The 288358-nt window shown below is 45.7% G+C and overlaps 1 protein-coding gene across 1 annotated transcript; it reads left to right on the top strand.

The window, feature by feature from the left end:
* The first annotated feature begins 50022 nt into the window (after window positions 1–50022).
* Window positions 50023–268799, top strand: LOC147708659 (uncharacterized). Its single transcript, XM_086925382.1, has 17 exons — window positions 50023–50146; window positions 51523–51621; window positions 52065–52195; window positions 53953–54099; window positions 57608–57694; window positions 59373–59448; window positions 61282–61334; window positions 68211–68282; window positions 77887–77976; window positions 82420–82509; window positions 133866–133937; window positions 189903–189974; window positions 191809–191898; window positions 192544–192612; window positions 262624–262713; window positions 266445–266534; window positions 268707–268799. The coding sequence occupies exons 1-17, from the start codon at window positions 50023–50025 to the stop codon at window positions 268797–268799; spliced, it is 1545 nt and encodes a 514-aa protein (XP_086781508.1).
* The last annotated feature ends 19559 nt before the right edge of the window (window positions 268800–288358 follow it).

The following is a 288358-nucleotide window of genomic DNA, read 5'->3' as shown; positions in this document are numbered from 1 at the left end:
TCCACCCGAGGCAAGGGATAGGTGTCAAAGGTGGACACTTTGTTAACCTCCCGGAAATCTATGCAGAAGCGGACCGACCCATCGGGTTTTGGGACAAGGACGATAGGGGAGTTCCACTCACTGACTGAAGGCTCTATTATACCCATCCTTAGCATGTCGTCTATCTCTTGCTTTATCACTGCCCGACGGGCCTCGGGGACTCTATAGGGTCTTAATCTGACTATTTTCCCGGGTTCGGTTTCGATGGTATGTTCCGTGACACTGGTACGACCAGGGGTAGAAGAGAAGACCCCATTAAGAGGCCCCAGGGCTCTGCGCAGTTCTTGGGCTTGTAGAGGAGGTAGGTCGGGGTCCAGACACGGGTCAAACGGACAGGCCAGGGAATTGTTGGCTCCTAACAACACCGGACGGGGACCCTCCCACTTTTTTAGCAGATTCACGTGGAATATCTGGGTGGTACCACGTATGGCGTCTAATTCCACCTCATAGGTAACTGGCGTCACCTGCCGGAGTATGGTGTATGGACCTTGCCACCTCCCCAAGAGCTTCTGGTCGGAGGAGGGCATCATGAGTAAAACAAGATCGTTGTCAGCAAATACCCGGGGACGAGTGCCCTTGTCGTATTGCTTCTTCTGGCTGGTTTGGGCACTCTCAAGATTCTGTCGGACTATGTTCCGGATCATGGCTAGGTGAGTTTTTAGGTTTTCCATATACTCCGGGAGCGGTCGTGTTCGATCCGGCTCGGTTTCCCAGGCCTCTTGGGCCATGTCTAGGAGGGTACGGGGGGGACGGCCATACAGGAGCTCATAAGGGGAGTAGCCGGTGCTGCTCTGCTTCTTACAGCGTATGGCGAACAGAGCTAAGGGCAGAATGTCCTCCCACCTTTTGGCTTCTAGGCCCAAGAGTTTTTTCAGGGTCTGTTTTATGGTGGCATTGTAACGCTCTACCAAACCATCCGTTTGCGGATGGTATGCCGAGGTACGAATTTGCTTTATTCCCAGCTCAGCACAAACCCGTTTCATAAGAGATGAAACAAAGGGGGTACCCTGATCCGTCAGGATTTCCCGGGGAAACCCCACTCGAGAGAATAGGGTGATCAGGGCTTTCGCTATTGTCTGGGTGGTAGGCTGACGTAGGGGAATAGCTTCTGGGAAGCGGGTGGCATAGTCAACTATCACCAAAGCATAGCGACACCCGCTGCGGGAGGGTAGGAGAGGCCCTATGATATCCATACCTATCCTGCTGAAGGGGACATCTATGAGAGGCAGGGGTTGTAATGGTACTCTCGGGGGTCTGTGACGACTGTTTTTCTGACAGACTACACATTCGCGACAGTAGGTTTTAATCATCTGATGCACTCCCGGCCAATAGAACTTATCTAAGACTGCCTGACTGGTCTTCTCATCCCCGAAATGGCCCCCTAAAAGATGGCTATGGGCAAGGAAGAGGACTTTGTCTTGGAAGGGACCGGGAATGAGCAACTGTGCGGTCTGTTGGGCCCCCCCTCCCCTATACAGCAACCCATTTCTCTTAAAAAAATATGGACCTACTTGTAAGGGGTCTTCGTGGTCAAGGGCCCTTCCCCAAGCTTCCTGTAAGAGCGGGTCTTCCTGTTGGGCCGCCCTGAACTCTCTATCGGTATGCCATGGGTGTTCCTCTGTTAACACGGGGTAGGCACTGATATACTCCTTCTTCTCCTTTCTCTTCTGACTCTTTGGTTTATGTGGTTTGGGCGGTCTATCAGGAGGAGTTTGTCCCGGATAAGGAGCGTCCTTCCACCACTGGGTCAGGGACTCTGACGTATCATGAAGGAGCGTAGGCAATCCCGGGTAATCACTACCGAGAATAGCCTGCTCAGGTAGTGCGGGGACAAGACCTACGGTTAGGTTCGTTCCGGGGTCCATCTTATGTTGTACTCGTACTTGAGTGGTAGGGTACCGCTTGGTGTCCCCGTGTACACATTGGATGGCTACTACACCCGTAGGGCCATGGACGGGTTGAGCCAGATCTTGTGGTCTGAGTACGCTCTGGCGGCACCCGGAATCAGCAAGGGCCATGAGTCGTTGTCCGTTCACAGTCACCGGACAGTGAAACGGCGGGGGAGTGGAGCCAGGAGGGTTGCACAGATAGTTCCTTACAAATCCAATGTCCATGGGTTCCTCCTTCTGGGGACACATCCGGGCGATGTGGCCGAACCCACCACAGGAGTAACACTGGGGTCCAGGGTTGGGGGGTCGGAACAGGACCGGTGGACCCAAGAGGGAAGATGGTTCGGTTCTTTTCATCGGTTGGGGCCGAGAAGGACGTGTGGTCATAGGATTCACATTCCTGGTTGTGTGTTCCTCTTTTCCCCGCTGGAGCTCGTGTGCCCTGCTGTAGGCGGAGGCTATCTCTATAGCAGTTTCGAGAGTGAGCCTGGAGTGCTGTCTCACCCAACGCTGGGTGGCCGGGTGCAAGGAGTTCAAAAACTGCTCCAAATAAATTTTCTCTAGAATATTGTCTTTGGTAGCCGTCTCGGGTCGAAGCCATCTGTTGGCGAGATCTTTGATTCGAAAGGAGAGGGCCCTTGGGTTTTCCTGGGGCCTCTCCTTGGCTTGCCGCAATTTAACTCTATAGGTGTCGTCATCAATGCCAAGGCGTTCAAGGATACAACGTTTGATGTCCGCATAAGGGGTGGTGCCTTGTATATTGGCCTGCTGGTAGGCCGCCTGCAAATCGCCGGTCAGAAGGGGACCCAGGTATTGACCCCAACGATCTACAGGCCAGTTGGCGGCTTGTGCTAGTCTTTCAAAATTGGTGAAGAAGTAGTCCGGGTCCTCCCCCGGGACGTACTTCTGCAGGACAACTGACGGAAATGAGGAGACTGGTCTTGGTTGTCCCAGGGCTGTTGTCAGTTTTTCCATGGTTTGTTCATGGGTCGCCCCCTGGCCCTTTAGGACATCGTGGAGCTGTCCCCTATCGTTTTCAGCGGTCTTTAGGAATTGTTCCATAAGCTTGCCAAATTGCTCCTGGGATTCCGCCATCTGCTTAACCACGGCCTCCATGCTTCCAGCTGATCCCACTTCTGACACCAGATGTGATGGTGGGCGTACTACGGGCCGGAAAAGCAGGCGAGGAGGCCGTATATAGTGAGCTATAGTGCAGTTTTATTTCACAAAAAGGCAGATGGAATGTCACAGCACATGAAAGATCAGGGGGGTCCGTATCCGCTCTCCGCTCCGGGTCTTGCGTGTAGTCCTGGGTCTTCGGAAACTTCACCGACAGCTCCGATGTAGGGGAGGTCCACGGAGGGCGATAAGAGAGGAAACAAAAGGACCGTTAGTCTTATCCTTGGCTTTCAAAGCTATATGCCGAACACCGTCACCCGGGAAGTGATAAAGGGAGGGGGAAGGAAGAGATACCGTGAGGAAAGGGGGACACGGGAAGGCAGGAACACAGGGAAGGGTTGATAGAAAGGGTGTCTGGGTGGGGGGTGCGAGGAAGCAGTAAACGGTCGTCACACAAACAGTGCGAGTGCTGTATATTGATATTTACAGTGCAGGGGTCGTGATTGCTAAAGAGAAGGGTTATTTACAGGGCTTTACAGGAACTCCTAGTGAGCGGGGTTTAGGGAAGGCTTAAGACACTCACCCGGTCCGCCGTAACTCTCCAAGTGAGTTACGGCCGCTCTTCAGCCACCTCCTGTGGGCTCCACCACTCTTCGGTCCACTCCTCGTCGTCAGCCGTCACTTCTTCTTCTCCAGCGCTAGTCTGAGCCTCCTGCCACGATACTCCGACCCTGTGCTCTTCTCGCGTCCTGGTTTTATCCTGGGTTGACTCCGCCCCGAGGGCGGGACTTCCGGGTCCGGAGGGATATGGTTCCTCGGTGCACGTTGTTCTGGTTGGTCCCTGAAGAAGAGAGAGGGGCGGGGAGGCGTTGGTTATGGCTGGCCCGCCGATTCCTGTGTGTCTCATGATGTCTGGCTTGCACATTCGCAATCCCGGTGGAAGGGACGGAGGTAGGTGCGAGGAGGGGCGGTCTCCGGTGAGGGGCGGCGGGGACGCCGTCTCACAAGCCCCCTTCTATTTAACATCTATGTCCACCCATTGGCAGTCTTAGTGGAGAGCTACGGACTTACCCTTCTTTCATATACCGACGATACTCAGATTATTTTCTCTTTATTGTCGGCACAGAACCATGACTCTTTGTTTATGAACTTGGGCTTGAGCAAAATTTTGACATGGATGAACATGGATGCCGAATGGGGATAAGATAGAGGACTTGATAGTGGGTAAGAAATCCTATCTGCGTGTAGGAAAGTAGGATCTGCTTTTATGGTTAATGTGAGAAGTTGTCCTGGTATATGCTGTCCACTAATTAAAGTGGGCACCTTGCACCAGTCCAAAAAACCCTTATGGTGATTTAAGAGGTCAAAGATAACCTTTAAAAGCTATCCAAGTGATAGCTGCACAGAGCAACCCTCAAGCTTAGTCTCGAAGGAATGTTAAGCAGCTTGTTTACCAGAATGCAATCTTATAGTATTGGTTAAATGAAAGGAGAAAGACACAGTTGCAGTGGTGGCTGGTGAAATTTGAAAGTGTGGGGCATACAACAATTATTGTAGTGCATTGCGGCAAGCGAGTGTAGCGAGCAAGCCCGAACCACCAATGGGTGGTTTGGGGAGTTCTGCCCCATAGAAAATTTAGAAAAAAGATTGGACAAATGTAGCATTTTAAAGCAAATTTGAGAAAGCAGGAAGGTTAATAAAGCAATTGTGAATCTGTTCTAACAAAGACAATGACTGGCAAAACTGTCTCAGGCAGGGAAATGAAACAGCTTTTTGTGCCATAAAACAGCCTGGGTGCGGCAGGTTAATGCGTCCACTGCAGAAGCTTTCGTTAAACCTTTAGGGTCCACACCTTCCCCTGCAGATGGTAGGTTTGGGGAATACATGCTGCTGAGCTGGGCCACGGAGGTGAAGTGATAACCCTGGGTAACTGGAGCCTAAACTTTCCTCAAAGTGCATGCTTGAAGGTGCGTTTTCAAAGGCCCGTCTTGGCCGAGAATCCAAGGCACACCAATTTTCATGAGCACGTGTCTGTCACCCGCAGAAGAGGGAGGGGGTCCCTGCCCTTCCCTATGCTGCAGGGAGGAGTGACGGTCACCCCCTGCACAAAGCACAGCTGCCAGCGCACTTCGGGCATGGGCCGCCTCACTAAGAGTAGCTGCTGAGGGTGGCCAGAGCCTCCCATGTGCAACGTGTGGCCCAGAAGAGGACCGAATGCAGGGGAGGCTGAGAAGTGAACTTTCATGCACACCACATGCACAAACACTGATTACTCCATGCCCTCCCTGCAAAAGCATGGGCAGAACTTCATACGAGCAGGGTTAAAAGCCGCATGCATTGCACAGCCACCTTCATTGTACCAACACCACACAAGCCCAGCTTCACACTACTCGCTCTGCCACCCACCTCCGTACTGCACACCTAGCTCCGTCCGAGTACAGCTGTTCTCACTGCAGCTCACACCAAAAGAAACATCAGCAGTATCAGCTGCCATACACACCATGTGGAACACGGCACTGCCTGGTCACCCAACACAGTGTCAGCGCCGGCATTGCTTCTCCTCATACACATTGCATTGCGAGCAAGCACTCTGGTCTCAACACGGTCTACCCCAAAGTACATGTGCTGCACATCCCACTTACCAAACAGCTTTTATGTACCCCCAGAACCTCAGTCACAACACACCTTCCACTCCAGCATAGCACTCTCATACACTGTTATGGACCTCGACCCTCCACAGACCACACAGAAAGCCTACACACAGCACCCATCGATCCTTTGAGTTTTACGCCTAGCACCACACCCTGCCTCCCCATCAACCTCACAACATATACTTACAGTTTGTTATTTGTTCTATGTGTGCGGTGAAACACTCGAAAAGTCTACAGTGCACTGTTTGTTCTGTGCAGTCAAACACTGGAAATGTCTACAGTGCGCCATTTGTTTGGTGCAATTATCACTAAACATGGTATGCAGCACCACTAGTTCTGTGCTGCGCAACACTGGGAATATCTACAGCGCATCATTTGTTCTTTTCAGTGTAACACTAAACATATATGACATGCACCATTTTTTCTGTGCCTTGAAGCGCTGGAAGTGCTTACCTTCCAAGTTTTTTTCTGTGCAGTGCAACATTGGGAATGTGTACAGTACACCGTTTTTTCTTGCTTTGTAACAGTGGAAATGTTGACAGTGAGCAATTTGCTCCATACAGTGCCACACTGAAAATGTCTCCAGTGCACTATTTGTTCTGTACTGTGAAACACTGGAAATATCTACAGTGTATCATTTCTTCTGTGCAGTGTAACACTGGAAATGTCTACAGGGCAACATTTTTTCGAACTCTGGACATGTCTGCAGTGCACCATCTGTTCTGTGCATTGTTTCCCCTGGAAATATCTGCAGTGCAACCCATGTCTCCATGGCACAACTGTATCCTTTGGACATGTCTGCAGTGCACCATCTGTTCTGTGCACTGTTCCCCTAGACGTGGCTGCAGTGCACCTTCTGTTCTGGGCACTGTTTCCCCTGGACATGTCTGCAGTACGCCTTCTGTTCTGGGCACTGTTTCCCCTGGACATGTCTGCAGTGCACCTTCTGTTCTGTGCACTGTGTCCTCTGGACATGTCAGCAGTGCACCTTCTGTTCTGGGCACTGTTTACCCTGGACATGTCTGCAGTGCACCTTCTGTTCTTGACACGGTTTCCCCTGGACATGTCTGCAGGGCACCTTCTGTTCTGGGCACTGTTTACCCTGGACATGTCTGCAGTGCACTTTCAGTTCAGGGCACTGTTTCCCCTGGACATGGCTGTAGTGCGCCTTCTGTTCTAGGCACTGTTTCCCCTGGGCATGTCTGCAGTGCACCTTCTGTTCTGGGCACTGTTTACCTTGGACATGTCTGCAGTGCACCTTCTGTTCTTGACACGGTTTCCTCTGGACATGTCTGCAGGGCACCTTCTGTTCTGGGCACTGTTTACCCTGGACATGTCTGCAGTGCACCTTCAGTTCAGGGCACTGTTTCCCTTGGACATGGCTGCAGTGCGCCTTCTGTTCTGGGCACTGTTTCCTCTGGACATGTCTCCAGTGCACAACTGTTTCCTTTGGACATGTCTGCAGTGCACCATCTGTTCTGTGCATTGTTTCCCCTGGACATGTCTGCAGTGCACCCTCTGTTCTGGGCACTATTTCCCCTGGACATATCTGCAGTGCGCCTTCTGTTCTGGGCACTGTTTCCTATGGACATTTCTCCAGTGCACAACTGTTTCCTTTGGACATGTCTGCAGTGCACCAACTTCTGTGCACTGTGTCCTCTGGACATGCCTGCAGTGCACCTTCCATTCTGGGCACTGTTTTCCCTGGACATGTCTTCAGTCCCCTGGTTGTGGCTGCATCCACTGCGAGATCGTGAAGGAGAGAGACGTCCCCAGATCGAATATTAAGCGATCGCACCCGCACTTAACCAAAGCATCCATATTTCTCCACCGGCCGGTGGAGAAATTAAAAGCGTTTACTGCATAAGATACTATGATTGAATCCCCGGTCGCGGATGGTGTCGGCTGACACATCTCCACCCTCCTGCCTAGACTAAGATAGGCGCAGGAAACTTCCAAAACCAACAGGTTGTCCACCTGTTTTTTAGTCCTGATGAAGACCCGACACGGTTGCGATAAAGCCAGCACCACTCTATAGGGTTAAAAGGTCGACGTTGTGTCACCTATCAGTCCATACCAAGTTTCAATGATAAAAGGAGAAAACATATGTACTTGTTGAAACATTTGACTTTTAATCCTGGACTGACCTATTGTCGTTTTTATGTATTTTTGTATCAACACACAGTCAACATCACTTGTCACTATCAGTCACTCAAGCACGTATCTGTTATTGATATACTTATGCTAATTATGTTTTGGACAACCCATTTTTATTCTCACTAAAGATATAACTATATCAGATTTTCCAAAAAATAAGAAAAGTTTGGAGAAAATCCAAAACTTGGTGTGTGTGGTTCTTCTCTCCTTTTTCACCCAAAAACGAATTATTTTCCGTTGATAAAAAGTATTTCTAAAATAATATTGTGAAATACATTGATAGTACTGCCTACAATTGAGGTTTACAAAGAAATTAACTTATCTCCCAACAGAACCATTGTTTTTTGTACAATCTTGGAACTCAGGTTCTGAGGGTCACTGGGTCACCCCATTATATTTAATGTGCACCTTCTGTTCTGGGCACTGTTTCCCCTGGACATGTCTGCAGTGCACCTTCTGTTGTGGGCACTGTTTCCCCTGGACACGTTTGCAGTGCACCATCTGTTCTGTGCACTGTTTCCCCATGACATGTCTGCAGTGCACCATCTGTTCTGTGCACTGTTTCCCCTGGAGATGTCTGCAGTGCATCATCTGTTCTGTGCACTGTTTCCTTTGGACATGTCTGCAGTGCACAATCTTGCTAGTGCAGTGTTTCCCCTGGAGATGTCTGCAGTGCACCATCTGTTCTGTGCACCGTTTCCCCTGAACATGGCTGCCATGCACCTTCTGTTCTGGGCACTGTTTCCCCCAGGACATGTCTGCAGTGCACCTTCTGTTCTGGGTACTGTTTTCTCTGGACATGTCTGCAGTGCACCATCTGTTCTGTGCACTGTTTCCACTGGACATGTCTTCAGTGCACCATTTGTTCTGTGCACTGTTTCCCCAGAACATATTTGCAGTGCATCTTCTGTTCTGGACACTGTTTCTCCTGGACTTGTATACAGTGCACCTTCTGTTCTGGGCACTGTTTCCCCTGGACGTGGCTGCAGTGCACTTTCTGTTCTGGGCACTGTTTCCTCTGTACATGTCACCAGTGCACAACTGTTTCCTCTGGACATGTCTGCAGTGCACCATATGTTCTGTGCACTGTTTCCCCTGGACATGTCTGCAGTGCACCCTCTGTTCTGGGCACTATTATCCCTGGACATGTCTGCAGTACACCATCTGTTCTGGGCACTGTTTCCTATGGACATTTCTCTAGTGCACAACTGTTCCCTTTGGACATGCCTGCAGTGCAACTTCTGTTCTGTGCTCTTTTTTTTTGGACATGTCTGCAGTGTACCATCTTCTGCGCACTGTGTCCTCTGGACATGTCTGCAGCGAACCTTCCATTCTGGGTACTGTTTCCTCTGGACATGTCTCCAGTGCACAACTGTTTCCTTTGGACATGTCCGCAGTGCACCATCTGTTCTGTTCACTGTTTCCCCTGGTTGTGGCTGCATCCACTGCGAGATCGTGAAGGAGAGAGACGTCCCCAGACTGAATCTTAAGTGATCGCACCCACAGCACTTAACCAAATCTTCCGTATTTCACCACCGGCCGGTGGAGAAATTAAAAGCGTTTACTGCATAAGATACTACGATTCAATCCCCGGTCGCGGATGGTGTTGGCTGACACATTTCCACCCTCCTGCCTAGACTAAGATAGACACAGGAAACTTCCAAAACCAACAGGTTGTCCACCTGTTTTTTAGTCCTGATGAAGACCCGACACAGTTGCGATAAAGCCAGCACCACTCTATAGGGTCGAAACGTCGACGTTGTGTCACCTATCAGTCCATACCAAGTTTCAATGATAAAAGGAGAAAACATATGTACTTGTTGAAACATTTGACTTTTAATCTTGGACTGATCTATTGTTGTTTTTATGTATTTTTGTATCAACACACAGTCAACATCACTTGTCACTATCATTCACTTGAGCACGTATCTGTTATTGATATACTTATGCTAATTATGTGTTGGACAACCCATTTTTATTTTCACTAAAGATATAGCTATGTCAGATTTTCCCAAAATTAAGAAAAGTTTGGAGAAAATCTAAAATTTGGTGTGTGTGGTTCTTCTCTCCTTTTCCCCCCAAAAACAAATTATTTTCCGTCGATAAAAAGTATTTCTAAAATAATATTGTGAACTACATTGATAGTACTGCCTACAATTGAGGTTTACAAAGAAATTAACTTATCTCCCAACAGAACCAGGGTTTTTTGTACAATCTTGGAACCCAGGTTCTGAGGGTCACTGGGTCACCCCATTATATTTAACGTGCACCTTCTGTTCTCGGCACTGTATCCCCTGGATATGTCTGCATTGCACCACCTGTTCTGGGCACTGTTTCCTCTGGACATGTTTGCAGTGCACCATCTGTTATGTGCACTTTTTCCCTGGACATGTCTGCAGTGCACCATCTGTTCTGTGCACTGTTTCCCCTGGAGATGTCTGCAGTGCATCATCTGTTCTGTGCACTGTTTCCTTTGGACATGTCTGCAGTGCACAATCTTGCTAGTGCAGTGTTTCCCCTGGAGATGTCTGCAGTGCACCATCTGTTCTGTGCACCATTTCCCCTGAACATGGCTGCCATGCACCTTCTGTTCTGTGCACTGTTTCCCCCAGGACATGTCTGCAGTGCACCTTCTGTTCTGGGTACTGTTTTCTCTGGACATGTCTGCAGTGCACCATCTGTTCTGTGCACTGTTTCCACTGGACATGTCTTCATTGCACCATTTGTTCTGTGCACTGTTTCCCCAGAACATGTTTGCAGTGCATCTTCTGTTCTGGACACTGTTTCTCCTGGACTTGTATGCAGTGCACCTTCTGTTCTGGGCACTGTTTCACCTGGACGTGGCTGCAGTGCACTTTCTGTTCTGGGCACTGTTTCCTCTGTACATGTCACCAGTGCACAACTGTTTCCTCTGGACATGTCTGCAGTGCACCATATGTTCTGTGCACTGTTTCCCCTGGACATGTCTGCAGTGCACCCTCTGTTCTGGGCACTATTATCCCTGGACATGTCTGCAGTACACCATCTGTTCTGGGCACTGTTTCCTATGGACATTTCTCTAGTGCACAACTGTTCCCTTTGGACATGCCTGCAGTGCAACTTCTGTTCTGTGCTCTTTTTTTTTGGACATGTCTGCAGTGTACCATCTTCTGCGCACTGTGTCCTCTGGACATGTCTGCAGTGAACCTTCCATTCTGGGTACTGTTTCCTCTGGACATGTCTCCAGTGCACAACTGTTTCCTTTGGACATGTCCGCAGTGCACCATCTGTTCTGTTCACTGTTTCCCCTGGTTGTGGCTGCATCCACTGCGAGATCGTGAAGGAGAGAGACGTCCCCAAACTGAATCTTAAGTGATCGCACCCACAGCACTTAACCAAATCTTCCGTATTTCACCACCGGCCGGTGGAGAAATTAAAAGCGTTTACTGCATAAGATACTACGATTCAATCCCCGGTCGCGGATGGTGTTGGCTGACACATTTCCACCCTCCTGCCTAGACTAAGATAGACACAGGAAACTTCCAAAACCAACAGGTTGTCCACCTGTTTTTTAGTCCTGATGAAGACCCGACATAGTTGCGATAAAGCCAGCACCACTCTATAGGGTCGAAACGTCGACGTTGTGTCACCTATCAGTCCATACCAAGTTTCAATGATAAAAGGAGAAAACATATGTACTTGTTGAAACATTTGACTTTTAATCTTGGACTGATCTATTGTTGTTGTTATGTATTTTTGTATCAACACACAGTCAACATCACTTGTCACTATCATTCACTTGAGCACGTATCTGTTATTGATATACTTATGCTAATTATGTGTTGGACAACCCATTTTTATTTTCACTAAAGATATAGCTATGTCAGATTTTCCCAAAATTAAGAAAAGTTTGGAGAAAATCTAAAATTTGGTGTGTGTGGTTCTTCTCTCCTTTTCCCCCCAAAAACAAATTATTTTCCATCGATAAAAAGTATTTCTAAAATAATATTGTGAACTACATTGATAGTACTGCCTACAATTGAGGTTTACAAAGAAATTAACTTATCTCCCAACAGAACCAGGGTTTTTTGTACAATCTTGGAACCCAGGTTCTGAGGGTCACTGGGTCACCCCATTATATTTAACGTGCACCTTCTGTTCTCGGCACTGTATCCCCTGGATATGTCTGCATTGCACCACCTGTTCTGGGCACTGTTTCCTCTGGACATGTTTGCAGTGCACCATCTGTTATGTGCACTTTTTCCCTGGACATGTCTGCAGTGCACCATCTGTTCTGTGCACTGTTTCCCCTGGAGATGTCTGCAGTGCATCATCTGTTCTGTGCACTGTTTCCTTTGGACATGTCTGCAGTGCACAATCTTGCTAGTGCAGTGTTTCCCCTGGAGATGTCTGCAGTGCACCATCTGTTCTGTGCACCGTTTCCCCTGAACATGGCTGCCATGCACCTTCTGTTCTGTGCACTGTTTCCCCCAGGACATGTCTGCAGTGCACCTTCTGTTCTGGGTACTGTTTTCTCTGGACATGTCTGCAGTGCACCATCTGTTCTGTGCACTGTTTCCACTGGACATGTCTTCATTGCACCATTTGTTCTGTGCACTGTTTCCCCAGAACATGTTTGCAGTGCATCTTCTGTTCTGGACACTGTTTCTCCTGGACTTGTATGCAGTGCACCTTCTGTTCTGGGCACTGTTTCACCTGGACGTGGCTGCAGTGCACTTTCTGTTCTGGGCACTGTTTCCTCTGTACATGTCACCAGTGCACAACTGTTTCCTCTGGACATGTTTGCAGTGCACCATCTGTTATGTGCACTTTTTCCCTGGACATGTCTGCAGTGCACCATCTGTTCTGTGCACTGTTTCCCCTGGAGATGTCTGCAGTGCACCGTCTGTTCTGTGTACTGTTTCCTTTGGACATGTCTGCAGTGCACAATATTGCTTGTGCAGTGTTTCCCCTGGAGATGTCTGCAGTGCACGATCTGTTCTGTGCACCATTTCCCCTGGACATGGCTGCAGTGCACCTTCTGTTTTGGGCACTGTTTCCCCCGGACATGTCTGCAGTGCACCTTCTGTTCTGGGTACTGTTTTCTCTGGACATGTCTGCAGTGCACCATCTGTTCTGGGCACTGTTTCCTCTGTACATGTCACCAGTGCACAACTGTTTCCTTTGGAAATGTCTGCAGTGCACCATCTGTTCTGTGCACTGTTTCCCCTGGACATGTCTGCAGTGCACCCTCTGTTCTGGGCACTATTTCCCCTGGACATATCTGCAGTGCACCATCTGTTCTGGGCACTGTTTCCTATGGACATTTCTCCAGTGCACAACTGTTTCCTTTGGACTTGTCTGCAGTGCACCATCTTCTGCGCACTGTGTCCTCTGGACATGCCTGCAGTGCACCTTCCATTCTGGGCACTGTTTTCCCTGGACATGTCTTCAGTGCACCTTCTGTTCGGGGCAATTTTTCGTCTGAACATGTCTGCTGTTCACCATCTGCTCCTTGCACTGTTTTCCCTGGACATGTCTGCAGTGCACCTTATGTTCTGGGCATTGTTTCCTCTGGACATGTCTGCAGTGCACCATCTGTTCCGTGCACTGTTTCCCCTGGACGTGGCTGCAGTGTACCTTCTGTTCTGGGCACTATTTACCCTGGATGTTTCTGCAGTGCACGTCTTTTCTGGAAACTGTTTCCCCAGGACATGTCTGCAGTGCACCATCAATTCAGTGCACTGTTTCCCCTGGACATGGCTGCAGTGTAACTTCTGTTCTGGGCACTGGTTCCTCAGGACCTGTCTGCAGTGCACTATTTGTTCTGTGCACTGTTTCCCCTGGACGTGGCTGCAGTGCACCTTCTGTTCTGGGCACTTTTTCCCCTGGACATGACTGCAGTGCACCTTCTGTTCTGTGCACTGTAACCTTTGGACATCTCTGCAGTGTACCATCTGTTCTGGGAACACCTTCTGTTCTGGGCACTGTTTCCCCAGGACATGCCTGCAGTGCACCTTCTGTTCTGGGCACTGTTTACCCTGGCCATGTCTGCAGTGCACCATCTGTTCTGTGCACTGTTTCCCCTGGGCTTGGCAGCGGTGCACCTTCTGTTTTGGGCACTGTTTTCCCAGGACATGTCTGCAGTGCACCATCTGTTCTGTGCACTGTTTCCCCTTTGGACGTGGCTGCAGTGCACCTTCTGTTCTGGGCACTTTTTCCCCTGGACATGACTGCAGTGCACCCTCTGTTCTGTGCACTGTAACCTTTGGACATCTCTGCAGTGTACCATCTGTTCTGGGAACACCTTCTGTTCTGGGCACTGTTTCCCCAGGACATGTCTGCAGTGCACCTTCTGTTCTGGGCACTGTTTACCCTGGCCATGTCTGCAGTGCACCATCTGTTCTGTGCACTGTTTCCCCTGGGCTTGGCTGCGGTGCACCTTCTGTTCTGGGCACTGTTTTCCCAGGACATGTCTGCAGTGCACCATCTGTTCTGTGCACTATGTCCCCTTTGGACATTACTGCAGTACACCTTCTGTTCTGGGCACTGTTTACCCTGGACATGTCTGCAGTGTATAATCTATTCTGTGCACTGTTTTCCATGGACATGTCTGCAGTGCACCTTCTGTGTTGAGCACTGTTTCCTCTGGACATGTCTGAAGTACACCTTTTGTTCTGGGCACTGTTTCCTCTGGACATGTCTGCAGTGCACAACTGTTTCCTTTGAACATGTCTGCAGTGCACCATTTGTTATGTGCACTGTTTCCCCAGAACATGTCTGAAATGCATTTTCTGTTCTGGACACTGTTTCCCCTGGACATGTCTGCAGTGCACCTTCTTTTCTGGGCACTGTTTCCCCATGACATGTCTGCAGTGCACCTTCTGTTCTGGGCACTGTTTCCACTAGGCATGGCTGCAGTGTGCCTTTTGTTCTGGATACTGTTTCCTCTGGACATGTCTCAAGTGTACAACTGTTACCTTTGAAAAATGAATATGGTGGTATGCACACCGCGTTTATTCTTTTTAATCTTTATTAATCTTTAAGCATTTTAGTCAGTTCGCGTGCAGAACTAGGTAGTGCCATGCCCTGAATGCACCTATTTTAAAGTACAGTCCTGTGGGGAGCGCCTGGTCGACGCTCCACTCCCAGACGCACTGCGCGTTTCTGGATTCCAAATCCAACCATTTTTTATCCATTTTCACATTCTCCATATTCGTCATATTTTTACGATAGTTTTACCATGTTTTCATTTTCATCGTTAGTTATTCCACGGTTCAGTCAAATTGTATTTCAAAAACTTCACATATTCACACGTGCCAATCCAGGCCTCCTTGTAAATAGGGTCCAATACAACCAGTGGCTTAAAGCAGCATCTCTTTATTTCAACCCAATGCATTTCGGGCTTTTTACAAGCCCTTCGTCAGGGGTAACTGAAAGTCAACAATAACATACATTATTTTACTATATATTCTGTTCTAACTGAAAGTATTTCCATCTCAATTTAACATTACGCATGTGGCATTTTGCATATGAATAAACAGTAACCTTTGTTTAAAATAGCCAATTCTTATCTAATCTGTTCATCTCCTCATTAAAACATTGAAACGAATGTATCAAAAGTGTCTCTTCGTGCTTAAGAGTCAAATTTTATGTTTTAAGAATCGTGCGTTGTCCCCTTTAAAATAAACAAGAACCCAACAATTCAAACTGCGTGATTATTCCTAGAGCCCCGACCTGAATGCTTTATGCTGTTAGCGTTGTGTTTACAAACGAGCTTTCTGTCTTCCCCCAAGCGTTATTAACCCTCCTGCCATGAGCACATCCTGCATATTCATTCAACTTAATTAGCAGACGCCTGCCAACAATCACTCGCTCTTCAATTGTCTATAAGCTACATTTAACCGATCTAAAACAAGAATCAGTGCGTACCTGCTTAAATGAACATCTTTTTCTCCTTACAGAGCAACAAACATCAGGTTATCACGCCTGTTACACCTTCTCAGTGACTCAGCTTGATTTAACCACTACGTGCTCCACCCACATTACGTGTGAAACAGCTCCCAAGACTCTTTGCGTTCATTACGTGACTACAATACCCATAATACATCTGTTATCATTCGCTAAAGGTGTTTAAAAATATGCGCAAAATGTCACAGTTATCCACATTTTGTATATATGTCCTTTCAAGTTGCCTCCGTCATCCACTGCAGCTATGAGCCCGTTGTTCATGATACGTGGAATCACTCATCCAAGAATCTCCTTATAGTCTTACTGCATCTTTGGGTGCAACACCAACGGGGGGCATTATAAATTTGAAAAATGAATATGGTGGTATGCACACCGCGTTGATTCTTTTTAATCTTTATTAATCTTTAAGCATTTTAGTCAGTTCGCGTGCAGAACTAGGTAGTGCCATGCCCTGAATGCACCTATTTTAAAGTACAGTCCTGTGGGGAGTTACCTTTGGACATGTCTGCAGTGCACCATCTGTTCTGTGCATTGTTTCCCCTGGAAATATCTGCAGTGCAACCTCTGTTCTGGGCACTGTTTCCCCATGACATGTCTGCAGTGCATCATCTGTTCTGGGCACTGTTTCCTATGGACATGTCTCCAGTGCACAACTGTTTCCTTTGGACATGTCTGCAGTGCACCTTCTGTTCTGTGCACTGTTTCCTTTGGACATGCCTGCAGTGCACCATCTTCTGCGCACTGTGTCCTCTGGACATGTCTGCAGTACACCTTCCATTCTGGGCACTGTTTTCCCTGGGCATGTCTTCAGTGCACCTTCTGTTCTGGGCAATATGTCCCCTAGACATGTCTGCTATTCACTATCTGTTCCTTGCACTGTTTTCCCTGGACATGTCTGCAGTGCACCTTATGTTCTGGGCACTGTTTCCCCTGGATGTTTCTGCAGTTTACCGTCTGTTCTGGGAACTGTTTCCTCTGGACCTGTCTGCAGTGCACTATTTCTTCTGTGTACCGTTTCCCCTGGACGTGGCTGCAGTGCACCTTCTGTTCTAGGCACTGTTGTCCCTGGACATGGCTGCAGTGCACCTTCTGTTCTGTGAACTGTTACCTTTGGACATGTCTGCAGTGCACCATCTGTTCTGGGCACACCTTCTGTTCTGGGCACTGTTTCCCCAGGACATGTCTGCAGTGCACCTTCTGTTCTGGGCACTGTTTCCCCTGGACATGTTTGCAGTGTACCTTCTGTTCTGGGCACTGTTTCCCCTGGCCATATCTGCAGTGCACCGTTTGTTCTGTGCACTGTTTCCCCTGGGCATGGCTGCAGTGCACCTTCTGTTCTGGGCACTCTTTCCTCTGGATGTGTCTGCAGTGCACAGTCTATTCTGGGCACTGTTTCCTCTGGACCTGTATGCAGTGCACCATCTGTTCTGGGCACTGTTTCCTCTGGACATGTCTGCAGTGCACCTTCTGTTCTGGGCATTGTTTCCCCTGGACATGGCTGCAGTGCACCTTCTGTTCTAGGCACTGTTTCCTCTGGACATGTCTGGAGTGCACCATATGTTCTGTGCACTGTTTCACCTGGATGTGGCTGCAGTGCACCTTCTGTTCTGGGCACTGTTTCCTCTGGAAATGTTTGCAGTGCACCATCTGTTCTGTGCACTGTTTCCCCTGGACATGGCTGCAGTGCCCCATCTATTTAGTGCACCGTTTTCCCTAGACTGTTTGCTGTGAACCTTCTGTTCTGGGTACTATTTACAGTGGACATATCTGCAGTGCACAATCGGTTTTGTGCACTGTTTCTCCTGGACGTGGCAGCAGTGCACCTTCTTTTCTGTGCATTGTTTTCTTTGGACATGTCTGGAGTGCACCATCTGTTCTGCGCACTGTTTCCTTTGGACATGTCTGCAGTGCACCATCTTTTCTGTGCAACGTGTCCTCTGGACATGTCTGCAGTGCACCTTCTGTTATGGGCACTGTTACCCTTTGACATGTCTGCAGTGCAACTACTGTTCTGGGCACTGTTTCCCCTGGACGTGGCTGCAGTGCACCTTCTGTTCTGGGCACTGTTTCCTCTGGACATGTCTACAGTGCACCTTCTGTTCTGGGCACTGTTTCTCCTGGACATGTCTGCAATGCACCTTCTGTTCTGGGCACTGTTTCCTCTGGACATGTCTGTAGTACACCGTCCGTTCTGGGCACTGTTTGCCCTGGACATGTCTGCAGTGCACCTTCTGTTCTGGGCACTGTTTCCCTGGGACTTGTCTGCAGTGCACCTTCTGTTCTGAGAACTTTTTCCCCTGGACATGTCTGCAATGCACCATCTGTTCTGTGCACTGTTTCCCCTGGACGTGGCTGCAGTGCACTTCTGTTCTTGGCACTGTTTCCTCTGGACATGTCCGCAGAGCACCATGTGTTCTGTGCACTGTTTCTCCTGGATGTGTCTGCAGTACACCATCTGTTCTATGCACTGTTTCCAATGGACATGTCTGCAGTGCACCTTCTGTTCTGGGCACTGTTTCTCCTGAACATGTCTGCAGTGCACCTTCTGTTCTGGGCACTGTTTCCCCTGGACATGTCTGCAGTGCACCTTCTGTTCTGGGCACTGTTTCCCCTGAACATGTCTGCAGTGCACCTTCTGTTCTGGGCACTGTTTCCCCTGGACATGTCTGCAGTGCACCTTCTGCTCTGGGCACTGTTTCCCCTGAACATGTCTGCAGTGCACCTTCTGTTCTGGGCACTGTTTCCCCTGAACATGTCTGCAGTGCACCTTCTGTTCTGGGCACTGTTTCCCCAGGACATGTCTGCAGTGCACCTTCTGTTCTGTGCACTGTTTCCCCTGGGCGTGGCTGCGGTGCACCTTCTGTTCTGGGCACTGTTTTCCCAGGACATGTCTGCAGTGCACCATCTGTTCTTTGCACTGTTTCCCCTGGGTGTGGCTGCAGTGCACCTTCTGTTCTTGGCACTGTTTCCTCTGGACATGTCTTTAGTGCACGGTCTGTTCTGGGCACTGTTTCCACTGGACCTGTATGTAGTGCACCATCTGTTCTGGGCACTGTTTCCTCTGGACATGTCTGCAGTGGACCTTCTGTTCTGGGCATTGTTTCCTCTGGACATGTCTGCAGTGCACCATCTGTTCGTGCACTGTTTCCCCTGGACGTGGCTGCAGTGCACCTTCTGTTCTGGGCATTGTTTCCCCTGGACATGGCTGCAGTGCACCTTCTGTTCTGGGCACTGTTTCCCCTGGACATGTCTGGAGTGCACCATCTGTTCTGTGCACTGTTTCACCTGGATGTGGCTGCAGTGCACCTTCTGTTCTGGGCACTGTTTCCTCTGGAAATGTTTGCAGTGCACCATCTGTTCTGTGCACTGTTTCCCCTGGACATGGCTGCAGTGCCACATCTATTTAGTGCACCGTTTTCCCTGGACATGTTTGCTGTGAACCTTCTGTTCTGGGTACTATTTACCGTGGACATATCTGCAGTGCACAATCGGTTTTGTGCACTGTTTCCCCTGGACGTGGAAGCAGTGCACCTTCTTTTCTGTGCATTATTTTCTTTGGACATGTCTGCAGTGCACCATCTGTTCTGCGCACTGTTTCCTTTGGACATGTCTGCAGTGCACCCTCTTTTCTGTGCACCGTGTCCTCTGGACATGTCTGCAGTGCACCTTCTGTTCTGGGCACTGTTACCCTTTGACATGTCTGCAGTGCACCTACTGTTCTGGGCACTGTTTCCCCTGGATGTGGCTGCAGTGCACCTTCTGTTCTGGGCACTGTTTCCTCTGGACATGTCTACAGTGCACCTTCCGTTCTGGGCACTGTTTCCCCTGGTCATGTCTGCAATGCACCTTCTGTTCTGGGCACTGTTTCCTCTGGACATGTCTGTAGTACACCGTCCGTTCTGGGCACTGTTTGCCCTGGACATGTCTGCAGTGCATCATCTGTTCTGGGCACTGTTTCCTATGGACATGTCTCCAGTGCACAACTGTTTCCTTTGGACATGTCTGCAGTGCACCTTCTGTTCTGTGCACTGTTTCCTTTGGACATGCCTGCAGTGCACCATCTTCTGCGCACTGTGTCCTCTGGACATGTCTGCAGTACACCTTCCATTCTGGGCACTGTTTTCCCTGGGCATGTCTTCAGTGCACCTTCTGTTCTGGGCAATATGTCCCCTAGACATGTCTGCTATTCACTATCTGTTCCTTGCACTGTTTTCCCTGGACATGTCTGCAGTGCACCTTCTGTTCTGGGCACTGTTTCCCCTGGACATGTCTGCAGTGCACCTTCTGTTCTGGGCACTGTTTCCCCTGAACATGTCTGCAGTGCACCTTCTGTTCTGGGCACTGTTTCCCCTGGACATGTCTGCAGTGCACCTTCTGCTCTGGGCACTGTTTCCCCTGAACATGTCTGCAGTGCACCTTCTGTTCTGGGCACTGTTTCCCCTGAACATGTCTGCAGTGCACCTTCTGTTCTGGGCACTGTTTCCCCAGGACATGTCTGCAGTGCACCTTCTGTTCTGTGCACTGTTTCCCCTGGGCGTGGCTGCGGTGCACCTTCTGTTCTGGGCAGTGTTTTCCCAGGACATGTCTGCAGTGCACCATCTGTTCTTTGCACTGTTTCCCCTGGGTGTGGCTGCAGTGCACCTTCTGTTCTTGGCACTGTTTCCTCTGGACATGTCTTTAGTGCATGGTCTGTTCTGGGCACTGTTTCCACTGGACCTGTATGTAGTGCACCATCTGTTCTGGGCACTGTTTCCTCTGGACATGTCTGCAGTGGACCTTCTGTTCTGGGCATTGTTTCCTCTGGACATGTCTGCAGTGCACCATCTGTTCGTGCACTGTTTCCCCTGGACGTGGCTGCAGTGCACCTTCTGTTCTGGGCATTGTTTCCCCTGGACATGGCTGCAGTGCACCTTCTGTTCTGGGCACTGTTTCCCCTGGACATGTCTGGAGTGCACCATCTGTTCTGTGCACTGTTTCACCTGGATGTGGCTGCAGTGCACCTTCTGTTCTGGGCACTGTTTCCTCTGGAAATGTTTGCAGTGCACCATCTGTTCTGTGCACTGTTTCCCCTGGACATGGCTGCAGTGCCACATCTATTTAGTGCACCGTTTTCCCTGGACATGTCTGCTGTGAACCTTCTGTTCTGGGTACTATTTACCGTGGACATATCTGCAGTGCACAATCGGTTTTGTGCACTGTTTCCCCTGGACGTGGAAGCAGTGCACCTTCTTTTCTGTGCATTATTTTCTTTGGACATGTCTGCAGTGCACCATCTGTTCTGCGCACTGTTTCCTTTGGACATGTCTGCAGTGCACCCTCTTTTCTGTGCACCGTGTCCTCTGGACATGTCTGCAGTGCACCTTCTGTTCTGGGCACTGTTACCCTTTGACATGTCTGTAGTGCACCTACTGTTCTGGGCACTGTTTCCCCTGGATGTGGCTGCAGTGCACCTTCTGTTCTGGGCACTGTTTCCTCTGGACATGTCTACAGTGCACCTTCTGTTCTGGGCACTGTTTCCCCTGGTCATGTCTGCAATGCACCTTCTGTTCTGGGCACTGTTTCCTCTGGACATGTCTGTAGTACACCGTCCGTTCTGGGCACTGTTTGCCCTGGACATGTCTGCAGTGCACCTTCTGTTCTGGGCACTGTTTACCACTGTTTTTTTGACAGTTGCAGTGTGGAAACGCAAACACGTGCTCTGTACAATTCTATGGGAAAGTTGCTGTTGAAGATTTAGAGTTTAAGGACCCTTCCCAGTGGACTTCGAAGATGCTACTTGGAAGATGGACGGTTGGAGAGCCAACCCACCTGTGGATACCGAAGTACCAGAGTTACCTATCCCAGGGGAGCCGGATCCATAGGTCTGAAGTGGTATTGGATACCGCCGTCGAACCCAATGGAGAGCTTCGAAGAAGTGCAGCTGCTGGAAGGAAGAAAAGTGTTTGTTAGGATCCAAACGTGGAATCTGGTCGAGGAGTAACTGAAAGCAGAGGCAACAGAGTCTGGGTCATTGGAGAGTGACCAGGGGCTCGGTAGGCGAATGCACACTGATGTCGGGTGCTTTAGGTTAGTTGATGGAGACCTTGACTCTGCAGCTGCGGGGACTAGGAGATGTCAAGGATGACCAGAAGCCGAATACGAGCTATCCCATGAAGGATGTTGAGTGCTATGGGGTCGGTGTCCAGCGGGAGCACCAAAAAGCCTTGGCAACGGCAACCCACGCAAGAGGCCAAAGAAGTGTGCGAGGAGGACCAGCAAGGCACAGGAGACTCACCAAGCACAGGGGAGTCAGAAAAAGCCTGGAGCAACCAGGGAAGCTCAAGTAAAGTAAAGTTGATCCTCAAGTGGACCCACAGGCCGGAGCCACAGGAGTCGCAAGAGGACCTCCAACGATTTCACAAAACGACAGCCCACGGAGCACTAGTGAAAGGAGGACAAAGATCTTGGTATGAAATGGTGTCAGAGGTTGGGGCTATCCATAGGTCAATGCACTTGTTCAGGAATGCTCAAGAAGCACATGCACTTGCAAAAGTATGCGGTGCACAGGGTTCGGGTTTGCAGCCCCCACAAGAGATTCTGACCTCAAACTTGGTTAGAGGGCAGCTCGGGCCTCAAGGGACGTAGAAACCCACATCCTGTGTTGCTGGGATGTTCTGGGTCAGTAGGAGCTCAGGAGCAGCAGACCTGTACTTCGTGATGTGGTGCCTGCAGATGCTGGGGAGTAACTCCTTCACTCCATGGGATATTGTCTTCAATTGTCCTTGTTGCTCCACAGGTCCTGCACAGATCCTGTTTGGTGCACAGACGATGCAGCAGACTGAGTGGGAGATGAAGTCGGGCCCAAACGAAGTCCAGCGAAGTCCAAGTGTCCAGAATGTCAAAGTTCAGTGGTTTCTGGTTTCAGAATCTTGTCCACATCGAATCTAAGGACCTACAGCCATATAAGCCCTTAAGTACCCATGGGAGAGGGTTGGACAGATTCAGGGGACCATCCTAGGGTAGGGTCTGGAAAATGGGGAGGATACTCCCTGGTCCTTTGTCCAGTTTTGCTCCAGAGTGGGAGCCAATGGCTCCCAGGACTGGTTTGAGCTGGACTATACACAGGGACACCAAATGTGCCCCTCATGCAGACTTTCAGGCACTGGCAAGCGTACCCACCCATCCCCAATACGCTAAATCCTGTCTGGAAGGTGATCACACCTCCCTGTGACAGGATGCCTATTGTCCTGCTTTCTTCTTCTCAAGCTTGGCTCAGCAGCAGGAGGGGAGATATGTGTCTCTGGTCAGCAGCAACCATTTTATGCTGCCCAGGACTAGAAGGCTGGTACCGGGAACATCAGGGACCCCACGAAGCTCGATTCTGAGGGGTGGAATGCTACCTCCCACATTGGTTACTGGTGTGGGGGTATGATTCCAACATGTTTCATACCAAACACGATAGGGTTAGTTTCAGATATTTTAGAGTTGGTCATCATGCAGTCGCGTAAGGCCACTATATGTTAGCCTATGGGTGCGTTACTGACTAACCCGAGTGAATGGACTCCGTAGGCTGCAGCGGTGTCCTGTTCATGCAGGGGCACCCTCTCAGACTCAAGCACCCTTCCTTCAGGATTGTAAAGGCCTGCTATAGGGGTAACTTATAGGTTTGAATTGCAGTGACCCTTAGATATAGTAAACCTATATCTTTCGTAAGTGATTCATGCATCAACTTACACAGGCTGCAATGGTGGGCCTCATGTTCTATTTTGCATTGTCTCTCATGGGTGGCATAATACCTGCTGTAGCCCATGGGAAACCTTTGGGGGAGCTATGCCCTGGGTATATGTGTATCATGTACTAGGGGACTGACAAGGGTACCCGAGTATCCAATCTGGAGTGTACCTAGTACAAAGTTTAACAGTTTTAGGGAGAAAGCAGACCCGATCAGACTAGTCAAAACAGTACTACATTAAGCAAACAATGGGGTTACCATAAGAAGCAGAGTTACCCCCACTTTTTGCCTGGTACTAAGCTCTTATTGACTAGTCTGACTGGGATCCTGCTAATCAGGACCCAGTCTATCTGCTTTCTCCCTTAAACTGTTGTGTTCAGTACTTATGTAGATCCCAGATTGGATACTGGGTACCCTTATCAGTCCCTAGTATATGGTACTAAGGTACCCAGGGCATAGGTACCCCAGAGGTCCCCCATGGGCTGAATCATGTATTATGCCACCAATGGGAGACAATTCAAAATGGAGCTAAAGGCCTGCCATTGCAGCCTGTATAAGATGGTGCTAGCACCCTTAACAAAGATATAGGTTTCCTATATCTAGGGACACTGTACTTAAAACCTATAAATCACCCCAATAGAAGGCCTTAGCAATCCTGAAGGCAAGGTGTGTGGTTCTAAGTGTGAGGGTACTGCTGCAGGAGCAGGATACCCTTACAGCCGACGGATTCCATTCTCCCAGGTTGTAAGTGAAGCAGCCAAATACCATATAGAGGGGCACTGCATAATTACACGATGACCATCTCAAAACTGGCTGCAACAAATCCTATCATGTTTGGAAAAGCCCTACATTAGCCTTGAAGTGTTCTTGGTGCCAGCCTTCTATTAATGTATTTATTGATTTATTTTGAAGGTTTTATATAGCGCGGACAAGATCCTTGCAGATATAAGGGCGCTTTCCAATCAGCAAGGCTAGTTATACATAACAATGAAAGAAGGAAAAATCACGCGTAGCATAACAAATCACGAGTAGCATAACAAATTAAAAGGAAATTCTATGGAGGAAAGATCACGCATGACATGAACAGTTTGTGTACAGGGTAAAAAGAGTAGAGTACATGGCAGGAGCATCATAGTTAATAAAAAGTCCTGGGCTGAAAAATGAGATAAGGATGTTTAGTCGGATCCTTAACGCAGAAAGGTAAATTAGCAAGGGAAACTATTGAGTCTCAGTGTTGGACTTGGCCCTTTTCCCCTGAAATATTTCGCCTTTCACCCCCCAATTTAGGATGTCTCCCCGATGGTAAATAAAGTTGTATAGGTCATGTGAGGAATGAGATGCCCTGTTCAATGTGTAATGTCATGCAATGGTGTGAGCACTTGTCAATCCCCCCCATTGTGTACATGTACCCTGGTGAGGTGTCGCATTTAAAATGAATGCCATGGCTGTGAGTTGTGCCACCTGACTGCAGTAGGTTAGCAGGCTAGATGTTAGGTACCCAGCCACCCCTGCTTTTGGAGGGAAAGCCTGGCACCCAGGGTGCTCTACTCCTCCCCCTGAGCCAGTTTGAACCAGTTCGCCAGAGAATTCCAGAAGCTTCTGGCACTGTCTGGGAGGTGGGGTGAGGGGGTTATAAATAAGGGGGATGTGCCACCATGTGCAGAGACAGAGCTGGTACAGGAACGTGAGGGGACCTGCTGTCAGGGGAACCGCCACTTGGGCCTGTGTGCTGGACCATCCATCACCCCTCTACTGTCCTCAGGGCTAGTGGAAGCCCCACTTCAGGAGTTGAGGCTGCTGTTCAGGAGGAGGGCAATGCTGCAGTTGAGGATGGTGTCAGCCTACTGCCCTGTTTTGATGAAGCCCCCACTGACTGTTGACCTGGCCCAGGAAGTGCCTACTGCTCTGTCCCCTGGGCCCTTGAAGAAGGAGGGCCCCCCTAGGTCCCTGAAGTGCCGAGACCCTGTGCCACGCAAGGGATGCGCCCAGAAGCGCCTGGAAGGGAAGGAGCGCCTTGGACTGGACCCCCACCACCCAGGAGGTGAGAAGAGTTACCCTGGGGCTTGCTACTGGGACTGTCTGCACCCCCCCCTTGCGCTGTGTGCCTGGAATCGCTGGCCTGCAGGAGACTGCCTTGTGTCCCCAGAGCGCCTTGACCAAGACTGCCCTGCTGGGTGTGTGAAGTGCTGTTGCCCCCTTGATTGTGCCGTGTTTGCTGAGCGCTGTGGGGCCAGGAAGAACTGTGGGCTTAAGAGGGCTGCGGGTGCCTACCCCGCGTGTGCGCTGCCCAAGATCACCGCCACCTGGGAGAGAGTGAAGAAGCAGGAGCCTACCCAACATGCTACAGCCTTAGTGGGTGCCTACTCCTGCTGTGTGCATCGTTAACAAGCGGGTGCCTTCCCCGCCGAATTACCATCCAGTACTCGGTGAAGGTGAAGCCTGCCGTCCAGTCAGAGGAGGTCGGGAGCCTACCCCGCCTCCCCTTGAGCGCGGTGGGTAGGAATCACCGCTGCGGCCCGGCGGTATATGAGGAAGAGTGCTGCTAGTGACTGGACCCTCGCGGCGGCCCCTTGGAGCCAGGAGAGGGCCGCCGTGGCATTGAGGAAGCTGCGCTGGGCCTCGCATAAGCCGGGGCGGGCGGCATTATGTGGCTGGGGCGCCGGTGACCTCACCGGCCTTGCCCCCCAGCCGCCGCACACAGATTGGCTGTTGACAGCATGCCCCAACAGGCCGTGCCGTCAGTGGCGGCTGCGGGTGTGCCCCCTGGAAGCCGCGCACCGATTGGCCGGCCAGCAGGAAGAAGCCGGAGGGGCCGTGGAGTGCCCACAGTACCACGAACGTCTTTTGAGGGTGGAGGGGGCCTCGGAGCACTCTGTCGGTGCCTGCCCCCTCGCGGCAAAAATCCCAGCGGCCTGTCAGCGTTCCGGGCCCCCAAGGGAAGGGGCCCGGGTGGGGAGCTAAGTGGCAGCGGCGGCCGAGACGCGAGAAGAGGCCAACTAAAGCCCTGGGTCCCCGTGAGAGAGGAGGGGCCCGGGGTGAAGCTGGGAGAAGAGATGTCTTCTGTCGGGGCTCCAAGGAGGGGCTGAGGAGGGCCCCAGTTCCACGGGAAAGTGTTGCCTGTGACCCGCGGGGCTCCCGGTTGAAAAGGGAAGCCCCGCGCCTTTCCGGAAGAGAGCGGCCCAACGCCTGCATGGCTCCTGGTGGTGAGTGAGCCCTGCAGCACCTACAGAGCCACACAGGAGCCCAGAGACATCGCAAAGAGCCCGGTGAGTGGGGCTCAATGGTGAGAGGGTTGGGGGTGTGTCGGGGCATTTGGTCAGTGCCTGCCCCCAAGGACCAGACTGACTTTCCAGGTGCCCCGCCTGCTGCTAAGGTTATGCTAAGGATTAAGGCCTGCATTTTCCCTGCAGTATTGATCATGTGTTTCATGCCAATTGATAACGTTCTTTTTTATTTCAGCCTGGAAACTCATGGACTCACCTTTTTCTTGCTTTGCCCATTTTTCCTGTAAATAATCCCCCTGGTATCCCTTGTCCTGGCGCCAGTTGGCACCCTACTGTGATTACTGTGCTTTACTGTGTTTTACTTTTGCAAGTTGGACCTAATACAAAAGTTATTCTTTTTCCAACCTGAAGCGATGTTGTGTCTCTTTTGTGGTGTGCCTGGTGTGTCATCTGTGGGTACTGCGTGGATGCTTCACACATGTGCCTGCCCGCTCTGCTCCATGTTACCCCCGTAGAATTGGCTACCCCATTTCTAACATTGTTGGCGAGCAGTGGGATAGGACTATTGTTTGCGCAGTACCACAGCGGCCACGGGTTACACTGCAAATAAAGCTCTGAAAAGTAATCACAGGTTTTTGGGGATTATTGTGTTTTTGCTGATTATTGATTTTCGGATGTATGGCATTATAACGCATGCTTTCACAAAGCATGCTGTTACAACGCAGGTTTTACTACGCATACCTTTAAAACGCATTACACTTTGGGGTGCTGGATAGTGAATAGTTTATTTACTATTCCAGCTCCATTCCCCGTGGAAACTAGGGAAGGTGTTGAATAGTAAATTAAACGTATTCCCTATCCCAGACCGCCTCCCAGTGTAATGCGTTGTAAAGGTATGCGTAGTAAAACCTGCGTTGTAATAGCTTTGCGTCCTAAAAGTTTCGTTGTAAAGGATGTTTCCCTTGATTTTATGATTATTATTTCCTCCTGAAAAGTGTTCTTTGGAATTGCGTCCCCTTGTTGCCCTGTGGGTGGTGTATCCCGGGTGTACCTTGTCAGGATGGGGTTGGTTTATAATGAGGACGACCTCATGGATTACACCGAGCAGGAACTTTTGTATTTCTGCAAGGAGAGAGGAATACCCCCAGTAGGCAACATTAGAAGGAAGTTGTTCCTTTACAAAGCTCTCAAGAGGGGGGAACCCTTAGAACCAGGTGGTGACTTGTCTGATTACCCCTCCGTGTATTTGAAGGGTGGATTTGGTATAGACCAGAGGGAGGGCTCCCAGTCCATAACCCGGGAGGGTGGTTACTCTGATGATGAGGAAGAAGAAATTGATAGGGCAGAGACGCCAGTACCTGATGAGGACATCATAAATAGGAAGTCTCTCACTGGGTCACGTCCTGGGGGCACTACCCCGTCCCTTTCCCTGCCCCCAGAAGAGTGGGTAGATAGGAGGGAAGAAGGGAACATCAGCTGGCGCTGTAGAAGCTCAAAAAACACAAAGGGCCTTGACTCAAAACTCAGCAAGGCTGAGCCAAAATATCAATATCAAAACAAAACAAATGCCAGTGCTGAGAGCCTAAGTGAGAGGCAAGTCAACTGTGGAAGAAATGGTTGTTATGAATTCAACATAAAAACCTGCTTCATGAATTGCAGCAAATAACTTTTTAATATTTCTCTTTAAAGTTCTTGTGATGCTGAATTAATTTAGTACATGGGAATACAAAAACAGTTTATATACATACTATATACAACAACAAAATCACAATGAAGTCTTAAACAATGCAAACACTCTTGGCCAATTCACACATCCAACAAAACATTCATACCAAACATATAGACATAAATTGGACTCGGCGTCAGTAAAGACTTTCAACTGTAAATTTTTGAGGACAAAATCCTAAGCACGGTTTGTCACTGTCAAAGTCTTTTCAAATATTCAAATTAAACAAAGAGTCGATCTCTTGCTATCCACAAACATCCGTTTGTGAAGATGGTGTTTTTTCAATGACCCGAGACCAGTAGGTAGGTCTACGCGTTTCAAACCCCGCCAATGCCGGGGTTCTCCTCAGGACCAATAATGTAACTGAAACAATAAAGAACATGGCTTTAGGACTGCAATCTATACTCAGAGACTGGTCCCTGTATTACAACTAAGCAACTGTCATACCTTAGATTCTTCGATTGAAGACTCAACTGGTAGCATATAGTATTCCCGAAAGTGGAAATAAGCGGGGGCTACAAATGAAAAGAAAAATATCCCACAGACAACATTTAGTGCAAGTTCTCATTCGCACTGCGCTCACAACTAGGCGGCAAGAATGACGATTTACTTACGCTCAGTGGGAAAGACTCCTCTGGCCCCGTTTTTCTGAATTGGCGTTCGGGGGTGTGGCTGCTGCATCCGCTGTGAGAGGGAGACGGGACAAGACGTTAGGGAGTGAGTGAAGCCGAGCCCGATGCCCTAAAAGCCTCGGCGGTGTAATGATGTTTGACAAACCTCCGTAGCCCCCTCTCATTTCCACTTTCGGGAATAGTATATGGGGGGTTTGAAACGCGTAGACCTACCTACTGGTCTCGGGTCATTGGAAAAACACCATCTTCACAAACAGATGTTTGTGGATAGCAAGAGATCGACTCTTTGTTTAATTTGAATATTTGAAAAGACTTTGACAGTGACAAACCGTGCTTTGGATTTTGTCCTAAAAAATTTACAGTTGAAAGTCTTTACTGACGCCGAGTCCAATTTATGTCTATATGTTTGGTATGAATGTTTTGTTGGATGTGTGAATTGGCCAAGAGTGTTTGCATTGTTTAAGACTTCATTTTTATTTTGTTGTTGTATATAGTATGTATATAAACTGTTTTTGTATTCTCATGTACTAAATTAATTCAGCATCACAAGAACTTTAAAAAGAAATATTAAAAAGTTATTTGCTGCAATTCATGAAGCAGGTTTTTATGTTGCATTCATAACAACCATTTCTTCCACAGTTGACTTGCCTCTCACTTAGGCTCTCGGCACTGGCATTTGTTTTGTTTTGATGCTGTAGAAGCTCAGGCATGCCAAGGAGTTAGCGCAGCTGAGGGTGGAAGAGAAGAGGCTAGAGACGGAGATGGTCCTAGCACAGGAGAGGCTAGAGACTGAGAAGGTCCTAGCGCAGGAGAGGCTGGCGGAGGGGTACAGGTCCGAGTGTTTTGTTCCTTGGATGTGCCGTGGTTTCGTTAGTTGAGATTGCTCACTTTAGGAGCTGATTGAAATACATTCTTACCCCGTGTGAACTGGCATACGCTATATATTTTTTGGACATTGGAGTGGACGCCCCCTTCATTACTTGTTTAGGACGTGCACACCTAGCGAGTAGGTTGCCTCCTCTACCTAGGAGCCCCTGACCTATGGGCATGATATTTAAGTACCCGTGTCCTGATGAAGCCTAAAGAAATATTTAGTGGAAACGCGGCCGCGACTGCGTCAACACCATTCTAAAGGAGTCCCCTTACATTGATTTTTGTGTTTCATTTCTAGCGGCTTCTCTTTTATAATTTTGTGCATAAAGAATTGATACCTTAGGCAATGAGAGGATTTCCTTTATAGCTTTATATCACTTTTAGACTATAGTGAATATTATTGATTACAATTATTTTTCTTTTTTTAGGGTACACCATGTTTGTTTTTATGTAATGTATATAATGTATTTGTATGATATATATATATATATATATATATATATATATATATATATATATATATATATATATATATATATATATATATATATATATATATACATATATATATATATATAGTAAATATGTATAATTTATCCATTATTTTTTCAGTTGTCTGCCCCCCTGTCCTATGATGCGTAATTTGTGTTTGTAAATTTGTGAAATTATATGCCGTACAAATAATTGTACATTACAAGGTAATTAAATATATCTTGTGAAAAAAGTTTTTCGTTAAATTGATACCTCCACACTCCCCCTTTTTTCTACTTTCCCATCCTTGTGATGTACCTAGCCCAGGTTTGGGAGGGTTATTTGTGCAGACCCCTGCATAATTTTTTCAGGCGGAGGCGGAGAGGGCCTTTGCCAGGGAGAAACTAGCTCAGGTGGGTATGTTGTCCCCTGAGAGTGGTTTCAGGATTCTGGATTCACCAGTGAGGGTGGGATCCAGTGGTAGCAGCAAGAGTGGTTCCAGTGCAGGGAGTCCCACTCCCAGAGCCCAGGAGACGGTGCCTGATTCCCAGGAAGAGGGCGACGGGTTAGTTTTCAGAGGCAGGGGAAAACTGTCAAACCAGTCCTTGTGGTGAGTTTGCAGAGGAGTGTTGGACTGCGTTGGAGGATTGGGTGGTGAGCAGAGCAGTGGAGGATTGGGAAGGGCTGTGCCATGCAGTTATCAAGGAACACATGCTAAAGGATTGTTTTCCAAAGCTGCGTCACCATCTGTTGCAGTGTGGTTCTCAGACCCCAGGGAACTTGCACGGGAGGCAGACCTTTGGGTAAGTGCCAGAGAGTCTGAGAGGGCTTTGGGGAGTGATCCAGAAGAGAGTGGTGCAGGGATCTTCCGACCCAGCGAGGCAGGAGAGGTGAGGAATAGCCCAGCTAGGTCCCAGGATAGTGAGAGGGTTGTAGGGCCTCACATCCTATCAACAGGAAGGAGTGAGATGGGGAGGTGTCCCGAGGTGCTCCAACCGCAGTCACAGGGCTTGGAGAGTTACAGAAGGGGACCACAGGTTGGGAGCCTATGCTGTCCTGATGTGCCTTCCAGTGAAAGGAATCCCCTCGTGTCAGGAGAACCCGGAGCATCTATAATCGGAGATCCAGTGGTTCGGGGGTCTGTCCAGCCACATGGCATAAATCCTGGACTGGGGTGCCAGGTTCAGGGGTTGCCTGACCTGGCGGGTGGGACATCTGTAAACAGTGTCCCCCCGGGTTTGACTCTCAGGGATACTTCTCCAGGTAGGAGGGTGCAGAACTCTGGGAGGGGGTGCAGAGGGAGGAAGGTCTCTCCTCTGGCACCTGCCCAGCCACAGGGCGTAGATCCTGGACTGGGTTGCCAGGTTCAGGGGTTGCCTGACCTGGCGGGTGGGACATCTGTAACCAAGGTCCCCCCAGAATTGACTTCCAGGGGTACTACTCCAGTTAGGAGGGTGCGGAACTCTGGGAGGGGGTGCAGGGGGAGGGAGGACTCGCCCCTTTCACCGGTTCAACCTGAGGGTTTCGACTCCAGGTTCGGAGAGAGTGGTGTCCTGAGGCTGTCCCACGGAGCAGGGGAGGGCAGAACCCCAGAAGGAGAGGTAGGGGGAGGAGAGCCTCATCCCTGGTGGCTGGTCAGCCTGAGGGTTCGGACCCCAGGTGGGAGGACCAGTGGTAGTTTGGTTGGGGGAGATGGGTCAGAGGGTACTAAGGGCCTGAAGCTAAAGACTTCCACTCTGTGAGAGAGCAAGGGCCAAAGACATTGGATGGCCTAGTGGCCGGTACTGGCCACATCTCACTAGAGAACACCAGTGGGGTGGTTTGGTTGGTGAAGGGAGTGTTGAGAGAGGGAACCATCGGGTTCCAGAATGGCAAAGAACCTGCAGATGCCCCTGCAGTTGTGGGCCTGCTTCCACCTTTTTCCGCCCCAAGCAGGGAAGCCCATCAAGGCAATGATTGGTCTACCCTGGCTTTTGGGTGGGGGGAGTTGTGTTGGACTTGGCCCTTTTTCCCCGAAATTGTTCACCTTTCACCCCCCTATTTAGGATGTATCTCCCATGGTAAATAAAGTTGTATAGGCCATGTGAGGTATGAGATGCCCTGTTCAATTTTTAATGTCATGCAATGGTGTGAGTACTTGTCAATCCCCCCCATTTTGTACATGTACCCTGGTGAGGTGTCGCATTTAAAATGGATGCCATGGCTGTGCGTTGTGCCACCTGACTGCAGTAGGTTAGCGGTCTAGATGTTAGGTACCCAGCCACCCCTGCTTTTGGAGAGAAAGCCTGGCACCCAGGGTGCTCTACTCCTCCCCCTGAGCCAGTTTGAACCAGTTCACCAGAGAATTCCAGAAGCTTCTGGCACTGTCTTGGAGGTGGTGTGAGGGCGATATACATAAGGGGGATGTACCACCATGTGCTGAGACAGAGCTGGGACAGGAATGTGAGGGGACCTGCTGTCAGAGGATACCACCACTTGGGCCTGTGTGCTGGACCCTGCACCCATCCATCACCCCTCTATTGTCTCCAGGGCTAGTGGAAGCTCTACTTCAGGACTTCAGGCTGCTGTTCAGGAGGAGGGCCACGCTGCAGTGCAGGATGGCGTCAGCCTACCGCCCTGTTTTGATGAAGCCCCCACTGACTGATGACCTGGCCCAGTAGTGCCTACTGCTCTGTCCCCCAGGCCCTTGAAGAAGGAGGGCCCCCATAGGTCCCTGAAGTGCCGGGACCCTGCTCCACGCAAGCGCTGCTCCCAGAAGTGCCTGGAAGTGAAGGAGCGCATTGGACTGGACCCCCACCACCGAGGAGGTGACAAGAGTTACCCTGGGGCTTGCTACTGGGACTGTCTGCCCCCCTTGCGCTGTGTGCCTAGAAGCGCTGGCCTGCAGGAGACTGCCTTGTGTCCCCAGAGCGCCGTGACCAAGACTGCCCTGATGGGTGTGTGAAGCGCTGTTGCCCCCTTCATAGCGCTGTGTTTGCTGAGCGCTGTGGGGCCAGGAAGAACTGTGGGCTTAAGAGGACTTCGGGTGCCTACACCGCATGTGCACTGCCCAAGATCACCGCCGCCTGGGGGTCGCCGGGAAGAGAGTGAGGAAGCGGGAGCCTACCGCGCATGTTACAGCCTTAGTGGGTGCTTACCCCTGCTGTGTGCATTGTTAACGAGCGGGTGCCTACCCCACGGAATTACCACCCAGTACTCACCTCTGCAGGGCCCGGGTGAAGGTGAGGCCTGCCGTCCAGTCGGAGGAGGTTGGGAGCCTACCCGCCTCCCCTTGAGCGCCGTGGGTAGGAATCACCGCCGCGGCCCGGCGGTATATGAGGAAGAGTGCCGCTAGTGACTGGACATCGCGGCGGCCCCCAGAGCCAGGAGAGGGCCACCGTGGCATTGAGGGAGCCGCACTGGGCCTCGCAGAAGCTGGGACGGGTGGCATCACGTGGCTGGGGCGCCGGTGACGTCACCGGCTACGCCCCCCGTCACCGGCCGCGCTGTCAGTGGCGGCTGAGGGCGTGCCCCCTGGAAGCCATGCACCAATTGGCTGGCCCGCAGGAATAAGCCAGAGGGGCCATGGGGTACCCACAGTACCGTGAACATCTTGTGAGGGCGGAGGGTGCCTCGAGGCACTCTGTCGGTGCCTGCCCCCCCCCCGCGGCGAAAATCCCTGCGGCCTGTCACTGTCCCGGGCCCCCAAGGGTAGAGGCCCGGGTGGAGAGCTAAGTGGTGGTGGCGGCCGAGACGCGAGAAGAGGCCGACTAAAGCCACGGGTCCCCGTGAGAGAGGAGGGGCTATGGTGAAGCTGCGAGAAGGGCTGTCTTCGGTCGGGGCTCCAAGGAGAGCCCCAGTGCTGCGGGACATTGTTGCCTGTGACCCGCGGGGCTCCCGGTTGGAAAGGGAAGCCCCTCGCTTGCCCGGAAGAGAGCGGCCCGACGCCTGCAGGGTTCCCGGTGGCGAGTGAGCTCTGCAGCACCTACAGAGCCACACAGGGGCCCAGAGACATTGCAAAGAGCCCGGTGAGTAGGGCTCAACTGTGAGAGGGTTGGGTGTGTGTCAGGGCATTTGTTCGGTGCCCGGCCCCAAGGACCAGACTGACTTTCCAGGTGCCCCATCTGGCAGCGGGCACCTGTACATTGGGCCCCAGCGGAGTCAGGGGCCCCAGCAGACTGTGCCAGTTGTAAAGGCCAATATCAGCAGGTATAGGGTCCCATGTGTCTAAGCCCCCCAGGATGTTCTAAAGGGTTATTGATGCCCCTGATGCGGGTGCCAAGGCTGGTTATGTTAATGGGTATGCCTGTCTCATGTTTCATTCATGCCTAATGTTTTCCCGGCCAAAGGTATATGCCCCCATGGTAGATGTGATTATGCCTGCCTAGGCCTGATATTGAAATTGCGTGCCTGTTGTTCCTTTTTGCAGGAGGCGCTAATGCGAGTCATGCTGTGTTCATGCCTAATGTTCTATTGTATGCATAAAGCCTACTGCTGAGGTTATGCTAAGGATTAAGGCCTGCGTTTTCCCTGCAGTATTAATCCTGTGTTTCATGCCAATTGATAACGTTCTTTTTATTTCAGCCTGGAAACTCATGGACTCACCCTTTTCTTGCCTTATTGTGATTACTGTGCTTTACTATGTTTTACTTTTGCAGGTTGGACCTAATACAAAAGTTATTCTTTTTCCAACCAGAAGTGGTGTTGTCTCTCTTTTGTGGTGTGCCTGGTGTGTCGTCTGTGGGTACTGCGTGAATGCTTCACACATTTCCTCAGGAGTTTGGCATGCCCGCTCTGCTCCATGCTACCCCCGTAGAATTGGCTACCCCATTTCTAACACTCAGAAAAACGTAGCTTATAATCAGGTACACTTTGCAATGAGAATTGCTTTAACTTCCTTTTTGAAAGAGATGGTAGAAGCATTCAGTCTGATTTCTGGTGGAAGAGTATTTCATATCCTTGGTGCCATGCCCGAAAAGGATAGTTTATATGTTTTCTTCTTTTTGAATCTTTGAGGTTTCAGTAGTAGGTTACCTGCACTCCTTGAGAAACTTGACCCACCAGAGATTGTCAGTTTCTGTGCGAGGTAGCTGGGTCCGTTGTAATGTAAGGCCTTATGTGTCATGTAGGCTATTTTAAGATGGATTCTTGCTTCCAGCGGGAGTAAGTTTAAGGATTTTAAGTCTGGGGAGATGTGGGAGCTTCTTTTTGAGCCAATGATGAGTCTTGCAGTGGCGTTTAAAGAGGCTCGCAGCGGAAGCCGTCAAAGCTTTTGGAAGGCCACATAAAGAGGCCCTTCCATATTCCACTCGAGGTGTAACCAGAGCTTGTGCATCCAGCTTGAAGTCATTGACTGGAATGAAGGGTTTCAAGATCCTCAGATTGTTAATTTGGAAGTTAGCTCCCTTTGTAGCATTGCTAATATGTTTCTGCATGGTGAGATTGCTGTCTAGAGTTATACCCAGAGATTTTGCAAGGCCAACAATGGTAAATTGAACGTTGAGAGCAGTAAGATGTTGGAACAAGGCTTGCATAGCAGGAATTTTGGCGGGTGGAGCTATAAGGAGGAATTTGATTTTTTTAGCATTAAGTTTGAGGTGGTTTTCTGCCAGCCAAGTCTGGGTGTTTGTGAGGGTGGTGTTAAGGGGTTTAATGTCATCAAGGGTGTTGATCTTGAGATAAAGTTGAGTATTGTCTGCATACATATGATATTGCATATTGGAAGCCTGAAGAATTTCTGTGAGAGGCTTCACGAACAGGTTGAACAGAGTCGGGGATAGTGAGGAGCCTTGTGGGACTCCCAACCTTACCGGTACTGGTTTGGAGAGGGTGTTGTTGACTAAAAAATGTTGTGTACGGTTATGGAGAAAAGAAGTGAAACAATTAAACACTGATCCTGATAGACCCATTCTAAGTTTGAGAAGGTCTAGCAGGTTCTCATGTTTGACCGTATCAAAGGTTGAGGAGAGGTCAAGAAGCATGAGAGGGCATGAACCGCTCTGGCCAAGGATTTGAAGTGCATAGTTGATAATGTGTATCATGGCTGATTCAGTGCTATGACCAGCTCTGAAGCCTGATTGGTGGTTGTTAAGAAGGTCAAAGTGATCAATGTGTTTTGTCAATTGGTGGTGAACACATTTTTCAAGTAATTTGGCCAGGGTAGGAATTTTGGATATAGGCCGGTAGTTGGTAAGTTCCGTGGGGTCCGCTGTTGGTTTCTTAAGGATAGGTGTAACTTGTCCGACTTTAAAGGGAGTCTGGGATGTGGACTTGTCGAAGTGATCTATTGATGATTTTGGTCCATAGAGGTAGAAGCAAAGGGGTTAAATCTTTAACCGCGTTGGCAGGGAGTGGATCGATGAGGTGGTCGGAAGGCTTTAGGGCATTGAGAATCTTGCCTAAGGCCTCTTCAGAGTAGGTATCGAAGGATGACCAGGTTGCTTCATTCTTAAGGTCAAGCTTTGGAGTGGGGAAGTTGGTAGTGAAGGGGAGGTTTATGAATGTGGCACCGAATAAAATAGTAGATCCTTTAGTAGATCTTTCTCGATGTTATCAGTCTTCAGAGTGAAGAAAGCAGAACATTCTTCACAATGGGATGTGGTTGGGCTGCATCTAGTAGCCGTTTGGGTGCTTCTTTAGATTGAGTTTTGATTAACTCGAAAAGTTTTTGGGGACGATTTCTAGCATGGTCTAGTTGGTGACTAAAGAAGTCTGCTTTAGTGCGCTTGATCTTTTTGTAATAGGTGTTTCTTTTTTTCCTTAGAAATTTAAGGTGATTAGTAGATGGGCCTGATCTCCACTTACGTTCGAGAGTTCTGAGAGACTGTCTATCCTCGTTAAGTAGGTCAGTCTACCAGGGCTTGGAGTCTTTAGTGGAAACTCTCTTTAGTTGAAGGAACGCTACCACATTAATTATCTCGGCCATAGAGTTGAGGTAGTGGTTAGTGAGATCGTGGACTTCTGAGGTTTCAGCAGGTGGCCGAAGAAGGTTGTAACTTGAGGAGGGTAGTGTGTAGGGGTTGAGTCTTTTCAGGTCTCGTTTCCAAATCTTAGGTTGTGTGGACTGAACCGAGGTGAGATTAACTGTTTCCTTGAAGAAGAAGGTGATGATATGGTGGTCTGACCAGTTGCAGGGTTGAATCGACTCCAACTGAATTACGTCACTTTTGGAGATTGTTAGATGAGTAGGGCTATTGCAGATTTGGGTGAGGGCTAGATCATCAAGGAAGTTTATGAGGCTGTTGACCACTGTGTTGTTGTTGTCATTCCAATGGAGATTAAAATCGCCAAGGAATATTTGTGTATTTTGTCACCCGTGGGTATTTGTAATCATATCCATGAGGTGTTCGGTGAAGATGAGGTTGTCGCCTGGTGAATGATAGATGATATGAAGCGAGCAGGCTGGTTTGCCGTTGCTGCTAATGTCAAGGCAAATGTATTCGCAAGAGGGGAAAGCGGGGATATGGATCTGTTAACAGTGATGTTGCTACGATGTATATAGGCAATACCTCCACCTATCTTATCGATTCTGTCCAGTCTGATGATGCTGTAGTTAGGGGGAACTAGAATGTCGATGAGAGGGGTGGAGGATTCTGTTAGTTAGGTTTCGGTTAACATTAACAGGTCTAGTTCTTGTGCCATGATGAGGTCAGCTATCTACGCAGCATGTCTAGGGGCAAAGTGGCAGTTGAGTAGAGTGCATTTAAGACGGGGTGTGATGAGGGCAAAGGAGGGGTCCTGGGTGAGAGGGACATTTCTGAGGTTGTTATCGATGACCCCTCTATTGTTGAGTCTCTCGGATCCAAATGGATTGAGGGGGATAGTGGGTATGGTCATCTGAGTATTGGATGGGCCTATCCTGGGCGAAGGATCATAGGAATGATGGAGAGCTAGCAGATCGCTCTCTGTAAGGTGATTGATGCTTCGCATTGGGCGAGATGGTGTATTGTGGTGGGGAACTGTTTTCCAGCTGGGGGGAGTGGGATTAGGGGTGTGGTGGGTAATTTGATGTGGGCACTCGTTCGAGTTAGAGGTTCTGAAGGGAACATTATGCCAAGGTTGTCTCCATATCACCTCCTTAAGGGATTGGAGTTCCTTTTTGATTTGGTGGAGAGCAGAAAATATTTCCTCGAATCAGGTAAGGTTATGAGTAGGTTTGGAGGCTTTGTTATGTATGTGGATGGCTGCAGGTGTGGTGCAGGTATGGAAATAGTTGGAGGTGGTGAAATGCTAGGGCTTGGATGAGTGGAGGGTAAAGCAGGGAGAGTTGAGGGGGTGGTTGGGGTAGTTGGGAGCAGAGGGTGCACAGAAGGTAATGTGTTATTAATGAGGTGCTGTGGTGTCGAGCTAAGGGATATCTCATGCCCTCGGAGGGGGTAGCTGTGATGGGGAGAGTACTTGATGGGAGAAGCACAAAGAGGCCAGGGTGTCGAAATGGGAGAGATACTGCCGTTAGGGGGGCAGGGAGCAATGGTTTTATGCTGAGGGGGTTCAGAATCAGTTAGAGAGACAGATGCTGTATTGTCCGTGCTGGGAGGAAGAAAGTGTGGGATAATTGAGGTGTTGTTAGATGTGATGATGGAGGGTGAAAAGTGGGTTGCGGTGTCGTGAGATTCCGAAGCCAGAGAAGAACTAGATGGGTTGAGGCGAGGATGTCATGCGTCCTAGGTGTTTTTTTGTGTAAAGAAGTGAGGTGTAATAACGGAGGGGGGGAAATGGGTTGAATCGTAAGACTCTGATGCCGTAAGAAGAAAAGGTGGTGGAGAGATGTAAGGAGAGCTTGGTGGTATTGGAAGGGTGAGTTGTGGTGCATTGGTGGGAGGAGTAGATTGGGTGGAGGTGTCGTAGGAAGCCAATATCGGGGGTGTACAGGGAGGTTGTAGGGGGAGGCTGTCATTCTGGGTAGGTGCTGTAACCAAATGTTTGCTGGCGCTGGGAGCGGATTGGTTGACTGATTTGGGTTTACACACAAGGTTTTTAGTGGAGGGGAAGATGTTGTCAAGGAGATTCAGATTGTGGTCTGTGGCTTGGATCAGGATAATTCCGTTATTGTATATGGTGATAGTTGCTGTCGCATGGAAGAGTTGTGAGGGGCAGATACATAAGACAATACCATGTGCGGTTTTCCTCAAGGTAGAGATCGAGAGTGAGTTAGGGAAAGTTTTCCTCCATTGGGCTCTTCGCTTAGTGTGAAAAAAATGAAATCAGAGGTAGTAATCTCATTGTGTGTTGAGAAATAGGGATCGGCAAAAAGAGTTTCAGGGGGCAGTTTTATGAAGTTGTGCTTAAAGCGTTTCGCTGATTTTTTAGTGAGGTTCGAGAGGTAAATGATGTTGTAGGAGTGTGTACCTGTGGGTTCCATACTGAAAGCAACACAGTAATTGAAAAGGTATGAGAGGAAAAGTGGGGAGGGTGTAGAGCGTGGTAAGTGGTGATGGGTGCTTGGGGGAGGGGTGATACGAAGTGGGGGAGGCTAAGTGATCAAGGGCGGGAATGTGGGTGGGATCCCGAGACTTGTTGGTGGCACCTGAAGTGCGGGTAAGGAGTGAGAGGTGGGGGAAAAGATGGGAGAAGACTTGGGGGAAAAGATCGGGGAAGACTTGTAGGTGGCACCTGAGGTACGGGTGAGGAGTGAGAGGTGGGGGGAAAGATCGGGGAAGGGAAGGGGCCCAGGCAAGGAAAGCACACAATGGTTTCTGCCAACCAGAGACATGATTCTGCTCTACTGCTGCTGAGCAAAGCTGAAGCAGGGGATGGCAGAACAATAGGCATCCTGTCAAATGGAGGTGTGACCACCTCCCAGACAGGATTTAATGTATTGGGGCTGGGTGGATGCGCTGCCAGCGCCACTCAATCTGCATGAGGGCACATTTAGTGTCCCCATGCATAGTCCAGTACAAGCCAGCTTTGGGAGCCGGTGGCTCCAGCTCTGAAGCAAAAATGGACATGGGAGTAACTTCCCCCTGTCCAGACCCTCCCCTGGGAGGGCCCCCTGAATCATCCCAACCCTTTTCTTAGGGTTCTTAATGGCTTATCTGTGGGTGGGTCCCTGGATTCGTCGAATCGATTCAGATCAAACACCACTTCTTCTTCTACCAACTGGGCACTCTGGACTTCGCTGGACTTTTTTTAGGCTCAACTTCGTACCTTCCAGTCTGCTGGATTATCTGTACCTGTGCACCATACAGGAACCTTCCAAGGCCTGTGGCATCAAAGACACCCGAAGGAATCTCCCTTAAAGTGAAGGAGTCACTTATCTGCATTCGCAGGCACCACAACTAAGTCGACCTGTCTGCTGATCCTGAGCTTCTCCGGACTCCAAGAGGTCCTGCAACACAAGTGGTGGTTCTCGACAACTCTTGAGGCCTGCCCTGCCCGTTTACCAAGTTTGAGGCATGTATCCCTCGTGGGGGCTGCAAGCCCTGAACCCCTATGCACCTCATCAACTTGCAATTGCAAAGTCTTGTTGGCTTCCTTCAGAGAAGATCTTCGGGCTCCAAGTAGCCCCAACCTCGAGTGACCAGAATGTTTAGCCACACCGCATTGTGTGCATCGTGGCCTGCATCTTTTGATGAGCTGCTTGAGGTCCTCTTGCGACTCCAGTGCCTCCGGCCTGTGGATCGAGATGAGGGTCACGTTCAACCAATCAATCAATCAGAAAATGTGTAGAGCGCGCTACTCACCCGCTAGGGTCTCAAGGCGCGGGGGGGAGGGGGAGTCGCTACTGCTCGAACAGCCAGGTCTTGAGTTGTTTCCTGAAGGAGAGATGATCTTGGGTCAGCCGTAGGTGGGTGGGGAGGGAGTTCCATGTCTTGGCCGCGGTGGATCTGCGAATTCGTGGGACAGTGGCGAGGGCGAGGCTGGCAGATCGAAGCTGGCGAGTGGGTGTGTAGAATGCGAGGCAGCAGTTGAGGTATTTGGGGCCCATGTCATGGAGAGCCTTGTGTGCGTGTTTGAGGAATCTGAACGTGATCCTCTTGTTGACGGAGAGCCAGTGCAGGTCTCTCAGATGGGCAGAGATGTGGCTGTGGCGAGGGATGTCCAGGATGAGTCGTGCATAGGCGTTCTGTATGCGCTGGAGTCTTTTCTGGAGTTTGGCTGTGGTTCCAGCGTAGAGGGTGTTCCCGTAGTCTAGTCGGCTGGTGATGAGGGCCTGGGTGACCGTCTTCCTGGTTTCGGTGGGGATCCACCGGAAGATCTTTCGGAGCATGCGCAGGGTGTTGAAGCAGGATGACGAGACTGCGTTGACTTGCTTGGACATCGTGAGGGAGGAGTCCAGGATGAAGCCGAGGTTGCGAGCATGGTCCGTTGACTTGGGGGCGGTGCCCAGGCCAGGGGGCCACCAGGAGTCATCCCAGGCAAAGGGAGATGGTCCCAGGATGAGGACTTCCGTCTTGTTTGAGTTCAGTTTCAGACGGCTGAGCTTCATCCATTCTGCGCCATCCCTCATTCCTTCCTGGAGGCTGGCTCTGGCGGTGGTGGGGTTGTTGGTGAGGGAGAGGGTCAGCTGGGTGTCGTCAGCGTAGGAGATGATGTTCAGATTGTGTTGGCGTGCGATGGCTGCTAGGGGGCTCATGTAGACATTGAAGAGGGTGGGGCTGAGCGAGGATCTTTGCGGAACGCCGCAGATGACTTTGGTGGCCGCGGATCGGAACGGGGGGAGGCGGACTCTCTGGGTTCTTCCGGCGAGGAACGAGATGATCCACCCCAAGGCCGTTCCTTGGATTCCGGTATTGCTGAGGCGTTGTATCAGGGTGCGGTGACATATGGTGTCGAAGGCTGCTGAGAGGTCCAGGAGGATGAGTGCAGCTCTTTCCCCGTTGGCGAGCAGGTACCTGATGTCGTCGGTAGCTGCAATGAGTGCGGTCTCGGTGCTATGGTTTGCTCGGAAACCGGACTGCGAGGGGTATAGGGATCCGTTAGTCACGAGGAAGGTGGATAGTTGTTTGTTGACGGTCTTCTCGATAACTTTGGCAGGAAAAGGTAGGAGCGAGATGGGGCGGAAGTTCTTGAGGTCCATGGGGTCCGCGGTGGGTTTCTTCTAGAGGGCGCTGAGCTCGGCATGTTTCCAGCTCTCCGGGAAGGTGGCTAATACGAAGGAGCTGTTAATGATGTCCCGGAGTTGGGGTGCAATGATGGAGTTGGCTTTGTTGAAGATATGGTGTGGACAGGGGTCGGTGGGGGAGCCGAAGTGGATGGTGTTCATCGTGCGGGTGGTGTCTTCGGTGCTGATCGGGGTCCAGTTGCAGAGGGTGGTGATGGGGGGCGCTGGTTCGGTGGTTGGGTGTGTGGTCTGTGCGCCAAAGCTGTCGGCGATCTTGCGGTGAAAGAATGAGGCGAGTGAGTCGCAGAGGTCTTGCGAGGGTGTGATGTCGTTGTTGCAGGCGCTGGGGTTGGAGAGCTCTTTAACGATGTTGAAGAGTTCCTTGCTGTTGTGGGTGTTGTTGTCCAGACGTTCCTTGAATGTTATCCTTTTGGTGGTGCGGATTAGCTGGTGGGGTTTGCGGGTGGCGTTCTTGAGGGCTGTCATGTTCTCCGTTGTCTAGTCATGGCACCAGGCTTTCTCGAGGGTGCGGCAGGTTTTCTTGGAGTTTTTGAGGTCGTTGGTGAACCACAAGGCTTTCTTGCTGCCGGGTCTGTTGGGAGGGTTCTTCAGTGGTGTGAGGTCATCAGCGCAATTGGTGAGCCACTGTGTGAGGTTGCGGGCTGCTTCGTTGGGGTCCCTCGTGTTGGTGGGAGGGTTATGGCTGAGGGAGGTGGTGAGTTGGTCGGCGGTGATCTTGCTCCAGCTTCTGCGGGGAAACTGTTGCGGGTGGTGGTGGGTCGTGGTTCTCCTGAAGTTGAAGTGGACGCAGCTGTGATCTGTTCAGTGAAGTCCGGTGGAGTGGCTGAAGGAGGTGTTCTTGACAAGATGGGGTCTAGCGTGTGACCGGCGTAGTGGGTGGGTGTTTACCAATTGCTTGAGTCCAAGGTTGGTGAGGTTATCCAGGAGGGTGCGGTGTTGCTGTCATTGTTGTTCTCCAGGTGGAAGTTGAGGTCTCCTAGGAGGGTGTAGTCTGAGGAGGTAAGGGCGTGCTGGCTGATGAAGTCTGCGATTGCTTCGCTGAATTGTGTGCGTGGTCCCCGGGGGTCTATAGATGAGGGTGCCTCTGAGGGTGGTCTTGGGGTCGGTGTGTATCTGGAAGTGGAGGTGCTCGGCGGCGGTGAGGGTGTTGTCGGAGTTGGTCCTGATTCGGATGGTGTTTTTGTGGACGATGGCGATGCCTCCTCCGGTTTGGTTGACGTGGTCCCTCCGGGTGATCTTGTAGCCCTCCGGGATGGCTATGGCGATGTCGGGGGCTGATGAGGCATTCATCCAGGTTTCTGTGAGGAAGGCGACGTCTGGTGAGGTTGTGTCGAGGAGGTTCCAGAGTTCGACGGCGTGTCTGTGGACGGAGCGGGTGTTGAGCAGGATGCACTTGAGGTGAGTGCTGCTGGTCCCTGGCTTGGCGGGAGTGGTGCTGGTTCGGAGGCAGGAGAATTTGCTTCTTTTGGGCTCTCCTAATTGCTCAGGGCCTGCCCTGACTCCCCTGTTTGCGGTGAGTCCCCTGGACCTTGCTGGTTCCAACATTGCACCTTCTTCTACTTTTGCAATGGTTGCTTTTGCCAAGGCTTGTTGGTGCTCCCACCAGACACCAACCCCTCAGCACTCGACATCTGATGTGGGACAGCTTGTGTATGGCTCCTGGTCTTCCTAAACATTGCCTGGTCCTCACAGCTGCAGAGTCAAGGTTATTGTCATCTCCCCTGTAACATCCGACATCGGAGGCCATTCGTCTTCCAAGTCTCCTAGTCACTCCTGAGTGACATAGACTCTGTCCGCTCTGCTTGCAGGTACCTCTCATCTAAAATCCACCTTCGAATTCCACCGGACACTTTCTCCTTCTTCAGCAGCGGCACTTTCCTGAAGTCCTGCATTGTGTTCAATTTCGGTTTCTGACACCAATTCACACCTATGCACCCAGCTTCCCTGGTGTAGGTAACATGGGTACTAGGGTATGCACAGGTGCGGTCGCTCTCCAACTTTCTGTCTTCTATGGGGTTTCTTCAGGGTCCACTGGGAAGGGGCCTTAATCTTTAAAAATCCAACAAAGACTTACACGTAGACTTGTATGAAGCACGCTGTCGTATTTCCACACTTCACATGCTCTCCATGGGGTTCCCCATTACTCACCTTGGGTGGTTCCTTGGGTCCCCAGCACTTTTACGTCCTCTCGACATTATCGTGACCCGAGTCACGGTTCTTATACCACTTTCTAAGTATATGGTTAGGCATCGCAGGGGTACTCATAGTACGGCCCACGGGCCGTTGGCGCCCCGGCAAGCCTTTCCTGGCGGCCCGCGGACCTTGCACACATCATATCAGTGTTTTAAATTTTTTTTTTTTAAAGAGTGTCTGCAAACTAAGTTACAGCAGCGCGATTCGGAGACTTTGCTGCTCTGTGGGGGCCAGCCGGGCGATTCCTGCATAGTTAGAGTGGAGCTGCAGGGGCGCTAAGAGGTGAACAACACAGCCTCATTAACATGCTAATGGTCTTTTAAAGACCTGTTAATGCGCTTGGTGCGGCTGTGTGTGTGTATGTGTGATCCGAATCTGTCTCAGCCCAGGCTGACACAGAGGCAGGGTGAGATGACAGAGGGAGAGGGAAAGAAAGGGAGACAAAGGGAAGGGAAGGGAAAGGGAGACCGGGTGAGGGAGTAAGAGAGGGAAAGAGGGAAAGGGAGGGAGGAAGGGAAAGGGTGGGAGGGAAAGGGAGTGAGAGTGAGGGAGGGAAAGGGAGACCGGGTGAGGGAGTGAGAGAGGGAGAGGGTAGGAGGGAAAGGGAGGGAGGAAGGGAAAGGGAGGGAAAGGGAGTGGCAGTGAGGGAGTGAGGGAGGGAAAGGGAGACCGGGTGAGGGAGTGAGAGAGGGAAAGGGAGACAGAGGGAGGGAGTGAGGGAGGGAAAGGGAGACAGAGTGAGGGAGTGAGGGAGGGAAAGGGAGACAGAGTGAGGGAGGGAAAGGGAGTGACAGAGTGAGGGAGTAAGGGAGGGAAAGGGAGACAGAGCGAGGGAGGGAAAGGGAGACAGAGTGAGGGAGTGAGAGAGGGAAATGGATGCAGGGAAATGGTGGGAGGGTAAGGGATGGAGGGAAAGGGAGGGAGAGAAAGGGAGTGACAGAGTGACGGAGGGAGGGAGGGAAAGGGAGACAGAGTGAGGGAGTGAGGTAGGGAAAGAGAGACAGAGCGAGGGAGTGAGAGAAGAAAAGGGAGACAGAGTGAGGGAGTGAGAGAGGGAAAGGGAGACAGAGTGAGGGATTGAGAGGGAAAGGGAGGGAGAGAAAGGAAGGGCGGGAAAGGGAGTGACAGAGTGAGGGAGTGAGAGAGGGAAAGGGAGGGAGGGAAGGGAAGGGAAGGAAAGGGAGTGACAGAGTGAGGGACTGAGAGAGGGAAAGGGAGACAGAGTGAGGGAGTGAGAGAGGGAAAGAGAGACAGAGTGAGGGAGACAGAGGGAGGGAGACAGAGGGAGGGGGACAGAAAAAGGGAGAGTGAGAGGGAGGGAGAGGGAGGGAGGGAGACAGAGAGAGAAAGAGAGAGAGAGAGAGAGAGAGAGAGAGAGAGAGATGTGTGTATGCCGGGTCTGGTGGCTCAGTGGACGAAGGTGTCCGCTGCAGGGACCAGTGATCAACCTCATGGTCAGTTTTTTTTGTTGCTGTAGCCCCGCCTCACTGGTGCGGCCCTCGGACACAAACCACAGTGTAAATTTGGCCCCCGAGAGAAAGTTTGTGAGTACCCATGCCTTAGGGACTACTGTGTATTCTGTGCTATTTACAGTAGTTCTATGCAAAGTATTGTGTGCATTGTGTTTATCTCCAGGTAGGAGAATTCTAAATGTGTTAGAGAGTATTATATAATAAATACATATTTTTATAATACCTTGTGTGATTCTTTTTCACTTAATTGATACTATAAGATTGCATTCTGTTAAAATAAGCTGAGTTATACTCCGTATGGACTATGCCTGAAGGCTGCTCTCCATAGCTACCACTTAGAAAGCTTTCTAAGGTTGTCTAAGACCTCTTAAGTCACAATAAGGGTTGTCTGGAATGGTGCAGGTTGCCCACTTACATAGGTGGACATATTATACCAGGCCAACTTCTCATATTGTGGGATTCTAGACTTTGGCTGGAGTCCCTTGGGACCCTGCCCACCCTGTCTACTCTGGTGAAAAATCTGTGCATTCTCAAGGATAATAAACTCCCCATGAAATCAGGACTAGCGTCACTGCTACGTGATTTGCAGTTCTCCGATGGCTGAAAAGGATTCTTTGGCTGATCCCTTTAGCAGCTCAAAGAATGGTCGTCCAGGCCCTAATCATATCCAGACTATTTTAATGTTTTGTACCTAGGCGCTAACATGATTCCTGGTTCAGCGACCTTCAGGTGGTGCAAAATGCTGCAGCTAGGCTGCTCTTCCACTTATCAAAATCTGCCTCAGTCTCCCATATGCTTCTTGAATTGCATTGGTTGAGGATCATCAAGCGCATTGAGTTTAAAGCATTGTGCTTTATGTTTAAAGCAAAGCATGGCCAGGCCCAGACTGGGAGCGCAAACCAGCCCTGGCAATTATGTCGGACCAGCTTGGGGTGGGTGGGGGGTTGCTGGTGGGAAACACTGCTGCAGTGCCTGTTACGGGGGGATGATTGTGCAGCACTGCTGCGAAACTGACCCCCAGTAACAAAAACAACCCTCACCGGTCCAAAACTGTCCCAACCCCCTCCAGCTCACTGGGAAAACGCCCACTACGGCCAGTCGGCCCTGAACATGGCTTAGGACCTCAATACAGTCAGAAACTGGTTGCTCCCTACCAGCCGACTCGCTCCCTAAGATCTTCAAATCAAACACTGTTTTCTGTACCGAGGTTTCGTCTAACCCACATAAAAGTCTGTCCCTTTGCAAATCTAGGCCCTAAACTGTGGCGCTCTCGTCCCTCTGCTTTAAGGAATTGTAATCCTCTCCTGAGCTTTCATAAGGGTCTGAAAACCTGGTTATTTTATCTTTTCGCATCAGACCTGTGCATTATCCTGTGCCTGTAAACACTCGGGGGTAGCTGCACGAAGTACAAATTGCACAATAATATTAAGGATTGGAAGGATAATATAGGAATATTCATTTGAGCAAGTTTCTATGATGAATGTGATGTCAATGTCATTTTCAGGATGGTTTCTGCCAGTTCTGTTGCATGCTTGATAGCCGATCTACAGTTTATGAGCATGCAGTCTGAATTGCTGCTGCTTCTGGGCTTCTGGGAGAGGGGTGCTGTAGGTATTTTGATGTACTGTGCTGGTGGCCTGGCAAACTAAGGAGGGTTAAGGTCTCATTCTACTCCAGAAATCACATATATCTTGAAGGTGGGGGTGTCCGGGGATGTTGTGGGGTTGTATGTTTTCGCTAGATCCATTGTCTCCCTTAGGAACATCATGGGGCTTGATATTTCGGCCTGTGAAATTGGTTATCGAGGGGAATTATGTGTCAGCTGTTCATCTGGGTCTGAGATAAACATAGGGGTTGGCTGGTGATGTTGGAAAAGGGTCGGTTTGAATGTCAATCATATGCAGGGTGGGTTTTAGGAATCTTACTGATGTTGTTGATACCCTTTGATACCGTAGTGAGTTGACTCTCCAAGTGAGTTAAACAATCGGTTATGCCGATTGTGGATATATAGTTCGATGGAGATAGTAATTCGAGTTGACTTTCCATGTCGGGTTAGGCCTTTTGTCATGTCTCTCAAGAATATCTTAGCAAAAATATTTAAAAAAACAAATATTGTGGAAGTGTAAATTGGTAAGTACAGATTTACTATTAACTCAACTTTCATGCACAGTAAAGATACAAATGTCATAGGTATGTGTATGTAGAGTTTAACAAAGTTGAAATAATCTATATTTATACCTTTATATACTTGTCAATGTTTTGGCTGTCAATATGTGCAACAAGTTTGCAATGCATAGAAATGATCAGGTAGACGTTTTGCAGGCTCACCTACATCTAGACCTGTGTCAGCCACTTTTGAGGTTCCCCTCGTCAAGGAAATTATAGATAATAAGCTTCACTGTCTAGGATAAGTGAACTCACTACTCTTACAAAGAGACAAACAAAAACCCCAGTAACAACTGCTCAAGTCATATCTGCCATCCTTCAGGTGACAAGATACCTTCCCCCACAACTATCCCTCCTCCATCCCAGATGCTACAGTGGGCTCATTGATCACTTGTTTGACAAGCATCGCCTTTTCGTGGCGTAGCGAGGAGAGATGAGGAGTGAGGAGTGTAGTGAGGAGAAGCAGTCCTGACCATCTCAATCTTGTTTACAGGATTCTTTGCCTCATAAAGAAGAAGCCCACTGAATTAGTAAAAAAGGCAAATGTCTTGATTCTCAGGTAGATTATATAATATTACTAGATCTTATGATGTTATTTTCTCAGCACTCGGGCACATATCATTTATTAAGTGATGTGTAAACACTTGATCTGAGTAATTTTGTGGTATGCTTTGAGTGCACCTGCGAAACATCTTATTAAATTGCTGTAATGCGTTACTCCATGCAACATATACATACATGCTATGTGCTTTGGTCTGCATAGACCATCTATCTTCAAACACACACTATACTCATTTCAGAACTGCAGTGCAGTTACTCCATGCAGCACACATATACATGCATTGTGCCTTGGGCTACTCAGGCCTTCTACCTTCTGTCACTGTATTCAAGGTTTACTGATGATGGGTCTTGAGCTCGCGGTCTCCCAACTGCAGTCATAGACATCAGGGATTTTTGGCACCACAGTTGGGAGATCTTTTTTAAAAGTCACGCAGCGCAGCCCCCAGCGAGGCGGTGCTACGGTGCGTGACAGAGAGGGAGCAGGAGAGGGGCTATCCCCCCCCCCCTTTCCCTTGTGCCGGCGCTAATTTCAGCAACTGTGTACCATGCACACACCTTAGTGCTGCAGCAGGCATGATGCAAAGCTTTTCCCACTTTGTATATGTGCAGCATGCATGGAAAGTTGGAAAAGCACAGAGAAATTAAAGCATTTCTCCTGTTAGCACCTCCTTTGGAGGGTGTTAACTTTTGGTGCAAACCCATGTTTACAAATCTTTGTAACTATGGTTTTGCATCAAAAGGCTTGGGTGGTTGCATGGGAACGCCCATGTACCACCCATGTAAGCCCCCTCGGTGCAAAGTAACGCAAAGCAGTGCTTTGCGCAGCTGATAGGGTGCTTTCCAGCACAAATCAAGTTTTGCGCTGGAAAGAAAATAGCAAAAAAAGTATTCACGCTGGTTAGCACCACTTTTGTGGCACAAAACCAGCGCAAATGGTTTGAAAATCTCCCCCTTAGTATTTGACAACAGCTATGTTCCTAGCCTCAAGTTTAGATATTACATTCTACAGAATTAAAGATTATGGTCTGCCGGTTTGATACTAGGGATTGTTTTTTAAAGTAGTCTGTCTTCATTGCTAACTGATCTCCCATCATCTTGAACAGCTGTCCGAGTTCACAGACGTAGAGAAAGTCGGCTGCAGAGTGATGGTGGAGCTTGCTTGCTGGCTTCCCGACGTGGTACTTAGGAACATCCTGGGTCTTTTTGAGATGGAGGCCATCCCACATCCATATGTTGCATTGTGCCTTCAACGAGTCATTCAAGGTCATGGTAAGTTGCCTGGCATTTGAGAGATCCTTACATCAGGGAAGACCATGCTAAGTGAAGTGGGAAATGGATTAAGTTCTGTTGGACACTATTGGTACAATGATCACACTATCCAAGATAGATGATGTTCAAAGCACAATGGGGTAGTGATACCTACAGACATGGGTCTCCGGTTAGGAGAGTACAGCACTGTGAAATCTCAACCTCAGTAGTTCTGGCAGTTAAACTTAGAACCATAGGGTTTAACAGCAGATAAAGACTGTTGAGCCGTCAGCCTGCTTACTGCCTGCTTCTTGGAAATGTATATTCCAATCTGGTTCTCAGCTCCAGCTTTTCCACTTAGTACTTTTCTTTGCCTGTCTCACTTGAGCATTTTTAATTAAGTTACTGATCCATACAATTTCTGGCAGAATTTAACTTAGCATATTTGGTACTCTCTCTGCGATATCATTGTTACTTGTTAGCCCCTCCCCCTTCCACTTCAGTTTTACTTTCTGACCTCTAATTATGGGGAAATTGATGCTCCCAGGTTCAGGGCCTATGGAATTCATGAGAAACCCTTCTAACAAGTATGGCCTCTTGTACTTGAAACACCAGTAACCAGATACTACCATGAGATCACAGAATAAAGAGAACCTCCCTTTAAACGTTGACTCTCAGGGAATTGGCTGTCCATTTCCCCGAATCTCCTACAAGGAAACACAGCTAGTCTCCAGAAAGGACCTAAAAAAGTACTCTGCTAAATCTTGTGTGCCGCCTGTGTCAGATCGAAAGAAGCCCAAAGGTCGCACCCTCTCTCTGTTGGGCCACTCATCTCACTCCAATGTACACCCAATGTACAACCCAAGGCTCTCCCTTTATATAAGGACTGTAGCACTCCTGTGTACTTATGTTATTTCAATTGGTGTTATGGTCGTTGGTGTAAAATGGGAAATCCTCCTGAGTATGAGGATGAATTCAATGAACGGTTTGCATTGCTCCCTGGGCGGGAGGGCGTCTCCAATTGCACTCCTTTGGGCATGATAAGGCATTAATGTGTGAAAAGAACACATCTTTGTATTACTGAAGAAAGTAATATGACACAATTGATAAAAAAGCAACAATGAATAAAATTGATTTGGAAAATAATTTAAAAGAGTGAATAATTTATTTAAATATAAATGAGTGCAATTTGAGACGTCCTCCCACCCAGGAAGCAACGCAAACCATTCAGTTCAAAGTACATCCCAGTCCTAAGGTCTATCTGTTGTATGTTTCAGTTTGAAGGGCACTACAGGACTCCCATCTCTGCTGTGGCACCTGTGTACACCCGGGCACCACAGGCTTTTGCCTCCACTATGCAACCAGTCTGAGCTGTGTTTTTTGTTGTCACCTCACAGTATCCATAATGAAGTATTCTGAGGGTTTAATCCTTGAACGCTTTCTACCCATCATGAAGAAAGCAAGAACTTTCGCCCAGTGTTGGTATTTCTGCCGCGGTAAGTATAAACTATTAGGAAGCTTCTCTGAAACTGGATGGAGCGAGCACCCACTGCAAGAATACTTTCAATTTTTCAGAAAACACCAGGGATAATTTTATATGTATGTATCATTTTAATCAACAACCGCAGAGTTTGTCTAAGAATTTTTCCAAAATCTTTTGGGTTTTTAATTAATCTCTGAGAAATGATTTGGCTTTTCTTCATAAAATGATCAGATTCTGTACATTGTATGTAAAATTGATATGCTCTGTATTATTTTGAGCGACAGCTGAGGTATTAGAATGTGTCAAAAGTCATTAAAAACTGCCCACCCTCCCCCTTGATTTTCATGAACCACAAGCATGCATTCTGGGGAAGGGGAAAGTTGGTAGGGCTAAGGGTGTGTATAGACAGAGCATAAGTGGGCAACTGGGCAGAACTGATTTGTATTTTCTCTGCAGCCTTTCAATCCTTAACTGGGGCATTTGCCCGGAGCACAGAAGCAAAGCTTGTTCCGCAATATTTGAAGGGCTATGTTATCTGCAAGGTCTATCTTGACATACCATGCATGAACACCAAGGAGAAGTGCAAGGTGAGTTTTCAAGTCAGAACGGATTCTTGAGAGAGACAAAGCATGCTACTATTATCTACTGAGACCCCAGTACCACATACATTATAAAAATGTGCTAACATGCCAAATATAATATCCCTTTTATCACCATGGGTCATTTGAGGAAGGGGCCATGATTCACAAAAGATGGAGCCTTGTGAGGATCAAGATGCCCCTCTCTCTGCATGAACAGTGGTAATAAATGGTATGCAGCTGTCAGTGAGTGAGCATCTATGGTGTTTCACTGAGAAAAACTAAACAGGTCTTGGCTGCTACTACTGGAAGATGGCTCAGACTGATACCATGCGGTTGGTTACTGACTGTCTTTAGTAGCAAAGTCAACAAAAGACTTTGGACTTGAATTCAATCCCAATTAATTACCAATGGTTTAGATTGAATCTAGAACTCCATTCATCACTTCTTTTTCTAAGTGAGACGGCCTAAGTGCTTATCATGATGGCTGCATCAAAAAGGGGGTGCCCTAGTCCATTGTGCTATAGGCCATATGCAGAGCGGCACTAATGAGGCCCAGTCAGCCATTCATTGTCTGAATTTGCATATACTTACATTCAGTGCAAACATACTAGCTTCAAATGGAATTTTCCTATTGTAGAATGACCGAGGCTGATTTGCAAACTGTTGATCATTATCTGTAGTGGCAAACTGAGCAAAAGAGTGAAGTATTAGAATTCAGCCCAAAGTACAAATGGTTTAGGTTAATCCGTTCTACCCATCACATCTGAATTTACTCATAGGCATATGCCATGCTGTCTTTCATGCGTAGAAGTTGTCAACAATACTATTTAACCATTACCAGAAAGTAAGACTTTAACTGGCACATGCATCAAGGTCGGCTTTTGCGATTCCTTAATTGCGATTATTAAGGAATCTCAATTAATGAATCACACAAGCCTATCCATGTAGGAATTGCTATAAAAATAGAGATTCCTAAACATTCCCTTTTTGCGACTCATAAATTGCAAGTCACAATTAAGGAATGGCTTCCCATTCATTCCTATGAGCCTACAGGCCCATAGGAATGAATGGGAAATTGCACATGCAATTTCAAGGGTACAAGGCTGTCAAAAGGACACCCTGTTGCACCCCTGAAATTGAACTGTGCACACGTGTTGCGCACACACATGCCCCAAGGGCATGTGTGTGTGTAACCGACAACTTTGAAAAATACACTTTAGTGCATTTTTCAACATTTTCGCTATTTACCATCCGGTATAATTTCTCTGTAAATAGCGGATCAAAATAGCAAAATCGCTATTTTAAAAGGCATCCTGCATTGCATTCAAGGAATTGCAATTTGGGATTCCTTAAGTGCAATCACAATTTGCGATTTTTGCATTTGGGATGATGCATCCCAAATGGCAAAATACTGGTCGCAAAGGGGCGGATTCTGAGAATCTGCCTGTTTGCGACCGATTTTTCCTTGGATGCATGTGGGCCTAAATCCGGACATGGGAGTAAATCAAATGACATGGGTCTTGTGAGTAAGGGGCAAGTTGGCTTCCTCTGCAAAGTCATTGTAGAATGGGATAAATAAAACAAGAAACTGTGACTTCTCCAATTAGGAAAGAAATGTTACCTTTTGACTATGCTAAGAACTTCCTGACATAAACATGCATCTCCACCACAAGTATTTTGTCATACAAAAACAGTAAGTTTCCCCTTGCTTCACACATACAGAGGTCAGAGGCATGTACTTTCTTCTGTGTTACTTCCTGTAGATCCGTGAACAGGTGTTACTGACACTTGGCCCAATGGCGACTCTGCTTCCCCCAGACCAGCTGGCTTTGGAACTGCCAGGGGTGTTCCGAGAGGTATTATACCTCCAGGCAAGCCTGCCCAAAGAGAACACCTTTGGCCTGATAAAGGTATGTCTGGGGCAAATGTACCCCTCAGAAATATCTACTGTATGTTTGTATGAATATGTCCTTGATGTATCGAAGAGAATCATAAGGGGGTGTCTAGTGAGAAAATGTTGTGTTCAATCAATCAATCAATCAATCAATCAATCAATCAATCAGAGTACTTGTAAAGCGCGCTACTTACCTGTGAGAGTCTCAAAGCGCTGAGGGGGGGGGGGGGGGTGCCGCTACTGCTCGAAGAGCCAGGTCTTGAGGAGTCTTCTGAAGGCGAGTAGGTCTTGGGTCTGCCGTAGGTGGGTCAGGAGGGTGTTCCAGGTCTTGGCGGTGAGGTAGGAGAAGGACCTGCTGCCGGAGGTTGTTCGCTGGTTGCCGGGGACAGCGGCGAGGGCGAGGCTCGCGGAGCGGAGCTGGCGGGTGGTGGTGTAGAAGCTGAGTCTGCTGTTCAGGTAGGCTGGTCCAGCATTGTGAAGTGCTTTGTGTGCATGGGTGAGGAGCTTGAAGGTGATCCTCTTGTCAACGGGGAGCCAGTGTAGGTCTCTCAGGTGGGGGATGATGTGGCTGCGGCGGGGGACGTTGACGATCAGTCGGGCGGAGGTGTTTTGGATGCATTTTAGTTGTCGTAGGTGTTTGGCTGGGATTCCTGTATAGAGTGCATTGCCGTAGTCCAGTCTGCTGCTGACGAGGGCCTGTGTCACCGTTCTTCTTGTTTCGGTTGGGATCCACTTGTAGATCCTGCGGAGCATGCGGAGGGTGTTGTAGCAGGAGGAGGAGACAGCGCTGACCTGTTAGACATGGAGAGGGAGGAGTTGAGGATGAATCCTAGGTTGCGTGCATGGTCGGTGGGTGTCAGTGCTGTTCCCAGTGTGGTCGGCCACCAGGAGTCGTCCCAGGCTGAGGGGGTGGGTCTGAGGATGAGGACCTCTGTCTTGTCCGAGTTCAGTTTCAGAAGGCTGCTCCTCATCCAGTCGGCAAAGGCCTTCATTCCCTTGTGGAGGTTGGTTTTGGTGGTGTGTGGGTCCTTGGTGAGGGAGAGGATGAGCTGGGTGTCGTCAGGATAGGAGATGATGTTGAGGTCGTGATGGCGGGCCACTTGTGCGAGGGGGGGCCATGTAGACATTGAACAGTGTTGGGCTGAGGGATGAGCCCTGGGGGACGCCACAGATGAAGTAGGGGGTATTCTCTTCTTGTCTTTAAGATCTATGTTGGGTTTTTCTATGGCTTTCGACGCACCTGACCTGGAGCACAGATCTGAGTGGTCATTATCTGGGTCTTCTCTTTTTTTACCGGGGATATCATAGTTGGGCCTTCATTACAGGTGGCACAATAATTCTGATGGTACAGGTCTCATTGTAATCATGAGGTTTGGAGGAATATGGTAGCTCTATTGTGTTTCATCAAAAACCCCGAGGAAAAACAAGTACAGTAAATGAAATGTGACTCCCATATCTTATTGCTCCCAAAATGTGAGTCCTTGTTATTTGCCCTTCCTAGACTCACATCGAAATAGCAAATTATGATAGGCCACTCATAATAAGGGTCACAGTAGTGCAGATGGAATCTAAGGAATCACAGAAGTTATTTACACTGGTGCATTATTTTTTAAAACCCTTTAATTTTTAATTGTCTTGTGAGAAATTGCCTTTTTGTGTGGTCGCTGCACCACTACATAGGAAAGTAATGCTTTTGGAGATTCAGTGTGTCAAAAAAGCAAAACTTTGAATCAAGACCATTTCCTTTTTTTCTTCCTTCCATTTCTTAGCCTTCTTGCCTCACTAAAAATAAAAACAAACTTGTTCACAACTTTTTAATGTATAACTTATTTTTCCTTTTTCTATAAACCCCATATTGAGACAGACACAATAACCAACTGGTTTCATTGTTACAATTGCACTTCATACCACTCATAAGAATTCTAATCATGGGCCCCTACTGGGGATCCAGATCACTAATTCCCTTTAACCTCCATCGTTGGACCAACATCTACCTTATTTTTCATGAGTTGGTTTATATACTTTGGAAAAGGTTATCACATTTTTTTTTTTTATGTTCAAAGGTTTTTTTATTTGGAGCTGCAAGACATACAACAGTGCAAAAAGACCAGTTCGTGAACTTACATACATTGCTATAATGAAATCATAAAGAAAAAAAGAAATATAAACTTTGTTGCTGGTTACGTAAATTGCATTCTGTAATACAGGCGAGACCAGATAAAAACATAAGACTAGAAACACAAAACAAAGGGTCCACACATAATGTCTAATAAGCAGATGTAGACGAGTTGCGTCCAAAGTAACATGATGGTTTGTTTAGCATGACCATTATCACATGACATGACCTGAGGAGAAAAGAACACCAACATTGGATAGCAGAGGCAACATGAGCTAAGCATTTGTGTAGATCTACACTGTATACAATGGAAGGATGCACGTGACAGCTATGCAGAAAAGCGCACTGAGTGCCATGTGTTCAGATTCATGGAGGTTTGAATGCATCAAAGTGGTCATCTAGTGCGGACCAGAGTTTCCTGAGCGGCGGCCTCCATGGGGTGGAAGTTAAGGATATGTTATCTGCACCTCTTAAGTGGGAGACCCAATTTAGCCAGTGGGGAAAGGAAGCTTTGTGTGTGCTTTTCCAGTTATTAAGTATGATTTTGACCCCAGCCGTCAGCAGCAGGTCCAGTAGGGCTTTATCATCATCATTGAGTGTGACGGCTTTGGCAAAACCTAGAACAAGCGTTGAAAATTCCCTTGGTAAGGTGATATGGAGTACTGTGTGAATGAAACCAAAGATCCTGTCCCAATAGGAGGTGGGTTATCACATTTTTTAAAAGTCTGTCCTTGTATGTTTTCTTAATAGCTATAATTCACACATGCCTCATAAATGTCCTATAGAAAACATCTAGAAGCTGGGAAACTGACCATATACACTTTGTAACATCCAATGTCACCTTTCCCCCCAGAGCAGCCTCATCAACAACTTCTATCTTAAGATTCGTATCAACTCTCCCCTCTGAGAATTCTGATTACCTCTCCTCTCCCTTTTGGGTATTTGCATCAAATCTCTTGGGATCCTGAACTTCACTTGCCACAGAAGATCATACTCTCCTACCTCTTGAGGATTCTCACCCTGTAAAGCTTCTGATCACTTCTTCCTTCTTGGTGATACTGATTACCACTCCCCAGTCAACCACTGACCCCCTTGAGAGTGTCCACCACAAGGATCTAGATCACTTCAATCCCCTTGACTGCCTTGAACTTCTTTGCTGAAGATGGACCTTGATCCTGTCCTCTAATTTTTAAAGTGATGCTTATTCATCACTAGGAAGGGCCATGACCCAAGTGGTGTCAGATGGCTGTGATTGCGTTGCTTAGTTGGTCAAGATCTGTTGTTCATGTGTAGTAATCATTTAATATAGTTGGAAATGAATGTGCTAAATGAAATTGAAAGCCATATGGATGAGTGATCTCTTTCTAAAGGCTTCCTCCTTACTAACTTCATGTTCTTTTCCATTCAGCCTCTCGAACATTTCCTTAGAGCTGGTGTCACAAAAGCTTGCAAGGAGGCTTCTTTACCGGAAGGGTTTGCAGCACTGCACAACATGGTAGGGGATTTTTTGAGGAGACTCTTCTATCATGAAATCACTGTATCTTCTGAACAATAAAGATGATCAGTTGGTGTGATTGACACACATGCTGATTACATAGTAGAGATGTGGACTTTACTCCTGCCCATTCACTGACACCTCGCATGAGAGAGCACTAAAAAAATTCCCCTGTTATCTCCACCTTAAGTGCTGAAAATGCCACCCATTGTCTTTAAAGCACAACACTTTAATGGTAATCCGCTGTCTCCAAAGGTGGTGATTTTCCATAGCTTGTGAGTGAAATCTTTACCCACTTTTTTCATAGCAAGGATCACAGAACTCCATTCACTAGGTCTGTAGCAGGAGACTGAGCACATTATTCACATGTCGACAGCCAAGGAATGACAAAGATATTCTGTCTCTCAATTCACTTGGTAAAAAAGGTCAACACCTAGCTTCACTGCTGAAGAGTTGAAACTAACACCCACTAGATCTATAAAAGTAATTCTTAAGTGAGTACAACAGGGTGTGATCTAAGGCAAATGTAGTAGTGGATCAAAGTCTTAAATTAAGATTTTGAGAAGAGCGCATCTGTTGTGGTCGAATTGTAAATGCTCTTCAAAGTAGCAGCACTGAGTTCCCAATTTATAATCATAATATCCTGTTCTGTCTTTGTAATGATTGCTGTCACTGAGATGTTAATCATGAAAAGAAGACTTTTAATACAGATCCATTCCTTTCTAACTGGGAAAAGGCCAATATTATCATAAAGAAGGGAATGTGAGTACTGATACTTCTGGAAAAGCTGTTCACAATTCACAGTCTGCGATTCGCTCTCATAAGAAGTGATAGGTTAATGTTGTGCTAATGGCAGACGACGGGATAGTGAAAGTAAATTTTTTTTTTAAACCCACCTTGATGAGGCGATGCGGCGAGCGCAAGGTAAGCAGTTTTATTTATTTATTTTACTTTCACTATCCCGTCATCTGTCCACTTCCCCCCTAGACCCCCCTGGCTCCACACCACTGCCCCACCGCCCCACCCAGGTTACCTGTGCCAGCTGCACCTGAATAACACAGACTTGTTGAGGGAGCCTCCATAATATATGCACAATCAATGGCAATTGCACAGCAGCCTAATCATAAAGAAAGCCTTTTTAACATTAAAACTATTTGCTCAGCAATTGCCTGAGACCAGCTTTTAAAAAACAGTGGCACACACACATCACACTCACAGATGTATTTTCACCAAAATGCTCAGGGGTAGTGTATTCGACATCTCAAACCCTTTGATCGCCCAACATAATGATTGGGTTGCTCATTTGTTTAAGCATCAGCCCCTCAACTGCTTTCTGTTTTCCACGGTGGCCTCATTATGAGCTGGCTGCAAATTGGTTTGAGGATACCGGGTTCCTGGAATCTATAATTCTTGACTGTTATCCCACTTCAAATTCTGGCTATCATGAGTTGTCCCTAGAATGAGAATACCAACTTGGACCCAGAGTTACCAAAATATTTGGGATAATAAAAATGCATTTCGGCTCCTGAAAGAGAGCTGGGATAGTGAGGAAGGTCTTAACTGCACACAGCTCTGTTATCCACAGTATCAGAGATCCTCTTGTTCTGCACATTACAGTATGTGGGACCATAAATGATAATCGCCCCCTCACTAAATATTGTCTTCTTTTCTTTGGCAGATCTCTGCCCAGGAACCTCTGTCTCACAAGGGGCAAGCAGCCAAACAGACAGCAAATGAGCTCCTCCTCCTGCTTGGTGAGTACAGGATTGGTAAATCCTCAAACCCCATTTATTTGTTCGTCTAAAATGTAACTGTAATTGAAAAAGTGAACTTGTTCATTGGTTATTGGCTTGTACTATTCACCTTTGCTTCTGGCTGTGCCCTCCCCACATATCTCTTTATTGCCTCCTTTGCCAATGCTTGTGCATTGCTAGTCCCAACCATGCCCTTACCACTGCTATTGCCAGTTTCTATCCATGCCTTGCTGATAAATCACATGAGTGCCTCTCCACTGTCCATGGATCCTATGAACATAACCTTCGCTCTTGTCTCCAGGCTCATTCTGTTACTCATAACTTTCCTCAGAACCATTTAAATGTTTTCTCTGTCGATGCATCTTCTACTCACGCTGCTTTAGTTCCTTTCTGTCTCTGTTTCCTCTGCCATACCTCATCAGTAAACATTAATCACCTCCTCACACCCTGTGGCCATACATCTTTCTTTTTCCTCATCCCTTCTTTTCCTTTGCCTGCAAACTGCCTTTGCTCCTACACAATCCCTCCAAAAATGGCTGTTTATAGACGCCTCCTTTGGTCATGTCTCCTCTGCTCATGCATGTGCCCATACATTCTCTGTTATTGCCTTCACTGCCTTACTCTTTACTATATCTGTTCAGTTGTATTTTTTAACAAGTATGATTTCCATCACAACTAGATTTTGAGGCTAAACAGGAAAGTGATTGCCAAAATTCAATGCAATACAAACAAGTAAATCTTTATTTGTAGTACTTCGTCAAATGTTTTGATGGAGAACATATTCTCAAACACTTATTGGAATCCCCTCAGGCTCCCTGAAGCCTTTGTTCACAGCCAGAGCTGTGAACAAAGAAACACTGGAATGTTGGAGCTCCAGGTTTATACCAGCCATTATAAGCCCAGAGCACTCCATTGTACTCCCAACATTCCAATGTTCTAATATGATTTAATGTCGCGCACAAGTCATCCCAGGGCTTCATCATCATTGAATCAATTTTTCCAGATTGAGTGCCCAATGTTTTTGAATCTTTTTCGAACCATAGAATAGGCATAGACTACCAGGCAGGAAATGATCTATATTTGAATACCAGAAAACTGACTAACAGGATGTTTTTCAGTTCAAACAGTTGCTAAAACATTTCTGTAGGTCTAGGTCCAATTGTCCTAGCGAGAGGTTGTCTCTAGAATGTACCTTAGGTTCTCGACTTTGACAACTGAAAGAAATCTTGCTATGTATGGATTTGCCCTTGCTGGTGATGTTCCTGAAAGGATGGCTTCTGGTTTACAAACTGATTTCCGATGCAGCCTCTTGGCATGAACACCACTCGGCGCCCTTGCTTTTCCAACCCCTGTTGATGAGTATTCTGGCCCTCCTCTTTTCCTTTTGAGTGTTTCTTATCATGCTACTGATCTCTGCCTCTAGGTTTGTTTGGCCAGCAAATATGCTCTTTATAATATTCCGACTGTGAATTGGGCCGTGATCTCTTTAAAAAGACTAGAGTGCAATAGGGAGAAGACACTTCTCTGGATGCATGCCGCATCTTTATGACACTCATCTTGTTGCACTGCTATGACACAGTTCCAGGCCCCACCAGCTACTGTGTCTTATAGTAAACACAGAAGACATTTATATAGTATGAATATTAGAGTTATTTTGAACAGGTGAGAAACATTTCCATTTATTGTTCATGGATTGTTTTACATTAAACCCTATAATTGGTGATGATCTGAAACCAAAGACAATAATTCAATAAAACAGTCTGATATATCAAGGGCCTACCATCTGGTTAGAAAAGTATTTGCTAATTTTAAATATGTTTTGCCTCTCTCTAGAGACAACTCAAAGTAAACTACTGGATGCAGGAGCTCAAGCGTCTGGTATTGAGGTAAGTAGTATAAGGCTGTGTCTCCAGAGAGCCTGTGCCACGGGTTAACATTACAACATGCTTATCAGGATCTAAGATGCCTAATTTGTTTTATTTAGAGTGCCAATTTCCCGGTTAGCAAAAGGGTTATGTAGAGAGACAAACTGAATAGTTTGTTAGAGTTTCTATGGTGTATTAATGTTATGGAAAAAGCTCTAGAGCGTGAGTGTGAAATGCTTTTATGAGTACTCTCTTGACCATGCAGGTATTACAAGGCAGGTTTCTTTGTGTTTGGGATACCAACTGATAAATGGATGAAAGCAGAAAAGAGTAACAATGTCAACACACCATATGGCAAATAAAGAGGGATTCTGGGACAGCCCTTTACCTGTGTGGGAGAGCTTCCTTCAAGTATTGGCCTGATGAAATGTTTGTCATGTTCTGGTATCAGTCCAATGCATTTTGTGGTTGTGTATATTTCCTGCTGTTCAAAATTGTTTTGGAGAGTGTTTTGCTCTTTTACTGCTGCCATCATTATGGAGTGCATAAAGCTGCGCCAGATCTTGTGAGTGGTTGATTGAGGGGTAAAGTGTCCATTGCTTTGCTCAGTAATTTTTTTAATTTTTAAACTGCAAACACTTGCAGTGTTCAGAGTTTGGCTTTTCTATTCTGACTTTATTATATGGCTTTTGAGAGCCCTCTTTTCAGGAGGGGCTGCCTTAGGGAACCTAAGGCCCTTCCATACATGACTGTGATGTTTCAGTGTAGAACCAAGCGCCTTTTTAATGCATTGCCAATGTTTCAACTTGGCCATGTGCCTATTGCATTGTATTGTAATTGCATTTGTATAGCGCTTACTACCCTGATGAGGTGTCAAAGCGCTTTTTCGACGAGTAGCACGCTACTCCGGGACCCATAGAGGATTAGTGTTGAATTAGTATCGTGAAACATGCAAGTAAATTTTAAGTGGTGGATAGGTTAGGCAGTTATTTGGATTCGGAAGAATAGCAGAAGGATAGAAAAGGAAAAAGGGGTTTGTATTTATATAGCGCTTGTTACCCCTGATGGGGTGTTGAAGCATGCTACTCCGGAAACCCATAATGGATTAGTGGTGATTTAGTATTGTGAAATATGAAAGTAATTTGAGTGGTGGATATTACTCAGTTATTTGCTGTGTGAAGGATAGCTGAGGAATAGAAGGGGAAGAAAGGTTTGCATTCATATAGCACCTGTTACCCCTGATGTGGTTTTGAAGCACTTTTTTGGCAAGTGGCACGCTACTCTGGAACCCATAAGGATCAGTGTTGAAAGTTAGTATGGTGAAACAGGAAATTAATTTGAGTGGTGGATATGTTAGTCAGTTATTTGGATTGAGAAGGGTTGGGGAGAGGTTAAAAAGGGGACAAGGTTTGCATTTATATAGCACTTGTAACCCTGATGGGGTGTTGATACTCTTTATTGCAGAGTAGCACACTATTCTAGAACCCATAAAGGATTAGTGGTGAATTAGTATAGTGGATATGAAATTTGAGCAGTGAACATGTTAGTCTGTTATTTTGATTGAAAAGGATAGTGGAGGGATAGAAGAGTGAAGGATTTTTTCTTCTTTTGTTTTAGGTCATAGCAGTAGGAAGAGGCTTTTGGATGAGTAAAAAGGGTTTTTGGAGGGGAAGAGTCAGAGGGAAGAGTTTAGAAAGGTTTGTTTTGGGGATCGGTATAGTAAAAGAGGTGTCGGATGATGCAAGGAGGGGTAGAGTAGGAGAGAGTCTAGAAAGGGTTATTTTGGGGACCATAGTAGTGGTATGAGGTTTTGGATAAATGGGAGAGTGGATGTAGAGGATATATTGATAGATTTATAGGGTGAGAGATAAGGTAGTGCATTGGAAAGAGTAGTAGAAAGAAGTTTGAGATGAGTCAGAAAGTTGGGCTAGAAGATATATTGAGAGAAGTGTAGGCTGGGAAATAGGGTAGTGCATTGGAAATGCTAAACTAGAAGAAAGTGATAAATATATAGATCCATAAGTACATTGAAAGTATATAGATGCATAAATGAGGTAAGAATATGTAGATTAAAGCTATTGATAGAGGTACAGGATGAGAAATAGGGTAGTGCATTGGAGATGCTTTTTCAGGAGAAAAGTAACAGACACACAGATCCAAGTACATGGAGGACATAGATGCACAATGGAAGTAAGTACATGCAGATCAACGATGATTTTTTTTAACAACATGATTATTCTACATGTTTATACAAAGCAATACACAAAGATAGGTACATAACTATAGTGAAAATACATGCTTATAGACAGAGGGATATACTGTAAATTTCTGTTTGCTAATGATGCTTATGTGGGTAAGACTCAATTCTTGAGTAGTTTTCTGAAGATAAGATGGTTGTGGGTGGATCTTATGTTGGGGGGTAATGAGTTCCATAGCTTGGCTGCTTGAACACAGAAGGATGTGCCACCCATGGTTTTTTTTTCTTGTTTCTTGGGATTTTGAGGTGAGATACCTCTTTAGAGAGGAGGTTCCTTTGTTGAAAGTGTTTGGTGATTATATTCCTGATGATAAGCGGTCCCATTCCATGTATTGCTTTGTGAGTGATACTAAGTAGCTTGAACGTGGATCTTCGGGCAACCGGTAACCAATGCAGGTCTTTCAAGGCAGGGAAGATGTGGTCTCGCAGTTTGATATGCAAGAGTAGCCTGGCAGCCGAGTTCTAAATCCGTTGTAGTCTTTTCATGGTCGTTAAAGGTGATCCGTGGTAGAGGCTATTGGCTTAATCGAGTTTCGACAGAAAAAGGGAGACAGTAGCTTGGATTTTGTGTGGTAATCCCAAATGAGGGAAAATTTGTCGCAGGGTGTTTCTAGTGACAAAGCTTGATCTTGCTAGTTTGTCCACTTGGGCATTCATCGATAGTATAGAGTCCTTGGTAATTCCTAGGTTTCTTACTTCCTTTAATACTTTAGGCGGTGATCCTAGTTCATCAGGCCAGGCGGCTATGTATTCTTTCAAGTCTTCATATACTTTTCAGACAGCACAGCTCAGAAACTGAAAGGTGTAACCTCTGCTCACTGCCAACTATAAATTATGCTGTGAGAAATGCTGAGTTATTGATATACATTGTACACAGTGCAAAATGCATATAAGCAGATGCACGGTTCTCCGTTGCATTTTTATAACAGCTATATTCATGTACAAACATAGCAAAATTCACAGCAAGATCGTCCTAACCGCACTTTATTGGCCCTTTTTTTTGCAACCTGCCCAGCCCACAAGTGACAAAGAATCAAAAAGGATAAAAAATACTTTGTTGCTAATAGTTTCTGTGTATCAATTGTTCCAACATCAGATGAGTACACAGTGTTACTTTGTGTTACTGATGCAACTACAATAAACATGTAGCTGAGTAATGTGAAATGAGGGAGCAACAAAATACTCCAAAAGAGCCCAAAAACATTAATTGCTTAAATGTGTATTGAGAGTGATGTACCTGGGGACATTTTATTTTGCATGGAGTGCAAAAAAACAGCGAGTGCAGGTATTAGCAAATATAATATTAACTTGAGATGCCCCTTTAATTCACAGGAGCATATTTAAAAAAATGTGCGGTGTTACACCAAATTTGGCAACGCCACGTTCCAACATTTTTTGAACACAGGGATGCACCATATTCACAAGAATCAGGCACACCCCTGTGTTTCCGCTAGCAGAAACAAAAGCTGCCTAGCATCAACGCAGGCAACCTGCCGCCATGTTGCAAGGCTGCCTGCGCTGCAGAGGCGATTGTTTATGTACAGGAAGGGAGACCTTCCCGCACATAAACATCAATCAATAATGGTGATGTGTTCTTTCTATATGTGTTGCAGAATGCGTTTCCACAGTTTAAACTTGCCCACTGAAAGAGCAAAAATCAAGGAGCTATGAATAATTTCTACTTGTATCGCAATTCTAAGTCCAGGAATTCCTTGGGGTTCGCTTTTTAGATGAGACCAATCCTAAAACTACTGGGCTCTCAATACAAATTTTCAAAGTTGTTAACTATGTTTGAACTATATTACAGTACATGCATTTCCTTCCGATTTTCTTTATGTCAGTGTACAGGTGAAAGGCCACCAGTCTAACTCAATAGGTCTGGTTATAACTGAAAATGGCGATAAGACCTCTTGGCTTTGCCAATGTTTGTTAAATTTGTATTTGTTGTTCATAAAGCTAAAGCTGTGTGTGGGTTGTCCCCACAGTTTCTCAAGGGAAATGCTGCCTGACTATCTGACTTTTCAGCCTTGGTTCACCCTCCTCTTCTGCATTCAAGAGGCATTGTTGGGTGCCCTTGCTTTTTGATTCCGTCTCACATCACTTAGAAAAGATTTCTAGAACAACTTTCTCTCATCAAAGGTCTCTGCAACAACTTAAGACTTGGTTGTTCTACAGTGTTGAATTTCCTTTGATTCCCAACATGTAGGATTCTGTAACGTGACAACCCTGATAAAACATGACATGGTATTTAAAATGGAAACATATTTGTGTAGTGCCTATTTGCTTAGTAAAGTATATAACAAAACGTAACATAACATTACATTGGATTGACATTTAGGAGACATACACTCATGGGAGCTTACAACTTAGGGGGCTTAAAAACCACATGTTCTACCTTGCCCAGGTTGCTGATAGGTATGACTGCTGCATGCTTCATGGGTTCATATATTGCCTACGTGATGTAGCCATTATACTTCTCACATGCGCCATTGTCTCCAATAATGCTGTTTAGGCCAAAAAGGGGGGCAGCACAGACCACAGATTAGCTTGTTGGTGTGAAAAAGGCTGCTTTATTGGAAACAGGTGCACCTTACATACAAGTTCCTTTGGCCTGTGCCGTACAAATCAAAACCTCACTAAATATTGTCTTCCTACTTTACCTCCACCCCCTCCCTTAAACATGTTCCCCCCTGCAACAATTATAAACACAACTTGCAATTTCCTAACCTTTCTACAACTACCTAACTAGGTAAACTTCTTATGTTCTTTCATAACTGTAACTATACATCATTATACCACAACTGACCTAGGAAAAACGCCCCAAAGAAACATAGCGCACCAATCCAGCACTTGTTCCAGCGACAACACCAATACAAAATCCCCCCCGAAGCACCTGCTCCCAAGAAAACTACCCAGTTTAAAAAGTAATGAGCTATCCAACAACAAACCCCGCAAAAACCAGCCGGAAGCTCGTTCCCTAGGGAGGAAGGGCGGGACAAAGCTAAACTGTCCAGTGTCCTCCCTGACCGGCTGTTGTGTCACAAACACCTAAATGGTGGCTTGTGACGCAAGATGACCGGTTATAAAAAAACCCAAGCGCAAAACTAGCCCAACCCAAGCCCAACAAGCCCAAAGCAAGCCCAATGGAGCCCAACCAGCCCATTGGGCTCTGGCTGCCAAGCCCAAAAGTAGCCCAGCCACAAGCCCAACAAGCCCAATGCCAGCCGAATGGAGCCCAACCAGCCCAATGGGCTATGGCAGCCCCCGGCCCAAAAACCCCTGGGGCGGGGCAGGCCTCCCGCTGGTAGGCCGCCCCCCAAAGCCCCATTCTCTGATATGGCTATTCAAACTGGTCCTGCCTCCTTATAGCTGCATTGTTACATGCTGCTTACAACACAAGGCCATTGTTTCCCTATGCTGCCTAAGTGTTGCCACTGCCACATTTCTGTTGTGGTTTGATTTATGATGGACAACACAAAGCTCTGTGTACTGGCCATCTTCAGATACCTTATTGTTTTTAGAATTTTTTTATCTGCATTTGTTTGAATTTTTATACATCTGTAAAATCTGCTTGACTCACATGTTTCTCTCCCTTGATTTGCTTTCAGCACTTTAAATTGGCTGCTTGGAGCAAGCTCTTTTTATTAGGGAAAGGTTGAAACTGCAGCTGTTTGTAGTACCTATTATTACCAATTCTTCAAAATATACATAGAGCAGATGTTGGCTTGACCCAATAGATTACTTCTCTTACACCTCAGAGTATAGTTGTTTAGTGTATTATTCTGCTTCCTATGCAGTGTTGAGTGTTTTACATCTCAAATATGCACTATATCATGCAGTGGCAGCCGGCATGGATCGGGGGAAAAAGGAAGGGGAATGTAAAAAAATGTAAATAAAAACCAGTAACCTTATCGCCGCATCCCACGTCTCTGCTCCGTATCTGTCTGTTGGAACAGGAACCAGGAAGCACACCCAGGCTTCCCTGACCAATCACAATGCAGCATTGCAGCATTGTGATTAGTAAGCACCCAGGCTCCCCTGACCAATCATAATGCTGCAATACAGAGTTGCGATTGGTCTGAGTGCCGTGGTTCGGCGCTCAGACAGGGACTGGTGGCCTGTCCAGGCTGTAATGCTGCCTGGACGGAAAACATGGAAAGTGCGCATGACTGTTTGGATCAGCCCCAGAATGCCAGCCAAAGCATCATGCACAGATGTGGGGTGGAGATCCTCCCCCTTGGCCGAGCAGCCCCCACTGAACTCATGATACATTGAATTCTTTATCACATAAATCCATTGTATATCAAAGCAGGCTTTAAAAAAATATTTTAGTCAGGATTCAAAATGCAAGCCAAACCTAATGGCTATATCATTGTTTATTTAGCTTCCTTAACAAAACTATATTCAAATGGGTTGGAAAAATGAACATTGCTATTAAATGTATCATTCCTAATGACTATGATGAATATCCATAGTCTGTGATCAACTTACTTCTCAGGTAGAGTATCCATGGGACTCTAGAACAAGTATAAGAGACACATTTTCTGTATTCAGGAAGGGAGTGTGGTATATGGTGGTCCCTGGTTTAGATCCTTCGGTGTTGAATGATTGACTGATGCCCTCTTTTGGTATCCTCACAGAAGCCGCTGGTATCTGCACAGGATAAAATCCAAAATAGATGTCTTGTACCTTATGGTGGCCAACCTGAAAGGGTAAGTTGAAGGGGGTGTGAGTGAATGGGGAATGCGAGTAATTAACAATTTGTCACTATTGTCCTCTGCTAGTAGACCCACTATAAGCTCAATGTCATCCTTAATCCCTGGCTCATGCCTCATAACAAAAGACCCTAGTTTCCAAAGTTATCATTTGCATGCGTCCTCAACATGGCTTCAATGCCTTTTTATTATCAAATCAAATTCAAATTTAAAAAACCCTATTTTTCCCAGATCATCCTCCTATCTACTAGCACATTCCCTGCAGATGTCACATTGATCCTTTCTAACCATATAGGCGTGCTTCATACTTAGGCCATGCCTCTCACTGCTCCTTGTTAGCCAACTACTACCGTTTCCTGTTTTTTCCCGTAATTTCTGGATGTAAGGTACAGTTATCCCTCTCCAAATCCTCTCTCATCTACTGCGCCCTATTCCTCACATCTTCACCGAAATGGATGTAGAATAGAACAGATTAATCAAACAGCAACTATTGGTGATGGTGACTCTGAGGTCCATTTTACCATCAAGAGAGGATATTTGTACCATAAATCTACAGAATGTATATTTGGAAAAGCAGGCTCCTGAGCACTCAAGAGGATTTCTCAGATCTAGATTGGTCACAGAGCATTAATTGAAAGTTCTCTCTTTTGGCCTGTGATTGACGCTTACAGTCCTCTTCATAGAGACAGTGCATGTACTTGTGAAAGGATACCTTATCTACAATGTCAAAATGGCTGTCTATTTTAAGAAAGATCAAGCAAAACGTTCTAGTGCACCCTAATGTGCCTGGGTTGTCATTGACTTGTGATCTCTATTAATACCACCACCATGTGAAGCACTGTTAAAGATGTTCTTTTTGAAAACATAACAATTGCATATGAATCAACAGTTTAAAAGATAATGAAGCATAGTGCCATAGATATAATAACCCTCCTATGACCCTGTTACAGAGAGGGCGCTCTTTTCCTTTCAGTAGGTGTGCCGTGCGCAAACAGGAAAAGTGTGCCCTTTTAAGAAGGGACAGTGGCGAACTTGTGGTGCAGTGGGGGCAGCACATTCAAGTGAAATACAGAGTAGCTGTTTAAACGTTGCTCCCTGTTTCACTATGCAGGTGGCAACACACCTGCACTTTTAAGAGGGATTATATATCCCTTTGTCGAGAGCCCCTTGAAGGCGGGTGCCGTGAGGGACTGCACCCACTTGCAAGTGGTTGACTGGGAGGGCCCATAGGAGAGTGCGCCACTGTTTTGTGGCGCACTTTCAGTGGGCCTCCTGACAGCTTCTTTGCCTTTGCGTCTGTGTACATAATGCATCGGTGCAAAGATAAAGAGATTCCCTCATTTGCATGGGGTCCACACCCCAATACACATGAGGGATCGCCCTCTAGAGATAGCACTGCCGCTACATGTACGCAGGCACTATCGGTATTATGGAAGGAGCCGAACAAGCATCTGCAGCCCCTTATGAAATACCAAATTGGCCTGGGGGTGCACAGAGCGTGGGTGCAAGCCCGTTGCACCAAGGGGCTGCTTTATGTAACACAGCTCATGGTAGTAATAATCCAAACCCGATAAATATATATGCAGATAAGCATTTAGTTTCCCACAATTGAATTAGGCTGTTAAATTATGTTAAAAAACACAGAGTAGTCAAATTCAGAGAGCATGGAACACAGCAAAGACCTGAGGTTGACAGAACAGCACAAACGAAATATAAGTATTTATTGCAAGGGCCCCAAGTGTTTAACAATGAAAAATTCTGATTGAGCATATGTAAGTAAAGTATTAACAATTGTGGAGGATAAAGAACTGTTTCTTTGTCCCAAAACTAAGGTAACATGTGGTTAGGAGGTATATGGGAGGACTATTGAGGGGAACAGGAGGGAAGGAAAGAAAAGGATAGAATAGGTGTGAACAGGCCTTTAAGTGGGACGAAAAAGCTGGGGGGTCTCTCATAGGGGCGTGATTGCCTTAATTAAGGGCGTGGCTTAAAACACTTAAGCTAAAAATCTGTGCTAGCATAGTGTGCTGCCCCACTGGTATTTTGCTGCTTCTGTCCATTCATCCAGAGATATAACACAACAAGTAGCATTACACCTACAAGAAGCCAGGACTATTGACATTGTCAATGCTTGTAAATTGCATCAGATAAATCACCAACAACTATGACTTTGTTGTTTATAATATTGAAAATGCTACTGATCTTGTGGGTGAGGTTGTGGCGTAGGTCTAGAACTGCCGACTTTAGAGCTGAGAAAGTGAGTTCGAGCCTGACGTCGGCACAATATCCTCTGATTCAACAAATGAATATGTCCTTGTGTAATGTAACTGGTACTCATGTAAAGCGCTCCACGTTTGTGCTGTATACAACTGAAAACTTAGTTTCCTTGAAGTTACATCAAAAGCAGTTAAGTTATTTTTTTTTCTCACCCTGAGGGTCAAAATGGAGAGCCCGATAGGGACGCGTCTTTGCACTTGCTTTTAAGAACTGTCAGTGCTGAGCACTAGCAGGACCCAGCCCACTTAAAGCCCTGGGTGTGAAGGAGGGTGAGAGGAGTGATGTAGGAAGGCCGGGCAGTGGGGATAAGAATGGGTGGCAAGATCTTGTGGTAGCACAGGCATCTCACTAGAGTCTGTGGGCAACCAGCGCAAGGATGTATTATCCTACAGTGGAAATCTGGGACACATCAGATTAGGCGGAAACTCCTAAGGAATATTATACAACATGTAAAGCATTATCGGTGACCCTACCAAAAGAATTCCCACAGAATTCAAAAGAAAATTATTAACTTAAGATGAGCAGCAGATCTCAGAAAACAGAGCACATCTGAGTCCAACACTATCAAGGGAAATCTCTCTCTCTCTCTCACTATATATATATATATATAGGGATTAGAGAGAAGGACTATTGGTGCATCCATGCCGCTTTTGAAATAAAAGGTTTTGTTTAAACTCACCCTGGTGGAGTGCTGCTTTAAAGCGCGGAGCTTTTGGGATGATGTTTGACACGGCTTCTCCAGCCGTGGAAGCTTGCAGCGCCACTCAAACTGGACAAGGTCTGCAGGGCTGGTTACTGAATTTCAGCCCCCACAGCACGAGGGTGTCAGGAAGCAAAGCGGATGCTTTAAACCGAGGCCCACCAGAGGGATGTGAAAATATGCAAAGAAACCGGCAGTAAAGAAGGTTGGTAAAATACTGACTATACCAGAATAGAAGAATTGGGTCCTCTGCTCCTGGCGCTTTACTTACTGGAAAGTGAGTGCCATATGGGAAATGATTGCAGAGGTCCGCCCCAGGTTTTACTAACTGCCGCCCTATGATGAAGATGCTCGTTAGCATTGAAACGCGTCAGGGATTAGAGAGGACTATTGGTGCATCCATGCCGCTTTTGAAATAAATAAAAGGTTTTGTTTAAACTCACCCTGGTGGAGTGCTGCTTTAAAGCGCGGAGCTTTTGGGATGATATATATATATATATATATATATATATATATATATATATATATATATATATATATATATATATATATATATATATATATATAAATATATAAATATATCCGAGCAATCCTGGCCGCTATCGGCGTGTACTCAAACAGGCGCGGACCTCTTCTCCTTGAATTCAGCTATTTTAATAAAGCGCCATCACACCGTCAGTCGTGTCAGCAGTGGTGTTAGCAGTGGTGATTTTAATGTTAGCAATCACGGAGCCAGTGCTCTCCTCGACGCGTTTCGCTCCACAGGCGGAGCTTGGTCACATGACGCGCCAAAAGTAGGTGTTGCATTATAAAGTGTTTTAAAAGCACAATCACCCATAAAAAAAGGATGAAATGCAAAAATAAACATAATGTCATAGTAGCAGCTGTACAAACAATCATGACAAGTTGTATAAAATACAGACAAGATAAAGTGCAAAACAGCAGTGAAAGCAAAGTGCTCCTATCTCAGTTTGATAGTGTGGCCAAAAAGAATTCTCGCATGATGGCAAGTGCCTGATCGCAGAGATTAACAAAAGCGAAATTATCAATAACAGGTTAATAGCAGTACAAACAAATTATCACCAGAATACAGTGCAAGTGCATCATTCAATGAAAAAATATACAGAGGATACGCTAAAAACAGAGTTCATAAAAAGGTAAAGTGCAAATGCATTCATTATGGCCACCAAACTTCAAATCTGAATTGCCAGATAGAGAACAATGCACAGAAGCTGCTACATGCCACTTCAACTAAAGTGCTAGTGTCTAATGGGTGAAAAAATAATTAACTATAAAAAAAAGTGACTTAGGCGGCTGAGACACAAAATTATTCGACCTACCAATTCGTAGCAGAATGTGTGCGCCTAACAATCAAGAATTTCAAGGAACTTTCATTTTCAAGTAGGACCAACAAAAGGAAATGACACTACAGAAATATATATATATATTCCTCCAACAGTAAATAAAACGATCATTCCGAGGTATTTAACGCCACCAGATGCCACAGCAGGTTATATATGTGGATATATGTATAGGTATAGGTACCTATATACACACACACACACACACACATATATATATAAGTATATATATATATATGTATATGTATATATATATACACACACACAGGAGATAGAGCCACTGGAGACCAGTCTTAGAAAGGTCACGTTGCCTTTCCCTCTCTAGCTCCTCAGGGTCTATTTCAGCATTTATAGAAGGGTCATAAGCAGAGAAAGGGAAAAGGAAAAGAGATAAAGGTTATGGAAAGAGCACAGACTGAAAGACTTTGGAGAGAAATTAGAGTGGGTGGGTACAGAGAATACAAAAAAATGGAGATGGAAGGAAAGAGAGGAAGAGGAGAGGAACCGGGCTAGTCTGAAAATATTTGCCTGTGCAGCTTTTAATTTCCAATCCAATCATGCGACCGGTGCCAGTAAGTTGTGATATGTTAAGGATTGTGGCACAGATCAAGAGAGCAAAATGTTCAATGGAGTAAATTGCTCCTAAATTGGCTATACATTTTCCATCCTAGCAGTTCCACATGCAGTTTTTTGCTCCCTATAATCAAAACATGCTGATGAAACACAAGGGGAAAAGTTGTCTCTAACTCTATTGTCTCTCATCGCAGGGGCACGGTTCTTTGAACTATAGTTGTCTGGCATGAAGAGTGTGAAAAGTATAAGACAAGTAAAACAAGAGCAATATTAGGCATGATTGAAATGGAGAATTGCTATTATTGCATGCAAATAAGATAGTGCTCTAAACAGACTAGAAACCTATGGGATTAAAACCTGGACATTGTTCTTTGGTTAGTCATCCATCATATGCCTTAGGTGGGCCAACCCTTCCAAGATATTCGGGCATGAATTGGCAAATTTTGTGGCACAATCATGGAAATTGTTTTGCACATTTTGCAGCACCTTATTTTGTTATTCTGCATATGGTAATACCCCCCCTTGGCCCGTTGTTTGCCCCATGGGTGGTGGGCCCTAGATTGCAATCAGTAAGTACTGAATTCTGCTCCATTTTAGATGTGATAATAAGGAATCTATCAAAAGTAGAGAGGGAGGAAGAGGAATAACTAGATTTGCCGTCCTTAATTATACAATTTTAGTAAAACAAAGAACCCAGTAAATTCAGAAAGGATAACGATGGACATACCCTCCACAATAAGAGAAAAACACTGTTTTTCTTAAAGACCCCTCACCCACCAGGGTTGCTCCTTGGTGGCATGCTTCGTCTTTGGGGATCTTCCCGATCCGCTGCGGATCGAGGCGTGCTTCAACCAGACAGAATACGTAGGAAGCACTTTTTTGGTTTTTGTTTATGATGAAAACAATGTTGTGGGAGGGGAGTAGAGTGCAGGTGCTAAACAAATTTAAAAACACCTGACTAGTAGGGCACCATTATTTTATTCCCACCTCTAGTCGGTAAGATTTAAAATCAAGGGAAAAGAAAAAGAAGGAAACGGATATCAATGAATCTATTTCTTGCTTATCTGGTCAACATGTTTCGAGCCTTGCCCCTATTGGCTCTTCATCAGGACCTAAGGAACCTAGTTCCTATTGGTACCACAGCTCTAAAAATGTCCTAATAGGAACGTATCACGTTACAAAACCGGCAAATCACACAACCTACATATGATTTTATTCCCAGGTCAATGTCACTGCATTACCATAAAAACGAGAAAGAGGGTAGAGTTTCAAAACATTAGCTGTGGCAGACACAAAATAATGTTCAAAGCAGTGAATATACGAAACACCCAGGTGTATTTGTGCGTCCAAAATGCACAAAAATCAGTGGTTATACTGTAGGTAGTGCGGAACAACCTTTAGCCTAAATGACTAACGAAAATACTTAACAATAAGATGAACACACTGAAAAAACATGCGAAAAAAACATACATTTTAAACGCCGTTCTCTGGCGTCATGATCCCACTGGGGAGGACGATGCCTGTAGTCAAACCCTGCAAGACAGGAGGTAAAATGTCATCGAAACATTTAACGTGTATTTCCAAACAAAAGAGGTTGGGTCTGTTCGAGCTGTTATCCCTGTTGTGCAGTGTCCTATTAGAAATCCTTTTAGTGCCCAAACTGGGAGCTAACCTGCTACACTTCGTCAAGGCTACCCTCTGCCACTGCATCTGAATCGGCTCACCAGGGACCGCATCCTGCCGGTGTGCATTCCAGAAAGGGTCTTTTGTGCCGGCAGGTAGCGGAGGACTTCCACATACGTGTTTGAATTGCGGAACACTATACCGCTCGTGTTACTTTAAAACTGCACGTCAACTTTGGATCAGAATCAGATCCATGTTGGAAAACTTAAGTGCTCATACGCTTTTCTATATTCTCAAAAGCTACAAAACAGGCCATCTTGGGATAAATAATTGGCTACCAGCATTGTGAAAACATGAAAAAGATTCAGTGGACAAATAGTCAAGGAGTGAGATTTTGTGCATTAAAGAAATCTTCAAAACAAAAAGGGGGGCGGAAGATTGGGGAGACAGTCTGGGGGGGGGGGGTTGTGAGGGAGAGAGAATTGAATCAAAAAAACCTTGTGAAAGTCTTATTACCAGGTTACAAAAAAAGTCTTTATCGATCTAAATAGAGGATATTTCATCAACGGTCTCAAAGAAGAAATGAGCTTATGGGTAAGGTGTTTAAAAAAAAAATTCTACTTTGGTTCTATGTATCTTCATTGTACACCAATAGCTTAGGGAGGAAAAAGTTGAGCTACACTTCTAGAGGAATTGGCCCCATGAAATGTTATTGTTGAGGCGCCGGGTGTCTGTATTGAGTTTGAACATCCATCTCTGTTCCTTTTGGAGGAGTCTCCTTTCCAGAATGTCTCTGTCTTTTATACATTCCGGGACTATCCATTTCAAATCACTGGGTGTGTGTTTTAGTTCAAGATAGTGTGATTAGATTTTTGTAGTAATCCGTTGGCATCGTACGTTTCTGCAGTGTTCGCAGATCCTTTTTCTCACTTTTTGAGTGGCCATGCCCACGTAGTACAAATTGAAAGGGCAAGTAATTAGGTAGACCACCCTAGAAATATTGCAATTTGTTAAGTTTCAGAGTTGCCCAATCATTCCATTGTTAAAAGATACTGTTTTAGTTTTTGATCATTTAGCCATAATAGGAAAGCCTTGGCTGTAGTCGGGTTGCCTTCCCAAATTAGTAAAATGTCATCAATATAGCTCTTCCAAAGTTTGATATGTTGAAGAAAGGTGTTTGCTTGATTGAGGATTCTATGAGTTTCGAGATGATGTACATAGAGGCCCGCTACACTGGGGATGAAGATCTCCCCATACTGGTTCCATGCTGTTGTCGGAATAGAATATCCTTGAAAAGAACTTATGAGAAAGAAAGGGGTTGGCTTGATTGAGGATTCTATGAGTTTCGAGATGATGTACATAGAGGCCCGCTACACTGGGGACAAAGATCTCCCCATACTGGTTCCATGCTGTTGGAGGAATAGAATATCCTTGAACCGAACTGATGAGTAAGATTCAACTAACTGAACCTTGTTATAACCTGTCAGAGGCATAACGCAAAATGAAAGGCCCCCTGCAGAATGTGATGAAGGGCCCCTGAGTCTCCTTTATCCCACCAATATTAATTGCTCTTTGGCTGAATGGAGGAAGGCAGAAGGACTGGGGCCTCCTGCACCGCATGGGCCGTCGGGGCCTGAGTTTTGGCCATGGCTGTGGCTGAGAATGAATGAACGTGGGAGTACACTTATGATGTCCACACAACAAAAAACTGATCTCTTTGAGAAATTACTCCACACAGGTTCATGCAAATCTCACAACACTTATAATGCTTAGCTCAGTGGTGGCCAACCAAATAAACCTCACTCGCTATGGCCACTAAACGAGGACTCTAAATTGTTCAGAGGACACCCAAATCACCCCTGGAGCCTTTAATCTCCACTTCCTGACTTCTAGCACATTAACTCTCTTCCAGAGACGCGTGCTCATTTCGCTTTACCTTCGTTTTAATTCCTTTCTCTTTAAAAAAGTTGGACCTACTGTTCACCTTTGAACTTTATAATGGAGATATTTTGAAAACAATTACCATCCCTGGCCACAAGATGTCCTAGTTTCCAAAAAGTTGGGAATTGAGAGACGAAAATATCTGTAAGTTATGTTTTCACGACCCTTTCAATTATGTTTTCACAACCTTTTGTCAGCCTCTTCACTCAAAAAAAACATCAGATCACATTCCCCAAATGTAGTGGGCACTTTTGTAAAAAGAACAGCCTTTTAACAAAACTGCAGATTTTGCGTCTTTTTTGCGAAACGCAAAATCCTGGAGGGTCTTGTTGAGTATTTCAAAAGTTTATAAACTTCAAATATTCTTTCAGCAAGGAAGCAAAAGCCACTGCTCCATCCTTTACATAGAGGAATATTTACAATGCATATTTTACAAGATAGTCTTCCTATTAGAGGTCACTTCAGGAAGAACATTTGAAGAGATTGATTAGTGACAAAATCAGAAACACAAATAGAGTGTGGATAGACTATTTTGTCAAAAATATCGAGGACAAGAATATCGAGTAGGTAAGTGCAACTAGGTAAATGTAAATTTACTATTCTTAACTCCAGATCTACGTACCTTGAAGATTTATAGATATATCGTCAAGGTACATATGTGAGGAGTTATTTGTAGCAAAACTTTACTTACCCTTAGAAACTGATATACATGATATTCTTGTCCTCTATATTTTTGACATGATATTCTGTCCCACAATATTTGTGTTTCTGATATTTTGTCCAAATATCAAAGAGATGCGAGCACTTTCTAGGGTCAGGCCTGTACAAAGAAGTGCCATATGAACATAACTCTGTGTATAGGTACCGTAGTGATATCTACATCTTAAAGGAGTGTAGGTGTTAGAATAATAATAAGTCATCTAAATTAAATTTTATATACTTAATTATCAATATTTTAGTTAATAGTTTTTCTACAATAATATGGTAGCGCAATATTAACATTGTTATATTCTGACAAACAAAGTGTAGGGTGTTTATTTGTGGGTATAGAGGAAGTGTGGGTCTCATTACTAAAGGCTGGGCTTGGCCTTGATCTTGTCTGCCATCCTTTTTGTCTTCTTGTTAGCTTCCTGTATTGCCTTCTGGAACCACCATGAGACAGAGAAGCTTCTCACTGTTATACAACCCCACACATCATATTGCTGGGAGAAGATTGGTAAGAGTAAGGGTATTTTAATGGATATAAAGGAGCTGTGTATCTGAGCCTTTCAATAGCCATCCTTGAATGTTATTTGCAGTTCTCTTACATTGAATCTTTTTTTTTTAGATAACTTTATTTCGGTCAAAGACCATAAAAGTGCAAGTAAAATACATACAAAAGAGCACAAGTCAGTAAAACAATAAATAGAAGACAGGTCAATATTAAAAATAGATTAAACTAGATAGTTATCAAGACCTGAATGTTTAAAATTCAAAATTGGACACAATTAAACACAAGAATTTATCCAAAACTTTTCCTTCTATGCCGCATGCCAAATAGAAAACGAGATACAGCAAAAACAATGGGGGGCGGGGGGGGGGGGTGAGTATCATATGTTAAGACCCTACATGCCTGAATACAATATCTGAACCCTGGATTTCTACATAACAGAATCAGCCAGCATTTCCTTATAGTTTCATATGCAGGGCAAAAAAACATAACATGGCAAACATCTTCGCACTTATAGTTACATGCCGGGCAGGCTATATTTTCTGATTTTGCCTATTTACAGGTGAATGCTCTGAGTGGTAGACTGCCATGCCTAAACTGGATGTAAAGCTTCCTCGCAAGGGGTGGATAGATTACATGTAAGAATTCCTCCGCTCACAATTCAGTTTTCACCAGAAGGAACTCTGCTGACAGTCTTCCTAGGGAACCTGATCTCTGTAAGGCTAATGAGTTCTGCTGCCTCAGCTGACTTTTGAGTTCCAATTTGGATATCCCCGGGCAACACACCTCCGGGGTATCCCAGAGCTCAGACAGACCAATCCGGATGCTAAGAGTCTTGATATGGTGCAGCCACGGATTGTTCTTGCCTTTTAGAAGAGCCCAGACCTCTAAAAATTCCTCTATATAGAGCCAGTTCAGGCACTGACCAAAGTTTCTTCCAGTAGAGCATGGGCCGTGCTGTTACTAGTTCTTCTATTGATTCCAGCTCCAGGTCAAGTCGCAGAGGAATGAGTGGTGTGCTTGGTGGCAAGCCCAAAAGGCTCCTCATAATGCCCCGCTCGACCCTCAGGAGATTAGATGTATTTTTATGGCACCAAAGTTCTGCACCATACGTCGAGGCCATTCTAGCCTGGAGTTGATATATTTCAATGACCGGGGCTGCCGGCTTGAAATCCGAAAATCTGTGGACTTTGCTAATGCCCCCATTACTTGGGATAACCTAAGAGCTGATTTAGAAATTTGGGAACCCGAGTCAAAATTTTCCGTCAAGGTAATGCCCAGATAGACAAAAGTCTTAACTCTTTCTAAGGTAGAACCATTGAGAATGGGGTTCGGGCGGGTCTGCTTTGGGGGATTGAAAATCATAAACTTGGTCTTGTCCAAGTTTATCTCCAATCCTTGTGAAGCACAGAATGCTGCGAAGCCGTCCAGGGTGCGCTGGATGCCCGATGATGTTTTAGATAGCAACAAGGTGTCATCCGCAAACATCAGAGCGGGCACCCGCCCGGTGGCCAGCCTAGGGGCGTCATTGTCAATTACACCAATTAAATGGTCCACAAGGCCATTGATGTAAAGATAAAATAACGTTGGCGCCAAGACGCACCCCTGGCGTACACCCTTCAAAATGGGGAAACGTGCTGAGAGATCCCCGTGCCTCCCGCACCAAACTTGGGCATAGTTTCTAGTGTGAAGCCAAATTAGGATGTTCAATAGATAGGATGGGAGTTCTGCTAAGACTTTCCATAATTTTTCCCTTGGAACTAGGTCGAAAGCGGCCCGCAGGTCAACAAAGATGAGATAGAGGCTGCCACCCTCCACTCTCACCGTTTTCCAAAATAAGACCTGCAGCCGAAATATTTGATCCAAAATTGAAATACCCGTCCTAAACCCGGCCTGGAGTGTGGTCAGTATCTCATTTTCTTCCATCCACCCCTGGATCCTATCTAGGATGATCCTGCCCATTAGTTTCTGTGCGGTGTCTATGAGACTAATAGGCCTATAGTTTGATGGGGTTAATGGGCAGCCTTTCTTAAAGATAGGGACGATCTCGGCTCCAAGCCAAGTATCTGGTGGGTCAATCCCCCTAAGAATTGCATTAAACAAAACCACCAGATACGGTGCCCATATTTTGGGTTGGGATCGGAATAAATCCCCGGGGATTTTATCTAGGCCGGGGGCCTTGTTAGGTAATAGTCTTGCTATTGCAGACTCAAACTCCTTCAGAGTAATTTCTTCAGGCCGTTCTAGATGATACCCCGGCCTTATCCTGGGCTTCTCCCGGCGCGTCCCACGCGCGTCTCCCGTGACGAGGATCCAAATTCTCCTTTATACGCCTCCTGGGACTTGGTACTGCCGTTTTTTGAGATTGCTGGGAGGTGTAGTCAGAGTGTTTGGCGGAGCCAGGCCCGGCCAGTTGGAGAGCGGAGCAAAGCCCGGCCCGGAAAACAGCCCCCAACCAGGATGCAGTCACTCGGCAGAGCCCAGCCCGGCCAGGGAAGCAGCGGAGCGAGACCCAGCCCAGAGCACAATCCCCAAGCAGAATACAATGCACAGGGGACTCGGCGGAGCCAGGCCCGGCCAGAAGCAGTAGTGAAGCAATGTCCAGCCCGCGGCTCAGCTCCAAAGAAAATAGCAGGTACACAGGGAACTCGGCCCCAAATTCTCCTTTATACGCCTCCTGGCGCTCGGTACTGGCATTTTGCGAGATTGCTGGGAGGTGTAGTCAGAGTGTTTGGCGGAGCCAGGCCCAGCCAGTTGGAGAGCGGAGCAAAGCCCGGCCCGGAATACAGCCCCCAACCAGGATGCAGTCACTCAGCGGAGCCAGGCCTGGCCAGAAGCAGTAGTGAAGCAGTGTCCAGCCTGCGGCCAGCCCCAAAGAAAATAGCAGGTGCAACCCCCTGCAGAATGTGATGAAGGGCCCCTGAGTCTCCCTTATCTCACCAATATTAATTGCTCTTTGGCTGAATGGAGGAAGGCAGAAGGCCTGGGGCCTCCTGCACCGCATGGGCCGTCGGGGCCTGAGTTTTGGCCATGGCTGTGGCTGAGAATGAATGAACGTGGGAGTACACTTATGATGTCTACACCTACAAAAAACTGATCTCTTAGAGAAATTACTCCACACAGGTTCATGCAAATCTCACAACACTAATGATGCTTAGCTCAGTGGTGGGCCAACCAAATAAACCTCACTCGCTATGGCCACTAAATGAGGAGTGTATATTGTCCAGAAGACACTCAAATAACTCCTGGAGCCTTTAATCTCCACTTCCTGACTTCTAGCACATTAACTCTCTTCCAGAGACGCGTACTCATTTAACTTTCCCTTCGTTTTGATTCCTTTCTCTTTAAAAAAGTACGACCTACTGTTCACCTTTGAACTTTATAATGGAGATATTTTGAAAACAATTACCATCCCTAGCCACATGATGTCCTAGTTTCCAGAAAGTTGGGAATTGAGAGACGAAAAGTATCTGTAAGTTATGTTTTCATGACCCTTTCAATTATGTTTTCACAACCTTTTGTCAGCCTCTTCACTCAAAAAAAACATCAGATCACATTCCCCAAATGTAATGGGCAGTTTGGTAAAATGAACAGCCTTTTTACAAAACTGCAGATTTTGCGACTTTTTTGCAAAACGCAAAATCCTGGAGGGTCTTGTTGAGTATTTCAAAAGTTTATAAACTTCAAATATTCTTTCAGCAAGGAAGCAAAAGCCACTGCTCCATCCTTTACATAGAGGAATGTTTACAATGCATATTTTACAAGATAGTCTTCCTATTAGAAGTCACTTCAGGAAGAACATTTGAAGAGATTGATTAGTTACAAAATCAGAAACACAAATAGAGTGTGGACAGACTATTGTGTCAAAAATATCGAGGACAAGAATATCGAGTAGGTAAGTGCAACTAGGTAAATGTAAATTTACTATTCTTAACTCCAGTTCTACGTACCTTGAAGATTTATAGATATATCGTCAAGGTACATATATGAGGAGTTATATGTAGCAAAACTTTACTTACCCCTAGAAACTGACATACATGATATTCTTGTCCTCTATATTTTTGACATGATGTCCCACAATATTTGTGTTTCCGATATTTTGTCCAAATACCGAAGAGATGAGAGCACTTTCTAGGGTCAGGCCTGTACAAAGAAGTGCCATATGAACATAACTCCGTGTATAGGTACCGTAGTGATATCTACATCTTAAAGCAGTGTAGGTGTTAGAATAATAATAAGTCATCTAAATTTAATTTTATATACTTAATTATCAATATTTTAGTTAATAGTTTTTCTACAATATTATGGTAGCGCAATATTAAAATTGTTATATTCTGACAATTAAAGTTAAGGGTGTTTATTTGTGGGCATAAAGGAAGTGTGGGTCTCATTACTAAAGGCTGGGCTTGGCCTTGATCTTGTCTGAAATCCTTTTTGTCTTCTTGTCAGCTTCCTGTATTGCCTTCTGGAACCACCATGAGACAGAGAAGCTTCTCACTGTTATACAACCCCACACACCATATTGCTGGGAGAAGATTGGTAAGAGTAAGGGTATTTTAATGGATATAAAGGAGCTGTGTATCTGAGCCTTTCAGTAGCCATCCTTGAATGTTATTTGCAGTTCTCTTACAATGAGTCTTTTTTTTTTTGTAGATAACTTTATTTCGGTCAAAGACCATAAATGTGCAAGTAAAATACATACAAAAGACCACAAGTCAATAAAACAATAAATAGAAGACAGGTCAATATTAAAAATAGATTAAACTAGATAGTTATCAAGACCTGAAAGTTTAAAATTCATAATTGGACACAATTAAACACTTCTACGCCACATGCCAAACAGAAAACGAGATACAGCAAAAACAATGGGGGGGAAGGGGGTGAATATCATACGTTAAGACCCTACATGCCTGAATACAATACCTGAACCCTGGATTCCTACATAACGGAATCAGCCAGCATTTCCTTATAGTTTCATATGCAGGGCAAAAAAACATAACATGGCAAACATCTTCGCACTTATAGTTACATGCCGGGCAGGCTATATTTTCTGATTTTGCCCATTTACAGGTGAATGCTCTGAGTGGTAGACTGCCATGCCTTAACTGGATGTAAAGCTTCCTCACAAGGGGTGGATAGATTACATCTAAGAATTCCTCCGCTCGCAATTCAGTTTTCACCAGGAGGAACTCTGCTGACAGTCTTCCTAGGGAACCTAATCTCTGTAAGGCTAATGAGTTCTGCTGCCTCAGCTGACTTTTAAGTTCCAATTTGGATATCCCCGGGCAACACACCTCCGGGGTCTCCCAGAGCTCAGACAGACCAATCTGGATGCTAAGAGTCTTGATGTTGTTGTGTTTCTATCTAGGACCCTAATTCGATATTCCCGATTCATGACCTTATGTGGTTATAACAAATAATATCCTTATAAAGGCATAAGAATCAATAAAATAACCTATGCAGTCCAAATACGGCAAGGCTACTCCCATAGACTCCTAGAAAGTGCAACGCGTTCTTTAAACAAACTAAGCCTCCAGCAGCCCAGGAAAACCCCCTGCTTTTGTTTTGATTTGCACAAGAACTCCTGGAGTCAAGAAAGAACTGTTAGTTCTTAGTGACGTCTTATGTCCAACCTTACGTCAAACCAGGGACCTTTCAGGTATAAATATACCAACGTTGCCTGAAGCAAACACACAGTGGTTGGGAGCAGAGCGACGTTCTACTTGCCCGGGAGCCCAGCTGTTGCGAGAGCCGAAGGAAACCGCCCCTCCCTTTGACGCACTGAGAGAGACGCTGTCTTTTTCACCAGCCGAGAAAATCCAGCTCCGGTGTTCCCAAGTCACCCTCGCGGGTTGCTGGGAGATCGAGTCCTGAGAAACGAGATACAAGACCTCCTTCATTCTATAACCAAGGTACGGAGCTGATTAAAACCTTAGAGAGAATTCTTGATTCAGATTCTTGGCAAAAAACCTAACTTAACTCAAAACTGCAACTTAATTACTCCTTCCCACGTATTAGGCTTAGGTCAGGTACACCGGGGTAGGCGTATCTTAAAAGCACCAGTTGAGTTTGTTAGTCAATGTTTTTATGTATGTATATATTTTATCCATTTTAAAGTATCATATGGCTAAGAAACCATATAAATGCTTTTACAGTATTATTTCATAATACTACTTTTACTGTACGTACTTTACTTTATGATAAGTATTGCAATTGTGGCAATTCATTTCTCTTGCATGAGAAAGAAGACTGCTCAATAAAATAACACCTTTTATTGAAAATGCCCGTCTCTCTATTTCTCTGCAATCTGGTGAAATTAAGCATGCACGATTGACTGAGTGAAATAGTGGTCTATTGTTTTCACACGACTCTGGAGATATACTCTTTATTCTGAGGGAGCAAAGTTGTCATGTTATATGGTTGTCAGAAGCTAATCCCTTCTTGTCTAAATCAGGGAAGTTAACCCCTCCATATTCATTTGAGAAGGTTTCTAGTGACCTTTGAGCTAGCTGGCAAAACTAATTAAGTCTAACATAGTCAGTAGAGACCTAGATGACCTCAGTCCTACGTCTACACTGCTGTTTATGTTATTCCAATGTGCAGAGCCTATTGGGAATATAGGAACTACACTACAATGTGGTGCAGCCACGGAATGTTCTTGCCTTTTAGAAGAGCCCAGACCTCTAAAAATTCCTCTGTATGGAGCCAGTTCAGGCACTGACCAAAGTCTCTTCCAGTAGAGCATGGGCCGTGCTGCTACTAGTTCTTCTATTGATTCCAGCCACAGGTCAAGTTGTAGAGGAATGAGTGGTGTGCTTGGTGGCTAGCCCAAAAGGCTCCTCATAAAGCCCTGCTCGATCCTCAGGAGATTAGATGTATGTTTATGGCCCCAAAGTTCTGCACCATACGTCGAGGCCATTCTAGCCTGGAGTCGATATATTTCAATGACCGGGGCTGCCGGCTTGAAATCCGAAAATCTGTGGACTTTGCTAATGCCCCTCATTACTTGGGATAACTTAAGAGCTGATTTGGAAATTTGGGAACCCCAGTTAACATTTTCTTTCAAGGTAATGCCCAGATAGACAAAAGTCTTAACTCTTTCTGAGGCAGAACCATTGAGAATGGGGTTTGGCCGGGTCTGCTTTGGGGGATTGAAAATCATAAACTTGGTTTTGTCTAAGTTTATCTCCAATCCCCGTGAAGCACAGAATGCTGCAAAGCCGTCCAGGGTGCGCTGGATGCCTGATGATGTTTTAGATAGCAACAAGGTGTCAGCCTAAGGGCGTCATTGTCAATTACACCAATTAAATGGTCCACAAGGCCATTGATGTAAAGACAAAATAACGTTGGCGCCAAGACGCCCCCCTGGCGTACACCCTTCGAAACAGGGAAACGTGCCGAGAGATCTCCGTGCCTCCCACACCTAACTTGGGCATAGTTTCTAGTGTGAAGCCTAATTAGGATGTTCAATAGATAGGATGGGAGACCCAGTTCTGCTAAGACTTTCCATAATTTTTCCCTTGGAACTAGGTCGAAAGCGGCCCGCAGGTCAACAAAGATGAGATAGAGGCTGCCACCTTCCACTTTCACCGTTTTCCGAAATAAGACCTGCAGCCGAAATATTTGATCCAAAGTTGAAATACCCGTCCTAAACCCGGCCTGGAGTGTGGTCAGTATCTAATTTTCTTCCATCCACCCCTGGATCCTATCTAGGATGATCCTGCCCATTACTTTCTGTGCGGTGTCTATGAGACTAATAGGCCTATAGTTTGATGGGGTTAATGGGCAGCCTTTCTTAAAGATAGGGCCGATCTCTGCTCCAAGCCAAGTATCTGGCGGGTCAATACCCCTAAGAATTGCATTATACAAATCCACCAGATACGGTGCTCATATTTTGACTTGGGATAGGAATAAATCCCCGGGGATTTTATCTAGGCCGGGGGCCTTGTTAGGTAATAGTCTTGCTATTGCACACTCAACCTCCTTCAGAGTAATTTCTTCAGGTCGTTCTAGATGATACACGTCCCCAACAAGCTGGGAATCCTGCCTCCGATCACCATCCAAGGACCCCACCAATCGATACTCGTGGCTGGGCCCCGGGACGGCCAACAGGGGACATGCCACAGTTTCCCTTAAGACCAAATCTTCCGTCCCCACCGGTGTATGCTCCTGGAGAGGATCGGGATTGGGAGGCAGTATGGTCTCTTCGCCCGAATTGGCATATAGCGCACCGAAGTGCGCTTCCCAACTGCGTGGTGCTATATTCGGGGTTGTAGCCATTCCTCCCCCGCTAACACCAGAACTCACAATAGTCCAAAGCGACTTGGAGTCCTTTCGTGAGAGTGCAGATCTAAGCTCCTCCTATCTGTTCTCCTCCCATTGCTTCTTTCCCCTGATAATGGCCTTTTTATAGTCCAGGCGGAATTTCTTAATGTTAATTCTATCTTTATTATTTATTGCAGAAAGCAAATCGTTTTTTGCTTTCCTACAGGCGTCATACCAGGGATGTGTCCTGGCCTGGTAGGATTTTTCCCTTCCCACAGGACTAAACACATCCACAAGCCTGACAGCCAGCCGTTTGTGAATTTCCACAGCTCTACCCTGGGAGTCTAGATCCAAATTGTCAATGCCTATATCCCCCATATCTGTTAGCAGCGGTATTGCTATCTGGTATATTTCAGCGAGTTTCATGGGGGAGTCCTTGAGGTAGGGCCATTTACCCTCCGCCTGTGGCAACAGCGGACCGTTAGAATCAGGAGCAGGGTTTGTTAGCCCAAAACTCCCAGGTTTGAGTGTTAAGACAAGGGCATTGTGGTCACTATCTTGTCGTGGGTAGACCCTAAATTCCAACAATTTATCCCAATGTCTGGCTTCTATCATTATATAGTCGATGATAGAAGTTTGCCCCAGTCTGTTAAAAGAGACTGATCCCGGTCTGTCGGGCTCCAATCTCCCATTACACGCCCGCAGAGACGTTGAGAGGGAGAAAGACTTAATTTGAAGGACCAATGGGGTCCATGCTCTGACAGTAGGGATCTGTGGATCGGGAACATGCCAGAACCGGTCCTCATCATCCAGCTCTCCCATATCTGAAATCACGAGGGGCTCAAACTGGCAGTTGAAGTCGCCTCCAACTATTAGGGCGACTAAAGCGTTGAGTGAATGTATAACCTGCTTTAATGTTTCAATAGTATCGGATTCTTGACCACTCTTAAGAGGTCTTGAATAGATGTTTAATATGGCCACCTGGGGCCTATCTTGAGGTGTTAAAAGAACGCATTGGACATCATGCGAGTTAGTTGATATTTGAACTGCCTGGACACCCAAATGCGTACCCACCCATATTGACAGGCCACCCGAGGGTCTCCCCTACCCCTAGTTGTCGCCAGGATATCAAAAGTGGCAAAGCCGGCCCTTACACTCTCCTCCAGTGCCCATGTTTCATGCATCAGGCAAATGTCATGCATTGCCATAAAAGAGCCCAATTCAGGTAAAGCCAGTTTCTTTTTCATCCCGGCCACACTCCAGGACAATATTTGTATACCTCTATCAACTGGCCTGATGTTAATTGATGGTTCACCCTTACTTTGGTCAGGCCCAGAACTACACAATAAGACCTTGAGGTCTGGTGTCTTTTCCCTTGCCTCACCTCTTAGCATTTCCTCGGAGGAAGGACAGACCCCCACATGCATAGTATCTGCCTCCTATTCCATCCCACCCTCTGTGATGTTGTTATATGTTGTTAGGTTCTCAGGGATACTACTGTCACCATTACCCACCAATATCGCTGTTTGGATGCCCAGACTGCTACGTATTTGGGGTAAGGGACTCTGCCTCACATGGCGTCAGTCGACCTGTTCCAACATGATAAACCTATTTCGTTGAGGGAATAGTGAAAGTAAGGGAATATCCGTCTGACAGCCCTCTCAGGATGTTCTTCCCTGTTGGATTCTGGGTGGTAAGATGTTCTGGCCCCCCTCTTGTCGCATACCTCTATTCTGTCCAGTTCTCCGCTGGGGAGTGGGATAGAAATATGACAAGTGTAGGGGGAAAATTTGGGTGTTAGACCAGGATGGCGACCTGCTGCAGATGTATTCTACAGAGCGTGTGTTCCTAAAGTTAATCACAACACAGTTTCCCGCAATAGTTTTTGGTCCAGTCCCAATCCAGTCTACTCTTCTAACACACAATATTTCTCTAGAGAAATTAGGGGGGAGAGGCCTGTTGGAGATAAGCCATTGTATACATTTGTTTTTTAATTCAAAATGATCCTCACTTTTTCCCTGGCTTAAAGGAGGAACCCCAGCAAGGACCACAACATATGGTAGAGACTCAGGAGGGAGATCAAGGGAGGGCAGGACAGCTGGAGACCCCTCCTCTGAAGTATTTCTGCTAGCTTGGGCTTGTTGGTCCAGTAAGTTTGCTCTGACTTCAGTGGCCCCCCTCGGCACTGTTGTATTTCCAGTGTCTACTTTTCCAACCCTGGGCAGAGGTAGAATAGTGTCAGGGGTAGAATTGCCAGTTACCCGAGCTGGTACAGCTGGTATATTTTTACTGGCTGGTAGAATTTTAGGGTTGGAAATGGAAGTGGGCTTAATAGTTCTAGGATTCCCCGATGGACTAATCGGCTGGGTTCTCCCTAGACCTATATTGTTGATGGTGGAAACTAATCTATCAAACCTAGATGTCAGTGATTTAAAATGTGAACCAATAATCTGTTCCATATGAGCTTCGAAATCAGATAATAGATGAGTGACCCAAGCAGGAGTTCCCACAGAGGCCAGAGAAGGACCAGCAGCAACCTGTGCACAGTCAGGTAGGGTTGTGGATTTCTCCAGAGACATTAGGGGGGAGAGGCCTGTTGGAGTTAAGCCATTGTATACTGTAGGAGAGTAGGGTCTGCTTTCCTATGGTCACCCCAAATTTTTGCTTTTTGCTTCACTGGTTTTCGACTTAATGTGGCTGTGGGCCTGCTAATCAGACCCACAGCCTGCTGTTCTCTCTCTAAATTCACATACATGTACTATAGGTACATAACCCATTTGGAACTTGACACCTTGTCAGCCCCTGTACCATGCACTATAGGTGCTCAGGGCATAGGTGCCACCCAGTGGTCGAAGTGGGGAAAAAAAAGTAGGGGAACTGTGGGTGGAGAATCAGGGGGCGGGATCAACCGAAGATTGAATCAGTGGGCGGAGTCAGGGGTCTGGCTAGAAATAGCAAAACATACCAATTTTTTGTACGTTTAGCATTTCACTGACCAGTTACAGCTTATAACGTTATTTAATTACAATAATGGATATGTTTATTTGAGGTTTAATTCAGGAAAAAGCAAACACTCATAGGGAATACAGGTTTATGTCAAGCATATGAAATATAAGCAGGAACAACATGTTACCTTAATGCTTTTACTCTCATTGTTCAGAAATCCATGATTATTTTTTGTCTCAAACATTGAGGTCATGAATGCAGGGCTCCTCCTATACGCATGTGTTAAGCAGGGCTCAGAAGAGAAAGGGACTCTTCAGGAGAATCTAGACTCACGGAAACCCACAAAGGCTCCTTCATATTCATGTCAGCCAACTAGCTGCTCAATCATAATATAGTAAAAAGAACAACTGGTGGACAGAATGCAGAGCAATATCATACATTCACCCCAGTGCAGAGAGATGGGCCTAAATCCATTGTTTATTTGGTCACATGCGATTCCAGTTTGGACCCAGCCATATGCAAATCAGTCTTGATCTTGTGCCCAATGAGAACAGTGTAGCCCGAACTGCCATGCCAGGTCCTCCCTGGACTGGAAACAAGCATCCTAGGACCGGTTTCCGGCTTTCAGCCCTCATCAGCCAGGATAGCTTGATTCCATTGGCATGGAGAGCACAGGACTCATGTCTGAGCATACCTGTCCCACTCAGGGTGACAAATGCAAAAAGAACAATTGATGGACAGAATGCAGAACAAGGTCATACATTCACCCCAGTTCAGAGATCGGGGATTAAATCCATTGTTTTTTGCTCACCATGCCATTCCAGTTTGGACCCAGCCATATGCAAATCAGTCTTGATCCTGCGCCCAATGTGAACAGTCCAGCCCGAACTGCCAAGCCATATGTATTCAAGTGTCCTTTCATTCGGGAAGTGAACACAAAGCAGTACCCACTGAACTATACACATAACATATTGCTCTTTGATATGCATGGTACATGTTCTTTGCAGCAGGCATATTACCCCTCTGCACTACCTTAGATGAGTAAAATAGCCACTGGACATAACATGCTCCCATCTCCCTCCAGCAGGTACATTGATCACCAAAGTTATCTTGGCACTTCTATTGTTGACCGAAACCTGCTGAATATACAAATAACTTTGCAGTGTTTTTAAAACTCCTGCACTTGTACAAAACCGGTCCCCCCCAAACTAAACTGGCCCCCTACCCTTCCAGTCACCCTGGGAAACGCCTGCTCCTGCCCTTTCACTGCTCCTGTCCAGTCAGTACTCCTGCTCGATCAACACTCCTGCTTCGTCAATTCCCCCGACCCCTCCCTTCTCCTGGCCCGTCACTTCTACTGGCCCGTCACTTCTCCTGCCCTGTTCACCGCTCCTGCCCTGTTCACCGCTCCTGCCCTGTTCACCGCTCCTGCCCTGTTCACCGCTCCTGCCCCGCTCACCGCTCCTGCCCCGCTCACAGCTCCTGCCCCGTTCACTGCTCCTGCCCCGTTCACTGCTCCTGCCCCGTTCACTGCTCCTGTCCTGTTCACTGCTCCTGTCCTGTTCACTGCTCCTGTCCTGTTCACTGCTCCTGTCCTGTTCACTGCTCCTGCCCTGTCACCTCTCCTGACCGTCACCTCTCCTGCCCCGTCACCTCTCCTGCCCCGTCACCTCTCCTGCCCCGTCACCTCTCCTGCCCCGTCACATCTCCTGCCCATCACCTCACCTGCCCGTCACATCACCTGCCTGTCATGTCACCTGCCTGTCATGTCACCTGCCTGTCACTGCTTGTGCCCGGTCACCTCTCCTGCCCTGTTGCCTCTCCTTCCACGTCTCCTCTCCTGCCCTGTCGCCTCTCCTGCCCCATCACTGCTCCTGCCCCGTTCACTGCTCCTGCCCTGTTCACTGCTCCTGCCCCGTTCACTGCTCCTGCCCCGTTCACTGCTCCTGCCCCGTTCACTGCTCCTGCCAAGTTCACTGCTCCTGCCCAGTTCACTGCTCCTGCCCAGTTCACCGCTCCTGCCCAGTTCACCGCTCCTGTCCTTTCACCGCTCCTGTCCTTTCACCGCTCCTGTCTTTTCACAGCTCACACCCGGTTACTGCTCTAGCTCATGCCCCGTCACCTCTCCTGCCCCGTCACCTCTCCTGCCCCGTCACCTCTCCTGCCCATCACCTCACCTGCCCATCCCATCACCTGCCTGTCATGTCACCTGCCCGTCACTTCTTGTGCCCGGTCACCTCTCCTGCCCTGTTGCTTCTCCTTCCACGTCTCCTCTCCTGCCCTGTCACTTCTCCTGCCTTGTCGCTGCTCCTCCCCTATCACTGCTCCTGCCCCGTTCACTGCTCCTGCCCCCTTTACTGCTCCTGCCCCGTTCACTGCTCCTGCCCCGTTCACTTCTCCTGTCCTTTCACCGCTGCTGTCCTTTCACCGCTCACACCCGGTTACTGCTCTAGCTCATGCCCCGTCACCTCTCCTGCCCTGCTCACCGCTCCTGCCCCGCTCACCGCTCCTGCCCCGTCACCTCTCCTGCCCCGTCACCTCTCCTGCCCCGTCACCTCTCCTGCCCCGTCACCTATCCTGCCCCGTCACCTCTCCTGCCCCGTCACCTCACCTGCCCGTCACTTCTTGTGCCCGGTCACCTCTCCTGCCCTATTGCCTCTCCTTTCACGTCTCCTCTCCTGCCCTGTCGCCTCTCCTGCCCCATCACTGCTCCTGCCCCATCACTGCTCCTGCCCCATCACTGCTCCTGCCCTTCATCATCCCCATAAGGTCACCAATCATAGACTTCAGAACATAGGAATATTTTCTTAAATCACTAACAGACTCCTAAATACTGGGGTCAAACGCCAGGGCTGTCATTGCTTGAGTTGGAAAAGATTTGTCTGCACAGATGGCGTCATTATTAATGGGGCTTTGCAGGGGGGCGAATCTGTTAGTACATGCAATTATTAAATCTGCCAAATCATGTGCACATGGGTCAGGAGGTGGTGTAAATACTGCTTCCAAAATATGAGCTTACTCGTTTGGTTATGGGTGCAAAACCACTCTTGCCCTTGGGTTTCTCAAACCTCTTTGGAATGGTGTGTGTTACACCGGGGCCTGTATGGGGAGGACAACTGTCAACAGAACTAGAAGTGGCGTGAGAACAGCCCCAGTGCACCTCCGGCCCGAGATTGCCGGGAAACAGTCTGGTAGGCATTGATGAACGTTGCTTCCGCAGGTAAACACTGTGAATATTACTGCCACAAAACCCAACTAATAGCAGCTTGTAAATGCTACAAAGTCATTATTGGGACTCGGTATACCTAGGAATGCAAAAAGGTCAAATGTAAGTCAAAAAGTAGACCAGCATTTATTGTGGGCCCGTTGCATATATCCTGTGTGATCTGCTGAAAAGGACACTTAATAGCATTGCAATCGAAAAATAAACTCAAACGAACGTGTGTTAGCCTCAAAGTATCAAATAGAAATGAACACCGTATTCTCACCTGCACCCAGCCTCCCATACGACCGGTTCTTGGGGACTCTCCGAATTTGAATTTGGCATGTAAATTTGCTGGCAGCGCCCTCACAAATGAGGTGTGATCACGGGCTCACAGCAGCCGCAGGGCCATCAGAGTAGCCGTTTTCGCGCTATGCTACACTGATGGCCCTTTCAGTCTCACTTAGCAGGCCCATTAGACCCAGCGGGGAAGGGGAGGAGGTCGGGCGCAGTGCAGAGGCCTTTTGAATATTCACGTTGCACCACTCATGCGTGAAAAAAAAGGTGTACTTTTAAAGTATGGCAATTTTACAGTCCCCGGTACGCTCTTTCAAAACTAAGAAGTAGGGGAACGGACTAACATAATTTTAAGAAGTAGGGGCACGCCGTGCCCTTCCGTCCCCGCCCACTTCTAACGCTGGTGCCACCAAGGCCTATCAGGGGCTGCAGCATATCTTTGCCACCCCTGGCTGGTACTTAAATCGACACAACTGGCTGATCACTCAGCTGGGGCAAGGTGGTGTAATCACCCCTTGCTTAGATATAGTATACCTATATCTAAACCTAAAACTGGACACATATATACCTATCAGGCACTCCTATGGCAGGCCTTAACAATCCTGGATAAAAAGAAGGAACCCACACTTCGATAATTTCACACCATTGAACTTAAGGCTGAAAAAAGAGATAAACAAAGTTTAATATGTTTATCTGGGCGATTAGTTGCGCCGTTTTATTTTTCAATTTTGTCAAAAAGTAAAAAGTCACTTCGGTCTAGAGAAATCACAGTGTCTTGAACGTACTCACCACAAGCGTACGACAAGAAACTTAAATCAAACAGTGCATCAAAACACAATAATTTAACGCAACATACAACGTGAATTGTGAAAACATACTACTAGTGAAATTTACAGTGTACAAAAAAACATGTGACAATATTTCACAAAAGAAGGGGAAAAACGATATATAACCATATATTTTGACATGACATAATCAGAAAATTGTTAAATTTGACCAATAAGGAGTCTATTGATGGATCTCCAAAAAAAAAAAAAAAAAAAAAAAAAAAAGAACACAACGACCTCTCGGTAGCAGTGTTAGCAGGCTTGTAGTTCCTAACAATTTAATCTGTTTGTCAGAACTGAGGACTTCCTGTCCTCAGTTCTGACAAACAGATTAAATTGTTAGGAACTACAAGCCTGCTAACACTGCTACCGAGAGGTCGTTGTGTTCTTTTTTTTTTTTTTTTTTTTTTTTTTTTTGGAGATCCATCAATAGACTCCTTATTGGTCAAATTTAACAATTTTCTGATTATGTCATGTCAAAATATATGGTTATATATCGTTTTTCCCCTTCTTTTGTGAAATATTGTCACATGTTTTTTTGTACACTGTAAATTTCACTAGTAGTATGTTTTCACAATTCACGTTGTATGTTGCGTTAAATTATTGTGTTTTGATGCACTGTTTGATTTAAGTTTCTTGTCGTACGCTTGTGGTGAGTACGTTCAAGACACTGTGATTTCTCTAGACCGAAGTGACTTTTTACTTTTTGACAAAATTGAAAAATAAAACGGCGCAACTAATCGCCCAGATAAACATATTAAACTTTGTTTATCTCTTTTTTCAGCCTTAAGTTCAATGGTGTGAAATTATCGAAGTGTGGGTTCCTTCTTTTTACACAGTAATTTGGGCCCTTACCCCACTTCCGTCCACATGGGCCAAACTCCCTTTGTTGTTACAAGTTAACAATCCTGGAGGCAGAGTGCTTGGTTTTATGTGAGATGGTGCTCTAGCATGAGCTGAGCCTGTCTGCAGCTGTCGGGACCAACTCCCTTAGCTGTTCCGGGATAATGCCATTCCATATACTCTTAAGTGCATTATAATCCTCGCGGTTATGTGCTAACTTTGGTTTGGCTTTATAAAAACATGTCATGTTTGGTCTCATACAACTTGGAATACTACCCCCTCACCAGTCCTGGCGACGGGGGTAGCATTCTACCCTTCTAGAGGGAAAAGACATGTTACTTTACTAAAACCCGGTTACTCCTTACCAGAGCCCCAGCATCACAAAATGGATGCTGCTGCCACAGACATGAGTCTGACCTCCTGCTGCTGACCGAACTTGGCAGAGGAAGCCTGGACAAAGGGTTTCCTGTCACAGTGAGGTGTCACACCACCCCAGACGGGAGATAGTGGATTGTAGCAGGGAGGGTTAAAAGAAACTAGACACTGCCTGGGGAGCACAAGGCTTCCCCTTGCATAATCCGGTCAAACCGGTTCTGGGGCACACCAGGCCCAGTCCCAGCGCGACTCTGGACAAAGGGAAAGGGGTGTAACCCCCCCTTCCTGGGTCCCACCCATAGGAGGGACTAGCAGGTAATCCAGCCCCCCAGTTTGGAATAAAGGTGGGAGCAGTGCCCAAGCACTCAGATTATCCTGACTGAAACCTATGAAACGAAACTCTGGACCCTTCGACATCCTACTCGTCGTAGAAGACTGAGGAATCTCCCTTGTGGTCAAGGAGTGACCACCCTGTGCAAACAGGCACCATCCAGCACCTCAACGTTTGCTTTGTTGCAGTTCCTGCCAGAACTCGAGCAACAAAGATCAACAAAACCCAGCGTGCCTGCCTTTTGACAGCCGGATCCACAATCCCTGCAGAGCTGAGACCCGTGGAGGCGACCTGAAGCGTGGGGCCGGCCATCTTAGAAAAACTACGAAGCGCTGACCGTGCAGCTCCTGAAGCTCCCTTGAAGCTGTGCATTGGGGTTTAAAGAGCCCCAGCCCCGAGCAGCTCTTGCATCAAAGCTGACCCCTCCACACTCTCCGAGTGCTGCGTGGGGCCCTTCTGCATTTTCCTGCTCAACGCGTTGGTCAGGTCACTTGCCCGTTGGCTTGTGGCCCCAGTACCAACGAACCTTTGAATTTACACTGCTAGTCTGGTTGCTCCATACTGGCCCTCGCTCTCCTGAAAAGGAGCGCCTGCTCAGACCTTGCTGGTCCGAGTAAGAAGCGATCTTTGAATCCTGCGTGGGTTACCTTTGCTGAGGCTTGTTAGCTCCAATCTGGAAGCCGACACCGCCGACAGCGAGAGCCTTTGTGGCCCAGCTCGTGATCCACTCCAGGACATCCTCGGTGCCCCAGAGTCCACGTGGCAGCGGAGACAAGCTTCTCAACAACCACCTGATTGCGCCCAACATCGCCTGGTTCCTTCCTGGTTCCTTCCTGGTCACTGGCTAGTGACCCAGACTCTGTCCCCTCTGCTTTCAGGTACTCTACATCTTCGATCCACCCTTGGATCACACCGGACACTTCCCTCCTGGACGCCTGCAGCATCTTCATCTCCAGGCACCATCGAACTGCGTGACGAAACTCGACACTCTTTGGCACCTATGCACCCGCTTCCTGTGGGTGAGGTAACTTATGAACGCCGGTGTTCTTACACTGGTACACACCTCTAGTGTCTTAGTCTAAAGTTTGGTAATCCTAGTCCAGTCGGAAGACTCCTAAAACAGTAACTTTATAACTTTTACGCACCATTGACTGTGCATTGGTGGTGCATGCGTGTGCTTTTAGCGCTGCACCCGAGTCCCGCGGGCTTCTCCCGACTTCATCACTGATAGTCCTGAGTAGTCCCCGCGATTCCCCAGGCCCTAGGCCTGACCACTGTTCGTAAAGGGGTACTTATACCACTATTTTGATATATGGTTTGAGTGGCCACCCGGCCTCATCCTTAATTGCGCAACTTTCATATGTTTTACTGTGCTTTTGTTTAAACGCTTGTTCTTCTTTACTCATAAAGAGTACTGAGGAATATTCTGAGAATAAATACATATATTTTTAAAATATATAACTTGTGTGGTGTCCTTTCATTTGATATTACAGGATTGCATATGGTAAAACAGCTAGCTTCACATGCCCTCTTGAGTTAAGCCTATAATGCTGCTTAGTCCATGCTACCCCTAGGATAGCTTGTCTATAAGGTTGACTTACAACCACCACCATAAGGGATTGTTTGGACTAATACAAGGTGCCCCCAGAATTGGAGACATCATACATCAGGCCAACTGCTCACATTGGTGTGCAGCGGTGCAGATTTGAGCTTGCTGTTGTTTTACCATTGCAATCTTTTTATCAAATTGAAAGATCACATTAAGTACCTAGGTACATATAAACAAAGCTTATATATTTAAGTTCTACTGAACTTAGTAGTTGTAGATCAAAGAGCTTAGCACACCCTGCCTACAACTCACTAGCAAGGTACAGTAGGAAAACACTTAGTGTAGGTAAGTGCACCACTTACACCTCACTAGCAGTCATGTCTGGCACAGGTGAAGCTTCCAGCTCTCTGCCTGTGTTGGTTGACCTTACCAAGGCACCTTCCAGCTATGACAACCTCAGCCATAAGGACGTGAGTGCCTTGTGCACTTCAAGGGGACTGAGAAAGGGTCACAACCCTACCATTCCCATCCTGATAGCCATCCTGGAGAAGGATGATCTAGAGAAGGCGAGTGCAGCTCCCTTAGATACAGGAGATGGAGTGAACCCCCCAGATACTGAGAACACCCCAGAGATAGAGGAGGAACCTGAATCAGATGCTAATGAAGATTCAGATCAGGATCAAGGGACCAACCAGGTACAAATTGGTAGGCTTAACCAGGCCATCTTGGACCTGCATGGGAATGGAGAGGGCCAGCACCTCCCCAGATCCTATATCATAATTTCCCCAGGTAATAGAAGAGTGATATCTCCCTCCAGGGACTCTCACATTTCTAGTGCCTCAAGGGAATCTCAAAGGGGAATGACTTCCCCCCAGAGAAAAGAGCATAGGGCCAGAATGAGGGCTGTCCAACTCCAGATAGAGAGGGAGGAGGGAGCCCTGGCTCAAGCTAAACTTGCTTTAGCAAGAGAACAAAAGTTGTGTGGATTAGATTCTACTGGTGGCAGCAATATTCCTAGAGAGAAAGACAGGTCCGATGATACTGGAAACCTGACAAAGATTGTAGCCCCCTACAAGGAAGGAGACGACATCCACAAATGGATGACTGCTCTGGAGAGAGCCTGCATGGTACAGCAGGTTCCTCAAGAACAGTGGGCTGCAATTTTATGGTACTCCTTTTCTGAGAAAGGGAGGGATAGGCTCCTCACAGTTAAACCTGAGGATGCCAAAAACTACTTTGTCCTGAAGAGTGCTCTTATTGAGGGGTTTGGCCTAACCACTGAGCAATACAGGTTGTTGTTCAGAGATACCCAAAAAGCTCAGAGTCAGGACTGGACTGATTTTGTTGATTGTGCCACTAAGGCTCTGGAGGGTTGGCTGCAGGGAAGTAAAGTCTCAGACTATACAGGATTGTACAATCTTATAATGAGAGAACAGATCCTTAATAACTGTCTGAACCAGCTATTGCATCAATACCTTATTGACTCAGATCTGACCTCTCCCCAATAATTGGGAAAGAAGGCAGACAAGTGGGTCAGAACAAGGATTAAGCAGAAAGCCCAGAACCATGGAGGTGATCAGAAGTAAGCAGACCAGAAGTGTGGGGATAGGAAAGAAAAAGAAAAAGACCAGAAGTCTTCAGGCCCCCAAAATAATTCTAATAAGGAGGGTGGTTCCCAAAATGGAAACAAGAAAAAGAAGAATGATGGCCCAAAGAAACCTTGGTGTAATACCTGCAAATCAGTTTCACACTGGGGCAATGAATGCACGAAGAAAAATCCAGTCCCTACCACTGCAGCTCCTAAAGCACCTGCACCCCCTAATACAGTCAGCAGTGGTGGTACACAGCCAAAGGGTTTAGTAGGGTTGACCCTGGGTACTGAGATGGAGTCTGGCTTAGTCAGAATCCCTACTCAGGCAGTTCTGCTCTATGATGTGGACATAGCCATGGCCACTACTAAAAGTCCCAATACTTTGGGCAAGTATAGGCAGACGCCTTTAATTAATGAGAAAGTGGCTCAGGCCTACCGGGACACATGTGCCAGTGTCACTATGGTGACACCTAACTTTGTGGACCCTGGACAAATCATACTAGGTGAGAACTACCTAGTGACCAATGCTAGCAATGCCACTACTACACATAGTGTGGCTGTTGTTAAATTCTCCTGGGGAGGGGTAACTGGCCTCAAAAGAGTTGTTGTGAGTGTAGACCTCCCAGTTGACTGTCTTTTGGGCAATGATCTTGAGGAATCCTTATGGTCAGAAGTGGAGTACAGGACTCATGCAGAAATGCTTGGGATATCAGCACATGTCCTTGCTGTAACCAGGACACAGGCCAAGAAGTGCCTACCTGAACCTGTGGTGGATCTTGAAACAATAGACCAACCACAACCCAAGAAGAAGAGCAAGAGGGTTAAGGCAGTGCCTTCCCACTTGCCCCAGGTTGAGGATCAGATCTCACAGGAGGCTGATTCTGAGATCCAAGAGGAGACTGTCACTGAAGAGTTTGAACCTGATCAGGTTGAGTTTCTGGGGACAGGGGGACCCTCAAGGGCAGACCTGGGGCAGGCTCAGTTAACTTGCCCTTCTCTTGAACCCCTCAGACAGCAGGCTGCTGCTGAGGCTGCTGGGAATGCTCAAGGTACCCATAGAGTGTATTGGGATGATGGTCTCCTTTATTCAGAGGCTAGAGACCCCAAGCCTGGTGCTACCAGGAGGTTGGTCATACCTCTGCAATTTAGGGACTTCCTTCTTACCTTGGCCCATGATATTCCCCTTGCAGGACACTTAGGCCAGAACAAGACTTGGGACAGGCTTGTCCCTCACTTTCACTGGCCTCATATGTCAGAAGATACCAAGGAGTTTTGTCGCTCCTGTGTCACTTGCCAAGCCAGTGGTAAGTCAGGTGGCACAACAAAGGCCCCCCTGATACCACTACCTGTGGTGGGGGTACCCTTTGAGAGAGTTGGAATCGACATTGTGGGTCCCATGGATCCACAAACAGCATCTGGGCACAGATTAATACTGGTGGTAGTGGATCATGCCACCAGGTATCCAGAGGCAATTCCCCTGAGGACCACAACAGCTCCTGTTGTGGCAAGGGCCCTTCTTGTAGTATTCTCAAGAGTTGGCTTTCCAAAGGAGGTTCTTTCAGACAGAGGTACCAACTTCATGTCTGGATACTTAAAAGCAATGTGGAAGGAGTGAGGGTAAACTACAAGTTTACCACACCCTATCATCCACAGTGCAATGGGCTTGTTGAAAGGTTCAACAAGACCCTAAAGGGAATGATAAAGGATTTACCAGAAAAGCTTAGGCGAAGATGGGACATCCTTTTACCCTACTTGCTCTTTGCCTACAGAGAGGTCCCACAGAAGGGGGTTGGCTACAGCCGTTTTGAACTTTTTTTTGGCCACCCTGTAAGGGGTCCATTGTGTCTTGTGAAGGAAGGATGGGAGTTACCTCTCAAAAAGCCTAAGCTTGGATATTGTGGACTATGTACTTGGTCTCCGCTCCAGGATGGCAGAGTACATGGAGAGAGCATCCAAAAACCTGGAGGCCAGCCAAGAATTACAGAAAGCTTGGCATGACCAAAAGGCTGTTCTGGTTGAGTACCAGCCAGGGCAGAAGGTGTGGGTGTTGGAGCCAGTGGCCCCAGCAGCTCTCCAGGACAAATGGGCTGGACCCTACCCTATTGTTGAGAAAAAGGGAGAAGTCACCTATGTGGTTGACTTTGGAACCCCTAGGAGCCCCCACAGGGTGCTCCATGTAAACAGATTGAAAGCATTTTTTGACAGGGAAGACATGGGTTTACTCATGGCTACAGACGGGGAACAGGAGGAAGAGAGTGACCCTCTCCCAGACCTGCTTTCCCAAAACCCTGATGATGGCTCAGTTGATGGAGTAGCCTTGGCAGGCAGCCTAATTGACCAGCAACAGATGGACTGCAGACAGGTGTTGCAGGCCCATAGACACATGTTTTCACTCACACCCAGTCAAACTAACTGGTGCACCCATGAGGACAGTCTGCCTGTTAAGAATGAAATCTACAGGCAACCTGACCATGTCAGGGATTGTATAAAGGCTGAGGTGCAGAAAATGCTTGAACTTGGAGTGATTGAGCCATCAGAGAGCCCATGGGCCAGCCCAGTAGTCCTTGTGCCAAAACTTCATACCCACGATGGAAATAGAGAAATGAGGTTTTATGTGGACCACATAGGTCTCAATGCTGTCACTAGGACAGATGCTCATCCCATTCCAAGGGCAGATGAGCTCATAGATAAATTGGCTTCTGCCAAGTTTCTGAGCACATTTAATTTGACAGCTGGCTATTGGCAAATCAGGTTATCTGAGGAGTCTAAAGCCAAAACAGCATTTGTAAAGAACTATGGGTCCATTGTGACACCATTAAATGACTTGACATCCAAGAAGATGCCAAAAAAGGTTCAGTGGACAGTTAGCGGTCAAAAGGCATTTGATGACCTGAAGAAGGCCATGTGCTCTGCACCTATCCTGAAGAGTCCTGACTACTCCAAACAGTTCATTGTTCAAACAGATGCTTCTGAGTTGGGGGTGGGAGCTGTGCTTTCACAACTTAATGTAGATGGTCAAGACCAGCCCATTGCTTTTATTAGCAGAAGGCTGACACCCAGGGAGAAACGTTGGTCAACTATTGAGAGGGAGGCCTTTGCTGTGGTTTGGGCCCTGAAGAAGTTGAGACCATACTTGTTTGCCACTCACTTCCTAATTCAGACAGACCCTAGGCCCCTCTTGTGGCTAAATCAGATGAAGGGTGAAAATCCCAAACTGCTCAGGTGGTCCATTTCCCTACAGGGGGGGATGGACTTTACAGTGGAGCACAGACCAGGGACTGACCATGGCAATGCAGATGGTCTCTCCAGGTATTTCCACTTAGAACATGAAGACTTATCTGGTCAAGGTTAAGTTTAATGTCCCTGCGTTTGGGGGGGCGGGGGGTTGTGTAGGAGAGTAGGGTCTGCTATCCTATGGTCACCCCAATTTTTTGCTTTTTGCTTCACTGGTTTTCGACTTAATGTGGCTGTGGGCCTGCTCATCAGACCCACAGCCTGGTGTTCTCTCTCTAAATTCACATACATGTACTATAGGTACATAACCCAATTGGAACTGACACCTTGTCAGCCCCTGTACCTTGCACTATAGGTGCTCAGGGCATAGGTGCCACCAAGGCCTACCAGGGCTTCAGCATATCTTTTGCCACCCCTGGCTGGTACTTAAATCGACACAACTGGCTGATCACTCAGCTGGGGCAAGGTAGTGTAATCACCCCTTGCTTAGATATAGTATACCTATATCTAAACCTAAAACTGGACACTTATATACCTATCAGTCACTCCTATGGCAGGCCTTAACAATCCTGGAGGCAGAGTGCTTGGTTTTATGTGAGATGGTGCTCTAGCATGAGCTGAGCCTGTCTGCAGCTGTCGGGACCAACTCCCTTAGCTGTTTCGGGATAATGCCGTACCATATACTCTTAAGTGCATTATAATCCTCGCGGTTATGTGCTAACTTTGGTTTGGCTTTATCAAAACATGTTGTGTTTGGTGTCATACAACTTGGAATACTACCCCCTCGTCAGTCCTGGCGACGGGGGTAGCATTCCACCCTTCTAGAGGGAGAAGACATGTTACTTTACTAAAAACGTGGTTAATCCTAACCAGAGCCCCAGCATCACAAAATGGATGCTGCTGCCACAGACACGAGTCTGACCTCCTGCTGCTGACCGAAACTTGGCAGAGGAAGCCTGGACAAAGGGTTTCCTGTCACAGGGATGTGTCACACCACCCCAGACAGGAGATGGTGGATTGTAGCAGGGAGGGTTGAAAGAAACTAGACACTGCCTGGGGAGCACAAGGCTTCCCCTTGCATAATCCGGTCACACCAGCCCCAGTCCCAGCGAGACTCTGGACAAAAGGAAAGGGGTGTAACCACCCCCTTCCTGGGTCCCACCCATAGGAGGGACCTAGCAGGTAATCCAGCCCCCCAGTTTGGAATAAAGGTGGGAGCAGTGCCCAAGCACTATCCTGACTGAAACTTATGAAATGAAACTCTGGACCCTTCGACATCCTACTCTACGTAGAAGACTGAAGAATCTCCCTTGTGGTCAAGGAGTGACCACCCTGTGCAAACAGGCACCATCCAGCACCTCAACGTTTGCTTTGTTGCAGTTCCCGCTGGAACTCAAGCAACAGAGATCGACAAGACCCAGCTTGCCTGCCTTCTAACAGCCCGATCCACAGTCCCTGCAGAGCTGAGACCCGTGGAGGCAACCTGAAGAGTGGGGCCGGCCATCTTGGAAAAACAACAAAGCGCTGACCGTGCAGCTCCCGAGGCTCCCTCGAAGATGTGCATTAAGGTTTGAGAAGCCCCAGCCCGAGCAGCTCTTGCATCAAAGTTCACACCTCCACACTCTCCGAGTGCTGTGTGGGGCCCTTCTGCATTTTCCTGCTCGACGAGTTGGTCCGGTCACTTGCCCGTTGGCTTGTGGCCCCAGTACGGACGAACCTTTGAATTTACACTGCTAGTCTGGTTGCTCCAGACTCGCCCTCGCTCCCTGAAAAGGAGCACCCGCTCAGACCTTGCTGGTCCGAGTAAGAAGCAATCTTTGAATCCAGCATAGGTTGCCTTTGCCAAGGCTTGTTAGCTCCAATCCGGAAGCCGACACCGCCGACAGTGAGAGACTTAGTGGGACAGCTCGTGATCCACTCTAGGACATCCTCGGTGCCCCAGAGTCCACGTGGCAGTGGAGACAAGCTTCTCAACAACCACCTGATTGCGCCCAACATCGCCTGGTTCCTTCCAGGTTCCTTCCTGGTCACTGGCTAGTGACCCAGACTCTGTCCCCTCTGCTTTCAGGTACTCTACATCTTCGATCAACCCTTGGATCACACCGGACACTTCCCTCCTGGACGCCTGCAGCATCTTCATCTCCAGGCACCATCGAACTGCGTGACGAAACCCGACACACTTTGGCACCTATGCTTCCTGTGGGTGAGGTAACTTATGAACGCCGGTGTTCTTACACTGGTACACACCTCTAGTGTCTAAGTCTAAAGTTTGGTAATCCTAGTCCAGTCGGAAGACTCCTAAAACAGTAACTTTATAACTTTTACGCACCATTGACTTTGCATTGGTGCATGCGTGTGCTTTTAGCGCTGCACCCGAGTCCCGCGGGCTTCTCCCGACTTCATCACTGCTAGTCCCGAGTAGTCCCAGCGACTCCCCAGGCCCTAGGCCTGACCACTGTTCGTAAAGGGGTACTTTTACCACTTTTATGATATATGGTTTGAGTTGCCACCCGGCCTCATCCATAATTGTGCAACTTTCATATGTTTTACTGTGCTTTTGTTTAAACGCTTGTGCTTCTTTACTCATAAAGAGTACTGAGGATTATTCTGAGAATAAATACATATATTTTTAAAATATATAACTTGTGTGGTGTCCTTTCATTTGATATTACAGGATTGCATATGGTAAAACAGCTGGCTTCACATGCCCTCTTGAGCTAAGCCTATAAGGCTGCTTAGACCATGCTACCCCTAGGATAGCTTGTCTATAAGGTTGACTTACAACCACCACCATAAGGGATTGTTTGGACTGATACAAGGTGCCCCCAGAATTGAAGACAACATGTATCAGGCCAACTTCTCACATATACATTTATTTTTTAATTCAAAATGATCCTCACTTTTCCCCTGGCTTAAAGGAGGAAGCCCAGCAAGGACCACAACATATGGTAGAGACTCAGGAGGGAGATCAAGGGAGGGCAGGACAGCTGGAGACCCCTCCTCTGAAGTATTTCTGCTAGCTTGGGCTTGTTGGTCCAGTAAGTTTGCTCTGACTTCAGTGGCCCCCCTCGGCACTGTTGTATTTCCAGTGTCTACTTTTCCAACCCTGGGCAGAGGTAGAATAGTGTCAGGGGTAGAATTGACAGTTACCCGAGCTAGTACAGCTGGTATATTTTTACTGGCTGGTAGAATTTTAGGGTTGGAAGTGGAAGTGGGCTTAATAGTTCTAGGATTCTCCGATGGACTAATCGGCTGGGTTCTCCCTAGACCTATATTGTTGATGGTGGAAACGAATCTATCAAGCCTAGATGTCAGTGATTTAAAATGTGAACCAATAATCTGTTCCATATGAGCTTCGAAATCAGATAATAGATGAGTGACCCAAACAGGAGTTCCCACAAAGGACAGAGAAGGACCAGCAGCAACCTGTGCACAGTCAGGTAGGGTCGTGGATCTTTTAGCTAAGGTTTTTTGCAAGTTTAATTTTCTTACTTCTAGGGCGCGGTTTGGGGGCCTTTCTGGCTACAGGGTGTGGAGGGGAATTGGCAACCTCTGGGGTATCATTTACATCAAGAACAATCTGTGCACATGGCAGCTCTGCAAAAGAGCACATAAGGGAAGAACTGTAGTCAGGGGGATTAACAGTAACAGATGAAAAATTCCCTACAGACTGGAGAGGGGGGATGGCCGGAGTAATTGATAACCGCCTCTCAGTATTCTCTATGGCAGATGCCACTACCCCAATCGTCTTCTGTAGCATCTTATCAATGGCAGTGAGGCTTGGGAGAGGTTGTGCCGTGGCAGCCTGGTGCCTAGTCATGGGGCAGGCTTAGTATTTTTACCCTTGGCGCTCATTCTTACAACCGGGTGGACAAATCCCACAATGCACAATACTTAATACTTCCGCCCCACAATATTCAAAAGGGACTGATAGCAAGAAAAAATATTTGCATTGACGGTCCTGCGGCGAAAAGCTTTAGAGTAATTAAATGAAATGTCCAAGATGGAGTGATTTTTAAAATTACCTTTGGGTATGAATCAATTCCAGGGAAAATAGTAGAGATGTTAAGGGGGTGGCCCAGCCCAGCCTCCTCTGGCCTCCGCAGACGGCCCCCCCATTATCCCGGGCTTCTCCCGGCAAGTCCCGCGCGCGTCTCCCTTGGCGAGGATCCAAATTCTCCTTTATACGCCTCCTGGCGCTTGGTACTGCCTTTTGCGAGATTGCTGGGAGGTGTAGTCAGAGTGTTTGGCGGAGCCAGGCCCGGCCAGTTGGAGAGCGGAGCAAAGCCCGGCCCGGAATATACCCCCCAACCAGGATGCAGTCACTCAGCGGAGCCAAGCCCGACCAGGGAAGCAGCGGGGCGAGACCCAGCCCAGAGCACAATCCCCAAGCAGAATACAATGCACAGGGGACTCGGCGGAGCCAGGCCCGGCCAGAAGCAGTAGTGAAGCAGTGTCCAGCCCGCGGCTCAGCCGCAAAGAAAATAGCAGGTACACAGGGAACTCGGCCCCAAATTCTCCTTTATACGCCTCCTGGCGCTCGGTACTGGCGTTTTGCGAGATTGCTGGGAGATGTAGTCAGAGTGTTTGGCGGAGCCAGGCCCGGCCAGTTGGACAGCGGAGCAAAGCCCGGCCCGGAATACAGCCCCCAACCAGGATGCAGTCACTCAGCGGAGCCAAGCCCGGCCAGGGAAGCAGCGGAGCGAGACTTAGCCCAGAGCACAATCCCCAAGCAGAATACAATGCACAGGGGACTTGGCAGAGCCAGGCCTGGCCAGAAGCAGTAGTGAAGCAGTGTCCAGCCCGCGGATCAGCCCCAACGAAAATAGCATGTACACAGGGAACTCGGCCCCAAATTCCCCTTTATACGCCTCCTGGCTCTTGGTACTAGCATTTTGCGAGATTGCTGGGAGGTGTAGTCAGAGTGTTTGGCGGAGCCAGGCCCGGCCAGTTGGAGAGCGGAGCAAAGCCCGGCCTGGAATACGGCCCCCAGCCAGGATGCAGTCACTCGGCGGAGCCAAGCCCGGCCTGGGAAGCAGCGGAGCGAGACCCAGCCCAGAGCACAATCCCCAAGCAGAATACAATGCACAGGGGACTCGGCGGAGCCAGGCCCGGCCAGAAGCAGTAGTGAAGCAGTGTCCAGCCCGCTGCTCAGCCCCAAAGAAAATAGCAGGTACACAGGGAACTCGGCTCCAAATTCTCCTTTATACACCTCCTGGTGCTTGGTACTGGCGTTTTGCGAGATTGCTGGGAGGTGTAGTCAGAGTGTTTGGCGGAGCAAGGCCCGGCCAGTTGGAGAGCGGAGCAAAGCCCGGCCTGGAATACAGCCCCCAAGCAGGATGCAGTCACTCGGCGGAGCCAGGCCCGGCCAGAAGCAGTAGTGAAGCAGTGTCCAGCCTGCGGCCAGCCCCAAAGAAAATAGCAGCTACACCCCCCTGCAGAATGTGATGAAGGGCCCCTAAGTCTCCCTCATCCCACCAATATTAATTGCTCTTTGGCTGAATGGAGGAAGGCAGAGGCCTGGGGCCTCCTGCACCGCATGGGGCGTCGGGGCCTGTGTTTTGGCCCTGGCTGTGGCTGAGAATTAATTAAAGTAGGAGTGCACTTATGATGTCCACACTACAAAAAACTGATCTCTTCGAGAAATTACTCCCCACAGGTTCATGCAAATCTCACAACACTAATGATGCTTAGCTCAGTGGTGCTCAACCATATAAACTTCGCTCGCTATGGCCACTAAATGAGGAGTGTAAATTGTCCAGAGGACACCCAAATCACCCCTGGAGCCTTTAATCTACACTCCCTGCCTTCTAGCACATCTCTTCCAGATTCTTTTCTCTTTAAAAAAGTACGACCTACTATTCACCTTTGAACTTTATAATGGAGATATTTTGAAAACAATTACCATTCCAGGCCACAAGATGTCCTAGTTTCCAATAAGTTGGGAATTGAGAGACGAAAATATCTGTAAGTTATGTTTTCACGACCCTTTCAATTATGTTTTCACAACCTTTTGTCAGCCTCTTCACTCAAAAAAAACATCAGATCACATTCCCCAAATGTAGTGGGCACTTTTGTAAAAAGAACAGCCTTTTTACAAAACTGCAGATTTTGCGACTTTTTTGCAAAACGCAAATTCCTGGAGGGTCTTGTTGAGTATTTCAAAAGTTTATAAACTTCAAATATTCTTTCAGCAAGGAAGCAAAAGCCACTGCTCCATCCTTTACATAGAGGAATGTTTACAATGCATATTTTACAAGATAGTCTTCGTATTAGAGGTCACTTCAGGAAGAACATTTGAAGAGATTGATTAGTGACAAAATCAGAAACACAAATAGAGTGTGGACAGACTATTGTGTCAAAAATATCGAGGACAAGAATATCGAGTAGGTAAGTGCAACTAGGTAAATGTAAATTTACTATTCTTAACTCCAGATCTACGTACCTTGAAGATTTATAGATATATTTTCAAGGTACGTATATGAGGAGTTATATGTAGCAAAACTTTACTTACCCTTAGAAACTGACATACATGATATTCTTGTCCTCTATATTTTTTACATTATATTCTGTCCCACAATTTCTGTGTTTCCGATATTTTGTCCAAATACCTAAGAGATGTGAGCACTTTCTAGGGTCAGGCCTGTACAAAGAAGTGCCATATGAACATAACTCCGTGTATAGGTACCATAGTGATATCTACATCTTAAAGGAGTGTAGGTGTTAGAATAATAATAAGTCATCTAAATTAAATTTTATATACTTAATTATCAATATTTTAGTTAATAGTTTTTCTACAATAATATGGTAGCGCAATATTAAAATTGTTATATTCTGACAAACAAAGTTAAGGGTGTTTATTTGTGGGTATAGAGGAAGTGTGGGTCTCATTACTAAAGGCTGGGCTTGGCCTTGATCTTGCCTGAAATAATTTTTGTCTTCTTGTCAGCTTCCTGTATTGCCTTCTGGAACCACCATGAGACAGAGAAGCTTCTCACTGTTATACAACCCCACACACCATATTGCTGGGAGAAGATTGGTAAGAGTAAGGGTATTTTAATGGATATAAAAGAGCTGTGTATCTGAGCCTTTCAGTAGCCATCCTTGAATGTTATTTGCAGTTCTCTTACATTGAATCTTTTTTTTTTAGATAACTTTATTTCGGTCAAAGACCATAAAAGTGCAAGTAAAATACATACAAAAGAGCACAAGTCAGTAAAACAATAAATAGAAGACAGGTCAACATTAAAAATTGATTAAACTAGATAGTTATCAAGACCTGAAAGATTAAAATTCCTAATTGAACACAATTAAACACAAGAATGTATCCAAAACTTTTCCTTCTATGCCACATGCCAAGTAGAAAACGAGATACAGCAAAAACAATCGGGGGGTGAGTATCATACGTTAAGACCCTACATGCCTGCATACAATATCTGAACTCTGGATTCCTACATAACGGAATCAGCCAACATTTCCTTATAGTTTCATACGCAGGGCAAAAAAACATAACATGGCAAACATCTTCGCACTTATAGTTACATGCCGGGCAGGCTATATTTTCTGATTTTGCCCATTTACAGGTGAATGCTCTGAGTGGTAGACTGCCATGCCTTAACTGGATGTAAAGCTTCCTCACAAGGGGTGGATAGATTATATCTAAGAATTCCTTCGTTCACAATTCAGTTTTCACCAGGAGGAACTCTGCTGACAGTCTTCCTAGGGAACCTGATCTCTGTAAGGCTAATGAGTTCTGCTGCCTCAGCTGACTTTTGAGTTCCAATTTGGATATCCCCGGGCAACACACCTCCGGGGTCTCCCAGAGCTCAGACAGGCCAATCCGGATGCTAAGAGTCTTGATGTGGTGCAGCCACGGAATGTTCTTGCCTTTTAGAAGAGCCCAGACCTCTAAAAATTCCTCTATATGGAGCCAGTTCAGGCACTGACCAAAGTTTCTTCCAGTAGAGCATGGGCCGTGCTGCTACTAGTTCTTCTATTGATTCCAGCCCCAGGTCAAGTCGTAGAGGAATGAGTGGTGTGCTTGGTGGCAAGCCCAAAAGGCTCCTCATAAAGCCCTGCTCGACCCTCAGGAGATTACATGTATTTTTATGGCCCCAAAGTTCTGCACCATACGTCGAGGCCATTCTAGCCTGGAGTCGATATATTTAAATGACCGGGGCTGCCGGCTTGAAATCCGAAAATCTGTGGACTTTGCTAATGCCCCCCATTACTTGGGATAACCTAAGAGCTGATTTGGAAATTTGGGAACCCCTGTCAAAATTTTATGTCAAGGTAATGCCCAGATAGACAAAAGTCTTAACTCTTTCTAAGGCAGAACCATTGGGAATGGGGTTCGGACGGGTTTGCTTTGGGGGATTGAAAATCATAAACTTGGTCTTGTCCAAGTTTATCTCCAATCCTCGTGAAGCACAGAATGCTGCAAAGCCGTCCAGGGTGCGCTGTTTGCCCGATGATGTTTTAGATAGCAACAAGGTGTCATCTGCAAACATCAGAGCGGGCACCCGCCCGGTGGCCAGCCTAGGGGCGTCATTGTCAATTACACCAATTAAATGGTCCACAAGGCCATTGATGTAAAGACAAAATAACGTTGGCGCCAAGACGCACCCCTGGCGTACACCCTTCGAAACAGGGAAACGTGCCGAGAGATCCCCGTGCCTCCCACACCTAACTTGGGCATAGTTTCTAGTGTGAAGCCTAATTAGGATGTTCAATAGATAGGATGGGAGACCCAGTTCTGCTAAGACTTTCCATAATTTTTCCCTTGGAACTAGGTCGAAAGCGGCCCGCAGGTCAACAAAGATGAGATAGAGGCTGCCACCCTCCACTCTCACCGTTTTCCAAAATAAGACCTGCAGCTGAAATATTTGATCCAAAGTTGAAATACCCATCCTAAACCCAGCCTGGAGTGTGGTCAGTATCTCATTTTCTTCCATCCACCCCTGGATCCTATATGGATGATCCTGCCCATTAGTTTCTGTGCGGTGTCTATGAGACTAATAGGCCTATAGATTGCTGGGGTTAATGGGCAGCCTTTCTTAAAGATAGGGACGATCTCGGCTCCAAGCCAAATATCTGGCGGGTTAATCCCCCTAAGAATTGCATTAAACAAAACCACCAGATACGGTGCCCATATTTTGGGTTGGGATCGGAATAAATCCCCGGGTATTTTATCTAGGCCGGGGGCCTTGTTAGGTAATAGTCTTGCTATTGCAGACTCGACCTCCTTCAGAGTAATTTCTTCAGGCCGTTCTAGATGATACACGTCCCCAACAAGCCGGGAATCTTGCCTCCGATCACCATCCAAGGACCCCACAAGTTGGGACGGCCAACAGGGGACATGCCACAGTTTCCCTTAAGACCAAATCTTCCGTCCCCACCGGTGTATGCTCCTGGAGAGGATCGGGATTGTATTGTATTGTATTGTATTGTATTGTATATTGGATTTATGTAGCGCTTATCACCCAGGGGTCTCTAAGCGCTTGCCTTGGGAACCCGTCCTGGCTTTTCCCTGTGAGATAGCCCCTACAGAGCATCCCCAAGGTGAAAGCCAGGCATCCCGCCGCGGGGGCCGTTGTGGAGGTTAAGCAAGCTTAATGCCCAGAGTTGCAGAGTGTGAACCCATGATTAGGTCAGGCACCAAAGCGAGAATTATCGAGTCCGTGGACATTTGGGCTCAAGACCCTGCCGCGTCAGGAATTGAACCCTGGTCTGGGTCTGACCTTTGCTTCAGGGTCTGCCTGCTCTAACCAGTGAGCCACACTTCACTTGGGAGGGAGTATGGTCTCTTCGCCCGAATTGGCATATAGCGCACCGAAGTGTGCTTCCCACACTGCAGGTGCTATATTCGGGGTTGTAGCCATTCCACCCCCGCTCACACCAGAACTCACAATAGTCCAAAACGACTTGGAGTCCTTTCGTGAGAGTGCAGATCTAAGCTCCTCCCATTTGTTCTCCTCCCATTGCTTCTTTCCCCTGATAATGGCCTTTTTATAGTCCAGGCGGAATTTTTTAATGTTAATTCTATCTTTATTATTTATTGCAGAAAGCAAATCTTTTTTTGCTTTCCTACAGGTGGCGTCACACCAGGGATGTGTCCTGGATTGGTGGGATTTTTCCGTTCCCACAGGACTAAACACATCCACAAGCCTGACAGCCAGCTGTTTGTGAATTTCCACAGCTCTACCCTGGGAGTCTAGATCCAAATTGTCAATGTCTATATCCCCCATATCTGTTAGCAGCGGTATTGCTATCTGGTATATTTCAGCGAGTTTCATGGGGGAGTCCTGGAGGTAGGGCCATTTAACCCTCCGCCTGTTGTTAGAAATCAAAAGTGGCAACAGCGGACCGTTACAATCAGGAGCATGGTTTGTTAGCCCAAAACTCCCAGGTTTGAGTGTTAAGACAAGGACATTGTGGTCACTATCTCGTCGTGGGTAGACCCTAAATTCCAACAATTTATCCCAATGTCTGGCTTCCATCATTATATAATCGATGATAGAAGTTTTCCCCAGTCTGTTAAACGTGTCTGATCCCGGTCTGTCGGGCTCCAATCTCCCATTACACGCCCGCAGAGACGTTCAGAGGGAGAAAGACTTAATTTGAAGGACCAATGGGGTCCATGCTCTGACAGTAGGAATCTGCAGATCAGGAACATGCCAGAACCGGTCCTCATCATCCAGCTCTCCCATATCTGAAATCACGAGGGGCTCAAACTGGCAGTTGAAGTCGCCTCCAACTATTAGGGTGACTAAAGGGTCGAGTGAATGTATAACCTGCTTTAATATTTCAATAGTATCGGATTCTTGACCACTCTTCAGAGGTCTGGAATAGATGTTTAATATGGCCACCTGGGGCCTATCTTGAGGTGTTAAAAGAATGCATTGGACATCAAGCGAGTTAGTTGATATTTGGACTGCCTGGACACCCAAATGCGTGCCCATCCATATTGACAGGCCACCCGAGGGTCTCCCCCTACCCCCAGTTGTCGCCAGGATATCAAAAGTGGCAAAGCCGGCCCTTACACTCTCCTCCTTTGCTCATGTTTCATGCATCAGGCAAATGTCGTGCAATGCCATAAAAGAGCCCCATTCAGGTAAAGCTAGTTTCTTTTTCATCCCGGGCACATTCCATGACAGTGTTTATATACCTCTATGAACTGGCCTGATGTTAATTGATAGTTCCCCCTTACATTGGTCAGGCCCAGTACTACACAATAAGATCTTGGACTCTGGTGTCTTTTCCCTTGCCTCACCTCTTAGCATTTCCTCGGAGGAAGGACAGACCCCCACATGCATAGTACCTGCCCCCGATTCCATCCAACCCTCTGTGATGTTGTTATATGTTGATAGGTTCTCAGGGATGCTACTGTCACCATTACCCACCAATATCGCTGTTTGGATGCCCAGACTGCTACGTATTTGGGGTAAGGGACTCTGCTTCACAGGGCGTCAGTCGACCTGTTCCAACATGCTAAACCTATTTCTTTGAGGGAATAGTGAAAGTAAGGGAATATACGTCTGATAGCCCTCCCAGGATGTTATTCCCTGTTGGATTCTGGGTGGTAAGATGTTCTGGTCCCCCTCTTGTCGCATACCTCTATTCTGTCCAGTTCTCCGCTGGGGAGTGGGATAGAAATATGACAAGTGTAGGGGGAAAATGTGGGTGTTAGACCAGGATGGCGACCTGCTGCAGATGTATTCTACAGAGCGTGTGTTCCTAAAGTTAATCACAACACAGTTTCCCGCAATAGTTTTAGGTCTAGTCCCAATCCAGTCTACTCTTCTAACACTCAATATTTCTCCAGAGACTTTAGGGGGGAGAGGCCTGTTGGAGTTAAGCCATTGTATACATTTGTTTTTTAATTCAAAATGATCCTCACTTTTTCCCTGGCTTAAAGGTGGAACCCCAGCAAGGACCACAACATATGGTAGAGACTCAGGAGGGAGATCAAGGGAGGGCAGGACAGCTGGAGACCCCTCCTCTGAAGTATTTCTGCTAGCTTGGGCTTGTTGGTCCAGTAAGTTTGCTCAGTGGCCCCCCCTCGGCACTGTTGTATTTCCAGTGTCTACTTTTCGAACCCTGGGCAGAGGTAGAATAGTGTCAGGGGTAGAACTGCCAGTTACCCGAGCCGGTACAGCTGGTATATTTTTACTGGCTAGTGGAATTTTAGGGTTGGAAGTGGAAGTGGGCTTAATAGTTCTAGGATTCCCAGATGGACTAATCAGCTGGGTTCTCCCTAGACCTATATTGTTGATGGTGGAAACTAATCTATCAAGCCTAGATGTCAGTGATTTAAAATGTGAACCAATAATCTGTTCCATATGAGCTTCGAAATCAGATAATAGATGAGTGACCCAAACAGGAGTCCCCACAGAGGACAGAGAAGGACCAGCAGCAACCTGTGCACAGTCAGGTAGGGTCGTGGATCTTTTAGCTAATTTTTTTACAAGTTTAATTTTCTTACTCCTCAGGCGGGGTTTGGGGGCTTTTCTGGCTACAGGGTGTGGAGGGGAATCGGCAACCTCTGGGGTATCATTTACATCAAGAACAATCTGTGCACAGGGCAGCTCTGCAAAAGAGCACATAAGGGAAGAACTGAAGTCAGGGGGATTAACAGCAACAGCTGAAAAACCCCCTACAGACTGGAGAGGGGTGATGGCCGGAGTAAAACAGTACCAACCCAGCAGAAACCTTCGATCTAGCCAGGCCTGTATGGCTATAGTTCCGAGAATAAAAAAGGCAAGGGCGGGCGGCAGGACGTTCACCTATAATGCCGCCAAGACCTGGAACTCACTTCCTCTTCATCTTAGATCCAACCCTAACCTCTCCTCATTTCGAAAACAGCTGAAGACTTTTTTGTTTAACCCCCCCTCAGTAATTTCAGCAAGTTACCTCTGTCAATCAATTTCTATTCTGGTCTCTAGCGCTTGGACGCCTCTGGGCAGCAACCGCGCTCTATAAATCTACTTTTCATTTCATTTCATTTCATAATCGCCTCTCAGTATTCTCTATGGCAGATTCCACTACCCCGATCGTCTTCTGTAGCATCTTATCAATGGCAGTGAGGCTTGGGAGAGGTTGTGCCGTGGCAGCCTGGTGCCTAGTCATGGGGCGAGAGGTAGCAGGCTTAGTATTTTTACCCTTGTCGCTCATTCTTACAACCGGGTGGACAAATCCCACAATGCACAATACTTAATACTTCCGCCCCACAATATTAAAAAAGGACTGATAGCAAGAAAAAATATTTGCATTGACGGTCCTGCGGCAAAAAGTTTTAGAGTAATTAAATGAAATGTCCAAGATGGAGTGATTTTTAAAAGTACCTTTGGGTATGAATCAATTCCAGGGAAAATAGTAGAGATGTTAAGGGGGTGGCACAGCCCAGCCTCCTCTGGCCTCTGACGGCCGCAGACGGCCCCGCCCTTGTCCTGGCGCGTCCCGCGCGTGTCTCGCGTGGCGAGGATCCAAATTCTCCTTTATACGCCTCCTGGTGCTTGGTACTGCCGTTTTGCGCGATTGCTGGGAGGTGTAGACAGTGTTAGGGGTGGTCGGATTTGACCTCATCCATAAGTGTTCAATATAGATTCCACAGGGCTGTGTAGAATGCTCAGTTATACTAACCTTCTGGTGTCCCTGTGAGACTTTTGTACCTTTCCCTTAAAACCTCTTACTGAGTAGTCATGGTATTTTGAGACGCTCCCTAGGTAGCTGAAAAGGGAAGCTCACCCGCGAATCATTGCTTGGCTTACTGTTTGGTTAGTGACCACGCCCCCTCTACTCAGCGTCCTGCTCCGTGAGGTTCCCGTAGTGTTCTGAGATCCTGCTGATTCCTATTGATCCCGTTTGTGCTCTTTTCCAGCTCCTGAGATTTCTGCCTTTGGGTCACGGTATTTTCTGTTCCTGTTCTGTGTCCTGCCTGCTGTTTTTCCTCCCGCCCTGCTCCGTTACCTTTTCTCTTCTCGGCACGCCCTTCACCGGTGCCTAGCGTCCCCTTCCGCCTGGATCCCCCGCCTGCCTTTCTCTCCTCTTTGGTGTCAGTTCCGAACTGGCAATTTATCACAGTGTTTAGACTCCGCGGTCATTCTTATGACAGAAGGTTTTTTTGTGTATGTTTGTGTTTGCGCTCTACTCCGTCTTGAGTTTACGAGTGGAGTGTGTCTGGTCTAACGCATCTTGTTGTAGGTACCCCCACTCCGTTCTGCTCTTCAGTTTCTAGTCAGACGGGTTGTGTCTATTGTCCGTGTTTTATGTTGTTTGTTCCCTTCCTCCGCTCTGTCTTAAGCTTATGAGCTGGAAGAGGGGATTGTCTGTGTTATGTGTTTTGTTACTCGCTCCACGCTGTCTTTAGTTTATGCGCTGGAAGTGAGAATTTCTGTATCACTTTGTCTTTAGCTCTATAAGTGATACTAGTGTTATCAGCTGCACTTGTGGCCCCCAGTCCTGCTCTGTCTTCAGTTTATGAGTAGGACGGGAATTGGTGCATTCTACTTTGGAGATTTCCTTGCTAGTTGTCCCCCAGGTTCTCTGCTGTATCTCCTGGTTCTTGCCTGGACTTCTAGCTTAAAGCCCTGTCACTCACCTGTGAGGTAAGTGGAATGGTATGTTGAACACTTGTATATCAGCCCTGTAAAGTACTGGTGAGGTTAGTATTGTTGTATATTTATTTTCCAGTCTCCTGCCATCAAGACTGCAGCTACGTCACCTGGCTGAGGGAGAGTGGTATACCCCCTGGGAAAATTCCCCCCACACTTTTTGGTAGCAGCTGCCTTATAGCGAAGTTATACCTTCTCGCTTTAGTAGTTGTTGTCTGGAAGTGTGTGGGACATTCATCTTTGCTCCTGTGGACGAACATCCTCCTCTCTCGAGGGGGACCCTTGACAGAAAGCCAAGCCCAAGTATTCTAGTTCACCCGAGCAAAGATGAATGTAGACCCGAGTGCGGGTTCTACAGAACATACTCCTTCAATGGAAGAGATCAATGCCGAAGTTACCAGTTTACAACAGGAAGTGGCAATGATATGAACAGAGAACCTGAAGTTACAGGCAGATGTAGCCCATTTACAAGCTCAAGACACCGGGGCTGTGGGTGGGACTAATGCAGGAGCGGTTCCCAAGAGAAATTATATTCAACCCGCCAGGTTCTCTGTACAATCACCCACTGTTAGTCCACCTGTTGAAGCGGCAAACGTAAGCCCTCCTGTACAAGTTACGGTGCACACACCTAGTCCTGTTCCTTTAGCCATGCCAGAGAGATTCACAGGAGAGAGTGGCAAGTTTAACAGTTTTATGACTCAGTGTCATCTTCAATTTAAGTGTAAGGCGGCAGCCTTTCCAGATGATGCATCAAAAGTGGCGTTTATTCTTTCCTACTTGGGAGGAAATGCTTCAGAATGGGCTGTCCCTTTGGTAGAAACCGATGATCCCTTGTTGTATAATTACAACAACTTTCAGCTCAAGTTTAGAGGTCTGTTTGCAAAGCACGCTTATATGCAAGCCAGTGACAATGCCCTGCTTAATCTTAAACAGGGGTCCAAAGATCTTCTCACATATATAACTCAGTTTAACCGGCTGCTGGCCGAAACATATTGGCCTGAAGATAAGAGAACATCCTTATTCTACCGAGGATTGTCTGATGAGTTGAAGGACATACTAGCTCAAATAGTTAATCCGCCTGAAGATTGTCCCTCATTCATTGAACTTACAGTCAAATTAAATCATAGACTGCAAGAGAGAAGAGGTGAAAAGAGTCGTATCGGATTCCCTAGGTTGGTCCTACAGAAAACAGACAAAAAGGAGATAAAGGATGTACCTGAGCCCATGCAAATTGGAGGAATGAGAGGTCCCATCTCAGATGAGGAGAAAGCTAGAAGAAGGAAGAATATTTTGTGTTTATACTGTGGCAAGAGTGGACATTATGCCAAAGACTGTCCCAACCGTCCTTCTACTACGCCCAAGAAAATCGCTGGTGTTCAGGAAAACTAAAGAGCTTGAAGAATGAGGAGATCGATTCATCAAGTACATGCCTTTGTCAGATCTCTCAAAATCAGAAGACATTGATAAGACCTGCGAAACATTTTCTATTGAATATCACATTAGTGGTCAGCAATCAAGATAGACATCATATGTCTCTTCTTTTAGATTCTGGAGCAACTGGTAATTTCCTTGACATACAATTAGCCCGTAAGATGAACATAACTTTCGTGGAAAAGGACAAGCCTGAACCTGTCAAGTCGGTAGATGGCTCTGAACTTTCATCAGGTATGATTAGTCATCAAACATCTCCTCTGCTCCTGGTTTGTGGTAACGGGCATTCAGAACATATCGTCTTTGACTTGATTGACACTCCTACTTTTGGAGCAATATTAGGAGTTCCCTGGCTCCAATCTCATAATCCAAAGATTGACTGGATAGACAGAACAGTGACGTTAAAGTCACCCTATTGCATGACCCATTGCTATCAGGAAGCCAGTGACAGTTTGCATCCATTATGTTGCTCAGTCCAGTCATTAGCTGTGGCTTTAAAGATACCCGACATTTATGCTGAATTTCAGTCAGTATTTAATGAAGAAGAGGCCACTAAATTGCCCCCACATCGTTCTTACGACTGCCGCATTGATTTAATACCTGGTGCTGAACTTCCTAATAGTAGGATATACGCGCTAACTTCTGATGAAACCGAATACTTAAAGAACTATCGAGATGACATGCTACAAAAAGGGTTCATCAGACATTCAACGTCTCCAGTATCCTCGCCCCTGTTTTTTATACCAAAAAGAGAAGGTGGCTTGAGAGCATGCCTGGACTATAGGGCTTTAAATAAGATTACTATAAAGAACAAATATCCATTGCCGCTCATCCCTGTGCTGTTGGATCAAGTACGAGGTGCAAAGATATTCACGAAGATAGACTTAAGAGGAGCCTATCATCTAATCCGGATTAAAGCAGGAGACGAATGGAAGACGGCGTTCCGCACCAAATTCGGTTTATATGAATATTGCGTGATGCCCTTCGGGTTATGCAACGCGCCTGCAGCTTTTCAATACTTTATCAATGAAGTGCTCCGAGAATACCTTGATGTTTTTGTCATCGTGTACATTGATGACATTTTAATATATTCTCAAAATGAAGAAGAACATGTGGTACACGTTAAAAGAGTTTTACAGAAATTGCAAGAGAATTCCTTGTTTGCCAAGTTGGATAAAACCACCTTTCACACTGATACCATCGACTTTTTGGGTTATGTCATTTCTCCTCAAGGTATTCTTATGGATCCTAAGAAGACAAAGGCATTGATGGATTGGCCTAGTCCCACCACGGTCAAGGAAGTACAATCCTTTCTAGGATTTGCTAATTTCTATAGGAGATTCATAGACCACTTTTCAGAAACCATTCTTCCTATAACGAAGTTACTCAAGAAAGGAATCAAGTTCGCTTAGAATGAAGAAGCAGAACAGGCCTTTTGCAAGCTCAAGAAGAAATTTATGTCTGCCCCCATCATTCGGCACGTTGACAACACTTTGCCATTTTTTCTGGAAGCTGACGCTTCACAAGCAGCGGTTGGTGCGGTCTTGTCGCAGAGGGATCCAGGAAATGGACAGCTTCATCCTGTGGCCTACTTTTCTAAGACGTTGCTCCCTGCTGAACAAAATGATACCATCGGTGAAAGAGAACTCCTTGCCATCAAGTTATCCTTTCAGGAATGGAGACATTATTTATTAGGATCTCCACATGTTATCACAATATTTTCAGATCATCGAAATTTACAGTTCTTTAAATCTGCAAAAGCTTTGACACCTAGACAGATGCGTTGAGTATCCTTCTTTAGTGAATATGATTTTATAATCACTTATAGACCTGCAGCCCAACATGGCAAGGCTGATGCTCTCTCAAGAATTAACAGCACTAGCATGGCACATACGAATAGCACACCTCCTATCATCCCAGAACATAAAATCATTGGAGCCGAAGAACATCATCTCAATCCTGTTTTGATATCTTAAAAGAACAATATGCCTTGATAAACAGACAATAATGGATAAAGAATCCTTTGAATACAGTCAAAGAGGAATTATATTTCCATGATAACCGATTGTACATACCTTGTTCCCCCTTACAAACTCAAGTATTGGAACGGTGTCACAATAGTGTTCTTGCTGGACACCCAGGAGTAGCCAAGACTGTTAGTCTTTGTCAGAGATGGTTCTGGTGGGATAATATCATTAAAGACACGACGACTTATGTCAAAGCTTGTTCAGTATGTGCTAGGCAAAAGTCTTCGCATTGTGCCCCCACAGGGTTGTTGAAGATAATACCAGCTCCTCCCAAACCATGGCATACCATCAGTATGGATTTTATCACCGAACTGCCTTGTAGTAAAGGGTATAATACCATACTGGTAGTAGTGGACATGCTGTCCAAAATGGCTCATTTTGTTCCACTTAAAAAGATACCATCATCACAAGAATTGGTACACATTTTTCTAGAGCAGATAATTCGCCTCCATGGTACTCCGGCAGTGATATTTTCAGATAGGGGCCCTCAATTTGTTTCCAAATTCTGGAAAGGAGTATGTTCAGTGTTACAAATGGACCATAGATTGTCCACTGCCTACCATCCTCAAACGGATGGTCAAACGGAAAGGACTAATCAAACACTAGAACAGTATTTGCGTTGTCTACTGACCCATTTGCCATCCACTTGGTTGGAAGCATTACCTTTGGCAGAGTTTGCTTATAACAATTCAACACATTCAGCCATAGGAGTGTCTCCTTTTTACTTCAATCATGGTCAACATCCTGGGTTCCTTCCTATTCCCTTCCCTACTGATCTCGACAAAATACCTGCATTAAAGGAGCATCATCAACACATAAAGGTTGTATGGGAAAAGGCCATTCAAGAACTGAACAAAGCCAAAGAAAATATGAAGTATCAAGCAGATAAACATCGCAGAGAGGAACCTCAGTATAATGTAGGGGGAAAAGTATGGTTATCCACCAAGAATCTCAGACTCCCTGGGTCCAAGAAATTACAGCCTCGCTTCATAGGTCCCTAGCCCATTCTTAAAGTCATAACCCCAGTGACTCTCAAATTGCAGTTACCCCCACACATCAAAATTCACCCTGTGTTTCATTGTTCCCTTCTGAAGAAATACATTCCCCCATTGACCCCTGAATCACCACCTCCTCCTGTGGTGATCGAAGGCGAAGAAGAGTTTGAGGTACAACAGATCCTAGACTCTAGAAGGTATAGAGGCAAACTCCAATACCTTATAGATTGGGTGGGATATCCCCCAGAAGACAGAACTTGGGAATCTGCTGAGGATGTACATGCTCCTATACTGATCAGGAGGTTCCATAGATTACATCCTAGGAAACCTGGCCCCGGCCTCGGGAGGGGGGTTTTGAGGGGGAGAACTGTTAGGGGTGGTCGGATCTGACCTCATCCATAAGTGTTCAATATAGATTCCACAGGGCTGTGTAGAATGCTCAGTTATACTAACCTTCTGGTGTCCCTGTGAGACTTTTGTACCTTTCCCTTAAAACCTCTTACTGAGTAGTCATGGTATTTTGAGATGCTCCCTAGATAGCTGAAAAGGGAAGCTCACCCGCGAATCATTGCTTGGCTTACTGTTTGGTTAGTGACCACGCCCCCTCTACTCAGCGTCCTGCTCCGTGAGGTTTCCGTAGTGTTCTGAGATCCTGCTGATTCCTATTGATCCCGTTTGTGCTCTTTTCCAGGTCCTGAGATTTCTGCCTTTGGGTCACGGTATTTTCTGTTCCTGTTCTGTGTCCTGCCTGCTGTTTTTCCTCCCGCCCTGCTCCGTTACCTTTTCTCTTCTCAGCACGCCCTTCACCGGTGCCTAGCGTCCCCTTCCGCCTGGATCCCCCGCCTGCCTTTCTCTCTTCTTTGGTGTCAGTTCCGAACTGGCAATTTATCACAGTTTTTAGACTCCGCGGTCATTCTTATGATCGAAGGGGTTTTTGTGTATGTTTGTGTTTGCGCTCTACTCCGTCTTGAGTTTACGAGTGGAGTGTGTCTGGTCTAACGCGCCTTGTTGTAGGTACGCCCACTCCGTTCTGCTCTTCAGTTTCTAGTCAGACAGGGTGTGTCTATTGTCCGTGTTTTATGTTGTTTGTTCCCTTCCTCCGCTCTGTCTTAAGCTTATGAGCTGGAAGAGGGGATTGTCTGTGTTATGTGTTTTGTTACTCGCTCCACGCTGTCTTTAGTTTATGCGCTGGAAGTGAGAATTTCTGTATCACTTTGTCTTAAGCTCTATAAGTGATACTAGTGTTATCAGCTGCACTTGTGGCCCCCAGTCCTGCTCTGTCTTCAGTTTATGAGTAGGACGGGAATTGGTGCATTCTACTTTGGAGATTTCCTTGCTAGTTGTCCCCCAGGTTCTCTGCTGTATCTCCTGGTTCTTGCCTGGACTTCTAGCTTAAAGCCCTGTCACTCACCTGTGAGGTAAGTGGAATGGTATGTTGAACACTTGTATATCAGCCCTGTAAAGTACTGGTGAGGTTAGTATTGTTGTATATTTATTTCCCAGTCTCCTGCCATCAAGACTGCAGCTACGTCACCTGGCTGGGGGAGAGTGGTATACTCCCTGGGAAAATTCCCCCCACACTTTTGGTAGCAGCTGCCTTATAGCGAAGTTATACCTTCTCGCTTTGGTAGTTGTTGTCTGGAAGTGTGTGGAACATTCATCTTTGCTCCTGTGGACGAACATCCTCCTCTCTCGAGGGGGACCCTTGACAGTCAGAGTGTTTGGCGGAGCCAGGCCCGGCCAGTTGGAGAGCGGAGCAAAGCCTGGCCCGGAATACAGCCCCCAACCAGGATGCAGTCACTCGGCAGAGCCAAGCCCGGCCAGGGAAGCAGCGGGGCGAGACCCAGTCCAGAGCACAATCCCCAAGCAGAATACAATGCACAGGGGACTCGGCAGAGCCAAGCCCGGCCAGAAGCAGTAGTGAAGCAGTGTCCAGCCCGCGGATCAGCCCCAAAGAAAATAGCAGGTACACCCCCCTGCAGAATGTGATGAAGGGCCCCTGAGTCTCCCTTATCCCACCAATATTAATTGCTCTTTTCTCTGTACATCAACAGGGTTATCGCCTACTACAGTGATTTTCCTACGGATGCACCCAAGCTCTGTGGTGAGTCTATACCCCTGTTGATGTGTGCAGATGACACTCTTTTAATATCCAAGACCCAACAAGGGCTCCAGAGAGCAATCGGGCAGTTTGAGACCTTCTGTAGCGACTATGGCCTTACCATCAATGTGTCTAAAACCAAATTTATGGTAATGAATAGGTATAAGCAAGTGAAAGGAAGAGCAATAATGAATGGGGGGTTGCTAGAGCAAACCCATTTGTTCTCATACTTGGGTATCACACTGGGTTCAAGGCTGGATTGGAAACCACACATTAATCAACTAGCTACTAGACAATGCCCAGCTGGCGGGAGTTCTCTTGAGAGAACTGCGCTCTTCGGCCACCCAACCCATAGCTCCGGCACTAAAAATCTATGACACAAAAATACGAGCATCTATATTGTATGGGGCCGAACTATGGGGGTCATGTAACATCTCTGAACTGACAAATGCCCAAAATAAATTTGTAAGAGGAATAGCGAGGCTCCCACCATTTACCCCGCTTTTGCCACTCTATATTGACCTGGGCTGCCAGAGAATAGAGGATGTAGTGCGCTTTAGACCCATAGCATACTGGCGGAGGATCTGAGTTACCCCAGAGCTCTCCCACTATGCCCAAGCACTCCTTGAAGTTAGGAACATGGACACAGCCAATAGAATAAAATGGTTTAGTGAATCCAAGGCTATTTATAATGCCATGGGCTTGGCTGAGCTATGGGATAACCAAGCACACAATATTTTTCCATCACGCAAGATTCTTAGGGAACTATACTGGTCGATGGTCACAACACAAAAATTCCAAAGACGTTCCACCTCTTCACTACATAGGGAGTTTCTTGAGCTTAAACTCTTACCAGCTTATGAACCATATTGTGATTTTATTACAATCCCTGAGGACCGGAAACGGTTCCATCAATATAGGGTGGGTACCCTGCCGATTAATACCTTTACAAGTAAATGGTCCTCTGGTAGGGATGCTATGTGTCCCTTTTGTAGTTCACAACTGGAAAGTCTAACTCATATATTGTTTATATGCCCTGTGTACAAACTGCCGCGGCTTAGGTGGCTTAGGCCAGTATGTCTTCAAAAATGTATCAAAAAAGGAACTGAGGCCCTACGGATTTTTAAAACAGACTGTTCGGAAAGCCTAATTATTGCTGTGTCTAAATTTCTCAATTGGATGTGGGCAATTCGAAGGACCAAACTAAAATCAGTTGTTGTCCCAAATGTTTGAATGTCTCCTCATTATTATGTAAAATGAATTGTCCTTTATTTTTTTTATTTTTTTTTTAGATTTTTTGATAAAATGTTGTCATATTTATTACTTTTAAAGTGAATTTCTACCTTTTTAATTATTGATAAAGAATAATCAGAGGACAGATTTAGCCAGTAGGTTACGTGAAAAGCCCTTATTTATGTATAATTGTCAATGAATCAGCTGTGCTTAATGTACTTTTAAGGTATTGATGATGTGCTTTTTTATGTTGTCTTTTATGACATGATGTCGAAATAGAGACTTATCTGATACTAAAAAAATTGCTCTTTGGCTGAATGGAGGAAGGCAGAAGGCCTGGGGCCTCCTGCACCGCATGGGCCGTCGGGGCCTGTGTTTTGGCCCTGGCTGTGGCTGAGAATGAATGTAAGTAGGAGTGCACTTATGATGTCCACACCTACAAAAAACTGATCTCTTAGAGAAATTAATCCACACAGGTTCATGCAAATCTCACAACACTAATGATGCTTAGCTCAGTGGTGGCCAACGAAATAAACCTCACTCGCTATGGCCACTAAATGAGGAGTGTAAATTGTCCAGAGGACACCCAAATCACCCCTGGAGCCTTTAATCTCCACTTCCTGACTTCTAGCACATTAACTCTCTTCCAGAGACGCGTACTCATTTAACTTTCCCTTCGTTTTAATTCCTTTCTCTTTAAAAAAGTACGACCTACTGTTCACCTTTGAACTTTATAATGGAGATATTTTGAAAACAATTACCATCCCTGGCCACAAGATGTCCTAGTTTCCAAAAAGTTGGGAATTGAGAGACGAAAATACCTGTAAGTTATGTTTTCACAGACCCTTTCAATTATGTTTTCACAACCTTTTGTCAGCCTCTTCACTCAAAAAAGACATCAGATCACATTCCCCAAATGTAGTGGGCACTTTTGTAAAAAGAACAACCTTTTTACAAAACTGCAGATTTTGCGACTTTTTTGCAAAATGCTAAATCCTGGACGGTCTAGTTGAGTATTTCAAAAGTTTATAAACTTCTGACATACATGATATTCTTGTCCTCTATATTTTTGACATGATATTCTGTCCCACAATATTTGTGTTTCTGATCTTTTGTCCAAATACCGACGAGATGCGAGCACTTTCTAGGGTCAGGCCTGTACAAAGGACATGTGAACATTACTCCGTGTATAGGTACCGTAGTGATATCTACATCTTAAAGGAGTGTAGGTGTTAGAATAATAATAAGTCATCTAAATTAAATGTTATATACTTAATTTTCAATATTTTAATTAATAGTTTTTCTTCAATATTATGGTAGCGCAATATTAAAATTATTATATTCTGACAAACAAAGTTAAGGGTGTTTATTTGTGGGCATAGAGGAAGTGTGGGTCTCATTACTAAAAGCTGGGCTTGGCCTTTATCTTGTCTGAAATCCTTTTTGTCTTCTTGTCAGCTTCCTGTATTGGCTTCTGGAACCACCATAAGACAGAGAAGCTTCTCACTGTTATACAACCCCACACACAATATTGCTGGGAGAAGATTGGTAAGAGTAACGGTATTTTAATGGATATAAAGGAGCTGTGTATCTGAGCCTTTCAGTAGCCATCCTTGAATGTTATTTGCAGTTCTCTTACATTGAATCTTTCCTAAGTACAATCTCATCTCCCAACCCTTGCTTCCAATCCATAACTAAACAGTCCAGTCTCTACACAATCCCTTTTCTATAATTTCTTGTCAGCCCATAATACCGCACTATGCCACTAAGATTTCCTACCAGTATTTACCCTTTTCCTCTTTCACTATTTGGTAGGTCAGAAACCGCTTTGTTTCTGCTTCCTTAATTATCTCTCCCATTGCATTCTTCACTTCCCCTACCTACCATTTTAGAGGGAATAAGTTTAGTAAAAGTGACAACTTCTGATGGTGATTTTACGATGCCTTCAAGGACAATCAAGTCAACAGGGTCATTATATAGGTTTGCAGTCAACCTTGCCATAAACCCCTCAAGGACATTTTAGGAGGGCTCAATATGCTTTGGCTAACTTAATTTACCAAATGAACATTTTACGATTTATATGCACATGCTCCTCATACTCTTCATGAGACTGTATTGGGTAGATAATATTGCCAGTTAAAAGACATTATGTTTGTGTTTGATCTCAATGGCATCAACATTACCAACATCCTCGACAGCATGAACAACATCTAACTCACCCAACTCGCTCATGACCCCATGCACACCGCAGGCCTCACACTAGACCCAATCTTCATCTCCAGTGACAACATCAGGTACAGCCACACCACTGAACTCACCTGGACTGACCACTCCATCATTCACTTCAACATCACCAGCTCACGGACTGCTGCCCCCAGTCTACCCAATCGCCCACTACAGCTGAAGCAAAGTCTTAAAGGACACATGGATCAATACCCTCAACACCACCCGCCTCATGTCCTCCAACAACCTAGACCAGAACATCAGAAACTGCACCAACAGTTTTGCTTCCATTGGCAACAACCCACAGAAAGTTCACTAAGTAGGCTAGCTGGGACTCTGAAGACCTCCGAACAACTAAACAGCACCGTAAACAACTGGAAAGGAGATGCGCACCAACAAGGACACAACCAACAAGACCAACTTCAACACAACCCTCAACCTCTACTTCAGACAGTTGAGAGAATTGAAGAAAAAGGCCTCACCCTCATGCATTGAATCAAGCTTTAATAACAGCAAACAACTCTTCAGCAGCGTCAAAGAATTCTCCAACCCCTCTGCTGCAACTAACAACATTACCCCCACACAGGAATTCTGCAACAACCTTGCAACGTCTACAGATACTTTAAACCCTAGCCCAAGGCCACTGACTTCTTTAAGCAACACAACAACCCCGCTATCACCAGAGACATCCGACTAACTGAATGGGGACAGCTCCCCCCACAGGACACTGCCTCCATCATGAACTCAGTCCAATCAGGGACCCCAGCTGGCTTTTGACCTCACCTCATCTTTAACCTAGGCGAAGCCAGAATAGCGATTCTCCAATCAACATACAAGAAGAATTTTGATTCCATTAAAGACAATCGAGGTTTACATCATGCAATGACCTTCTATTGCTGCCGCAACATGCAGCCCTTTAAAGACCAAAAATACATCATAAAGCAATAGAATGTCCAGACAATATGTATATCCAGGGCACACAGTCATCATCATCTTTAAGCTACGACAAAACAGGACAACATCTTCATTTTCTGTCAAGCTTTATAATAAGTTGTCTGCAAATAGAATTCAAGCAAAGTCAAAAGAAATTCTTTATTTCAGCCTTTGAGGACATAAAAGCACAAATAAAAAGTACTGACATTGTAATGCACATGTACTTTATATCTGGGAAATTAAAATGCGTGAATTGTGCTGTACTTTTTTTGTGCAAAAAAAATGAATTCACAAGTACTTGATGCTATAACACTATCAATTATAAACCTGATAACAAACTTAAATAATACCTTTATCCTAGTCATTCTTTTTGTTTTTACATTTTTTTTATTTTCTCCTCGTAGGGTGAGGAGGAAGGGATAATGTTAGCCTCTGAAGGCTACCATTTTGCAAGTTTAAAGCCATCCAGTGGCCACAGGTCTTAAATAACATTTTGCAAAAGTATTCGCATTAGATCAATCTGCTACTTTTAAAATATTTGTTAGCAAACTACCTGCCCAGAAAACCTTACTAGCCTTTGCACTTCTGAGGAATAGGCACCTTATCTGGAAAGGTCTACTCTTACCTCACTTATTACTACTCTCGCCCGATTAGCTAAAGGGGCTATGGAGACTTCCTTATAGGGTTTGACGTTAGACAGTAACAACTGTTCCTCACCATGTGCCCTAAACTCCAGCACCTTACTCTCATACATTTTACCACACATAGCTTTTCACACTCATGGAAAAAAAGGATACAAAACAGGCTCAGACATTATTTTAGTCCTTTTCCATATGTTACAATGTACCCCTTCAGGAGAATAGAATCTATTTGAAGTCTCCAACGCTTGAACGTCAGAAACCCTTCTAAAAGAAATTAGACAAAATAAAGTTGCTAACTTCAGAAAGAGGAGAGACCTCTTGGCAGCCTACGTAGTGGCTCCCATCACACACTTATCACAAGGCTGCACAACAGAGGCATCCAAGGAGCTGCTCTCAGATGGATCGCCTCTCCTCACCAGAAGAATGCAAAAAGTAATTTTACCCTTCACCTTCGAACCAAAGAAATCATCTGTGGACTAGGATCCTCGGTCATCCCCACCCTTTTTAAAACTTATATGACACTTCTGCCCAGCATCATAAAAGAAAAACCATGGACTGGTATCATATGCTATGCTGATGACACATAACTCATTCTCTCCCTCTCCGAAGATACCACCAAACACCAAGACTGACTTCAACAACTGCATTACAAACATTGCCAAATAGATGAACGACAACTGCCTGAATCTCAACACAGACAAGATAGAGGGACAGATCTTTGGAAACAAAAGCTCCCCCATGGATGCATCCTGGTGGCCCTCTTAACTCAGACCCCCAATGAGCATGCTACAAATCGACTACAGACCATGCAGAACACAGAAGGCAGACTCGCCATGGATCTCGTTAGACAAACCCACATCACCCCCTACCTCAGGGAAATCAACTGGCTCCCTGTACAGAAAAGATGCTGGGTATCAAGCTCCTGGCCCCCGCATACAAGGCCCTACACAACTGCGCACCCACCTACTTGAACCATCGCCTGACCTTCCATCAGCCCACCAGACATCTCCACTCCACTTCCGTCTCTAACCTTCAACCACACATCTTATGTAGCAGATGCAGAGGTTGCTCCTTCTGCCACCTAGCAAGGAAGACATGGATTGAGCTACCCCATTATCTCCATACCTCTCCATCTGTTACAGAGTTTTGAAGAGATGGGTAGCCCCTGAAGACCTGGCTATTCAGCTAATCAACTGGACAGTGCCATCAGCTGTATACCCTCACAGGTGACAAGAAGTGCTCTACAAATCTACTGATTGATTGATGCTGAGAGGCCGTATGGAGTGAATGCCTGCTGTTCATGGCAACACATTTGAAGGGATTAACTAATGCTAACAAACTTTGCAGTGGGCAATAGTGGATAATACATTAAAATCAGCTCTAGAGAAGACCTCTCAGGACACTCTTTTTTTTTTTTTTTTTTTTTTTTTTATTCCTCATATACCAGATTGGGTATTCTAGTTAGGGCATCTCCTCCTCCCTACATTGCGATTCACGAGACTTAGAGGATTATATCCTTAGTAGGGAGGGAGGGCGAAGACCCCGCTCTAGACTTGACTGTTTGCTATGTCCGCTCCATACCATTTCGACCTTGAAGACCCTTTTTACGGCAGGAGAACAAGCACCAACAGTGCCCAGGTGAAATCATAGGAATACTGTCATCGGTTCCGCCAAGCCACAAGGGCCGCCCAGATCTTATCTTGACTAGAACGATCACAAGCCATATCGGACTCACTCACATAAATAATATATTTCAGGCATTCCGTAAATGTAGGGGCATTCTCTGACTTCCAGGCTTTACAGATTTCACGCCTTGATAGGATAATTATATAAAAGATGAATTTAGTCATCAAATCCTGAAGCTGGTATTCTGCCCCTAACCCAAAAAAAATTATCCTAGAGGAAATCTCAAAATTTATGCCAAGTACGTCAGATATGAACTCTCCAATTTTAGTCCAAAAGAGTAACAAACTTGGACATTCTGCGAACATGTGTATATCATCTGCTGCAGGGGCCTTACAACGTGGACAGCTATATTCCAGCTTTGTAATTTTAACCAATTTTTTTGGAGTTATATAGACTCTATTTAAGGTGAACAGATGATTGCGCTTTAAGGGGGCAGATTTCACCACTATATTTAACAATTTAAAAGAGTCTCCCCATAATGCTAGCAAGTTATCACATTGCAGGTCGTCTATCTCCCCCCAGAGTTTGTTAAGTTCACTCTCTGAGATTTCATCCTTCTCATTTAAGGCCTCATACCAAAAGGAGATCTCCTTTTTCCATCTATCCTTTCTCGTCACAGATTCAAATTTTGGGTTGGTTGTGTACTCCCATGGAATGGTAGACCACCAACTTGATAACTGATAGAATTTAAATCTGGTTAGAGTTCCATTTGTCAACCTGGAGAGTGAATCCCACCCCAGTAGCTGGGAATCATCCATCAAATCCTGCCATTGGAAAAAACCGGCTGTTTTAAGAGGAATTGATAATTGGTCTCTGAGACATGCTGGCGTCCCAGGTGAATCCCATATGGGGGCCTGGGGGGTGTAATAGGGAATACCCAGTTTCTTTCTCACAAACACCCAGTTTCTCAGGGCAGTTCCTAGCACCTTTAATCTAACCTTCTTGTAGAATCTTGGATCTCCAAATTTGAACAAAAAGAATTCTTGCCCTAAAGGGATACCATGTAATAGCGCCTGAAATAGCCGTCCTAAAGAGGATGTATCGGCTTTGTCTGCCATGCACCTAAAGTTTTTAAAGTGAAAAGAGTGACAATAATACAAAATATCTGGCATAGCTAGTCCTCCAGCTTTCAATTTCCGTCGCAATTTTTTAAAAGAAATTCTGGGCGATTTACAATTCCAGATAAAAGATCCGATTTTTCCCTGTAGTTTGGCGATATCTTTAGGATCAAATGATAAGGGTAATGAATTAAATAAGAAAGTAACCTTTGGTAAAATAACCATCTTAATTAAATTAACCCTTCCAAAGATGTTTAGTGGTAGGCCAGACCAACGTTGTAAAGTCCCGCAGATTTCCTTGTAAACTCTGTCCATGTTCACCTTTGATGTTTCTACGATGTTCTGAACTAAGTGAATTCCAAGGTATCTCATCCGGGGTTTTGATTCCGGAAGTTTATCCACATAGTTCCATTGCATGACCTCCGTTTTTTCTTTATTGATTCTATATCCTGAGATCACCCCAAAACTTTCAGCATGACGAAATAAGCGGTGGATGGATATCTCAGGATTGGATGTATACATTAGGAGGTCATCAGCATATAGTGCGAATCTCAGGTCTAACTCATTGATCTGGAAGGGTTTAATCATAGTATCAGATCTTAACTGGTTTACCAAAGGCTCTATATAAAGATTAAACAATAAAGGAGACAGGGGGCATCCCTGTCTGGTACCCCGTGTTATATGAACCCAATCTGTTAGCAGATTATTTACAAGGAACTTGGCCTTAGGACTGTGATATAGCGCTTTTATGGATGCTATAAAATTAGCTGGAATGCCAAACTTAGATAAAGCCTCCCATAAATATAACCAGTGGACCTGGTCAAAGGCCTTAGCGGCATCAATTGCCACAATAGTCAAGGGTTTTTTTTGCTCTGAAGCATAATCTATTGCAGCAATAGCTTGATATGTCAGTTCATTTAACTGCCTGCCTGGCATAAAGCCCCTCTGATCCTCATGTATTAAGGACTTAATTACTTTGGTTAATCTCGCCGCCAAAACCCCAGCAAAAATCTTATAATCTATATTTAGCAGCGAGATTGGCCTATATGACTCAACTGTCAGCGGGTCCTTATTAGGCTTAGGGACTAACGTTACTGTGGCTTCCAGCCAGGTCGGTGGAATAGGCTGTCCCTCGAGATGGATCTTATTAAATAGAGATGTAAGAATTGGAACTATTATAGCAGCCCCCATTTGGTAGACTTCAACTGGAAGGCCATCTGGGCCAGCGGATTTTCCCCTGGCCATTCTTTTGAGCTGATCGTGGACCTCCCCCTCTTTAATCAAAGAGCCTAGCATCAAATTATCCTCGTTAGTTAAGTATGGGAGGTTGAGCTCTTCCAGCCAGAGAGCTGCTTCTTCAATGGAAGTTTTATTGTCTGTACCAGAATATAGGTTCTGCATATATAGCTTAACTTCTTCCAATAGCTCATCATTATTAAATGTTATTTCGCCAGAACTCTGTATCTTTAGCCTGGTTATCTGGTTTCTAGATCGATCGGACCTGGCCTTCCAAGCCAGAATACGACCACATTTTTCGCCATAGGAAAAGTTCTGCAATCTACTAGCATCCCACCTCTCTTTGATAGTCTTATCAAGATTTGCCTGGTATTTGACTTTTAAGTCCTCTAGCTCCTTCTGAATGGAAGGCAAGTTGATTTGTTGCTCTAGTGCGGCTCTTTGAAGCTCTTGCTCCTTTTGTTTGATTTTATACAGCGAATCTTCCTCTGTCTTCTTCCTCCTTATATTTCTCTGTATCATTATGGTAGAAAGTACTCCCCTTAAGTGGCACTTAAATGCTTCCCAAACAATTTGTTCAGACGCAGTGGTGTTATTTATTTCAAAATACTCCTTTATACGCTTTAGTAGGTCATTTTCTAAATCTTCCTGTAATAGGAGGGACCTATCTAGGGTCCAACGTCTTACCTGAACACATTGAGAGAATACCACTATTAATTCTACCATAGAATGGTCAGATAAGATGGCAGGAATGTAAGTGGTAGACACAGTCTTTGGAAGTAATCCTTGATCAATTAGGAAAAAATCTATACGTGAGTGGTGTCTGTGTCTATGGCTATAGAACGAATAGTCTCTATTATTTGGATTCTTTACTCTCCAGATGTCTAGTAAGTTAAAATCCCTCATCATGTTTCTGAGCTCTCTTTTAGATTTATATGATGTGGCAGAAATAGCTCGGGACGTACGATCCAATTTAGGGTCAAATACTAAATTAAAATCGCCCCCTAATATAATAGGAGCATTTAAGTTTTGAAAACTCGTTTTTAGGTTAACCAGTGCTTCTGGAGAATCCTGATTCGGTCCATAGTATATAGCACATGTCACACGTGTGTTTTTTATAAATAAGGATGCTGTTAACCATCTACCCGTATAATCGGTTTGATATTTTTCCACACTTATCCCACTGTTGGATCTAATAATCAAGGCCACACCTTTGGTATTACCAGTCTGTTCAGAGCAGAGAAGATCCTGAATCCACTTTTGATTTTTAAAAGCTGCCTTGCATTCCTGCTGCTCTAGGTGGGTTTCTTCTAGGAATATGATATTGGCTCCAGACTTATTCAAAAATTCACAAATCCTATTAAGTTTCCTATTTTCCCTTAATCCATTGACATTCCAGCTAATTATCTTTGTCTTATTCTCCGTCATCCAATTTTGTTATGACCAAGGAAAGAGTCTTTTGCCTCCATTTCACTCTGCTTAACAAGTCAGTTTCATCTAATACTAGTATATGAGGAAAATGTTTTTTCTTTTTGTCCATCCACCTCCCATCACCTCCCCCCACCCCCCATGAGGAACCCTCAGGACACTCTTAATCATTAGTGAACCCACGAATATGGGCAGTGAGATCATAGTGCAATTACAAAAAAAAAATAAAGATGCATGAATGTAGTACCAATAAATAGCACACACTGCATAGCCAGACTAATGTTTAGGAAAACGTGCCTCACTTTGCACATGTCAAGATTTACCTCACCTTTCTCTGCAAAATTATGTGACTTTCATTAATCTTACAAGTTTACAGTTGTTGTTTTGAATTAGTATATTTCACTAGTATCCACCTCTTTCCATTGGCTATGAACCGGCCCAGTCCCTTACATACTAACAAGGTGAACATGTATCCTTGCTGCCAGAAAAATACTTCATGCAGTCTATTTATACTCATGGAATGTCTATAGGCAAACTAGCCAAATACACTGCTCTGACACAGGTCTTTAAAGCCTTTAAACCCTTAAGGGTACCATGGCTAAAGATATGACTTTACAGCTAAATCATTTTGTCAGCTCCTATGTCACATGTTTTACTTGAAACTAGGTTGCTGGCAGCAAACTCTGTGTGATCATGGTCCTACTTAAACTTGGGTGCCACTAAAAGGTTTAATGAGAGTCTTTCGTTGTGTTCATAGAGGGGGAGTTTGGAGTGGAAAGTGAAAATGGGTCTTAAAGTATATTTTGCCTAATGCAATTTTTACCTTTACAGCAGCCACAGTGGTTCCCCACAGGCACAATAATGAGCGAGAGCCGAAGCCTCCTACCTTATTCTGGCGAAAGGGTGAGACGGGACATCAAAGGCCACCATGTGTTTGAGCATTTCCTTCACCATGTGTTTGAGTATTTTCTTTGCATCAGTACATTTAATTTTTTGGTTTTCTATCAATGTGTAGTCGAAAAAAACAGTAATTTCTTGCCATGGTATACAATCTGCTCTATCATACATTGCCTTACCTTACTGCCGCATCCCTCAATGGATTTTACCCAACAGTGATTACATCTTTATCTGCCACATGCATCAACATTTGGATTTGCGATCCCTAAATAGCGATTTTTAAGGAATTGCTATTTTGGAATCGCAAATCCCTATGCTTGTAGGAATCTCAAAATAAATTGTGATTCCTTGGCATCATCTAATAGCGATTTGCAAATTGTGAAACGCTATTAGGGAATGAAACTCCATTCATTCCTATGAGCCTACAGGCCCATAGGAATGAATGGAAATGCATTCGCAAATTGCGATTACCAAATTGGTAATCGCAAATTGCGAATGCAATTCTAAGGGTTCCAGGGGGCCTAAGGCCCCCCTGATGCACCCCCCAAAAAAGGGAACAGTGCTCATGTGGCGCAAACACCCGCCCTAAGGGCATGTGTGTGCACCACATCTCACTTCAAAAAATTCACTTTTGTGCATTTTTCAAAGAATGCGCAAATGACCATCAACTTGAAGTTGATGGTAATTAGCATTTCCTAAAGGCACACTTTGCATTTAGGAAAGAGCTGATGGATCGCCTTTAGGGAATTGCAAATTGACATTCCCTAAATGCTTTAGCAATTTAGGTAATCGCAAAAAATTGCGATTACCTAATTTGCAAATGGAAATGACTTCATGCATCGGAAAAGGCTGGTTTCCGGTCGCAAATGGGTCGAATCGCAGAATCGAACCGTTTGCGACTGGAAAAAAGGTGGCACAAAGTTCTTTGAATTTTGGCATAAAGTTTCCAAAGGTTTGTTATCTTCAAATGAATGATGTTTCATCAAGGTTAATAAAGGCCACTAATTGATTCTTTACATAGATGACTATTTACAATGTATATTTCTCAAGACAGCATAGTTTATGCAATAGTACTATATACACACACCCAAAATGTATGAGGAAGGTTTTATGTTAATCACTTCTGCTTCTTTCTTTTTTGATTCCAACATTACCAGCTAAACTAGGCATTCACACTCTCAATATAAAAGACACCACGATCTTCTGGGTAAATTATATAAATTCCAAGCAAACCTTTGAAACTGTTTATCTCATCACCACCAGAAAGCAAGCTTTCTCTTACTGAAGTAGACCCAGACTGATGACTTGTACAAACTTCAACTCCTATTTACTTTAGCGCAGTTGAAGTTTGTAAAACTTATATGACACCTTCAACTGCGCTAAAGTAAATAGGACCTTCCCTAGCTTTGTAAATACATATTTAATGGCAGTACCCATCTTAATGTCATTGACAAGTAGAAATATGGTGTCCTTTACATATATTTTACAAACAAGTCTATGAGAATTATGATGCCTTTTGTGATACAATGTTTGGAATACAACATTTTCAAAAATATATGCAGTTAATTTCATGCCCTCTGCCAGAGCCACCAAACTCTACCATCACTATTACCAAGATCTACTGACTAGCGGCCAGATTCATGAACCTCAATTGCGATCGGAAAGGGCCAGATTCTCAGAATCTGATCCTTTGCGAGCACAATTTTTGCATTTGGGATTCATCATCCCAAATGCAAAAATCGGTAATAGCGAAGTCGCTAATTAGCGAGGAATTACATTTAAGGAATCTCTATTTGAGATTCCTTAAATGCAATTCATCATCCATGTTCAAATTGCGAAATCGCAATTTCGGGCCGCTATTTACCGCGAGGTCAAACCTCGTGGTAAATAGCGAAAACTTACAAAAATGCTTTTAAAAGCATTTTTCGAAGTTGCATGTTGCACACACACATGTCCTTTGGACATGTGTGTGCGCAACACCAATGTAGTTTACCTTTCAGGGGTTCTACAGGGTGTCCTTTGGACACCCCTAGCACCTTTTAAATCGCTATCTTATTTGCGATTAGCAAATTGCTAATCGCAAATATGGAATACTCCCCATTCATTCCTATGGGCCTTTGGCCCATAGGAATGAATGGGGAGTTATTCCTTATTTGCGATTAGCAATTTGCTAACCGCAAATAAGGAATGTGTAGGAATCGCATTTTTTTTTCCGATTCCTACATGAATCCCGTTTTGCGAGTCTGTAATAGCGATTCCTTATGAATCGCTATTAAAGACTCGCAAAACGGGTCTTTGATGAATCAGGCTGTTAATTTTATTCTTTTTACTCCTTAATGTTAAGACCAGGACATGGTATTGAAAGACCAGAAATTCTGGGCACACTACAAAAGTGCACACAAAATAAACCTCTAAAAGCTGAAAATACTAAACATAAAGATCACAGCCTATGCTGACGATATTGCAGTCTATGCAATCAACCCAGAGGAAGCTGCAATTAGTATTAAGGTAGAAGCATACAGATTTTGCAAAGTTGCAGGATCCAAATTGAATGCTGCCAAAACTCAGGTACTTACCACTGCCGGGATTCAGAACTCCATTATCGGATCTTGTGTCACTATAACTTACTTGGGAGTAAAGATAACGGCTAAGATTAATCAGATCATTGATTTAAATCATGTACCCTTGCTAAAAGAAACTATTAAATTGTTAAAAATTTGGCATAGGCTCCCTATAGGCCTGTTAGGCAGATGTAACTTGATCAAAATGAAAATATTGCCTACATTTCTATTTTTGTTTCGTTCTATTCCTTTGAAAGTCCCCAACATATTTTTTTAAAAATTATATTTTTTTTATTTAGTAGTTTTATTTGGGGATATAAAAAACCGAGGAGGGCGATTGAGCTGCTTAAAGCTACATATGATCAAGGTGGGCTTGGATTCCCAGATTCCAAAGACTTTTTCTGTGCCACTTTTACGGGTCGTTTACGTAGTTTGGTCAGCCTAGATCAGACTGATTTTGTCTTCACATTTATGCTAGGGAACCAGAGGGATACATTTTTATATGGAATTAGAGATCCAAACTATTTTAAAAGGGTAAAATTTAAGACCGTTAAGGATATTGTATATATTTGGCAAGCAATGTCTACTAGGTGCAATCTACTGATATTCCATAAAAACTACCCATTGTGAGGGATCCCACTTTTCCTGAGGTATTTAGGGATCAAGCGGGTAAAATTTGGGCAAACTATGGAGTAAACTGCTTTGGCGATTTATATAATGATAGAGGTATTCAATCATTTGAAAATTTAAGACTGGCCTATAAACTTCCGGCCCATTTTTTAAAAATATTTGCAGATTAAGGATTATCTTGCTTCTAATGTGGCCGTAAAAGAAATAAAACATTCAACAGTCTGGGATTGTATTTATAGGGAGAAGTCAAAATCTCTCATTGGCTCAATGTATGCTCTTCTACATAGTTTCAGACCATTGGGCAATGAAAAATTAGTGGAACGTTGGACTCAAACCTTGGGGATAATGGTCTCACCTAGAATGATAGAACAGGTATTAGACTATGTTAAGGACTCTGCCCATTCTGTTAGCTTACAGCTCCAGCAAACACGTATTACTTGCATGATGTATTACACTCCGGCTAGAATAGCTAAATGGGCCCAGGGAAATAAGATGGGGGATAAGATAAAATGCCCAAAATGTGGACTGTATGCTGCTAACTGAAAATATATGTTTATGGAATGTCCAGAATTGAATAGGTACTGGAGGAAAATCGAGCAAATACTTTATTCTAAAATAGGATTGGATCACCCACTCACGGATCTTGAAATTATGTTGGGATATAAAGATGGTAATCCGGCAGTACCGCGTCTCTTTACGATTCTAATGGCTGCAGCTAGGCTGGCTATTGCCATGGCATGGGTCTCTACTACACCACCGGTGGCAGAGGATTGGTGGGCGATTATCAGGTGTAGAGGCAACTCTGGCAAAGGCAAGTGGCATCAAATCGTTAGTTAAATTAGAGGTGCTGTGGGGGCCATTGGCCCTGGATGGCTTAAAGTAGCTGGATTTGTCTAAATATGAAATAGGAAGTGTTTCCCCCAAAAAACATTTTGCTTACATATGCTATGTTACTGTGAAATTTCTATTTGTTTCCTCTCTTTTGTTTCTCTCTATTCTCTTGCCTATGTATTAATATGTTTGCTTATTCATATTAATTTATTTGTTTATCCCCTTCGCTGCGGGGGTAATTCCCCCGCTGTGCTGGGGGGAGGGAGGCATGCACAGCGCTCCCATGCTCATGACGAGCTGAGCTCGTCATGAGCTACAGTGCTCCTGTGCTCATGACGAGCTCAGCTCGTCACAGGTGCATTGGTTCCCGTGGAACGCTCAGCACAGCAGGGGAATTCTCCCCGCACCTGAGCGTTCCACGGCCCATGACGAGCTGAGCTCGTCATGAGCACCGGAGCACCGTGCCTCATGACGAGCTCAGCTCGTCATGAGCATGGAAAAGTTTATGTCAACTGTATGAACATGCACTATCTGATGGAAAGTAAAAAGTGTATTAAAAAAAAAGGAATCATTTTAGAAGAGAAAGCAGAAAGACTGGGGCCCTGAATAGAAGGATCCAAGCCAAACTAAGTCAAAAACCATCAACTGGTGACAACCATGTTGTCAGATTCCACCTTCCTACAGTAAGGAGTGGTGAACTTATAAGTTACTCCACACTCCTGTCACAGGGACTTCATATACTTAGAAATGAAGTTTGTACCAAGGTCTCTGACACCACCTCTCTGGGAAACCCCACATGGAAGAGAATCCCCATCAGTGCACGTCTCACCAAGGGGGCCGTCAATGTCCTGAGAGGGATGGCTTCCAGGTACCCGGTAGCATGGTCCACCAAGACCAGGATAAAACTGTTGCCCATGGCTGTCTTGGGGTCCAGAGCCCACAAAATGTCAACACCCACCCTTCTATAGGGGTTGCTGATCACAGGGAAGGGCTGGAGAGGAGCCTTGTGCTTCCTCCCACTCTTCCCACTTGCCTGGCAAGTTTGACAAGTCCTAAAATGAGTATCTTAACTCTTGCACATCTGGGGCCAATAAAAGTGGGTGACAAGCTTTTCAAAAGTCTTGTCCTGCCCCAGATATCCAGCTAACGGTACATCATGAGCCAAACCCAGTAGGAAGGCTCTGAATTGCTGGGGTACCACCAGCACACGGGCTGACCCAGGCTCAGCAGCATTAGGCTCGCCATACAGTAGGTCATTCTCCCAGTAGATCCAATCTGATTCAGACTGATCACCTGCTGCCTGGCTTGAGGCCAACCCACAAGAGATGGGCACTTCTTCTGTTCTGCACAGAATTCCTCACTGGAGGGTCCTCCTTCTTGCTGCCAATGGGTCAGCTCAGAAGGTTCCTCAGTTCTGCAATTTGCTCCCCTGTCGGTTCCAGGGCATCCCCCTCATGGCATGCCTCCTCCTGGACCGTGGGAACAATTGGGGCTGGTTTCTCGCGCCTCCTACCTCTTCTCTTTAAGGCAGGTACCTGGGCCATACTTTCAGGCTCCAGGACCTCTTGAGCACCCCTACTGGCTGCCATAGACCGAGTGGTCACACACTCCCACTCAGTCAAACCCAACATCTCTAAATGAAACCTTCTCTCCACCTTAGCCTAAGGAGAACTGTCTAAATCATTGCCCAACAGACAATCCACATGCATGGCTGGCCTTACAGCTACTTGGAGAGTACCTGAACCCCCCTACTCAAAGGAAACCTGAGCCACCTTGCAGTGGCTCTCTGTGTTGTCAGCGGCAACAACTGGGTAACATGCATTTGGGACCACCTGCTCTTCATACACCAGCTGACTACTGACAGCTGTCAAACTGGCCCCGGTGTCTCTCAGAGCCTCCACCCTATGGCCATTGATGGTCACCCACTGCCTGTACTTTTTGGTGTTATCAGGCAGATGGGTCCTGGGGACCACCTCACAATCTTTTAAAGAGACAAGGGACATTTCTGTGGGACCCCACTCACCTTGGGCACCCACCTCTTCCCCTCCCAGGGCTACACTCGTCACCTGACGGGGTGGTGTACAGGGTAGTGCATTGTGATCCTTCTGGGGTCACTGGGGATCATACCAGCGGTGGCCCAATTGTTTACACTGAAAGAATGTAGGGGGCCCCCTGTGAACAGGTTTACCTGTCAGGGGCTCAACCTCTTCCCAGGGGGAGGCTGGGAACCCTTACCTTGGTTCCCTTGGGAATTACTTTGGGGCCCTTTCTGGAACTTCCTCTGTTTACCCTTGTCCCACACACTCTTCTGCTTGGGACACTTTACCAACCTTGGTGGAGTCTCCCACATGACCCTTATGGTCCCGGGTATTCACCCAACGGTCCGCCTCCTCAGCAAGCTTCCTACGGTTAGTTAGCTTGCTATCAATAAGGTGCTGGTGTAGCTCTGGAAAACAATTACCAGACAAGTGCTCCCATGCAAATAAATCATAGAGTTCCTCAAAAGTACTCACTTTGCTACCCTTCACCCAACCATCCATAGCTCTGCAAAATAAAGACACATATTCTACCCAGGTGGTAGCCTCCAGCTTGTTACAATTCCTGAACCTCTATCTATAGAGTTCTAGGCTCAATCCATACCTTGTCAACAGGGCTTCCTTCATGTGGGCATAAAGCATCCTACTCTCACTGGGCAGGTCTTACAATGTATCCCTCCCATCACTAACAAAGCGGCCCCACATTCCTGCTCCCCAATCCTTCTCAGGGACCCGGTGGCCCAACATTGCCATTTCATAGGCTGCAAACCACTGCCCAATATCTTCATGCTTATGGAAATCTTTGGTGACATCCTTTGGGAAATATACCCTGCCTTCTGCAGGCACAGATGATGCGCTGCCACCAGAGGGACTCAATTCAAAACTTTTAGCCTTAAGCTTCAATTCCCTCAAATATCTTTCATGTGCTAATTTCTCTTTTTCCCTTTCAAAAGCTATTCTGTTATTCTAAAGCTCCAACTTCTTACTCTCTAGGTCCTTTTGACTCTCCAACTTTAGCTTGGCCATCTCCATTCTATGCAATCTATTTCTCTCTCTGTCCTCCAGCTGTCCTGGGGACATGCCCTTGGAAGAAACACTGCTGCTTATGGGGGAATACACTCTCTCCCTGGCAGGACCCAATGGCCAATCCAGCTGCCGTTCTGCATTCTCAGCCTCCTCTGTAGGCTCTTCCACATGCTCAGAGGCATTTCTTGCTTCCACCCAGGCCCTCAGCGCCTCTTGGAACTCATTCTTCTTGGTGAGGCCTGGAGTAGCAACTTTAAATTTTCTACAGAAGGCTTTCAGCTGTTTTACATTGTAGGCCTCCAACCTTTCTTCCTCAAAATCTATATCCATAGATGTGTTGGATGCTGCTTTACTCATGGCAATACGAACTGGCAGTCTTTAGCAAAAATAACAGTTCCAAGGAAAAATAATTCTACCCAAAAAATGTATATGGTTGCGTTGGTCTGCACTCACTAGTAGTGCACACCAATCACTGTATATGAGTCACAAATGGAAGTCCAAATCATCACCGCTGACCACAAATGTTAGAACTGGGTGTCTTTAGTTGGCAATGGCTTATACCTTTGTCCAAATAGGGACTCTTGCTTCTAGTTAGAGTAAGGGGCCACACTCCTAAAATAACCCCTGCTCAACCCTGTTGTAGCTTGGCACGAGCAGGAAGGCTTATCTCAGAGGCAGTGTGTAAAGCATTTGTGAACACACACACTAATACAGTGCAAATGCTACAGATGGACACAATACAGGTTTTATAAGAATAAGTATTCTTTATATAGACATAACACAAGACCCAAACAACAAAAATCCACATTACAGTAGTAAGAAAATGACTTTAAGATGGTAGAAATAACTCAGTTCACTTTAGATGGTAAATGCGACACATTTCTCACATCCATCACGCAAGATAAACAAAAGGTTTGCAGGGAGAATGATGCATCTGTTCCTTGCTTCGAGGTAAGTGATGCGTCTGTTCCTCACTGTTTGCGTGAAGTAGGCGATGCGTCTGTTCCTTACCGGAGAGGTGGAGATGCGACGATCTCGTGGTGCGTCTCGGTTGCAATGCAACAAGATGGCGCCTTGATGCGATGCAACGATCCGGTGCGATGCGAGAAGATGGTGCCCTTGATGCGATGCGACGACGTGAAGACGATGCGTGCATGCCGGACGGCCGTGAGGCGACTCTTAAACTTTAGGGAGCCACGACAGGCCCTGCAACACGCTTCTCCGGTGATGCGACGGCGACCCTTGCGGTAGCGACACGCTTCTCCAGTGATGTGACGACATACAGCTGCGACTGAGACATGCTTCTCCTGTGATGTGACGGTGACCCTTGTGGTGGCGGCATGCTGCAACAGCTGCGGATGCGACATGCTTCTTCTTGTTGAGTCGCACTTCCAGCTCCCAACAACACACAGGCTTCTGCAGACATAATTCCCAGCAAGGAAATTCAGGGGGGGAGCTGGTGGTGAAGTCTTGTATCCCTGAGACTTCAGCAGGAGGCAAGCACAGTTCAAGCCCTTGGAGATTCTTCTTCAAGATGATGAACGTTGCAAATAAAATTCTTTCTCATTTCCTTGGCAATAAAGAAACCACTGCAGGCCACCCCCAGCAATTACATCTAAAGTTTGGGGTCTGGGCCCCCTTTTTTATACACACAAATCCGTTGTTTCTGAAGGCAGAGAGTGTCTGTACCTGGTCCAAACCAGTTCTGGGTGCATTCTGCCAGTCCATAACTTCTTCCTTTGTTGGCGTGGGCCAGGGTTATCAGACTCACCACAGGAGGTGAAGCCAGCAATGTGGAAGGCAGACACTGCCCAATTCAGGCCCAGGTGCTACTCCTCCCACCACTCTCAATGCAGATAGGTCTATTTAGCCTTGTGCTGACTCACCCAGCCCCTGTCACTCACAAACCAGGCATGGAATACACAACCTAGCAGAGGGAGGCTTGGATGGTTAGGCAAGAAAATACCTACTTTCTAAAAGTGCTATTTTCAAACACAAAATCAACTTCACTAAAAGATGCATTTTATCATTCTGAGTTCAGGTATACTAAATGTGTTTTTCTACCATGTTCCCTGGGACAGTTAGGATTATAAGATGTTATAATCAAACTGCCCATTCTGGCCTATGGGGACAAGTAGCCATGCAATAGTGAACATGAGATTGGCTATAATTCACTATCAGGACATGCCACACACATCAGGGCATGTCCTACCTTTCCGACATAATGCAACCTGCCCTAGGGCCTACCTTAGGGGAATCTAACTTATAGGGTTAGGGACTGGTTAGTGGACTTATCAAGTCGACATGGCAGTACTAGACTGCACACAGGCTCCGCAATGGCAGGCCTGAGACACACTTTACAAGCTGTTTCTGTGGGTGGCACAATCAGTGCTGCAAGCCCACTAGCAGCATTTGATCTAAATGCCGTGGGCACACACTGTGCACTGTACTAGGGTCTGACAAGTAAATCAAATAAGCCAATCATGGAGACACTAATACATTACAACAACAATTTACAATAGGGAGCACTTGCACTGTGGCACTGGATAGCAGTGACACAGTGCCCAAAAGCATCTAAAACCAGCCAAAACATAAAGGGAGACTCACTCCAATAGTACCAGGTCTAACTATGTATATATATATATATATATATATATATATATATATATATATATATATATATATATATATATATATATATATATATATATATATATATATATATATATATATATTCGGTTTTGTCGCAAAAAATGAGGATTTAATCTTGGCGTGCTCCGCCGAGAGTGTACGCCAATTCCCTCAGGGCCTTTCAGGCATAGAGTGACGCATAACAAAACACAATGGTTCAGCACTCCACACTAAGTAATAGTAAGTCAATTATTTTGATGAATCCGCTTAGTAGGGCTTAAAATTCTTTTATTCTGATTTCTTGATACATTTCTTGATGTATCAAGAAATCATAATAAAAGAATTTTAAGCCCTACTAAGCGGATTCATCAAAAGTTATTGACTTACTGTTACTTATTGTGGAGTGCTGAACCATTGTGTTTTGTTGTGGAATTTGGGGTGAATACCCTGGGGAGCCTAGGGGTATGTGGCTTCAGGTTCTTGGCACCCATATTTAGTGTACACAGGGGACCTAATTGTAGATAGGTGCAGTCATATTGCCTTGTACCCTTGGAGCTTTTTTTGTTGTTGTTGATAGAGTGACGCATACATTATGCAAAAAAGAAGAAGTTTAGGTGGAAAGCAGCTCCTGTTAGAGCACTCAACACCAGCGACACTCTAGATCTGCTCACCTCAAATGTCTGTTTTTCTATCAAAGTTTTTAAGCATAGGATTAGCACAGTGCTATCCACGCCGAGATAGAAAATGACAAAGTCTTTTGCCATTTATACAGCAAAGTATTTAAGCATAGGACTAGTACAGTGCTGTCCTTGCCGAGCTGTAAAATGACAAAAGCCATTTATCACTCCAGGCACAATATTACAGCTTTGAATTGGTAAAATACCAACTCAAGCCAACCTGAAATGAGTAAAAGCAACCCCTGACACAGTGTTTCGCTCTAATTAGAGCTCTTCAGAGAGGTATAGCTTTGTCCAGACACAAGGGAGTACCCAGTATTAAGTCAAAACAAAACCCTTTCAGGCATAGAGTGACGCATACATTATGCAAAAAAGAAGGCGAGAACTCTGGGTAGTTCCCAAGTTTAGGTGGAAAGCAGCTCCTGTTAGAGCACTCTCAACACCAGCGACATTCTAGATCTGCTCACCTCAAATGTCTGTTTTTCTATCAAAGTTTTTAAGCATAGGATTAGCACAGTGATATCCAAGAAACTCCTCCAAAAAGAAGAAGAGGCAACAGTAGGGGAGTGAGTTGCATCTTTATTCAAATCCACAAGCCTTGGCGATGCAAAACACCCATTGTGGCGAATGCATTTCGGCGTCTGTGCCTTCTTCAGCGCTGAGGGTGTAGCTAAACAAAAAGCAGGCGTGTATCCCGGATTAAGTATCCATCCCCCTCCTCATTGATGAAGAGCTGCTCCGCCCCCAAGGTAAGTAGCAATCGCCTTATACCTCCTTCTAGCCACCTCGTGGATGGCGCCTACAGGTCCCAGCATGCAATGTTCAATACTGGCAGGTATTGCCGGGAGTGGATCAGCGCTCAGATGTTGGTGAACCCCAAAGTCCATGTGACCTTTAAACAAAGTGCCCCCTCGAGTCCCCAGACCACATCAACCCTTATGCCACAGGAATCCTTTCGGCGGGGGCAAGGCAGGGAATCCACCTCGCCCAGCGTGATTTCGAGTGACTTCAACACCGCCCCATCTCCTCCCGGGCCTGGAGGTGGGACAAGGTCGTTCCAGTACCCTGGATTCCAACGACATTCCACCGAAGCGGAGACCAGCAAGTCAAAGGCCTCTTGAAGATGCGGGGGCCTCTTAAGCACGACACTGGAGCTCTCGCTGCAAAATGTCCAAGAAACTCCTCCAAAAAGAAGAAGAGGCCACAGCAGGGGAAACGTGAGATTCATCTTTATTCAAAAGTAAAAGCCATGGCGATTCAAAACACCCATTGTGGCAAATGCATTTCGGCGTCTGTGCCTGCTTCAGTGCCGAGGGTGTACCAAAACAAGAAGCAGGCGTGTATCCCGGATTAAGTATCCAGCCCCCCCCCCCCCCGATTGATGAAGAGCTGCTCCGCCCCTATATATATATATATATATATATATATATATATATATATATATATATATATTTTTTTTTTTTTATTTTTATTTTTTTATATATATATATCAAGACACTAAAGATGCTCCGTCTTTCGTTGCGATTGCTTCTGCCAAACAGAAATTCACGAACCACCGGAGATGTAGGAAATGTATTCTTTTATTGTCCTCAAACAAAAAAAGAGCGAGAGAGAGAAAGAGAGAGAGAGAAAGAGAGAGAGAGAGAGAGAAAGAGAGAGAGAGAGAGAGATTGAGATCAATTTAGATATATCTCAAGCAAGAGATAGACTGTAGTCTTCTCATTAGATTTTGTGGATATTCAAACTACAGGAAATTATAAAAGCTGCCTTTTCTAGACAAATCACAATACAGGTAAAAACTATTCCCTTTTCTAACGTCCAGTGATTATCTTTCTACCTATCCAAGATTTGGGTCTCTAGACTGATCTGAGAGGAGATAAGTTGTAATAATGTTTAGTGCAGTCAGCTTTTGAAGTCTTTTTTGCCTAATTGCTGTTTTTTGGTATCTTTCGCAGCTACCCATTTGGCCTGCCACAGGTGGAATGACACATGGGAGCACCCAAATGGTTACGCTCATACGTCATGCTGCTGGGGGAGTAATGGTAGGTGAGAGGTGATGCTAGTAATTGAGTTGGAACTATGTCTTGAATATTTCCCTTGTCCTCCCATGCTAGCGATGAAGAAATGGCATTTAGAGTAGTTATTCAGCATGACACCTAACATTCACCTATTCCTTGTCTTTCTAATAATGTCTTGACCAAAAGTCACTCATTGCTATTCATGCTCACTTATGTTGGGACACATTTTTCAAAGAACATTTTTTTCAGTGACCCTGCAGTACTTTCTACCTGAAACATAATATTTGGCTTGATTGCTTGATTGTTCAACAACGTGGTGATTTTCATATCTGCAGCAGTGTCCCAATCAATAGAAATTTACATTGGATTCAATAAGCCTGTAAGAGTTCTGTTTTGCCTTGAACTTTATGTTGGCCGTTTTAAATGTTCCTGTCCCTAGTGACCCCACATAAAGGGAACCAATGGAATGCCATGTTTGTCCTGGTAATAGCCATACCTTCTAGGATACACTGAATGTTGCAGAACTGAAGATATGACTGCAAAGTGATAACCTTGTGCCCTCTGCATATTTTGCAAATTGGAGTTTCAGTAACTTCTCCCTTGAAGGTACTGCTTTAAAGTGCAAAGGTCAACATAAGTGTGTTATATCTAGATGATGTGGGATTCTCTTCGAATGTTAAGATCTATTCAAAGGGAGTGAATCTTTAAAGATTCCTGATGCCAATAGCATTCCAGGTAAATGTTATTTCATCTACTATTCTGCATGAAATCATAAAGACAACCTTGATGATTATGTAGCCATTCCTTACTTAAGCTGAGTGATTTGGGAAGTGTGGTCTAGTGATAGGAGAGGGATAATTTGTGTAGGGCAGAGATGGTGGTTACTGAAGGTGGGCCTTGTACTGGGTTGTGCCTGGCTCTCTTTTTTGTGTATTTACAGCTAAGAGTCTGGACATTCCAAGCCCGAATTACACAGAGGAGCAGCTACATGATGTTCAGTGTCATACTATACAATACTGAAGGAGACTGGGTAAGTAAGATGGGACGTCAGAGGGGGGAATTACTTATACATTTCTGTGTTTCCTTGATCCTCCATGGATGTATTTCTGTCACATGTTAGTTGTGTGAGACACATTTAAAGCTGAAATCTGAAGGACGATCGTCCAATTTTGATTATGCAATTCAGGATGCTGAGCTCCACTATGATGAAATATCTTGAAGCTGAACATTCACGATGTAAACTGCTGCCACAACAATTTAGAGATACCGGAGATACCGGAAATACTGAGATGCTTTGATGAGCGAAAAGTCCTGTAGCACGATAGCCATTTACATCTTTGCTATGTGTATGCAGAAGAGTGGCAAGATGCTTGCTCTTCGTGAATTAAAATACAAGCATGAATTGACAATTTTAACCCAAAATAAATATATAAGATTCTCTTCTGAAAAAGGGTATCCTCTAAGCCGAGCAAAGAGTTGTAGCATGCCCAGTCTACAGAGCTTCTTTTTTGGGCAGCACATCTGTATTCTGTCTGATTACTGGTGATACAAAATCAGTTGTAAATAAACAAACTCTGATTAGCTATGAAATACAACTGATCCATCGTAAACAAAAGCAACATATTTCAAGGTTATTCGCTAAAATACATTATTAGATTTAAATTTATTCATATGACCTGTCATAACGGGCAGGCTATAAGGTGTTATTTCAACTTTCCTTTTTTCTTTAAAAATTCAACATGAGTCAATCATAATCTTCCAACACGTGCGCCATAAATGTTCATTTTAGCATTGCCTTTCATTCAAGGGCCTCCTTGCGCGCCTTTTGAGTCATAAAAAGAGGAGCACACAAGATTCAAGGCTATCGGGAGTGGTAGACTTTTTGGACTGTTTATCATCAGAAAAACGAGACCCATGCCATAAGAAGAACCCACCCCGCGATAGTTTTACTCTTACCCTTATAGAATCACGAGATTGAGATTTGGCAAACAGTTATATTTTGGGGCAACTAATAAGGATTAACAGACAGCCCGTATACACAAAAGTTAAAGGAAGAATCGCCGAGGGCAGTGTCCATTTAAAAAAATAAGCAATAAGGTGAAACCTACAGTCAAAGAAAGAGCAGCTCCTAGGAGAAGCGATTTTAAAATTAAGAAGGAACGCTTTAAGACTCAAAAGATGACGCGAGAGAAATCCTAGAGATACATCTAAGGGTGATGTAACCAAGAAATCTCTTTGCAAGTGGCAATCAACCAGTGCCCAGAAGCAGGAGAGACTGATCATTTAGTCTTGAAAAAGATGGCAGAGTATCAATAAAGGCCATCGAGACGCGTTGACGCCATTGTTGCACAATCAAGAAACCAAATCTATCCTGTAGACAAGATATAAAACGGGTCCAGGTTTAGATTCTGTGAATACCAGGTTTCCAGATGTGCTAAATATAAACACCTATAAGAAGTGTCTGTTTGTATCTCCCCCAATGTGTTTCTTGTTTCTCTTTAATCAATTCATGTTGATGAAAATTATTTGTGATTTAATGTGTTTTTAACTATTATGTGTATAAACTGATGTTAATGAAATTGTAAACTGTTTTTATAAAGGCGCGCAATGGCTTGTTTTTAAGCAATGTAATATATAGAAACATTTTTTACTAAATAAATAACACAACTATACTGTTACTGTGTGGGTGCTTTATAGTATAGCGTACAAAAACTATTTACTGTGTTTAGTTGACCTAGACAACTATTATGTCTGTGTAACTTCAGTTGCTCGACAAGGGAAGAAATCCCCCTTTTTTAACGTCAAATAATAGCCCGCCAAACACAAGAAATACTTGTAATCGAGCGGGTGGCCTGACCACGGGTTTGGTGGTGCGGCTGCAGGGCAAAACTGACGCTGCACTGCCAAACTCGTATCTGGCCCCTCGATGGGACATAAGAGCTTGGCTAGCAAGGACCATATATGTCAGAGAAAAAGATTTACGAGAGGCAGGAAAATATGTAAGCCCATCTGAGAATATCGGCAGACATATCCACCAGAGCATAAGATCTCATTACATGCAACAAAACAGCCCTAGCTATTTCCTTTTAGCTACAGGTGCTTCTTGAAGAAGAAGAGTTTAGCCCTTGAATACTAAAAGATGAGTCTATCCACGGGTTAAGGATGATGTTGAAGTCCACGCAAATCATCAATGATTCTGACCATTGATGTAGCTTAGAAAACAGACAATTAAAGACCACAGGATCATCAGTGTTGGCCCAGTTGAGTACACATTGCATAGTGCACAATAGGCCCCTGTTGTCTGTTGCATCTGCGCAGTTCAGAACACTTACTTTAAGCGCATGCGCCTTATCACCGCAAATGCGCACCTGTCCAGCGCGCAATACCGGACCTTGTGGAGGGACTCTGTCCTTCTTTGGACATCTTTCCGCTTCTAATTACTACCTAATTGAAGCAGTTTTGGTGGTATATAAGGAGACAGGCAAGCACGACTCGACACATCGTAGGAGCCGCGTTGGGGGGAAGGCAGCCTACTAGGTCGTGCAGTAACCGTGGGTTTTGTTGATCAAACAAGGGGTACCCATCGGGATATCCAAGGTTACTGTATATTCATGACCCTAAAACCAACCTTTAACATCTTATAGGTTGCTAATTTGAGCAGTGAGGAAGGAACCCCCAATACTACGCTAAGGCTCATGAGGTCAGATAACCTTGGTCCATAAGTAAGCCACATCTATGAATATCTTTTTCCTTCCTCCTTAGTCCGTGTCTGGGAAGAGAGTTGGCGTTTCTTTCATTAGTGTATGTCTGTGTCTATTGTGTGTCTTTTTTCTTCTTTTTTCCACAGGGTCCTTGAACCTTATTTTTGGTTCAAGTTTACCCTCCCTTGTATGGAATTATTTTTTCCTGATCCTGGACGTCCGACTGTGATGTTTATTATGCTTTTGTTTATCCTACAGGTTCTGTATCTTCAACGCCAATTGGGTGCAACAGAGCTTATTCAAATAATAATACCTATAGGTACATTTCACCTTGTTTTTTTTGTAGAATACACTTTTACATTCAAACCCCATGTGAGTAAGGTGAGGATAGTTGTGCATATCCTCGTCCTGAAGAAGGAGTTCCTGTACTCCGAAACATGTCGACGCACTTTCGAGGTTGATATACCCTAATACGTATAACTGACAACCTCATCTTGCACCCCTTTTAATAATACCAGCCGAGGACGTAATAAATATTTTTTTCCTACGAGCCAGGTATTTTTTAACCTTCACTTTTTCACTTCACCACTCACTCTCCCTCTCACACACACAAACACATAGTTCACTATCAGTGCTCCTACGTATTCGTGAGTCGCAGAACCCCGCATCCCGTAGAGGAGTGCGAAGGCCCCGATGATGAAGCATGACACCAAGGGGCCTGTTGGTGTGTGAGGGGTATTCAAACAACACTGAGTGCTCCCCACCACTGTAGGGATCACTACCACCTTCAGAGTGGATTCTATTTTGTTTAATCGAATTGTTGGGGGAGATCGAATCCACTTCCTCCTCTCCCTCCCTCCTCTTGTTGAATTTATGTCTGTTGCTATGAGCCATCATCCACCTATCCTGAGCCAGTAGGGCAATCCCTCTCTGAGAGAAGTGAAGCAAGCTGAGGATAGAACTTCATCCCAGAAATCATCAAGAGGGGAGGCGTGTTTATTCAAGAACTGAGTTTACTGTAGGCCAACTAAATGTGGATGAAGATAGCGTAGCACCTCTTTAATTAATTTTCCCTTATAAGATGCTTACATTTAATTGATATTCCACAAAAGAATATGAAGGTGCTGGTCAGGACCACACCCCAGGCTAAACCTTGACATTCTTGATTGAATAACTTGCACACCCTGAAAGAGAACAACAGCACAGAATGATTCTTGGTCCTAACGTTACCATCCACAACCATAAGGCCTCATTTTTTCCCAACAACCTGACCAAACATTCCAACAAAAACATCAGTATAAAGACAAAAGTGACCCAGACCCTGGCCCTGCCACCCACCCCGACCCCCAGCCTTCCCCAACCCTATCTCTTCCATGCAAGTCCCAGAAAAAGGGGTGACCAACCCTGGTCAAAAGAATACCACAAGCACTGCAGTAGACATGAGTATATAAAGTCCCCTACCCCCAGAGCACCACAGACCAAGGATGGATGTGGGAAAAAGAACTAAAGGGGTAGGGCAGTGACCGCCCCAGACACCCTTGCAAAGGACCAAATTTTTTTTCACCTAGAGTCATAATTAATAAATGAAGAACCCTCATGAAACCTTCATGAAATCTAACCTAGGTGTCAGCTGACCCTGCAGACCTAAAGCTTCCATTAACAGAGAGAAATAAAAAAATAAAAGAGGGAAGGCGTACCCAAGAAACTAAGTTAACAACTCGGTAACAACCTACAAGGAAAAAGAATCAAGAAGAAAAAGACAAAACAGATCAACCAGATCCATTAGTCTCCTTATTTCTCTCCACTGACTTGGTCAAGAGCACCTCACCCCAGGCTGTTTAATACATGAATACATTTGCTCCTCATATTGGATGCACAGGTTTTCTTTATCCCCCCTTTTATTTAATCTTTACATCGCCCCCCTTATTTTTGCTTTACAGCAGCTGGAGGTCTCTGTGTACAACTATGCAGACGACCTCCAGCTTATTTTCCACCTTTCCTCTGTCCCCGAGTCTATATCAAAGGTTCAGTCCATCATGACCTTCATCCAGGACTGGATGAATTTCAACCACCTGAAACTCAACCCCGATAAAACGGAGTTGGTGTTGACGGGTGGTTGCTCCAGTCCCTGGTCCTCCTCCTTCTGGCCCCCCTCATTAGGTCCCCCACCCACTCCTGTAACCTCTGTCAAAACCCTTGGTTTCAAAATAAATAACCAACTTTCCCTACACTCCCAAGTCTCTGCTGTGGTTTCCTCAGCCTTTCTCTCACTCAGGACTATCCGCAGAGTCTCACGATTTTTCGCCCCAGACGCGCTCAAACTAATTCTTATGGCCATGGTGACATCTCGCCTAGATTATGGCAATGTCCTTTATCATGGCATGCCCGATTACCTTATGAGGCGCCTCCAGCTGGTTCAAAATCAGGCCGCTCGGCTGGTTTTTAACCTTTCTAAATCACACCATGTAACTCCTCTCCTCTTTTCCCTCCACTGGCTCCCTGTCCGGCAGCGCGTCTTATTCAAGCTCGGCTGCACCATCTTTAAAGCCAGGACAGGTTCTGCCCCTGCCTTCATTAACTCGGCTATTCAAACCTACACTCCCTCACGAGACCTCCGATCCTCCTCCCACCACCTTCTCGTGGTTCCCCGCTTCAAACGGAAGAAGTGGGGTGGCTCCAAATTTGCAACCACGGGCCCAGCTTTTTGGAATTCTCTCCCATTGCTCCTCAGAACCTGCACCCAATACCCCCTCTTCCGCAGAGACCTTAAGACCTTCCTTTTTACCCAAGCCTTCCCATCCTGAATCTTCTCCTCTCCCCTTTTCCGACCCGCCGAGTAGCTGTTGCCAGTGAGCGCCAAGAAACCGCCAGGTGTACGAGCGCTATACAAAACCCTTCAAATTCAAATTCAATTCTGTCTACAGTAATGAAACCGAAGTTCCAAGCTTTTGAAGTTCCGGAATATGCTCTCTCAACTTCCAACGCCAAACTACAGTCTCATGAGAGAAATCTGATCGAACAAAAAAGTCCAATCCAGCCACTTCACTTGTGATCCTGGATGAGCATCCATGTTTATCTACTGAGGGAGGAGGAAGTTACCCACATATATCAGGATGGCTTGTGAATAACGAGGATATGAGAATGGATAGTGATGGGCTCTCTGAATCATGCTGTCCATGTCCAGCACCCCAGTGTAGAAAAGGCTTCCCTAAACAACCAAAATATATAGCCTCTAGGATTGGTCCTCTGATCCCTCGGGATCCCCAATATCTTGAGGTTATTCTGGTGAGACCTATTCTCCAAATCTTAAACGCTTGATGAGAGCATGGTCATTGGAACTGCATGTCATGGGATCTGGCTCTTGACTGCTCTCAAGAGAGTTTTATGGCTTTTCTGAACCTTCTCAACTTGCACAAGTTGTGAGTTCAGGGTGTCCATATTTGCAGAGAGTTTCCATTAATCCTAGGGTAATATCAGATCACAATTCTTTATAGAAGAAATGGGCTGAGTGTTATCTTTCCCGGTTCTGTGATAGTGCTAATGAAGCTGCAATTTCTAGGATCAAGAACTCTCAAGGGACTATTGTGAAAAATCCTGCCGTTATCCAAGAGGAGTTCCACAGCATTTATCAGAAGTTGTGTGACTAGGAATTGGTCCTTTCCACAGACCAGATCATCCAGTTTCTTCGGGTCCACCATCATCGGAAACTGTCTGCTACAAAATAGCTTAAGCAAGAAAGTCAAATATCAGTCTTTGAAGTATAATACGCTATTGGCTAGCTGGTGCGTGGTAAGGCCTATGGCACCGATCAACTTCCATTGAATTTCTATGTTAGATTGTCACATCTTATATTACCGGTTCTCCATGCTCTATTCAACTCTTTCGAATTACTTGCAAAATTTTAAAAAATAGACCCACATCGTCATCCTTCCTAAGACAGGGAAAGATCCCTTTCTCAGAGGTTCATATCAGCCTATTTCTTTGATTAATGCTGATCCCAAATGTATACTTAAATTTTAGGAAACAAGCTTTAGCAATGGTTATTTCTGATCTTGTTGATGAAAATCAACATGGTTTTGTTCTAGGGAGTTCAAACACTGCCCATGCCAATATTGTTATCACTGCATTTGAGGCAGGCTGTGCTCAGGGAAATCAGGGCAGAGCAATCATGTTGGACCCTGAAAAGGCCTTTGACTGGGGTTCATGACCTTTTCTTAGGGCCATTATGGCTGTGTAAGGCTTTGGGACGCGCTTTATTGCTTTGATTCAACAGCTTGACCAGGATCTTAAGGCTAGGGTTTAATGTTCAGGGTCTTCTACCAACCTAATTTAGATAAACTGTGGCACCCGTAACTTGATGTCCACTTTCACCTTTGCTCTTTGTGCATTATATAGAACCTTAAATTCAAGCCCTCATGAGCCTGAGAAATACTGCTTTGCTGCGGATCTATCAACGTGAGCTCAAAGTGCTTGCGTGTGTGGACGACATTACCGTCATGACCTTTGCCCCAGAGGATTCTGAGGCAGCTTTTGAAAAATTGGCTAATGAGTGTGGGGCTATCTCTGGGTGCAAACTAAATCTTGATAAGACCCTGCTCCTCACCATCACAGTCCCTTCTTGGGATGATAGGCGACTGGTCAAGTCGGTGACCTACCTGGGGACCGAAGTCTCTGTGAAAATGGAGGATGTAAGGGAATCTAATTATGGCGTACTATCCGGCAGAACACAGGAGAGATTGAGTAAGTGGCATCATTTTCACATTGGTCTAATCTGTCAATGCAACCTAATCACAATGAATATTCTCCCTTGCTACCTATACCTTTTTCTGGCATACCATTATATTTAGCCAAATACTTTTTACACAGACAGAAGATATCTGACAAAAGTTCATTTGGGGGTATAAAAAGCCTAGGGCTAACATACATATGTTACAGCAACCATGACTGGAGGGTGGACTTTAATTACCAGATTTACGTTTCTACTTTCTAGCAGCATTTATGTCCAGACTAGTGAAAGCATTGTGGTGCGAACCAGCTAGGTGGATTGTTTCCAGAATTCCTCTCTTTCGGGGAACCAATATCACCCCACGCTTTGGCATTATCGATAGTGTCTATTTGAAGCAAACTCGTTTTGAGATCGATTCTATTTGGGCCTATCCGAAAATGCAGATGTTGGTGATTACATTATTTAACACATTTTCTTATATAGGTTCTAATCCTAACTTTATCCGTCAACTGCACGGATATTAGATCAACGGCTGTCAGACATCCTGCATACTTACTTAAAGGCTCTTTCTTTGAGGGTGAGTGTCTTCTCTCTTTTGAGATAATATCACAGCGATTTCTCTTCCTTGCTTGCTGTATCAAGTTGCATTGTTGATGAACTAAGCCATGCTGATCATGAAGCTGTACTGATGAAAATCGAATACGGATTGAATCATATCCCTTAACCGATGTCTAAGGATTAAAAGTGGACTAGAATATTGGAGACTTTGAGACTGTTATTGACCATCTATTACTTAATGTGTGCTCGGAGAGGATTTGTATATATTTTTCAGACATTGGCTGATAAGTGAAGCCGATCTCTTGGGGTCCAAGTTATTGCTGATGAAATGAGACGTACAAATATTTGATCAAATTCAGTTCTGAATGTCTCCCGGGTTAAAACTCATCAGTTCAAATTTATCAATGACTTCTATTATACTCCTTATCATTTAATAATTATTAATTTGAGGCAGGACTCAAGTGTTTTCGATGTTCTGGTGATTGGGCAGACTCAGTTCATATCTTTGTCACATGTCTTGCAATTTTTCAATACTGGCAGGCCGGATTTGTTAAGCTGAATATGCTTAGCATTACTATCAGGAGGTGGGCCCCTAAATTAATTGTATTGAGGCATTCACGTCGTGTACTAGGCCACCTAAGTGGGTTTTTTCTGTGCTATTTCTGTAGCTCGACTGGATCTGGCCTGTCATTGGTTGTTGGCCCAGGCTCCTAACGCTATGCTCTGGTGGTATGAATTTACTATAATAGGACTCTTGGAGAGCCTGATTATCCCTAATGATGATGGCGTGCTTGCCTTAGGAAGATATGGGCACCGTTTAGGGGCTGTTTGGTGCAATTGCAGGCAGGTCACTACCACCCATCTCCATAGCTTTTACTTTCCTTGATTTTTCTGTTCTTGATCGTACTCTTTTTTTTATGCATCCAGCTACATTGTCTCTATAATTGTTCGATTGTTATGTCTTATAACTTTCGTACCACCAACTGGTGGATTTGTTTTGTAATGTGTTATTTTGTGTCTTACTTATGACCTCAATAAAAATATTTAAAAAAAACAGACAAAAGAGTGTGCTTGGTTTCTGGTGTTGGTAAATGAGTGGCAACAGATTATCTGCTGCTTTGAAATAATGACACAAGTGTCTTTGCTTTAATGAATGTAGCCTGCTAAATCATTGGAAGAGCCAAGAAAAATTCCCCGGCCCCAAGAATAATGGAATTGGAGTAAAAAATAGTCACAGTGGAACAGTTGGAGTACTCTATTGCCATGCACATAGAAAAATCAAAATGCTATTATAAGCAGTTTTGTTTTTTGGAATGTTTGAGCTCAAGAACATAATTGTTAAATCTTTCTTTAAAGTTTAACTTCACAACTGGGAGTACACTCTCTAGATGGTCAGGTATAAAATCTCAAGTAGGTTCACTCAATCCTTGTTCAACAGATTAACTCCTTTTTTAAAATAATAGTACTAGTTATTTCTTTTGTGTAGTCATATCCTGTCATTTGTTTAATTTCTTTAAACTCTGTTGGAAATAGCAAGTTGGACCTCATTGAGTGAATAAAAGAAAGGAAGATACAACAAATCATGGGTGCCTCTCCATCTTAGTGTGGTTATCAAATGTCAACAGTTTTGATGTTGCCATTACCTCTTTCATAAGACCGAGTTATTCTATGCAAATTAAAAGTCCTCTCCTCAGGCCTTCAGCCCACATTCAGAGAAATTGAGGCTTGACAGCACATTTGAATGACCAAGAATGTCTGCCCATATTTAGATGACTGAATGTTTTATTTATGTAACCATCAGAAATGATCAGTCAGACTGATTTTCTATACACTGTATCGAGGTCCCAAGAACTGAGTATTCACTGTTGTTTGAACAAGTAGGTATCTTTATGCAGAGGGCCCAATCTGGGTTAATTACAGATACTACAAACAGTAAGACTATTTATCACCCTACAGTAGGTGTTCAGGTATTATATTACATTAATACTATACCATTGAGCCTGAACAAAATCTCTGCAGGAAGTTTGAACCTTCAATTGACAAAAGGACCTGGTCAGCAGGGCGAGAGATTAACACTCATACAACATTCCAAAGATGCATTAAAGTGTAGTGTACTAGCAATAGATTTGTGCTGGTGGTGATGACCAGCATTTCTGGGACCCAGGACTGTTTTTTCATTTTTATCATGATCAGACGTTTGCTCGGAATGAGAGAGGGAGAAAGGAGGAAGAGGACGATAGGAAACTGAAACAAGGGAGAAAGAATAGATGGAAAAAAACCTACAGAGTGGTGTAAAGATAGAGGCATGAAGTGTAATGAAGATGAGGCAGCTATAGAGAGCAACTAAAAATAGAGATGTCTATATAGTCAAGTTAAGTAAATATGCGGTTAAGAATAGTAGTTTTAGCCTGAACAGGTTGAAGCGCTCGATGGGAAGATCACGGAGGGTGAGATGGCTACAGATATCTCCGAACAGAGCAAGGGCAAAACACAGAGCCCTAACAGCTTCCCTGTAGACTTTTTTTTAACATTGTAACATCTGAAGTAGCAAAGCCAATCTCTCTATGCTTAGCACTGCCTGGGAGATGGGCACCTTGCCGCGTAACCTTTGTGAAGCCACAATTGTTCGGATTTATAGGGATAGGAAACCCATAGATGATTGTGCCTCTTATAGGCTGATCTCATTGATTAAAACAAAAATGAAAATCCTGGCCAAGAATCTAGCAAACCACCTCATGTAGGTGGTTGACTTGCATTTAAATTTATGCCGTACAAGGCCATGAGTCCTATTCTGCAGGGATTGATAGGCTGCTTGACACACAGTAGGGGACTGTGTCAGGGGCCCCACTGGTCTTGGAAGCCGAGAAGGCTGTTGACGCCCTAACATGGCCATATATGATGGCCTTGCTCCTCAAGAAGGGATTTGAACCCTATTTCTTATCCTGGGTTGGCCTACTATATAAAGACCCAGTGGCAAGAGTCCGAGACAACGGGGACCTCTCAGAAAGTTTTGGACTATCCAAGGGCACCCAACAGGGCCGTCTGCTCTCACCCATACATTTTACGGTCACTCTTGAACCCATGACATCGTGGATCTGAATAGACGCACAAATATGGGACCTCCAAAAGGACCCAGACTGAGGATGTTCTCTCACTATATACTGATGATATCCTCCTCTACCCCGTGCTCTGTGCTGAGAATTTTGCTCACCCTGGAGATTTGGGACCTATGCTGTGTTTTGCATTGATTAGCAAATGTCGGTGGCCTTTTCCATGGAGATGGGAGACCTGAACTGGGCTCTGGATTGCCCATTCCGATGGACGCCCCAGGGGTTACGATACTTGGGTATTTTTGTGACACCAAACCGGACTTGTATCTGCAGGGAAACCTGGTGAAAATCCTATAGGTCTATTAGAGGGATGTGAAGAGTCGGAGGAATCTCACTCCTGGGGTGAGTGGCCCTTTATAAGATGATCTATTTACCAACATTTTGTACATCATGCAGAATACCCCCTTCCCAGTCCTGGATGCCTTCTTCCACAGGGTGGACAATGTCACAAGGGTTCTCCTGTGGGACGGTGGGATACCAAGAATTGCCCTCTTGTTACTGACAAGACGCCAGATGGAGGAGGACATTGCCCTCCCAAACCTCTGGCTCTATTACTGGCCCTCACAACTGCTGACTGTTAATTTTTGGGCCTTTTCTGGCCAACAAGAATCGTCCTTGAGGGCAGACCGTACTGCTATAGCCCTGGAGGGATACCTCTGTCGACTCTATGGAGAGGGAGGGCTACCCTATTCCCCTTACCACAGAGACAGTGGTCAACATAGAAGTGGGCAATGCATACAATGGGGTGGTGGGGCTGATTGACATTGGCAACCACAATTTGGGCCTCGGACATCCTTCGTTGTTTGCACAAGATAGAGGGGCATCAAAAATGGGACCTGTTGGGGATCTCCAAACTGGGTGACATATTGAGGGAAGATGCAGTGACCATTTTTACTGATTTGCACACTGAATGTGAGCTGTCAGGGAGTCAGTTTCCTAAGTACCAACAGATGCGATTCATTCTAGGTAAATGGGGGGACCTGCAGGAAGAGGTGGAAGAGGAATCTCCTATGGAATACACGGTGCCCCCCGACAGAGCATGCAGTGTCCAGGCTCTACTCCACACTCTTGAGTAACTGCCTTCCATCACTTGAATCTTTGAGAGAAACATGGGAGAGGGGTCTGGGTAGACGGGAGGATGATGAATGGGGGCAGATGTGCGGGTATCCCAGAGAGACCATGATGCAGGCGAAATTCTGCTTGATCCAATTCAAAATCCTGAGTTGGGCACACTACACTTGCACCGGAATGTTCCGTATGGGTCGGGCAACTGATGAACAATGCCTGAGGAGATGCCGCATGAAAGGCACCCTGATGCACACACTGTGGCAATGTAAAACTTTGGGGCCTAGTGGAAACGGTGGGTGATAGAATATTGGATGTTTTGGGCTACGAAGTGAGGCTTACACCCCAACTGGTCTCATTAGGCACTTTGGGTGAACAAATCCTTGACCACAGTACCTTATTTTCTTTCAGCTTGACCCTGATGGGGGCTAGAAGGGATATCCTGAAGTACTAGGGGGCACCCACTCTGCCTACTGTAGAAAGCTACTGAGAAGGAGGGGTCCCAGCGTAAGAGTAATAGTGAACACACAATTTGTAAAAGAATTTAAAGAAACAATAAATGAATCCTCACTGTTTCATTCACAATGGGGATGGTTATATTCAATATAATGTCAAATGATCATAAATTACAAATGGTTGTACAGTGCCCCAAGGGGGGGAGGAGGGAGGTGATAAGGTGAGGATAGTGCGGTAACGGGAATTGTGACAGTAAAATCAACCGAATATCAAAGCTGCATTTGTATATGGATTTCAATATACAAAACGAAAGACCATCGGTTCAAAACATCAATCAACATGTATCATGCCTCACATATTACATTTAATGGCAAAAATGTTGGTGTGAAGCTGACAAACAGGGAGTTATTGTCGACATTTCGACCCTCAATAGTTCGCAGGGATTAGTAGTGCCTTTGCTGTGGGGTCTTCATCAGGACAGGGTGCGGGGCGGGCAACCATGCAGGTTGATGCTCATCTTGTGAATAGCGGACAGGACTTGCGTCTCCGTAGAATTGTTCAATTCTTGAGAATTAAGGACGTTTATTGAGTGGTGGAGACGGAATCTGGCCCAGGGACGGTGAATATGGCAGTATCCAAATTATAAGGTGCATTGGTACTTGGTCCGAGGGTAATTTAGTTGCACAAGGGATCGCTCCGTGGCATCGTGCGCCGAATGAATCTGGCATATAGTGCCGCTCGTGTTCTTTCGTCCTTAATTCTCAAGAATTGGTGGCTGCTCTTGGGCAAGCCACAAAGTTGAGGGAGCAAAGCTCCTAGGGTTAAGTTCGAGGCAAAGGGGGATCCGAGTTAGCACAAAAAGGTGCAGCCACTGCAGCACAGGGGTGGCCAGGTGTCGGGTGCTGTTTTGGTATCGGGTGCCCTTTCGTTTTCAATGGGAGATCTCCGGTTGGTGCCGAGATTCCGCTGGAACAGGTCGAGGTCAGGACAGGCCAGTAGGGCTGGGCTAAGGAGGTTGGTGTTCTCCTCTTCTTCCTTCAGCATGGCTCATCGGTCCTTCTTCTTCTTGCTAGTCTAAGGAGGCAAAGTTCGGGGTCGCCCCTAAATACAAAATTTAGGGGTGTTTCAGGTAAGTACAGGTCGGGACCAATGAGTCCCTTCCTTGGGATGGGTAAACCTATTATTATGCCACTCTCCAGGGGGAGCGGGCATAAGCCTCTCTCTGGTTGGCTGGATCTCCTATCTTCAAAATGGCGGGGACTGAGAGTTGTACTTCGCCTCGCCTCCTTCACCTGAGGGGTAGAGTTGGCAAAGGTGGGCACACCTCACCTCCTATCTTGGTTTTCCTGCCGATTCTCCTGCCTAAAGTTGGGATTAGAGCCTGTGGGGGCCAGTTGCTGTTAGCAGCAAAAGGCAGGGTCAGCTAACAAAGGCAGCAAGCCTTTGAAGCTTCCCCTTCGTGGACCCTGTCCAGTCTGGGGAGGAAGCTTGGCACCTCTGCCCAGGATGTGCTTTGTTTCAGGACCTCAAGGGCGTTAGGCTCTTGACCCAGGGGTCCAGAAACATGTCTGGGGTGGCAGCTGGTGAGCAGCCACTCAGCCAGGACACTAGAGTTAGGTAGTTTTTCAGGGGGCATTTCTAAGATGCCCTCTGAGTGCATTGTAAATTAAATCAAACACTGGCATCAGGATGGGTTTAATGGGCTCAGAAGACTGATACCAAACTTCTCAGTCTTTAGCAAAACCATCATGGAGCTGTAGAGGTTGGAGTTCCAAACTCCCAGCCCATGGTCTAAAATGGCATTACTGCCCTTACAATACCTGTGAAAGTCACAGATACTGCATCGGCCCAGGGCGGTATGTAACACTTACAACGCAACTTTTACGTCGTAATGCTGTTACAACGCAGCTATTACAACGCAGGATCCATTACATCGGATGCCATTACAACGCATGGCATTACATAGCAGATGCTATTACAACGCATACCATTACATCGTAAGTATTGGTAAGTATATAATTTTTTTTATTTTATTTAATATTATATAATTGATTTAATTATTATTAATTATAAATAAAAATATTTATTTATGTTTTTAAATATTATATATTAAATATATTAATTTAAGTAATTTTGGGGTACATGGGTGTTTTTAGGTTTTAGGGCAGGGTTTGGGTTTTGGGGTACAGGGGTGTTTTTAGGTTTTAGGGCAGGGTTTGGGTTTTGGGGTACAGGGGTGTTTTTAGGTTTTAGGGCAGGGTTTGGGTTTTGGGGTACAGGGGTCTTTTTAGGTTTTAGGGCAGGGTTTGGGTTTTGGGGTACAGGGGTGTTTTAAGGTTTTAGGGCAGGGTTTGGGTTTTGGGGTACAGGGGTGTTTTTAGGTTTTAGGGCAGGGTTTGGGTTTTGGGGTACAGGGGTGTTTTTAGGTTTTAGGGTAGGGTTTGGGTTTTGGGGTACAGGGGTGTTTTTAGGTTTTAGGGCAGGGTTTGGGTTTTGGGGTACAGGGGTGTTTTTAGGTTTTAGGGCAGTGTTTGGGTTTTGGGGTACAGGGGTGTTTTTAGGTTTTAGGGTAGGGTTTGGGTTTTGGGGTACAGGGGTGTTTTTAGGTTTTGGGGCAGGGTTTGGGTTTTGGGGTACAGGGGTGTTTTTAGGTTTTAGGGTAGGGTTTGGGTTTTGGGGTACAGGGGTGTTTTTAGGTTTTAGGGCAGGGTTTGGGTTTTGGGGTACAGGGGTGTTTTTAGGTTTTAGGGCAGGGTTTGAGTTTTGGGGTACAGGGGTGTTTTTAGGTTTTAGGGCAGGGTTTGGGTTTTGGGGTACAGGGGTATTGTAGGGTTCAGGGGTAGGTTTGTGTTTTGGGATAATTAAATTATATTTACCATTTTTAAATTAATTAAAATATATTTAATAAATTAAAATAATTTATTACATTAATTACATTTTTAAATTAAATTAATTAAATTAAATAAATTATTTCAATTAATTTAATTTATTTTCAATTATAAAAATATGTACATTAAATTAATTTCATTATTTTAATTAAATTAAATTATTTCCATTTTTTATTAAAATTACATTTATTAAATAGATATTATTTTATTAAATTAAATTAATGGCTATTTTAAAATGTATTTTAATTAAATTAATTAAATTAAATTAATTAAATTAACTTAATTACATTTTTTTAAAAAAGGTATACTTACCTATACTTACGATGTAATGGTATGCTTTGTAATAGCATCTGCTATGTAATGCCATGCGTTGTAATGGCATCCGATGTAATGGATCCTGCGTTGTAAAAATTCCGTTGTAACGGAATGCGTTGTAAAAATCTGCGTTGTACTGACACCAATCCGCCCAGGGCTCATGCCAATGTGCCTTCACCTGTGGCATAGTGTACTTTGCCATAGGGCTATAAGGCCTGCTAGAGGGGTGACTAGCCTATGTCACAGACACGTTTTAGGTGGTGCTTGTGGATGGCGTACTTTAGGGCTGCGTGGTTTTCTGGTGTCTTTTCGTGACGCCATTTTTTCTCGAGTCTTCGACAAGTCCGCTTGATTCTTGGAGGTCGGTGGTGAACCAGCTGACCTTTCTGTCTGTGCATCTGTGTGAGGGGTTTTTGATCAACTGCCCAAGGTTGCTGGCGGCTGTGTCGGTGATGTTTGTTGGTGGGTCTCGAGCGAGGGAGGTGATGAGCTGGTCTTCTGTGACCTTGTTCCAGCAGCTGTAGGGGATCCGTAGTGGGTGGTGGTGCAGGGTGGGTTTCTTGAAGGTAAAGTTGACGCAGCGATGGTCGGTCCAGTGGAGTTTGGTGGCGCTCGGTTGAAGCGCTCGATGGGAAGATCACGGAGGGTGAGATGGCTACAGCTATCTCCGAACAGAGCAAGGGCAAAACCCAGAGCCCTAACAGCTTCCCTGTAGACTTTTTTTAACATTGTAACAACTGAAGTAGCAAAGCCAATCTCTCTATGCTTAGCACTGCCTGGGAGATGGGCACCTTGCCGCGTGACCTTTGTGAAGCCACAATTGTTCGGATTTATAGGGATAGGAAACCCATAGATGATTGTGCCTCTTATAGGCTGATCTCATTGATTAAAACAAAATGAAAATCCTGGCCAAGAATCTAGCAAACCACCTCATGTAGGTGGTTGACTTGCATTTAAATGTATGCCGTACAAGGCCATGAGTCCTATTCTGCAGGGATTGATAGGCTGCTTGACACACAGTAGGGGACTACAAGAGTCAGGGGCCCCACTGGTCTTGGAAGCCGAGAAGGCTGTTGACGCCCTAACATGGCCATATATGATGGCCTTGCTCCTCAAGAAGGGATTTGAACCCTATTTCTTATCCTGGGTTGGCCTACTATATAAAGACCCAGTGGCAAGAGTCCGAGACAACGGGGACCTCTCAGAAGGTTTTGGACTATCCAAGGGCACCCAACAGGGCCGTCTGCTCTCACCCATACATTTTACGGTCACTCTTGAACCCATGACATTGTGGATCTGAATAGACGCACACATATGGGACCTCCAAAAGGACCCAGGCTGAGGATGTTCTCTCACTATATGCTGATGATATCCTCCTCTACCCCGTGCTCTGTAATGAGAATTTTGCTCACCCTGGAAATTTGGGACCTATGCTGTGTTTTGCATTGATTAGCAAATGTCGGTGGCCTTTTCCATGGAGGTGGGAGATCTGAACTGGGCTCTGGATTGCCCATTCCGATGGACGCCCCAGGGGTTACGATACTTGGGTATTTTTGTGACACCAAACCGGACTTGTATCTGCAGGGAAACCCGGTGAAAATCCTATAGGTCTATTAGAGGGATGTGGAGAGTCGGAGGAATCTCACTCCTGGGGTGAGTGGCCCTTTATAAGATGATCCATTTACCAACATTTTGTACATCATGCAGAATACCCCCTTCCCAGTCCTGGATGCCTTCTTCCACAGGGTGGACATTGTCACAAGGGTTCTCCTGTGGGACGGTGGGATACCAAGAATTGCCCTCTTGTTACTGACAAGACGCCAGATGGAGGAGGACATTGCCCTCCCAAACCTCTGGCTCTATTACTGGCCCTCACAACTGCTGACTGTTAATTTTTGGGCCTTTTCTGGCCAACAAGAATCATCCTTGAGGGCAGACCGTACTGCTATGGCCCTGGAGGGATACCTCTGTCGACTCTATGGAGAGGGAGGGCTACCCTATTCCCCTTACCACAGAGACAGTGGTCAACATAGAAGTGGGCAATGCATACAATGGGGTGGTGGGGCTGATTGACATTGGCAACCACACTTTGGGCCTCGGACATCCTTCGTTGTTTGCACAAGATAGAGGGGCATCAAAAATGGGACCTGTTGGGGATCTCCAAACTGGGTGACATATTGAGGGAAGATGCAGTGACCATGTTTACTGATTTGCACACTGAATGTGAGCTGTCAGGGAGTCAGTTTCCTAAGTACCAACAGATGCGATTCATTCTAGGTAAATGGGGGGACCTGCTGGAAGAGGTGGAAGAGGAATCTCCTATGGAATACAGGGTGCCCCCCAACAGAGCATGCAGTGTCCAGGCTCTACTCCACACTCTTGAGTAACAGCCTTCCATCACTTGAATCTTTGAGAGAAAGATGGGAGAGGGGTCTGGGTAGATGGGAGGATGATGAATGGGGGCAGATGTGCGGGTATCTCAGAGAGACCACGATGCAGGCGAAATTCTGCTTGATCCAATTCAAAATCCTGAGTTGGGCACATTACACTTGCACCCGGCTGTTCCGTATGGGTCGGGCAACTGATGAACAATGCCTGAGGAGATGCCGCATGAAAGGCACCCTGATGCACACACTGTGGCAATGTAAAACTTTGGGGCCTAGTGGAAACTGTGGGTGATAGAATATTGGATGTTTTGGGCTACGAAGTGAGGCTTACACCCCAACTGGTCTCATTAGGCATTTTGGGTGAACAAATCCTTGACCACAGTACCTTATTTTCTTTCAGCTTGACCCTGATGGGGGCTAGTAGGGATATCCTGAAGTACTAGGGGGCACCCACTCTGCCTACTGTAGAAAGCTACTGAGAAGGAGGGGTCCCAGCGTAAGAGTAATAGTGAACATACAATTTGTAAAATAATTTAAAGAAACAATAAATGAATCCTCACTGTTTTATTCACAATGGGAATGGTTATATTCAATATAATGTCAAATGATCATAAATTACAAATGGTTGTACAGTGCCCCAAGTGGGGGAGGAGGGAGGTGATAAGGTGAGGATAGTGCGGTACCGGGAATTGTGACAGTAAAATCAACCGAATATCAAAGCTGCATTTGTAAATGGATTTCAATATACAAAACGAAAGACCATCGGTTCAAAACATCAATCAACATGTATCATGCCTCACATATTACATTTAATGGCAAAAATATTGGCGTGAGGCTGACAAACAGGGAGTTATTGTCGGCATTTCGACCCTCAATCGTTTGTTGGGATTAGTAGTGCCCTTGCTGTGGGGTCTTCATCAGGACAGGGTGCGGGGCGGGCAACCATGCAGGTTTGTGCTCATCTTGTGAATAGCGGACAGGACTTGCGTCTCCGTAGAATTGTTCAATTCTTGAGAATTAAGGACGTTTATTGAGCGGTGGAGACGGAATCTGGCCCAGGGACGGTGAATATGGCAGTATCCAAATTATAAGGTGCATTGGCACTTGGTCCGAGGGTAATTTAGTTGCACAAGGGATCGCTCCGTGGCATCGTGCGCCAAATGAGTCTGGCATATAGTGCCGCTCGTGTTCTTTCGTCCTTAATTCTCAAGAATTGGTGGCTGCTCTTGGGCAAGCCACAAAGTTGAGGCAGCGAAGCTCCTAAGGTTAAGTTCGAGGCAAAGGGGGATCCGAGTTAGCACAAAAATGTGCAGCCACTGCAGCACAGGGGTGGCCAGGTGTTGGGTGCTGTTTTGGTATCGGGTGCCCTTTCGTTTTCAATGGGAGATCTCCGGTTGGTGCCGAGATTCCGCTGGAACAGGTCGAGGTCAGGACAGGCCAGTAGGGCTGGGCTTAGGAGGTTGGTGTTCTCCTCTTCTTCCTTCAGCATGGCTCATCGGTCCTTCTTCTTGCTAGTTTAAGGAGGCAAAGTTCGGTGTCGCTCCTAAATACAAAATTTAGGGGTGTTTCAGGTAAGTACAGGTCGGGACCAATGAGTCCCTTCCTTGGGATGGGTAAACCCACTATTATGCCACTCTCCAGGGGGAGCGGGCATAAGCCTCTCTCTGGTTGGCTGGATCTCCTATCTTCAAAATGGCGGGGACTGAGAGTTGTGCTTCGCCTCGCCTCCTTCACCTGAGGGGTAGAGTTGGCAAAGGTGGGCACACCTCACCTCCTATCTTGGTTTTCCTGCCGATTCTCCTGCCTAAAGTTTTGATTAGAGCCTGTGGGGGCCAGTTGCTGTTAGCAGCAAAAGGCAGGGTCAGCTAACAAAGGCAGCAAGCCTTTGAAGCTTCCCCTTCGTGGACCGTGTCTAGTCTGGGGAGGAAGCTTGGCACCTCTGCCCAGGATGTGCTTTGTTTCAGGACCTCAAGGGCGTTAGGCTCTTGACCCAGGGGTCCAGAAACATGTCTGGGGTGGCAGCTGGTGAGCAGCCACTCAGCCAGGACACTAGAGTTAGGTAGTTTTTCAGGGGGCATTTCTAAGATGCCCTCTGAGTGCATTGTAAATTAAATCCAACACTGGCATCAGGGTGGGTTTAATGGGCTCAGAAGATTGATACCAAACTTCTCAGTCTTTAGCAAAGCCATCATTGAGCTGTAGAGGTTGGAGTTCCAAACTCCCAACCCATGGTCTAAAATGGCATTACTGCCCTTACAATACCTGTGAAAGTCACAGATGCTGTATCGGCCCAGGGCTCATGCCAATGTGCCTTCACCTGTGGCATTGTGTACTTTGAAGTAGGGCTATAAGGCATGCTAGAGGGGTGACTAGCCTATGTCACAGGCAGTATTTAGGTGGTGCTTGTGGATGGCGTACTTTAGGGCTGCGTGGTTTTCTGGTGTCTTTTCGTGATGCCATTTTTTCTCGAGTCTTCGACAAGTCCGCTTGATTCTTGGCGGTCAGTGGTGAACCAGCTGACCTTTCTGTCTGTGCATCTGTGTGAGGGTTTTTTGATCAACTGCCCGAGGTTGCTGGCGGCTGTGTCGGTGATGTTTGTTGGTGGGTCTCGAGCGAGGGCGGTGATGAGCTGGTCTTCTGTGACCTTGTTCCAGCAGCTGTAGGGGCTCCGTAGTGGGTGGTGGTGCGTGGTGGGTTTCTTGAAGGTAAAGTTGACGCAGAGACGGTCGGTCCAGTGGAGTTTGGTGGCGTGGCTGAAGGTGAAGTGGGTGCTGGCTGGGGGTCGAGCGTGTGAGCGGCGGTATGGGTAGCGGTTGTGACGAGCTGCTTCAGTCTGAGGTTGGTGAGGCTATCAAGCAGGGCAGCTGCGTTGCTGTCGTCGGCATTCTTGAGGTGGAAATTCAGGTCTCCGAGGAGGATGTAGTCTGTGGACACAAGAGCGTGCATGCTGACGATGTCCGAGATGGCGTTGACGTACTGTTGCCGGGGACTGGGGGTCTGTAGATGAGTGTTCCTCTGAGAGTGGTGTTGGTGTGGATCTGGAAGAGCAGGTGTTCAGCGGTACTGGAGGTGTCTGTCGTGGAGGTCGAGACTCTGAGGGTATTCCTGAAGACAATGGCGATTCCTTCTCCTGGTTTGTTGGTGCGGCCCCTTCTAGTGATCTTGTATCCATCTGGGATGGCTATTCTAGTGTAGTTCCTATATTCCCAATAGGCTCTTGCATTGGAATAATATACACTATAGATTTGACATAGGACTGAGGACAGTATGTCTCTATCAAGTATACTAAACTTAATTGTGAGCGCCAGCTAGCTCAGAGGTACTAGAGACTTTCTTGAATACATAAGAAGGGATTAGTTTCTGACAACCCCATAAACATGACAACTTTGTTTCCCAAGAATAAAATGTATCTTCAGAGTCGTGGAAGCAATAGATAACTATTTTACTCTGTAGCAATCTTGCTCTTCGTTTCTACAGAGTTGCAGAGAAAATAGAGAGACGGGCGTTTCAATAAAAGGAGTTTATTGAACAGTTTTCTTACTCATGCAAGAGAGGTATACTGCTACAATCATTAGACAGGATGCAAAGTATAATGCGTACAGAGTAAACAGTAATATAAAATAATATAGTAATAGCATTGTCTATTGCAATGACATAAAAATACATACATAAATAACACGGGCTAAAATACTCAACTGGTGCTTCTAAAATACGCCTACCCCAATGTACCTAACCTAGGTCTAGTACGAGGGAAGAGGTAAGTGTGGTCTTTAGCATAGGTTTAGTTTTGCCAAGAATTGCCAAAGGTTTCTCTAGGTTCTAACCAGCTCCATACCTTAGAATGAGAGAGGTTGGTATCTCCTTCATGGACTCGATTTCCCAACACCCCGCAAGGGGAGTCTGAAACACTGGAGCTGGATTTCTCGGCAGAGGAGGACAGCTTCTAATCAGTGGGTCAGCTGGAGAGTTGGCTTCCTTCGGCAATTGCTGTAGCGAGCGGCTTCGTGCAAGTAGGTAGTCGAACTGCACCGAACCACACCGTGCTTTGCCATAGCAAGTGAAGGTATATTTATAACTTGAAGGTGTTTAGGAATGCCAGCTTTGACGCAAAGTCGGGCATATAAACGTCATGAATGAACCCCTACGGAATAGATGTTCATGTATAATAACTGAGTTCTTGGAGAAATCAGTATTCAAGCAAGGGCAAGTCGCTAACTGCGTAAGAGTCTGGTTTTCCAAAAAATCGTTGTGACGTAGATGAACGGAGGGAAGTAGCCAGGCCTGTATTTGGGCTGCATGGGCTATGCTTAAATAAGGACTGAATTTCTATGCCTATATAAGGGCGATGCGAATTGTACCTATATAAGGGCATGCCTCAGGAAATGCAATCAGTATCTAAAATCGCACACAACACCCACTCCACTCTCTTATGTACGACTTTTACTAAATACTAAGTCGTAAACATGTTGAAACATATCTAAAATATATCTACACAACAGGTGTTTAAAACCCACCCAAGGGGGGGAGGAGCCAAGATGGCGACTGGTGAAGACGTGTAGGCTCCCAGCTCCGGCAGCTACCTTTCCTCCGCGCTGGTATCCTGAATCCTATCCTGTAATTTTTGGCGGCGGAATGCGCGCTACGTTGTGCTGACTCATATCGTCTTTCCCGGGCTTCTCAGCTTGCCCGGCAGCCGGAGAAACCTGAGAGACGACTTCGAGCCCTGGCCCCGGGACTACGCCACCGACCGTCCCCGAGTCTGGAGGCTGAGGGGCGGCCGATCTGCCCGCGATTCGCCGACGCTGAGAGGGTGGCAATCTCCTCCCGAGTCGGACTCCTGGTTGTGCAGCCTGCTGAGGAATGCCGCGACCTGCGCCCTGAGATCTATTACCCCTCGGAACGCATTGCAGACAAGGCGTCTTTGTTTGGGGCGGGTGGCGAGAGAGAAGGAGCACACGGCCATGTTGGGAAGACGTTGGATGCCTGCTCCCTTGGCCCGGTGCGACGGCTGGTAGCGCTGCTGTCCTGTGTCGACAGCTCGACCTTCATCGATTTTACGGGCTTGGAGCCCTGTGCTGCTGATTGACCGCGCTGCACTCGCCTAGAAGTTTGCCCCGTGCCTTGCTCATCGGGATGGGGTCTGTTACCTCAGAGACTGGGGGTGAGCACCCGTCCCTGTCTACCGGTCATGTCGCCCGACGAGCACTGGGGGCCGGTTTGCTCGTTCCTCTCCGGGAACCTGAATGCGGGAGGCTCCAACCACCGCTCTCCTACAAAACTATCCTGGCCGCCCTGTCCGACTTTAGGACTGAAATGTGTGCGGGTTTTCGAGCGCTGGGTGATTGCATCGATACTATGGCGTCTGATCTACGGAGGGATCGTAATGTGGAGGGCCAGCCGACTCTGGGACTTTCTTCATCTGAACCTACGGGGGATGCAGTGCTTTTCTTTACTGGCGGTGAAGACGTGATTGTCTCTGCTTCTACGGATGCCTGCCACCGGCCGACCAGTGTATGTGCTTGCGATACTTTGTTTCCACTTTCTCCGGGGCTTGTTACTCTGCCGCCTGACACAATGTTACTGCCTCATGCCCGGGACTTGCTACAGCTGGCCCCCTCGGTGGTTTTCCCATTGTTGCCTTCATTCTGCGCTCCGGAGACCCCATATTTCCCTGATGGCCTATGGGACTTGATTGTGAAGGACAAAGGAATTACTGGTGACGTTCGATGGCCATTTTGTGTGACTGGTTTACTTTCCTTCAATATGCGGCCATGTTGGTTCTTTGTCTTGGTGGGGGCGGGCCTTCCTCATGCGCCTCACTTTGGGGTCTGTCCGAGGTCGGGGCAGGGCTAGGTTCTTCTTACGCTGTCGGTTGCTTGGCGGGTTGGACCGGGATTGGAAGTGGTACATACTTGTTTAAGTCGCACACGTTATAATGACTTCCCTAACTGCTTTTGTATTACTGTCTGATTTTCAGTAGTCGCAAATTGTGTGGGGATAGTGTTTCTGTCTGAGGGGCTGGGAATGTTTGGATAGGCTCCTCCTCCCACTTCACTTGTAGTTTTTGAGAGTTGCAGACTAGAATGGCCTATTCTCACTCTCTATAATTCAGAGTTATATTTTTATTATTTTTCTGCTCTTTTCCTTTCTTCTCTTCCTTTACTTGCACTACATTTCGGGTTCTTTATGGGGCGACAGGCACATTGTCGGGGGGGGGGGGTAGGCCGTAGCCTCCGCATTGGTGTAGGGTGGGGGGGTAGATTTTATTTCCCTTATTTAGTTTCTATGGGCCTTTTTCTCATTTTCCTGCGCTTTCTTGTACTGTTTTCCTTTCTGGGTCTGTGATAGAGGATGGTTGGGAGTGGGTGGCGCTGGGAGTGGTACGAGCATGGTTCCTGTTGTCCGCTTTGTTTTTCTACTGTATTGCCACTCGGATGGGGTGCTTCACGCAATTGCTGCTATTATTCCTGCTGCCTACTCATGTGGGGAATTACTGTACGGACTCGGATCTCCTTTTCACCTATCCTTCATTGATTTCTATTTAATCGGAAAAAACTTTAAAATTTAACCTTTACTGCTCCTTCTCCCCGGCGACATGTCTTTTCCAGTGTAACTGTTATTAATTGTTGCTATATCACCTGATGCCGTTGGGGGATCGTATTGCTGGCACCTGTGCTCAATAGTGTTGTGGCCGGCCGGATGGTTGTGGGCCCGTATTTGTTTTTCTGTAACACGCACAATAAAGGTTTTCAAAAATTAAAAAAAAAAATATAAAAAACCCACCCAAAATCCATAAAAATGCATTGGTACTGGTTGTACACAAAAGAGCATTGGTGCTGTACACATTTAAAGCAATGTTTCATTCCAAGCATATAGTTGACATTTGAAAATACTATCTGAATGAATCATGAAAATATACATTTATGAAATGACTCGTGAATACAGAAGAAAAAAGTACCAACACCATTTCATGTCAGATTACATAAAACTGTTATTATGTGGACAAGGTCAAATATTGTCTCTGGAAGTTTTTCAAAGAATTCTTATTCTCTATGAATAGTTCTACTTTAAGCAGATTACTTGTGCAAAAAAGTGAAAAATACAATTTTGGAAAGAAAAAAATGTATATTAGAAAAAAGAGTTCCAAAGTTAGAACTTTGTTTTGTTTTGAATTCAAAGTTTCTCAGAACACTGGGTGCCAAATTCAAAAGTCAGTGTTAGGGCTTGGAGAAAACATGAAATCCTCTAAGTCTGTTGACAAAAATTTGGCTACCATTGTAGGTGAAAGTTGAATTACCTTGTTTAGAAGATTAACCGCACATAGATGTGAAGCATCGCCGTCAGCATTGGTTGTGTTAGCAATGTTCGTAATGGTACCCGCGCGCCTGTTTCCTCTCCTCTCGTACCTCAGCAGTTGCATTTTATGTCTGTGAGATCTCAATGAATGCCATCATCAGAATTGGTAGCCGCTGGGGACAACACAGTGAATGGGCCGTTACTGGTTCAAGCAAAGTATCAACATCCATTGGCACGACTTATGGGAGTGTGAGACATGTGTCTAACACGCATTCTTCTCCGCATAGCAGGCAGCGTAGAACAGGTAAAATGCAATCTTGCCAAATTGGTCTGACTGACAGAAACCATGTGGTATTTAATTCTCGTAGACGAGGTAGTCCCAAAATTTGGACGATGCGCTCACAACACTTCATCACCAGTAGAGTTGTCTCCATGGAGAACTGGGTGTCGCTTGTGAATTGGCTTGCCATATCGCAGCAGTAGGAGCAAAAATAGTGTCCCTGCAGCGAGTACTAAAATGAGGGGCAGTCCGCCAAACACAGAGTGCATGAAGTTTGGAAATATTCCTAGGACCGCTTCAAAAGGTGCTAACAGTCCAGAAAATACGGTCTTAAATACATGTAAAATACCTTTTGTATCAGACATGTTTAAGATATGACTTAACATTTCTGAGAAATGTATAGGGCAGTTTGTAGTTAAGAGGGCATGTATCTTGGCAGAAGTCCTTGCAACTTGCAGATCATATCTTTCTTTGGCCGAGGTCAGTGGCACAGTTTTTTTCAAAAGAATGCCTTTCATTGTGCTTAAAGTAACAATTTGTAGGGAAGAGATGTTCAGTGAAGGCCAAAAAGGCGACTCTCTGTCTGTCGTGGTTTTAGGAAACAATCCTTGCATACAGCAAATGACCCTGGCTGACACAGTTACTAGACATGGTATGCCTGGCAACATGCCACAGCAGCAGTGATCATTCAACATGAGGTAACTCCCATTCGAGAGCTGTCAAAAAATTGGATCACTGCAGCTGGTTGAACTTTGCAGGTGGCAGGATAAATTGTTATAGGAACCATCGCAGACCTGTGTAAGTTTATACCCTGACAAATTAGAGAACCGCTTAGTGCGTTTTTACAGTTTTTCCCACTAAGAAACACTTCACGTCCCCCACTCCAACATCTATGTGTGTACGGTAATTCCCAGGATGTCTTGATGTATTCGTTACCCAACCTTTCATATGTGCCTGCTGGTATGTGTAGGTGTTTTAGGCAATACTGAAAATTGAAAATTGTAACAGGCAGAGTGCTTGTTCTATGTATGATCCATTCAATAGCTGTTTTTTCTGCTACTGTAAATGGCAATCTTTCCAGTTGTTCAATGCTCAGCACTGTATAGTCTGCTCCCCTTTGTGTCAATTTGATATGTTTATCAGTGAGATTGAATTCTGAAAACAAAGACGTGGTATTGATTAAACCCCAAGGCACATAGCCTGAACAAAGGTTTTGCAACATTTAGCCTAATAGCATGAAAGAACGTAGCTGTTCCATGATGTCTATGGCAGAAGACAATTTGCTGTCCAATGAATATATCCTGGACAACAGAGTTGTTAACCCATTGTCAACCACAGAGAGAGTTTTCTCTAAATTAATATGATCAATTTCTCGTATTCTTTCTCCAGTCTCTGCTTGCGTAATCTTCCATGCTTCATTATAAGCAGCATAGATACCGGCATATATAAACCGTTTATGACGCGGTGTTCTTGGTCCTAGCAAGAATTCCCCAAGATCAGCGCCATCTTTAATTAAAGAAACGTGTTGCTTTACATCCATAAGTGTAGATCTTTGTAGCCAATCAAGGCAAAGCTTCCCTACACTGTATGTTGTTACTATTCCAGGATACTGTCTTTGAACATATCTTGGGTCTGGTCTATTGAATGTGAAACTCTGTGTTCTGTTCAGGGATCTATCTTGACAGTTGTTTGTGTCTGTGGGCCAGATCAACCATATATTCTAATCTGGATCTGTTCTGTTGTGATGCAAAATAGTATGTAGGTCGACCTTCCCCTCTGAAGTGTTATCGCTAACAGGTGTAGGTACGGACAGGTTGTTCATGTCTTTTATCTTGGCTAACCCAAGGCAAGATGTCTGTTGGACAGTGTCATTCAAAAACATAATTTGCTCAGGGATAATACAGGCTCTAAAACTAGCTTCTATACCCTGGACCTGCCAATCTTTTGTGCCCCAAACAGTTTTCGTCTCAATGTTGTCTTTCCAAAAGTCAAAACCTAGCTTAGACAGCTGGTCATAAAAGAGCTGCAGAATAAATCTGTTTGGGATTTGTCAACATACTTTTAATTCCTGTCTTGTTTACATTCTTAAAGTAAAATAATTTTGGATTGGATACATTTAACCCTGAAAAGTATGGAAATTTCATAGTAAATGTAGTTGAGCTACCCTTTGGTGGACGGAGCGGGTGTTGAGTAGTATACATCTGAAGTGGTTATGTTCTGCTCTGACGGGTGGGGTGGGGTGTGCGGGTGTTCAGTGGCTGGTGAAGCTGCAGCCATGGCAGGTGAAGGGTCCGTGGATGAGTGTCGGGCTGGCCTGGAAGCAGTTTGATGATCGGCGAGTGTTGAGTCCTTGGAGGAAGACGACGTCGTAGATTAGTCGGGTGTCGTGGCCCTCGTGACGGCCAGGGGGTCTGGTGCTGGGGGCAGTCCAGGCGTGGATGGGCACAGATGGGCTTGCCTTAGGCGTGCCTTTGACGTGCCCGAGTGCGCATCCGCTGCTCGCGCAGCGGTCTGCATTATATAGGGGAGGGAGGCTCAGCTGGGAGGCGGGAGAACAGGCGCTGGTAGAGGGGCGGGGTCAGGGCAGCAGTGGCGGGAACAGGGGAAGCGCGAGGGAGCAGGCACAGATAAGGAGTGAATTAGAATAATTAACAATAAAACAAAATAAAGATAAAAACAAAGACAGATGCTGGAGAGTGGCAGAAACAGATTAGCAAGAAGTAAACACAATTAGACCAGGATCGCAAAACCTCGGAGGCAGCAGCCTCGAACACACAGGGCCGGGGGCTCCGCAGGAAGCGAGGACGAGCAGGAGCTGCAGGGAGAGTGCGGGTCTATGACCGAAGTCAAGAAGAGTGCCAATGAGGGAGCAAAGGTTCCGTTTTGGGGAAAGAACACCGGTCCTGCGTACCTGATTAGCAGGAGCCCAGGGCACACTTAGTCAAGAAGCATCAAACATCAGGCAAAAAGTAGGGGGCACTCATGCAAAAAGGGGATCTTTCCTACACAGCCCCCCAACAAAAGAGTAGGAGACTAACCTTTCATTAGCAAGCCTTAATTGTCACTAAAAGACACTAGTAAGACGTGCTTTCACTTTTTTCTTCTTTCACGCTTAAATGTTTGTAAAGTATATTTCATTCCTGTGCACTTTTTAACTTTATAAAACAATGATTGGGGGTTGATTGTTGCTCTTGATACTCGCTCCCACCGCAACTAGGGAGCATCTTACCTCCTATATTTTCTGCCTGACTCTCTGGTTCGCCACAGGTTCTTCCGTTTTTACAGAGAGAGTTCCTTTTTCTCTTCTATTATTCCTTTGCTGGCAGCTATTTTGGGTGGGTGACAGTCTAGCATTTTTATATTTCCCGTACCTGGGGGCTTCTTAAGCAGATGCAGGACCAGGCGCGCAGCTGGCGCGCTACTGGTGTGCCGTAGGTAAGCCCATCTGCCCCCACCCAAGCTCAGACTGCACTCAGCGTCAGCCCCCTGTTAGTTTGGCCTCAGAAATTAAGGGACCTATTATCTATTCTAGGGATTCCCTGTTTTCTTATCAACGCCTTATGTAGGCATTGCCTGGGTCTTCAGTTAGACCCTCACTGCTGCACAAGTGGCCCAAAATGCTTGGTTTGCGATTTCTTCCTCACTAACTTTCATTGTACCTCTTTAGCTTCTACTAAATTGCCAGAGGCACCCTCTAAACAATTTAAAATAAGTTGTAGTTGTACCCTTAGCAATACCAGATTGCTTGTTAGGCATGCACTAAACTTCGCGGTCTTTATGGAGAGTCAGAATATTGATCTGGCCTTTATCACTGAAACCTGGGCAGATTCATCATCTGATGAGACCGAATATCTGCATTACCCACGGGGTTCAGAATATTTAGACATGACGGCCCACTAAAAAAACGCAGAGGGCTTCCAATCATATCCAGAGATAATTGAAAACTATTTTCAATATCATTCCTCATAGGTCACTCTGTGAATCTATACATTCTAAAATTGAACTTAATGGTCACTATTCTTTCAATGGACTTCTCAGTTATCGACCATCTGGGTCTAGAACAGCCTTTACAAAATCAATTGGTAGTCTCCTAGAATTAAAAGCTAACGCCAAAGATTTTACTATTCTAGGCGATTTTACTTTCCATATGGAAAACCCGTTTGATTCAGAGTCTCTGAACTTAATGGTTAATATGGATGGTGCAGTACTAACACAAATTGTCCAGGGCTCCTCACACAAAGCTGGGCATCTTCTTGATGGCATTGTCATGGACAATCCACAGCTCATCTGGACATCTTCCCTTCCCTTGACATGGGCTGACCATAAGGTGAGCATGTTTGAGCTAAATAGCCTATCTGAGGCAAAAAAAATAATGCCCACAAATTGGAAGTTCTACTCGACGCCTATGGAGTACTATTGATGCTGGTCAGTTTAATTCAGCTCTTATTCATTAAACTCCATTGGTCAGCCTATCATCAATGGCTGGACGTATCACTAACTCAGTTAGCTCCAGCAAAGAACCTTCATAGCCATAAGACTAATCCCTCTGAACCCTGGTTTACCGGAGATACTAGATGGAAAAAGCAGGAAAGTAAGCGATCAGAACATAAATGGAGACTTGAGTATACACCAGAAGATAAAGAGAGATATAAAGTCAATTTACAGATCTACAAAAAAATGATTCTAATTGAGAAAAAGAAATTCTTTGAAGCAAAAATAGAAGGAAATGTGAACTCCTCTAAGGAATTATTCTCAAACAGTTAAAAAACTTCCAGATCCAAAGAATCCTAATAATAATCAACAATTCTGTAACAAACTAGCACTTCACTTCCAAGACAAAGTTAAATCTCTCTGTAGGTCTTTTCTAGATAATAGTCAAACTGTCAATTTAAACAGACCAGCGAAGGACGAGCATAATGTGAGTACCCTATCCCATTTTGGGTCTCTGACGGTGGATCAGACACAAAAGACACTGATGCAGATTAAATTGGGCTCACCACAGGACCCATATCCGGCCAAGATACTTCACTTGGTCCCAGGGGTGATAGCTCACACCTCACGGCCATGTTAAACAACCTCTTTGAAGCAGGATATTTTCCAATAGACTGGAAGATAGGGTCTATTCTTCCTTTATTAAAAAAAATATCTTAGATACTGCTGACCCCAACAATTATCGACCAATTACTCGATTACCTTTACCTGCCAAATTGGTTAAAAAAAAATCGTCAACCAGGAATTAACTGCCTTTTTAGACAAAACAAAGAGTCTTGATATCATACAGTTCGGATTTCGTAGTTATCATAGTACCGAACTGGTGTTGATTTCAGCCACAGAAGAAATCAGGCAGATGATACATAGTGGAGGAAATGCGGCTCTGCTCCTCTTGGATCTTTCAGCCGCATATGATAAGGTTAATCCCTATTTTAATTGATCACCTTGAATCAATTAGGATCAAAGACAATGCATTCAAGTTCATCACCTCTTTTCTGGCTGACCGTATCCAGACAGTCTCTCACTGTGATTTTAACTCATCAACCTTCTCTTTGCCCTGTGGGGTCCCTCAGGCCTAACCCCTGGTCCCCACTCTATTTAAAGTCTATGTTACCCCACTTGCAACTCCAATCAGCTCATTTGGTTTCTCTCTGGTTTCACATGCAGATGACACACAGATTGTTGTATCTGTCACTGATAATCCTGAAGCCACAGCAGTTCAGTTTCACAACTGTATGCTTCATATCAGGAAGTGGATGAGCAGCAACTGCCTAAAATTAAATTCCTCAAAGACTGGTATCCTGTTGTTTGGTAATAACCCCTCTTTTTCGTCGAACACCTGATGGCCCCAGGATCCCCAGTGGTAAAGTAAAAAACCTTGGAGTAATTATTGAAACTTAGCTATCTTTTGAGGGACAAATCAATCACATTACTTCCTTGTCTTTTTTCATTTTGAAAACTCTAAGGAAAGTGTTGCCTTTCATTCCATTGAGCTTTCAAAAGATGTTTGTTACAACTCTTATTTCATCCAAAGTAGACTACTGCAACAAGCTTTTTATTATTATTCAAAATCAATTTTTACATAAGTTACAAACGCTGCAGAATGCCGCAGCACGGTTACATCTCAAGCATTGATCCAATTAGACTGGCTCCTAATAGGTAAACCAATCGAGTTTAAGACACTCTGTATTGCCTTCAATTCACAACAAGGTGTAGGCCCTCAATATTTGATACAGCGTTTTCAACGCTATATCCCAGCACGCTCCCTATGCTCATCCACCAGTAGAAACCTTGTAATCCACAGATTTAAAAAAGCCCACTGGGATGGTAGCAGATTCATCTCATGCACAATAAGGCTGTGGAACTCACTCCCGACTAAACTATTAAGACAGATCTACTGGCATTCAGGCAGAATCTAAAAACTTGGCTATTTAGAAAATAATTTTGATATCTTCCAGATTTTTATCCTGTCTGTGTCTGCTAGTGCCTAGGTAGCCCTAGGAAATTGTGTCGCTTTATAAATTTTATTTTAATTTCATAAGTGGAAGAACCTGGAAAGTCCATCTGCATTGGAATGGGCAGTCCCAGGTCAGTGTTCAACTGTAAAGTCTGTTCCCTGTAGGAAGATGGACCACCTCAAAAGTTTGGGATTCTCATCTTTCATTTGCATTATTCATTTGAGAGGTCTGTGGTCAGTTTGAACTGTGAAGTGAGATCCAAACAGGTATGGTCTCAACTTCTTTAGGTACTAAACCAGAGCATAGGCCTCCCTCTCAATGACACTTCAAATCTGCTCCTTGATGAGTAACCTCCTGCTAATAAAAGCAACAGGCTGGTCTTGGCCATCATCATTGGTCTGGGATAGAACTGCTCCTATCCCTAGCTCAGAGGCATCAGTCTGCACAATGAACTGCTTGGTGTAGTCTGGAGCTTTGAGAATTGGTGCTGAGCACATTGCCTCTTTCAGGGTGTCAAACGCGTTTTGACATAACTGTCGAGTTTACTTTCTGGGGAATTTTCTAGAAGGCGAGTTCTGTGAGTGGTGCCAAAATGAATCCATACCCTTTCAAAAACCTCCTATGATACACAGTCAAGCCAAGGAATGCCTTGACTTTGTTCTAGGTTGTTGGACCCTCCCAGTCCAGAATAGCTTAGATCTTAGGTTGTAAGAGTTGCACTTGTCCTCCACCAACACTGCCAGGCAACCTGCCTGAAATCTCCAATTGAGGTTTTCTAGTCATCTTTTACATTCAAATACTTACCTGACCTCAGACCCGAAGCTTCTACAATCGACCCCCTCCCAAAGCAGGGAAAAATGGCAGTGTGAATTGCTGTGGGCCATTAACCGCACTGAGGAGCAAGTGGTGTTACAGCTCGAAAGCCGGCACTGAAATAGAAGCAGTCTGACCATTGGCGAAGAAGCCGATCAAGGACCAAGAGGCCGGATAATGCATGCTGGGCCCTCGTGTTACACGACGAATATACTCAGCCAAATGGTCAGCGATCTTTCGAGCAGGAATTGACACAAGTCAAACAACTATTGACACAATATTACACAGAGGTTAAACTAAGTTCCCTAAAATCTTACCAGGCTAAACTATAAATTGGAAGGGCAGTCCCAAGCTATGACTAAAGACTAGATATGATCTTTAACAGCAATCAATACATAGCAACAATAAATCAATCATGGTATTTGTAAAGCGCACTACTTACCTGTGAGGGTCTCAAGGCGCTGGGGAGGGAAATGCTGCTACTGCTTGAAAAGCCAGATCTTGAGGAGTCTTCTGAAGGTTAGCAGGTCTTGGGTCTGCCGTAGGAGGGTGGGTAGTGTGTTCCAGGTCTTGTCGGCAAGGTGGGTGAATGATTTGCCACCTGAGGTCGCTCTTCAGATGCGGGGGACTGTGGCGAGGGCGAGGTCAGCGGAGAGGAGCTGGCGGTGTAGAAGCTGGCTGTTGAGGTACTCTGGTCTGGTGTTGTGGAGTGCCTTGTGTGTGTGGATGAGGAGCTTGAAGGTTATCCTATTGTTGACAGGGAGCCAGTGCAGGTTTCTCAGGTGGGATGTGACGTGGCTGCGGCGAGTGATGTCAAGGACCAGGCGTGCAGAGGCTTTCTGGATGCGTTGGAGCCGTTTCAGGAGTCTGGCCGAGGCTCCTGCGTAGAGGGCGTTTCGGTAGTCCAACCTGCTGCTGATGAGGGCCTGGGTGACCGTTCTTCTCAATTCAGTGGGGATTCACTTGTAGACCTTGCGAAGCATGCAGAGGGTGTTGAAGCAGGAGGAAGAAACAGCATTGATCTGCTTGGTCATGGAGAGGGTGGAGTCGAGGATGACCCCCGTGTTGTGTTCGTGGCGGTGGGTGTTGGAGCTGTTCCCAATGCGGTTGGCCACCAGGAGTCGTTCCAGGCTGAAGAGGTGGATCCGAGGATAAGGACCTACGTCTTGTCCGAGTTCAGTTTCAGTCGGCTGTTCCTTCTCTATTCGGCAACGGCCTTCATTCCTTCGTGGAGGTTGGTTTTGGCGGTGTGGGGGTCCTTGGTGATAGAGAGGATCAGCTGGGTGTCGTCGTCGTTGGAGATGATGTGGAGGTCGTGCAGTCGGACGACGTGGGCTAGAGGTGCCATGTAGATTTTGAACAGCGTAGGGAAGGGGGATGAGCCCTGGGGTACGCCGCAGATGATCTCGGAGGCTTTGGAGCCGAAGGGGGGTGTGGGGGGTGCTCTGTGTTCTACTGGAGAGGAAGGAGGTGGTCCAGTCCAGGGCCTTCTCTTGGATCCCGGCGTCGTGGAGGCATGTTCGTAGTGTGCAGTGGCAGACAGTGTCGAAGGCGGTTGACAGGTCCAGGAGATGAGGGCCATGGTTGCTGTCTCGAAGGAGATGTTGATGGCTTTCCGGAGGTGGGTTGCGATGTTGGTGCTGGCTCTGTTGAAGATGTGGTGTGGGCATGGGTCTGACGGAGATCTGGAGTGGACAGTGTTCATGATCTTGATGGTGTCATTGTCATTGATGTTGTCCAGGAGAGCAGGCAATTGGTGCAAATTGTGGTCGTGGGGGCGGCGGTATCAGTGGTTGTCGGGGCGGTCATGCCATTGAAGCTGTCGTGGATGTCTGCGATCTTGCGATGGAAGAAGGTGGCGAGCGAGTCGCACAGGTTTTGCGAAGGTGGGATGTCGTTGGTGTTGGTGTTGGAGCTGGGGTTGGAGAGTTCCTTCACGATGTTGAAGAGCTCTTCGCTGTTGTGTGCGTTGTTGTCTAGGCGGTCTTTGAAGGAGGCCCTTTTGGCGGATCTGATGAGGTGATGGTGTCTGCGGGTGGCGTTCTTGTGGACTGCGTAGCTGTCCGGTGTTCGTACACGGAGCCACTTTTTCTCCAACTTTCGGCTGGTTTGCTTGGAGGCCTGGAGGTCTTCAGTGAACCAGCTGGCTCTCTTGCTGTTGTCTGTTGTTGTTGTCTAGGTGGTCTTTGAAGGAGGCCCTTTTGGCGGATCTGATGAGGTGATGGTGTCTGCGGGTGGCGTTCTTGTGGACTGCGTAGCTGTCCGGTGTTCGTTCACAGAGCCACTTCTTCTCCAGCTTTTGGCTGGTTTGCTTGGAGGCCTGGAGGTCTTCAGTGAACCAGCTTGCTTTCTTACTCGTGTGACTGTTGGAGGATTTCTTGACCGGGGCGAGGGTGATGGCTCAGTCGTCGATCCACTGTCTGAGAATGTGGGCGGCGATGTCGGCGTCGGTGGGGTCGGTGGGTAAGCTGTGGGCAAGGGTGGTGGTTAGCTGGTCTTCGGTGACTTTGTTCCAGCAGCGGCGAGGCATGAGTTGGGTGCGGTGGTGCATGGTGGGTTTCCGGAAGGTTAAGTGGATGCAGTGATGGCCAGTCCAGTGGAGTTCGGTGGTGTGGTTGAAGGAGACGTGGGGGCTTGTGGCGAGATGGGGTCAAGCGTGTGGCCGGCGGAGTGAGTGGGTGTAGTGATGAGTTGTCTGAGTCCGAGTTTGGCTAGGTTGTCAATCAGGGTGGTGGAGTTGTTGTCGTTGTTCTCGAGGTAGAAGTTCAGGTCCTCAAGGAGGATGTAGTCTATGGAGGCGAGCGCGTGTGAGCTGATGAAGTCGGAGATGGAGTCGCTGAACTGTGGTCGGGGTCCAGGGGTCTGTAGATGAGGGTTCCTCTGAGGGTGGTGTTGGGGTCGGTGTGGATCTGGAAGTGTAGGTGTTCTGCGATGTTGAGGGTGTCGTCGGTGCTGGTCTAGGCTCTGAGGGTGTTCCTGTGGACAATGGCGATTACTACTCCTACTCCGTTGGTGCGGTCCCTGCGGGAAATTTTATAGCCGTCCGGGATAGCTATAGCGATGTCGGGTGCAGAGTAGGGGTTCAGCCAGGTCTCTGTCAGGAAGGTGACGTCTGGGGAGGTTGAGTAGAGAAGGTCCCAGAGTACTACGGCGTGTTTGCGTGCGGAGCGAGTGTTGAGAAGAATGCATCTGAGGTAGTTGGGTTCTTTCCTGGTGGGTGGGCTGGCGGGTCGTGTGCTGGTGAAGCTGCAGTTCCGGCAGGAAAAGGGCCCTTGGATGCGCTTTGGGGTGGCCAGGCAGTATGTGAGTTCTTGTCCGGTGTTGAGTGCGTGGATGGGGTTGGCGTCGTATCGGTGTTGGGACTCGCGGGGCCAGGGGTTTAGGTGCTGAGTGCGGTCCAGGCATGGACGGGTGCAGATGGGCTTGCCTTTGGAAGGAGAGGTGGGAGGGAGGAGCAGCTGGGAGGTGGGAGCGGGCGAATGGGAGAGCAGGGGGGCGGGGGCGCAGGGGACGCAGCGGCAGGAACTGGGGGGCAGAACAGCAGGGATACCGAAAGGAAAAGGGACACAGTAATGGCACAGCTGGGAAGGGGGCACAAGGGCAAAAACACACAGTGAGCTGACAAATAATACAATTTACAATGAAAATAAAAATACCAGAAACAGGGGCAAGAGCAGGGAGGGCCTCGAATCCCAGACAGCAGCAGCGGCAGCTGGGCTAAGGCAAGGGCACACAGGCAGTGCTGTGCAGTGTGGGGAGCGACCTACCAAGGACAAAACACAGAAGTACTTATCTGTAATGAAGGAGCAAATAAAAGAGGATGATGACTCTGGACATGCATATTGTCTGGACATTCTATTGCTTTATGATGTATTATTGTTCTTTAAAGGGCTGAATGTTGGGGCTGCCAAAAAAGGTTATTGTAAATGGCAGCATCCGGTCTTGTAATAAAATCAGCCACCTTCTCATTGCCTTGTTCAACATCTCAATAGCAACAGCCACCTGCCTCAAAGACTGGAAACAGGCAAAAGTCAATCCCCTACTAAAGAAACCATTCGCAGATCCCAGTGAATTCCAGAACTGACAACCGATCTCCCTGCTCCCATTCCCTGCCAAAGTATTAGAAAAAGTAATCAACCAATAACTCTCCTCACAACTGGAACAGAACTACTCGATTCCTCTCAATCTGGATTCCGCAGCAACCACAACACAAAGACAGTCATCATGGCAGGTACCGATGACATCTAAGACCTACACGACTGCGGAGAGACTGTGGCTCTGATTCTCATAGACCTCTTGGCAGCCTATGATACGGCTCCCACCCCACATTCATCACAAAACTGCACAACAGACGCATCCAAGGAGCTGCTCTCAGATGGATCGCCTCTCCTCACCAGAAGAATGCAAAAAGTCAGTCTACCCTCACCTTCGAACCAAAGAAAATCATCTGCATTACAGACATTGCCAACTGGATGAGGGACAACTGCCTGAAACTCAACCCAGACAAGACAGAGGTACTGCACTTCAGAAACAAAAGCTCTCCCTTGGACGCATCTTGGGGCCCTCTTAACTCAGACCCCCACTGACCAAGCCTACGAACCGACTACAGACAATACAGAACACAGCAGTCAGACTCGCCCTGGAACTCCCTAGACTAATTCACATCACCCCCTACCTCAGGGAAATGAACGTGTCTCCCTGTACAGAAAAGCTCCTGGCCCACGCATACAAGGTCCTACATAACTGCGGACCGCCTACTTTAACCATCGACTGCACTTGCATCAGCCCACCATACATCTCTGCTCCACTTCCGTCTCTAACCTTCACCCCCGCATCTGACATAGCAGATGCAGAGGTCATTCCTTCTACCTAGCAACAAAAACATGGAATGAGCTACCCCTTTATCTCCGTACATCCCCATCTCTTCCAGAGCTCTGAAAGTCCCGGAAGACTTAGATGTTTGGCTTATCAACTGGACTCTGCCATCGCCTGTAAACCAATTAAACAACAAGGGGTGGTGATGTACAGAGTTTCTGAATTAAGCAGAATACTCTCACCCAGTCAAGAGATCAGGGCTAGATCCAACACCGTTTTTTAGCTCACTGCACCATCCCAGGTCAGAACCTAGCTATATGCAAATTAGTCTGTTCCTGTCCCAGTGCATGATGGGAACAGGGCAAACCAAACTACCAAGCCAATTCTTTCACTGGGAAGGAAACAAGCTTCCGGGGACCGGTTTCTGGCATTACAGCCGTCTTCGGCCCGGCTTGCTTGAATCCTGATGGTGCAATGAGCAAGGGACTCACATCTGAGTATACCCTTCCACGCTTATGGTGGACAAAATAATTAAACAACAAGGGGTGGTGATGGACAGAGTTTCTGAATTAAGCAGAATACTCTCACCCAGTCAAGAGATCAGGGCTAGATCCAACACCGTTTTTTAGCTCACTGCACCATCCCAGGTCAGAACCTAGCTATATGCAAATTAGTCTGTTCCTGTCCCAGTGCATGATGGGAACAGGGCAAACCAAACTACCAAGCCAATTCTTTCACTGGGAAGGAAACAAGCTTCCGGGGACCGGTTTCTGGCATTACAGCCATCTTCGGCCCGGCTTGCTTGAATCCTGATGGTGCAATGAGCAAGGGACTCACATCTGAGTATACCCTTCCACGCTTATGGTGGACAAAATAATTAAACAACAAGGGGTGGTGATGGACAGAGTTTCTGAATTAAGCAGAATACTCTCACCCAGTCAAGAGATCAGGGCTAGATCCAACACCGTTTTTTAGCTCACTGCACCATCCCAGGTCAGAACCTAGCTATATGCAAATTAGTCTGTTCCTGTCCCAGTGCATGATGGGAACAGGGCAAACCAAACTACCAAGCCAATTCTTTCACTGGGAAGGAAACAAGCTTCCGGGGACCGGTTTCTGGCATTACAGCCGTCTTCGGCCCGGCTTGCTTGAATCCTGATGGTGCAATGAGCAAGGGACTCACATCTGAGTATACCCTTCCACGCTTATGGTGGACAAAATAATTAAACAACAAGGGGTGGTGATTGACAGAGTTTCTGAATTAAGCAGAATACTCTCACCCAGTCAAGAGATCAGGGCTAGATCCAACACCGTTTTTTAGCTCACTGCACCATCCCAGGTCAGAACCTAGCTATATGCAAATTAGTCTGTTCCTGTCCCAGTGCATGATGGGAACAGGGCAAACCAAACTACCAAGCCAATTCTTTCACTGGGAAGGAAACAAGCTTCTGGGGACCGGTTTCTGGCATTACAGCCGTCTTCGGCCTGGCTTGCTTGAATCCTGATGGTGCAATGAGCAAGGGACTCACATCTGAGTATACCCTTCCACGCTTATGGTGGACAAAATAATTAAACAACAAGGGGTGGTGATGGACAGAGTTTCTGAATTAAGCAGAATACTCTCACCCAGTCAAGAGATCAGGGCTAGATCCAACACCGTTTTTTAGCTCACTGCACCATCCCAGGTCAGAACCTAGCTATATGCAAATTAGTCTGTTCCTGTCCCAGTGCATGATGGGAACAGGGCAAACCAAACTACCAAGCCAATTCTTTCACTGGGAAGGAAACAAGCTTCCGGGGACCGGTTTCTGGCATTACAGCCGTCTTCGGCCCGGCTTGCTTGAATCCTGATGGTGCAATGAGCAAGGGACTCACATCTGAGTATACCCTTCCACGCTTATGGTGGACAAAATAATTAAACAACAAGGGGTGGTGATGGACAGAGTTTCTGAATTAAGCAGAATACTCTCACCCAGTCAAGAGATCAGGGCTAGATCCAACACCGTTTTTTAGCTCACTGCACCATCCCAGGTCAGAACCTAGCTATATGCAAATTAGTCTGTTCCTGTCCCAGTGCATGATGGGAACAGGGCAAACCAAACTACCAAACCAATTCTTTCACTGGGAAGGAAACAAGCTTCCGGGGACCGGTTTCTGGCATTACAGCCGTCTTCGGCCCGGCTTGCTTGAATCCTGATGGTGCAATGAGCAAGGGACTCACATCTGAGTATACCCTTCCACGCTTATGGTGGACAAAATAATTAAACAACAAGGGGTGGTGATGGACAGAGTTTCTGAATTAAGCAGAATACTCTCACCCAGTCAAGAGATCAGGGCTAGATCCAACACCGTTTTTTAGCTCACTGCACCATCCCAGGTCAGAACCTAGCTATATGCAAATTAGTCTGTTCCTGTCCCAGTGCATGATGGGAACAGGGCAAACCAAACTACCAAGCCAATTCTTTCACTGGGAAGGAAACAAGCTTCCGGGGACCGGTTTCTGGCATTACAGCCGTCTTCGGCCCGGCTTGCTTGAATCCTGATGGTGCAATGAGCAAGGGACTCACATCTGAGTATACCCTTCCACGCTTATGGTGGACAAAATAATTAAACAACAAGGGGTGGTGATTGACAGAGTTTCTGAATTAAGCAGAATACTCTCACCCAGTCAAGAGATCAGGGCTAGATCCAACACCGTTTTTTAGCTCACTGCACCATCCCAGGTCAGAACCTAGCTATATGCAAATTAGTCTGTTCCTGTCCCAGTGCATGATGGGAACAGGGCAAACCAAACTACCAAGCCAATTCTTTCACTGGGAAGGAAACAAGCTTCCGGGGACCGGTTTCTGGCATTACAGCCGTCTTCGGCCTGGCTTGCTTGAATCCTGATGGTGCAATGAGCAAGGGACTCACATCTGAGTATACCCTTCCACGCTTATGGTGGACAAAATAATTAAACAACAAGGGGTGGTGATGGACAGAGTTTCTGAATTAAGCAGAATACTCTCACCCAGTCAAGAGATCAGGGCTAGATCCAACACCGTTTTTTAGCTCACTGCACCATCCCAGGTCAGAACCTAGCTATATGCAAATTAGTCTGTTCCTGTCCCAGTGCATGATGGGAACAGTTTGGTCTGCCCTGTTCCCATGATGCACTGGGCCAGGGACAGACTGATTTGCATATAGCCAGGTTCTGAGCTGGGATGGTGTAGTGAGATAAATAACGGTGATGGATCAAGCCCTGATCTTTGGACTGGGTAAGAGTGGTCTGCTTAACTCAGACACTCTGTTCATCACCACCCCCTTTTCTGAATCGCCTGTAAACCTTCACGTGTGACATGAAGTGCTATACAAATCTACTGATTGATTGATGCTGAGAGGCAGAATTGAGTGAATGATTGTTGTTCATGGCAACACATTTGAAGGGAATCTATTTCTAGCTAATTAAAGGAACATAGAAGTAGAGCTTTTTGTGCACCCTGTATGAATGTTGGTTGTTTTTATTCCTTAGTATAATCAGTGAAAGAGAGTTCATAGATATTAAACTTACCAAAAATACATTTTCTATGTGTGGTATCAAATGCTCAAGATTTTCATATTCAGATATTGTTCCAAAGTATGGCCATTTTTTGATTATTATACTTATTAGAATGATCTCTGAAATCGTGAAACTGGCTCAGCTAGTCCAAGGCAGTAGAATGATCACACAAAGTATTCTTATTTACCTGTGTTCCAGGTTCAATGAAGGTCTGGAAGCCAGCAGTTGCAATTGGCTTTTTTGGCCTTCCTATAAGGGTGTTCATAGATGTATTCTCCACATGCTCAGTAGTAAAAGCTCTTAATTGCCTGTTCTTCTTGTCATATCCACTCACATACATGGTAGTCAATTAATGGGTTATGCTCTCAGCAGATGGTATTAACTAATCATAACACACTTTGCAGTTGGCAATAGTGGATAATACCTTACAATCAGCTCTAGATGAGAACTCTCAGGACACTCTTCATCATTAGTGAACACATGCCTATGGGCAGTGAGATCAGAGTGCAATTACAAAAAATAATAAGGATGTATCAGTGTAGTACCAATAAATAGCACAGACTGCATAGGCAGGTGGATGTTTAGGAAAACATCACTTGCACATGTAACGATAATCCTCACCTTTCTCTGCAAAATTATGTAACTTTCATTAATCTTATGAGTTTACGTTTGTTGTTTTGAATTAGTATATTTTACTAAGATTCACCTCTTTCGATTGGCTATGAACTTGTCCACTCCCTTACATCCTAACAAGGTGAACATGCATCCTTGCTGTTATTTCTCTTTAAACATATTTGCGTGTATTATTTGTCTGCCAGAAAAATACTTCATGCAGTCTATTTATACTCATGGAATGTTTATAGGCAAACTAGCCAAATACACTGCTCTGACACATATCTTTAAAGCCTTTAAACCCTTAAGGGTACCATGGCTAAAGATATGACTTTACAGCAAAATAATATTGTCATCTCCTACTTCGCATGATTTACTAGAAACAAAGTTGCTGGCAACAAACTGTGTGTGATCATGGTCCTACTTAAACTTGGGTGCCACTGAAAAGTTTGATGAGAGTCTTTCATTGTAGTCATGGAGGTGGAGTTTGGTGTGGAAAGTGAAAGTTGGCCTTAAAGTATGTTTTGCCTAAAGCAATTTTTACCTTTACAGCAGCCACAGTGGTTCCCGGCAGACACAATAATTAGAGGGAGCCGAAGCCTCCTACCTTATTCTGGCGAAAGGGTAAGACGGGGCACCAAAGGCCACCATGTGTTTAGACATTTCCTTCACCATGTTTTTGAGTATTTCCTTTGCCTCAGAACATTTTATTTTTTGGTTTCTATGAATACGTAGTAAAAAACAGTCATTTCTTGCCACCTGTCCCTCTCTATAACTGGCTAAACAATCTGCTCTATCATACATTGTCTTATCTTACTGCCTCACCCTTCAAAGGATTTTACCCAACAGTGATTACATTATTATGTTCTTTGAGTTTTGACAATAATGTTTCCGAAGGTTTGTTGACTTAAAATGAATGCTGTTTCATCAAGGTTAATAAAGGCTACGAATTTATTCTTTAAATAGATGACTGTTTACAATGTATATTTCTCAAGACACCGTAGTTTATACAATACTACCATATACACATAGCCGAAATGTATGAGGAAGATTGTATGTGAATTACTGCTGTTTCTTTCTTTTTTGATTCCAACATTACCAGCTGAACTAGCCGTTCAAACTCTAAATATAAAAGACACCAGGATCTTCTGGATAAATTATAAATTCCACGCAAACCTTTGAAACTGTTTATCTCATCACCACCTGAAAGCAAACTTTCTCTTAATGAAGTAGACCCAGACTGATGGCTTGTACAAACTTCAACTGTGCAAAAGTAAATAAGACTTTTCCCGGCATATGTAATGGCAGCACCCATCTTAATGTCATTCACAAGTAGAAGTATGGTATCCTTTACATATATTTTAAAAAGAAGTCTAGGAGAATTATGATGCCTTTTATGATACAAGATTTGGAATACAACTTTTTCAGAAATATCTGCAGTTAATTCGATACCCTCTGCCAGAGCCACCAAACTCTTTCCTCACTCTTACCATGATCTACTGACTTCATTTTAATCTTTGTACTCCTTAATGATAAGACCAGGACATGGTATTGACAGACCTGAAATGTGTCACAGACTCGATTGGTAGGAAGGTCGAGAATCAAGATTGCATTGTTGAAGCTGAGCACCCAAAGCTGCCATAATAAATGGAACTACTCTGCTAGAGTAACTTTTAATGCATGATCAATATTCCTTGGTACATAAGAAGCCTCCTCCAGCTCTGCTGACTTAGGCCCAGTCACTCAAGGAGCTTGTGGAATCCTGCAAGCTTCACAAGCTGTCGCTGGACTACCAAGGTCTTAGAGGAATGCTAGAGACATCTTAGGGAAAAAAAACCACATGCACACACCATTCAGTGTATATCTAGTCTGTGGACTTTTGAAAACTCTTACATTATCATATTCAGAGGACTTTAGTAACTGTTTTAACTTCACAAATTCTGAATACACATTCAGGCGCAAGAGAACACCTGACATGGGATTCAGTGAGCTTCTGTAGCTCACTACCTCTGACGTTCCCCCGACGCGATGTCGACTCATCAAAATCTGCAAAACTAAAAACGTTTATGTGGACTTCATTATTTCCCAGGGAAGTTTTCAAAAAATGTCTTTTGAACAGAAGGATACACAACTCAAAAGAAAGGGCCATACTGAGTGAATATTTGGCTAGCCGCTGCATCCGCATGTACCAAGGCATAAATAAATATATTTCAAAATATTTCTATATATAAATGTATATATACATATATATGTGTGTATGTGTGTGTGTGTATAACTTGATGATATACACATACTATATATATATTCAAGCATGTTTCTGTTATAAAATGGTAGGAAAATATTATTATTTTGATATCCTCAAATACAAAGTAGTAGGCTGAGAAGGAACGTGAGCCTCATTAGTGTAGGCTGGAGTTGGCCGTAATCTTTGCTGAAGTTATTTTTGGATTCTTTACAGCTTCCTGTATGCCTTTCAAGACACCGCATGGGACAGAGGAATTTTCCATTGATTCTGCGCATCCCACTTCATATTGCTGGAAGAGTATGGGTAAGTGAAAAATTATTTTAATGGAGGAATAGGAGCCAGGTATTTGGGTGTTTCATTTGCCCTCTATTCATGTTCTTTAACAATGGATCCACTATAAATGTTATTTCACACACCCTACTCCCAATCCATAACTAACTTGACCTTCTTCTAAACAAAGCTGTTCCTAGCATTCTCACCAAACAATAATACCTCTAAACCTTAGACTATCTTCACTTGTTGCACTGTCATTAAGCCCACTTCACTATTCCACTATGCCACTTTTCTGGCAAATTCTTTTCCCTTTCCTCTTCGTTCCCCATATGTCTGGATTAGACATCACTCTACTTTTAGCTTCCCCATTTCATTCTCTGGCACTTCCTCCCTCACCTACACACCCTAAAAATAAAGTTTAATTAAATTCAACAGGTATAGATCTTCAGACACATTGGATATTTTTGGGCTCGCTAGTTTTAACCACATCCATATTTCTACATTTACATGCTTTTCATGCAATTTATGAGATTGCATCAGGTAGATAAACTCACCTTCTTAAATGTGGGTGGTGCTAAACACTTTGATGAGGGTTTTTCAAATGGTGTTGTGTGGATAATGGAAGTGGGCTTTGGAGTATTTTTTGCCTCATGCTATTTCTTACCTTTTCAACAGCCACGTTGGCCCACCACAGAGGCAATGATGAGGCTGAACAACAGCTTAATACTTTACACTGGTGAAAGGGTAAGTGACAGATGATTTCAAAGGCACCATGTTTTTTAGTATTGTCTTTGTCCCAGCACATTTTATCTAGTTGGCTTCTAGCAATGGTGGATGGTCTACAAAGCCAATCTCATCCCTTGCACTCTGCCCCCATCCAAAGCAAAACCGTTAATCTCTTCTTTACAGCATCCTAATCATATTGGCCTCTGGGTTTTGAAATGACTGTTTCTTTAAGTTTATCAATGCCAAATTAACTCTGTTTTTGCAAGGATTAATAAAGGCCACCAATTATTCTTTACATATATGAATATTTACAATGCACAATTTGCAAAGCAGTCTATCTCTCATCCTTTCTTTCACTCCTCCAAACTACCCCACACTCCCTTCACATCCCTTTTCTGCACCTACACAGAGTAAACATATTTTTCAAATCACAACCACTTTTCAAGGTTATTGGCTAGATCTGCAGACCGTGTATATCCACATCACCATTTACAAGTGCCTAAGACCTCATCTGACAGTTGGCTCTCTTAAATACATTACAAACAGACTCCAAGTCGTACAGAATGCAGCTGCATGGCTGCTGTTGAATATACCCAGACATCAATCAGCCAGATCCTCCTTGAGGGAGCTTCATTGGCTCCCGGTCCAAGCCAGGATCAAATTTAAGTCCATAAGCTTGGCTCACAGAGCCATGTATGGGAGAGGCCCCACCCTGATACAAAAGTTGGTCTCACATTATTCTCCCCTTCGCCACCTCAGGTCAAGCTCTAACTTTCTCATGAATCCCACCAGCTTCAAGAGAGCCAGGTGGGGTGGAATGCCTTTCGCCCACCTGGTACCTAAACTGTGGAACAGTATGGATCCGAAACTCCGACTGATTTAAAACAAAGCGTCCTTCAAAAAAAGACTCAAAACATGGCTTTTCCCCTAAATTCATGCACAAACAACTGTCTGTACTATCTCACCTCAGCGCTGAGATGCCCAAGGGTAGCTATGCGCTTTCAAAATCCCCTAAACCTAAATCGACTGTTCACAATCCATTACAAAATAAAAGTATTCCCTTTTTGTTTTTTTGTAAATAGTGACAGCACTTTTGACATAACAGGGACACCATATTTTCCAGTCCAGTGGGGAGTGGCAATCCAATTTCAGACTCAAACTCATTGTTTGGTGTTTGCAGAGCATTTGCCCACCCTCCCTTCTTCGTATATGACGTCACCAGAACTCCTCTATAGCCAGTGGACCATATTACAGGTTACCTTTTATGTATTTTCTTATTTTACATACTTACTTTGGGGTAATAAACATGAAAAGATTGATTTCAAACAGACAAATGTTATTGGCAATAGTAAGTAAAATATTGGATCATACCGTTTAGTTGCCTGCAGTGAAATAAAAAGTAATGCTTGATTATGCTGAATATGGAATTTTAGAAAACACATTCTTCTTATACGAGTAAGGGATTGTCCAAGCTGTTGTCTCAAAGGGTCAGCTAGCAATGACATTTATTGGATTTAGAATATTTACCTTTTTCAACTCTCCTCTTAACTTTTTTTGTCCTGTACAGAACTGTACACAGTTTGGCATGGTGGAAATTATCATGCCAAATTTGTTGCAGGGTCCAAGGTCTTGGTGGAATCTAAAAAAGATTTTTCAATGGAGCATTTGCCTAAACTGCTCCATTTTGTAACTACATAATTGTGACTGGATTGTGTGCTATACATGTGTGTGCGTGTATATGAACATATATACATATATTATATATATATATATATATATATATATATATATATATATATATATATATATATATATATATATATATATATATATTACCTACTGGCTATCGCCAGTAGGTATATATAGTTAGGATTTTTTCCCTATGGGATTTTTGAAAATTCTATGTCTAATAACTTTGGCGTTTGTGGACGGAATCGGCGGAAATTTTCAGGAAAATGGCACATTTTATTTCTGAGCAGCCCTTGAAAATTTGGGGGGGTTTTGTCGAGGGGGGGCCGAGAAAAAAGGGGGGTCCCAAAACGCGTTTTTCCCATGTTAATTTCCATAGGGCGGTTGGACTCACTTTTAGCTCGAACGGCTGAATGGATTTGCACGAAACTTGGCAAAAGTGTAGGGACTGTTAGCCCGATGTGCCTTTGCTAGGTCTCAATATATGTGCTCCAGTAGTTTTTGAGAAATTAACGTTCAAAACAAGATATATATCTGTAACAGCGCTCCGGGCAGCGATCCGGTCCGCTTACTTTTCGCGAAACGGAACTTTGCGCGCAGAAAGCTGATTGGCTCTCCGGTGTCTGTCAACATTCTAAACAGTCCGGAGCGGCCGCCATCTTATCTCTCGGTAGGATCGAGAGAGAAGAAGAGGTGAAAAACGAAGGGGGAATTTATTGAAAGGGGGCAAGGTATACCCCTCTTGACCCCCTAGGAATGTTGTTGAGGTTATTAAAGGGTCCCGTGGGGAAAATAAAAAAAAAATGATTTTTCATGGTAGAAGCGCTTCACGGGCCGCGAACTGGGCCGCAAACTGGTAGCGAAACGGGAATTCGCCATTTTGTGCTTCGTTTTAATTGTTTAGAGACAAAAATTATCGCCGCACATCGGCCACAATGCATGAATATCGCTGAAAAGTCAGCGATATTCATGCATTATCCAGCAAATGCTCTTAGCCATGTTATCCACCTTCCATTGGATAACATGGCTAAAAACTGTTCTGTGCGTGAGCTTTTTTTTTTTTTTTTTGCTGCGTGACGTTTGTTAACGTTCGATTCGATGGAAATCAGGAAGTGTTGACCACCATTTTGTCACTGCGAGTAAATATTTTGTTATAAATGAATCCTTATTGAAAAACATTGTCTGCGCCATCTTGCGTTTTTGTCCAATGCCACAATTTTGTCGTGCACGGCAGCCATTTTAGATGCCTTGACCAGGGCCACTCTCTGCACGCCGCCGATCCTCAGCATGGCTCCCCACCCTCGCAAGCATCTCCCCCACGCACTGGTCACCCCCGCTCTTTCTCTCATGCATGGGCCATATACTTCCCCCCCATCTGCGCTGCTCTTCTCTGAGAATCACACCCTGTGCCCGCCCGACACCTCCCTTTCACCCTATTCACTACCGCACCCTCTGACACTCCTCTTCCTCTGTGTCCGATTGTCCAGGCCGGACCTAGGCTATCACCTAGCCCTGCGGATGTAGTTTATGGCCCCAGCTGTAGAGTATCCAGACATGCCAACCCTCCCGATTCAGGCGTGAGACTACTGATTTCAGTGCTAGTCTCCCGCCTCCCGATTCCTGCAAGCAAAAACCCGGGGGCATATTACCAACAACTAGCGATAATTTTTGTCTCTAACTTGTTTAGAGACAAAAATTATCGCCGCACATCGGCGAATTTTATCGCACATAAACCTTGCTATTAGCAAGGTTTATCGCAAATGCGATAAAAAATGGCCGCAATGCATGAATATCGTTGAAAAGTCAGCGATATTCATGCATTATCCAGCAAATGCTCTTAGCCATGTTATCCACTTCCCATTGGATAACATGGCTAAAACTGCTCAGGGCAGGTGTTAGGTTGGTAATAGGAGATAGCGATGGTTAGGGACTGTTTCCAGTCGCTAAAATCTTGGCACGCCCACTTTGCATGTCATTAGTGATAAATATCACTGATATGCAAAGCGGGGCCCAAGATGGTCGCTATCTCCTTTTAGCTGTCACTAACTGGTGTTAGCGACAGCTTGGTAATAGGGAGATAATTTTATCTCTTTTTTTTTTGATTTTAAAGCCAAAAAAGCGGAAATAAACCCCCTTGATAATATGCCCCATGATTTCTCGGGGGTTTCAGCTGACAGGGCTTGGTATTGTGTTACGCGCTAATTCTTCCAGGAAACGTCAGAGGGTCGATGCAGGGGTTCTAGAAGGGGTGATAAACCATTTAGGCCTCATGAACAAGCGCATGGTCTTTTAAAGATTTGTGAAGTACTCGGGGCGGCGGTGTGTGTGTGCCCTCTTTCAGGAGCGGGCGGGGGGGGCACTGCCAGCAACTTGCCAGGCCAGGCAGTGTTCAACACGTGCATCACCCTTTCTCTGCCTGCTATTGCGCTCCATGCTTCGGAAAGGTAAGAAAAAGAACGTGCATTTGAGTTTGAAATGTCCGATCTTGTAGCAGTACACTTGCAAAGCCCACACATGACAATAACCCGATTCAAGGCCCCATTCACCCGATTTTTTAAACATATATAGCACTCCAACAAAGTTAGATTTTAAAACTTTATTAACTTTTAACTATAATGAACGGAACAAAAACTGTAAAAACATTTAAACATTTTTCACCCAAAAAAGCAACAATGGTCAGAAGCTGTTTTTTGTGCGAATAGTCCCAAGGCAGCACAACGTGCAGAGTTCTGGACGGCACCCAGGTGATGTCGCCTGGGTGCCGCACTGGTTTTGGGATCCTACAATGCTGCTCCGAAAATTGGCATGGGGCGTCCCGGGTGGGGCGGGGGGAGGCCTCGTCAGTAGCGGTCTGTTGTGCGAATAGTCCCAAGGCAGCAGAATGCGCTGAGATGTTGATGGCACCCAGGTGATGTCCAGTAAACTGCCGCACTGGTTTTGGTATCCTACAATGCTGCTCCGAAAATTTGCGTGCGGCGGCCCGGGGGGGGGGGGGGGCATGGGGGAGGCGGCGTGAACGGGCCTCCCCAGGTGGCGGCCATCCAGTTGAGTTGCGCCCGCTCTTGCGGCTACAGCGTCTCGCTCACCATGTTGTTGAGTTGCTCCCACTCTTGCAGTGCAGCGATAGGCGCCTGCCACATGACTCTTAAAATGGCGGACGGCTCTTCGGTTTTGGGCCTGGTCCACTGAAATGGCCCTGGGACACCTTGGAACTCGGACGCTTGCCTGCTAGGGCTTGGGCTCCATTCTCGAAAAGCGTCCCCTCAGCCGTGAAGATTCTACAAAAGTCTTGGGGGCCCCCGACTCCCGCAGGCTTCCGGTGGGGAGCGGCTGCCATGATTGCTCGCGGAATGACCACGACGGAGCCACGAGATGGTGGTGCTCTCATGCTGACGCCAGCTTCAGTCTGAATGATCCAGAAACATGGTGGGGCTTTCATCGTTTGGGAAAAAAAAATGTTCTAAACCAATGAAAAGTGTTATTTTTAGGTCATATGACCAAGCCTTCCATCTTTAGGAAACCAAAAGTAAAATGATCCAATGAAAAGTTTTATAAACAAGTCACATGACCTGTTATGCAGCATAGGGCTACCTAAAGCGTAGAAAATCCGTTGGCACGTGAGGCGGCGTCAGTAGCGGACCGATGTGCGAATAGGCCGAAGGCAGCACAACGCGTCGAGATCCGGATGGCACCGAGGTGGTGTCCAGCAAATTGCCGCACTGGTGTGGCCATCCTACAATGCTGCGCCGAAAGACGGCGTGTCCAGCTGAGTTGCGGTCACTCTTGCGGTACAGTGACTCGAACGCGCCGAGATCCGGATGGCACCGAGGTGGTGTCCAGCAAATTGCCGCACTGGTGTGGCCATCCTACAATGCTGCGCCGAAAGACGGCGTGTCCAGCTGAGTTCCGGTCACTCTTGCGGTACAGTGAGTCGAACGCGCCGAGATCCGGATGGCACCGAGGTTGTGTCCAGCAAGTTGCCGCACTGGTGTGGCCATCCTACAATGCTGTGCCGAAAGTCGGCGTGGGGTGCCCCGTTGGCTTATGAGGTGATGTCAGTAGTGGACCGATGTGTGAATAGGTCGGAACCAGCACAAGGTGCCAAGATCCGAATGGCAAGTCCTGGATGTTGAGTGCCATAGTTGAGAGTTCTGAGCAGTGCTTGTAAGACTATCTGAAGCTTATTTGCACCTGCTGCAGCTTCACTGTTGCCCAAGGTGGTGTCCAGCAAATTGCTGCACTGGTGTGGCCATCCTACAATGCTGCGCCGAAAGACGGCGTGTTCAGCTGAGTTCCGGTCACTCTTGCGGTACAGTGACTCGAACGCGCCGAGATCCGGATGGCACCGAGGTGGTGTCCAGCAAGTTGGCGCACTGGTATGGCCATCCTACAATGCTGCGCCGAAAGACGGCGTGACCAGCTGAGTTCCGGTCACTCTTGCGGTACAGTGACTCGAACGCTCCGAGATCCGGATGGCACCGAGGTGGTGTCCAGCAAGTTGCCGCACTGGTGTGGCCATCCTACAATGCTGCGCCGAAAGTCAGTGTGGGGTGCCCGTTGGCTTATGAGGTGATGTCAGTAGTGGACCGATGTGTGAATAGGTCGGAACCAGCACAAGGCGCCCTGCACTGTTGAGCTTTTTTCAATGCCTGTTTTTTGTTATTTCCCCTCCATCAAAAACAAAAGCAAAAATATAAAACTGTGCAAAAATACAAAAAAAAGTTTAGAAAAGCAGTGCTTGTAAGACTGTCTGAAGCTCTTTTGCACCTGCTGCAGCTTCACTATTGCCCTGGTGTGGACAAAGATCGCCCATGACTTAGGCTGATTGAGAGTTTGTAGAAAAATGGCTTCAGATTTTCCACATATTACTCTTCAACATTCTTCCTAAATGTAACAATGTGAGACTCACTAGGAGAACGGCTGTTTATCTTTCCTTTCAAAATGCTGCCAACAATATTTTCTGAATGGAAGACACCATCTTGTAGCATAAAGGGCCGAAAGGGGTTCTGGTCTGGCCGATTGTTGGTGGAGACATTTTGACTATATCTTGGACCTGCCCGGCCTCGCCCAAAATGGCGCCGGTATAAATGGGACTCGTAACTCCTTGCCCGCAAATGTATATCTAGAAAATTTTATTGTAAGTGGCCCTGTCTTATTTTAATTACAAAATGTACGTCCACCGATTCCGCAACTGTTAGACACCTTAGTTCTTGCAACCTAATGGCCCGCTCGTTACGTTCCTCTACAGTGTAAATGTCTCCTCATCATATACGATTTCAGTTTGCTCCGTGGCCGGCCCAGGTGGTTATAGGCCCGTATTTGTATACTGACATTTTCACAATAAAGGTTTTTAAAACAAAATACGGTAGTAGTATTTACATTGGTAAAGTTTTTACTTTTAGTCACTGTTTTCGAATCAGTAAAAGGCAAGTGAAATAAAGCAGTCCAATTACATGACGGATAAAAGGTATAATATGTAGGAACGTATTAAAGATAAATGGTCAAGGGCAGTTGTGTTTTCCACTCCTGCAACATAAAGTGATCGATAAGAATCTGATAATCAGGCGTATCGGCGACTAAGACAGCAGGCCGAGTCTCTTTTACTCAACGGCTCCGTCATGGAACGAAGAAACGCCCTTTTTCTCGAAAAAGGAATATATTTTACTTGCAGGACAGTTGTAAATTTTCCGGGAAAGTACATTAGCCTGGAATATTATAACATATATGTTTTAAAAAAAATAATGTTCGAAAACAATAAACAGCGTAATTTTTAGGTCATATGACCAAGCTTTTCATCATTAAAATAACAAAAGTAAAATGAACCAATGAAAAGTTTTATTAACAAGTCACATGACCTGTTATGCTTACGTTACGCGCTGCGCGCCGCGCCCCGGATCACTTCCGGGTGCGCTAACGCGGCGTGTCATATAACGCATTACGCGACAACGTAGGTCAAGAATATAGTCAAAATGTCTCCACCAACCAGCGTTCGGAACACAACCCCTTTCAGCAGTCCAAAAAGTTCTGTTAAATGACAACAGAGGGGACAGGCAACAAGAACCATCAGTCAAAGAGGGGAGGGCAAGTTCTTCTCTTCCGGGTCATAATGGGGCGCTACCGGAACTAATCGAATTGGTAGTCTACAGTGTTTCTGGATGTTTCAGACTAAAGCTGGCGTCAGCATGAGAGCACTACCATCTCGTAGCTCCGTCGTGGCCATTCCACGAGCAGACATGGCAGCCGCTCCCCACCAGAAGCCTGCGGGAGTCGGGGGCCCCCAAGACTTTTGTAGAATCTTCACGGCTGAGGGGACGCTTTCGAGAATGGGACCCAAGCCCTATCAGGGAAGCGTCCGAGTTACAAGGTGTCCCAGGGCCATTTTAGTGGACCAGGCCCAAAACCGAAGAGCCGGCCGCCATTTTGAGAGTCCTGTGGCAGCCGCCTATCGCTGCACCGCAAGAGCGGGAGCAACTTAACTACATGGTGAGCGAGACGCTGTAGTCGCAAGTGCGGGCGGTAAACAGCTGAATGGCGGAAGAGGCACAGTGTAGCAAAAGCGGGCGGAATGGCAACTAAAACGGTAAAGGGGCGCCCCACTACAGCGTGTCTTCAGGTCAAACGGATTGTGGGACAAAGTCCAGAATAGAAGAGTCATCAAAAGGCAAAAAGTTCCGCCGGACCCCGGGAGCCGGCCGCCTATGTCGGGGGGGATCTCAGGCTACACCAGTGCTATAAGACTTGGGGAGGGGGTCGGAGCCAAGCGTCTTCTCCGAGTCCGTGCCATCACACCGCCCCTCGGGGGCCTCCGTCAAGCGGTTTAGGGAGGTACCATATAACATTGTTTTCAAATGCAGTCAGGTCCACAAACGACCCTCACTTACTTTGAGAATAGTGAAGCTGCAGTAGGTGGAAATAAGCTTCAGACAGTCTTACAAGCACTGCTTTTGTAAACATTTTTTGATTTTTTTGTATTTTTGCACAGTTTTATATTTTTTTTTTTTTTTTGATGGAGGGGAAACAACAAAGCACAGGCATTGAAAAAGGCTCAAACTCAGAACTCTGAACTATGGCACCCAACATCCAGGACTTTCCATCCGGATCTTGGCGCCTTGTGCTGCTTCCGACCTATTCACACATCGGTCCACTACTGACATCATCTTATAAACCAACGTTATGTAAATAGTTATTTAATAAAATGTTTTACCCTGTTTCTTTGCTGGTGTGTTGTCTATATTTTTAATATTTGCATAGGGTTTGTCGTTATTTTGGGCGGGGTGGGTGACGGAGCCGAGCTGTCTTGCAGCCCTCATGGTGTGAAGCTCAGTTCATCTCACTATTTTCGTATTTCTCATGAAGGGTTGTTTATAATATTTCTATTTTAGCGAGGTCAAAAAGAGATCCAATTAGTGGCCCACTGATTTTGCTCGATTACTTTTATTTTTTTACACGATTTTTCACGATCTGCAAAGACTAAACAGAGTATTGCGACTTTGTGCTTGTTTGTAAATAGAGAATGAACCAAAGAGAATCAATTGTAAAACAGTAAATGCTTGGATAATAATCAATCAAATGGAGAGACAAGCAGGCAGGACGGATTACAACGGGGGTAAAGGCCGGCGTTAACTACTCTTCACTATCTGCAAAGAGAGAATACTACTAAGAGAAAAGAGGGGAGGGGGGCAGCGTTCAAAGCACATCAGCGTGCATAAATACGAAAATGTTTTTATCTATCACGTACTTGACATTTTAAAGCTTTTCATATTTGCTATTAAAAAACCAATGAAATTCACAGAAAAAACCATAGGTTATAGTGGATATATAGTTAGGAATTTGCATTTACAAAACCTTGAAAATTCAATGAAAAAACCATTGGTTTTAGGCCATATATAGTTAGGGATTTGCATTTACAAAACCTTATTTTACTCGCATAAAACCATTGAAATTCCATATATAGTTATAAGCGCTAACTATATATCGCGCACCCGCAATCCACTGCTGATGATGTCACATATTACATCATTCATGACATGGTTAGTGACATCACTGATGACATCACTGATGACATCTCAAATGACATCACTGATGACATCACTGAAAACATCTCATTTGACATGACTGATAACATCACTGATGATATCATTCATGTGATAATACCATGAACCTCTTCAGACTCTAATATAACCTTAGATACAATCAGTGTAAACAGACAGTCACAGACTGTCACTCATCCATGGAGTTACTCACACCCCTAGTCAGTTATGCCAAAAATCAATCACACCTCCATTTTCTCAACTATACAGTTATACACACCTTACTTATTCAAACATATACTAACACATATTTACTTTACTCTCTTATACAATCTCTGATACATGTTCACAATGATCCATACAGCCACTCACACATTCACTGGCTCTTATACACAGTTATTTATAGATGTCAACTCTCACATGTACTGTGTTTTACATATGTACTTAATTTGACATGTAGCACTGAGATATCCATTCACTCACTAATACACTCATGCACAGTCAACCGCCCATACAGCTGTTTGCACATGCACTTTTGAATCTATACATATAGTGAATCAACTACTCACACATCTATGTACAGAGTCACACACCTTCCAGCCACCCATACACACACACTCAGTTTCCCATACAAATACTTGGACAACCAATCAATAACCCATACAGTTACTCATATAGCTACTGATCAACATATGCAGCAGTTTGTAGAACAACAGATATAATGATGCACAAATTAAAACAGTTTAGTCACTAACCCATGCACTCAGTGAGACACATTTAATCACTCACTCAATCAGTCAGTCATGCACCTAGTAAATCCTTCATCCAGACACTTATATATCCACTCATTCTTCAATATGTAAAACATATTTTAACTTTACAGAAACATACAGTCACTGGATGTTGTAATCAGTGATGTCATTTGAGATGTCATCAGTGATGTCATCAGTGATGTCACTAACCATGTCATGAATGATGTAATATGTGACATCATCAGCAGTGGATTGCGGGTGCCCGATATATAGTTAGCGCTTATAACTATATATGGAATTTCAATGGTTTTATGCGAGTAAAATAAGGTTTTGTAAATGCAAATCCCTAACTATATATGGCCTAAAACCAATGGTTTTTTCATTGAATTTTCAAGGTTTTGTAAATGCAAATTCCTAATTATATATCCACTATAACCTATGGTTTTTTCTGTGAATATATACATACATATATATATATATATATATATATATATATATATATATATATATATATATATATATATATATATATATATATATATATATATATATATATATATATATATATATATATATAGAGATAGAGATAGAGATTGCGATAAATGTTTGTGATACATTTGGATATATCTTGAGCGAGCGAGTGATAGGCTGTAGTTTTCTCCAGACATTTGTGCATATTCAAACAACAAGAAATGAAAAAAACGCCTTTTCTAGACAAATCACATTACAGGTAAAAACAATTCAGTTTTCTAACGTCCTGTGATTATCTTTCCACCTATCTGAGAGTTGGGTCTGTAGACTGATCTGAGAGGAGAGGGGTTGTAATAATGTTTAGTGCAGTCAGCTTCTGAAGTCTTTTTGCCTGATGCCTTTTTTTTATATGTTTCCCAGCTACCCATTTGGCCTACCACAGGTGTAATGGCACATTGGAGCACCCAAAAGGTTACGCCCCTTCATCATAATGCTGGAAGAGAAATGGTAGGTGATAAGGGATGCTAGTAAGTGAGTTCGAACCTTGTATTGAATGTTTCCCTTGTCTTTCCATGCTAGCAATGTCGAAATGGTCTCTAGTGTAGTTATTCAGCATGACACCAAAGATTGCCCTATTCCTTGTCTTTCTAATAATGCCTTGACCAAGAGTCACTCATTGCTCTTCATGCTCACTTATCTTAGGGCGAGAAAGCAAAAGACACACAATTGATGGACAGAGTGCAGAACAAATCAAAACACTCACCCCCAGTCAAGAGATCTGGGTTAAATCCATCATTCTTTTGCTCACCATTCCACCCCAGTTTAAACCTGGCCATATGCAAATCAGTCTTGACCATGTGCCTCATGGGAACAGTCCACCCCGAACTGCCAAGCCAGGTCCTCACTGGACCAGAAACAAGCATCCTAGGACCGGTTTCGGGTTTTCCCCCTCTTCAGCCAGGATAGCTTGATTCCAATGGCACAGTGAGCCCAGGACGCACATCTGGGCATACCTGGTGCACTTTGGATGAGAAAGCAAAAGACACACAATTGATAGACAGAATGCAGAACAAATCAAAACATTCAGCCCCAGTCAAGAGAACTGGGTTAAATCCATCATTCTTTTGCTCACCATGCCATCCCAGTTTAGACCTGGCCGTATGCAAATCAGTCTTAACCCTGTGCCTCATTGGAACAGTCCAGCCCGAACTGCCAAGCCAGGTCCTCTCTGGCCCGGAAATAAGCATCCTAGGACCGGTTTCGGGTTTCACCCGTCTTCAGCCAGGATAGCTTGATTCCAGTGGCACAGTGAGCCCAGGACACATGTCTGGGCATACCTGGGGTAAAAAGGACGAGAAAGCAAAAGACACATAATTGATAGATGGACTGCAGAACAAATCAAAACATTCACCCCCAGTCAAGAGATCTGGGTTAAATCCATCATTCTTTTGCACACCATGCCAACCCAGTTTATAGCTGGCCATATGCAAATCAGTCTTGACCCTGTGCCTCATGGGAACAGTCCAGCCCGAACTGCCAAGCCAGGTCCTCCCTGGACCGGAAACAAGCATCCTAGGACTGGTTTAGGGGTTTCACCCCTCTTCAGCCAGGGTAGCTTGATTCCAGTGGCACAGTGAGCCCAGGACTCACATCTGGGCATACCTGGCGCACTTTGGGTGAGAAAGCAAAATACACATAATTGATAGACGGAATGCAGAACAAATCAAAACATTCACCCCCAGTCAAGAGATCTGGGTTAAATCCATCATTCTTTTGCACACCGTGCCAACCCAGTTTATAGCTGGCTAAATGCAAATCAGTCTTGACCCTGTGCCTCATGGGAACAGTCCAGCCCGAACTGCCAAGCCAGGTCCTCCCTGGACCGGAAACAAGCATCCTAGGACTGGTTTAGGGGTTTCACCCCTCTTCAGACAGGGTAGCTTGATTCCAGTGGCACAGTGAGCCCAGGACTCACGTCCGGGCATACCTGAAGCACTTTGGGTGAGAAAGTAAAAGACACACAATTGATGGATGGAATGCAGAACAAATCAAAACATTCCCCCCAGTCAAGAGATCTGGGTTAAATCCAACATTCTTTTGTTCACTATGCCACCCCAGTTTAGACCTGGCCATTTGCAAATTAGTCTTGACCCTGTGCCTGAATTGGCATGGTGAGTACAAATCCTATGGATTTAGGTCCTGATCTCTGTACTTGGGTGAATGTATGACATTATTCTGTGTTCTGTCCATCAATTGTTCTTTTTGCATTTGTCCCCCCGAGTGGGACAGGTATGCTCAGACGTGAGGCCCTTGCTCTACATGCCTCTGCAGTCAAGCTATCCTGGGTGATGAGGGCTGAAATCCCGAAACCGGTCGTAGGTTGCTTGTTCCCAGTCCAGTGTGAACCAAGCCTGGCAGTTCAGGCTGGACGGTTCCCATTGGGCACAGGGTCAGGACTGATTTGCATATGGCTGGGTCCAAACTGGAATGGCATGGTGAGCAAAAAAACAACAAATTTAGGCCCAGATGTCTGTACTGGCCTGAATGTATGACATTGTTCTGCATTCTGTCCATCAATTGTTCTTTTTGCATTTGTCACGGGTCGGGTATGCTCAGACCTGAGTCCCGTGCTCTCCGTGCCCTTGGAGTCAAGCTATCCTGGCTGAAAACCCAAAACTGGTCATAGGATGCTTGTTTCCAGTCCAGGGAGGACCTGGGCTGGCAATTCGGGCTGGCCTGTTCCCATTGGGCACAAGGTGCATGACTGATTTGCATATGGCTGGGTCCAAACGGGAATGGCATGGTGAGCAAAAAAACGATGGATTCAGGCCCAGATCTCTGTACTGGGGTTAATGTATGACATTGTTCTGCATTCTGTCCATCAATTGTTCTTTTTGCACTTATCTTGGTACACATTTTTCAAACAACATTTTTTCAGTTACCTTGCAATACTTTTACCTGAAACATAACATTTGGCTTGATTGCTTAATTTTTCAACAAAGTCGATATTTTCATATCACCTGCAGCACTGCCCCACCCAATAGAAATTTCTGTTAAATTCGATAAGCTTCTAAGAATTCTGTTTGGCCTTGAACTTTATGTTGGCCGTTTTAAACGTACCTGTCCCTAGTGACACCACATATAAGGGGACAAATGGAATGCCTTGTTTGTCCTGGTAATATCCATACCCTCTAGGATACTCTTACCACATGGCAATTCCTGGAAAGTCCTACTCCTACCTTTAACATCTACATAATAGACATCATAACAAATATAAAATAGACATTTTTCAGAACATACTAAAGAACATGTTTAGCCAATCCCTCTCAGTCACATTCTAGTTCCATTTTCTATGGCAGACCCATCAGACCATGGCACTTCTCAATATGTCAAGAATATCCAGCATTCTCTAAGACTATTGTTATGCTAGAGATTTGCACCATCACGGATGCCCAAGAATTTCCAAGATTCATTGTCCCAGGGCCGTTATAGTACTAGGGGATAGACCACTACAAGTTGCAAAGAAATATTGCCATTATGGTAGGGCCAGTATTTTACCATGGGTGGGCAATGTGAATCCTCTAATGAAAGTAACTGGTAGCCAAGAATCATCAACACCAGTGCCTCCGACACATTGATTTTTTTCCCCATGCAATACATACTAGCTGTAGGAACACTTTTTTAACCAATTTATGTTCAGGGAGCATGTTTCTTTCATCTCCCTAAAAAGAGCCCCAAAAAAGGCAAATGTAAATAAGCAGGATTAATCTGCACAAAAAAAAATCATACACAAGCATGCACACTCACACACATGCACACATTAAAGTAGAATGAAACCCAGAAGGAAAACAAGTAGAAAACATATAACTCCTGATTTCTTTTTAACTAAAAAGCCATACTTATTTTCCAGTTGTGGGCATCTTTCTCCACCGATGTAGCATCGCCCTACAGACATAGAAAGTACAATGGTCTTTTGAAGGCTTTTGAACTGTTCAGCACCACATTTGGTTTGCTCAAATCTATTCTGTAGATTAGGGTCTTGTAGAAGGTTGACATAAATCGGTCGGCTAAACTATGAAGAAATAAGCAAGAGCCTTCATTCCCTACAGCATTCCTTTCATCTTCCTGAATGATTGGTGGCATGTACCAAAATACTTGAATCTAACTCTGTGGATTGGTGGATCTCATGGGTCAAAATAAAGATTCGACCAGGGGTAATAACAGATCACTTTCTCCATAGACTTAATGGTCTATTTGAACTGCCTTCAATGGCTTCTCCATCTAATGCATACTGAATGCTCCATTAAGAATCCTTAAGGATAGCAGTAATTGTGCTAGGAGTTCTGATACATGCCAGTGTGTACGGAGAAGAAGGAACCTCTGAATGTTGCAGAACTGAAGATATAGCTGCAAAGTGATAACCTTGTGCTCTCTGCATATTTTGCAACTTGTAGCTTCAGTAACATCTCCCTTGAAGGTACTGCTATGAAGTACAAAGGCCAACATACTCTTCTAATGTTCAGATCTATTCAAAGTGAGTGAATCTTTAAAGATTACTGATGCCAATAGCATTCCAGGTAAATGCTATTTCATCCTCCATTCCACATGATGTCATAAAGACTATTTTGATGATTATGTAGCCATTACTTACTTAAGCTTAGTGATTTGGGAAGTGTGGCCTAGTGATATGAGAGGGTCATTTGTGGAGGGCAGAGATGTCGGTTACTGAAGGTGGGCCTTGTACTGGGTTGTGCCTGGCTCTCTTTTTGTGTATTTACGGCTATCAGTCTGGCCATTCCGAGACAGAATTACACAGTGGAGCAGCTCTGTGATGTTCAGTGTCGTACTGGACAATGATGAGGGAGACTGCGTAAGTAAGAGGGGATGTCAGTGAGGGGAATTATTTATACAATTTTGTGTTTCCTTTATCCTCCATTGATGTATTTCTGTTACGTTATTTGTGTGAGACACATTTAAAGCTGAAATCTGAAGGAAAATCGAACAATTTAGATTATGCAATTCAGGATGCTGAGCTCTGCTATGATGAAATATCTTCAAGCTAAACCTTCACAAAGTAACTGCTGCCACAACAATTTAGAGATACGCAGAAATAATGAGATCCTTTGATGAACGAAAAGTCCTGTAGCAGGATAGCAATTCACATCTTTGCTATGTGCATGCAGAAGAGTGGCAAGATCCTTGCTCTTTATAAATTAAACCCAAGCATGCATTGACAATTTTAACTCAAAATAAATATATAAGATTCTCTCATGAAAAAATGTATCCTGTAAGCCGGGCAAAGAGCCCGAGCATGACCAGTCTACAGAGCTTCTTATTTGAGCAGCACATCTGTATTCAGTCTGATTACTGGAGATTCCAAATCAGTTGTGAATAAAGAGACTCTGATTAACTATGAATTGCAACTGATCGATCGTAAACAAAAGCAATATATTTAAATTTTATTCTCTAAAATACTTCAACATGATTAGATTTAAATTTATTCAGATGATCTGTCATAACTGGCAGGCTATAAGGAGTAATTTCAACTTTCCATTTTTCTCTAAAAATACAATATGAACCAATGATAATCTTCCAACACATGTGCCATGAATGTCCATTTTAGCATTTCATTTTATGTAAGTCAGGGTGTGTTTTGTACTGAATTTCAAAATGGATTACTATGCTACTTTCATTCCTCGACCACTAGATACTGACATTTTTTCAAATAGATGAGGGATTCATTATCTTCCTTCTATAACAAATGATGTCAAAACTAATGGCTAACTGGGTGTCACTAACTTTGAAGTTTCCAATACTGACCGTCAAAATATTGGCATGAACTGATCTGCACTAATGACAACAAAGCTCACCAACTTATATCTTCAATGTCAAATTCCCTATGCTGGAGATGCTTACATTTATTTATATCCCAATTTGTCAGGATGGACAAAAGAGTGAAGAAACCAAGACCTGTGATCAGGTATAACCCCAGGGTTAAAGGAGATACCAAGGGGCTTATTAAAAGTCTGGCGGTCCATGGACCGCCAGACTCGCAGGGATGCAGTGGTCTTCCGAGCGCCCTGTTACAATTATAGTGGTCAGACCGCCAATGGCCTCCAGCAGCAGCCAGGGAACCGCTGTTCCATGGCAGTGCTGCGATGGTCTTGAAGCCACAATATGCCTAAAGGAACCGCTGCAGTCCTGCCAAGCATATTGCAAGTTTCTTCTCTGCCACATTGTTCATGGTGGTTCCTCCTCCTTGAAAACTGTGCTGGAGGGGAAACAAAGCAGGCCCTCTATAGGGACTCCTTTTGCCTCAGGGCCATGGTGTGCATGCAGGGGGCACTACATGTGCCCCCCGTGTGCATGCACCCCAGTTCCTGCACAACATGGTCAATACATGCCATACCGCGCAGGAACTGTTTTTGCCGTTCCCATTGTTGTGCTCATTTTCTGAGGCACTGCCATGAGTACGTCAAATAAAAGCCCGCCAGACACAAGAATTACTCGCAATCTGGCGAGTGACCTGACCACGGGATTGGCGGTGCGGCTGCAGGGCAGAACAGGCGCGGCACTGACAAACTTGTAATCAGGCCCCAGAATGTGACATAAGACCTTCGCTAGCAAGGAACATATCTATCTGAGATTTTTTTTACGAGAGGAGGGAAAATATGTAAACCCATGTTCTGTCATCTGAGAATATCGCCAGACATTCACCAGAGCATAAGATTCCATTACTTGTATTACAAAGCAGCCCTAGCCATTTCATTTGAGCTGTAGGTGCTTCTCAAAGAAGAATCTAGCCCTCTACAACTAAAAGAGGAGTCTATCCATGGGTTAAGGACGATGTTGAAGTCCCCTCAAATAATCAATTGTTTTGACCGCTGATGTAGCTCTGAAAGCAGACTATTAAAGACCACAGGATAATCATGTCATAATGCGTAATTGGCCCCTCTTGACTGTTGCTATTAGCCATCGTCCACCCAAATCTATATAGTGGTTGATGAGTGTCTAGCTCTTATCCCGAGCCAGTAGGGCAATCCCTCTCTGAGAGAAGTGAAACAAGCTGAGGATAGGACTTCGTCCCAGCAATCATCCAGAAGAGAGGCCTGTTTATTCAAGAGTTAAGTTTCCTGTAGGCCAACTAAATGTGGATGAAGATAGTGTAGCACCTCTTCAAATAATTTTCGCTTATAAGAAGCCTATATTTCATTGATATTCCATGAAAAAGTATGAAGATGCTGGTCAGTACCACACCCCAGGCGAAACCTTGGCATTCTTGATCGAATAACTAGCACACATTGAAAGAGAACAACAGCACAGAATAATTATTGGTCCTAACTTTACCGTCCATAACCATAAGACATTCTTTTTTCCAACAACCCGACCCCCAGCCTTCCCCTAACCCTATCCCTTCCATGCAAGGCCCAGAAAAAGGGCTGACTACCCCAGGTCAAAAGAATACCATTAGCACTGTAATATACATGAGCACATAAACTCCCCTCCCCCCGGAGCACCCCAGACCGAGGATGGATGTGGGAAAAAGAACTAAAGGGGCAGGGCAGAGACCTCACAAGACAACCGCTCAAAGGACCCAAAATGTTTTCCCCCACAGCCATAATTAATTAATAAAGAACCCTAATGAAACCTTCATGAAATCAAATCTAAGTGTCAGCTGACCCTGCAGACCTTAAGCTTCCATTAGCAGAGAGAAAGAAAAAAAGAAAAAAGGGAAAACATGCCCAAGAAACTAAATAAACCACTCTGTAACAACCTACCAGGAAAAAGAATCAAGAAGAAAAAGACAAAACAGAATCAGCCAGATCCATTAGTCTCCTGATTTTCCACCACCGACTTGGTCAAGAGCTACTCAACCTCAGGGTGTTCAAAAAATGAATACATATGCTCCTTATATTGGATGCACAGGATTGAATTGCTGGCTCCAGTAATGAAACCGAATCTCCAAGCTTTTGAAGTGCCGGGATATGCTCTCTCAGCTGCCAACACCGAACTACAGTCTTATGAGAGAACTCTGATTGAACAAAAAAAGTCTACTCCAGCCTCTTTCACTGGTGATCTTGGAGGAGCCGCCCTGTTTATCTCCTAACGGAGGAGGACGTTACCCACATATATCAGGATGGCCCGTGAATACCGAGGAAGTGAGAATGGATAGCAATGGGTTCTCTGAATCATGCTCTTCTATGTCCCAGCCCCACAGTGTAAGAAAGGCTTCCCTAAACAACAAAACTATATAGTGTCTAGTATTGTTCCTCTGACCCCTCGGGGATCCCCAATATCCTAAGGTTATTCCTGCGAGATCTATTTGCCAAATATCAGACCCTTGATGAGAGAATGGTCATGAGATCTGGGTCTTGAGAAGACAGTTTGAAGGCTTTCCTGAACCTTCTCAACTTGCATAAGTTGTGAGTTTGGGGTGTCCATATTTGTTGAGAGTTTCCTTTAATCCTAGGGTTATATCAGATCACAATTCTTTATCAATCTAATGCATCTGCTATTTCTGGGATTAAGAACTCTCACTGTGCTATTGTGATCAATCCTGCCCTTATGCAAGAGGAGTTCCACAGCATTCATCATAAGTGGTATGACTAGGTATTGGTCCCTCCCACAGACCAGATCATTCAGTTTCTTCGGGTCCACCATCATCGGAAACTGTCTACTACACAGTAGCACAAGCAAGAAGGACAAATATCGGCCTCCAAAGTGTAAGACACAATTGGCTAGCTGGCACAAGGCTAGGCCTGTGGCACCGATCAACTTCCATTGGATTTCTATGTTAGTTTGTCACATCTTGTACTACCGGTTCTCCGTGATCTATTCAACTCTTTTGAATTACTTGGGCAGCTTCCTGGATCATGGACTGAGACCAACATCGTCATCTTTCCCAAGAAAAGGAAAGATCCCTTTCTCGGTGGTTCATATCAGCCTATTTCTTTGATTAATGCTGATTCCAAGATTTATACTTAGATTTTAGTAAACAGGCTTGCTACGGTTATTTCTGATCTTGTTGATGAGAATTAAGCATGGGTGAATTTTGCGAATCTGGCGTTCGCGAATTTGCGTATTTGCGAACTCGCAATCCGCAAAATCCACGAATTCTCGCGAATTTGCGGATTTTTTTTTGTGTTTGCAAGGGTTTCTGCCAGTTCGCGAGGTTTTTGTACCAGTTCGCAATTGCGATCTTACTTGTCGGCTCGCAACGGTCGCGACTATGTTGTTTCTACGTCTGGTTCATCATCACAGGTTCCCAGCACCCTCTGTTTCACCACTGCCACCCTCTGTTTCACCCATGCCACCCTCTGGTACATCAATGCCACCCTCTGGTTCATCATCACTGTAGATTATGGAGGGGAAAAGCAAGCACACCTGCCCTGCTTCAACTGACATGAATTAATTTGGGGTTGGTTTATTAATGTGTCACTGTTTTAAAATTCCAGTCTGGCTCCTGCTTCCTTATCTGTAATTTGCTTTCTGTTGCAGTGCAATTTTTTTCCAGGACCTTTGTGGCCTACTTGTAGCTATTCTATGAGCCTGCTGTGAGGGTCAGAGCAGGGTCATACAATTGTTGCAACTAGCAACTGAACTCTGGAGGGGCCCCAGTCAGGAAGCACTACATGGAATGGTTACTATTACTAATGATGAGTTTGAACTTTTGCACCTGCTGAACAGAAAGTAATGCCCCAAACAAACATAGGCAACTGAACTCTGGAGGGGGCCCTCAGGAAGTACTACAGGGAATGGTTACTAATGATGAGTGAACTTTTGCACCTGCTGAGTGCTTTCTGCAGAACAGCAACTGTAATGCCCCATACAAACTTACTTATGAAAGTTGATTTCTAATCCAAAAGTGATCCAAAGAGAGGCAAAAGGCCTCAAATCCAAAAAAGTGCAGGCAAATGTCAACCTGAGGAGTTATTCTGATAAAAATCATGATTTTCAGAAGGTCTATGCTGCTTGCTAGTGGATTTTTTGTGCAGAATTGCAAATTTTGTAATTTCGCGAGTGCGAGATTGTTGCTGCCCGCCGCACCTACTTGTTCGCAATTGCGAACTCTCGCGATGCGTCGCCAAACTCCTGCGGGATCCCGCAGCAAGATCCAAAATGGCGCAGCACTTGCAAAATATCGAGAAAAACAACTGGCAAACGCTGAATGACGGTAAGTGAACGCCGCACGCCGCAAAATTGTATCACCAAGAAAAAAAAATACGCTGTGTGCGAATATGCGGTTTTTCGGTAAATTCGCGAACGCTCGCGGATTGCGAATTTACCGAAAATCCACGAGCAGAACGGATTTTCCGCCCATGCTTAATGAGAATCAACATGGTTATATTTCACAGCGGGATAAAACCGCCAATCTCAATATTGTTATCACTGCTCTTGAGGCAGACTATTCTCGAGGAAATCTTGTTAGAGCAATAACGTTAGACTCTGAAAAGGCCTTCAAAAGGGGCTCATGACCTTTTCCTAGGGCCATAATGGCTGGGTAAGAGATTGGGCCGCGCTTTATTGCTTTGATTCAACAGCTTTATCAGAATCTTAAGGCTAGCGTTTTATGTTCAGGGTCTTCTACCAACCTAATTTAGATACGTTGTGCACCTGTAAAGTGATGTCCACTTTCACCTTTGATCTTTGCGCACTATATAGAACCTTAAATTCAAGCCCTCAAGAGCCTGAGGAATACAGCTTTGCTGCAGATCCATCAACTTGAGCTCAAACTGCTTGCCTGTGCAGCAACCATCACCATCATGACCTCTGCCCCAGAGGATTCTCTGGCAGCTATTGAAAAATTAGCTAATGAGTGTGAGTCTATCTCTGTGTACAAACTAACCCTTGATAAGACCCTAGTCCTTACCAGCACTGTCCCTTCTTGGGATGATAGGCGATTAGTCAATTCGGTGACCTACCTGGGGATCTAAGTCTCTGTGAAAATGGAGGATGTAAGGGAATCTAATTATGGCATACTATCTGGCAGAACGCAGGAGATATTTAGTAAGTTGTTGTATATGAATTTGGGACCCTAGTGTAATTTTCCAGATTCATGCCCATATATAGGTATAAATCACCCTATCCTTATATAGGCATAGAGCGATTTCTTGGAAAAACCCGCCTTCAGCAGACAGGGACTTCCCCTTTCTTGAATATTGATTTATCTAAGACCTCATGGAGTTTTCAAAAGAACTGAGTCTTTGATGACGTTATTATGTCCAACCTTACATCAAACTTGGCACCTTCAAGGTATAAATATGCCCACACTTGCCCAGGCAAACACGCTGTGGTTTGGAGCAGTTCGACTATCTACTTGCCTGACGCAGCTCGCTGCAGCAAGTGCAGAAGGAAACCGACCCTCCAGCAGATGCACCGAAAGAGACGCTGTCTTTTCTCTTGCCGAGAAATCCAACTCCAGTGTTTCCAAGCTACCCTTGTGGGTTGTTGGGAAATCGAGTCCTGAGAGAGAGATACCAGACCTCTTTCATTCTAAAACCAAGGTACGGAGCTGATTAGACCCTTAGAGAAATCTTGGATAGGTTCTTAGCAAAAGAATACTGAAACTAGGCTACACCTCACTTACTTCTTCCTTGTACTAGACCTAGGTTAGGTACACCGGGGTGGGCATATTTTAGAAGCACCAGTTGAGTACTTTTAGTATTTATTTATTAATGTACATATTCTATGTATCTTATGGTTTAGAAACCATATCATGTTTTTACAGTATTATTTTATAATACTCTTCGTACTGTAGGCATTGTACTTTGCAACCAGTATTACAATTGTAGCAGTTCATTTCCTCTGCATGAGAAAGAAGACTGTTTGTTAAATACTTTTATTGAAAACGCCCGTCTCTCTATTTCTCTGTACCTCTGGTGAAACAAAGCATGCATGATTGACTGAGTGAAATAACTATCTATTGTTTCAGCGACTCTGAAGATAAGTTTTATCTCGGGAAACAAAGTTGTCATGTTTTTAGCGGTTGTCAGAAACGAATCCCTTTCTTGTTTATTTGAGAAAGTTTCTAGTGACCTCTGAGCTAACTGGCACTCACAATTAAGTCTAATATATTCGATAGAGACCTAGTCGACCTCAGTCCTACGTCTAATCTATAGTATATGTTTTTCCAATGAGCAGAGCCTATTGGGAATATAGGAACTACACTACAAAGCGGCATAATTTCACAATGGTCTAATCTGTCAATGCAAGTTAATCAAGATGATTACTCTCCCTTGCTACCTATACATCTTTCTGGCATACTTTTGTATTTAGCCAAAGGTTTTTTTACACAATCAGAGGCTATCTAGCAAATATTTATCTGAGGTATAAAAAGCCTAGGGCTTATATCCTTATGTTACAGCAAACACAACTGGAGGGTGGACTTTAATTACCACATTTATGTTTCTACTTTCTAGCAGCATGTACGTCCAAACTAGTAAAAGCATTGGGATACAAACCAAGGGGGCTTGTTTCCGGAATTCCTCTCTTGGGGAAACCAATATCTCCCCAAACCTTGGAATTATCGATACTGTCTGTAAGAAGTTGGCCTGGTATATACTGTCCACAAATTAAAGTGGGCACCTTGCACCAGTCCAAACGACCCTTATGATGTATGAGGTCAAAGAAAACCTTTTGTAAGCTATCCCAGTAGTAGCTGTGAAGAGCAGCCTTCAGGCTTAATCGTGAAGGAATGTAAAGCAGCTTATTTTACCAGAATGTCACCTTTAGTATTGATTAAATGAAAGGGAACCACACAGTAGTTATAGAAATATGTATTTCTTTATATAACACTCTCTAGTATCCTCTACACAAGGATACAGCACAAAGAACATAATACTGTAGCACAGAATCAATGGTAAGTAGCAATAATGCACAGTGGGCCCAGAGGGGGACCAAACCATGTACTAAAATAGGGGTATAAGAACCAAAACTCAAGTCAAGACCAAGTCCAGAAGGTGTATAATCTCTGGGACCCTAAGGAACCACCCAAAGTGAGTACTTAGGGACCCCACGGAGGACGGATGCAGTGTGCGTACACAACCGCTTGTGCCGGACAATTCAATAGGAGAGTTGTGGTTGCACTTTTACAGTTTACAGTTTAAGGACCCTTCCGAAAGCACTAGGAAGAAACCCCGTGGAAGTTAGGAGGCTGGAGAGCTACACCACCTGTGGATATTGTCGTACCCGAGTTACCTATCCCAGGGGAGCAGGGTGGGTAGGTCTGAAGTGGCGTCGGAAACCGCAGTCGATCTCCATGGGAGTCTTCCATAAACAGTCACTGCAGGGAAGGAGAAAAGTGTCTGGTGTAATCCAAATGTGGCTTCAGGATGAAGAGAACCTAAAAGCGGGGGGGACAGAGTCTGGGTCATTGGGAGTGACCAGGGGCTCATAAGCAGATGCCCACCAATGTGAGATGAAGGTTTTCTTGACTCTGCAGCCAGGGGGACCTGACAATGTTGAAGACAACCAGGAGCTGGATGCGAGCTGTCCCACGAAGGATGTTGAGTGCTGAGGGGTTGGTGTCCGGCGGGAGCACCAACAAGCCTTGGCACCGGCAACCCACGCAGAAGGTCAAGAAAGGTTGCGGAGTGAACCAGCAAGGTCCAGGGGACTCACCAATTGAAGTGGAATCAGGGTAATCATGGAGCAACTAGGTAGGCCACAAGAAAGTAAAATTGACCTTCACAGAGACCCACGGGCCGGAGCCATAGAAGTCGTGAGGTGCCCTCGGGCAGTTTCAAAGAAGAACAGCTTGCAGGGCACAGAGTCAATGGAGGCCTGAGTTCTTGATAGGAAATGTGCACAGAGGTGGGGGCGATCAACAGCCCAGTGCACAAAGTTCGGGAACTCCAGCAAGCATATGCACTTGCAAAAGTACGCGGTGCACATGGATTCAAGTTATGCAGTCCCCATGAGGAATACTGGCCTCAAACTTGGTGAGATGGCAGCTGAGCCTCAAGGAACGTCGGGACCCACCTCCAGTGTTGCTGGAATCTTTGGAGTACTCAGGAGCTCTGGAGCAGCAAACCAGTCAGATGCGGTGCCTGCAGATGCTGGGGAGTGACTCCTGCACTCCAAGGGAGATACTTTTGTTGTCTTTGATGCTCCACAAGTCATGCACGGAGCCTGTATGGTGTACAGGTACAGACCAAGCTTTGGTCGGAGTGGGAGATAAAGTCGGTCCTAGCCGAAGTCCAGCTAAGTCCAGAGTGTCCAGACTGTTGAAGGTCAGTGGTTTCTTCTTGTTGAATCTTGTCCACATCGAATCTAATGTCTCAAGGTCAGGTAAGACCTTTTGTACTCACGGGAGAGGGTTGGACAGATCCAGGGGACCCACCCAGAGGAGGGTCTGGACAATGGAGAGGATACTCACCTGTCCTTTGTCCCGTTTTGCGCCAGAGCAGGAGCCAACGGCTCCCAGAACTGGTTTGAACTGGACTATGCACAAGGACACCAAGTGGGCCCCTCGTGCAGCCTTTCAGGCACTTTGGAAGTGCACCCACCTAGTCCCAATACACTACATCCTGTCTTGGAGGTGGTAACTCCTCCCTGTGACAGGATGCTTAGTGTACTGCCTTCCCTGCTCGAGCTTGGCTCAGCAGCAGGAGGGCAGAAATATGTCTCTGGTCGGCTGCATCCATTTTGTGCTGACCGGGTCAAGAAGGCTGGTACCGAGAAGACCAGGGACGCCACGAAGCTTGTTTCAGAAGGGTGGAATATTACCTCCCACACCAGTTAAGAATGTGTAGGTATGATTCCAAGGTGTTTTATACCAGACAGACACAAAATGTTTTGTATCAGCCGTTTTCAAGATAGCATTTACTGCGAGGTTATAATTAGGGCTTCCGGTTTTATGGTATTTATCTTTTTTAACATTTCCATCTGTATTTATCCATATTTCTTTTATACCCATCTTATTGGAATTTATCCATATTTAGTTTGTGAATTGCGAATATATGGAGTCAGTAAATGGGATGGTTCCTCATTTATTTAACTGATAAACATGCACTCATATTTTTGCTGCCTGTCACGTTGTAGCAATTTAAGCAGCCAAATATAGTGCAAAACACTACACCTTTAGGTAAATATGAGCATTATAATAGAAATATATGTTACCATACACCTGCATTTTGGGAAATCTCAACCCATTTTTAGCTTCTCATGTTGCTTATCTGCTCAGCTGTTATCTTAGAAATCACGAAAAATAGCATGGAGACTCACCCACAAAAAGCCCACTTTTCTGCATATATCCGCTTTTACAAATAAATACAGACAGTAAACACTTTGTTTTCTGTCTGTAATTATCTGTAAACATCCATAAAAACTGAAAAGCAGGAGCCTTAGTTATAATGCAACTCTACCTATAAGTCTGGCTGTGTCACAGACAACCTGGGAGAATGGTCCCCGAAGTATTCAGAAGGGCTCTGATCATGCAGGAGCACCCTCTCCCTTAAAACCTAGCACCTTGCCTTCAGGATTGTTAAGGCTGCTATAGGGGGGACTTATAAGTTTTAAGTGTAGTGACCTGTAGATATAGTGAACCTATATCTTTCGTAAGTGGTGCAAGCACCAACTTACAGAGGCTACAGTAGCTAGCCTGTAGGTCCATTTTGCATGGTATCTCATGGGTTGTATAATACATGCTTCAGCCCATGGGAGGCCTCTGGGGTATCTATGCCCTGGGTAAATGTGTACCATATACTAGGGTCTCACAAGAGTACCTCGGTATCCAATCTGTAGTGTACCTAGTGCACACCATAACCAATTTAAGGAGAAAGCAGGTGGACTGGGGTCCTGGGTAGCAGGAATCTAGTCAGGCTATTCAAAACAGTGTAACATGTTATGTTATGTTATGTTATGTTAAAGGGGTTGCTTATATAGCGCACAGCTACTCCAAGGAGTGTCCCGGCGCTCTCTAACCCGCAACTGAAAAGAAGAAACAGAACATAACAGCTTACTGATTATAGAGCCATGTTTCAGAGCTTTTCTGAAGGCAAAGAGATTGGAGGTACGACGGAGATCAACAGGAAGGGAGTTCCAAAGTTTAGGGGCAAGATGTTTAAAGGAGCGTCCTCCTATCCTGGCCCTCCTAATGGGAGGAACCGTTGCCAGGCCAAGACTTTCCGATCGGAGGGATCTGGTGGGTTTGTAAAAAATGAGCCGTTTTTGAATGTACGAGGCCCCAACCGAATGGAGTGCCTTGTGCGTCAATGTGAGAGCCTTGAAAGTAATCCGCTTCTTGACAGGAAGCCAATGAAGGGAAGAAAGCAGCTCTGATGCCCTAGCTTGCCAAGGTAGGCCAAAAATAGCCCTAGCCGCGGAGTTTTGAACTACCTGAAGTTTATGCAGGAGATAATCCGGTAAACCCAGGTAGAGAACATTCGAGTAGTCAATCCTCGAACAAATCAAAGCCTGTACTGTCAGCTTCCTGTGAACTAGAGGAAGCAGAGGAAGGAATTTTCGCAGCATTTTTAGCAGACCAAAACAGGTACTGGTGAGACCTGTGATCTGTACTTTCAGCGAAAGGGTGTTGTCGATTTTGATCCCCAAGTTTTTCGCAACCACTGAGGAAGAAGAAGGTGGAGACATACTCACCGGCCACCATTCCTGCCAAGGCGGATCTGCCTGACAGCCGAAGAAGAGCACCTCAAATTTATCAGGGTTGCACTTGAGGCTGCTTCGCTGAAACCAGTCGAAGACAGCCCCAAGGCAACCACGGATGCTCTCCCCGTCAAACTCCATGCCCTTCTTGCAGGTGAAGAGAAGCTGGGTGTCGTCAGCATATGATATGATCTGGGCACCCATGGACTCCGCAAGTACCGCCAGTGGAGTCATGAAGATGTTAAAAAGGGTCGGGCTCAGCACCGACCCTTGTGGGACTCCGACATCCATAGGCGGCACCTCTGCGGAGTAAGGAGGGGCCCAGACCACTTGTCGACGACCAGCTAGGTACGATCTCAAACAGCTAAACACAGTCCCACGTAGACCAATCTCATGAAGTCTTCTCAAGAGGGCCTCATGTGGGACGGTGTCGAAGGCCGCCGACAGATCCAACATCACCAGCATTACTCTTCCACCTGCGTCGAGAACTTCCTTAATGGCTTCATTAACCTCCAATAGAGCGGTCTCAGTGCTCAAATTGGAGCGGAAACCAGATTGGGTAGAGTGGAGTAACCCGTGATCTTCTAGAAAGGAAGAAAGCACAGAATGGACGTGCTTCTCGACGATCTTAGCTAAACTGGGCAGGAGAGATATGGGCCTATATAGTTAGCATGAATCTCTGGATCGAGGCCTGGTTTTTTTAGGAGGGGAACAACCATTGCCTTCTTCCAGGCAGGGGGAACATTGCCGCTAGACAGGGATAGGTTCAAGACCGGGTAGATCAGGGAATTTAGAATCTTAGCATTGCTAGCAAGAAAACTCGCCGGGCAGGGGTCAAGTGGAGAACCTGATTTAATCCTGAGTAAGAGATCCAGAGAGGTAGATTCTGATAAAGATGGAAATTCCGATAATATGGGGCATGTGTCAGATGGAAAAGACATCAGATTAGAGTCAGTCATAGATACATAGGGAGCAGCTGGAGGAAAGGATTCCTGGATCAATTTAATTTTTGTATTAAAGAAGATGGCTAGCTCCTTTACCCAAGGTTCGGAAAAGTTATGCTGGGCAGAACAGGATTTGGGAGACACAAACTCTTTGACGATGGTAAAAATTTCTTTACAAGAGTTTGACGCAGAGTCAATTCTATTGGCGAAATAATTCTTTTCAGCCTCAAGGATAGCAGCGTGATAAGATTTAATCAATAGTTTGTAAGCAGACTTAGCTTCCTGATCGTACTGTTTCCGCCATAGTCTTTCAGCTGACTTACAATTTCGCCGGACAAGAGCAAGTGACTTAGAAAACCAGGGAGCCGAGCTGCGCTTGCTAGATGAACGAGGCGTAGAAAGAGGGACGAGATCATCAAGCCTTTCAGTCAGCCATTTCTGAAGAGTTTCAAGGTCTCTCTCCAGATGGCCGGATAAGGTACAGGGATGTTCGTGATATGCTTGAGCCAGATTCTCAGGGGTAATTTTGTGAAAGGGTCTACTAGGGTGCCTAAGTTGGTTCGAGTTAATACAGGAAGTTTTACTTCTACCTTGAATAAGAAAGCTGATCAAAGAATGGTCAGACCATAAGACAGGAGTGGGGTGGGAAATCGTAAGGGGGAAGGTGGAAAATACCTGGTCAAGAGTGTGACCCTTATCATGAGTTGCACTAGAGATGAAGGGTGTTAGGCCGATAGGAGCAGTGATGTCCATGATTTTGATAGCCTCACTGTCCGACTCGACATCCATGTGGATGTTGAAATCCCCAAGCATTATACAATGTTCCACCTTTAGACAAAGAGTAGTGATAGCTGATTGCAGCTCGTCAAAGAAAGAACCTCGCAGACCAGGAGGCCTATAGACTAGGAGCCCTGAGAATGATTGGTGCGGGGAAAGTGCAATGGAAAAGGCAAGGGATTCGCAGCCAGAAATGGGCGAAGATGGAATGATTGCACAAGCAAAGGATCTTAGGACTACAAGAGCCACACCTCCACCTTTACCCAGTGCCCTATCCTGTCTACAGACTATATAGTCAGGTGGAATGGCTGCCGTGATGTCGGGGTTAGAGGACTCATTTAACCAAGTTTCTGTGAGCATAAGACAGAGTGGTTTCTCAGCAGTCAGTAACTCATAAATGTCCAAAGCGTGCTTATGCAATGAGCGGGTGTTTAATAATAATCACTTAAAGTTATTAACGGGGAGTACGTGAGGAGCCTCAGAAGCCCTATATATAGTAGGATACCAACCACAACCAGGACAGCGGCATTTGCCTTTATAACGGCCTGGAAAAATGAATCGACAGGACGCAGTATGTGATCAAGCAAAAAATGATGGTAACCATAAGTAGCAGATCCTACTTTCCTATACAACCGCCCCCCTACACCCCCCAATGTAAGGAGATGAGACTAGTCTTGCCCAGTTGAGTCTTCATTTTCTAAGTTGAAATATCTGGAGAGTCCATCTGCATTGGCATGGTTAATCCCAGGCCTATGTTCCACTGTATAGTCCATCCCCTGTAGGGAAATGGACACCTCAAAAGTTTGGGGTTTTCACTCTTCATCTGTTTTATCCATAAGAGGGGCGTTTGGCCTGCCTGAACAATGAAGTGAGTGCCAAACAGGAATGGCCTCAACTTCTTCAGAGCCCAAACCACAGCAAAGGCTTCCCTCTGTATGGCTGACCAACGTTTCTCTGTGGGGTCAACCTTCTGCTAATAAAAGCTACTGGTTGATCCTGATCCTCTGCATTAAGTTGTGACAACACAGCCCCTACCCCAACTCAGAAGCATCTGTTTGGACAATTAATTGTTTAGAAAAGTCAGGACTTTGTAGAATGGGAGCAGTGCACATGGCCTGCTTAAGGTAATCAAATGCCTTCTGACAGCTAACTGTCCACTGAACTTTCTTGGGCATTCTTTTTGATGTGTGATCCTTCAAGGGAGTCACTATAGACCCATTTCCTTTAACAAATCTCCCCAGTCAAGCCCAAGAAAACTTTGATCTGAGTCTGCATAGTGGTAGCAACCCAGTCCATGATGGTCTGAATTTTCTCTGTAATGGTTGAAGTTGACCTCCACCCACAAGGTGGCCCAGGTACACAACCTTACTCAGCCCTATCTGGCACTTAGTAGCCTTGATAGTGAGGCCTGCTTTTTTCAGAGCCTCCAAAACATTCTTTAGGTGGACCAGGTGATTCTCCCATGTGGAGCTAAAGACAGCTATACCATCTAGATATGCTGCACTATAGGCTTCCAGGCCTGTGGGAACTTTATTCACCAACCTTTGGAATGTGGCAGGTGCATTTGTCAACCCAAAGGGCATTACCACAAATTGATAGTGCCCACTAGGGGCTGACAATGCTGTTTGGGGTTTGACATCCTCAGCTAGTCTGATTTGCCAATAACCAGCAGTGAGGTCAAATGTGCTTAAGAACTTGGCTGAGGCCAAAGTATAAATAAGCTCATCTGCCCTAGGAATAGGGTGAGCATCAGTCCTAGTGACTGCATTGAGTCCCCTGTAGTAAACACAAAACCTACTTTCTCTCTTACCTCCCTACGTATGAGGTTTTGGTACCAGGACCACTGGACTAGCCCAAGGGTTATCTGAGGGCTCAATCACTCCCAATTCCAGCATCTTTTGGACCTCAGTCCTGATGCTATCTATGACATTGTCAGGCTGCCTGTACATTTTGTTCTTCACAGGTAAGCTCTCCCCTTTGTCCACTTCATGGGTATACCAGGTGGTCTGACTGGGAGTCGAAGAGAACATGTGCCTGTATTGATTGAGCACCTTCCTACAATCAGTCTGTTGCTGCTCAGTGAGGCTGCCTGCCAAAGCCACACCATCAACTAAGCCATTGTCAGGCTTCTGTGAGAGGAGGTCAGGGAGTGGGTCACTCTCCTCCTCCTGCCCCTCATCAGTAGCCATGAGCAAGCCCATGTCTTGTCTGCCCTGTCTAAATATGACTTGAGCCTGTTCAAATGGAGCACCCTGTGGGGCTCCTGGGAGTTCCCAGGTCCACTAAGTAAGTGACCTCTCCCTTCTGCTCAAGAATGGTATGGGGTCCAGTCCACTTGTCCTGGAGAGCTGCTGGGACCACAGGCACCAACACCCATACCTTCTATCCTGGCTGATAAACAGCCAGTACAGCCTTTTGGTCATGCCAAGCTTTCTGTAATTCTTGACTTGCCTCAAGGTTTTTACTTGCCTTCTACATGTATTCAGCCATCCAGAAGCGGAGACGTAGTACATAGTCCACTATGTCTTGCTTACGTGGATTGAGAGGTAACTCCCATCCCTCCTTCACTAAACACAAGGGACCTCTAACAGGATACCAAAATAGAAGTTCAAAAGGGCTGTAGCCAACACCCTTCTGTGGGACCTCTCTGTGGGCAAAGAGAAGACAGGGCAACAGAACATCCCATTTTCGCCTGAGCTTTTCTAGGAGTCCAATTATAATTCGCTTCAGGGTTTTTTTTAACCTTTCAACTAACCCATTGCATTGTGGGTGATAGGGTGTGGTGAACTTGTAGTTCACTCCACACTCCTTCCACATTGCAGTAAAATAACTGGACATTAAGTTTGCACCTCTGTCAGTTAAGACCTCCTTAGGGAAACCCACCCTGGAAAAGATTCCCAGGAGGGCCCTTGCCACCACGGGAGCTGTGGTGGTCCTAAGGGGACTTGCTTATGGGTATCTAGTGGCATGGTCCACCACCACTAGAATAAAACTGTGCCCAAAGGTAGTTGGAGGGTTCATGGGACCAATGATATAAATCCCATCCCTTTCAAAGGGGACCCCAAACACTGAAAGTGGAATCAAGCGGGCCTTTGTGGTTCTACCTGCCTTACCACTGGCATGACGGGTAAGACAGGAGCGACAATACTCCTTGGTGTCCCCTGACATGTGAGGCCAGTGAAAGTGAGGGATAAGTCTGTCCCAAGTTTTACTTTGGCCTAGGTGTCCTGCCAAGGGAATGTCATATGCAAGGGGGGGTAGGAAGCCCCAAAACTTCAGAGGCATAACCAACCTCCTGGTGGTACCAGGTTTGGGGTCTCTACCCTCCGAACATAGGAGTCCCTCATCCCAGTAGATCCTGTGGGACCCACTGACACGCCCAGCAGCCTCAGCTGCAGCTTGCTGTCTGAGGGGTTCAAGAGAAGGGCAGGTTTGCTGTTCCAAACTCCCCTGCCCCCAAGAACTCAACCTGCTCTGGTTCAAGCTCATGAGGGGTAGTTCCTTCACAGGGACTAGGATTATCTCAATCTGGAGAATGATCCTCACTCTTTGTTTGGGGGGCAGACACAGCCTTGCCCCTCCTGTTCCTTCTCTTGGAAAGCACCTGGTCCATTGTTCCAGGATCCAGGGCCTGTTCAGTATTTGTCTTCTTGGCCTGTGACCTGGACACAGCAAACACACCTGCAGTGATGCCCAGCATTGCTGCATGAGTCCTTAATTCCACATCTGTCCAAGCTGATGTCTCCAAATCATTGCCCAACAAGCATTTCACAGGAAGGTCTGAGCTAACCACAACTTTTCTTTGGGCCAGTTACCCCTCCCCAGCTGAAATTAACAACTGCCAAGGAATGGTTTGTCCTGACATTGTTAGCATTGGACACTTGGTAATTTTCACCAAGTATGATCTGGTCAAGGTCCACAAGATCTTTTCTCACCATAGGGACACTTGCTCCTGCGTCCCAGTATGGCATGGCCTCCATACCATTAATTAAAGGCTGCTGCCTGTATTTGCCCAGGTTACTGGGACTGACAAATAAGGTAGCAAGATCCCTGCCACCATCACAGACAAGTACAGCCTGAGCTGGAGTTCTGACTAGGCCAGACCCCACCTCAAATCCCAAGCTTAACCCTATTAATCCCTTTTCTCTGTACCACCACTTGAAACTGTACTGGGGGCGCAGTTGCCTTAGGGACAGTAGTGGTTGGAGTTGAATCCTTGGCCTTGGGACAATTGGCATATTTTGTCCAATGGGTCTTTTCCTTATATAAATAGCACCAAGGTTTATGTTTGCTTTTACCCTTGTTGGACCGTGACTCCTCCCCAGATGCAGGTTTTTAGGACCCTGATGAAGACTTTGATCTTTACCCTTGTCCCCACCCTTATCTGAAGTTTTAGCATCTTGCTTCTTAGGATCACCACCAGTGTTCTGTTTGTTCTGCTTGACTCTGATTCTGACCCACTTATCTGCCTTCTTTCACAATTCTTGGGGAGAATGCAGATCAGAGTCAACCAGATATTGATGCAACAATTGAGTTTGGCAATTATTAGGGATCTGCTCCCTCATAATCAAATTGTACAATCCCTTGAAATCATTCACTTTGATGTAAAGTAACCAGCCTTCCAGAGCCTTGATAGCACAGTCCACAAAGTATACCCAGTCCTGATTCTATGCCTTCTGGGTGTCTCTGAACTTAAACCTGTATTGTTCAGTGGTTAAGCCAAACCCATCAATGAGATCACTCTTCAGGAATGAATACTTATCACCATCCTCTTCTCTAACAGTGAGGAGCTTAGCACTACCTTTGTCAGCAAAGGAGAGCCAAAAGATAGCTGCCCACTGCTCCTGAGGGTCCCTCTGAACTTTGCAGGCCCTCTCTAAAGCAGTTATCCATTTTTGGATGTCATCCCCAACATGGTAGGGAGGTAAAATCTTGTTCAGGTTCCTATTGTCAAAAGAATGTTCCTTAACTCTAGAGACACTTTTGCTGCCACCGTGGGACATGAGTCCCAATTTCTTCCTAGCCTTCTGGACTTCCAGGGACTCCTTATCAAAGGCCAACTGCTCTTGCCTGAGGCTAAAACTGACTTTCTTAAGCTCAAGTAGTTGGTATTCCCTATCGAAGGAGTGGTCCCTCTTACTTGATGCAGGAGTCCCTAGTGACTGTCCTGAATGGTTAGACTCTGCAGCGGGAGATCTAGATCTCCTGGGTAAACTCTACACTCTTCTAGTAGGGGGAAAGAGGAGGCCATCTTGGCCCTTATCTTCATTCTTTTCCTGAGCATCTGAGTTGTCCATGGGGGACCCATCTTGGTCCTCCTGGACAGGGTTTGAATCTAAGTCATAGAAAGTGTTCTGTCCTGACTTGTCCTCATTCCCTGTCCCACCCACTCTATCCAATTCCTCTGACCCAGGGTTCTTCCTGAGGTAATCTAGGATGAACACCTCTATCAGGCTTTGAGTGTTGGCATTTCTCCCTGCCTTTAGCTTTCTAGAGGCACAGGGCATTCTAGTTCTTGGAATGAAAGCTCGCTGTATCTAGAGGGCAGAGAGCTACTGACATATCATTATAAGACATACTAAGTAATGTGTGGTGTGTGCACCTACCTAACCTAGTGCGAAGCTAAACTCTATTAGGTTGAAGAAAGGGTGTGCTCAACCCTTGATTTACCCAACCCCAAGTTCAGTAGAACGTACTTATCCAAGCTAGTATTATCTGTACCTATATACTAGTGGTTTGCAGTTAATCAATACAAAGTTTTATCTTGTAAAACAATGCAGGCTTGAATCCCAACCGCTGCACACCAATGTGAGAAGTTGGCCTGGTATATGCTGTCCACTAATTAAAGTGGACACCTTGCACCAGTCCAAACGACCCTTATGATGTATGAGGTCAAAGATAACCTTTAGAAAGCTATCCTAGTGGTAGCTGTGGAGAGCATCCTTCAGGCTCAATCTTGAAGGAAGGTAAACAGCTTGTTTTACCAGAATGTCACCGTTATTATTAATTAAATGAAAGTAGATTCACACACTAGTTATATAAATATGTATTTATTTATATAACACTCTATTGTATCCTCTACACAAGGATACAAAGCACACAATACTGTAGCACAGAATCAATCGTAAGTAGCAATAATACACAGTGGGCCCAGAGGGGGACCAAACCATAAACCAAAATAGTCGTATAAGAACCACGACTCTAGTTAAGATTAAGTCTAGAAGGTGTGTAATCGCTGGGACCCCAAGGAACCACCCAAGGTGAGTACATAGGGACCCGACGGTGGACGGGTCCAGTGTGAGTACACGACCGCGTGCACCGTACAATTCAATGGGAGAGTTGTGATTTCACTTTTACAGTTTAAGGACGCTTCCCAAAGGACTAGGAAGAAGCCCTGTGGAATTTAGGAGGTTAGAGAGCCACCGCACTCGTGGATACTATGGTACCCAAGTAACCTATCCCATGGGAGCCGGGTGCATAGGTCTGAAGTAGCGTTGGACACCGCCGTCGATCTCAATTGGAGTCTTCAATCAACAGTCACTGCAGGGAAGGAGAAAAGCATCCAGTGGAATCAAATGTGGATTCAGGATGAAGAGAACCTGAAAGCAGAGGGACAGAGTGTGTGTCACCAGGAGTGACAGGGCTCAGTAAGCAGATGACCACCAATGTTGGATGTTTCAGGTGAGATGAAGGGCTTCTTGACTCAGCAGCCACGGGGACCAGGCAATGTTGAAGATGACCAGGAGCCAGGTGCGAGCCGTCCCACGAAGGATGTCGAGTGCTGAGGGGTTGGAGTCTGGCGGGAGCATCAGCAATCCTTGGCAACGGCAACCCACGCAAAAGGTCAAAAAAGGTTGCGGAGTAGACCAGCAAGGTCCAGGCGACTCACCAACTGCAGGGGAGTCAGGGCAAGCCTAGACCAACCAAGGAAGCCACAAGAAAGTAAAGTTGACCCACACAGGGACTCACAGGCCGGAGCCACAGGAGTCGTGAGGGGACCTCAGGCAGTTTCAAAGAACAACAGCTTGCAGGGCACAGAGTGCATGGAGGCAAGAGTTCTTGGTAGTAAATGTGCTCAGAGGTGGAGGCTATTGACAGCCCAGTGCACAAAGTTGGGGAACGCCAACAAGCATATGCACTTGTAAACGTACACGGTGCACAGGTGTTCGGATTATGTAGTCCCCACGAGAAATACTGGCCTCAAACTTGGTGAGAAGTCAGCTCAGGCTCAAGGAACATCGTAACCCACCTCCTGTGTTGCTGGAATCTTTTGGAGACCTCAGGACATCAGGAGCAGCAAACCAGTCAGATGCATTGCAGTGCCTACAGATGCAGGGGAGTGGCTCCTTTACTCCAAGGTAGACACTTCTGTTGTCTTTGATGCTCCACAGGCCCTGCATGGAGCCTGTATGGTGCATGGGCACAGACCAAGCTTAGGAAAGAGAAGGAGACAAAGTCGGGCCCAGTCGAAGACCAGCGAAGTCCAGAGTGTCCAGACGGTTGGTCAGTGGTTAAATCTTGTCAACGTCAAATCTAATGTCTCACAGCCAGGTAAGACCTTTTGTACCCACGGAAGAGGGTTGGACAGATTCAGGGGATCCACCCAGAGGAGGGTCTGGACAATGGGGAGGATACTCCCCTGTCATTTGTCCAGTTTCACACCAGAGCAGGAGCCAACGGCTTACAGAACTGGTTTGAACTGGACTATGCACAAGAACACCAAGTAGGCCCCTCGTGCAGACTCTCAGGCACTTTGGAAGTGCACCCATCCAGCCCCAATACACTAATTCCTGCCTGGGAGGTGGTCACAGCTCCCTGTGACAGGATGCCTATTGTTCGGCCTTCCCCTGATGCTCGAGCTTGGCTCAGCATCAGGAGACCAGAAATGTGTCTCTGGTTGGCAGCATCCATTTTGTGCTAAGCGGGTCGAGAAGGCTGGCACTGAGAAGACCAGGGACCCCACGTAGCTTGCTTCAGAAGGGTGGAATCAAACCTCCCACACCGGTTACCAGGTTGAGCTTTGATTTCAAGGTGTTTGATAGCAAACATGATATGTTTTGCTGCAGCCGTTCTCGAGATAGCATTTACCGCAAGTCTGGCTGCGTCACAGACAACCCGGGAGAATGGTCTCCGAAGGCCGCAGAAGGGCTCTGTTCTTGCAGGAGCATCCTCTCACTTAAAACTCTGCACACTGCCTTCAGGATTGTTAAGGGCTGCTATAGGGGTGAGATACGTTTTAAGTGTAGTGGCCCATAAATATAGTCATCCTATATCTTTCGTAAGTGGTGCACGCACCAACTTATACAGACTGCAGTAGCAGGCTGTAGTTCCATTTTGCATGGCCTCTCCTGGGTGGCATAATACATGTTTCAGGCCATGGGAGTCCTCTGGGGTACTTATGTCCTGGGTACATGTGTACCATATTCTAGGGACTGACAAGAGTAATTCAGTATCCAATCTAGAGGGTAGCTACTACACGACATAACCAATTTAAGAAGAAAGCAGATAGACTGGGGTCCTGATTAACAGGATCCCAGTCAGACTAGTCAAAACAGTGTAACATCAAGCAAAAAGTGGGGGTAACCATAAGAAGCAGATCCTACTTTCCTACACTGTTTATTTGAAGCAGACCCGTTTTAAGACTCTGGGGGTTCTTAGACTCTCTTTGGGCCTATCCGAAAATGCAGATGTCGGGGATTACATTATTTAATGCATATTCTTATATAGGTTATAATCCTAACTTTTCCCGTCAACTGCACGAAAATTTGATCAACTGCTGGCAGGCATCCTGCATACTTACTTTAGGCGGCTCTTTCTTTGAGGGTGACTGTCTTCTCTCTTTCGAGATAATAACACAGCGATTTTCTCTTCCATGCTTGTTTTCTTCTCGAGGGTGGAAGACGTTAATTGTTCCTTTAACGACTTTTTAGATTACTTGAGGCAGGTCCTACCTAAGAAGGGTATTAGTTGGGTGTATCAAATGATCCTGCCAACAGAGATCCAACAACGGGCTGACATTTTTCAGACATTAATGAACAATCGATTGGCAACCAGGCATAGAAAAAGAGAACGGGCGCTCAGCAAACGGTATTTGGAGGTAGTTGTACTGCTGAAGCTGTATTTATAAAAATCGAATATGGATTGAATCATGTCCCTGAACTGATGTCTAAGGATTAAAAGTGGACTAGAATATTGGATACTTTGAGACTCTTATTGATCATCTATTACTTAATGTGTGCTGGGAGAGGAGTTGTATATATTTTTCAAACATTGGATGATAAGTGAAGCCGAAATCTTGGGGTCAAAGTTATTCCTGATGAAATGAGACATACAAATATTTTATCAAATTCAGTTCTGAATGTCTCCCGGGTTAAAACTCATCAGTTCAAATGTATCAATGACTTCTATTATACTCCTTATTATTTATTTATTATGAATTTGAGGCAGGACTCAAAGTGTTTTCGATGTTCTGGCGATTGGGCAGACTCAGTTCATATCTTTGTCACTTGCCTTGCTATTTTTCACTACTGGCAGACCGTATTTGTTAAGCTGAATATGCTTTGAATAACTATCACGAGGTGGGACCCTAAATTAATTGTATTGGGTCATTCATCTTGTGTACCAGCCCACCTAAGTAGTATTTGTTTCTGTGCTCTCTCTGTTGCTCAACTGAATCTGGCCTGACATTGGTTGCTGGCCCAGACTCCAACCCTATGCTCTGGTGGCATGAATTGACCAATATAGGTCTCTTGGAGAGCCTGATTATCCCTAATGATGACGGCGTGCTTGCCTTAGGGAGATATGGGCACTGTTTAGGGGCAGTTTAGTGATATTGCAGGCAGTTAGTGACCACCAATCTCCACAGCTTATACTTTCCTTGGGGCATATTATCAAGAACAGCATTAAAATATTGCCGGTTTAGCGGCAGCAAACTGCTGCTATAGCGGCGATAATGGGCTTGATAATATGCCCTGGAGAATTCCAATAGAAGTACATGTTCACACCAGAACATGGACTTCTATTGGAATTCTCAAGGGCATATTATCAAGCCCTTTATCTCAGTTTTAGCGGCTAAACCGGGGATAATTTTTAACGCCGTTCTTGATAATTTGCCCCTTCGTTTATTCTGTCCTTCATCGTACTCCTTTTTTTATGTGACCAGCTACATTGTCTCTATGATTGTTCGATTGTTATGTCTAACAACTTTCGCACCACCGACTGATGGATTTGTTTTGTAATGTGTTATTTTGTGTCTTACTTATGACCTCAATAAAAATATCTAAAAACAAAAGGCAAAAGAGTTTGCTTGGGTTTGGCTGCTGGTAAATGAGTGGCAACAGATTTTCTGCTGCTTTGAAATAATGGCACAAGCTTCTTTCCTTTGACGAATGTAGCCTGATAAGTCATTGCAAGAGCCATGAAAAATACTCCGGCCCCAATAATAATGGAATTTCTGCCTAAAATAGACACAGTGGAACAGTTGAAGTACTACAATGCCATGCACATAGAAAAATCTAAATGCTAGAATATGCAATTGAGTTTTTCGGAATGTCTGAGCTCAAGAACATAATTGTTAACTTTTTCTTTCAAGCGTAACTTCACAAGTGGGAGTAGACTCTCTAGATTATCAGTTAGAACATCTCAAGTAGGTTCACTCCATCCTTGTTCAACGGATGAACTCCTTTTTTTAAAATAATTGTTCTAGTTAATTCTTGTGTTTATTCATATCCTGGTATATGTTTAATTCTTTTAAACTCTGTTGGAGATAGCAAGTTGGAGCTCATTGAGTGAATAAAAGAAAGGAAGATACAACAAATCATGGGGGCCTCTCCAGCTCAGTGATGTTATCAAATGTCAACAGTTTGGATGTTGCCATTACCTCTTTCATAAGACCAAGTTATTCTGTGCAAATTAAAAGTCCTCTCCTCAGACCTTCAGCACATTCAGAGAAATCGAGGAGTGACAGCACATTTGAATGACGAAGAATGTCTGCCAATATTTAGATGACTGAGGGCCAGATGTAGGTCGACATTTACTGACCGGTAAATGGCCATTCTGGATGTAGGTGGCCTATTTTACCGATTCGGTAAATTTACCGAATCGGTAAAATACTGAATCTGTATTTCTACCGATTCGGTAATTTTGGGATGTAGGTGGGACTCTTTTGAGTCCCACAGGCCTTACCGAATCGGTATTTTACCACCCAATCCAATTGGGTGGTAAAATACCGATTCCAGGTGTGCATGCACATGTGTGCATGCACACCTATGGCATGTGACAGACGGACATGCCCTTAGGGCATGTCTGTGTGCCACATGTCATACATGCCTTAAATCGGGGTGCTAGAGGGTGTCAAAGTGACACCCCCTGCACCCTTGCAAAATTTGGTATTTACCGAATCGGTAAATACCGATGCGGTAATGCCCATTGATTCCTATGGGCTGCAATTCAATTATCGATTCTTTCTACATCTCCCCCCTTCAATTTTACCAATTCATAAATACTGAATCAGTAAAATTCTGTATTTATGAATCGGTAAAATTAACTTACCTACATCTGGCCCTGAATGTTTTATTAACGTGACCATCAGATATGATCAGTCAGACTGATTTTCTATACACTGTATCAAGGTCCCAAGAACTGAGTGTTCTCTGTTGATTGAACACATAGATATATTTATGCAGAGGGCCCAATCAGGGTTAATGACAGATACTACAAATAGTAAGATAGTTTGTCACCCTACAGGAGTTGTTCAGGTATTATATTACATTAATACTATACCATTGAGCCTGAACAAAATCTCTGCAGGAAGTTTGAACCTTCAATTTACAAAAGGACCTGGTCAGCAGAGCGAGAGATTAACACTCATACAACATTCCAAAAATGAGTTAAAGTGTAGTGTACTAGCAATAGATTTGTGCTGGTGGTGATCACCACCCTTTCTGGGACCCAGTACTCTGTTTTTTCATGATCAGACTTTCGCTCAGAGTGAGAGAGGGGGAAAGGAGGAAGAGAACTATAGGAAACTGAAACAAGGAGAGAAGGAATAGATGGAAAAAACCTGCAGAGTGATGTAAAGATAGAGGAAGCAGAGGTTCAGTTTTTGGGAAAGAAGATAGGTCCTGGGTACCTGATTAGCAGGAGGCCAAGGCACACTTAGTCAAGAAGCATCAAACATCAGGCAAAAAGTGGGGGGCAACCGTCCAAAAATGGGCACTTCCTTACACAACCCCCAAACGAAAGAGGATGAGGCTAACCTTTCCCTAGAGAGCCTTAATTGTCACTAATAGACACTAGTAAGATGCACTTTCACTTTTTCTGTGCACTTTTTAAAACTATCATTGGGGGTTGGTTGTTGCTCTTGATACTCACTCCCACTGCAACTCGGGAGCATCTTACCTCCTATATTTTCTGCCTGACTCTCTGGGCCGCTGCAGATTCTCCTTTTCGCATGTGCAGCGAGAGTTCCTCTTTCTCTTCTCTTTGTTCCTTTGCTGGCCACCATTTCGGGTGTGTGAAAGTCTAGCGTTTGTATATTTCTGATACCTGGGGGCTTCTAAAGCAGATGGAGCACAGAAAGCAAGCCCGTCTGCGCCCATCCAAGCTCGGACCACGCTCAGCGCCAGCCCCCTGTTTGACCTTAGAAATTAAGGGACCTATTACCTATTTTAGTGATTCCCAGTTTTTTTTTATCAACGCCTCATGTAAACCTTGTCTGGGTCCCCAGTTAGATGCTCACTGCTACACAAATGGCTCAAAATGCTTGGTTTGTGATTTCTTCCTCACTAACTTTCATTGTACCTCTTTTGCTGCTACTAAATTGCCAGAGGCACCCCTAAACAATTTAAAATAAGTTGTAGTTGTACCCTTAGCAATGCCAGATTGCTTGTTAAGCATGTACTAGAGTTTGCGGTGTTCATGGAGAGTCAGAATATTGATCTGGCCTTTATCACTGAAACCTGGGCAGATTCATCATCCGACCCAGACCTATTATCGGCATTACTCACGGGATTCAGGATATTTAGACATGACCACCCACTAAAAAAGGGTGGAGGGCTTGCATTCATATCCAGAGATTAACATAAAACTATTTTCAATATCTTTCCTAAGAGGTCACTCTGTGAAACTATGCATTCTAAAATGGAACTTAATAGTCACTATTCTTTTAATGGACTTCTCATTTATCGCCAGCCTGGGTCTAGAAAAGCCTTTACCGAATCCATTGGTAGTCTCATAGAATTAAAAGCTGACGCCACAGATTTTACTATTCTAGGTGATTTTACTTTCCATATGGATAACCCGTTTGATGCAGAATCTATTAACTTAATGGATCATATGGATGGTGCAGGTCTAACACACATTGTACAGGGCTCCTCACGCAAAGCTGGGCATCTTCTTGATGGTATTTTCACAGACAATCCACAGCTCATCTGGACATCCTCGCTCCCCTTGACATGGTCTGACCATAAGGCGATCATGTTCGAGATAAATGGCTATCTGAGGCAAAAAAATCATGCCCACAAATTGGAAGTACTACTAGACGCCTATGAAGTACTATTGATGCTGGTCAGTTTAGTTCATCTCTTATTCATTCAACTCCATTGGTCAGCCCCGATTCGGATACAGCTGTTCGTAACTACCATCAATGGCTGGACGTATCACTAACTCAGTTAGCTCTAGATAAGAATCTTCGTAGCCATAAGACTAATATCTCTGAACCTGGTTTTACTGATGATCTTAGATGGGAAAAGCAGGAATGTAGGGGATCAGAACGTAAATGGAGCCTTGAGTATAAACCAGAAGATAAAGAGAAATATAAAATCAATTTTCAGAGCTACAAAAAATGTGTCTAATTGAGAAAAATAAATAATTTGAGACAAAAATAGAAGGATCTATAAAAACATCTTCAAGGAAGTATCACAACAGTTAAAAAACTATAAAAACTTCCAGATCCAAAGAATCCTAATATCAATCCACAATTTTGTAACAAACTAGCCCTTCACTTCCAAGACAAAGTTAAATCTGTCTATGAGTCTTTTCTAGATATTATTGAAACTGTTGATTTAAACAACAGACTGGCGAAGGACACACATAACGTCAGTCCCCTATCCCATTTTGGGCCTCTTATGGTGGATCAGACACAAAAGACACTGATGCAGATTAAATGGGGCTCACCACAGGACCCATGTCCGGCCAAGATACTGCACTTGGTCCCAGAGGTGATAGCCACACACCTCACAGCCATGTTCAACAACCTATTTGAAGCAGGATATTTTCCAATAGACTAGAAGATAGGGTCTATTCTTCCATTATTAAAAAAAAAACTTAGATACTGCGGACCCCAACAATTATTGACCAATTAATCGATTGCCTTTTCCTGCCAAATTGGTCACAAAAATCATCAACCAGGACTTAACTACCTTTCAAGACAAAAGAAAGAGTCTGTATTCCACACAGTTTGGATTTCTGAGTAATCAAAGTACCGAACTGGTGTTGATTACAGCCACAGAAGAAATCAGGCAGATGATAGATAGTGGAGTGAATGCGGCTCTGATCCTCTTGGACCTTTGAGCCGCATTAGATACGATTAATCACGCTCTTTTAAATGGTCACCTTGAATCAATTGGGATCAAAGACATGGCACTCAAGTTTATTACCTCTTTTCTGGCTGCCCGTACCCAGACAGTCTCTCTCAGTGATTTTATCTCACCAGCCTTCCCTTTGCTCTCTGGGGTCCCTCGAGGCTCATATCTGAGCCCCCCTCTATTTAATCTCTGTGTTAACCCACTTGCAGCTCTAATCAGATGATTCGGCTTTTCTCTGGTTTCGTATGAGGATGACATGCAAGACTGAGATCCTGTTGTTTGGTAATAACCCCTCTTTTTGGTCAAACAACTGGTGGCCCCAGGAACTGGGGATTCTACCGATCTCCAGTGGTAAAGTAAAAAACTATGGAGTAATTATTGATAGTAAGCTATCTTGTGAGGGACAAATAAATCACATCACTTCCTCATGTTTTTTTCATTTTGAAAACTCTAAGGAAAGTGTTGCCTTTCATTCCATTGAGCGTACAAAAGATGGTATTTACGACTTATTTAATCCAAAGTGGACTACTGCAACAAGCTTTTTCTTAATATTTAAAAGCAATATTTACATAAGTTACAAACGCTGCAGAGTGCCGCAGTATAGTAACTGGTAGGCATCCCGAAATATAAATCCACATCTCAAGCATTGATCCAAATATACGGGCTCCTAATAAGTAAACGGATCCAGTTTAAGACACTCTGTATTGCCTTCAGGTCACAGAAAGGCGCTGGCCCTGAATATTTGATACAGCGTTTTCAACGCTATATCCCAACATGCTCCCTATGCTCATCCACCAGTGGAAACCTTGTAATCCCCAGATTTAAGAAAGCCAACTGGGGTGGTAGGGGATTCATCTCAAGCACAGCAAGGCTGTGGAACTCACTCCTGACAGAACTAAAACTTCACATTGGTACACAGAGCAGAATATACATCACAAACGTGCCTTCAAGGGGCTGGCAACACTTGCTGTCACATAACACAATAGCATTATAGCATTTTAATGTTACAGTCAGGATGTGCACAGTGGGATAAAACACTCTAGAACCATACTATGACAGTCTGCAGAGTTCACTATTCTGAGTGCAAGCGATTACATGTAGGATATTAAGCTGTCATAATCTGTTAATACGAGACTCATATGGCTTATTATTATTCTTTTTTTGGGAGGGGGCAACCTCGTACAACATACATTCAGTCATTATCCCTAATATCAGCTTGTTTCTCCAATAAATATTGTGCATATAGACCCCAAACCTTGTAAAAGAGTAGACCCATGAAGACCAGTCTCCTGACTTTCTTATTCAGAGTCTTTGTGTACCCCAAAAGCATTAGTAAAGGATCAGGTGAGAGGGATTGAACTGTAATCTCATGTAATATATGAAAAATGTGTTTCCAAAAGTCCGCCACTGGTTGGCATAACCATGCAACATGCTACAACCCTGCCTTTGCCTCCCCACAGCGTTCGCAGCAGTCTGTATCCCTAAGCCCATATCAAAATAATCTCAGCGGCGTATAGTGTTCCCTATTGAGAGACTTGAAATGGACCAGTCTGTGCCGTCCATTAAGTGAAATCTTTGAAGGCTTCACAGCAGTAACGTCAGATATCATCAGTGAGGTCAACCCCTATATCATGTTGCCACTCTAGTCTAGCCTTCGCTTATTGGGTATGCTTAAATGCTTGTGACTTGGCATAAACGTTCGAAACTAGCTTGAGGGGGGATTCTGAGCGTATCACCAGCGAGCGAGAGGCTAACTCCAGAGGTTATTGCAGTTCGTCTCCAAGTAAGGCTCTCAGTGCATGACGAACTCTAAAAAAATGAAATTGTGTGAGAGGGGTAAGGTCAGGTATGCCTTCCTCTGCCTCCTCCCAAGTGCACATTCTTCCTTCCACAAACAAATTGCCCATCACAAGTATCCGTAAAGCTCCCAGCGAGCGGCGCACCCCTCTCTCAGCTCTAATGCTAAGCCAATGGCACCATTCCACCGGCATTAGCGGGGAAATAATAAGTCACCTGCTTGTTTTCTAAGCAAGACGTGCCAGACATGAATTGTAGAGTTAACTGAGTCCAGCACACTGCAGCACCTAATTGGTGCCTGAAAAAGACAACGAGGGAGGTGGTCAGGGTTTGCAGCTACCTTCTCTATTTGAAGATGTGGCAAGCTATGTGGGCCGTGGATCCAAGTGTGAGATAAAATAGCTCCAGGTCTGGTGCCCCCAGGCCGTCCGCAGAATAAGGCAAAGTAAGTATATCCAGTTTAACACGGGGAGTTTTACTAGCCCAAGCCAATTTACTCAACAGGGTCCTTAGTGTTTTAAAAATTGTTTGGGGTACCGCCACCAGAATATTAACAACAAGAAAAAGGAATCTGGGTAGTATTATCATTCTCATCAGCGACACACGCCCCACAAGTGAGAAAGGAAGGCGGATCCATCTGCCTATATCTTCCTCCAATTTAGTGATGGCCCGGCCATAATTTGCCCTGAGTATTTGTTCCCCATCGGAGTAGACCTGTATACCCAGGTATCGGACCGGGTCCGACGTCCATTGAAGGGGATAATCTAAGGCCATCTGCACTGTGGCCCATATCAAAGAGAAGATAATACATTTATTCCAATACATTTTTAGACCCGATATGCTGCCAAATCGCAACACCTCTCGGATAACTGGAGAAAGATTAGTGTCCGGATGCCGTATGTACAGTAGCATGTCGTCCGCGTAAGCAGAGACAATAAGATTATAGTTGGGGAAAACGAATGTCCCTATTGCCGTGATACTCACGAAAAGAGCAGATCAAGGGCTCCGCAGCCATGGCGTACAGCAATGGTGACAAGGGGCACCCTTGTCTTGTGCCTCTAGAATTCTGTATGGGGGAGGAAACAGTATCTCCCAAATGCACACAAGCTGTGTGGGAGGAGGGGGGGGGGTTATAAAGCAATGAAATTAATCTTCAAACAATGTATCCAACTCCCAAATGCCTTAGCACCACCAGCATGTACTTCCACTCAACCAAATCGAAAGACTTTTTCAGCTGCAGCCGCCTTGACACCCGGTTTAACATGCTGTAGAGCCGCAAAAACTGTTACCAGATTGTAGGCTACCGTACGGCCAGGTACAAAGCCCATCTGCTCAGGACCCACCAAAATAGCCAAAAGCGGGGTCAGTCTGTTGGCCAATATTTTAGCAAAAATGTTAGTGTCGACATTTATCAATGATAGTGCTCTATAAGATGAGCACTCTTGGGGAGCCTTGTCAGATTTCAATATGGTTGTGATCAGTGCCTCACGCATGGAGGGGCGCATTATGCCAGGTTCTTCCATCTCCTGGAACAGAGTGATCAAGTATGGGCCTTATAAAAGGCCACAGTGAGCCCATCTTGGCCAAGTGCACTTCCATCCTGCATGGAGTTGAGTGCCATACGGATCTCAACAGCGTCAAGAGGTCTCATGAGATACTCTCTGTGGCTATCCATAAGCCAGGGTACTTGTATGTATTTCAGGTAGTTCACTATATTTTCTTTGTATGGGGTAACTTTGGAACTGTACAGGTTCTGATAATATTGGCCAAACCTATTTACTATTTCCGCCGGCTCTTTCAGGGCAGTTCCCTTCTCATCTAATAATTCTTGGGTGACTCCAGATCCATACCGTCAGCGGACAATCGCCGCCAGCACCGAGTCTGGCTTGTCACCCTCACCATAGGATCTGGCCAATGTGTATTTCCCCATGTGCTTGATTTCGCTGTCAGCTTCCCTGTGGTACTCTTCCAACATTATTTTCAATGGTTCTAAAATCTGAGGGTCGTCCCCGTTAAGTGCCACTGTCTCTAGCACAATCAGTCGGTCCTCTAACAGGGCCAGTCTACCTAATAGAGCGGAGTACCCCCAAATGTTTATTTATGGCAACTCCCCTTATGTATACCTTAAATGTCTCCCATAGCGTGGCAAAACAATCCACTGAACCAACGTTAATTTCAAAGAATTCAGTAATAGCGGCAGCTAATTCGGCTTTGAATACCGTGTCCAGTAGTGGGTACAGAGAAAACCTCCACAGAAAGGGGGGAGGCCTCGGGGGAATTTCAATCGCTAACAGAATAGGAGAGGTGTCAGAGAAGGAGCGACCTAGTACTATGCAGTCCTGTACCCTGGGGAATGGAGCATTCAATATCAACCAGTAGCCTATTCTTGTGTGTGTATCATGGTACGCCGAGTAGTACGTGTCCCCGCCTCTCCCAGGGGACCTGGTTCTCCATACGTCCACCAGCTGCAACTGCAATGCTGCATCAGCAATGGCCCTAGCAGCCGTAGATGGACGCCTAGGAGGTCTCTTCGATCGATCAAGCGCCGGATCCAACACGCAGTTAAGATCCCCACCCCAAATTAGTGGCAATGGGTGGCAGCCCCTAATTTTTTTTTTGTAAATATCTTTTTATTGCAGCAAGATCAGAAATGCAGACAGTAAATTTAAGCCATTCCCCTTGGTGCTCAGTGAAAGCGCCGCTCCCTCACCCCTGTATCACACAGCCATTCAGCTCGCACCCCGGAGGTCAAGCGGCAAAGTCATAGGTACAAAGAAACTGCGCTGGATCGTTCTGTACATGGCTGTAGCCACCAAGTGGGTGGGAAATGGCATAGCTGCTTTTGGGTCCTAACACTCCCTCTTCCATGTCCCAAGTCCAGTGTGAGCCAGAAGTCCCCGTACACCCTTCATGAACAAAACCCCCTCCCCTTCCCCGTAACCCCCTCAACCATTCCTACCCCGCCACCCTCGTCTAGGATCCCCCCCCAGCTTCTCCCCACCCCTGCCCAGTCCCCCCACCCCCCTAGGCGTGCCAGAGTATCACCTAACCGAGCTCTCAACCCCTTCACCAAGATCAGCTCCGAAACAAGGCCCCAGGATTTATCAGCAATCATTCGTAAATCATCACAATGGGACGCAAGGGTAGTGAAATAGCAGCGCGGGCTTATACTGTCCCCCCGTCAGGCGGGTGTCCCGCAGGAGCCGGGCTATGCACCGGGGAGTCCTCCTCCTCCACATCCAGGAGCGTGAGATCTAGGACCAGCCCTTCCCACGCCCTGGCTCTCTCCAGTGCCATGTCATTGTCTAACCTAAGCGCCGCTCGCAGGCGAAGCTCACCCTCACATCTGGCCCATTTAAGCAGCTCAGCCTTCCAGCGCTCTACTACGGGGCCCCGGGACGCCTTCCACTGGGACGTAATGGCCCGCTTCGCCAGGAGAAGCCCCAAGTCTAGGAACTTGCTAGTGACTTTATTCTTTGACGTGTGTGGGAACCAGTGTAGTATGCAATGTGCCATGGTGAGTTGCAGGTCCCTCTCCGTCACCTCTCTCAGAACCTCCACTACTTCCTCCCAAAAGGGCCCCAGCTCAGGACAGGACCAGAACATGTGTTGGAAGTCTGCGGGATCCGCCGGGCAGCGCGGACAGGACGCCGGGTGGGCCGGGAAGTACTTATGTAGTTTGTCAGGGGTCAGGTAAGCCCTATGTAGGACATAAAAGTGCACCAGCTGGAATCTCGCGTTGCGCGTGCCATTCCGGGCCCCCTCCAGTATGCCATTCCAGGCCTCCTCGGGGATCTCAGTCCCCAGATCGGCCTCCCATTTCGCCTTCAAGGCCAACAGTGGAGCGATGGATTCCGAGAGCATGCGTCGAGATAGGCACGTGACCGCCCTGACCGTCCCCGTCATCATCACGACGTACTGGCAGCCCAGCGACAGCGTCGGCTCCGACATGCCCGCCCCCCAGTGCTTGCGAATCGCCGCCGTTAACGCCGCATGTAGGAGGAAGTCCCCCCCCGCCAGCTCAAAGCGCTCTTGCAGGAGATCGAAGGGCAACATCACCCCGTTTTCATACAGATCGCCCATGGAGGAGAGCCCCCGCTGATCCCAACCGGCCAGCCCGTGCCACGAGCCCCCGTGCGGCAATGTCTCGCAGAGTCTAAGTGGGATCTCAGGTGCGTACGGGACCGTGACACCGCACCTCCGGCGGTATCTGTTCCAGCATTTTCGGGCCGTTGCAAACTCCTGCGTGAGGTGGAAATCCCCCATCGGAAGTCCCAGGACAATCCGGGACAACACCTGGACCGGACCCGCCGGCTCCCCCGACCCGTCCGCCTCTCTCCTAGCCCGTGCCACCCACTGCGTCAGCCACTGCAGCTGTGCCGCCAAGTAGTAGAGCTCATAGTCCAGGACAGCTAGACCTCCGCCCGCCCGAGGGCGGAGAAGTGTGGCAAGGGCCACCCTACGCCTGCCCGCCCCCCATAGAAAGCCGATGACCATCGATCGCAGCCGTCGAAAGTAGCTCGCCGGGATCCAGATCGGGAGGGTCCCGAAGAAGTAAAGCAGCTGTGGCAGGGTCACCATCTTGAGGAGCGCCACCCTCCGCCTGAGCGATAATGGGAGCGTGCCCCAAAACTCGAAGTTCCCTTTAGCGTGCCTGATCGCCGTACCAATATTCCCCTCAAGGATATCGGCACTGTCATGAAAGATCGAGGTGCCAAGATATCGTAGGCTCCTCTCTTCCCAAGTCACGCCTTCCGTAGTTAGCGGACATGCTCTCCGTGGGCGGGCCGGGAATAGGTGAGATTTCGCCCAGTTCACTCGGAGGCCGGAGACCTTACTCAGCCATTGCAGGAGAGTCTTAGCCCCACGCAGGGAGTCCGCCGAGTCCACCAGGAACATCAGTAGGTCATCAGCGTATAATGCGATGTGGTGTATTTGGCCATAGACATCCAGGCCCTGATATGCCCGGCCAGCCGGGCCCGCGCCGCGAGGGGCTCGACAGCCAGGGCAAACAGCAAGGGGGAAAGAGGGCATCCCTGACGGGTGCCCCTGCCCACCCCACACATCTCAGAGATGACCCTCCCTGTCCTGACTCTCACCGTCGCGTTTGTATAGAGCAGCCTCGTCCAATCGACGAAGCCTTCGCCAAGGCCCAGAGCTCGTAGCACATGGAAGAGATAAGGCCATTCCAGGCTGTCGAAGGCTTTCTCCATGTCGACAGCAAACACCACTGCCTCGTCGCCGTCGTATGTGTCAGCCTCTAGGATATGCAGGAGTCGTCGCACATTAAGCGCCGTGTTGCGGGCCGGGATGAAACCCGACTGGTCCGCATGTACCAGCATGGGCATGTGGGGGAGCAAACGCGTCGCCAAGACCTTGCTCAGGATCTTGTAATCCAGGTTGAGCATGGACAGGGGGCGGTACGCCGATCTGTCCCATGGCTGCTTACCCGGCTTCAGTAGGGGGACAATCAGCGCCTCCCTCGTGGTCGCAGGGAGACAGCCCAGCCGCCTCGCCTCGTTGTACAGCCACGTCAGCCGGGGCGCTAGGAGATCTACGTAGGTGAGATAGAATTCTGTAGGGAATCCATCGGTGCCCGGTGTCTTGTTTCTCGCCAAGCTCTTGATGGCGACCCGCACCTCTCTCTCCTCGATTTTGTCCCCGAGTCGTTTCGCGTCCTCCTCTTCCATTTCCGGCAGGTCAAGACCCTCCGTAAAGGTCTGGAACTCCTCCACCGAAGGGAGGACCCTGCTGCGGTAGAGCTCTGTATAGTAGTCGTAAAACAGCGCGTTGATCCCCTGCTGATCAAATCTCGCCGCCCCTGCGTGGTCTCTGAGCTCAAGGATGACCGAGCTCCGGCTGGCCGGGTTGGCCAGCCAGGCCAGAAGAGCCCCCGATTTGTCGCGTTCCGAGTGCGCCCGCGTGAGGTAGGCCTTGTAATCAAAGCATCGGAGGCGCTCCACCGTTGCCGCCACCGCCTCCCGCGCCCCCAGCAGGGCCTCGTGAATGTCCGGCCGTTCAGGCCTCTCTCTCTCCAGCCTCCGCAGGGTCTCGTCCTCTTTCTCAATTTCTACCAGTAGTGTTCTCCGCACCCCCGATGACGTCGCAATGCACTGGCCCCATAGTACGGATTTGAAGGCGTCCCATTCCGTCGTGGCCGAGCCCGCCGTGCCCGCGTTAATTTGGAAATACGTCTCAATGCCCGAGGCGATCGTGGTACGGAAGAGCTGATCTTCCAGTGCCTCAGGGCGGAGTTTCCAAGCCGGTATTCTTGGGCGGATCTGCGACCAGCGCAGCCGCACGAGAAGCGGGTTGTGGTCAGAGATCGAGCACGTGAGGTACTCGCTGTGGCACACTTCTGCGTGCACGTCCTGTGAGCACAGGAAGGTGTCAATACGGACATGTAACTCGTGGAGGGCGGAGAAGAATGAGTAGTCCCTGTCCGACGGGTGGTTAGTCCTCCAGGAGTCAACCAGTCCCCACTGGCGTTGCCAGGCTGAGCGCGCAAGTGCGAGTCTACCAGCTGGTGCGTTCGGAAGGGGGGGGGTGGGATCTATCCAGGGCGACGTCGGCGACACTGTTAAAGTCGCCGCCCAGGAGCAGGGGCTCCACTAGGAACTGGGCTAGTTTATTGGACAGTAGGGAGAGGAATGCAGGTTGGTCCACATTCGGGGCGTACAAGCAACCCAGGTTAAGGTCCCTCCCGTCCAGCTTGCCTCTCACCATTATAAATCTCCCCTCCGGGTCAATTACCTGTTGTGTGCACTGAAAGGGGACCCCCGCCCGTATCCAGATGGCCACCCCCCTAGCATAAGCAGAGTAACCGGTGTGAAAGACCTGCCCCCTCCAGCGCCTCTGCAGTGCCCTCCCTTCTTTGTCCAGCAGATGAGTTTCCTGAAGGAAGGCTATGTGTATGCCCCGCCTGACCAGATAGGAGTGGATCTTATGGCGTCTATGCATCGAGTGCATCCCCCTTACGTTCCATGTGAGACATTTGTAGCCTAGGTCGGATCCCATGGTAGTGTCCACCAAGCCCCGTTCGCCCTCTCAGCAACCCCCCCGGCACGCCTAGGTCCCACCCTCGTCCCCCCCCCCCAACTTGCATAATCAAACTACCCCAACACCCACACCCCCGGACAGACAACCAACGTGGAAACCCCATCCAAACTCAAGTATCAGAAAGCGTGTCACTACAAAATAGGACTGGAGAGGCAGCGATGCCGGCTCCATACGGGCCCGAAGCCCACCGCCCCCGCCCCAACACCACTAACAACAAACAGGAGAGGTCCCCCGACTCTCCCCGTCTCCAAGGTCTCAGTAAGAAGTCCCGGGGGGCACCCGCATCTCACTGCATAGCGTCCGGAAGTGGCCCCCCCCGCCTGCACGCCCCAGTACCTTACTTATGTGGCCGGTCTTCCACGAGCCGTCTCAGCCAAGGATACCATCCGCTGTCTGGGGAGTCACCAACGGCATGTCTGTCTCTGACAGCTCGTGCCTACTGCTGGAGCCAGGGCTGGGAGCACTGGCCTTCGACTGCTCCGACGTGCTGCTGGAGGGGCTGGCGTCCCCCTGGCTGATGGCCGCCACTGCCTGCACCGCCTTGGCTCGTTCCTGCTGCCAGCCCGAAGGGGAGCCAGAACGTCGCGCCGGTGCCGTTTCCGTGGAGTGTCTCCTGGGAGGGGTCCGTGGTGTGTGGTCCGTGCCCGGCTCCCCCCTTGCGTCCAACCAGCTCCAGGCCTCCTGTGGCGTTGTGAAAAAGTGTGTGCGTTCTCCATCGACCACCCGCAGTCGCGCCGGGAACAGCATAGCATAGGGCAGTTGCAGCGATCTCAATTTCCGCTTGACCGCCAGGAAGGAGGCTCGTTGCTTCTGCACATCCCTGGTGAAGTCCGGAAAAATCATGACCCTGCCGTTGTCGATTCTCAGGTCCGGGACGTCTCTCACCTTCCGCAGTATATGGTCTCTGTCCCTGAAGTGCAGGAGGCGCAGTACAATCGGGCGCGGAGGCGCCCCCGGTTTGGGGGGACGCGCAGGGACCCTGTGTGCCCGTTCAATGGCAAAGAACGGCGAGAGCCCCTCCGGGGCCACCTCAGATCGCAGCCAGCCCTCCAGGTAGGTGACCGCGTCCCGCCCCTCTGTGTTTTCAGGGACCCCAACGAGGCGGAGGTTATTGCGCCGAGAGCGCCCTTCGCTGTCCTCCGCTCGGGGCTCTAGCACCCGTACCTTCTGCGCCATATCCGCCAGTGACTTTTTCAGCTCCACTACGTCCCCCGGGAGACTTTTCAGGGTAACCTTAGAGGTCGCCACCCGCTCCTTCAGCTTCCTGTGGTCGTCCTTCAGTAGGGTCACGTCCGACCCAATGGTGTCTATGCTCTTCTCAAGAGCCTCCCGCGACGCCACAATCGCCTGCATTATGTCTCCCAGGGAGGGGTCTCGCGGGTGGGACGAGCTCCCGGCTCCCTCCCCTAGCGGGACGTCGTCGACAGGGTGTCCCGGGTCGTCCAGCCTCAGGGCCTCGAAGCCCTTCTTCCTGTTGCCTCGTACCATCCTTGCGGGCAGCGCTCGTCCGATGCCTCTGCAGTGGCCGCCGATACTCCCGCTCTTTGTCCGCCTCAGGTCCGCCGACTCCCTTGCTCTCTGGGCCCGCGCCTCATGGGGTCCAGTCCGTGGAGCCGTCCAGAGGCCAGGTCCCGCTTCACCAGCGTTGTGGGGCACCAGCGCCCCAGGTCTGGGCACCTAGAAGGCTCCGGCAGGGTGCGCGCCACTGAGCACCAGTCCCGATGTGGCCCGCTGTAATCGGGCATCCCCGGCCAGTTAGGCGCTTCCTCCCGTCTGTAAGTTCAGCGCCTCATGAGGGTGGGGAGCCAGCATCACATCCCGAATTCCCCTCGTCGCCCTCTTCGCTCATGTGCCACCGACCACCTGTGGCGCAGGCTCCCTGGCTATGCCACCGCCAGGAGGGCAGGACAGGTGCTCTCCGCAGGCCCAGCACTCCCCGCGGCCACCGCGGCCCAGCAAACGACCGCCAGGGCCAGATAGGTGCCTCTTCCCGCCTTCAAAGTCAATGCCTCGTGGGGGAGGGTAGCCAGTACCTCATCCCCCGCTCTCCTCGTCGACTTCCGCACTCGTGTGCCCCCAAACCACCTGTGGTGCAGGCTCCCCGTCTAAGTCACCACCAGGGGGGCGGGTCAGGTGCCCCACGCTGACCCAGTGCTCTGCGCGGGTCCAGTGGGTCCACAGCCGGCCGCCAAGGCGATCACCGGGTCTCTGTCGGCGCCATTTTGGAGTCAGGCAGGCCGATCGTCCCCCTTTCTCTGAGTCCGCCCGCGAGGGTGCCAGCCTCTACCCCTCACCTCCGCTCGCTCCCGGGGGGTCTCGTCTGGCCAGCGGCTCGCCACCACAGCGCCAGAGGGCTTCTCCTCCTCTCCCAGGCTCCGTCGCCAGGCGCGTCACAGCAGGACGGCGGCCGCCATTTTGTGCGCTCGCATCCCCGTGTGCCGCGCTCGCCGCCAAAAGTCCGGCGGGGGCAGTTACAGGGGCCCCCCGTCCTCCAGAGTCTCCCTGCGTGCCCCTGATGTCCACCTGGGCACTGTTGAGGGGTCGGGGAGTGCGTCGGGGCGCAGGATATGTGGTGGTGCGAGGCGGGCACGGAGGAGCTCCGGAGTCCCGCTTCCACCTACATCAGCGCCTTAGCCACGCCCCCATGGGTGGCAGCCCCTAATGCATGTTAAAAGTGAATGGTAGAACTGAGGGTCATCATAGTCAGACCTGTATGTATTTAGAATTTGAAAGTCAGCCCCCCTTCCATGACATCTTGAGATTACAAATCTACCAGCATGATCAGTCTAGCATTCTTCAAGTTGTATGGCTGACTTGGGATTAACCAAGGTAATTACACCCCTGGAGTGTGAGGTGAAGCCGCCTGCAGGGAATGGCCCTGCTAGGTTACACCTCGTGAGCATAGCATTATTAGGGACAAAATGCGTCTCTTGCAGCAGCGCAATGTCTACCTCCTTTCTGTTCAAGTACGCCAGAATTTTACACAATTTTCTATGGTCATTTAAGCCCCTCATGTTCCATGTCATTAATCGCAGGCTTCTTCTATATCCCTCCCCATGTTCACTGTGTGTCATTCTTCACTTTCAAATGTTCTGACAAGCCTAGCTGCTATAACAAATGCATTGCCGTAATCACTCACGCCCAGTGTGACCATGTGAACTGTAACAAAAGTACCAACCCCCCCACCCACGTCATGCCAACCCCAACTAGGCATAAGCGGCTCACTTCCCCCTCACTAACAATTACTAGTACATATAGCAAGAAAACTACAATTGTTTAGTAATAAGCACTATTTAACTTGTGACGGTTGAGTGTAAAACGCATTGGGGCAGATTTTACCGGCCATCACTTCTGTGGGGTCCCAATGCCACACAGCCACTTTCCAAATAATAAGAGACTTCCACTGGAGGTACTAAGTCTCTCAGGGAGCCTCGTAAACAACTATTGATGGATAGCATCTCTCACTCAATATGATGCTGACTTCCTGTACCAATAAGCCTGGCCTATGCGAGTAAGGGTCAGCAGAATCATACATTTCAGCATAAAGTTATATTTCACAGTAAGGAGGCACTCCCTGAAAGCTAAAGGTCCAATCACCCCAATCCTGCACAGATTATATACTCACGGGGAAAATCATCATAAAAGTCTGCCGTGCAATGTTTCTCATCAGTCATTTTCATCAAGTCCTTCATCCGCTCCGTCAGCCCGATCGTCCGCCATCTTGTCTTTCCTGCGCTTTCCGTTCAAGTCCAAATCTTTGAGGGATTTTTGCAGGGACGGGGGGTCAGAGAATATCTTTACCTTACCATCGAACATCACTCGCAGCCACGCCGGATACAGCATCGCGTATTCTACTTTTTGCTCTTACAGCTTGAGTTTCAGAGGAGCAAATTGCTTCCTGGCCTCCTGGACTCTGATAGTAAAGTCCGGGAATAAAGAGAGGAAAGAGCACTCATGTTGCAAATCTCCCAGTTCTCTTGCCCTCCTCAGCGCCGTATCGCGGTCTCTGAAGTTAAGTAACTTCGCTATTACAGGTCGAGGAGGGGCTCCTGGGGACGGCTTATGTCCCAGCGACTTGTGCACCCGTTCCACAACAAACATAGGAGAAAAGGTGGCAGCGCCAAGCAGCATAGTAAGCAATTTTGCTATAAAGGTCTCCATGTTGCCTGCTGCCGTGGACTCGGGCAGGCTTATAATGCGCAGGTTACTGTGCCGTGATCTGGCCTCCAAATCCTCAGCCCTGTCCTGCAAAATAACCAGAGTTCGCTCCATCTTTTTCTGCGCACTATTAGAGTTGGTTCGCGCCACATCAAATTTAGTAATTCTGCGTTCCGCCATGTCAGGATACTCCCCGTGGTTGTCAACTCCCTCGGTCATATGGTCCATCCTGTTGGACAAGGTGTCTATTTTTGCATCAATCACCGACAAGCCTTTCTGCATAGACACAAGGATTGTTTTGTCTCCAATTGGGTCATCAGACAACATGTCTGGTTCTGATGTAGCGGACTCCGTGGCATCAACTCTATGCCTGGATTTGCCCTGCTCAAAGTCAAGCTTATGCTGTGTTTTGTCTAGTTTTCCCATGCTGGCGCCAATCAGGATCAATGCAAGGAGTGCAGGGATGGTGTTATCTGTTGCGTCAGCTGCTGGACCTGTGAGTGCGATCGTCCAACTACGCTGGATGTAGGCCACGCAAAGGGGAGTCATTGAGGGTTTCACACTAGGCAGTTTAATAGTTCACCATGAAGGCAGGCTCAGATACACCATGCCCCTCTAGGAGTGTGGCCCCCGCTTTGTTGCCATGCAATGAGGCACTGCTTGTCCATGCACAGCTACCAGGGCCCAATACAGTAGCAGTCCCATAATGGGATATAGGGCTGCTCCCGCTAGGTGATGAGGCAAATGGTGTAATGTTCGCAACAAATCCAGGCCGCCTGCACTCGCCTAATGCCAAAGAATCCACTCCGGATGTAGTCTGCCAGCAGGCCTGCACGCCAGGTTGGTGCCAGTCAGGCCGCACGTCAAAGATCATCTCCGCAGCTTGGCCTCAACCTCCGTATCACCAAACATGCCACAGAGCTCAGCAGCCCGGTCGCCGGCAAAGTCACCACTCACTCAGCAGAAGGATCGCCACCAATCAGGGGGTCCAGCCGTCTCCACACCTCAATGGTCACGAGGGCCGGGTGAACGCTCGCACCCGCCTCAGCAGGAATAGTCGTCCTCTTCAGCAGCAGCTTCACGCGGCTCAGGGGAAGCAGCGTCTGGTCCGAGAACTGCAGCCGAATTACTCCTTTCCTACAGCCTCCAGAGCGTTTTCGATAGGGCACAGCATGCTCAGGATCTCGAGCGAGTAACCAGGATAATTATAGCTAATAGCTGACGGATCGATGTGGCGGTTAGCGGAGCTCACTTAGCAAGCAGCCATCTTTTGGCCGGGCAAGCGCCTACCCCCCTATAAAGTCTGTTCCCTGTAGGAAGACAGATCACCTCAAAAGTTTGGCATTTTTACCTTTCATTTGCATTAGCCATTTGAGAGGTCTGTGGTCAGTTTGAACTGTGAAGTGAGTACCAAACAGGTATTGTTTCATCTTATTCAGGTACAAAATCAAATGCCTCCCTCTCAATGGCACTCTGAAGCTGCTCCCTGATGATGTCAGCTCTGACAGCTTCACACTGAGATCGTTTGATAACTCGGAGTTGGTTTGTTGCAAAAAAGGCGTTCAACCGCTTGAACTTCTCAAATCTGGAAGATATTACAGCTCAGAATGTTGATCTGATCAAGTGAGGGAAGGAAAGGATGGTGACAGCAGGGAGGGAGACCTATGAAAGAAAGCAAACAATTAGATACCATTAGCTAAACACAATTCTGTCATTTTTGAACTGTTATAGGTAATGCGTTACATTCTCTGTTACCCGTAAAAGAAAACAACAGCACCTGGTCTTCATTATAATCATGAAATGCATATGGCTCTATCTTTTCCATGTTTTTGCAATTAATTCGCCTTTTAAGACATAGAGGAACATGAATTTACAAAAAAAGACTAAACAGTACATCAGCATGTAGTGTGTGTCGAGGAATAAAGAGGAGTGATCTCTTATCCTTGTACCCACCCTTTCAATCAGGGTATTGCACTTCACAGGGGAGCTTCTCACCACGTACTTCAAATGCCCCCTGTTACTCAAAGCATAATAGTAAAGACAAAGAATCAAAAGCAAACAAGGATTCCAAATAACACACAACACAGTATATGGGAATTTGCTGGGTAATAAGAACCAAAACAATATTCACTGTTTTTATCCACCGTTTCTCAACACAGCTTTGTCATACCATTCCAATGTAGCACTATACAATTGCCATTTGTAAACCCGGCTTGTGCTAGTAGTGCATCCTCCAAAATACCAAGTACACACTTACAGCTGATTTCACTGTGAATTATGAACACACTACAATGCAAGAGTTGTGCCGTTTCCGTCACGGCTCTTTACACAGCAAACAATACACAGCACACTAGAACTCAGAAATGCTGTTACGTTGCACGTTTATGGTAGTGGCACAAAATTAATACACCCAAACCGGTTCCATTTTGGATGTAGTAGCGCTGCCCTTTTGAACCCACAACCCTTTTGCAGGAAAATTACACCCAAACCCTTTCCATCACGGCAGCGTGTGAAATGTTTTAAATAGCGAAACTCACCAAGAACAGTTCGTAAATGAAAGTCGGTGCTAAGGCACCCTTACCACACCATAACGAGTCCAAGAACGGGAACCGGCAACCAGCATCACGACTGTATCCAAGAAGAATAATCGACATCGCTTGTTCACCCGTACTTCCATTAATGCCGCCTTGACCTCGAATATACCTCAGGACGTATCTCTGCGCATCACACTGCCCAATGGAAAATGGAGTCTAAAACCTTCGGGCTGTGACGGGACAACCTGACAACTTCGTAAACGGGTTTCCGTAACAGATGAGTAACCTCCTACTTATAAAATCAACAGGCTGGTCTTGGCCATCATCATTGCTCTCAGATCGGACCGCTCCTATCCCTAGCTCAGAGGCATTAGTCTGCACATTAACTGCTTGGCGTAGTCTGGAGTTTTGAGAATGGGTGCTGAGCACATTGCCTCTTTCAGGGTGTCAAAAGCCTTTTGACAGCTAACTGGTGAGTTTACTTTCTTTGGCATTTTCTTGGAGGTGAGTTCTGTGAGGGTGTCACAATGGATCCATACTCCCTTCACAAACCTCCTATAATACACAGTGAAACCAAGGAATGCCTTGACTTGATTCTACGTTGTTGGACCCTCCCAGTCCAGAATAGCTTGGATCTCAGTTGTAAGGGTTGCACTCGGCCTCCACCAACTCTGCCAGGCAACCTGCCTGAAATCTCCAATTGAGGATTTCTAGTCATCTTTGATATTCAAATACTTGCCCGATCACAAACCCAAAGCTTCCACAATCGCCCCCTTCCCAAAGTAGTGGAAAGCGGAGGTGTGAGATTGCTGTGGGCCCATGATCACACTGAGGAGCAAGTGGTGTTACTGATTGAAAGCTGCCACTGAAACAGAAGCAGTTTGACTTGGCGAAGAAGCCGATAAGGGACCAAGAGGCCGGATGTTGCAGGCTGGGCACTTGTGTAACACAAATATACTCAGCCAAATGACTACCGGTCTTTCAAGCAGGTATTGACACAAGTCAAGCAGTAGCATTGACACAATATTAACAAAGGTTAAACTCAATTCCCTAAAAACTTATCAGGCCCAGCTATTAATTGGAAGAGCAGTCCTAAACTATGACTAAAGATTAGATATGATCTTTAACAGCAATCAATAAGTAGCAACAGACAAACAAATAGCAGAAGTACTTATCTGTAATGAAGCAACGAATAAAAGAGGATGATGACTCTGGACATACATATTGTTTGGACATTCTATTGCTTTATAATGTATTATTGTTCTTTAAAGGGCTGAATGTTGGGGCAGCAATAAAAGGTAATTGCATAATGGTAGCCTCTCGCCTTGTAATGAAATCAGCCACCTTTTCATTGCCTTGTTTAACACATCAATAGCCACAGCCCCCTTCTCCAAAGACTGGAAACACGCAAAAGTCAACCCCATACTAAAGAAACCATTAGCAGAGACCAGTGAATTCCACAACTGACAACCGATCTCCCTGCTCCCATTCCCAGCCAAAGTATTAGAAAAAGTTATCAACCAACAACTCTCCTCACATCTGGAACCAAACTTCCTACTGGATTCCTCTCAGTCTGGATTCCGCAGCAACCACAACACCAAGACAGCCCTCATGGTGGCTACCTATGATATCCAAACCCTACTCGACTGAGGAGAGACTGTGACTCTGATCCTCATAGACCGCTTAGAAGGCTATGATATGGCTCCCACCACACACTCATCACAAGGCTGCACAACAGGGGCATCCAAGGAGCTGCTCTCGGATGGATGGCCTCTCCTCACCAGAAGAATGCAAAAAGTCATTCTACCCTTCACCTTTGAACCAAAGTAAATCATCTGTGGAGTGCCCTTAGGCTCCTCGGTCATCCCCACCCTCTTTAACACTTATATGATACCTATGTCCAGCATCATCAAAACCCATGGACTGGCATCATATCCTACGCCGATTTCACACAACTCATCTTCTCTCTCTATGAAGACACCAACACCAAGAACAACTTCCACAACTGCAGTACAGATGTTGCCAACTTGATGAAGGACAACTGCCTGAAGCTCAACACAGACAAGACAGAAGTACTGATCTTCAGCAACAAAAGCTTCCCCTTGGATGCATCATGGTGGCCTTCTTCACTCAGACCCCCACTGGCCACGCTACGAACCAACTACAGACCATACAGAACAAAGCAGCCAGACTCGCTCTCGAACTCCCTAGACAAACCCACATCTCCCCCTACCTCAGGGAAATGAACTGGCTCCCTGTACAGAAAAGATGCTAGGCATCAATCTCCTGGCCGACGTATACAAGGCCCTACACAACTGCGGACCCACCTACTTGAACCATCAACTGTACTTACATCCCCCACCATGCATCTCCACTCCACTTCCGTCTCTAACTTTCACCCCTGCATCTGACTTAGCAGATGCAGAGGTTGCGCCTTCTCCTACCTAGCAACAAAGACATGGAATGAGCTACCCCTTTATCTCCGGACCTCCCTATCTCTTCCAGAGTTCTGAAAGTCCCTGAAAACCTCACTATTTGGCTAATCAACTGGACCCTGCCATCGCCTGTATACCCTCACGCGTGACAAGAAGGTCTATACAAATCTACTGATTGATTGATGCTGAGAGGCCGTGTGGATTGAATGCCTGTTGTTCATGGCAACACATTTGAAGGGAATCTATGTCTAGCTAATTTGAGGAACATCGAAATAAAGATTTTTGTGTACCATGTATGAATATTCGTTGTTTTTATTTGTTAGTATAGTCAGTGAAAAAGCATTCTTAGAAATAAACAATACCAAAAATACATTTTCTGTGCGTGGTATTAAATTCTCAAGATTTTCATCTTCAGCTATTGTTCCAGTGGATGGACATTTTTTGATTAATATAATTATTAGAATTCTCCCTGGAATACTGAAACTGGCTCAGCTAGTCCAATGCAGTAGAATGATCAAACTAAGTCTTCTTATTTGCCTGTGTTCCAAGTTCAGTGAAGGACTAGAAACCAGCAGTTGCAATCAGCTTTTTGGCCTTCCTATAGGATGTTAATAGATGTATTCTCCACATGCTCAGTAGTAAAAGCTCCTAATTGCCTGTTCTTCTTGTCATATCCCCTCACATACATGGTAGTCAATTAATGGGTTATGCTCTCAGAACATGGTATTACCTAATGTTAACACACTTTGCAGTGGGCAGTTGTGGATAATACCTTACAATCAGCTCTAGATGAGAACTCTTAGGACACTCTTCATCATTAGTGAACACATGCCTATGGGCAGTGAGATCAGAGTGCAATTACAAAAAAGAATAAGGATGCATGAGTGTAGTACAAATAAATAGCACACACTGCATAGGCAGGCTGATGTTTAGGAAAACATCACTTGCTTATGTAAAGATAATCCTCACCTTTCTCTGCAAAATTATGTAACTTTCATTAATCTTACAAGTTTACGTTTGTTGTTTTTAATTAGTATATTTTACTAGGATCCATCTCTTTCCATTGGCTATGAACTTGGCCACTCCCTTACATCCTAACAAGGTAAACATGCATCCTTGCTGTTTTTTCTCTTTAACAACATCAATGCTTAGGAAATTCATCGTCAATGCTTACATTTTTAAAATCCCATTGTTCATGACGAGCTCAGCTCGTCATGGGTGTATGGAGGTGTACATCATGACGAGCTGAGCTCGTCATGAGCGTCCAAGGAGTTAAACATATTTGCGTGTATTATTTGTCTGCCACAATAATACTTCCTGCAGTCTATTTATACTCATGGAATGTCTATAGGCAAACTAGCCAAATTCACTGCTCTGACACTGGAGATATTTAAAACCTTTAAACCCTTAAGGGTACCATGGCTAAAGATATGACTTTACAGCTAAATAATATTGTCATCTCCTACTTCACATGATTTACTAGAAACAAGGTTGCTGACAACAAACTCTGTGTGATCAATGTTCCTACTTATACTTGGGTTCCACTGAAAAGTTTGATGAGTCTTTTATTGTGGTCATGGAAGGGGAGTTTGATGTGGAAAGTGAAAATGGGCCTTAAAGTATGTTTTGCCTAATGTAATTTTTATCTTTACAGCAGCCACAGTCGTTCCTGGCAGACACAATAATGAGCGAGAGCCGAAGCCTCCTACCTTATTCTGGCGAAAGGGTAAGACGGGACATCAAAGCCCACCATGTGTTTGAGCATTTCCTTCACCATGTGTTTGAGCATTTCCTTCACCATGTGTTTGAGCATTTCCTGTGCCTCAGAACATTTACTCTTGTGGTGTCTATGAATGTGTAGTCGACAAAACCAGTGATTTCCTGCCACCTGTCTCACTCTATAACTAACTACACAATCTGCTCTATCATACATTGTCTTATCTTACTGCCTACTGAAGTTTGTTAACTTCAAATGAATGCTGTTTCATCAAGGTTAATAAAGGCTTCTAATGGATTCTTTAAATAGATGACTCTTTAAAATGTAAATTCCTCAAGACAGCGTCGCTGATGCAATACTACCATATTCTCATAGCCAAAATGTTTAAGGAAGATTTTATGTGAATCACTGCTGTTTCTTTCGTTTTTGATTCCAACATTACCAGCTGAACTAGGCATTCAACTCTCAATATAAAAGACACCGTAATCTTCTAGATAAATGATAAATTCCAAGCACACCTTTGAAACTATTTATCTCATCACCACCAGAAAGCAAACTTTCTCTTAATGAAGTAGATCCAGACTGATGACTTGTACAAACTTCAACTGTGCAAAAGTAAATAGGATTTTCCCTGGCTTTGTAAATGCATATTTAATGGCAGCAGACATCTTAATGTCATTCGCAAGTAGAAGTATGGTGTCCTTTACATATATTTTACAAACAAGTCTAAGAGAATTATGATGTCTTTTATGATACAAGTTTTGGAATACAACATTTTCAGAAATATCTGCAGTTAATTTAATGCCCTCTGTCAGAGCCACCAAACTCTTTCATCATTCTTACCATGATCTACTGACTTCATTATAATCTTTGTACTCCTTAATGTTAAGACCAGGACATGGTATTGACAGACCAGAAATGTGTCAGGGATTAGTTTGGTAGGAAGATCGAGAATCAAGATTGCATTGTTGAAGCTTAGCACCCAAAGCTGCCATAATAAATGGAACTACTCTGCCAGAGTAACTTTTAATGCATGATAATTATTCCTTGGTACATAAGAAGCCTCCTCCATCTCTGCTGACCTAGGCCCAGTCACTCAGGGAGCTTGTGGAATCCTGCAAGCTTCATAAGATGTTGCTGGACTACCAAGGTCTTAGAGGAATGCTAGAGACATCTTAGGGAAAAACACACATGCGCACACCATGCAGTGTATATCTAGTCTGTAGGCTTTTGAAACTCTTAGATTATCATATTCAGAAGACTTTAGTGACTGTTGCAGCTTCACACATTCTGAATACACATTCAGGTGCAAGAAAATACCTGACATGAGATTCACTGAGCTTCGACTCATCAAAACCTGCACAACTAAAAAGGTTTATGTGGACTTCATTATTTCCCAGGGGAGTTTTCCAAAGATGTATTTTGAACAGAGGATACACAACCCAAACGAAAGGGCCATACTGAGTGAATATTTGGCTAGCTTCTGTACCCACATGTACCCAGGCATGTATAAATATATTTCAAAATATATCTATATATAAATGTATATATTATATATACATATATGTATATGTCTGTGTGTGTATAACTTGATGATATACACATAATAGATATATATTCAAGCATGTTTTTGTTATAAAATGGTAGGACAATATTAATAATTTGACATCCTCAAATACAAAGTTGTGGGCAGAGCAGGAACGTGAGCCTCATTAGTGGAGGCTGGAGTTGGCCTTAATCTTTGCTGAAATCATTTTTGGTTTCTTTACAGCTTCCTGTATGCCTTTCTAGACACCGCACGGTACAGATGAGTTTTCCATTGATTTTGCGCATCCCACATCATATTGCTGGAAGAGTATGCGTAAGTGAAAAAGTATTTTAATGGAGGAATAGGAGCCAGGTATTTGGGTATTTCAGTTGCCCTCCATGCATGCTCTCTAACATTGGATCCACTATAAATGTTATTTCCCACATCCTGCTCCCAATCTATAACTAACCTGACCAGCCTCTAAACAAAGCTGTTCCTAGCATTTCTCTCCAACCAATAATACCTCTAAAATTTGGACCATCTTCTTAGTATCTCCACTTGTTGCGCTGTCATTAAGCCCACTTCACTATTCCACTATACTTCTTTTCCGGCAAATTCTTTCCCCTTTCCTCTTCTTTCCCCTTATGGCTGGCTTCGACGTCATTCTTCTTTTAGCTTCCCCATTCGATTCTCTGGCACTTCCTCCCGCACCTACCCAACCTACAAATAAAGTGTAAATAAGTTCAAGAGGCATAGATCTTCATACACATTGGATATTTGTTGGCTCGCCAGTTTTAACCACAGCCATATTTCTACATTTACATGCACTTGCTTGTCATACAATTTATGGGATTGCATCCAGTAGGTAAAATCACCTTCTTAAACGTGGGCACTGCTAAACACTTTAATGAGGGTTTTTCATTATGGGCAAGGTGTTGTGTAGATAATGGAAGTGGGCTTTGGAGAACGTTTTGCCTCATGCGATTTTTTACCACTTCAGCAGCCACGCGGGCCCACCACAGAGGCAATGATGAGGCAGAATACCAGCTTGATACTTTACTCTGGCGAAAGGGTAAGTGACACAGGATTTCAAAGGCCACCATGTTTTTGTGTATTTTCTTTGTCCTAGTACATTTTATCCAGTTGGCTTCTAGCAATGGTGGATGGTCTACAAAGCCAATCTCATCCCTTGCCCTCGGCCCCCATCTAAAGCAACTGTACAACCTCTTCTTTACAGCATCCTAATCTTATTGGCCTCTGGGTTTTGAAATGACTGTTTTCTGAAGGCTTATCAATGGAAAATAAATGCTGTTTTTGCAAGGATTAATAAAGGTCACCAATCAATTCTTTACATGAATGAATATTTACAATGCACAAGTTGCAAGGCAGTCTGTCTCTCATCCTTTCTTTCACTCCTCCAAATTATCCCACACTCCCTTCACATTACTTTTCTGCACCTTCACTGAGTAAACATATTTATGTAATCACAACGACTTTTCAAGGTAAGCTTGCAACTATTCTGCCATTGATACAGAGATTATATTTAATTTGACTTGCTAGATCTGCACACCCTGTACATCCACATCACCCTTTACAAGTGCCTAAGACATCTGACTGTTGTACTATTCACAATCCAGTACCCTCTTTTTGTTTTTTGTAAATTATGACAGCACTTTTGACATAACAGAGACACCATGTTTTCCAGTCCAATTGGGAGTGGCAATCCAATTTCAGGCACAAACTTATTTTTTGATGTTTGCAGAGCACTTGCCCCCCCCCCCACCCTTCTTGGTATATGACGTCAAAGGAACCCCTCTATAACCTAGTGGGCCATATTCAAGGTTACCTTTGATGTATTTTTTATTTTACATATTTACTTTGGGGTTATAAACTTGAAAATATTGATTTCAAACAGACAAATGTTTATTGACAATAGTAAGTAAAATATTGATTATCCTATTTAGTTGCCTCCAGTGAAAGAAAAAGTAGTGCTTGATTATGTTGAATATGGAATTTTAGAAAAAAACACTAGGGCATATTATCAAGGACGGTGTTAAAATTATCGCCGGTTTAGCGGCAGAGCACTGCCGCTAAAACGGCAATAAAGGGTTTGATATTATGCCCTGGAGAATTCCAATAGAAGCCCAGGTTCACACCAGAAGAAATGGTCCGAGTTACAATGTGACTAATGTACTATAATAATTCTGTATCATACCATACAGACATTCACCACATAAACATTTGCCACAAATTTGCACAAATTTATCAAAGAGAAATAGTAATCAAGAAGAAAATAGCATTTAGTTGTGCAATATTGGTATTTAGGTACGTTACTCAGCCTGTTGTATATCAAATATTCAAAAAACAATAATTAAATGTAATTGTAAAGTCATTACATTCAGAGTGCTCTTCCAGCATCGACAGATGCATCGAGGCAGCCAGGAGCACTGACGGCCACAACCGTGCTGAAAACAGCGCGTTGAGCCTTTTTGAATACCAGAACTGAACCCGGACACGATGCCCAGTCGTCAGTAAGGAACAGAGGCCAAAATATAAAGGAGCACGCCAAGGCCCACCCCCAGACGGCACAGATGACGACCGTCTATTGATGCTCTCCATATCACTGTCCTGATGAAGACCCCAACATGAGGCAATAATAACACTTCTAGCGTACATTGGGGGTCGAAACGTAGACTACGCCATCTGAACACACAATAGGACACAAAGGAATATATTGATTTGACCTATGTGTGATGCAATTTCGGAACCTCTTGTACATTTTGATTGTAAAGGCGTGTTTTGATTTTAACGGGATGTCTTTAAAAAGTCACACCACCTTTACCCGGTCCCTCACAACCTTCGCACTTCCCCTCCCCTTCTCACTGAGAGCACTCTGAATGTAATGACTTTAAAATTACATTTAAATATTGTTTTTTGAATATTTGATATACAACAGGCTGAGTAACATACGCAAATACCAATATTGCACAAATAAATGCAATCCAAACAGACTAAATTGCAGGCACGGTTCTGGGATCTGGGGCTGATAACAGCTAAGCGACTCATTACGCAGCGCTGGAAGAATAGTGCCCCCCGCGGCCGGTAGACTGGCGTCATTAATTTGCTAACTGGGCTAGCGCGGAAAGCGTGGCGTTACACAGGGAGGAGACGGCGGGGCTCCGCATGTATCCAATTGCCCAGGAATGGGACACCACTCTGACTGGAAACCATCAGGCCTGCCTCCAGTCGGGCATCACATGATTGCCCATTTGTAGTGGGGTGATGACCAAGTAACTATTGCACCCTGGGGCCTGGCCCTCCCCCCCCCCTCCGCCCCCCCCCCCCCATCGGCGCTATGATCAACCAGACTTGTCTACCGTTCTCCCCCCTGCCGCCTCATTGCTACAGCAACTCTCAATACACAACTGCTCCCGGGCACACTGCCGAGTATGAAAAGACTGCTGATTATATAACTTTGTATGATTGATTGGCTTTGTGTACATTTTACTTTATGAAAATGAATAAAATCTGAGGCCGTGGGTCTCAAAAAAAAAAAAAAAAATTGGGGTCTGCTGTCCCCAACAGAGCACCATCCTTGTGTTTGCAGGCCATTCCCAATAATTCACAAATTGCGACCTGCCTCTTGAATTTTAATGAGGCAGGTACCTTGCGACCCAATTGAAAATCGCAAAAAGTGTCCCAGACACTGTTGTACATTCCATTTTGTGAGTCGCAAAACATCGCAATTTGCGATTCACTAAAGAGAATGGTCGTACATCTGGCCCCACAAGCCTTGGCCCTTATGATAGTGAAAGTCAAAGAATAAGTGAGAGGTAATCAGTGGATAGGGAATTAGCTTGTTTTTTAAATGTTTCCATGCTAGCTGTAATGGAATGGCCTAGATCAATATGTTTTAAAAATATTTCACCACTGGATATTCTAAAACCGCATTATCCCTCATCCCATCTTTTTTTCCATAAGGGTAACTATAGAGTGATCAAAGAAGACAGTTTTAGGCACCCAGATCAGATTCCAAATCCATGGCCAACTTAAGCCAACTACAATTGCCACATTGATGTCATCTCCATCCCTCGTAGCCCACTCTGGGTGCCTCATCTTTATGCCATGATTGCTAATGGTCAGGAATCTCCTCTTTCATATCTTTTTATCTTAACTCCTGCATCTTCTTTATGGTTCTCTGCATACAGCAACTCCAGGAAGTTTTGGCTGGCTCCACTTTGCAGAAACCTAGGATTTAAAAATTGTTTGTCTGCTTTTAGAATTTTAAAGACTGATACATCAAGTTTCATCATATTTGCACTTTCTAAGTACCTTACAGCTATGTGGACCAGAAGGTGTAAATGAATTGATATCCACAGCTAAAGTTTTTATTACTGAAAGCTATCTTTATATTTTAATGTGTGATATCTGTATAGTGCAATTTATGATGTTTTCTTAATGGATGTAAATATCTCCTTTTTAAAAAGTTTTAATGTTCTAATTTGTACTCTTTTATGACCTGGACGGTCGAAATAAAGAATTTTTGAATTGAATTGAATTGGTTCCCTGCACAGAAGAAAACAGTGTCTGAGTTTTCCCTACAAATAGCAAAGAGTTATTTTGCTTGTCCACACTCCAGACACTTCAACAACGCCATTTTCAGGCTTTATTGGATAGATGGGCATTCTAAAGGTTTCTTGCCATGCATTAAAGCATCAGCCCTATGTACAGAAAGCAACTTTACGAAACTGAATTCCGTTTTGTACCTAATTATTCATTCCTCTCTGATAGTTTCAAGAATATGCTTTGGTCCCAAAGTACATCTGTAGGTTGTTATTTCGAAAGTCAATTACATGACAATAGGAGAACTACAGGCAGGTTATAATAAAGGGCTCTGTTGTGGCTGTTGGGAGTTATCTTGCCTGACACTTTTTTCAAATCTTCACAGTTGCCAGACTTACGCACCTCAGATGGAAAACCAGAGAGCAGTTTCTCATTGGTGTGTCGCCTTATAAATCACACTTCAGGAAGGCAGAGGGTAAGTGACCGGTGGACAGACCCATGTGTGAGTGTTTCCTTTTTCCCCGCCCAGTGCATGCTGTTACAATTCTCTATCAGTGAATTGTCTTTAAATGTTCTGCAGTCTTGTATACCCTTCCCCAAATGATCAAATCTTAAACTAATACTTTCTCATTCTGAAAATGCCATTAAGCTCAAAGGGGAAAATCACCTTTTCATGCAGCGCAGTGCGACAAGCAAAGTTATTGTGGTGTGTTGTGTGGAAGGGAGAGACCTGGACAGTGTCACATCTACAAAGATAGTGCACTGCAGCCATTTCCCCAGGTTCTTGTTCTCCTTAAGGTTGCCTAGCACCATGCAGAAACTTTAGTGCCAGAAGGTCTTGTACCGAAATGATAAACCTCCAGTACAACATTCTTTGCTTAGACTTACTTTTAAACTTTGCCATTTTGTACATGTTCTTTATACACATGAAATGAGCGAACAGTTTGGAGAAACCATTATTTCTCCTACTTTGTGCCTTTCTCATGGAGGCGTATTATTTTAGTGTAAACCCCTGTCTACCTCCATTAGTAGATGGGGCTCTGTGTTAAATTCCTTGGGTAATCACAGGGGAACGCCCTTGTACCACCCATGGAACACCCCTTGACGCAACGTAATGCAAAGTAACACAAACAGCTACTTTGCATTATTCTTAGTCAACCTTCCTCACAAATAAACATTTGCACTTCATGTCAACTGTTTCTAGGCTTCCGCAAGACACATGTTGTATAGGGATGACTTATTTCATGACATTCTTATTGTTTTTAATTGTATTGATAAGTGGTTGTGCAAGCAATAATTTGATCGAGGTTAGTTTTGAATCCTGAAGGTCAGGTTACTATTGTATTATGAGTGTGTGGACGGAGGATATTGAAACATTGAAAGCCAATGGCTCTTAAGTGTTTTCTACAATTGGCCCCAGTAACCACTAAGAGGTTGATTGCTTTGAATCTTAGATGGTAAGCTGGTGGTGCATGATTGTATTCTGTAGGTATAAGGGTGTTGAACCTTAAAGGCAGTTGAAGGTTAGGCAAAGTGAGACTATTTTATTGAGGTTTCATTGGTCTATGCTTTTGTATGTGGAAAAAAGTGTGAATGGTGAACGTTGAACGGCAAGTTTCAGTTTTTCATAGTACTTTGGTTTGGCAGGGGGGGGGGGTTGATGTACAGGAAATAGCCGTAGTCACACTTTCTGGTGTTCCAACCTCCAGAGGTGGTATTTTTTGGGATGAGGGCAAGATTTTTTTGTGGCACTATATTTAGTAGAAAGTGGTATTGACCGCTGCTTCTGTCAGTTGAGACTGGGGTTTGTGGCTATATAAAGACTAAGACCTGACTTTGATTTTCATGGAACAATGTCTTCAAAGAAGGTTGGGAATCAGAGTGCCAGTATTTAGTAAGGGAGATGTGGTGTCTCAGCACCAGGATTTCTGTTTTGGAGCCAGGGAGTGTCTGGCTGATCGGAGTCATCCACATCTCTTTTGCTTTGAGGTCTTCTGTCACATTCATGAGTTGCTTCCTGTGACCTGCAAATGAATCTACATGTCATTATCTTAGGAGTGGAAGGTGAGAATGTTTTTTAGGTCAGAATGAAGGATGATGCAGTCCTCTTCATGTGACCTCGCAGGGTGAGAAATTTCAAACAACTGGAGCGGAGTGGTCAATGATATGTGCAACAGACCGGTGATAGTGTAGCTGAATCTCACAAGCTGACCCAGATATCCAATGGTGCAGTTTCTGTTCCATGTTTTAAGCAGATTTATTGTAATAAAAATGAATTCCTTATTCATTTTAAATAATGGGAAATGTTGTCAGTTTTTTTCTGCATTAACGAGCCCCCGGTTACTGAATGAGTCTTAATTTTCCTTGTTAGTGTGATTGCTTATGAATTACTAGCAGCCCGTCCCGACGTTGTCCGGGAGCAAAAGGCTGCTTCAGCCCCCCCCTCCTCCCCCCCCCCTGCCCTGCAGAAGAGTTGTCTGTGCAAGTCCTGGCCCTGTTCAACTGATTTGGCGCACTTGTGTTATTTTTTTAATTCGTATGTATTGTTTTCCACGTTTTATGTTGTCCGCAAGATGTGAGGAAAGTGTTGTGTCACCTGTTTAATGTTTTCTTTCGAAGGCTCTTTCCGTGTGTTCGTTTTTGTATCCCTTCAAAGAGGTTTCCCTTTTCTTTTGTCAATTGTATGGTGAAGTCCTAGCAGTGCTCGAGTGATTATGGGCAGTTGTGTTATTTTCGTTATTCGTATGTCTTATTGTAAGCGTTTTATCTTGTCCGCAAGATGTGAGGAAAGTCTTGTGAATGCGCAGTCTATTGGGTTTCTCCGTTAAGAAATGTCAGCTTTTTTTGTTCGTGTTCACCCCCCTGTGATGTCGTTGGTCAATGGCCAGTGGTTAAAGACTTTTTTTTTGGTATGCCGAAGTTGTGTGTGTGTTTTCTTTAGTGCATTGTGATTGGTGTAGTGTGCGATTAATCCTGCCCCCTGTGTGGCGTCATTTGACACTCCTCGTCGATGGAAGGCCCGCCCGGTTTTTAATGCGAAGGCGTCAATGTTGTCTGGGTAACTGCAACTGTTTTTGTATATTGGTGTTACAGCGCTGTATGTGTGAATTTAAATTCATTGAAAGCGCATTTCCACTGTATGTGTTGGGATTTGCAAATGTTTGTTAGAAATTCATTGAAAGCGTATTTCCGCTCTATGTCTGCATATTGTGCATTCTAAATTCAGTGAAAGCGCATTTCCGCTCTATGTGTGCATATGTAAGTGTGTTGTGAAGTCGCTTGGCCTATGTTTGTTATTTGCACTTGGCACAGCCCTGTAAATGCCCACATTTGTTGTTTGAGACGCCCACAACCACGCCCCCAAAGGACTACTTTACCACTTTTGGCGTTTTTGCTTTTTTAATGTATATGGTGTACATATCTATAGCCTATGTCCTTCTGCCACATCTCCCCTTTCAAATGGTGTATTGGGTGTAGTGGTTGGTGCATTACTTTTGTAGTTTACCTGGCTCAAAGGTTTGTGTTCTCTCTTTATAATAGTAGTATAGATGTAAGATAATATCTCTCTTGCATCAGATTGATCATTTCTGAAGGTGACAAATCAATGGAAAGAGTTGTAAACACTAAACACAGAAGGAAAAAATGCAATTGCTTCTGAGTGGGGCTTTCATTGCCTGTAAGGAAGAATACCATTCTACAGTGGTTCATTAGTGCCTAGGGTGTTATAAATTTCAGTGTGAGCATGTAATTGGTTGGTGACAGCTTGTCCAGCAATGGAATCTTCCATCCCTTTAATGTCCAACTACTGGCCTACCCACATGGCTGGGTCAAAGCTGGGGTGATGTGGTGGCCAAAATAACGATCTATTTAACACAGATCTTTGTGACTGGGGTGAATGTTTGCATTGTACAGCATTCCGTCCATCATTTGTTCCTTTTGCCTACCCAATTAACTAGTCATAGGAATGCTTATGTGCTAGAAAATCAACTGGCATTGTATAGGTTTACTTCACTACATATAATCTAAAGTGGGTTCTGGAAACAACATGGCAACAGAGAGTCTACGGGAGCTTACAATTCTTATGCAGAGCAAACTGGGGACAGTAGAGAAAAGAAAGTGATTTTTGGGGTGGGTAATATGCTCATTGACAGGGGCACAATACTTTGACTGAGTGTTTCGCTCATTCTCTTTTTTGTGTCTTTACAGCACTCACTGTGGCATGGCACATCGGGAATGTTTCAGAGGAGCAGCCCTATACTTTTAAACCAGATCTGTTATGTTTCGGAGAGAGAAAGGGTAAGCAACAGAGAATATCAATGGTGGGGTGTGAGCCATTTAAGCAACAGGGAATATCAATGGTGGGGTGTGAGCCATTTAAGCAACAGGGAATATCAATGGTGGGGTGTGAGCCATTTAAGCAACAGGGAATATCAATGGTGGGGTGTGAGCCATTTAAGCAACAGGGAATATCAATGGTGGGGTGTGAGCCATTTAAGCAACAGGGAATATCAATGGAGGGGTGTGAGCCATTTAAGCAACAGGAAATATCAATGGTGGGGTGTGAGCCATTTAAGCAACAGGGAATATCAATGGAGGGGTGTGAGCCATTTAAGCAACAGGGAGTATCAATGGAGGGGAGTGAGCCAATTAAGCAAAAGGGAATATCAATGGAGGGGTGAGAGCCATTTAAACAACAGGGATTATCAATGGAGCGGTGTGAGCCATATGGTTGAGTATTTATTTGACCCCCACATGCATGATTCGCTTTTGTCCTTCAAAATGGGTGTCCAATATCCATCCTCATCTTATACTGCCTGCCCCTCCCCCTACAGAACTGATGTGTCTAATCTCTAAACTAAAATGGCTCCATGACAATCCTGTTACCCCCATTGACATCTCCTCCATCCTTCCAAGCCCTGTGTATTTAACTCATCTTTACATCAGTTCTCACCTTCCAGCGAAAACTTCTTCCCCATAATCCCATGCGATAGACAGACCTATTGACTTTGCAGGCTATGTTGAGGTTTGTGTCTAAATTACAGATGGATGGTGAAACCTTATTTTACATATGTATTGTTTATACATCATTTAAAAAGCACCAGAGAAAGTTCAACTAATCTTAATCCACAATTGCCTTTTTGGAGAAAAAAAAAACTATTTTTACGCTATCTTTGATACTCCTGTAATAAACTATGGAGCAAAATGGCTTTGTCTCAAACATACTGCGATAATTTCCATTTAAAAAGTTGTGAGAACATATGATCTTCGCAAAGAGAAAAGTTGTGTGGAATTAGTTTTCACTAGTGTAAATTTCTGTGGCATGGCACTGAGGGCCCGATTCACAGAACTGACTTAAGAGCTTACTACTTTTGATATTCACAGAAGGCATTTAGTAGTAGTAAAGTAAGGCTGCCGTCTTAAGTATGTCTTAAGTCTGTCTTAAGTCTGTCTTAAGTCTGTCTCAAGTCTGTCTCAAGTCTGTCCTACTACTTTTGGTATTCAGAGAAGGCATTTAATAGTAGTAAAATTAGGATTTTGTCTTAAGTTTGACTTAAAGACAGACTTAAGACAGACTTAAGACAGACTTAAGACAGTCTTAAGACAAACTTAAGACAGACTTAAGCCAGACTTAAGACAAACCTAGGACAGACTTAGGACAGACTTAAGGCAGACTTAATGCAGAATTAAGGCAGACTTAAGACAGACTTAAGACAAACTCCTAACTTTACTACTACTAAATGCCTTCTCTGAATACCAAAAGTAGTACGTTTAGGATTTTGTCTTAAGTTAGTTCTGTGAATCGGGCCCTGAGTCTTTAGCACTTTCTGAGATTAGAAAAGTAAGCTGCTGAATTGTGGGATCAGGTATCTCCGCCCATCCCAAACCTTTCAGGCCTTTATCACCCTGCCATTTCCTTGTAACCACCAAGAATCCTTGCTTCAGGCTTGACTAGCTACTCCAGTACAGGGTTTAGTCTTTGACTTCTGGGAAGTGTATTCCTGGTTTTATGTGGATAAACAAGAACTACAAATCCCAGAGTGGAAAGTCAAAACCCACACCATTGCAGTTAGGTATGCATGGATCTGGGAAACTTGTCAAGGAGCTCGGAAACCTGGGGAGCTCAGCTGTGCAGGGTCTACACTGTAATAGCATAAACTTTGGTCCTGAGTTATTGTGCAACTGAGCACTTCATAACAATCATAAGAATTCAAAACAAATGTTAACACTTATCCTGTTTTTTACTTGTGCCAGAGGTGTACTGAAAGCCACATTAGTTATAATACCTGTATGTATTGAAATGCAGATAATGTAATTGTTCAATGCAGTTTATGAACCACTATTGCTGATTGGTCATGATTAGCTTATGTTTAGGGTTCAAGTTACCTATAAATGTAAAAATGTTTTCCATTTTTCTTTAACTCCCAACTGAAATGTATATTTATATATGTGTATCTCTTTCTTTTCCAGGCAACACAGCCTTTTCTCCCAAAACTATTCAACTTCTTGAAAAAGAATTCTACACAGATAACTAACACTATTGCCAACATTCTTTTTGGATAATAAAAATAAGACTGCCAAGTGCATATTGTAAAATAGGAAAGAATGTTAAGGACCTTATTGAAAAATAAAATAGTTTGTTGCTGTCTACATGTGATTTGTGCAGCAGATTCAATTTGGTGTATGACTTCATCTTGTGTAATGTTGCCCACCCTAGCTGTGCACTGTACATACACTTACTGACAAAGTATTTGAATAACAGAGGAAGTTGATGAAAACTGTTTATGCTTTTGAAGAACACTTTTGGTTAAACTATTGTGCCTGATATTTGCCAGATCCAGTAAGTGGAATGACAGCCAAAAGGCTGGGCATAGTTCCTTCTAAAATGGCCTACATTATGTACAAACTGTGCTAGTACAACAGAAGGTGGCTATCATTTGTTTGTGTGGCTATGTGCAGTGCACGGCTACTTCAAGTGTAGTACTCTTGCCTGAACCATGCTAACAAAATACCTCCAGCAGGTGATTTATCTATTTCAGGCATGTCAGACTTTTTTGTGGGGTCTGATTAACGCGTTCCAAGCGTCGGACGGCCCCCGGCTGCCACGTTGGGTGTGTGTGTCGGATGGCTGGGGGGCCTCCAATTACCTCACGCGTACAATACACCTGCACAGTGGGGAAATTTGCACTGCAGCGAACGGGTTAAGCCAAATAAATAGGAGCCCTTAGGACTGACTACATTGATAGAACAAACCCCTGTAGTGAAAGTAAATGGAGAGAAATTATTGATATTTCCACTCACAACATCCACCTCGCCTACACAAACAGAATTCCCTTTAGTGTGGACCATTGAACCGGTGTGATACCTAGGGATTCAGATACATACATACCCTGACGTGGTAATAAGAGAGAATTATGGGAAAGCAGTGCAGCTTTTTACAGAGGAGATAGAGAGCTGGTTACGGTTAACCCTCTCATTGATGGGCCGAATATCTCTCATGAAAATGATTTTCTTGTTTGTCAATATACCAATACTATTATCAAAAAACGTGTTTTGCACTTTGCACACACTTATGACTCACTTGGCCTGTGCTGGGAAATTGCTGTGCCTGTGATCGGGAACATTAACCCTCCCTTATATGATGGGTGGGCTGGATGCACCAGACCTTGAAATATACTATAGGGCTTCACAGATCATACATGCATATTATTGGATTCACAGGCCGCCAGTTCTCCCACACTTGTACTGGGAGAGGGAAACAGCTGAACCGTTATCGCTCCCATGCTATCTGCTAAGCATAGCACAGCGTAAATTCCGCACAATGGACCCTCTAGGCTACACGTTACCTGCTTAAGAAACGGCAGATGAAAGGTGGATTCCACTACTGTATTCGCCAAAGCTACCAATAGAGTGGTGCACATGGTTTCCCTTAAGTGCAGATGGGGCAATAACTCGGACACTGCAATGGGTAAAAATACACAACATGGGAGACTTCTTCAAAGATGGAATCCTGATAACCTGGAAAGTGGTCCAAGACTCGATACCTGAGGCAACTTTGATCACCAGATATAATTGCCATAGAGCATGTCAGTCACTGCGGGCGCTGTTGGGGTCAGACAGAGCAGAACTGCCTGAAAAAAAACCCTGACATATTTGCTCCAGGCAACCTCTACGGCCCGCGGGATTTCTACACTATATAAACTTATGCGATATCGTGATGATCCACCAAATAGAAAGTTGCGGCGGGGATGGCAGGAGGACTTGGCGTAATAATAACAGACAAGCAATGGGCATGCTGGTGCTCAATCACTAAGAGCGTATCGCAAAATGGCAGACATCGCCTGGTGCACTTTAAATATCTCAAAAGAGATACAGCCTGCGAGGTGAAAGATGCGTTGCTGAGAATGCTGGGTTTGGCCATCTTGCTTGGTCCTGTACTGAGATACAAGCATTCTGGTTAAAAATGGCAAATGAGCTCCAGGGGATGGTGAGGCAACCAGTTCCAGACTCTCCAATGCTAGCCTTACTGGGTCTAGACTGCGACGTACCAAAACATTATAGAAGGTTAGTGGCAACAGGTCTTCTGCTGGCAAACAGACGAGTTGGAATGCACTGGATGAGAGGCCCGCTGCTGACGATCCTGGAATGGTACGCCGATATGACCTATTGTAATACCAATGCATACATTTTTAATGCCATGATGCTGATTCGTAGCAGACCACGTGACATATGGGGACCATTTAAGACTTACCTACACAGTAGAGCAGAAACCCAGAATTATACGAATGTCCAGCAACCAGAAGAACAGGAATGGGATGGGGGAGGTGAGGATAATAGATAAGGTAATTGGGGGGCATGCATGCTGCGATAGCAAGGCCACAGCAGAACTAAGGCCAGAAGTTTTATCACATTAAACAGATTGTTTAAGAGACCCAGGTATGCACTGACGACGTACAATACCTGATATAGTTACAAGATGTAAATGTGAAGATTGGAGTTGCAACCCTAACAATGATTTTTTATAGATGCCTGTTTATGTCCCCATGGAGAAATGTGCTACCCTATGCCACATCTAAATACATGCTTTATATTTATACTGTAAATGATGTCAACAGCAACAAACTGCACTTTATTTGAAAATGATAAATATATATATATATATTTTTTTTTAAACATAGATAGAACTAACTCAGCACAGCCCGCATCTGGCACCACTTAGTTGTATCAGCCGTATTTGCTGCCTCGTAATTAATAAACAGAGCGAATACATCTCCTTTTTATAAGGTAATTATTCACTAACTGGCTTTGCAACTGCTGGTTTGTAAATAATAGTTTCAAAAAGTAAAAGAAATGTTAGTTTATGTTATGTTATGGATATTTGGAGAGCGCATGGCTACCCGAAGGTGTCCCAGCACTAGCCGAGAGAGAGGAAGGTCACAGCAGCTTAGTAGGAGAGGTTTTAAAAAAAACAAGTTTTCAGAAGCTTACGGAAGGGAAGGAGATTTGGTTCAGATCGTAGGTGGGGAGAAAGCGTGTTCCAGAGCTTGGTGGACGTCAAGCAGAAGGAATGACCACTACTTCTCATCCTGTTGATTTTTGGGACCGCAGCTAGGTAGAGACTGGATGAACGAAGGAGTCTATTCGGGTGGTATGCGAGACAATGGCTTGGAGGATGGGGGGGCCTTTCTTCAAGAAAGATTTGTGGGTGATACATAAAGACTTGACTTTTATTCTGTCCGCAACCGGGAGCTGGTGCAGGGTTTTCAGAGCATGCCTTGAGGTTTGGCTGTTGGGAGTCATAAAAAGCATCTGTGCTGCACAATTCTGGATGGCTTGCAGTTTATTTGTGGTAGCCCTAGGAGCTCCTAAATACAGAGCATTTCCATAGTTGAGGCGAGAGAGGATTAAAGCCTGGACCATGAGTCTTCTTGCTGAAAAAGGGAGGAGCGGAAGGACTTTACGGAGCATCCGCAGGATGCCAAAGCAGGATGCTGCCAGTTTAGTTGCCTGATGATCAAAAGTGAGTGACTGATCTAGCCACCTGTCTAGACTTTTGATCTGATTTTTGGGTGTGGGTGGAGGGCCAAGAGAGCTTGGCCAAGCTAAGCCAATGCAAGAGATGGGCGAGTTGCCCAGCATCATAAGCTCTGTTTTATCTCCATTTAGTTAAAGGAAGGAGAGTGCCATCCATTTGGCGACACTCTCCAGGCAGGGGCTTAGACTAGACAAGGTGGGTCCTGGGTAGTTTAGGAACACCACTAACTGGGTGTCAATGTCTATCCCGAAGAGGAGGATAATCTGTGCCAGTGAGCTCATGTAGACCTTGAACAACATCGGGCTCAATGATGAGCCCTGAGGGACGCCGCAGCCAAGTGGGTTTTGATCAGACGAGTTATCCCCTTCAAATACTTGAAAGTTCCTGTCCTTGAGGAAGGACTGTAGCCAGGTGATGGCACTACCTGATAGACCAACATTCTTCAATCTGTGGATCAGGATGTCGTAATTAACTTTTGAAGGCGGCACTGAGGTCCAAGAGGATGATGGCCGTCGATCCTCCTTTGCTAGGATCATTTTGGCCTTTTCAACCACTGGGAGTAATGCAGTTTCAGTCCCGTGTTGGGGGCGAAATCCAGTTTGAGACGGATGGAGTCTATTATTAGATTCAAGAAAAGCAGAGGTAACTGAGGTAACGTACTTTCCTAGCATGTTGCTGATCCGGGGAAGAAGAGAAATAGGGCAATCATTTCCAAGTGTATCAGGTTCAAGACTGGGTTTCTTCAATAGTGCCCTAATCATGGCATGTTTCCATGGTGGGGTACTAATCTAGTGGAAATGGAGGAGTTTATCAGTTTCAGCAACACTCGGACGATTGTATCCCCAGCTTTACTAAAAAATTGTGAGGTGCTGGGTTATTGTGCGAGCCAGATTTTACTGAGGCACATGTATTTACTAGGGTGTCCATGTCTATCAGGGGAATTCCCCTGAGAGAGTGCCCACCGGATATGGAGTGCTCCGTAAGCTGATGATTGATGGATGGGCCGGGGGGAGAAGGAACTGTAGATATCCTTGATCTCATTAGAGAAGAACTCAACAAGCTTGTCAGAGCGTGCGTTTGAGCTGTCTGGTGGAATATCCCCAACTGTTGGTTTTAGAAGGTGCTTGCGATCTTAAAAATTTCACGTGGGGCATTTGAGGTGGAGTTGATTCTTTCTTCATATTATAGTGCTTGTGCCTCCTTCACTTTGGATTGCTAAATTTTAATAGAGTCCATGTAGATCTTGGTTGCTTGTTGTATCGTAAATTCTTCTCCATTTCCTCTCAAGTTTTTTGCAGATTTGTTTATACTCATGCAGTGTAGAGGAGTACCATGGAGAGGGGTTGTTCCTGTTTTTGTTTTTATGGATAGGTTTCTTAGGTATAATTAGGTCAAGGGAGGAGTTGATCCATTGGTTAAATTGGTCATTCACGACCGTGGGGCAGGGATCTAGAGTAGGTATGTAATTTATCAGAGCTGCATTCCAGGAGTCCAACGGGATGTTGGACCAGGCACGTTTCCAGCTACTGGTCGTGCCAGTATTAAGGGGTAGTTTATATATCCAGGGACCAGTAGGTGGAAAGACAATTGTACAGGGCCTGGGTCTGCGACTGAAAGTTCATTGCAGTTGGAGAAAATGGTATCTAGAAGATGCCCTTTTTCATGGGTGAGGATCGTAACATTTTGCTTTATCTGGAGAGCCAAACTTTTTTGGATTAGTTCAGTCGCTACTGGGTCTGGGGGGGTCATCAAAATGCAAACTGAGATCCCCCAGTATAGAAAAGTTAGAAGGGGAGCTTGCCAAGTTAGCACCAGCTTCTGGCAGGATTCTTAACAGTTGTCCATCTGGACCATGGGGACCGTGGGGGCGGTATATAAGGATACCTGAGAAGGTATGAGTTGAAGAAAGTGAGATGGAGAAGGAGTTGTTCTCACAGTCAGGAAGGATATTGGGAATAAAGCTGCATTTATAACCTTCTTTTATAATAATGGCAATGCCTCCTCCCCTCCTCTATTCCCGATCTTTCCTCTGGATATGATAAACTGGTAAGAGACATTGGACTAGATCAGATTCTGACTCAGCGTTGAGCCAGGTTTCCGTGAGAAATAGCGCGTCAGGAAATTCCTCTTGGAGCAAGATAGAGATTTGCTTGGCATGTTTGGATAAGGATCTGCAATTAATAGACTTCAGTTTGTAGACTAAGGAAGAGGCAGGGACCCGGCTGGGTTTAGGTGGAGGAGGTAAAGAATAAGAACATTGAGGACAAGTCAAAATGTCCATAAGTGAACGAATGGCGTGAAGGCAATTCTTACTGGGAGATATCCTCAATCTCATAAGTAACTCTGAGGAGTATACATGGCAGTGAGGACTGAAACTGGCAGGGGGGGTGACCCCTGGCCCCAGATGGATGCAGACAGGTGCAGATAAGCCTACCTTTGCGCGCTTCGGCGCACCCGCTGTGCACATCCGCTGCACGTCAGCGAAATCGGCTAAGTTTATGCCAAGAAGCCCTGATGGGAGTTGGAGGAAGACTAGAGCATTCTCACCTCCAAAATGGCCGCCATGTAGTGGCCCAGGGAAGTGGGAGAAACCCACTTCCTGAAAAGAAAGAGAGAACATCTACCTCCACTCAAACAGCAGCCTAGCTGCTGCGGTGGATCGGAGTGCGGAGCAACAGGGGACGATGAAAGGGGTGAGCAGGTTAAAGTGCATGCAGCAGGGAAACAAACAGATGCAATTTAAACAAAGCTAAAAGTTACCCACAGTAATTGTTAGAAAGAAAAGGTAAAAGCTGGATAAAACAAGTTTTGAGCGCGTTCAAAACCGAAGCGAATGACACCAGCAGCACTCTGGGCACAACCTTCCCTGAGCTGATTCTGACAGTGGGAGAGCGAGAGAGGGTTGGTGTGTTGTTTGAGATGTACGCTTTGAATGGTAATGGTAAGCTGTTGCAATCAGATGTCTCTCTGTTTTGTTTCATTGATTGTGTGTGCCATTGTGCATACTCAAGTGTTGCTTTAATCTTACCTCTGAACGATGAGAGTTGCATTAATATACGTACCCATTGTACTGTGCATTTTGGTTTCCTTGTAATCAAAATAAAATGAATTTAAACAAAATAAAAGAAAACATAAAACATTCGAGAAAAGCTCATTCTTATCTTAACGTATCTCAGAACTGAATTAAATATTTAAAATCGGTATAAATGTCATGGTTTATTTTTAGAATTCCACACAGAAAAATCAACACAATTCAAAAGCTTATTGCATGTGACCAGCTTCAAGGAAAAGTTAAATCAATCAATTAATCAATCAGAGCTTTGTATTGCATGGCTATTCTCCCATGAGGGTCTCAAGGCGCTGGGGGAGTGGAGCTGCTGGTCGGTTAGGTGGAGGATCATTCGAAGAACCAGGTCTTCAGGGCATTCTGGAATTGAGTCAGCGACACAGATTTTCTGAGTTGGAGGGGCAGGATGTTCCAGGTCTTGGCAGTGAGGTAGGAGGACAACCTTCCACTGGTTCTAGTGTTGTGGATCCTGGGGACAGAGGCATGGGCAAGTTGGGAGAATCGGATTTGTCTGGCAGGTATGTGGAACATGAGGCTGTAGTTCAGGTTTGCTGGTCTTTCGTCGTGTAGAGCTTTGTAGGTGTGAGTGAGGAGCTTTATAGTGGTTCTCTTGTTGACTGGGAGCCAGTGGAGTTTTTGCGTGATTTAGCTGTGGTGGGGGATGTCGAGTACCAGTCTGGCTTTGGCGTTTTGGACGTTCTGCAGTTTCTTGAGCTGTTTCTGGGCGACGCCTGTGTAGAGTGCGTTTCCATACTCAAGTCTGCTGGTGATTAGTGCATGGGGGACTATCTTTCTGGATTCTGTGGGGATACATCTGAATGTCTTTCGTGTAGCAGCAGGCTGAGGAGACTGCGTTGATTTGGTGGTTCATGGTGAGCGATGAGTCCAGTATGATGCTGAGGTTGCATGCATGGTCCGTCAGGTGGGGGGAATTCCTAGAGCGGGTGGTCACCAGGAGTCATTCCTAGCTGAAGGGGTGGGTCCAAGGATGAGTACTTTGCCCTGGCCGAGTTGAGCTTGAGGCAGCTGTCTTTCATCCAGGCAGCAGTTGCCTTCATTCCACGGTGGAAGTTGGTTCTGGCGGTCGTGATCATGTTGGTGAGGGAGAGGATCACCTGGGAGTCATTGGCGTATGAGACGATGTTGAGTCCGTGGCTTCTGACAATGGCTTCAAGAGGACCATGTAGATGTTGAATAGGGTGGGGCTCAGGGACAAACCCTGGGGCATCCACAGCTGAACTCAGTGGGTTCTGAGAGGAACGGTTGTAGTCTGACTCACTGAGTCCAGCCGGTGAGGAAGGAGTGGATCCAGTCCAGAGCCTTGTCGTGGATGTCGGCGCTTGGGAGTCTCGTGATTAGGGTGCGGAGGGAGAAGGTGTTGAAGCCAGCTAAGAGATCTAGTAGGATGAGGGCTGAGGTCTCTTACCGGTCAAGGAGGGAGCAGATGTCATCATTGGCGGCGAGGAGTGCAGTCTCCGTGCCTTGATTGCTTCAGAAGCCAGATTGGGAGGTGTCCAGGACGTGATTCACTTCGACAGTTAGGCGTTGATGGCCTTCTCGATGACCTTTGCTGGGAAGGGGACGAGGGTGATGGGTCTGAAGTTCGTGAGGTCTGTCGGGTTTGAGGACGGCTTATTGAACCGGGGCTTGATCTTTGCGTGTTTCCAGTCATCAGGGAAGGTGGTGGTTTTGCTGGAGTAGTTGATGGTGCTGCAAAGCTTGGGGGAGATGGCGGCGGCTGCTCTGTGAAAGATGTGGTCGGGGCAAGGATCAATCGGGGCTCTTGAGTGGATACTCTTCATGGTCTTGAGCGTGTCCTCTGTTGTGAGGGGGGTCCAGCACGGTCTGTTGGGGTGCGGCTTGGTTGTATGTAATAGTGGTGGGTATAGTGCCTGGGTCTAGGGTGTCGAAGCTGTCGTAGATCTTCCTAATTTTGTAGTGGAAGAAGGTGTCAGTTTGTTGCAGAGGTCTTGGGATGAGAGAACGTCTGTGGTTTCACTGTTCGGCCTGGTGAACTCCTTAACAATGGCGAAGAGTTCTTTGCTGTTGTGTTCCTTGGCAATGGGCCTGTCTTGGAGGACCATTTTCTTTGTGGTTTTCATGAGGCGGTGGTGTGTTGATGGCGGGTTTGAAGGTTGCATGAATTTCTGGGGTTTTGTTGTTCCTCCCTCTCTTCTCAATTCGTCTGCTAGTGCGTCTGAACTTGTGGAGGGTGGGTGTGAACCAGCTAGCCTTCCTGAAGTGTTGCTTACCTGGTCTTTTCTTGAGGGATGCCAGGGTATCAGCGGTGGAGGTTGCGTGCTGCGGTGTTGGCGTCCGTTGGTGGAATGGTTGTGCTGAGGGAGATGATGAGAAGTTCTTTAGTGGCCTTGATCCAACTGTGGCGGAGGGGTGATGATGATTGTGGTGTGTGGTTGGCGTGGTGAAGGCGAGATGCACGCAGTGATGTTCAGTCCTGGAGAGTTCAGTTGTGTGGCTGTAGCCGATATTCTCACAGGTGGAGAAGACGGGTCGAGGTGTGTCCAGCTGTGTGGGTCGGTGCAGTGACTAGCTGCTTGAGTCAAATATTGTGGAGGTTCTCCATTAGGGAGGCAGTGGTCTGGTCACTGGGGTTGTCCTTGTGGAAGTTGAGGTCTCCGAGTAGGATGTAGTCTGTGTATGCGAGAGCCTGGGGTGCTGATGTAGTCTACGATAGCATCAGTGAAGCGGGGTCAGGGGGCCTGAAGACAAGGGTGCAGTGGAGGGTGGTGTTGTGGTTGGTCTGGATTTGGAAGTGGAGGTATTCCATGTTCGATGTTGTGTTGTTGGAGTGTGTGGTCCTTGTGGTTGATTTTGTAGCCTTTGGGGATGGCAATGGTGATGTCCGGTCCGGAGCAGAGGTTGGTCCAGATTTCCGTGAAGAAAGTGATGTCAGGAGAGGTGGTGTCAAGGAGGTCCCAGATTTTTGTGGTGTGTTTATGGAGGGATCGCACGTTGAGAAGGATGCAGTTGAGCCGGATGGGTGCGCTGTTGGTTGGCTGAGTGGCGAGAGGAGCTAGCATGTTGGCGTTGCTGAAGGTGTGGTTTCAGTTCCCATAGGAGATGGGTCCAAGGGCCTTCTTCGGTGATGTTAGATGGTGAGCGGAGTGGCGTCCCGTGTTGAGGTCAAGGAGGGCCCTGGCTTTGTAGCGGTGGAATGCCAGAGAAGCAGGATCCATGTACCTGGGCGCATTCCAGGCCCAGACGAGCCTAGAAGGGCTTGCCTTTGGCACACCAAAGTGGCAAGCCTGCTACGCAGCTGCGCCGCAGCAGCCATTAAGTAGTGCTACTGGGCGGGTTGGACAGCTGGGAGGCAGTAAGGAACACTAGAGGGAGGCTGGGACACGGGGGAACGCTGCAGCAGGGGACAGGAAGAAAGGAGCATAAAAGGAAAAGCCAAAAGGCAGAGGCAGAGAAACAAAAAGAGAAAAGCGGAAGAGGGACAGAAACAGCAGCAACAGAGACAGAAGGGCAGTCAAGCAGCAGAGCAGTGACGCTCTACCGCTGGACAACCAGAGATGAGGGGCAGTCAGGAGCCTGCGGGTAGAGGAAGGCCTTGAACTCCTGGCCTCTGGGTCAGTAGCAGCAGCAGATGGGGACAGCAGCAGCTGCTACCAGACGGCTTTGCACTGTGGAAGGAGCTAGTCCACTAAAGGATAGTTGCAGGTAATTTATTGAAAATAACAGCCGTTTGGGTAAGTGTCAGTATTTAAAACAAAATGCTTGCCATTAATGACTAGGAAATGGAACAAATGCTTCAGCCATTTTATGCTGTGCAACAATCTGATTTTTTTTATAATGGCCTCTGGCAGAAGACTATAGTCACTTGTCTGCCTAAAACATTGCTGAATGGGTGCAGTGTCTCACCCTCCCTATAGCCATAAGTCTGCATGTGTGTGCTATGGCTTGATGCAACATTTGAAAGGTGAGAGATAAAAGAAAACCAGTATCATAATGTCTGCCCTGTAACAAAACCTGGCAAAAATATACCTGTTGCTGTGCTTTTTCAAACGAGGGGAGTGGTGGAAAGCAACATAGGGAGTCCCAGGGACCAGGGATGTGAGGGGGAAACGGCACGTGGGGAGAGAAGAAGAAAATATGTAATTCTATGGGTGTCAGGAGCTTTTGATTTTTCTGTTTCTGCCTCCAATTGCATTTGTTCATCCAATTACATATGCACGTTTCTCATGATAAACGCATATTTCAATAGGTATCATTTATACATGTTGTGTTCTAGATGGTGACAGTACCCCCATTATTCACATATGATGTGAGTTATAACGCAGAAAGTTTCAATGTGTGTTAAGCAGAATTTGTTTGGCAATTCGATTTTAAATCACTGTTCATGGTGTCTGACTTATCATGACAACAAAGAGAGTGTATTTAAGCCTGATGCAAAAGCATCTTTCCTGAGTAACACGTAAAGTTTTTTCTGGGTGCTATGAGCAGACGACACTGTATAATGTAGATATCTTGAGCTGATGGGAAAATGCCGATATTGGGAGACTTATCTGTATTTTCACAGTACGGAACAACCAAAACTCAGACAAGTTCCAATCTCGTTGCAAGGTAGCAGACGTGTTAAAAATTATTTTATCATGCAGTGATATGCAAAGAAGGCCCTTTGAAACTCCTCTTCGCATTTGGTGCCAACAAGATTTAACCAGAGACTAAAAGGGAAGGACGGTTTACCATAGGATAGTTCGGTCAAACAATTTAATGAAAATCATCAGATTTGGGGCCATTCTCTTTTATCTACAGTATTAATTTTTTATAACCATTACGTTTGTCTTTATAATAGTATCTTTTCTTAAAATCTACACAGGTTTAGGGCATTTATTTTAGTAAAGCTTTTTAATATAAAAACATAAGATATATATCCGACCCTTAGCACATGATGACAAGGGGCTTTGCCGGGTGTAGCGCCATACAACATTCCGATAACACCAGCGGCCACTATGCACCAAACTGATATATATATATATATATATATATATATATATATATATATATATATATATATATATATATATATATATATATATATATATATATATATATATATATATATATATATATATATATATATATATATATATAAACAAATTCTTCAAACAGCACACTCCTGCCAGAAATGAAGACACGGACCACGTAGGCTGCAGTAAGGGAGATTTTAATCCAAACCTCTCGGGTTACGCGTTTCGAGCAACTTGTGCTCTTGGTCACACACCGCGCACCTGGTCAGCAAACAAATTTATACCCATTTTTTTACGTGATGCTCCACCTATTCAGTGAGTCACATGGTGTATAGACATAAAAAACACACTATATAGTGGTTTTGTATAAGTGCACACCGTTAAACAAATATAAAACAGTGAGAAGGGCACTGTAGAAGTTGTCTGCTCAATAAAGCCTCTCTGAACTGTCCCCCTAGTTTCCTGTTCTTTCTGTGAAGGGAGAAAACATACCGGATATATATATATATATATATATATATATATATATATATATATATATATTCACAGAAAAAAAACATAGGTTATAGTCGATATATAGTTAGGAATTTGCATTTACAAAACCTTGAAAATTCAATGAAAAAACCATTGGTTTTAGGCCATATATAGTTAGGGATTTGCATTTACAAAACCTTATTTTACTCGCATAAAACCATTGAAATTCCATATATAGTTAGATGCGCTAACTATATATCGCGCACCCGCAATCCACTGCTTATGATGTCACATATTACATCATTCATGACATGGTCAGTGACATCACTGATGACATCACTGATGACATCATCCAGTGACTGTATGTTTCTGTAAAGTTAAAATATGTCTTACATATTGAAGAATGAGTGGATGTATAAGTATCTGGATGAAGGATTTAGTAGGTGCATGACTGACTTTATGAGAGAGTGATTAAATGTGTCTCACTGAGTGCATGGGTTAGTAACTAAACTGTCTTAATTTGTGCATTATTATATCTGTTGTTCTATGAACTGCTGCATGTGTTGATCAGTAGCTATATGAGTAACTATATGGGTTATTGATTGGTTGTCCAAGTATTTGTATGGGAGAGTAAGTGTGTGTGTGGGGGTGGCTAGGGGGTGTGTGACTCTGTGCATACATGTGTGAACAGTTGATTCACTAGATCTATGGGTTCAAAACTGCATGTGGAAACAGCTGTATGGGTGGTTGACTGTGTACGAGTGTATTGGTGAGTGAATGGATATCTCAGTGCTACATGTCAAAGTAAGTACATATGTAAAACACAGTACATGTGAGAGTTCACATATATAAATTACTGTGTATAAGAGCCAGTGAATGTGTGAGTGGCTGAATGGATCATTGAAAAATTGTATCAGTGATTGTATAAGAGAGCAAATATGTGTTAGAATATGTTTCAATAAGTAAGGTGTGTATAACTGTATAGTTGAGAAATTGGAGGTGTGATTGATTCTTTGCATGACTGTCTAGGTGTATGAGTAACTCCATGGATGAGTGACAGTCTGTGAGTGTCTGTTTTCACTGAGTGTATCTAAGGATATATCAGAGTCTGTAGAGGTTCATCGTATTAACACATGAATGATGTCATCTGTGATGTTGTCAGTGATGTCATTTGAGATGTCATCAGTGATGTCATCAGTGATGTCATTTGAGATGTCATCAGTGATGTCATTTGAGTTGTCATCAGTGATGTCATCAATGATGTCACTGACCATGTCATGAATGATGTAATATGTGACATCATCAGCAGTGGATTGCGGGTGCGCGATATATAGTTAGCGCATCTAACTATATATGTAATTTCAATGGTTTTATGCGAGTAAAATAAGGTTTTGTAAATGCAAATCCCTAACTATATATGGCCTAAAACCAATGGTTTTTTCATTGAATTTTCAAGGTTTTGTAAATGCAAATTCGTAACTATATATCGACTATAACCTATGGTTTTTTCTGTGAATTTCAATGGTTTTTTAATAGCAAATATGAAAAGCTGTCAAATGTCAAGTACGTGATAGGTAAAAACATTTTCGTGTTTATGCACGCTGATGTGCTTTGAACGCTGCCCCCCTCCCCTCTTTTCTCTTAGTAGTACTCTCTCTTTGCAGATAGTGAAGAGTAGTTAACGCAGGCCTTTACCCCCGTTGTAATCCGTCCTGCCTGCTTGTCTCTCCATTTGATTGATTATTATCCAAGCATTTACTGTTTTACAATTGATTCTCTTTGGTTCATTCTCTATTTACAAACAAGCACAAAGTCGCAATACTCTGTTTAGTCTTTACAGATCGTGAAAAATCGTGTAAAAAAATAAAAGTAATCGAGCAAAATCAGTAGACCACTAATTGGATCTCTTTTTGACCTCGCTAAAATAGAAATATTATAAACAACCCTTCATGAGAAATACGAAAATAGTGAGATGAACTGAGCTCCACACCATGAGGGCTGCAAGACAGCTCGGCTCCGTCACCCATCCCGCCCAAAATAACGACAAACCCTATGGAAATATTAAAAATATAGACAACACACCAGCAAAGAAAGAGGGTAAAACATTTTATCAAATAACTATTTACATAACGTTGGTTTATAAGATGATGTCAGTAGTGGACCGATGTGTGAATAGGTCGGAAGCAGCACAAGGCGCCAAGATCCGGATGGAAAGTCCTGGATGTTGGGTGCCATAGTTCAGAGTTCTGAGTTTGAGCCTTTTTCAATGCCTGTGCTTTGTTGTTTCCCTTCCATCAAAAACAAAAAAAAAATATAAAACTGTGCAAAAATACAAAAAAATCAAAAAATGTTTACAAAAGCAGTGCTTGTAAGACTGTCTGAAGCTTATTTCCACCTACTGCAGCTTCACTATTCTCAAAGTAAGTCAGGGTCGTTTGTGGACCTGACTGCATTTGAAAACAATGTTATATGGTACCTCCCTAAACCGCTTGACGGAGGCCCCCGAGGGGCGGTGTGATGGCACGGACTCGGAGAAGACGCTTGGCTCCGACCCCCTCCCCAAGTCTTATAGCACTGGTGTAGCCTGAGATCGCCTCCGACATAGGCGGCCGGCTCCTGGGGTCCGGTGGAACTTTTTGCCTTTTGATGACTCTTCTATTCTGGACTTTGTCCCACAATCCGTTTGACCTGAAGACACGCTGTAGTGGGGCGCCCCTTTACCGTTTTAGTTGCCATTCCGCCCGCTTTTGCTACACTGTGCCTCTTCCGCCATTCAGCTGTTTACCGCCCGCTCTTGCGACTACAGCGTCTCGCTCACCATGTAGTTAAGTTGCTTCCGCTCTTGCGGTGCAGCGATAGGCGGCTGCCACAGGACTCTCAAAATGGCGGCCGGCTCTTCGGTTTTGGGCCTGGTCCACTAAAATGGCCCTGGGACACCTTGGAACTCGGACGCTTCCCTGATAGGGCTTGGGTCCCATTCTCGAAAGCGTACCCTCAGCCGTGAAGATTCTACAAAAGTCTTGGGGGCCCCCGACTCCCGCAGGCTTCTGGTGGGGAGCGGCTGCCATGTCTGCTCGTGGAATGGCCACGACGGAGCTACGAGATGGTAGTGCTCTCATGCTGACGCCAGCTTTAGTCTGAAACATCCAGAAACACTGTAGACTACCAATTCGATCAGTTCCGGTAGCGCCCCAACATGACCCGGAAGAGAAGAACTTGCCCTCCCCTCTTTGACTGATGGTTCTTGTTGCCTGTCCCCTCTGTTGTCATTTAACAGAACTTTTTGGACTGCTGAAAGGGGTTGTGTTCCGAACGCTGGTTGGTGGAGACATTTTGACTATATTCTTGACCTACGTTGTCGCGTAATGTGTTATATGACACGCCGCGTTAGCGCACCCGGAAGTGATCCGGGGCGCGGCGCGCAGCGCGTAACGTAAGCATAACAGGTCATGTGACTTGTTAATGAAACTTTTCATTGGTTCATTTTACTTTTGTTATTTTAATGATGAAAAGCTTGGTCATATGACCTAAAAATTACGCTTTTTATTGTTTTCGAACATTATTTTTTTAAAAACATATATGTTATAATATTCCAGGCTAATGTACTTTCCCGGAAAATTTACAACTGTCCTGCAAGTAAAATATATTCCTTTTTCGAGAAAAAGGGCGTTTCTTCGTTCCATGACGGAGCCGTTGAGTAAAAGAGACTCGGCCTGCTGTCTTAGTCGCCGATACGCCTGATTATCAGATTCTTATTGATCACTTTATGTTGCAGGAGTGGAAAACACAACTGCCCTTGACCATTTATCTTTACTACGTTCCTACATATTATACCTTTTATCCGTCATGTAATTGGACTGCTTTATTTCACTTGCCTTTTACTGATTCGAAAACAGTGACTAAAAGTAAAAACTTTACCAATGTAAAAAACAAAAAACAGGCATTGAAAAAAGCTCAACAGTGCAGGGCGCCTTGTGCTGGTTCCGACCTATTCACACATCGGTCCACTACTGACATCACCTCATAAGCCAACGGGGCACCCCACACTGACTTTCGGCGCAGCATTGTAGGATGGCCACACCAGTGCGGCAACTTGCTGGACACCACCTCGGTGCCATCCGGATCTCGGAGCGTTCGAGTCACTGTACCGCAAGAGTGACCGGAACTCAGCTGGTCACGCCGTCTTTCGGCGCAGCATTGTAGGATGGCCATACCAGTGTGCCAACTTGCTGGACACCACCTCGGTGCCATCCGGATCTCGGCGCGTTCGAGTCACTGTACCGCAAGACTGACCGGAACTCAGCTGAACACGCCGTCTTTCGACGCAACATTGTAGGATGGCCACACCAGTGCAGCAATTTGCTGGACACCACCTTGGGCAACAGTGAAGCTGCAGCAGGTGCAAATAAGCTTCAGATAGTCTTACAAGCACTGCTCAGAACTCTCAACTATGGCACTCAACATCCAGGACTTGCCATTCGGATCTTGGCGCCTTGTGCTGGTTCCGACCTATTCACACATCGGTCCACTACTGACATCACCTCATAAGCCAACGGGGCACCCCACGCCGACTTTCGGCACAGCATTGTAGGATGGCCACACCAGTGCGGCAACTTGCTGGACACAACCTCGGTGCCATCCGGATCTCGGCGCGTTCGACTCACTGTACCGCAAGAGTGACCGGAACTCAGCTAAACACGCCGTCTTTCGCCGCAGCATTGTAGGATGGCCACACCAGTGCGGCAATTTGCTGGACACCACCTTGGTGCCATCCGGATCTCGGCGCGTTGTGCTGCCTTCGGCCTATTCGCACATCGGTCCGCTTCTGACGCCGCCTCACGTGCCAACGGATTTTCTACGCTTTTTGTAGCCCTATGCCGCATAACAGGTCATGTGACTTGTTTATAAAACTTTTCATTGGTTAATTTTACTTTTGCTTTCCTAAAGATGGAAGGCTTGGTCATATGACCTAAAAATAACACTTTTCATTGGTTTAGAAATTTTTTTTTCCCAAACGATGAAAGCCCCACCTTGTTTCTGGATGTTTCAGACTAAAGCTGGCGTCAGCATGAGAGCACCACCATCTCGTAGCTCCGTCGTGGTCATTCCGCGAGCAATCATGGCACCCGCTCCCCACAGGAAGGCTGCGGGAGTCGGGGGCCCCCAAGACTTTTGTAGAATCTTCACGGCTGAGGGGACGCTTTTCGAGAATGGAGCCCAAGCCCTAGCAGGCAAGCGTCCGAGTTCCAAGGTGTCCCAGGGCCATTTCAGTGGACCAGGCCCAAAACCGAAGAGCCGTCCGCCATTTTAAGAGTCATGTGGCAGCCGCCTATCGCTGCACTGCAAGAGTGGGAGTAACTCAACAACATGGTGAGCGAGACGCTGTAGCCGCAAGAGCGGGCGCAACTCAGCTGGATGGTCGCCACCTGGGGAGGCCCGTTCACGCCGCCTCCCCCACGCCCCCCCCCTGGGCCGCCCCACGCCAATTTTCGGAGCAGCATTGTAGGATACCAAAACCAGTGCGGCCGTTTACTGGACATCACCTGGGTGCCATCAACATCTCAGCGCGTTCTGCTGCCTTGGGACTATTCGCACAACAGACCGCTACTGACGAGGCCTCCCCCCGCACCACCCGGGACGCCCCACGCCAATTTTCGGAGCAGCATTGTAGGATACCAAAACCAGTGCGGCACCCAGGCGACATCACCTGGGTGCCGTCCAGAACTCAGCACGTTGTGCTGCCTTGGGACTATTCGCACAAAAGACAGCTTCTGACAATTGTTGCTTTTTTTGGTGAAAAATGTTTAAAAGTTTTTACAGTTTTTGTTCCGTTCATTATATTTAAAAGTTAATAAAGTTTTATAATCTTACTTTGTTGGAGTGTTATAAAAAAAATTTTAAACGGGTGAATGGGGCCTTGAATCGGGTTATTGTCATGTGTGGGCTTTGCAAGTGTACTGCTACAGGATCGGACATTTCAAACTCAAATGCACGTTCTTTTTCTTACCTTTCCGAAGCATGGAGCGCAATAGCAGGCAGAGAAAGGGTGATGCAAGTGTTGAACACTGCCTAGCCTGGAAGTTGCTGGCAGTGCCCACCCCCCCCCGCCCGCTCCTGAAAGAGGACACACACACACCGCCGCCCCGAGTACTTCACAGATCTTTAAAAGACCATGCGCTTGTTTATGAGGCTTAAATGGTTTATCACCCCTTCTAGAACCCCTGCATCGACCCTCTGACGTTTCCTGGAAGAATTACCACGTAACACAATACCAAGCCCTGTCAGCTGAAACCCCCGAGGAATCATGGGGCATATTATCAAGGGGGTTTATCTCCGCTTTTTTGGCTTTAAAAGCCAAGAAAGCGGAGATAAAATTATCTCCCTATTACCAAGCTGTCGCTAACACCAGTTAGTGACAGCTAAAAGGAGATAGCGACCATCGTGGGCCCCGCTTTGCATGTCAGTGATAGTGCCCTGAGCAGTTCTTAGCCATGTTATCCAATGGGAGGTGGATAACATGGCTAAGAACATTTGCTCGATAATACATGAATATCGCTGACTTTTCTGCGATATTCATGCATTGTGGCCGTTTTTTATCGCATTTGCGATAAACCTTGCTAATAGCAAGGTTTATCTGCGATAAAAATCGCCGATGTGCGGCGATAATTTTTGTCTCTAAACAAGTTAGAGACAAAAATTATCGCTAGTTGTTGGTAATATGCCCCCGGGTTTTTGCTTGCAGAAATCGGGAGGCGGGAGACTAGCACTGAAATCAGTAGTCTCACGCCTGGGGCCATAAACTACATCCGCAGGGGTAGGTGATAGCCTGGGACCAGCCTGGCATCTAAAATGGCTGCCGTGCACGACATAATTGTGGCATTGGAAAAAAGGCAAGATGGCGCAGACAATGTTTATCAATAAGGATTCATTTATAACAAAATATTTTATCGCAGTGACAAATTGGCGGTCAACACTTCCTGATTTCCATCGAATCGAACGTTAACAGACGTCACGCAGCAAAAAAAATAAAAAGCTCACGCACAGCCGCTGGAAGAGATGTATCAACATATATGAGCCTCCTCAGCCACCCTCATGAAACATAGGGGATTAGGATACGTCTCCCGCACCCCCTTATACCTAGTAATTTAATTAAAACGAAGCACAAAATGGCGAATTCCCGTTTCGCTACCACTTTGCGGCCCAGTTCGCGGCCCGTGAAGCGCTTCTACCGTGAAAAATCATTTTTTTTTTATTTTCCCCACGGGACCCTTTAATAACCCCAACAACATTCCTAGGGGGTCAAGAGGGGTATACCTTGCCCCCTTTCATTAAATTCCCCCTTCGTTTTTCACCTCTTCTTCTCTCTCGATCCTACCGAGAATTAAGATGGCGGCCGCTCCGGACTGTTTAGAATGTTGACAGACACGGGGGAGCCAATCAGCTTCGCATCGCAAAGTTCCGTTTCGCGAAAAGTAAGCGAACCGGAGCGCAGCCTGGAGCGCTGTTACAGATATATATCTTGATTTAAACGTTAATTTCTCAAAAACTACTG

The sequence above is a fragment of the Lissotriton vulgaris genome, chromosome 6, assembly GCF_964263255.1.
Source record: "Lissotriton vulgaris chromosome 6, aLisVul1.2, whole genome shotgun sequence".
NCBI classification, from domain to species: domain Eukaryota; kingdom Metazoa; phylum Chordata; class Amphibia; order Caudata; family Salamandridae; genus Lissotriton; species Lissotriton vulgaris.
Note: the sequence above shows the minus strand (reverse complement) of the source record. Positions and strands in the feature narration are given on the sequence as shown.

Excerpts from the sequence above, each read along its gene's own strand:
- LOC147708659 (XM_086925382.1), top strand. The coding sequence starts at position 50,023 with ATGGTGGAGCTTGCTTGCTGGCTTCCCGACGTGGTACTTAGGAACATC. Across the intron at positions 82,510-133,865 it reads ATATTGCTGGGAGAAGATTG|CAGCCACAGTGGTTCCCCAC; the intron begins GTAAGAGTAAGG and ends TTACCTTTACAG. Across the intron at positions 189,975-191,808 it reads TACCTTATTCTGGCGAAAGG|CTTCCTGTATGCCTTTCAAG; the intron begins GTAAGACGGGGC and ends GATTCTTTACAG.